General features: G+C 39.1%; 5 protein-coding genes and 4 pseudogenes across 18 annotated transcripts; 2 read left to right on the forward strand and 7 right to left on the reverse strand.

Annotated features, from left to right (window-relative positions):
• Positions 1 to 1,301: 1,301 nt before the first annotated feature.
• LOC148803523 (receptor like protein 22-like) lies at positions 1,302 to 9,434 on the reverse strand (annotated as a pseudogene). The gene is made up of 5 exons (XR_016081316.1): positions 9,373 to 9,434; positions 7,708 to 7,848; positions 7,548 to 7,625; positions 6,535 to 6,681; positions 1,302 to 2,468 (listed from the first exon to the last, which is right to left on the reverse strand). The product of XR_016081316.1 is annotated as a receptor like protein 22-like (transcript).
• Positions 9,435 to 10,149: 715 nt separating this feature from the next.
• LOC104599632 (cuscuta receptor 1-like) lies at positions 10,150 to 19,029 on the reverse strand. Its single transcript, XM_088896488.1, has 8 exons — positions 18,552 to 19,029; positions 18,162 to 18,317; positions 17,874 to 18,029; positions 17,641 to 17,784; positions 15,799 to 15,939; positions 15,639 to 15,716; positions 14,641 to 14,787; positions 10,150 to 12,071 (listed from the first exon to the last, which is right to left on the reverse strand). Exons 1-8 carry the CDS (start codon positions 18,973 to 18,975, stop codon positions 10,312 to 10,314), a joined length of 3,006 nt encoding a protein of 1,001 aa, XP_088752614.1. The 5' UTR covers positions 18,976 to 19,029; the 3' UTR covers positions 10,150 to 10,311.
• Positions 19,030 to 32,363: 13,334 nt separating this feature from the next.
• LOC104599586 (Transducin/WD40 repeat-like superfamily protein) lies at positions 32,364 to 52,364 on the reverse strand. 4 transcript variants are annotated; one of them, XM_088887850.1, is made up of 20 exons: positions 52,225 to 52,364; positions 52,083 to 52,132; positions 49,829 to 50,002; positions 45,994 to 46,062; positions 45,762 to 45,878; positions 45,527 to 45,681; positions 38,639 to 38,756; positions 38,401 to 38,502; positions 37,373 to 37,532; positions 37,182 to 37,290; positions 36,985 to 37,087; positions 35,846 to 35,996; positions 35,609 to 35,741; positions 35,410 to 35,516; positions 35,240 to 35,310; positions 35,040 to 35,102; positions 34,520 to 34,745; positions 34,315 to 34,399; positions 33,915 to 34,093; positions 32,364 to 32,938 (listed from the first exon to the last, which is right to left on the reverse strand). In XM_088887850.1, the coding sequence occupies exons 3-20, from the start codon at positions 49,994 to 49,996 to the stop codon at positions 32,853 to 32,855; spliced, it is 2,202 nt and encodes a 733-aa protein (XP_088743976.1). In that variant the 5' UTR covers positions 49,997 to 50,002; positions 52,083 to 52,132; positions 52,225 to 52,364; the 3' UTR covers positions 32,364 to 32,852. The 4 variants fall into 4 exon arrangements, with proteins under 4 accessions (XP_088743976.1, XP_088743980.1, XP_088743979.1 ...); XM_088887854.1 differs by having other exon boundaries at positions 45,987 to 46,062; XM_088887853.1 differs by having other exon boundaries at positions 52,083 to 52,155; positions 52,225 to 52,363.
• Positions 52,365 to 93,083: 40,719 nt separating this feature from the next.
• On the forward strand, positions 93,084 to 100,556 carry LOC104599587 (asparagine--tRNA ligase, cytoplasmic 1-like; annotated as a pseudogene). Its single transcript, XR_016076296.1, has 6 exons — positions 93,084 to 93,677; positions 94,703 to 95,293; positions 96,018 to 96,305; positions 96,361 to 96,462; positions 96,693 to 96,751; positions 100,232 to 100,556. The product of XR_016076296.1 is annotated as an asparagine--tRNA ligase, cytoplasmic 1-like (transcript).
• A 2,325-nt stretch (positions 100,557 to 102,881) lies between these two features.
• LOC104599588 (phosphatidylinositol 4-kinase beta 1-like) lies at positions 102,882 to 169,352 on the reverse strand. Of its 9 annotated transcripts, none has more exons than XM_010262197.3 (16): positions 167,543 to 169,348; positions 144,490 to 144,675; positions 144,335 to 144,383; positions 143,131 to 143,263; positions 142,473 to 142,965; positions 135,512 to 135,592; positions 135,292 to 135,414; positions 113,885 to 113,954; positions 112,320 to 112,417; positions 112,131 to 112,235; positions 108,829 to 108,882; positions 107,107 to 107,250; positions 106,905 to 106,958; positions 106,710 to 106,784; positions 103,849 to 103,932; positions 102,882 to 103,705 (listed from the first exon to the last, which is right to left on the reverse strand). In XM_010262197.3, the coding sequence occupies exons 1-16, from the start codon at positions 168,734 to 168,736 to the stop codon at positions 103,604 to 103,606; spliced, it is 3,045 nt and encodes a 1,014-aa protein (XP_010260499.1). In that variant the 5' UTR covers positions 168,737 to 169,348; the 3' UTR covers positions 102,882 to 103,603. The 9 variants fall into 9 exon arrangements, 7 of the variants coding, with proteins under 7 accessions (XP_010260499.1, XP_010260502.1, XP_010260503.1 ...); XR_016076297.1 differs by having other exon boundaries at positions 103,653 to 103,705; positions 106,928 to 106,958; XM_010262201.3 differs by lacking the exon at positions 102,882 to 103,705 and adding an exon at positions 106,375 to 106,438.
• A 3,417-nt stretch (positions 169,353 to 172,769) lies between these two features.
• LOC148803524 (O-fucosyltransferase 38-like) lies at positions 172,770 to 177,036 on the forward strand (annotated as a pseudogene).
• Positions 177,037 to 193,737: 16,701 nt separating this feature from the next.
• LOC104599634 (uncharacterized) lies at positions 193,738 to 194,872 on the reverse strand. Its single transcript, XM_088896491.1, has one exon. It carries the CDS (start codon positions 194,634 to 194,636, stop codon positions 193,989 to 193,991), a length of 648 nt encoding a protein of 215 aa, XP_088752617.1. The 5' UTR covers positions 194,637 to 194,872; the 3' UTR covers positions 193,738 to 193,988.
• Positions 194,873 to 197,657: 2,785 nt separating this feature from the next.
• On the reverse strand, positions 197,658 to 211,034 carry LOC104599635 (subtilisin-like protease SBT3 pseudogene; annotated as a pseudogene).
• A 33,543-nt stretch (positions 211,035 to 244,577) lies between these two features.
• LOC148803525 (uncharacterized) lies at positions 244,578 to 246,172 on the reverse strand. The gene is made up of 2 exons (XM_088902340.1): positions 245,617 to 246,172; positions 244,578 to 245,223 (listed from the first exon to the last, which is right to left on the reverse strand). The coding sequence occupies exons 1-2, from the start codon at positions 246,170 to 246,172 to the stop codon at positions 244,844 to 244,846; spliced, it is 936 nt and encodes a 311-aa protein (XP_088758466.1). The 3' UTR covers positions 244,578 to 244,843.
• Between the last annotated feature and the right edge of the window lie 42,186 nt (positions 246,173 to 288,358).

The raw sequence follows: 288,358 nt of genomic DNA on the forward strand, positions 1-288,358 counted from the left end.
AGTGGTAGGCAATGATGATGGCGAATAGCACACCACATCTACACTAGGTTCAAGTATAGAGATAAACATGGTTAGAGACCGAATTGCTTTTGAGCTATGGGAGAAGTACCAAAGGTCTACCCGATGGGTTACGTAGATTTGTGGCTTATGCCAAAACATGTGAAACATGATATTATGATTCGGACCAAGAAAATGTTGGAATTCAAACTATGGTGAGTTTTATGTTTGTTATGAAGTGAAATTCTTTACTGCTTCATATATTTAAGTTTATGTATTTTTATAATTACTTGTTGATCATCATTGGATGTTTACTATACAAGTTATTCATACAGAATTGACTGATGGGATGTTCTTACCAAACTGCTCTTGTGGTAAAGGGGAGATGACACTACATATGACAAGGACAGAAACTAATTTTGGGTGATGGTTTTTACATTGCCCAGAAAAGGGGTAACCATAGGGGTTCATTTGTATGGGTGGATGAATATGGTAGAATCCATCATAAAGTACCTAGGGATGAAGTTATCTAACATATTTCATCTACCAAACAACCATAACAAAACAAAGGATATTTTGCAATAATTGCTTGTTGTGGTTGTAACTTGGTTTGTCTTCTAATTTTGGTTTGGCTAATAATTATCTTATTAGGTTTGAAGCTCATTAAATAGGATGAATATGGCATTATCAAAGTTATGGGCAAATGAAAATAATAGGTGATTGGATTGTCACCTATTATTTGTACTAAATTTTCTTTTTGAAGCATTTAACTATTATTTGTAATAATAGGTGATTGGATCACTCACAACCATTGGATATGATGCCATTATTCATGCTGATGTTGTTGATCTAATCCAACAATATTTTCAATCATTGGATTTAAAATTTTAGGCCAGATATTATAAAACAATCATCCAATTAATCTGGACCATTCGATAAGCATTGTTATATAATTTGGTATGATATTAGCGTGCATCATCTTATAGAGTAATGTGTGCACATACATGAAAAACGGTGATCAAAATCACCTTACCAAACAGCATAGTATTGCTCACTGCCTACATGGCAGAAACACTCCCAAACAAAACCAAGGCGTTTTTCTGTATGTCTCATGTACTTGTACAACCAATAATACATCGGTGACAAGTGCAGATACAATGTCCATCTCGTCTCATATTGAGCAACAGACTCCTGTTTATTTTAAGTACAACTAGGCCGAATATAAATTTTAATATACTTTTGCTTCAGATTTGACTAGTTTGTTTGTGAAAATTAAGTTAAATAAAATGGAGCTAAGAGAATGATTAATTGTTTGGGAGTGAGGTAGGAAAGAAGATGATATGATCGAGAGAATTGAAATAGGAGTAAGGTAACTGAAATTTAGTGATAATTAAAGGTGTTTGAAATTCTCCATTGCCATTTTGATGAGGTTGTGATGATGGTTTGTCCGACAATGAACAATTTACATCTAATGGTGGTCCACAGAGTTCTTGATTACCAATATAACTGTTCTCCTTGAAAGTAGCAAAATTTTTCTCATAAGGAATTCTTCCAGAGAGATGATTGAAGGCCACATTGAAAGTTGAAAGGAAAGTGAGTTCAATTAATTGAGGAGGAATGTTTCCATCAAACTTGTTGTGCGAAAGATCCAAACTCTCCAGTTGTTCCAACTTTTGAAAAGATTTAGGAATGTGACCATTCAAATAGTTGTTGGACAAGTTTAAGGAATACAATACGGTCAAATCTCCCATTTCATTTGGAATACCACTTGATAATTGGTTCATTGATAAATCAATTGCTGTCATGTACCGAAGAGGTTCACCCTCATAGTTGTATACATTGCCTTTTATAACGAGAGGGATTTTGAAATCTGGTGAGGATTTGTATTGTACATAGATTGTCAAATCAGAAAGTGAAAGTGCAGATTCTATCTTTAATGAGGTAATATTGTTGAGGCAAGAAGGAATGCTCCCAGATAGGTTGTTATTTGAAAGGTCCAAGACATGCAGTTGTTGCATTTCGAGGATTCACCGGAAATTGACTGTCTAAATGGTTACCTCCCAATGACAAGACTAGGAGTGATGTTTTATTGTACAAAAGCCAAGGAGGAATTTTACCTTGAAGAGAGGCATAGGACAAACTTAGAATATTTAAGTTGTATTGAGTAGAAAGGAAGCTGGGAATGTGATTATTGAGCTTGCAATTGTCAAGAATTAGAAAATCAAGTTGGAAAGAAGGAATCCAAGTTGGGGATTCTGTTTCAATCCTTAATTGGTCATTGTTTGAAAGATCAATTTGTTTAAGCCTGGACAAATTGGCAAACAGGGAGAAGGGGAGTGTTCCTTGAAGCTTATTATCAGAAAGATCAAGTGACCTTAGTGATGTCAAGTTATTAAAAGTCGAAGTGGGGATAGCATCAATCATGTTTGCCCGGAGACTCAACTCTTGTAAATTTTTTAGCTCGCAAATCCCTGCAAAGCAAAGGTTGCCCACGGGGAGGCATTAGCCTTCAATCGAATAAGTGAATGTAAAATTTGAAAACATTATTTTTTATATGTGAAATAGCTGATGAAAGAATATTGATTGCAATTACACTTTTACCCTACACCCATGCTGCCGTGTCATGCACATGAAACTTTAAAACAGCCCAATCTGTTCTTCTCCTTATGGCTACCGTATCAAATGCTACCGTGTTCCCAGTTTCCACTACCGAACAAGTGGGGAGGTTCAGTTCAACAATGAGTGTCCTCTTTTTTCATCTTATAATTATTTGTTTCTTTATTCTTTTTCTTTAATTATTTCATATTAATTATCATTCTCTGTTTTGTTGCATTCATAGTCTACAAAATTAATCTAAATAGGGGCCATACCATTTCTATTTGGATGAATGAAAAAACAGTTTTATTAGTCACAAGTCTATATGGTGCAATCCTCTCCTTGCACCATTACCAAAACCAAATAATTCTACAAGGGATGCAAGATTCCCTCTAGAAGAATTAGGAGTTGCCACCTAACATGGTTTATCTCCTTTTTACCTCTCCTTTTTATTAGGAAACTAACTATCCCTTCACTTTCTCCTAAATTATATCTGTCTCTTCCTAATTCCTATTTATCTCCTAAATTGTCTCTAATTCCAATTTATTCTCTCCCCCACTTTTCATCAATATCTATTTCAAGAAAGTTTCAATTAAAACATTTAACACTTATTTAAATATTATAATGGCATTATATAATAACTTTAATTTATTTTTTAAAAACACAAAGATAATTATAATAGGTTTAATACTATTCATATTATTAATAATTTTTTTATGAAATTCATAAGGAAATTATGTAATAACAATATAAATTATAATTTTATGGATTATTCAATCTAATAACTAAATAATATTTTAAAAATCATAAATATAAATTATTTAAATATAAAAATATTAAAAATAGATAAATAATTATATAACAAAATATTTAAAATTACATAATAAATTTAAAGAAATAAAATTTAAATAATAAAAAAGATTAATTATTTTACATATTATTTCAATATTTAAATAATGATATTTAACATAACTAAAATTTAAGTAGTTAAAATAACGAAATTATGTCCTACATTTGAAAAACAAAAGTCTTAAGAGTACAATAATAATTATAATAGATTTCATAACTTTTGAATTAATAATAATTTTATATTTTATAAAATTAATAACGAAATTATGTAATAATAATATAAATTATAATTTCATGGATTACTAAATTTAATAAATAATTAATATTTTAAAATTTTAAATAATGTCATTATTTAAATAATTAAAAAATATTATAAACAATTAATTTTTAAATACTTTAACTATGAAAATATTAATAACTAAATCATATTTTATCTATTATTTCATAAACAAAAAATTAATTAAATAATAAAATTATGCTATAACTTTAAAAAAATTATCAAAAGCACAAAAGTAATTATACCTATTGGGAAGCATCAAATTTTCCCCATCTTGAGGCAACCACCTAAAAATAATCAAATTTGTGGATAATTTACAAATAATATTTTGGGAATTTAGGGTACTTTAAGAAATGGATTATGACAATTTGGCGGTATTTTATAAATGGACATGTGGGATCTTAAAATTATAAGAATATAAAGAAAAACTTAGAGATATTTTAAAAGTCAATATTAAATCTACTAATATTTTACTAATTTACCATCATGCTTGGAGAATTATATGAAAACCCCATCCCTTCCCCGTCCTTGATTTGGAGGAAAAATATTTTCCCCATCCCCACTTTATCACTTCCCCATCCCTATTTAAGAATTGAGAAAACTATCCCCGTTCAGGGTAGGGTAAGGAATTATTTATGTTTTCTATATTATTTTTTAATAATTATTTGGGTTTTATATACTATTTTTAAATAAATTTTAAATGTTTTCAATATAAAAAATTGAATACTAAATCATATTTTAAACATCATTTTGAAAAACAAAAAATAGATTAAATAACAAAAGTATATAGTAACTTTAAAAAGAATATAAAATATAAATAAATGAGAAAATAAATATTATTAAAATAGTGAAAGTAAACAAAATAACTTAGAGGAACTAAAGCTTTTTATTGGATATTTGTTATAAATATTTTCAACAATTATGTATTTTTGCTATAAATTTTCAATAATTATTGGTTATTAAGTTATTGTATTTGTTAGAGATTAGACTATTAATTTAGCCAAAATTAGAAGTGTTCACTAAGAAATTCAGTTCGATTGGAGATTGTTTGGCAAGCCAAATTGATTTGGTCGGGTTAGGTAGTTGGTCACTCGAAAATTACCAACCATTAGTGAAAACTAACAATTGGTTTATTAATAAATGTTCAAATTTTTAATGTTTAGCGTAATTTTGCATTAATCGTTGTAATAAAGTAAATTTTTTATTAAATTTTTGCAAAAATTATTTATTCATAAAAGACATTACTAATTAGCATAATTTAATAATTTCTATAAAATCAATAAGTATAGTTAACAATTATCAATGAATTTAGGGAAACTTTTTAACTAATAATCCATAAGTTTTTATATAAATAATTATTAAAAATTAGGAATTTAATCTATGAAAATAATATTCCCCAAAACTATTTAAATAATAGTCCATTATTATTATTCATCCAAATAATTATTAAAAATTTTAGGAATATTAAATTCGGAAATTAATCTATTAGAAATTGTTTCATATTTATTTAAATAACAATCCATTATTATTATTTTAATAAATTAGGAAAATTATTAAATTTATCCACACTGGTCTAAACCACTTGGTTGATTTCAAGCGTACTTGGTTTTACATTAATTAACAAAAGATGATTTACTTTTAATTAAAATTAATGTAATTTACCATAATTACATTAATTTACTATAATTACACAACTTCGATTAATAGTAAATAATTTACATTAATTCATATTAATTTATCATTATTGTAAATAGATCATTTACTTTTCAATAATTTTTAAAAATTATCATAAAATATTATTATTTATTGTTATTTAATTTACTGTTAATTAATTAGTTAGAGAAAACTATTTGAATTGTGGGATGGCAATTTTCCCTATAAAACTGGGGCCCTACCCTACCCCACCCCGAACGGGGCAAGTTTTCTCAAATTTTAAATGGGGATGGGGAAGAGATAAGGTGGGGTCGGGGAAAATATGTTTGCTCCAAATCAGGGATGGGGTTTGCATATAATTCCCCAAACCTGATGATAAATTAGTAAAATATCAGTAGATTTAATATTGATTTTTAAAATATCTCTAAATTTTCCTCATATTCTTGTACTCCTAGAATCCCACAATTCTATTTATAAAATACCCCCAGATTATCATAATCCAATTCCTAAAATAACCCCAAATATCCATAATCATATTTGTAAAATATCCACAAATTAGATTATTTTTAGGTTTTTGCCTTGGGGTGGGAAAAATTAGGGAATTTCCTATCCCAGACAGAAAATGGATGCCACATCTCAAACCCGCCCACTATTAGGGACAGAGCAGGAATGGGGTAGAGACGTAGAGTGTCTTGACTATGAGGCGAGGGACAGGAATGAGTGCCCCACCCAATGCGTCTCACAGGGCACCACTACTGTAATTCTAAATGTACACATCTATGAGGCCCTACTACAGCTTCACCAATTAGGCTGAATGTACACTTTTTTTTCTAGAAAAAAAAAAGAAATAGAGAACTGAAAAAAGAACTGAAAAGGGGCACAATTTAATTACCAATGGTTTTTTTTTTTTTTTACTAATTTCACTAAACTGACAATTAATCAATCGTCACATTTGAATATAATGAAAGGAAGAGTTGATAGGCATGCAATCACTAATATGCCACGTAGGCATATATATATATATACCCAAATTTAATTAATTGATATAAGAAGATGATACATGCCCTAATTATTGTATGTTTCAGATTATTGTATTTCCCTAAAGAAACGTAAAATAAATTTCATTAAAAGGATCAACAAAAAGAAGAGGTAGCATTAAGTACCTGTCGGGATATGTTTCAGATTATTGTTTGATATGCTTAGCCCTTCCAGCAAGGAGAGGTTCCGCAATAGGCCCAAAGATAAGGTTTCATCGGTGAGACCGTTATCCCATAGATATAATTCCTTGAGATTCGTCAATCCAACTAATTCTGCAAATGATCAAATTAACTAATTTATTAATTAAGTAATGGTTTGGAAAATAATTATTAATTAAAATTTATAGAAAAGTACGGACATGTCTAATGCAGATTTTTGATTCCCACTGCAAAGTTATAAACATTCAAAAGGTTCAGAAACCACATTCTACGCATTTATATCTATCCATGAATTGGCATTAATTCTGACCTGACACGTACCTCAAATGTATTTTGAGCCTACAAATTCTGACCCTGGGGTTATCGGTCATTCTCCCAAATTCTGACACCCATATGCACTCATATCATCCCAATTTATTGTTAAGAATAAGATAAGAAAATTTTAATTTTAGGGGCATAGGATTTACAAAACATTTTTAGCAAATCATCAGGCACAGGGCTTACTAGGTGCAAAGGCTTGAATTGAAATCAATCCCCCACAACTTCCCACGGCACATTCCTGTCGTGTATTGCAAATATCTCCTGATGATAATATTGGAAATGATGATATCATTATCGAAAGATATTCTCACTATACAGCGGAGATGTATTATAGGACGTTGTGGGGGGCTGATTTGATCTCCAAAGGGTCACTATCATAAGCAGATTTCATCATAAACTTAATATTAGAAGTAAGTCTCTAAATCATTTTGTCTTATATAGGCATAGAGCTGAAAATAAATCGAATCAGATTCGGTAAAAAGTATATCCCATCCAATAAGAAAACTTATTCTGACCAATCCAAATCCAATAAAAATCGGTTGAATTTTCAAAAGTTTAATTTAAACTCGAATTCAAATATCTTATTGGATATCCAATTAGAATCTGATTCGATTAGAATTGTAATAACAAATTCTATGATTCGATTATCAAGGAGGCACCTGTAAGTAGCTTTCCATCGCCTAGATTGACAGAGGACAGGTCCAATGTTTTGAGATTCCTTGCTTCTTTAAATAGGGCTGCAGAAATTTATAATGCCTATTAGATGGAGTTATAATTAATTTATATCAGATAGAAAGAGAGAAAGGTGTTCATATATACTCATTAGAACAACCCAAGATGAGCTTCCTGATATATAAAGTGTTTCCAAATAACGAAATGCGTCACACTTCGTAGGTAGATTTCCACCATTGTACAGATTACGTAGCTGTAATGTTTTGAGATTGGTTGCATTGCACAGAGCTGCATATATGCATAAATGATGGTTAATTGCTTCAAAATATACATACATATAAAGAATGTTGATTGGAATTTTTAAATTTTTAACCAAAATAACTTTATTAATTGACTTGTTCCAATTTTATTGTGAGGGCAAAATTACAAGGAGATATTTGGTAGGGGTGCAACCCGAGTATATTGGATGGGTTGATGGTTAATTGATTAATGCAAATAGCACATATACATCTTGCATGCATGGTTAATCGATTAAATTGATGCCATACATATAAAGATTAATTGTGGGTTTGAATTTTCGACTTTTTTCGTAATTTTTTATCGCCAAAATAACCTTGTTCATTGATTTGATCCTATTTTATTGCAAGGGAAAAGTTGTAAGGAGGTTCTTAGCTTGATCATGTATTTGTTATGTATCATAAGTAATAATTAATATGAAAAGTAACATTTATGTTTTTACTTGTCCCTCTAACTGACTTAGGGTTGCATTGAAGGAAGATGTATCGTCAGTCTTAGGTCATGTTTGGGAGTGCTTATGTTAAAAATAAGTGTTCAAAAACATGTGCTTATTCGAATTAGTACTTATTTGCATTTGACACCCACCTTTTTCAAGTGTTTATTTTAAAAATTATGCATTCATTTCATATTGGGTGTTTGATGGTCTTTTTCTCTAATAAGCACTTACATAAGCATCTGTGACTATTCCGTCCTTCATTTTCTTTCAAATTTTACAAAAACACTTTTATAAAAGCAATTTTATAAAATTATGTTTAAGAAAGTACTTTTATAAAAATACTGTCATGAAAGTACTTTTACGAAAGCACTTTAATAAATGCACTTTTATAAAATTATGTTTAAGAAAGTACTTTTATAAAAATACTTTCATGAAAGTACTTTTACGAAAGTACTTTAATAAAAGCACTTTTATGAAAGTACTTTTATTTATGAAAGTACTTTTGTAAAAGTGCTTATGGAAGTACTTCTATAAAAGTACTTTTGCGAAGGTACTTTTATAAAATTCAAATAGGGATAATTTTGGAAGAAAAAACTTGAAAATAAGCCCTTTTTTTAAAATAAACACTTATCTAGTTATCTTGGGCTTATTTCCAAAACACCAATAAGTGTTTAATGACCCAAATAAACACTTATTTTTAAGCACTCCCAAACATGGCCTAAAAATATCACCAATAATTGCTTCTTCATCTGGCTTAGAATCACTAATTTTTTATTCTTTAAAACATTTTTTAACAGGTTACTTATTGGATAGGTTGCATGACCTTTGGTCTCTAAATTGTTTCTCTTTGTACTATTTCATTACTACTCAGTGTACTGGTTTTTCTGAATCGTAAGTCACCATCTACTTTTGCTATACCTCCATTTACTTTGATTGTTTTCACCTCTGTAGAGTTATCTAGTTAATAGTCATGCATCTCTCATTGTGATTGTTTACCAATTGACCAATCACTTGGTATTCATCGTAATTTCTGATTTGTGTGTGAAAGAGAGAGAGGGGGAAAGATTAATTATAAATACCCGTTAGAACAAGTGATGATGAGCCATTGTGATCGTCGCCATATAGAACAAGTGTTTGCAGATTATGGTCTTTAGAGCACTATTCATAATGACAAAATTAAGCTTAGAAGGTTTGATAGTAGGATGGCAACCGAGTTAGATAGTGAAGAACTAAAACTAGGTCCCGAGTGTGCACAGTGGTCTGATGCAGAGGAGGAAACCTTCATTAATCTTATGGTGGACCAAGTTAGGGCAAACAATAGGCCTACATCTTCCTTTAATGTGGAAGGGTGGAAGTACATATTCAGTTCAAAAACAAGTATAATACACTTAGACAACACCGGATATGTTACTTAACCCTCCTTAACCACACAAACCACACAAGTGTGACTATAGATCCATTGACAAAAAATCCGACCGCAAATGAAAATGTCTGACAAAGCCTGATGAAGGTAATTTGCCTTAAACCCACTCATTTACTTTTGATTTAGATTGGTATAAAACCTAATCAATTCCTTATATTATGTAGACTCATCATTGGGCACAATCATTTAGGACACAAGTTTATGTCCATGCTCAGTTCAAAAACAAGTATAATGCACTTAGACAACACCGGAAATGGTACTTAACCCTCCTTAACCACACAAGTGTGACTATAGATCCATTGACAAAAAATCCTACCGCAAATGAAAATGTCTGACAAAGCCTGATGAAGGTAATTTGCCTTAATTCCACTCATTTACTTTTGATTTAGATTGGTATAAAACCTAATCAATTCCTTATATTATGTAGACTCATCATTGGGCACAATCATTTAGGACACAAGTTTATCGTCATTGGGATAACTTAGAATACATTTTCAAAGAAATACAAGCAACTGGGGACATGAGATACTCTCTTGAAATGGGTTTTGGTGATGTAAATCACCAATCAAAAGCTTCTTGTTACAGGCAATGTAAATCAAAAGATCTTCTTGTTACACCAATCAAAAAATTCATCCATTATATTGAAGTATCTCCTACGCCAATTCCTAGAGAAAAGAAGAGGACCAATGACACCCCAGAAACCCAGTGCATAACAAGTGGCTATCCATGAGTAGAAAAGCAAGTTGTTATCCATAAAACTCTTCTTACCCCCCAATTCTCCATTGCCATTTTGATGGGGTTGTGATGATGGTTTGTCCGACAATGAACAATTTACATCTAATGGTGGTCCACAGAGTTCTTGATTACCAATATAGCTGTTCTCCTTGAAAGTAGCAAAATTGTTCTCATAAGGAATTCTTCCAAAGAGATGATTGAAGGCCACATTGAAAGTTGAAAGGAAAGTGAGTTCAATTAATTGAGGAGGAATGTTTCCATCAAACTTGTTGTGCGAAAGATCCAAACTCTCCAGTTGTTCCAACTTTTGAAAAGATTTAGGAATGTGACCAGTCAAATGGTTGTTGGACAAGTTTAAGGAATGCAACACTATGAGATCTCCCATTTCATTGGGAATTTTACTTGATAATCGGTTCATTGATAAATCAATTGCTGTCATGTACCGAAGAGGCTCACCCTCATAGTTGTATACATTGCCCTTTATGACGAGAGGGATTTTGAAATCAGGTGAGGATATATAACTTATAAAGATTGTCAAATCAGAAAGTGAAAGTGCAGATTCTATCTTTAATGAGGTAATATTGTTGAGGCAAGAAGGAATGCTCCCAGATAGGTTGTTATTTGAAAGGTCCAAGACATGCAGTTGTTGCATTTGGCAGACTGATTTTGGGATGGGGCCCTCAAAACGATTACCTCTTAATAGTAGCAACTTTAAATTTGGGAGGATTGGCAACCAATTCTCCATATAGCCAGACAAATGGTTCCTACTCAAGTCAAGCACAACCAAAGATGAGATACTTGATGCATTGATTGTTATAGGTCTTGTGATGTCATTTCCATCAACACGCAAGCTGGTTAAACTCCACATATTGGAAAGCCTTGGCATGGCATCCAATTTGTTGTTTGATAGGATCAATTGCGATAACACAGCATGGTTTTCAGTTAATCCATTGGGCACTTCACCTACAAGGTCATTGTTGGACAGATCTAGAATTTCTAGAAACAACAAATTGTGGAATGAGCTTGGAATGTTTCCTTCAAGTTTATTGTTGGACATGTTTAAATACTTTAATTGTGGAAGGAGCTCATGAATGTTGGTAGGAAGTGAGCCTTGAACACAATTATCAGAGAAGTCAAGATAAAGGATTGATGGTGATGTCTCATTTCGAGGACTCACCGGAAATTGACTGTCTAAATGGTTACCTCCCAATGACAAGACTTGGAGTGATGTTTTATTGTACAAAAGCCAAGGAGGAATTTTAGCTTGAAGAGAGGCATAGGACAAACTTATAAAACTTAAGTTGTATTGAGTAGAAAGGAAGCTGGGAATGTGATTATTGAGCTTGCAATTGTCAAGACGTAGAGAATCAAGTTGGAAAGAAGGAATCCAAGTTGGTGATTCTGTTTCAATCCTTAATTGGTCATTGTTTGAAAGATCAATATGTTTAAGCTTGGACAAATTGGCAAACAGGGAGAAGGGGAGTGTTCCTTGAAGCTTATTATCAGAAAGATCAAGTGACCTTAGTGATGTCAAGTTATTAAAAGTCGAAGTGGGGATAGCATCAGTAATTTGATTGTAAGAAAGGTCCAACTCTTGTAAATTTTTTAGCTCGCAAATCCCTGCAAAGCAAAGGTTGCCCAGGGGGAGGCATTAGCCTTCAATCGAATAAGTGAATGTAAAATTTGAAAACATTATTTTTTATGTGAAATAGCTGATGAAAGAATATTGATTGCAATTACACTTTTACCCTACACCCATGCTACCGTGTCATGCACATGAAACTTTAAAACAGCCCAATCTGTTCTTCTCCTTATGGCTACCGTATCAAATGCTACCGTGTTCCCAGTTTCCACTACCGAACAAGTGGGGAGGTTCAGTTCAACAATGAGTGTCCTCTTTTTTCATCTTATAATTATTTGTTTCTTTATTCTTTTTCATTAATTATTTCATATTAATTATCATTCTCTGTTTTGTTGCATTCATAGTCTACAAAATTAGGTAATAACTAATATATTTATTAAAAACATAAAATATAATTATAATAGGTTTAATAATATTCATATTATTAATAATTTTATATTTTTATGAAATTCATAAGTAAATTATGTAATAGCAATATAAATTATAATTTTATAGAATATTCAATTTAATAACAGAATTGTATTTTAAAACATAAAAAAAAAATTATTTAAATAACAAAATACTAAAAATAGCTAAATAATTATGTAACAAAATATTTAAAATTACATAATAACTTTAAAGAAATAAAATTTAAATAGCAAACAGATTAAGAATTTTACATATTATTTAAATATTTAAATAATGAAATATTTAAGGTAACTAAATTTTAAATAGTTAAAATAACGAAATTATGTAATAAATTTTCACAAAAAAAATATCAAGTGTAAAATAATGATTATAATAGATTTCATAACTTTTGAATTAATAATAATTTTATATTTTACAAAATTAAAAACAAAATTATGTAATAATAATATAAATTATAGTTTCATGGATTATTAAATTTAATAAATAACTAATGTTTTAAATTTTTAAATAATGGCATTATTTAAATAATTAAATAATATTATAAATAACTAATATTTAAATACTTTAAATATCAAAATATTAATAACTATCATATCTTATATATTACTTCATAAACAAAAAATAAATTAAATAACAAAATTATGTTATAACTTTAAAAAAAAATACCAAAAGCATAAAAGTAATTATAACTAGTGGGCCCCATGCAATGCATAGGATATGGCACCCCTCCCTGTACCTCACCTTTGTGATCAAGATCCCCTCTCCATCCTTGGTGGTGGGGCAGGATGGAGGCGAGGCACCCATACCCCGTCGGGTGAAGACAAATGTTCAAATTTTTAATGCTTAGCATAATTTACATTAATCATTGTAACTTAGTAAATTTTTCATTAAATTTTTGCAAACATTATATATTCGTAAAAGATATTACTAATTAGCATAATTTACTAATTTCTATAAAATCAATAAGTATAGTCAACAATTATCAAATAATTTAGGGAAACTCTTTAACTAATAATCCATAAATTTTTATATAAATAATAATTAAAAATTAGGAAACTAATCTATGAAACAAATATTCTCCAAAACTACTTAAAAAATAGTCCATTATTATTATTATTCAACTAAATAATTGTTAAAATTTTAGAAAAATTAAATTAGGAAAATAATCTATTAGAAATTGTTTCATATTTATTTAAATAACAATCCATTATTATTATTTTAATAAAAAATTATGAAATAATCTTGGAAACTATAAAATCTATCCATACTAGTCTAGACCACTTGGTTTATTTCAACCATATTTGGTTTTACATTAATTAACAGCAAATAATTTGCTTTTAATGAAAATTAATGTAATTTACCATAATTACATTAATTTACTATAATTACACCAGTCTGATTAATAGTAAATAATTTAGGCATAAAAAGTAAATAATTTACATTAATGCACATTAATTTATCATTATTGTAAAAAACTCATTTACTTTTAAATAATTTTTGAAATTTATCATAAATATTGTTATTTAATTTACTATTAGTTAATTAGTTATAGAAAACTATTAGAATTGTAAGGATGCTAATTTTCCCTATAAAACTAGGGCCCTACCCTGCCCCACCCCAAATGGGACAAGTTTTCTCAAATTTTAAATGGGGATGGAGAAGAGACAGGGTGGGGATGGGGAAAATATTTTTGCTCCAAACTAGAGATGGGCTTTACATATAATTCCCCCGAGTGGGACAAATCAATTGGAAAACAAAGTGAGACTTGTTTCAGTTGGGGAAAAACCCTTCACAGACCCCACAGTCGTCTCTTTTGGGCTTGTTCCTAGCACATCTTAATCATTCAAACATTCCTACGTTTTTCTTGTTTTCTAGAAAAGAAAAAAAAAAGAAAAGAAATAGAGAACTTAATCGTCACATTTGAATATAATGAAAGGAAGATTTGATAGGCATGCAATCACTAATATGCCACGTCCGGGGCATATACATATACCCAAATTTAATTAATTGATATAAGAAGATGATACATGCCCTAATTATTTATAGTTCAGCGAAGTCGTTTTTTAGGTATTTCCCTAAAGAAACGTAAAATAAATTTCATTAAAAGGATCAACAAAAAGAAGAGGTAGCAGTGAGTACCTGTCGGGATATGTTTCAGATTATTGTTTGATATACTTAGCACTTCCAACAAGGAGAGGTTCCGCAATAGGCCCAAAGATAAGGTTTCATCGGTGAGACCGTTATCCCATAGATATAATTCCTTGAGATTCGTCAATCCAACTAATTCTGCAAATGATCAAATTAACTAATTTATTAATTAAGTAATGGTTTGGAAAATAATTATTAATTAAAATTTATGGAAAAGTACCGATATGCCTAATGCAGATTTTTAATTCCCACTGCAAAGTTATAAACATTCAAAAGGTTCAGAAACCACATTCTACGCATTTATATCTATCCATGAATTGGCATTAATTCTGACCTGACACGTACCTCAAATGTATTTTGAGCCTACAAATTCTGACCCTGGGGTTATCGGTCATTCTCCCAAATTCTGACACCCATATGCACTCATATCATCCCAATTTATTGTTAAGAATAAGATAAGAAATTTTTAATTTTAGGGGCATAGGATTTACAAAACATTTTTAGCAAATCATCAGGCACAGGGCTTACTAGGTGCAAAGGCTTGAATTGAAATCAATCCCCCACAACTTCCCACGGCACATGCCTGTCGTGTATTGCAAATATCTCCTGATGATAATATTGGAAATAATGATATCATCATCGGAAGATATTCTGCGGAGATGTGTTATAGGACATTGTGGGGGGCTGATTTGATCTCCAAAGGCTCACTATCATAAGCAGATTTCATCAAAAACTTAATATTAGAAGTAAGTCTCTAAATCATTTTGTCTTATATAGGCATAGAGCTGAAAATAAATCGAATCAGATTCGGTAAAAAGTATATCCCATCCAATAAGAAATCTGACCAATCCAAATCCAATAAAAATCGGTTGAATTTTCAAAAGTTTAATTTAAACTCGAATTCAAATATCTTATTGGATATCCAATTAGAATCTGATTCGATTAGAATTGTAATAACAAATTCTATGATTCGATTATCAAGGAGGCACCTGTAAGTAGCTTTCCATCACCCACATTGACAGAGTACAGTTTCAATGTTTTGAGATTCCTTGCTTCTTTAAATAGGGCTGCAGAAATTTATAATGCCTATTAGATGGAGTTATAATTAATTTATATCAGATAGAAAGAGAGAAAGGTGTTCATATATACTCATTAGAACAACCCAAGATGAGCTTCCTGATATATAAAGTGTTTCCAAATAACGAAATGCGTCACACTTCGTAGGTAGATTTCCACCATTGTACAGATTACGTAGCTGTAATGTTTTGAGATTGGTTGCATTGCACAGAGCTGCATATATGCATAAATGATGGTTAATTGCTTCAAAATATACATACATATAAAGAATGTTGATTGGAATTTTTAAATTTTTAACCAAAATAACTTTATTAATTGACTTGTTCCAATTTTATTGTGAGGGCAAAATTACAAGGAGATATTTGGTAGGGGTGCAACCCGAGTATATTGGATGGGTTGATGGTTAATTGATTAATGCAAATAGCACATATACATCTTGCATGCATGGTTAATCGATTAAATTGATGCCATACATATAAAGATTAATTGTGGGTTTGAATTTCTCGACTTTTTTCGTAATTTTTTATAGCCAAAATAAGCTTGTTCATTGATTTGATCCTATTTTATTGCAAGGGAAAAGTTGTAAGGAGGTTCTTAGCTTGATCATGTATTTGTTATGTATCATAAGTAATAATTAATATGAAAAGTAACATTTATGTTTCTACTTGTCCCTCTAACTGATGACGGCAATATCTTGACTGGCTTAGGGTTGCATTGAAGGAAGATGTACCCTCATTCTTAGGTCATGTTTGGGAGTGTTTATGTTAAAAATAAGTGTTTAAAAATATGTGTTTATTCGAATTATTACTTATTTGCATTTGACACTGATCTTTTTCAAGTGTTTATTTTAAAAATTATGCATTCATTTCATATTGGGTGTTTGATGGTCTTGTTCTCTAATAAGCACTTACATAAGCATCTGTGACTATTCTGTCCTTCATTTTCTTTCAAATTTTACAAAAACACTTATAAAAACAATTTTATAAAATTATGTTTAAGAAAGTACTTTTATAAAAATACTGTCATGAAAGTACTTTTACGAAAGCACTTTAATAAATGCACTTTTATGAAAGTACTTTTATGAGCCAACTTGGAGATCTATCCTATGAGCCATGCCTTCTACTACCTTGGCCCCTGAATTGACAACCTTGATCCACCCAGTCTGTTTGGTGGTGGTCAAGCCGAGCCGCTTTGCCTCCGCAAGCGAGATGAAGTTATGGGTGGCCCCAGTGTCCACCAAGGCTTGGGTCGGCCTCCCGCCGAGGGTGATGTCTACATATTTCAGCCCCTTGTGGGCTTTGGTGGGCTGCTTGGATGTGGCTTCTTTCTTAACTACCTTTGTGAAAGTGCTTATGGAAGTACTTCTATAAAAGTACTTTTGCGAAAGCACTTTTATGAAGGTACTTTTATAAAATTCAAATAGGGATAGTTTTGAAAAAAAAACTTGAATAAATTTTTATTGTATAAGCACATAAAAAAAGTTGGAAAATTGGGCTTAGAAAATAAGCACTTATCTAATTATCTTGGGCTTATTTCCAAAACACTAATAAAGGCTTAATGACCCAAATAAACACTTATTTTTAAGCACTTCCAAACATGGCCTAAATATATCACCAATAATTGTTTCTTCATCTGGTTTAGAATCACTAATTTTTTATTCTTTAAATTGTTTCTCTTTGTACTATTTCATTACTACTCAGTGTACTGGTTTTTCTGAATCGTAAGTCACCGCGTCTATCTACTTTTGCTATACCTCCATTTACTTTGATTGTTTTCACCTCTGTAGAGTTATCTAGTTAATAGTCATGCATCTCTCATTGTGATTGTTTACCAATTGACCAATCACTTGGTATTCATCGTAATTTCTGATTTGTGTGTGAAAGAGAGAGAGGGGGAAAGATTAATTATAAATACCCGTTAGAACAAGTGATGATGAGCCATTGTGATCGTCGCCATATAGAACAAGTGTTTGCAGATTATGGAATACACCGCACTCTGTAGGTAGATTTTCAGTAACGTCCAGGTACAGTCCTTTGACATTCGTAGAGTTGCAAAGTGCTGCATAATAAATAATACACATGCATAAATGATTAATTTGAGAATAATAAGAGATTTATTTTTTATCCAATAATATCATGAGTAGTTACCATGTAGGACACCTTCTGTGAGATTAGAGTTGCGTAAGCCAAGGATTTCAAGTGAAGAGCGATTAATGTCCAAAAGGCATGGAGGTAGGCTGTCATCGCTTATTAGATTGTTTTCATTCAGCCACAACGTGCGAAGACTGGTAGATCCACATAATGCTATAAACACATTAACACCACAAATTAATTAATTAATTAATAGTATACAAGAGCCAGCAGTCAAAGCTCAACAGAGCAATTAATAGTATATAATTAAAGGCAATCTCCTGACTGTAATTAAATTTGTTTTACCTCTTAACAGCAAAGAAGAGATATTACGATTATTTCCCCACAACGATACTTCTTCCAAGAAGGGGAGAGAACGCCCTAAACACCAGGGGAGTCCATCATCGCCAAGATTGTTCCCACCCACCCACAGCTCCTTGAGATTGTGCAGTTGACATAAAGCTGCAAGCTTGAAGATGTTTAATTAATTAAACATGCTTGCACAGATAAATATATTAATTTATGAGCTGACTGCTAACGTATATATAATTTTAAGAAAATTAGTGGGCTTTGAACCATATGCGTTGTTAATGGGCTTTGAGCCATATGAATATATATAATCTCCATCTCCTTCCAATAACTCAGAAAAAACATAATAATTAAGATATAAAAAGAGTGTTCAACATTAATAGTTACCTTGTACATTAATCCAACCGCTGATTTTGTTGCCAGATAAATCTAGGGTCTGTAGTTGTTTGAACTCTGTAAACAAGGTGGCATTTGGGTACCATGTCCCTTGTTCTGATTGCCTTTCATATGAGATATCTATAGAGATGACTCGAGATGTTGAAGAAAATAAGTCACATTCCACACCCTTCCATTTGCAACAATCATCTCCAACCCAATAAGAAAGAGCATGTCCATTTGGAAAGTTGAAAGAGTCCCTGAGCTGTAAGAGAGCTCTCCTCTCTTCCTCCACACACCGGTGTGTTGTTGTTGTTGGTGATGAAGACGAAGATGCTTGGCAACCATCAAACCTCAAAAGCAACAAAAACAAGGTTACCAAGAACTCCACAGCAACCTTGTATGAATGCAGCAGCCTGATACACCTCATCCCCATACTCACTTAATGAACTCAAACTCAAGTAGGATGGAATGGGAGCTGAGATTACTTCTCCTCAATCCTCTTATTTATTAAATATTATAGCCCACTCTCTACCACATGTTCAAAAATGATAAAAGAAGATTAAATATCTGTGCAGTTAGTAGGCTGTGATTGGTCCGACTGAACTCAAGTAGAAGTCCTAATTGGTAAGCACTAGTCTTGTAAACCACATATCTTATACAACTCCGCGTCAAACACGATACCCAGGCCTGGACTTCCGATTCTTCTTGAATCTTCATCCATTCATTCACGATAGATTAATAACTTTTCTACTCAATTCATCTTACCATCAGCAGAAAGATGAATATGAGTGACCTGGGCCTAAGCCTTAACACGATGTAGGTTAAGCGTAAGCCCAATCTTCCAGGTCGGTTTCTTAGCTAGGCCCATATTATGGTTTGGTTGATCAAATATTTTAAGTTCGATGGCTCAGGCAGCCCAATGGCGCCAGAGGGGATTAATTGGGTTATTACCACAAAACAATGGTGATAAACGCTAGGAGTGTAATTTGGGTTGAACGGATTGGACCAGGTTAAATTAGTTCAGGCTTTTCGGTGGGCTTTTTTAAATGTTGATAAAAAGTCAACCCGAATCTGCCCAAGTTACACCCTTAATAAAGAAATTTATAAATCTTCTAGACCATTTAAAAGGGAATTTGATTATTCCACCACACCATACGCCAAGGAAAAATTCCAAGATGGCCCACAATTACACCACGTCAAACACGATACCCTGGCTTGAACTTAAAGTCTTGGTGTATTTTCATTCATTCATTCACGTAGGTGATAGATAATGTTATTATCCTTATCAAATTAATTTGCTTTTGATTTTATATTTTATTAGGAAACAGTCACTACAACAAAATTGGCTTATAGCGGCGGATTAGCGATATAAGCTGTTGTTATAAGTCATTAATAGCAGCGGAAAAATTGTTATTGCGGCATATATATCTATTACTAAAAGGTTATTTAATTATCATTAATTTATACATCCGTCGCTATAAATGCATCGGTTCATCATATAGCGATGGATATATTTGTCGCAAACAGCCACCTTTAATATAACAATATATATATATATATATAGAAAAAAAAACATACATTTTAGCAGCAGATATATCTACCGGTAAAAATAAAAAAAAGCTAGATGTGTAGTAGGGGATATATTCACCACTAGAAAAAAATCATGCATTTTAGTGGCAGATATATATGTTGCTAAAAATGAAAAGCCAAATGTGCAGCAGCAGACATATCTTTTTTAGCGGTTGATATATCCACCGCTAAAAGAAGAACCAGAATAATTGAATACATTAGCAGTGGATACCGTATATCCGCCACCAAAACCTGATTAACACTATAACATCACACCAAATTTTCAAATAAAATTTAATAAAAACTAACATATTAATTAAAAACAAATGTACATCTTAATGTGAGTTCCATACATTAATGATATGGGAAAAGGTACAAAATTCTTGTTACATATAATAATAAATCACAAAAAAAAATTCTATCTTCAATTTATTCAACAAAGCCTTTTATCATTCTTGTATTGGTTCAATCTAAAAAACAAGGAAAACAAATATAAAAATTAGATTATGCATTATATACATCAAGGTTTATATGTTTAAATACTAGTTAAAGATATGAAAAGAATTTAAGAATTTTGTTTTAAAATAATCTAGAGTCAAAATGCATATAAATCAAGAAAATATGTAAATATACAAATGTATGGGCTCCACCAATACAAAATACTAAACAATACTGATATGTGGGCCCTATCAACACATAGAACTTATACAAATGGATATGTGGGTCCCCCCAACATTGGTCACCACTCACCACATCTATCAATGATTCAATTCATTTGTTTGATCCCATGGTGATGGTAAGGTGCTGAAAATTTTTTCTGAACCTGTAATGGTAAAGTTTAATGAAAAGATCACAATCTCCTTTCCCCCAATTTCCATGAGCCTTTTTTTAGCTATAGAGACAACACCCCCACCGTCAAATGGGTCTAATTCATCAGCGCCACGGTCTTTCTCTCAGAAGTCTCAGAATTCAAGCCATCATTTAACAAACAAGAACACTTATGATTCATGAAGAAATTCTTCTAGTCACAATGTGGAAATAGGGGGATTTACGGGTCTTGATTTATATAATTAGAACTTTCAATGGGGTCCATTTTCTGGAACAACTGGTGTTGGGAGCACTTCTGACACTGCTCAAGCTGCAAGCATGGTTCAGCAGGCGCACAAGAGAGCAAAGAGAGCGTGAGGAGGCACAGGCAGCTGTGGGGGTTTTAGGGTATGGAGGTATGAAGTCAAATGTGTCCCTTAATTCTCTCTCACATAGGGCCAGGTGGGCCAAAGGATTGCAAGGTTCTATTTAAATCTTTCCCAAGAATGGTGATGTTTGGGCCCTCTATAGAAATTGGTCCCCTAACTAGAATGAGCTTACCCCATATGAAGTGATACACAAGTATGACATGGTGGAAGTGCTTGATGATTATTACGAGGAACATGGCATGACTGTTACTCATCTAGTTAAGGTTGCTGGTCTTAAGATAGTTTTCCACGGGCATTTGGATCTTGGGCAAGACAAGACAATTCCAAGAGAAGGGATGTTCCGCTTCTCACTTTAGGTTCCCCTTCTTACTTGCTTATAGGCCAAGAAGCTCCAAATAGTAAGACTAGGAAACTAGTTTTAATGACATGCCTTTTTTCAAATGATAAAGAACATAGTTGTTTGATCCAGTGATAATGGCAAAGTGCTGGTGAAATTTCTTTTTCTGCTTTCATTAGGTCATGGGTTCACAATGTATATGCCCCAAATCAGCAATACATCGATAGAAACTTCCCAAAATCCCATTCCTAATTCAACCCCCCTACTTTCGTTGTAGGGTGTTTGTTTAAAAGAGTTCCATGTGCCACAATTTGCCCAGACATCATAATACTCTTCAAGTAGACACTTACCTACATGAAAACATAATTTTAATTTCCATTTGCATTTGACTCTCACATGCTTTTTGTGCGGTCTTTTGGCTGTTTACAAGCTGGGAAGACCAAAAATCGGTCTATACTCATATGGCATGCGGAATATCTAGCCGCCAAAAGATGCGCGAGACCCATTTTAGGCTGATTTTAGGAAGCTCCAGATGAAACTTCTCGCGTCTTTCATGTTTTAATCTCGTGCGAAAAGATTCAAAACGATGCACAAAAAGATGTTCATCTGCCAAACAGTATTCGAGCTGCCTAGATCTTATGTCAAAAGCTCAATGCATCTATTGACTGTCAAAGCTATGAGAAGATCTTCGCAAAAAGACTTGCCAAACAAACCCGTAGTCTTTTGCAGCTTCATCTTGTTGAGATGCTCGTTAATTGTTCATTAAGTAATGACTACAATTATTAAAAAAATAATAAGTTAGAACGAGGGGCTCGTGAAGTGGCATCTTTTCCACAACTCGAAAGAGGAGGAAGGTCGTAAAGCAAGGAACATCAAGAGATGTCATTGATGAGCCCAGATTGATAGAACGAGGGGCTTCGACCTAATGCAGGAGAGTAGTAGGTCTCTGAGGAAGTGCCCCTTTATACCCCAAGATGGTCGGTGAAGACAAATGACAAGGCTTGGGATGCCAAGGTCACACTTGAGCTAAGCAAGGGGGTCCTGCTCCCCGAGGATGTAAAGGAGATTGGCGGCCAAGCTCCCCTCATGCTCAGTGGTCAACTATTTTGGCACCTTATGATGGTGAGTACATAACTTCCTTTGGCCTCTTACTCTTTCTTTTCTTATGAGCCTAACTAACAATACTCTCTTTTCAAGCCAATGCCCTATCACAGGTGCTAATGGGAAAGGCTAAGACTTACGCCTAGTGGTATGAGGTTGTGAAGCAAGAGGTGGAGAGATCCAAAGGAAAGCTAGAGGTAGCCAAGGTGGAAGTCAACATCTTGAAGGCCAAGGTGGGAACTCTCTGGTCTAAGGCAGATTCTACCCTTTTAGCCATGGAGTAAGAGAAGACCAAACTGTCCCAGAAGTTGGTTAAGGCAAAGAAGAACAATGTTGTACTCCTCAATGATCTAGAGCAAAAGGAGGCCGAGCTTACTAAGCATAGGACCAAGTGTGTCAAGGAGATGAAAGCCGCCGGGGCAAGGGCTACCAAGGAGTACATTGCCTCCGTCGAGCTCTAAGCTGACAAGAACAAGTATACCTCAACATCCATGGTTATGGAGTTTAAGATATGTTGCCAACTCATGGTCACATTTTCCTTAAAGTTTAACCTAACAAAGCTAAAGATGTTAGCCATGAAGATGAGAATTCTGATGATGAGGAGGAGGAGATTGGGGACGGCAAGAAGACTACAAGTGACATTCTCCCATTGATGCTTGAACCTTACCTCTTTTCTTAAAACCTTGTTTATATGGACTACTTCTTCCTAGGCCTATAAGCTCAGCTTTTCTTTTCTTTCTTTTTCTTCTTTATTTTATGTTATGATGTAAAAAATCGATTAAGTCAATGAAGCGATCTTCTTTTGCCTACCGATTTGTGCAAAACAAGTTGTTTTTTTTTTAGTTCCTGACTAGGGTTGCACAAAGTGAGATTGCATAAGTAGATTTTGGGTAGTTCAATTCTTCTTCACCTAATTTGTCCCAACCAATCAGGTTTAAGTTACCCTTCCTAGTGTTAGCTGATAGCTATAAATACAACCCTAGCAAGTGCACTAGTTATCAAGTAGTATAAAAATATCGTTCCAACAAGGATTTAACAAAATAAGTATTAGAACTACAGCCTTCCCTAATTATTTGGACAATCGAATTTCAGATTTGAGAATAAGAACTAATTAAAAGCAGAAAAAATGAAAACAAGAGCAGAAGTAACAATGCTGAAGTATGTAACGATTGGTTGAATTCGCTAGGGCTTTCGGTCCACCTAACCATTCCAATGAATATTAATGGATGAAATTATCCAACATAATTTGTCATTCCCATAAGCTGAAGTCTTTCCAATTTTATTTAATATTCTCTCTCAAGATATACTAAAACTACTTCTATCGGGTAACCCCTCGATCTCTCGACTAAAGTTCTCAAGATAGAAGCACATTAAGTCCAAGGAAAAACTATTATATTCAGATGAATCATGTGTATATACCCCTATATACCATTCAATTCACACCATGAATTATGTGTTCAGTTATGTGAATTCCTCTCTCGATTCATTCACATACGCCTGATCAATTAAGAGATGGTCACTCCTAATAGCATTAAGCAAGATAATTCATAGACTATATGGAAATCACGATCTTGAATAAATCAGAATAAAAATATATTCATTGATATGATTAGGCTTTCCACAACCCTAACTACAGATAAATTAATTCATACTAGCAGAAATAAAACAAACAAGAGGAAAGAAAGAACTCATGGTTTCGCCCTTGGAGTTGAGATCTCCTCTTCTCCTTGCCGCCACCTCCTTCTTGCAGACTTTTTGCTTGATAGCTGGGTTGCTCCTCTACTTCTTAATGCCTCTCTAGTCCGCCCCTACCCCTTTATATAGCTTAAGGGGAGGGGGTGGTCTCCTACTCTTTCTTGAAGTTAATCTCTCAAAAATAGAAAGTCCTAGTCTAATCCTACTCTTATCTCTTTATCTAATGAACTCGATCTCTTTATCTTTATGGGATTACATCATAAATTTAGATCTGATAAGACTCTTCTCAGTTTCTTGTTCTTGGATTCATATTAGACTTCCTCTGCGAATTGGGCTGCTACCAGGCATTTCTGCAAATTGGGCTTAAGCTGCTGATTGGGCCTTCCTATGAATTTTTTCCGACTTCGGGCCCGGATTTGACTTTGATTCAGGCCGAATCTGTGAAAGCCCAAAACATGAAAGTTGTGGCTTTTTCTCTTATCTATCCAGTGGGTCTTGAATCAGACCAATCGGAGTTTGGATACGCGAGTTAGGCCCAGATTACTGAACGGTGCCGAAATTGTGAAAAATCATTCGATTTGCTTTGCTTTTCTCCTGATGCCTTATTTCATGCCCTGAACTGAAATACAATAAGTATGAGTCCAATTAAGTACTAATTAAGTATGCAAGACAGAATATTTGGGGATAAAAATGTGATAAATTCTACTCTCATCATTAGTCAGAACCGAGATGAGTTGTCCTAGCTCATGATGATGAACTAAGTTAAGTGAAATAAATCAAACCAAGTGCGAATTAAATCAAACTGCAAATGATTTAGGAATTTGAACAATTAAAATAATTCGAGCTTGAAACTTATACAACTCCAAATTCTCGGCATTCCATGTATGGAGTGTTGTTCTCCCTTCTAGGGTTTCTAGCTGGTAAGTCTTGGGTCCTAGTACCTTAACAACTTTGTAAGGCCCTTCCCAATTCAGACTGACCTTTCCAGAGCCTGCCTAAGGTACCATAACCTTTTGAATTACTAGGTCTTTAGCTCGGAAGCACCTTCTCTGAACTCAAAAGTTGTGGCATCAAGAAACCCATTGTTGGTAGGTTATAGTTTGGACTTGGGCTTGCTCTCACACTTCTTCTATCAGGTCCAAGTTAGTCCAAGCTCATCATCATTTTCTTCCTCATTGTAGGTCTCTCTATTTGCAAGGTCGTCACTGCAATTTAAGTTGGGATGATTTTCTTGGTGCTGGAAGTGAGGTTAAAGGGAGTCTCTCTGGTGCTTGTTCTGCTTGTTGTTTAATAAGCCCATGGCACACTGGAGAGTTCTTCCACCCATTGTCTCCTAGCTTGAGCGATCTGAGTCTTTAGATCACGGAGGATCGTCTTATTAGTCACCTTAGCTTGCCCATTGGCTTGAGGATAGGCAACCAAGGTGAAATTTTGTTGGATCCCTAACTTGGAGCACTAGTCTTAGAGTTTCAAATCCACAAATTGCTTGCAATTGTTTGAATTCAGCATAAATGGTAGCCCAATCTACAAATGATACTCTTCTAAAAGAAATTCTAAATGTTCCGAGATGTGATGGTGGACGCCCTCTGAGCTAATTACTGGCTCATCTGGTTTTGGCATCTCCAAGTTTAATGTGCACTCAATGATGAAATTGGCTAAAACTTGAGCCTTGATAGCAAGTCGCAACTCAAATTGAATGTCGAATTCATTGAGCTCCATTGCCCATTTGGTGGACCTTCATGACACTTCATGTTTCTACAAGATCTACTATAGCAGGTGGTCATAAGCATGGTGATGGTGTGGGCCTTAAAGTAAGGTCATAGCTTTTGAGCTAAAATGATCAGAGCAAAGGTGAGTGGTTCAATGTTCGGATATCAGTCCAAACTGCATGTAAGACCCTGCTTACGTGGTAAACAATTCACTGAACTTTCTCTTCTATTTAAACCAATTCTAAGCTAATAACTTCATTGCTAGCTAACAAGTACAGATAGAGCTCATCTTCAAGCTCGAGCCTTGTCAACAACAAGGGCAAGGTCAGGTATTCCTTCAAGTCCTCGAATGCTTATTGACATTCTTTGGTCCATTGGAAGACCTTCACCTTCTTAATGTCCTAGAAAAAGGGAAAGCATCTTCCTGCCAACCTATACATGAAGCAGTTGAGTGTTACAACTCAGTCGATGAGTCTTTGGACCTCCTTAATGGACCTTAGCAGTTGTATGTCCAAGATAGCTTAGATCTTCTCCCGATTGGCTTTGATGCCATGTCGAGTTACCATGTAGCGAAGCAACTTTTTTGACGTAACGTCAAAGACACACTTGTTCAGGTTGTGTTTCAATTGGTATTCTCTAAACACTCTAAATGCCTTACTTAGGTCGTCTATGTGTGAGTTAGTAGACCAACTTTTACCTACCATATCATCAACATAAAACTCAACATTTTTTTCCAATTACCTCGACATACTTAAGGCCAAAGGGCATGATTCACTAATAGTAGAGACCAATCTCAATAATAAAAGAGGTTTTCCCCGATCCTCAAGGTCCACCGATCAAGCTTTGTTCAGGATAGTGTAATCAATGAAAATTCACCACATCCCATTCACCATCTTGATGAGTACCACGTTGGCAATTCAAGAACTTCCCAACTAATTTGGGGTGAAGTTCCTCTTTTTCTGTTTATTCACATTAAGTTTGTGAGTTATAACTAATGGGTCAATCTTAGACATATCAGTGGTAGACCATGCAAAAAAATTAGAATTTAAATGAAGGAAACTTACCAATTCAGCTTGGAGGGGGTCTTGGAGAAATGACCCGATCTGTACGTTCTTCTCTAGATTGGTTTCGAGAAAAGGCACAAAGACAACTTACTCCATGGGCTGTCCGTGGTTGTCACAGATCTCATCAGGAGGGTCTAAGTTGATAGTTAGGGACTGGTTCCCCTTTCCTTTCAATGCTACCACATAGCATTTTCTAGAATTGAGTAGATCCCCCCAAACAACACCAATTGCTCACTCAATTGGGAACTTCATGGCAAGGTGGTAGGTCAACACAATATCTTGGAGAACGTGCAAAAGAGGGTGGCCCAGAATGGCGTTCTATGGAGATGGTGGCTTCACAACAAGAACTAGCATGATGACAGTAACCTTGCTCGGTGTGGTCCCCATTGTTACCGATAGACTAATCTTCCCAATCGGACAAATGACATCCCCATTGAAACCAACTAGTGGTACATCGGTTAAGATGAGCTGCTTTAAATCGAGTTTCATCTGTTAGAGGCAGATGGTCCTCTCTTTGACATCCCCATTGGCCCTCCTGCAATGACTATGATCACCTGATAGGCATTTCCTCTTCAATCTCCTTCTCTTGGTCTTTGGGTTGTTTGGGTCCCTGACGAACTTCTTGAAGTAGCCCTATTGGATGAGCTCCTAGATCTCATTCTTCAATTCTTAACAATATTCTGTGTCATGACTGATGGTCCAATGGAACTTATAGTACAGATCTTCATTTCTTTTCGTTGGGTTGCCTTTCATGCATGAGGACCACTTCAAGAAATCATAGTGTTTGACCAGCATGAGGATCCCACCCTGTTTGGATGAGCTTCTTTCTTTTTGGCTTCTCTTTCCATCGTGATCTCCACAGTCCTTGTCCTAGTCCTTCCTCTTCTTCCTTTCTCCTTGGTCCCTTTGGGCACGAACAGCCTCTTCGGCATTCATGTCCTTGTCTCAATTGAGTAGCACAATCATGTCTTGAGGTGGTCTCTTCACTAGGAAGAACGTGAAGCATAAGTCCTTAACCACATGGGAGGCCGTTGTTACAACCATTGTCGGATCGAGGTCACGGACCTCGAGGGCCTCTAATTTGAATCACTATATGTATTCCTGGAGGGTCTCCTCATGTCATTGTTGGATATGCATTAGACTCATCACAATCTTCTAGTACCTACGACTTTTCGTGAAGTAGGATTCAAACTGGTCCCAACTCTTTATGGAGAGATGCAAGCCCCGAGTACCATAGCCAAGTTGTTTCATGTAGTGTGGTTGGGAAAGTCGGGCACATGCTTGCCTCCGAGGCCCCATTGAATAGCATGAGCGCTTGAAAACTCTCAACATGGTCCAATGGGTCAGAGGTCCCGTCATAGGTCTCCAAGGTCGACATCTTGAAATCCTTAGGATGTGGCGCTCCAAGAGTATCTCGGGCAAGAGGACCTTGGTTACCTTGGGAACACCTAAGGTGTCAGACTAGCTGGCTTCCTCGTCCCTAGACAAGCTGGTGTGTTGGTCATCTCTAGTTCCAAGTCACAAGAGCTCGTCAAGAATGCCTTTTTCTACTTGTCCCGTCTTGAGGTCTCCGTGGAGCGCGAGTGATCCATCCTAGAGGAAGAGTTCGCCCTACTCCCTTCCTCAAGCACATAAGTGTTGTCCCATTGCTCTGACATATGGGTTCTGGCAAGACTGTCATTATCGTTCTAAGGCACTGGGGAAGCTAGAGGAATCACCAAAGGCATGGTAGTCTAATATTTAGGTTTTGTGCTAGAAGTTGCCATCGTGCTGGTGCGACGGGCTTCTCTTGTGGCAACTGCTGTCTAGTTGCTTCTCGCTCATCTTGGGCTCAAAGACGGACACCCATGCTTTATACCAGTTGCATGAGGTCCTTGAACTATTCTTTCATCGTACCTTGTGGTGGTGTAGAGGGTTTAGCATTTTGAGGATACCCCCTAAAAGAAGATCCTCTAGCAGGCTACTAAGTGTCTTTATTTTTTGGTGAAGACATGATGATGAATGCACAAGGTAATGACATTTGTGCTCACGAAGTTCTCGTAGACAGCGCCAATTGATGAAGATTATAAAATTATGATGATCTGAAGGTTGGGCACAAACTATGGTGGCAAATCTGCAATAAACGACATCAAAGGGCCCAGGTGACTCCAACGCTTTAGTTAATGGATGTCGAGCTCTTTTACGTAAAGTAGACAAGAATCGCGCAACAATGTGAGAACGGGTGTGAGTATACCTTGGCAAGGTGGAGGTTCACCCTTATATAGACCTTGAGGTTTGATGCAGACGTGTCCAACATGTTCAGGCTGTTGATGGTTACGAATTCGCCGATTTCAAGATACACCCGCAAAGCAGGGATAGGTGGACTTATCGTGGCCAAGTGGGCCTCGTGTCCATGAACGTCTCGAGGCAGCTGTTTCGTGCAAATGGGGAAGAGTTAGAGCTTGCCACATCATATAGGAATAGGATGGAAGTGAGCTGAGGTCAGAGAGGTTTCCTATTCTGCTAGTCGCTCAGGTCGAATGAGTACGTCAAAACTATAGGTTGATCTGACGAAGTGCCCTTAAGCAAGGTCAAAGTCCGCTCAGGCTTCATACATCAATATGTCGAGATGCCATTAAGCGAGGTCCTGCCACACATGTTGCCAAGGTGCCATAAAAATTTTTCATTGCCACGTGGCAGGATGTAATTGCAGCGGAAAAATCGTTTCTCAACAGGATTGTTGGTCAAAGTCCTTCGCGTAACATATCTTTCCGGCACCATGGCTTTTGACCCAACCCGAATCAGTTTATGTTTATTTAAGACGACGAGGGACAGAATGAATACACGTGAAAAGCCGATTGCCTTGAATTAAATTAAAGCATATTTTGCCTTGAACAAAATCAATTTGTTAGCCATTTCCTGGATTGGGAAAAAGTCCAAAAGCATTTTCTATACTCATAACATTTCCGATCCTATCCAGCTCAAAATTGTTAAAAAAATTTCAGAGTTCAAAAGTTACTATTTACCAATCAGACAAGGCTGGGTAGTTAAACCTCACAAAATTTGAATTTTGTAGCCAAATTTTGAGGGTGAAAGTGAAATCCTCCCCAAGCTTTTATGAACCTTGATTGTACCTTGTCTAGGCTCATGTATCATGTATGTCAGAGTTCTCTATAAATAGGGGGTCTTGGCAAGCCTTTGAGGCATCCATAATCCTATGAAAAGCTCACAAGGCAACTCATTTAAGAGAAGCTTAGAGACTTTTCATGGTGGAGGCTATCCTATTTGTGAGAAGAAGCCACAGTATTCTTTTTGTTCAAGGAGGAGCTCCATTTGCTCCTATCCAGACCTTGCAAAAGGCTAGAAGTTCCTAATTCATGAAATACTCGATTCATAAAGTTCCCAATTCGCAATTTGGCTCATGAGAATCCTGGTTTGTGAAGCTCCTGGTTCATGAGAAGTCCTCATTTGGCAGTTCAAGTGCAAGGGAATTGGATTATACATTTCAAATTGGTGTTCTTCCTTTTCTTTTTGAATGAGATTAGGAATGTTGAATTGCTTTTTTTCTCTTTTGAACCGTGGAATTACAGTTTCCTTTTCTAGTTTCATGCCCCCTGCGAAAGGCGTGTAAACCCAAAAAAGGGTTAACTCCATCAGTCTCTCGTGTTGCTTGTTATTATACTCATGCATCTTTGATGAATTGTTGATTCATGCTTCATGTAGGATAGAGATATTATATGCTTGCATATCATGTAGATTGCATTTATGCATGTATACTAAGACATTGTCTTTTGGGGTTTATGAAGAAGGTGATGCTCACCATGAAACCTCCTAGAAAAAGGATGAGTCCAATTGAAGCACCCCTTATTGCTTAAACTTTTAGTACAAAATGCAGAATTTTAAGACATGAAAGAGCAAAGCAGAAGCCCGAATTTCGATTTTGGGCAAATGTGGTGCCTAACCCTTTTGACACTCATACCCTGGTCCCAGACTTAGACTAGTTAGAGACGGTTAAGGATTCAGTCACTTTGAGATTTTGGACCAAAACCTCTCGTTTTTTATGGATCTAAATGGTTTTCCAAAATCCCCCCTCCTGTTTACTACCCCCCTTGTAACCATCATGTGCTGGTTAAACCAAGGTTCAAAGTATCAACACGTATCAGCCCGTATTAGCCGATACATATCATTTTGGAAGCTTCCTGATACGCCCCTACAAGGGCTGTATTGGAGTTATGACCGGTTCAGGGGGTGGAGGAGCCTTAAACCGGCCCCCCTGAACTAGTTTTGAAAAAAATAAAAAAATAAGTACCGATATGTCCTGATACACCTCTACCGGTGTATTGAGCGTATCGATATTTTGAACCTTAGGTTAAACACCTCCAAATGATCAATTTACCCTTTTCTTAATTTATAGAATCATTTTTCCCTTTCTCTTGTATAGTTGTATAAAATATAAACCATTATGACTCTTTCAATTTCTTCCTCATAGTGAGGGTTTTATTTGATTGGGCCTGAAAAGCAAATGCGCTTTGCCCTTCCCATTTTCATCATTTTGACATATCATATATGAAACTCGAAAGTGTATTTTAATAAATTAAATTCCTCTATCAACCCAATTAACAGAGGGAGGAAAATGTTGGAATCTTCAAAGGACAAGGGAGTCATTATCACAAATGAATGTTCAAGGGACTAAATATCGCTACCCCTACGGTACAAGATGGAAATTTGCAATTTAACCTAATTTAAACCTTTAAAATATCAGTTGAAGTTACTAATTGCAAAAATAAAAAATAAAAAATAAAAACAAACAAAACCCACTAAAAATCACTAATTGCGAAATAGGAGTGCTAAGTTGGTTTGATCACTAATAGCCTGGAATATTTATTTTATCCACCAAAAGAACAAGCAATAAATCATTAAGTTCAGCCAATTCAGATTTCAGCCTTCAATTATCTCCTATCGTAATAATCCGAATATCCGATCCACTGAAATCACACGTATCAGATGCGGAAGCATGCAACCAAGTAATACCCATTTATCTTTTCGTCCTTGCCTTCTTTATCATCTAACACGTTAAAAATCTTTTGATGTCGGAAAAGGGATTACGTTGCCATTTATTTCATGGAAGATTATCCCCCCATCTTGAGATGGCAGAATAGCCTATAAACATATTTGACGGCAAAAAAGTCATAGATCTCAATCTGAAAACTAGAAAAATAAGCATCCAAGGCCTATATTCCTCCCTGGAGAATGTAAATTCAACAAAATTTCTCAATTACCCCCTTGGGCAAAAATTCATCTCTCATCATTTTCTAACCCAGAAATATCCTGGTATTCTGTGTTTTGTCCTACAACAAATGTTCTTTAATGGACACTTAAAACTCAACATGACCAAGTAGCAGTAAGGCCGGGCAAAAACTTCATTATCTTTCCCCCACCTCAAGTACAAAGAAAATTAGAGCACGGGCCATCCTTACTAGATATCAATAATTACAATCAAAAAACCTTGAACCATGATGAAATAAGTAGGTTCAAGGAATCCCTCGTCCAAGATCTGATGTGACCACCGAAACCTCAATTCTTTTGCAAGCCCAAATGAACCTGGAGTGGTAGGTATAACTTCACCAAATATTCTCACAAACCACTTTTCTCAATAATTCCTAATGGCAGTAAAGCTTGATCACTGAATCAGCACCAGCAGTAAACAACCATGGTTGCTTTGGATGAAATTTACAGTCCATAACCCCTGCAACAAAAACACAGAAAATTGTCAGGTGTGAAATGACAATTAAAACATTTATGTGGCTTTAGATCAATGAACCCTTCAACCATGAGATAAATAGTTCGGTTATTTATGAGGCATAAGATGGAATTACCACACCCTGTTATTTACCGTCAGAACCAATAGTATGGTTATTTGTGATAAGCGCTTACTTCATGTTTTTTTTTAGTTTTCCATTCACCTGGTCGCTTTTATTGGTTTCAGAATGCAGCTTCTACTAGTTTTTTTTTTATTTTCTGCGCAAGATTCATCCTCCTCCCCTTCCTCCTAACCCCACTCACTCCTCTTAAGGAGGCTTACACCTTGTGTTTGGGAAGCTTACGCCTCTTGTGTTCTGAACTATGCCTCTAGGTAATGGAACGCCTCGCATCACGCCTCCGCGTTTTAAAACATTGGTTGGGACAAAGCTTAGATGATAATGATTTAACTTTACCATACCCTACAATCCCTTGGGCTATGTTTGGTTTTAAGGAAAAGGAAGGGAAAGAAACCTATACAAGTTTATAAAGGCTTCCCTACCTTTCCCTTCCTTTACCTACTTTTTCCTTCAAACCAAACACAGCCTTAGCTTTCAAATCAATATCATGTCTCGGACTCCTAGATGACTGATATAACACTCAGATAATGTATCCCCTTCATCAATGTCCGTGTGTCTATCTGTATCTGGGCATTGAAAGTGGACAGAACGTTCAGGAGTACCATGATCACTTCAGTTAGAACCAAAGACATAAAAGTTGCCAGACCTATTTTTCTTTTACAAGACATTTATATAGAGTCTTGCTCTTTTAATAAGATAAAGGCACGAGTCCTCCACAGGAAGACTTCACCCCATTCATTCTGGCTCAACAAAAAAAGTTCATAAATACAGGCACTCTTTTCCCTCCCAACCCATCACAAAAGAAGAATGAAAGAATAAAAGATGCAAGTAGAATACGCTGACCTCTTCCATTTGCGCTTCTATGCCCTCGGAGAATTTCCAGTGGAACAATAAGAGGATTCTGGTTAAGATCTGAATAAACCATGCCATGGAAGACATAAGCCGTGCAATCATCAGAGCATGTAGCAAAGAGAGGATATGAACGATGGAAGGCAACATTCGTAATGTCCTTAGGATGACACCTAACATTTCCCCAAATCAGATAAGAGCATAAATATCAGTACATCACATAAACCTCTATTACTAAAATAATAGGAATGTACGGTTTAACTTTAAGCACACTACCAGGAACAAATTGGTGGAATTTACCAAAGAAACGAGTCAAATCATAAATATTCTAAAACATAAAGACCTTAAACCTATAGTTTTCTTCAAAATGCAAAAGAACCTTCAAGTGACATACTTGAGAACTCTATACGGTTGAGATGAGAGGTCCATATCAAACCAACACAACTTTCCTTCTTTGCTTCCCACAATAACATTATCACCTGCATGGAAAGGATGCCTTACAAATATTTAGTATAAAATAAATAGAATTCCATCATCAATCATTAATTCTCCACCAGATAGATACAACTAAACAAATTGAAAAGATAAAAAGAACTTGCCTGCAGGATGAATTGCAATAGAGGAGACCTCACGAACCCCTGTCTCGAGCTTCTTAATGAGCTTTTGCTTCAACAAATCATAAACACGGACATTTTTCTTTGTAGAAATGAAGAAGATAGAACGAGATGGATGGAAAGCAGATGAAACTGGAAGGCCATGCAACTTAAAGGGGATTTTTTGGGTGAGTTTCTTCGAGAGTTGGTGGATAAGAATTGCTCTTGAGTCATGTATATAATAGGTTAAGGAATTCCAAATATACAGGTAAAAAACTGACAATAAGAAACTAATCTTTCAGGATTATTGTTTGGTATATAAATATGAAGAAAACCGACAAAGGTTGTCAGGTTCCTTGTTACCAAACATTTATGTGCCATTTCCATTAAGATATGAAGCAGACAATAACTTTAGACAAGAACCAGTTATTACAATCACACAATGAGATGACACATTGGAGCCCAGGCACCTGAAAACATAATGTCCTAATCATCAATATATAAACAAAATAAATTCTAAAAGGATATCACCCGGCACTACTGTAGAAAAGTAGTCTCCCTTGCGATGCCATTCAACAGAGGAAACCGTCTGCAAGAGCCCATAAAATTGATAGACTAAATGCTTTAGGAATCACACTTCAAGCTAACAATAACCTTGAAACAAATAATAGAGAAATTTAAGCAATGATTTCCCTTTACAGGATCAGGAAAGAAACAAAATAGCACCTTAAGATGCTTCAACATGATGCCCTCGTGCTTGTCATGTTGAATCCAGCTCACTATGGATGTACCATTGCCTACACATAAAGCACAAAAAGTAGAAGGGCTCAAACATATTGCTTCAAAAAGACAAAGGTTAAAACATATGTATTTGATCTAAAAGATTAAATATAGACCCGAGCTTTCTGGTGCAGTAGGTGTCTCAACATGCAACAGTTCTTTAATCTTTTCCTGTTCTTCTTCATTCCCAAGCCCAGTGTTGAAAAGCAGCACATCGTGCTCCCTTATAAATTTATGGTAATAAATTTAGATGAAAATAAATATATAGATAACATAAGTGACAGTATTTTAGGAATAAAAATAAAACTGGCTTACACAGCTACTGCCAGGATATGGAGCTCAGGTAAAGGATTCCATGCAACATGTTGCACAGCTATACCAACATCCCAGATTCTGAGGCATCGACCAGTTTCAACCTCCCAAATGCGCACAGTTCCATCAGTTGAACCTTCAGCCATGTTTCAAAGATAAGAAGACATGCAAGAATAGTTAGTAATCTTTCTTCCAAGAAATTAAATTCAAGATTCTAGAGATACAGAGATTGTATTCCACCTGAAGCCATCCATTGCCCTGAAACATCAATTGAAATTGATAGAACAGTATCCTTGTGGCCTATATACTCAAGATAACATGTCACAGGATAAGGCCTTAGATCTTTTCGACTAGGGAGTTTGGGCTTCAAGGATTCAGGATCAATATTTATCTGAGAAAAATGAATAAAACCTTTAAGTCGTTATCATCAAACCTTCAAGCCATCACAAGTATATGCCTAAGTATACTCCACAAAATGAAAAGGTGAAACAGAAGAGAAATAAAGAACAGAGAAAAGAAAGGAGAAGTGTGTTACAGAAGAATGCACCTCTAGAGTACATGATTTACAGGTTAACTTGGACCAAGATCAAGTCCATACCAAAACAATGTACTCGTAGTTCATTTGGGGTAGGGTTCTAAGATTTTTCTTTGATAAGTTTCTTATGAGAACAAAGATCTGAATTATGAAGCTTTGATGAAAGACTAATTCTTTTGGTAATGGTTACAACTATATCCTATTTTCTAATTTTAACCTTAAACTTTTCAGGTGATATATTGTATCAAATGCAAATACAACTGAATCTGATAGATCTGGGTAAATTTGCAAGTTCAAGGATATTCCAGAATAATTGATGAAGATGCTTTGATGCGGTTGATATACATGCCTTAAATGTGACTGTCAAAACACTAATTTTTCCCCTTCAACAGGATGTAGTTTTCATGTTCAAACTTGATAGAAAGTTGAACTTCAAGGGGAGTTGTGAATCTGAAAGCTTAGAAATCAAATATGTACCTTTGAAATGTAAAAGAGCCAAGAATTTGATCTATTTTCAAAGTTTTTTGGAATTTATACTTATTTTTCCATTTATATTTTTATGCATTTACTAACTTAATTACCAAAGAGAGCACCCTCTTCTTTTCCTTCATTCATATCAATGCATCATAATTTAAAAGTTTTTACTAGCCAAGAAGGCATCGTCATGTGTTTATGCCTAAAACAATTCAGCAAGAAAAACCTCACAGTTCTAACCTCAAATCTTTGAGCAAAACAAAAGGCCAAGTTTTACAAGAAATATATATTACTACCAAAAAGAGTCAAACAACCAAGAGAAAATATAGCAGAAATATTTCTTTCATCAGATGCAAATTCTCCAACTTACACGTTTCTTTCTTGCTCTAGGGCACAAGTACAGGTCCAAACAACGATCAAATGATTCCTTAAGAGCATTCTCATATGCTGGAACACTTCTCAGTGATTCAAACCTATGCAAAAGAACAGCAGTTAATATTGTATATGTTGAAATATCAAAAGATGCAAGATAATGGATATTGAATGGAAAATAAAAGGCTACAATACCTTTTTGGAATAAACTTAGGGCGATCTTCCTCATACATCAACTGGTAAGAATTGATCTCTTCTTGGGTAGGAATATATTCTATTGAAGGATTGTATGATTCCTCATGTCCTGAATGTAAGTGACAAAATGATGTAGCCAACCATAAGAACTACAAAAGAATGAATACAAAAAATAGAAAACAGTAAACTACCTGCGAATTTTGGTTTTGGTGCAGGAATATAACTTAATCCTTGTCCAGACTTCTCCTTTGAGCTGGAATCATCACCCCACAATAAGTAAAAGCGTGGTTCTTCTTTTGGTTTGTCGAATTTTATCAACCCCTTCCTGATCGCCCTGACATATTGAACAACCTATATATTTACAAGCAGAGTAGATGATATGTCAATTCAGCTTCCATCAAATAACTAAATGCATTTTGTCCATATTTTAACAACAACCAAGACCAGCATTATATCAGGATCCAGTAGTTGCTGAACGAATCAACTTCATACATATTCATACAACTTTTATAGAAGCAGCTATAGCAAGAAATATAACGGATAAGAATTTATCAAATAGAAGAAGAAATAAGAGGGCAAACTATAGCAGCCAACTAAATATATGTAAGTGAATTCAGACTGTAATATATACCATCCATCAAAGTTCCCCTCTAGTTAAAGGGTGCCATCTTGCCCAAGCACACCAAAGAATCCAGAAGCCCTGTAGTCCCTTTGCCATACCCCTAAAGCACCTTAAAAAGACTTCTATTGGTAACTGATAAAGTAATAAATTTAGAACAAAAAATTTTATGTAAAAGGTGCCATACAGCCCCATTGTAGGCCAGCAAAGAACCTAACATATCCATTTTTCCTTCTGCCACAATGTTGGGAAAGTTATGCTTTGTTGTATATGTGAGACCTCAAAGAAGACATAGGACTTCATCTCTAATAGAGTAAGCACCTCACCAGGCAAGAACATGACCATACTAAGTTTTGCTTTCCAATTGAAATTTTGAAATGTGATTTATGCCATCACAAAACCAATGTATCATTATTAGAAGATACACTTTAGAACAAAGCTAGTTAAACCTTGAAATGAACAGCAGCAAATAAGCTGACAAAAACAGTAATCACCCAACCTCCACAAAAAGGAAACAATGTCACTCATATTCAGCAACCAATTCATCTCATGATATCAGGAAGCAGGAAATTTAATTTCTAGATAAACATAGCTCTTTACCTTTTTACTTTCCCATTTTGAAGGAATGAAGCGCCTTTTTGGTTCTGGTGCATTTGATAGGGGATGCCTAGCATCTTCCCATACAAACCAATCTACATAAGGCTGCATGACAATCATATAGAACAAATTTAGAGTTTAGCGCATAACAAAATGAATATAATATTTCCAGGAAGATGGTATTTGAGAATGACAAGTTTATAGAATATGATCAGCATGGAAATCAATAGCAACCACAGACCGCATATGGATCAATTTCAGCATGTGGAGTCTTTCCTTTAAGCAATCTGCGAATGAGTCTAGTCTCCTCTTTTGTAAGCTCCACTTCCTCGTCATTGTACTCATCATAAACTTTGCGCCTAAGCATTAAAAAAAAAGTGTTACAATTAGATCAGAAACAGCATTAGCAAAAAGTGTTAAAAGTTTTGATCAGGAAAAGAACCAAGAGAATTTATTAAATCAGCAATAAAGAAAGTAAAAAATACGTAACAAAAGAGAAAACATAAATCTGTCTTCCAAACAGCTTCCCCATACACCTCATATATTTAAAAAAAAACATCCAATCAGTTCCCCTAAATACAGCATACTCCATAATCCACTTCTTAATAACAGGTCAATTAAATAATTGGCAGATCTCCTAATACAGCTTAGCAAGATGTTACCAGGAAAGGCCCTTGGGGAATGTTCCCTCATGATTTTTTGGGTGGTGTGCCCAGGAGAGAGAAATGCCTGTGATTTCCAGAATAGATTCTCATTAAATGAAGAAATGCTAAAAACGAGAGAGCCATCAATTCAGTTTACCCATGGCTATTTTTATTCAAGGATTTGGGAAGGTAAATCATATCGAACCTTTTACATATAACTTGTAGATGTAGTACAGACAATAAATAGCTTTATGCTTTTGTTTAGTTTCACCCCCATTGTCTAGTTGCAGGTTGGCAAAGGAGCAAACATTCAAACATGATACAACTTTTGGAATAATACATAATTACATTTATATGTTATCAGCAATACTAAACAAGAAACAAATATGCAAAATCTCAACATTCTGAAGAATTAAGAATGAAGGTATACAGAGCAAACAGACTGAAGGCTGATAATATAAATGATATATTTTTATTTTATCAAAATAATGGAATAATTGATGGAAAAGAAAACAAATGCAATGTAGAACTATAAAATAAAACTCTTTTGTAATTGGTTATGCTAAATTCTCAAGTATTACAAACTCACAATTCAAGAGTTCAAATTTCTTTAACCACATGCTAAAAATTAGACAAAAATAAGAGTTCTTCAAGGCATTGTCTCATTATCAGTGTTCAATATAAAACAAGCACCCCTTTATTTTTCAAGCACGCATCCTTTTTATCATTAACTGCAGATTTCATTAAGTTGTAAAAAATATAAGGTGTACACGAATTAATGAAACAGTGACTGAGAGATAAAGTCTTCTCTCTCCCCAAACAATTTTCTTCTTACAGTTGTGCCCAAAATACATTTTCTCTGCCCACCCCTTGTTTTGCCAAAGTACCTGCAAAGGAATTTGTGCATCTCTTAACCCATTGTATTCTCACTTCCAGCTCCTTTGGTAACCACTTGAACTTTTTCTTCTCATTGTTGTTGTTCCACAGCTTCATTCCTTCATTTGGTAACCAGCCCACTACCTGTTTTGAGCCTCCTTCAATGCTCAATATCTTAACGTTCAAAAGCCTTGCTCCTGACTGGGAAGAAATGTGGGGACCCTTGGTGGCAAGAGGGCCTAGAGTTACATCAGAACATTGCCCAATTTGCATTGAGAAAGAAATCCCAGGAGGAGGCCCCTCCTTTCAGATTTGAGAATATGTGGTTTGAAGACCCCATATTCAAGATCAGGTTGAAGGAATGGTGGGGGGAACTCAGACCTTTGGGGAGGCTGAAAATGATAGGTTTTGCAACTAAAGAGGCTAAAAGAAAAAATAAAAGAATGGAATAAAGCCCATTTTGGAAGGATAGAAGAAATAAAGATAATTTAGTGGGGAGGATTGAGGAATTAGATAGGAAAGAGGCTCTCAGAATTCTTTCAGAAGAAGAGAGGAAAGATGGAATCAAAAGCAAGAGCTGGAAGAGATTTTAAGAAAGGAGGAAATATACTGTAAACAAAAATCAAAGTGTCTGTGGCTGATAGAGGGGATGGCAAGTCTATGTTTTTTCACTCTCTTGCAAATGGAAGGAGAAAGAAAAACTTAATCCTCAATGTGGAGGAAGAGGGCCAAGTAGTAACAAAGAGTCAGGAGATTACAAGGAATTTTGTAAATCATCTTAAGGAAATATTCTCAAACCCATGGAGTGTCGTCAGATTTGCCAGTGTAGTGTTATAAAGCATTCTGTTATTGATCAAAAAAAAAAATGATTGTGGATCAAATCTTGGTGGCCAGTGTGGTGGTGGCACTCTACTCAGGACCAATAGGTTTCGGTGACTCAATACAGGCTGAATCTCTAGCCCTACATCAAGGTCTAAAGATGGTTGAGCAGATAGGAACAACATACTTAGAAATAGAAGGATACTCACTATTGGTCATTTCTTGGGCCAAAAACATCACAAAGTACCTTGGAAGCTCAAATTTATCTTCAGAGAAATTGACACACTTGCAAGGAAGTTCAACTCTCAGTTTGGTTGGGTCAAACGGGATGCAAATGGGATGGTGGATACCTTAGCAAAACAAGGGGCAAATAGATCTTCGTTGTCCTGGGCAGAATTGTAACTAATTGCTGGAGATTGCAGTTTGTCCCTCTACAATCTTTATCTATTGTAACTAAATTTCTCTGTTATTAATGAAAGTTTTTTGCTGATCACCAAGGCTGATCAGCTGATCTCCTTTTACCCCTGGTGGCAAAAGTGTTAAGCAGAATGGTGGCAAAAGCTGATCTCCAAGGCCTAATTAGAGGTTGGAGGGTAGGAAGAAACCGGGTGATTGTAACCCATCTCCAATTTGCAGATGACATATCCTTTTTCTATGAAGGAACTAGTGAGGAATTGGTGGCAAACCTAAAGGTGCTGTTGAATAATTTTGTGTGGGTGACTGGGTTGAGGATAAATTGGACAAAAAAGTGGTATTGTAGGGGTCAACCTAAGAAGGGGAACCCCTTGGAGGAAACCCTAGGTCAGATAGGTTTTGGAAACCAATCATACAAAGGTTTGATAGGAAACTAGCCCTTTGGAAGAGGAATTATATTTCATTGGGTGGAAGAATAACCTTGATTAGAGCCACTTTGGCAAACCCCCCCACTTGTTTCCTCTCAAGATTCAACCTTTAGAACCCCTTCTAGGGTAATAAGGTGTTTAGAGAAATACATGAGAGATTTCCTTTGGGATCCAGGAGAGGAAAGGAAGGACCATTTGATCAATTGGGAACAATTTAGAAAACCCAAGGAACAAGGGGGTTTAGGAATAGGGAACCTCTTGTAAAGGAACAGAGCTATACTAGGTAAGTGGCTTTGGAGATTTACTTTTGAGAGTGATAGACTATGGCACGAAGTTATAGACAGCATTCATGGGGTGGATGGTAATAGTTGGGAATGTTTTAAAACGCGGAGACGTGACGCGAGGCATTCCACTATCTAGAGGCATGAGAAGTAGTTCAAAACGCAAGAGGCGTAAGCCTCCTTAAGAGGAGGGGGTTAGGATGAAGAGGAAGGGGGATCTCATTTTTTCTTTATTTTTAATAAAAATCTTTTATATTAAGAAGAATAAAGATGCATAGCATTAGTTGAAAGGGGATCTTGTTGAAGTGAAGGCGAGCGAGCGAAAGAGCTCGCCAAAGCGAAGCAAGACCCCCCTAACTCAAAAAAAAACACAAATTGGGCTGATAGCAAAAGGGGCGGGGGGTCTGGGGGACAAAACCGAAGGGACAAGGGGCAAACCACTTTCTTTCCCCTTATCTTTTCTTCCCTTCCCTTTCCTTTTCTTTCCTTTTCTCTTTCTTTTTCTTTCCCTTCCCTTTCTTTTCCTTTCCTTTTTTTTGTTTTATTTTTTTGTCTTTTTATATAAGATGTGTATGAGGCGTATGAGGTCTGCCTCTTGCACCTGAGGCATACGCCTCAAAGATGTCAGCGCCTTTGGCATATGCCTCGGGGCGTTTTGGGAGCGCCTCGCCTGAAGGCGTGCCTCCAGGCATACACCTCCCACGCCTTTTAAAACAATGGTATGCAAAAGTTGCCCTCCATGCTAAAATTCTCCTTGGAAAGCAATTCATTAAGTCTACCCCACTTTCCTCAACTCCATCTGGTACGATGTGGGATAGGGTAATAAAGTACAATTTTGGGAAGACCTTTGTGTTGGGGAGAAACCCCACTCAAAGACCAATTTCCTAATCTCTATGCTCTTTCAAACCTCAAGGGAGAAGACCTTTTGGGAAGACCACTCAAATTCTTTTGCACATCAAATTTGGGAATTCTTTTATATTCTCTTTGGCTACAGGTGGGTTCCCCTGCAAGATGTGGAAGAACTTTTTTTTGATAAATAGATGTGGTAAGACTTTTCAATCGTGACTTCTTAAGACAACCAAAGAAAAGAGGGATGGTAATGTGGAATGTTACGAAGGCAGCAGTGTGTTGGACGGTGTGGGAAGAAAGGAATAACAAGATCTTAGAGAAAAGCAAAAATGTAGAGGAAGTGATAGACAGTATCAAGATGAAAGTAGCTCATTGGGTAAAATCCTTGGACAATTTTTAAGTCTTCTCAGCCACAGACATTCTAAGAACCTGGACTGAATTTTGATGGGAGCTCCCTTGGAAATCCGGGACTTTTAGGTACAGGAAGAGTAATCAGAAACTCTGAAAGGAGGATACTGTCTATGTTCTTAGGACCGATTGGCATGGGGAACTCACTAAAGTCTAAACAATTGGCATTACTACAAAGTTTGAAGCTAGCTAAACAGCTGGTATTCAGGCATATTGAGGTGGAAGGGAACTCAAAAGAGGTCATTTCTTGGGCTGCAAGCAACAGCCTTACCCCTTGAGCTTTCAAACATGTGATTAGGGAAGTGGAAAAGATTGCAAAGGAGGTTGAGGCTAATTTCAAATGGGTCACAAGGAGTTCAAACAGACTAGCTGACTCTCTAGCCAAACAAGGGGCAACGAGACCAATTATTTTGGGGATAGGCACCAAGTTGGTCTCATTCTTTGGACCAAGTCACAGGTTTTGATATTCTAATGGGCAACTTTCCAACAAAAAAGCTGTAATCCTTGGTGGGACAGGCTTACCCCATACCTCTTTAGCAGGAAAAGGGTTAAGAGAAATAGTTGAGGATTAGGATAGGGCTTTAAAAATTGAGGCACATGAAAATAAAGCCGAGGAAGAGTAGGTCCAAATTTGGTGATCAGAGTTAGAAGGATCAAGGAATACTTTTTCGAGAGTTTGAATTAGGGTGAGCACATTAGGAATCTCAAGATCCCTTAATCCCCTTCAAAAGCCAAAATCCCAGCTGATACCATTGCTCAAATTCAAAGGAACCAGGAATTTAGATATAGGTTCATTATGCATAGAATACAAAGCAAATACAGATCAAAATTGGTCCTTAAGATAGGAGATCCCCAACCATAAATGTTCCCACAATTTTAAATGGTCCCCAAAACAAAGGGCATACCTGACAAATGGGAGAAATAGTGATAGCACTGCATCAATGGCCTTCAAGGGAGATGCCCGGGTTGCCCTTGTCAATACTCCAGCATCCCACCCTTTGTCCAAGAGCCCATGAATACTAACAAAAACTTGTTGACTATAGTTTGTCCCTATCTTGAGGTAGTCTCATAGCCATTTTCCAACAGAGAAAAATTCTTCTTCTGAATATTCCCCAACCCTAGACCCCCTAAACTTTTACTTCTGTTAACCACTGGAAGGTTGCTAGCATCAATCTAATTAAGTTAATCATAGCGCCTAGAGAGATGGGTATCCTCATTCCAGCAAGCAAGCCTTTTAGAAAGCCTTTTCATGAAAGGGTTCCAGAAGTTTAGCTCATCCGGGTTGCCCCTAGGGGTAAACCTAAGTAATTCAGTTGGAGCTAAGCAATTAGCCTTACATTGCTTGAGATTGAAGTTTGAGTTGTTTTGGACCATGCATTTTTATCAATAACTGAACATTTTGTTAATGACAATTAGGAGTACATATTACAAGTCATCAGTGGGAGAGAGAAAAAAAACTTCTATCTCCCCATACAACTTTCCTTACAATTTTGCCCAAAAGATTTGTTCCCTTCCTACCCCTTGCTTGGCTAGTACATCAACCATGGTTCTGGACCATGTTGAGTTGAAAGAAGATTCTCAGGAATTATAAACAAAAAGAAAGCACAAGTAAAAGTAGATCTCTGGCATCTGGCATTGAACAACTCATTGAGCTGGGTTCCAAAATCAGCTGACTCCCCTGCACAGAATTTGGCTAAAGGTAGAGTTGAAAGGAAATAGTTGTGGGTACAATCAATTTGGAGCAGTGGTTGGGTTGGTGGTGTGTGTAGTGTTGCCAGTGTCTAAGGTTCATTTTGTGGGGTGCACCTCTCCTAGCTCGTTGCAAAGTTTTGACTAACCTTGAATTTGTTAAATACATGATTTAATGTTGTAATATGTATTTAGGATGCTTAGAGTTTAAAAATTTTAGCCTATATACAAAGCCACTAGCTTTGTAATAACTACACAAAATTCTTGAAACACTTTTTCACTTCATTCAGTTTCATGCCTTGCCTTCTCAGGTTATAATTGAACATATTTTTAGTCTAATGAATTATGGTTGTGGAAAGTTGCTATAGGTATTTCTTCTCTCTCATTCTGGGAATTTTTTATTTGTTATTTTGTTCAAATATCTTTTCTCTGTTCGTTTGTTTTTACAGCAACTGTTTCTTCTTCTTCTTTATCTTTTGTTTTCCTCTAATTTCTCATCATTGAGATGATTTCTATTCAACATTACTATCATACAGTCTAACAAGCTATATTCCATCCTTAATTAATTTTCCAATCTTAAATTCTCATATTCTGCAGCATATTAATTGGCTTCGATCAAATGCACACAAGATTAGATATTTTGACTCGAATATAGGAATCCATATAAGATATTTCCAAAGTAAACCCAAGAGGCAAATAAGTAATTGCAACTAAAACTCACCAATTCTTTGAGTCATCAGCACCAGCTAGAAATGAATCCAGTTTATCTTTCCTGGCCTGCTTTTTTATCTTTTTTCCAGTAATGTCATATCCAATGTGTTCCTCATCCTCATACCACTTCAGTGGAACATCTCCAATTGTATTTCGAGGAGCAACCTGTAAAACCACAAAAAGAATGTCAGTGAATCCATAACTATGCTGAACATCAACTTTCAAAAATAATAATCAAGACAGACCTCATCTTCAGAGGAATCACTCTCTTCAACTCCCAGATGTGCTTCAGCCCCTTCATCCTGATCTTCCTGACTGTAAACCCTGTGTTCATCATCATTCCCACTTGTCCCAGCAAAGTCCTGCAATTGTTGTTCCTCAAATACATAAATAAATCAAAGCATAAAATGAATATCATCTCAACTGTGAAGAAAGAAAAACATGAAATAACATGAAATACAAACAATTACCGTGTACCTCATCTTCTGAGGCTTCATTTCCCTTCACCCTAGGTTCCTTCTCAAGATTACCATTTTCAGAAAGTTCCTATTTACAAATATAAAACATCTTATATCAGCATAGAATTAAACATCATCTCACAGAGGTGCAGAAACAAAGTCGAGAGAAAGAAGATGAAATAAGTATACAAATATACCAATGTCAAAAGAGATGAGACATTACAACAGGCATATATGAGATGGCATCATGGAAATTCTTAATGATGACTAAGAGAACAGTTATTGGGTGAAGAATTTCGTCTAAAAACCCAATTTTGGAATTTTAATTACAAGTTAGCAACTAGTGCCACATTTGCAACAGAGCTATATAATCTATGTGAGCGTCAGAAAACAGCTCACTTGAGCTGGTCGCCACCCATCATTGAGATAAATCGGAAGTGATGGGCCTCCCAGAATTACTTATGAAGTCATTTTGGTCTAGTAGTGACTCCAAACCAAAGGCAATGGTTGAACTAGTCCAGGTAAGACTCGGATGGGACAAGGAAGGGGTTAAACACCCCTCTCCCATTTCTAGTAAGTGGGTCCACATAAGGGAGACTGAACAAGCATAATTTAGATACCAAGAGATGTCCAACATACGTGTTACAATTATGTGCATTGAATAAGGACAAATATTCAGCAACATACAAGAGGAAATGATTTAGTCAGTCCCTAGAGAGAGAGCATAACATAAATAAAGAATGTCTAAAAAAAACTAAGGTAAAAAAAGGGTAAAGTCTAAACTGAGGATCATTTAACAATTCAGAGCTACATGTACTAACAGTAAAGAATATTTATTATAATCAGAATTATTCGATAACACGAGAGAACAATGACTAACCCTCCAAGATGGATAATTTAATGGCATAGGAAAGTAAGGCCTTTGACCGATTCTAAGAGGAAGTTATGTGAACTTTTATTATAAGAGAAAACAAGTTGAAAGAGAACATTTATCAAAAAAGAAAAACAAGTTGAAAGAGAAAAACACAAGTGACCTTAATTGCAAGCTGCATGAAAGTATGATTTGAACCCATAAATATAGGCCATGAATCAAGTATGACGGAGTATTCTAAGCTGGAGAAAGCACTAAAGCCCATATAGCAGATGACAATGTAAGAGGTTAGGAATCAAAAGGAAAGAGAAACAAAATCAATATTTAACCTGTGATAACATGTATTTCATGCAACAAGCATGACTGAAGATTCTTGGAAATACCTAATTTATTTAATGCCTGATTACCAACATAAAAATAAGTAATATCAAGACATACTGAGGCAATCATAGAAAGATGAGAGTACTTATTGACTAGGAAACCGAGAGATTGCAAAGAAACTGGTAGCATGTTCATCAACCAGACTAGGGGAAACATCCTGTTACGGCACAAAATAGATATTCAAGATTGAAAACAGAAGCCCCCAATGAATACAAACAGAAAAACTGAGATGTCTGATTACTCACTTTAACTCCACTACTTCGAACCATGGGTTAATGACGTGAAGTCAGAACAATGCAGCTATGAATGCAAAAGGGTGTAGCAGGAGTTGGTCCACAGAGTGGAAGTGGCGATTGAAGTTTGGCCAGGGTTGTCAGTTCAACCAAAATTGGCATGATACTTGCTTGTTACAATCAACCAGCATTGTTTTAACAATGTTGTAATAAACCAAAAGAAAAAGGATGAGGAGAAAATATGGGGAGAGGGAAAAAAAGCAGGAAAAGGAAAGGAGGAGAGGGTGCAGTGATGTTGAATTTTAATCGTATGTATAGAGGAAAATAGGGAAGAGAGAACAAAAACAAGAAAATAAGAGGAAAAAGAGGAGAGAAGAAACACAATGGGAAGATAAGATAGGAAATGGTGAAAAGAAATAAAGAAGTGTGGGAATAGGCAAGAAACCACCATTGTTGCAAGTTACAGTGTTTGAACAGAGTTGATGGTGAATAGTGAAGAAAATTCTCTGCCCCTATTTTTTGGCTTCCTTTTTTTTGAATGAAAACTTTAGGAGGATTTTATATTATGATATAAGTGTAATTTTGTAATTTTGTATGGTTTTAGGGATATTTTGGTCATTTTGAGAATAAAGACAAATATGGATTCCATTTGGGTGGACCAAATTTTGGGACCAATTATGGATGGTGAAGAAAGGGCCTGAGGGTATAAGAAGGTATTTGGGTTATGGCCAACAGAATTACCTGAAATGGAATCTTTTTAGTTAAGGGGGTAAATGAGGGTGCTTTTGGGTGAAAATTGGTAAAGATTGGTGGGGTCTGATTGGCCTCGAATAGTTCAGATCAAGGGGATTTAGGGGAAGAAGGAATCAGCCAATGAGGGTGCTCAGAATAGAATTTTTGTCTAATAAAGGGGCAGATGAGGAAATTTGGGACTGAAAATTAACTAGGTAGGGATTCTAAAGACTCTAGATGAGTTGACTTGGTTTGATTGGTTAAAACATGCTTGGATCAGGGGAATCTGAGGTACAAGTATTCCAATCAACGAATAGATTCAGATGGAATCATGGAATCTAGGTTTTATGGAAAGTTGGATGGTGAAGATCAAAGGTGAAAATGCATAAATAGGTGTTTGAAGGTGTCTAGGATCTAACGGAAAAGACAGATTCTCAATCAAATGGATAGAATGAGAAATTTTTCGGTTGAGAGCATCTGAAATCACATTGGGGTGGCCAACCTAAGGTCTCAAAACAGAACCTGGAATTATTCTTGGATTAGACAGAGAAGTTTTGTCATGAAATTTGGTCAGTTGGCTGAGTATGGGCTTTTGGACTTAGAAGAAGGATTCGATGTGGCCAGTGGGATGAGGTTGAGCAATTTCAAGATTTAGAGGCCTGGGCTAACCGGAATCACTGAAAAATACTCCCTGTTTATTTCAAAACCATGCAGTGCAAAAGACCCTTTTACTTAAAAAAAAATACTCCCTGTTTATTTCAAAACCATGTTAGAACAATTTTCTTTTTTACCTATTCCAAGAAAAATGATTGGGATATACACCAAACAAGCAAACTGCCTTTATATGCAAGAAAGCCGATTGATATACATTTATAAGCAATCAAGCAAATTGCTTTAGCTGATTGATTTCTCCTCGAAGTACTGTGGATATCTTCCTTTCTTCTCTAGCATCTGTAAAAGCAACAGGCATCCCTCAGCCAAGATTAGAAGAGGAGGTGACCCTGAACTTTGATGGAAGTGCCCTTGGGAGCCCTAGTTTAGCAAGGATTGGGGGTGTGTTTAAGGGAAGGGATGGGAATTTACTGTGGGCTTACAGTGGTCCAACCGGGGTCGCAGACTCTACAAAGGCTGAAGTGTTAGCAGTGCTAATTGGACTCCGGATTGCAAGAGACCTTGGCATGTATTCCCTTGTCATCAAAAGAGATTCGAGCAACATCATTGGACGGCTTGGGGAGAAGAATGGCATGGAGGCTAGCTCGTTACTTGGACAAGGCTCGGGATCTTCGGGACTCTTTAAATGCTAATCTGTTCCGAATCCCAAGAGTTAAAACTCTTTAGCAGAATGGTTGGCTAAACCAAGAGCCCACAGGGAAGTTTTACATAGCAAGAGAGCTATGCCTTTGTAATCTGTGTGTGCTCCCTGTTGTACATATTTTCATGTATCCTTTTCTTGTTTAATGAAATCTTTTATCTTTCATCTCAAAAAAAAAAAACTAAATAATAATAACAATAATTACAAGATGTATAATATATATTTGCAAAAGAATAAGAAGAATATTTATTTAACCAAAACCTAATATTTTGCAATGAACACAAACAACCTGCAAGATGGCAAGTGATATGGAAGTTTCATGTACCTCAATTGGGTTAGATATTTTTTCGGGCTCTTGAGCTTCTTTTTCTTCTTTGCTTACAGTTTCTGTTGCTAATGGAGACTTTGAACTCTCGGTTTTCTTCTTCTTCTCCTCCATTACTGCGGCCGTAGCTATTTCTACTGCAACTTGAGACTTCCTGGGCACCTTCATTAAACACTAGAAATTGAACAGTAATAGATGTCAATAGATGTCAGATAGTGCAGAAAACCCAAGAGAGAAACGTCAGCTGGGCCTAGGGTCTAGGGAGGGAGGGAAATTGGAAGGGGAAGAGAGGTTCATAGATAGGGGTGGCAAACGGGTGGGTTGGGTTGGGTTGGGTGTGGTTCAAATACCAACCCACCCACTGTGACCCACTATAAATGATTGTTAGTGAGTCACAACCCACTCTGGCCCTCGTCCACCCTTACCCACCCATATTGACCCTCACCAAGTACAAATATTTGTTTATTTTAGTTTTCTTTTTTTTTTTACATTTTTCTATCAAATGCCACACCCATGTCAGATCAACTCATATATCAACAAATAATCTGAGACAACTATTCAGTATGTGCCCTTTTCATGATTGCCACATGGCAGTTACAGGCCGGGTCAACCCGTATATCCAAAACTTGCAGAAATTACATAAAAAGATAAAAAGCCAAAAAAAAATATATTTCAGCCAAAAAATAGAAATTGTAGAAAAATACATAAGATGATAAAAATAAATATTTATTTCAAATAAATAAACAAAAAATGTAGAAAACACATAAAAAGATAAAAAATCAAAAAATATATTTTAGCAAAAATAAAAAATTACAGAAAAATACATAAAATGGTAAAAAAATCAAAAAGCATATATTTCAGCTAAAAAACAATGATTGCAGAATATACAAAAAAGGATAAAATTTTCAACAAATTATATAGAAAATTTTGCAAAGGACAAAGAAAATAATAAAAATTTAATATATATAAACAAAACAATAGTCTGGTGATTTTCAAGTTTAAGACAGTCCCTCAAGACTATTTCAAGTTTCAACAAAAACAGAAATTTCAAAAAAAAAAAGAATGCAACAAACTCAAATTATATTCTTAGTGTTTGCATAATTTTCAAAAATGCAACTAATTATACTCTGAGTTGTTTGCAGAATTTTCTAGGAGGAAGATTCGTGAATATTGAATTTGTTGTTGAAACTTAGATCCTCTACCTTAGACTATTTCAAATTAACAAAATAAATATGGAACTTTGGAACCTAATCATACTCATCCGATTGCAAAATGATACATGACTTAGGAGAACTCACCCCTAAAAGCTAGCTGTTAGAGGGAGGGAACCCAAGCACATATATACCCCACAACAGCATCCCATTCTACCGATATGGGATACCTCACATTAGCATCCCATACTACCAACATAAGACAACTGGACCGTAACATCCCACCATGCTTCCGCAGTCCCGGCGCTCACGCAGGCTGGCTTGGCACTAGTCCACCTAGTCCCGGCCAAACACTGCAATACCGACGTCACCACCTGCGCCGCATGATTGCAACTGGGAGGCATAGTGTAGGCTCTGATACCATTTGATAGTGACTTAGGTGAATTCACACCTAAAAGCCAGCTGTTAGAGGGAGGGAACCCAAGCACATATATACCCCACAACAGCATCCCATTCTACCAATATGGGATACCTCACATTAGCATCCCATACTACCAACATAAGACAACTGGATTGTAACACAAAAGTTCTTAAATTCTAGAAAATTTAAGTACAAACTCAAATAAATTGTTTCCAGAGACTTGCAACTTAAAGTGAATATAATCTGCGACAAGAACATTTGAACCGAGAATATTAGAACAGATTGAAACCTTTGATTGAAGCCGAGAAAATTTGAATAGATTGAAACCAAGAAAACAGTCTTGTCCTGCACCTATCCAAATAATGAAAATAAGAGGAGACCGTGAAGACTTACTGATTTCAGATGTAATGAAACCTTCAAACGATGGCAGACAGGATAGAATAGAAAAAGACACGTGGAAACAGGAAAGAAGAGAAAAGACTTCAATATACAGAGAAATTCAACAAAAATCATCACCTATCCAAATTCGAAGGTTCTTATCTATAGATTAACAAGCTTTTTTGTATAGTAGCGACTTATATACATCTACAGATTAGCAACAATTTTTTACCTCCCCTCAACCCTAACCCTAATAGCTTCAATGGAGGAACAAAGAACTTTAAAAAAAAAAAAAAAATCAAACCTTAACAGAGCAGCAGCTTCAATGACGACTTCCACTGGCGGAACAGGCAACTGAGAAAAAAAAAATTCAAACCCTGATAGAATAGCAGCTTCAATGGTGACTTCCACTGGCGAAACAGAAGACTGAGAAAAAATTTTCAAACCTTGATACAATAGCAACTGCAAAGCGACTTCCAGTGGCGAAAGAGATGCTGAGAAAAATATTTTCAAACCCTAAGAGAGTAGCAGCTTCAAACCTTAAACCCTAAGTGAGATAAAAGAAATATACTTTCAACCCTCCCCACGACCCAATCCACCCCAACCCTTTTTCAAGCCTCAACCCAACCCACAGTGTAAATAGGGCCGTGCTGGGTCGTCAAGGCACGGCCCGCATGCAGCTGCGCAAAGTGCGGGCCATCCCGGGCCGTGCCTCCCTTCCTTGTATAATTTGGGGGTCAGCCCGGCATGGACCACGGCCCAAGCTTGCATGGGCCGAGCCTTGTGCCAGGTTAGGCTGTGGATCGGGCCAATCTATGAGAAGTAAATTGTTTAAATTTTTATTTTATATGATTTTTATTTATACAATAGTTTATATATACAATAATTAAATAAAATAATATAATAAATTGAAAATAAAATTATATATTATATATTATTATATAATTATCATATATATATATATAAATATAATTATAAAAATGCGTGTGTGCCAACCTGGCCCACTCAGCCGTGTCGTGCTGTGCCAGCCCATAGACCTAAAACCCTAGGTTCGACACAGCCCGATTTATAGCTCTACCAACCCCATCCTAACCCATATTTACCCACTACTATAATGGGTTGATATGGGTGGATTTTTAGTGGGCGGGTTGGGGTGAATCAAGTGGGTTGAAGCAAGGTTCAAAATACCGATATGTATCGTATCAGGGGCTTCCCGATATGCCCCTATAAGGGGTGTTTCAGGGTCTCAACCTGTTTCAAGGGGTGGATGGAGCTTAAACCAATTCCTCTAAACCAAATTAAAAAAAAAAAAACTGAAAAAGATAAATAAATAACTACCAATACACTCCAATATGCCTCTACCAATGTGTCAGATGTATCGATATTTTGAACCTTGGGTTGAGGTCAAAATTATCGGCCCTACTCGTAGATGAAACTTTTATAAAGGGTTTTGAAAAGTTGATTCAAATATTGAATCGGGAAAAAAGAATAAATGGTTCATTCTGCAACTGAAAATGGATTGGTTAAATCCAAATTAGATTCAATAAAAAAAATATCCACAGGCAAAATACTTAGGCTCCGTTTGATTTTTCGGAATAGTTGCTTGGAACATTCCCATTCCAACTATTTATTTGAGAGGAATGGGATTCTCCCTTATGGGGAATGGCCATTTTAATCTACTTAAGAAATATATTTCCCATTCATTTCTCAAAACCTATAGAACTCTTGACATAAGAACCCCCAAACCTTGATATTAATACTTATAAAAAACCCCAATAGTAATATTGATAAGAATAATAAATAATAGTATTATAACAAATTATTAATAATATTTAAAATGATAATAGAGTAATAATAATATATTAATAATTAAATAATAATAATAATATATTAATAATTAAATAATAATAATAATATTGAACAAATACGATATTCATAAACTAATAAGAAAATAATGGTAAAAGATAACAAAATAACTACATATTAATAAATTATTCACAACAGTAATAAAATACTAAGATAGTAATTACAAAATAATAACCTTAATGGTAATGCAATCAAATTCCCTTTTGATTTTTCTTGGCCTTGAAAATTTTTGTTGCTTCTCTTTTCCCAATTTGACCACAAATGGTTAATGCCAATCCCAAATATAAAACACCAAGGACATGAAATGAGTAAATGTGTTAATATCTCACTACAAACCAAGCAAAGGCTACAAATATGAGGTCAAAGGCACCATTGTTAGAAGAGAGTTGTCTTAAAAGTTCTTCCTAAGGGAATTCTCTTCTAACATTTTCCCATTGCATAAAAGATCCCCACTCCAAAAACCAAGAATTGAAAATAAGTTATTGAGAAAACAACTTATTGAGAAAACAACATAAAGAAATATGCATGAAGTCAGGAGTGGACCAACCACCTACAAAGAGGGTAGGTTGCTATGGACGGGCTATCTAATAGAAGATTCACAGGGTATTAATGAAAAAGGTGGATGTTAAGGAGTTGAGTGTGATGGATGTTGGTTTATTAGTCTCTAGTTGCATTAGAACGAGAATGAGAAAAAATAGGGATGGTATGGAGAATCAATTTAGGTTGATGGTTGGAAAAGCTGCTAATGCCTCTACAGCCGACTAGGCTAAAGGAAATGCAAAATGCAGTATGGTGCAAATGAAGTGGGCCTCTACCGTGAAAGGCATAAAAAATATTTGGGAAATATTTCCGAAACACGCCAAAAAACTAAGGAAAAACCTTATTTAGATTAAAACACTCGCATTAAGCAGTTTATTTGGATTACCACTAGTTGAGAAAAAAACTCACATTATTATTTTTTTATTTCAACAACAACTAGTAGACATACTTTATTTAAGAACCTATAACAACATATTTGCATTATTTTGTTAATATTTACTTCATCCATTCATACACCTTTCTTTGTCATTAATTTTTTTCTATTCTCACTCTTTTTGTTTTTGTCTTTCCTTTATTTTTTGTATTTTTCATTCTTCTTGTCTTTACCTTCTTTTTTTAATTTGATTTTTTTGCATTTTTTTCTATTTATAATGTTTACCTTCTTGTTTTTGATTTTTTTTTTAATTTCTTATGATTGCTTTATTTTCATTTTTATTTTGACTTTTCTTGTGTTCTAATTAATTATCGAAAATAAATATGGTTAATTTTTCTTATTTAGATAATTTGGATTCTGTTTCCTCATTTTTATTTGTTTTCTATTTTAATCTTTTTTTATTTTTATTTGTTTTGAATTTGTATTAGAGGTTTACTATTTCCTTTTTGAATTTTTGAATTTTTGAATTTTGATGATATATATTTTTTGTTATTTATTTATTTGTGCTATGATTGATTATTCTTAATTACTCAAAAGAAATATGTAGAAATTTAATTAAATGATTTTGTTTCTTTCATCTTTTTTTTCTTCTTTTTTCTTCTTTTGCTTTTTTTTGCCTTTTGTGCTTCTATTTTTGCTGATTTTTGAAATTGAATTTTTATTTTTTATTTTTCATATATTTATAATTTTTTGTTTTCTGTTATAATTTCTTTGGTATATATTTTATTATTTTTTGACACTTTTCTTCATTTTTGGATTTTTAAATTTTATAATATTTTTTATTTCTTTATATTTTTTATTTTTTCCTTTTTTCTATTTAAAAGCTTGCCCTTTAATTTTCTCTCTTTGATTTTTTTGGATTTATTATTGTTCTTTTTTTGACTTTTTATAAAATTCTTTTTTGATTTTTTTCTTTTTGTTTTTTCTAAGATTTTATATTGTTTTTTGACTTTTATTTGATTTTTAATTTTTTTTGGACTTTGATTGTTATACACAATTTATGTTTTATTTTCCTTTCTTTTTTTTTGCTTTTCTTTTCACCTCTTTTCCTATTTTTCTTTTTATTTTCTATATTTTTCCATGTTGTTTGTTGATTGATTTTTTTTTTGTTTTTTTAATTCTCAATTTTATTATTGTTTTTTATTTTGATTTTCACACATTTTCTTTTCACCACTTGAGATTTTATCTATTTTTTATGCATGCTCCACAAGGGGCATATAAGCAAACAAAGTTGGGTTACTAATATCCTAAGTGACTAGACTGACATCTGGAGTATGATGCATGAGGGGTGGGTTTGACACCTAGACTCAAGGCTCCAACAAGGTCACCAGCCTTCAAACCTCCACCCATTGAATAAATGGGTTTTTCAGGTTGGTGGCTAGTTTGAGAACTTTCAACATAGCGTACGGGTACTTCAGTCCCGAGGCATAGCTTACTAGTCTCTCCTAAATAGGACATGTGATTCTACAATCTAATGCAAATGGTGTGCAAAATGTGAGTGATATCTAAAAATGTAAAGCATGGAAAACAATAATTGAATAAAATCACCATATGCAAATGTAAATAACATGTTAACAACATCCTGAAACCTCAAATAATCAATTCATAGAATGTTCTTTCACAAAGTCTATATTATTTGCCTCTCATTGGAATATCAATCTTATAAAAATGAATCCTACATCCTGGATTGATGTATACTTTATATTGAACAAAAAAGTTCAAATAAAGGTATGTCTCGAATAATTCTATCATGGTACGCCATTGCTTTATATTATATTTGGTATGCGAGAAATAAAAAGATCTTTGAAGACCCATATATTTCTAATATTTGGATTATTCGGAAAACTAATTCTATGTTTCAAGCAATTTCAAGCTCTCCTTTACATTCATCTCTAGATATCACTTTGCCCACCCAACTGTGCTTAAAACTGAATATATGTATTGACTATCTCATTTTTACTGAAGCATGAAAGATTAATCATTCCTTATTTTCTTATGGAATTATTGTACTCAATATTGAATTACAATGCATCCAAATTTCAGGAGGAATAAAGTAATTGCACACTATAGAAGAAGCTGAACTTTTTGCGATTCACCAAGGAAGCATATTAATACAACAACTTGGAAAATCTCATCCAACATTTTGCTCAGATTCCCAAGTTATTATCCAAGCTCTCCAAAATCAATTTTCCCTTCCTTGGTCATCTTTAGGATTGTTGTTTGAAACTCAGAACTTATTATCTAAGTTTATTTCTTTTAAACTTTTACATATTAACAGGAGGTATAATGTTCCTGCGCATCAAATAGCAAAATTGTGTAAAAGTACTCCACAAGAACATCTTTTATTGTATAACTATCCTCCTGTTGTACAAAAGGTTCAAGACTTTGTATTTTGATCTTTTTGTTAATATATATTTTGTTTTGCCTATAAAAAAATGTAAATAGAATGATTCACAAAACTAAGCACCAAGAAAAATAATAACTCACTAAAAACAAATTACACAAGAAAGGTACTCACATGCATTAAACTTTCTGATGTAGCACGACTTGATTGCTACTTGCTGGAGGATGATCTGGCTTCCAGTCAGACGACGAGCTGAACAAATCTGCAAGAAAAAATCAAAGAACTCGGGGTGGCTAACCCAGTGAGGTCGCTCCGATGTTTAAGTTAGTAATATGGTGCGAGCTTAAAGAGCTTTGAGAGTTTCTGAGAGCTAGAGAGCAGAGAAATCACGCGTACCTTATGCCATTGGGGTTGGAGCCTTTATGTAGTTGAGTCCTTGTGGGTTTTTTGGATCAGTTTCGAAATCTTCATTATGATGGGATTCGTTTCCGCTTTAATTGGGGGATAACGCTGACAACTAATAAAGCTTATCAATTATGCCTAAATCGGGCAGGGAAGAGATAAGGTTACCATTGTGCGGTGTAATCCCATGAGGTTCGGAGTCTTGGAGGGATTTTCGGGATCATCACGTAGTAGTCTTGAGTCTATATCCCTGAGCTGATACTTTCCTAGTTCTGAGCTAGATTGAGCGCCGAAGTGCCTTGGGGTCAAGGTGACTGTCCCGAGGTGATCTTATGCCAAAGTGACTTTGTCCCAAGGTAACTCTATCCCGAGGTGACTTTGTCCCAAGGTGACTTTGTATCGAGGTGGTTGATTATCCGAGCTTAATTGCTGCGAACTAGGCATGCCGGGCTGAGCTGTCATCTCTTAGTCAGTTCGTGTTCGCGTATCTCATTTTTACTAGGTCGGGGCAAATTACCCTTCATCAATTGCCTCCCACTCCCCGAGCCAGGGGTTTCGACCCTGCGCGGGGAGTTCATGGCGAGTCCAAGTGGATTTGGCACGAGGTCCATGTGGCTTATCAGGCAAACCGTTGGTCAGACCTGTTCGGACTTCTGACTCAACCAGTAATAACTAGGTCGCGTCAGGTGTACGATCTCGTCCGATTTCAACCTCGGGGGTCATGCAACCGGTTTTCCCAAGAGCCATTGGATTGTGACGATCTCGACCGTTGATTCGTAGATACGCTGGTTATAAATAGGGGGACCGAGACTCATTTGCTTTGCCACAAATTCGCTAGCCTTCGGTCTAAGGTCGCGCTCAAGTTTCTTAGCTCGGTGTCCTTCCGAGATCGTCTTCCTCTCCTCGGTCTTTCCTTTGGTTAGTCTTCCTTAGCATTCTTTTCTGATTCCTTGTCTTTCCATGTCTAGTTTTAGCTTCGATAATCTTTTAGATGGGAGTGGCAGATCCACTAGGGCTGAGGTGGGTACCTCGGCTTAGGTTGTAGATCGCCATACCGAAGAAGTTACTTTGGGTCAAGGTGCGGTCTGTGATCCTCCTGAGGTGGAATCACCCCAGGGAGAGCGAGAGGCCTCAGGTGATCTGGCATCCACCTTGCATCGAGGTTGGCAGCCAGATAACTTTGGCTCGTCGACAATGACGGCGGACAGGCTCTAGTCCCCAATAGCTCGGTACAAGCTTCCAAACAACTTAATCTATAGTATTCGCATAGGCAACTTCCCTTGGGAGCATGGTCACGATGAGATCATGATCTTCGAGGAACAACTCATAGCTGGTCTTCGTCTTCCACTTCACCCCTTAATAGTTGAAGTCATAAAGCTTTTTAACATTACCATAGACCAACTGCACCCAAACTCCATTCGTAACATGGTATGGACTATCTCCCTTTTCCATGACTATAACTTCCTCTTGACCTCAACATCTTCTCCATTCTTTCTATAAAGAAGAACTCATCCAATGTTCTGCCCAAACATAAGTGGACTTACTACTTATCCCCATGCTCGGGCTACAAACTCTTACATGAGCTCCCGAGCAAGGTCCCAGCCTGGAAAATGTGTTACTTCATGGTTTGCAACACTGAGGGGTGGTCTTTCCCGACTCACTAGATGGCGGCCATCCAAGACCCCGGTGTCAGGCTGGACCTGAAGACGAGGGAAGCGCTCCGATCTTAGCAGAGCTTGGTCTGAAGTTTGTGGACTACGTGACCGAGGACAAGCTCATGTAGGCTGGTCTGAGTCCTGGTAGGTCACCACTTGTTGTATTTCCTTCACTTTATCTTGGTATTGTTTCTAATTGTGCTTTGGTTGCAGCTACCATGGACATCCCCACGACCGAGATTTTTGGAAGTATGAAGAGGGGGAGGAAGAAGCGAGCTTCGAAAAGAGCTCGTGTTGAGTCTCTGCAGGCTGCCGTTCTAGAACCTGAGTAGCCCTCATTCGTCGAGCAACCTTCTGTGATCGACCTAGTCGAGGAGGAAACCGGGAAGCTCTCCCCGCCCCACGCACCCGATGAGGTAATGTCTTCGGAGCCTGCCCCTATAGCTGCCGCTTCTTCAGGAAACAATGAAGCAGCTCAGAGCATTTTGACTCCAAAATACAGCCTTCTCAAGAGTCAAAGCGCAATATACACCGATGAGGTTGCTAGTTGGGCCAAACTGCCGGCTGCTCAACTCGAAGCACAAGCGGCTACCCACTGCATGGTGGTAGGTTTTTTGACTTAATTTCTTTGATTTTGAATTTAGCTTCTCTTGTGCTAACTCTTGTTCTCTTCCTCCAGCTCGATCTTAGTACCATTACTACCTCAAGGATTACAGAAGAAATGGCCGCTGAAGATGCTGAGGATCCAAACTCCGAAGTGGAAAGCGACAGCGATCTACTTGATGATGTTAAGGAGACTGGTGCTGATGAGAGTTGTATGGACCCTCCTGTTGAAGCCTCCTAATCTTCTATGTTGTATACCCCGAGCCTCCAAGCTCGGTTCATAGTGGAAGTTTCCCCTTTTTTTTGGCTTGTACTCAAAGCTTTACATTCAATGAAATATAAACATTTTGACTACAAAAATGTTCTAAGTGTATATAACTGGCAAACTAAATCGAGTAGGAGTAGAAATGTGTTGGTTACCCCGAACTGTCGAGCTACCGAACTGGACTACAAGTAGAGATAACTGAAAATTTTTCCAAGTGTAGGTTACCCCGAATTGTTGAGCTAACGAGCTAGACTAGAAGTAGGGGTAACTTCGCATATTGTACACCGAGGTGGGTGGACAATGTAGGGTATATACCCAACCTGTCTGTGCACAAGCTACTTGCTTAGGTCTCGATTGTCTCCTAGAGTGGGATCAACCTATTGTTATATGACGAGATGGGCTAGACGTCGTAGGGTTTATACCCGAACTATCTATGCCTTCGGCATGAGAGCGGATTTACCTATGCCGAAGAGGCGACTAGAACTTGTCTGCCTATGCCAAAGAGGCAATTAGGACTTGTCTGCCTATGCCAAAGAGGCGATTAGGACTTGTCTGCCCATGTGAAGAGGCGACTAGGACTTATTCATAGTGCCGAGGTTATATGTTAGCTCGGCATCATGGCCCTTGGGCTTCTAGGAGTGACTCGCAATCCTCTCTCCAGTTCGGCGATTACAGGTAGTATCTTCTCAGGTTGTTGATGTTCCACACTCGAAGTACTTGCTTCCCTTCCAAGGTCTTAAGCTCATACATACCTTCCCCGAATACCCGTCTTACTCGGTACGGACCTTCCTAGTTCAGTTTGAGCTTACCAACACCGGGGTGAAGTACCATAACCTTTTGAAGAACCAGGTCGCTGACACAGAAGTGTCACTTTTTGACCCGGGCATTATAGTACCGAGCTACTCTCTGTTGGTAGGCTGCAGTCCAGATTTATGCTAGGTCTCGCACTTCTTCCACCGGGTCTAGGTTAGTACGAAGCTCGTCATCATTCATCTCTTCGTCATAGGCCTCCTAGCTAGTGTAGGCACCTCAGTTTTTGCGAAGATCACCACTTCTGTGCCATAAGTGAGGTTGAAGGGGGTATGGTGACATGGTCAGTGGAGGGAGCGGGGCATTCAACTGCGTAGTACTTTGTGACATGATCAGTGTTGGGACCCCAGCCGTAGTGAGCGGTATGGTGAACTAACCAATGCACATTGATAGAAACTGAGGCTGCCCCCCAGAGACATTCATTTCACTGCTTTGGTCGGCGTGACTGGAAGAGGCCATTGATTTCAGATGAAAGTTGTTGTAGTTGTGAAGAAGGCTTTTGATCATCTTCCCACAGATGGCGCCAATTGATGTAGCGTGACATGACTGTTCCTTGCTGGAGGATGATCTGGCTTCTAGTCGGACGGCGAGTTGAACAAATTTGCAAGAAAAGATCAGAGAACCCAGGGTGGTTAACCCAACGAGGTTGCTCCGATGCTTAAGTTAGTAATCTGGTGCGAGCTTAAAGAGCTTTGAGAGTTTTTGAGAGGTAGAGAGCAGAGTAATCACATGTACCTTATGCCACTGGGGTTGGAGCCTTTATATAGTTGAGTCCTCGCAGGTTTTGTAGATCGGTTCCAAAATCTTTATCATGATGGGATCCGTTTCCGCTTTAATTGGGGGATAACACTAACAACTAATAAAGCTTATCAATTCCGCCTGAACCAGGTGGGGAGGAGATAAGGTTGTCATTGCGCGATGTAATCCCATGAGGTTCGGAGTCTTGGAGGGATTTTCGGGATCGTCACATAGCGGTTTTGAGTCGGTATCCCCGAGCTAATACTTTCCTAGTTCTGAGCTAGATTGAGCGTAGAAGTGCCTTGGGGTCGAGGTGACTGTCCCCAGGCGATTTTGTGCCGAGGTGGTTGATTATCCGAGCTCAATTGTTGTGAACTAGGCGTGCCAGGCTGAGTTGTCATCTCTTAGTCAGGTTGTGTCCACGTGTCCCCTTTTTACTAGGTCGGGCCAAATTACCCTTCATCACTTTCAATATAGGAGAGTATATTTATTTGGAATGTGAAATTATTAAAAGCAAACCCCCCTTTTATTTCCCTATCATAAATATTAACATTTATTTTTTATTTTGACTCAATTTTTCATTTTTTTGTTTCTTTTTATTTCTCATTTTTTTTGTCTTTTGTCTTGAATCTTGAACACATTTCAGCTTAAGACACTCTTTATTCAACTTCTAATAAGATCTAAATTGTTTATTCTAAGTGAGCTTTCAAGGTTTTTTCATGATTCACAAAATTACTTTTCTTGAAAGATTTTAAATCCTATGCCCATTTTAAGCATTTGATCATATTTATCCTTAAAGAATAATGCTGTAAATTATCTCAAACAACTCCACAATAAGTGTTAGACAGCTTTGTATGCCCTTAGGTTCAATCAAAATGATGTACTTTATGAGTTTATTGTAAATGAATAAAAGTGCATATTTGATTCATGTTCCCTTGGTATGTTTCTGTGTAATACCCTTAAACTGGACACTTAATGAGACTCGTGTTAGTTTAGAATGTTCACAGCCAGTGGGTCGGTCTGGGGAGACCTATCCTGATAAGGCTGACACTGTGGTGCCACCAAATCGGTTGGGGTGGCCTGTCTCAGCTGCCAAGGTGAGACCCTAGGCACATACAGTGTATGATTAATTGAATCTATGAACTGGACCAGATTTCCAGTATTGCCCTGGACCTTGGAGATTGATGGGCAAAACTGGAAAATTACACCCGACCCCTAGACTCGATTATGATACTGCACTAGGTGTCGAATTGGGCTGTTTTTGATGTACCAATCAGTGAGATCCTTAGCGGGGGTCAAAACCTGGGTATGTTGGGACAGTCTGATAATTCATTTGAGTGGGTAATCATAGTGACAAGATCAGCCCCTTTGTCGAACAAAGGTAATGATCGGGGATGCATTCTCACTGATGGAAACCAAGACTGCCGGCAGCTGATTTCAATCGTTGAGATTTGTTTTGCAAAGTATATTTTATATGAGATATAAAAGTATACATATATTATGGTTTCTAAAATGTTTGCAAAAGATTTTAATTCCTGGGATCCATATAAGTAGAGAGTGCAACATTGTTTCTTACAGCCGAGGGAGAGGTCCTCTCTTGTTGGGTAGTGTATGATCATTATGGGCCGAGAGGTTAAGTGTAAGACCATTGAGGATAATACCTGATGGGCTAATCTTGCATCTGCCCACAGTCCCTGGGTGTTACAAGGTGGCTTGGCCCAGGGACCACTTAGGGTAAGTGTTGGGCCCATTTGATGGGTTTCAGGGGGTGCACTGTACATAACAGTGTACTCGGCCAAGCTTTGTAACAAAGGCTGGGCCGAACCCATGTGGTTGATGTCTAGATCAATGCTTGGGTCCCACGCCATACAAGGAAGCCCAACTGGGCAGCAGTTAGGAAGGTTAAGTGAGCACATAAGCTTAATGGGCCTAAAGCTCATTCCGAATTGGGTTATTTAATTAGTTAAATATGGGGCGAATTCTGAGATGGATTAGCAGATAGGATAGGGTCTTAACCCTATCCACTCAGAGTGTCCAGATCTGAATGTGATTCAGATATAGAAACCTCCTAATGAGATAAGGGTTTATCCTTATCACCTAAAGGGATGTCTGATCCAAATCAGATTTGGATCAGCAAGTCCTAATTGGATTAGGAGCTGATCCTTTGGGGTTATAAGAAAAAAAAAGGGGCGACAGCCTTTGGTAGAGATGATTCAGATCCTCTTCAGAGCTGAAATCACATAAGAAAGATTTCTGCAATCCCTGCAAAGATCTTTCTTGCCGCCTCCTTCCTGCAGCCGCCAGACATCCGGTTCGATCTCCAGTTGTGGGAGAAGTCAAGATTCGATCTTGACATCAGTTCTTTAAGAAAGAATTGACAGGAAGCTGTGCTCACATACCATCCTGCTGTTTCTTGCGAAGGACAGAGTTCTTGGAGAAGAACACTGCTGATTCTGCTCCATCCTACACTATGCCATTTTCAGTGGGAGTAGTCTTTGGATCCTTCCTTGGGCATGAACACCTTCGTTGGGAGATATTATTTCTCCGTATCAAGTATAATCCTCTCCTACTCCTTTTGGTTCAGATCTGATTCCGTTTATGATTCAAGATTGATCATTGAAAATATGATTTTCTAAATAGGGAATGCGATTCTCAGTTGAAAGGGAGAGAAAAATTTTTGAAATTCGCCCCTTTATTCCGCAAGATTTGGGCGTCCATACGATAGATCTCTCATCCCTTCAATAAGAAGACCAATGATTTAATCAAGTTCAAAAGAGCTAAACCTACACAAGAAGCTAGAAACTCACTCAAATTTCAGCATTCTAAGTCAATAAACATCAAAAGAATAATGCTGAAACCTCTTCAATGTCTCCCAAAATAAACAAGTTCAAGAATCAAGTATTTCAAAGAAGATATTTACCAAAATTAAATTACCATAAGTTTCTCTTTTATTGTTTATTATTAAGAAAAACAAGAATTGAACTTCTACCTTAAAGCTGATTTATTCTACCTCACAACACACAAAACCCAATGAATTTAACTTGTTGGTATTATATTCATGATTAATCTAAGAACATTCTATTAAACCCCACCTACCAACCTAAAACTAAAAGACCCCACAACTCTCATCCTAACCCCCAACTTGCATGCAATTCAACACTATTGGATTTAACATGTGTAGCTTATTTCATCACAAATATCCTATCCCCGAAGTTTATTTCCTTCAAGCATTAATTCCAATAAAAGCATACGAGAATATTCATTTCAGCATAGGAAAATTTCCCAAGGCAAAATTTCCATCATTTATCATCATGAACAGTAATTTCTCATTACAAACCTCTCACCGAATACCATCATACTTATCATAACCTCAATCTTCCAAAGCTCTTCATGAAGCATAACGTTTCAGCGTTTAGAACAAGTCTAGACTATAAATGTCTATCACAAATAAATTCAAGGAAAACCACATAGAACTCTTCTATTCCTAGATATGTTTCAAAAAACATGTACCTTTTAAACATTAGAATCAAAGAGGACGTCAAACCCAGAAATTTCAGCATAGAGCATGCCTCTAAATCAAATACTGTTCACACATTTGAACCCAGAGACCCCAAAATTCAAAAGAATTCTGCAATATGTTGATTCCAAAAACATGCATTTTCCACATAATGAGATAAAAAAGAGCCAAAAAAACCCCAAAAATTTCAGCAATGGAAGTTCTTTCAAAATCATCACCCTTTACACTCTTGAAACAATAAGAAACTAACATCCAAAAATTCAGCAATGATCATACTTCCAAAACTTGCATTTTTCACATATTCAAAGTCAAAAAAACCTAAACCCAAAAATTTTTACAATAGGGATGCTTTTAAAATTCATATATTTCACACTCTTGAATCAACAAGAACCTAAAAACCCAAAAATTTGGACAATGAAAATGCTTTCAAAACTTCGTTTTCACACTCTTAAAACAACAAGAATCCAAAACTCCGAAATTTCAACAATGAGAAAGTTTTTAAAGCTTCATTATCACACTCTTGAATCAATAAGAACTTAAAACCCAAAGGTTTGAGTAATGGGAATGCTTTCAAAACTTCATTTTCTCACTCTTGAAGCAACAATAATCCAAAACTCAAATATTTCAACAATGAGAAAGTTTTCAAAACTTCATTCTCACTCTTGAAACAGAATAAATCCAGAACTCAGAAATTTAAGTAATGAGAATGATTCAAAACTTCATTTCCACACTCTTGAAACAAGTAGAATCCAAAACTCAAATATTTCAGCAATGAGAAAGTTTACAAAAATTCATTCTCACATTCTTGAAACAACAAGAATCCAAAACTCAGAAATTTAAGCAATGAGAATGATTTCAGAACTTTATTTCCACACTCTTGAAACAATAAGAATCCAAAACTTAGAAATTTGAGTAATGAGAATGCTTTCAAAACTTCATTTCCGCATTCTTGAAATAACAAGAATCCAAAACTCAGAAATTTCAACAATGAGAAAGTTTTCAAAACTTTATTCTCACACTCTTGAAACAATAAGAATCCAAAACTTAGAAATTTGAGCAATGAAAATGCCTTCAAAACTCCATTCTCACATGTTGGGGATCAAAGAAGCATCCAAAATCTAGAAATTTCAGCAATGTGAATGCTTTCAAAACCATTAATCCATATGCTAAGAATAAAAGCAATATAAGACCCAAAATTTCAGCAATGACATGCTTATGAAGATAATCATCAAACCCATCATGTAAAGATCGAAAACAACCCTAGACCCAAAACTTCAACAATGACATGCTTATAGAGAAACATCAAGATCCATCATGTGTTGAGTTGGCAAACCACATGAAAACAAATGACATTTCAGCATGAACATGTTACTACAACTATCCAAAACCATCCCATACTAAAGTCAAGAACAACAAGTAATCTAAAATTTAAACATGCAAACAAGTATCCCATCATTCCCCATCATTTCATGGCTTTCAAGAATGTAAATTCACCCAAAATCCCAAACCATTTCATGCCAAAACAAAACTTGGAGGATCCCACATGTTATCAATTTGTAGCATTCAAAGAAAATGAAGTGTGAGGAAGAATCTTACCTCTTCAATATCCTCTAACAAGCATTAAATAAAGAAATCCAAGAATACCAAACTGAAATGCATTTCAGCACTTCATAGATCATTCACATTGCAATTTTCCATGTTATCTTAAGAGCATAGGCATGAAAACACCCTTGGATGGGTGGTGAGTTTGATGCACAAGAAATAAATGTTTGAAGTACTAACATCCCAATCTATTGTTTTACTCCTCCAACTTATTCTACTAACTGATTTCCTCCAAGGAACCATTATTAAAAATGAAGAGGAAATATATCTTATTGGCAAAGTAGAACAGAAAAGAAGCAAACTAACAACTATTGTATGAAGGAAATACACATGCATTCACTCTAGCAATTTATCCTAAAAACCCACAATTTTCAACAATCCAATAAATGCAAATGAGGAGACAATTAGACAAACATGCTCAAACTAGGACCTGTAAACAATAATAAACCTAAATATCAATCCAAAAAGATCTAACCTAAAGCTAAGGATGTTAACAAAATAGAAAAAAAAACAAAGAAACAAGAAAACTAAGATGAAGCAATCAAAATGAAACATGTAAGTAAAAGACTAGCAAAACAAAGATAACTTTATTCAAAGAGAAATAAACAACTTGGGTACCCCACGTGGGCCCCACCTGTGGTCCAAGAAGGTTTCCTTAATCTATGAGCATCGAAAAATGGCTTACTTGCCACTTGGATTGGAAATAGAATCGCCACCCATCAGTTTAAGAAATAAAAGTGATGGGACCTTCGAAATTGATTTTCAAAATGCATTGTTTTAATAGTAACTCCAAAACCAAAAGCACGGAATAAACCAATCTGGGTAAGACTTGAATGGGAGAGGAAAGGGATTAGGCACCCTCTCCTTGTTCCAATAGGTGGGGCTCACATGAGGCATCAACAGGCACAAGCAAAGAATTTAATTATTTAAACCAACTAGTAATACATACAGGAAGCATACCACCTAACTCATTGATCTGAACCCAACATTACAGATTTTCAAATTTCCAATTTTCCTCTTCCTTTTATTGCTGTTTTATTATCACCTTTTACTATAACTACTTATATTTACTCATATTTTATTATTATTATTATTAATATTACTGCAATAAATTTTTTTTTTGTTTCCGTTTGCTTGCCCCCAATCACTAGAAGTCCACACTGATGATCTTCTGTGATCAGATGTTTGGAGGGACAAGCAACTGAAAGCAATTTTTTATTTAAAACTACCGGATTAAGTAATATTCAGTTTTGGACGAATGTTATTATATGACTGGAGTATGATTCTTAGAGCAGTAAGTGAAAAGAATAATGACAATATGAACCTAGACATCTGAAAATTGCAATCGCCGGTTCGAACTTGGTTTCTAACATAGAACGAGGAATGCAATGTTAATAAGGACGAAAACTGAAAATAACGACTAAGGTGTGTTCAGCAAAGAACAAAGCAACCATCTAAACAGAAAACAAAATAAAAATAATGCCCCACTCTTAACCAACCAACAGCTAGTTCGGTGGGTTTCGGGGATTCTACAGGAGCTAGTTCGGTGAGATTGAACCAACAGCTCCACTAGTTTCCCCCTTCTCCTCCTTCTTCTCAGTTACCTTACGACAACGTAAAAGATAAGAAATCAACCGGTTAAACAAGTAAAAAAAATCCGGTCAGACTAAATCAAATGGGCTATATCTTCTCTGTCGGGCCTGAATCGAATCGATGTGTACAAAGGAGATCCGAGGTTGATTCATTCCTTTCCAAGAGCTAACGAGAGTTGTGATAGGTTTGAAGGGATTCAGTAAAGAGAAGCAAGCTCCTAGACTCCGATTCCATTGAGAATGAGGGTCATACTTCGACTGTAAATGGATGATATAACTCAGCACTGTTGCTATCTTTCGATCTCGCCGACAGGAATGATGCTAAGAAATCCCAAAGATCAGAGGAGAAGAGGATGGAAGAGAGAAGAATATAACGGAGGGTGAGCGACGTTCAAAGGCAAGGAAAAATAGAGGAGTAGCACTTGCTGCCACCACTGCCTTGTTCTCATCGAGAGGTAGATGACGATGAACAGTGCATCCAATTCGGCCCCCTCTCCCCTTCTCGATTCTCTCTCCCCTGGGGCGAAAATGAAGCGCTTAGCCCATTTTGAAGACCGATAGGGGCATTTGTATAAATCTGATGAAATCTGGGGGTAATTTTTGTAAATTTGTGAATTTGGGTCTAACTTGTCCATGGGGTCAACCGGGGTTTTGGTTCAATGATGAGAGGGTTTTGGTCAACGATCAGATGGTTTAGAGAGGTTCCACTATGGAGGGGGGTCTTGCATGTATGGGCCAATGAGATTGGCCCAAATAAAATATTTCTTGATAGGTGGGTAAATTGGCAGTAGTTTTGATTGAGATTTGGCATGATGAAGTTTTTGGGCATTCTGGGTCGATTAGTGGGGTCAGATTGGCCCAATTGGGCCTGGATTAGGCAGATCTGGAAAGAGCTTGATTCGACTAATCTAGAGCCTCGAAACGGAATATGTATGCTATTGAGGGGCAAAAAAAAGGCAATTTTGGGTGAAATTTCACAGGGTTGGGTTTTTGGGTAGTCTGAGGTGATTGGTACGTTTAGATTGGGTCAACTGGACCGGGATCGGGTGGATTTGTAATCCAGTCAATCTAGAGCCTTGAAATGAAATCTTGGTGCGATGGAGGGGTAAATGAAGGTGTTTTGGGATGAAATTTCATAAGCGGGTATTTAGAGGTGTTTGGGATCTGAAGGTGATGTCTGATTAGTATTGGAGAGTTAAGATCATAGGAAATTAGGTCAACGAGATGTTTTAAAATAAAATCTTTTCTTAATGGAAGGGAAAATGGGGGAATCTGGGGTTGAAAATTTATAGGCAGGTATTTTGATGCATCCAGAGTTTAATGATGTGGTTTAATCAGTTCGGATGTGTCAAGATCAAGGGAATATGGGTTCTGAGTGTTTAGGCTAATGAGAAGCGTCATAATGAAATATTTGCTTGATGAAAGGGTAAACAAAGGAATCTCGAGTTTAAATTTCATGGATAGATGTCTTGGGAGCTTCTAGGTATAATTGTTTTGTCTGATCTAGTGGTTGATGTGTAGGTAGGGATCAATCGGGGCCATCATATAGGTATCGAGCGGGTTTAACGGTGGATCTGAGTGCTCTCAAGGTGAAATTTGGATTTTTTGGGGTTTGGGGTGTTTCAGATAGATCAAAAGGATCTGATTAGGGGATTTGGGGTGAATTGGAAGTTCAGGCGGCAGACTAAGCCAAAATCGGGTGCTGACATTTGGTAACATAACTACATCCCCATTGGTATTGCTTTGGCCTCTTGGAATATAGTGACGACTTTCATTCACTTGAGCTTCATACATAACGAAGGTTAGCGTAGTATCCTTGTGTAAACCGATTGGTTAGGAGTGGTTTGATACCCAACAACTAAGGTAACAAAATTATGGGGAGGGGATCATTGGATTGATTCTTTAGGGTATGGAGCTTGTCGTCTATCCACCCGAGTTTTCTCTATTGGAGTGCTACACAATGGTTGTAACAAAATGTGGAAGGGTTTTGGGAATCCATCCATCCGTTTGGAATAATGAAACAATCATCTATTTGAATAATTATTAAGTGTGCATGTGCTTTGTACGTGGCAATTTTTAATTATGATGATGGTGATAGTAAATAATATGTTTCCAAAATTTTTAGCATTCTTTTTGTATTTTTTATACTTTTGTGTGTTTTCATTTTTTTAATTATTATTGTTGTTGTTATTTTTAATTATGACATCAAGGATTTAAACATTTGACCCAGAAAGGTTGAATTTTTGACTCATTACCAAAGATGGAAACAACTATATTGTGTTGGGTATTTTATTTCTATCATCAATAGAAATAATTATTCTTTGTCACACTTATTTTCTTTAATATGGTTAATTCAATGTTTTAAAAATTGACCTAGAGGCCAGACCATTTTTACCTTTGGTCATGGGTCATTGGTTCCACTGTTCGAGTTAAACAGGTCAAACCATGCCATGTCATCATTCTATACAAGTATATATATATATATATATAGTTTTTTTGGAAGTATATATAGTCATAGATACATATATTTATATATGTATATAAACACATATTTTATCAATAAATAATGTATAATTATATTCTACAAGTAACATATGTATTATTTTATATTTAATTTAATTTTTAAATTTTTATTTATAAAAATATTAAATATTACAATTTGAGGCCATATACGGTTTTTAATGTAAAAATAGTGAGTGCGAGGTGGGTAGCACCCTTAGGTTTAGTTTGGAAGGAGCACAAATGCAAATATGTACCATGCAAATACCTACAAAATAACACAAAATATAAGGTTTTACACTCTACATATTTGTATTTGTACTCGTTCCAAACTGAGCCTTAATGTACATCATGATACAACAATCATGAATGGATACATGCAACTAATTTCACTAGAACTAGTTTCTAATAGGGAAAACAAACAATCTAGCCCCTTTATCCACTCAACAAGAAATACTATAGAAGGCCAAATAATTTAAGGTAATGTGGACTACAAATTTGCTCTCTAGTTCCTTCCAAAACCTAATCACACCCTCAACACTAAGCATAGAAAGAAAAACTATTATTTACCATACAATTTCCGACAAAAAAAATACTATTTCAATCATAAATAGAGCCTCACTCACAAAAACAAAGATATGTTTAAGTAATCAATTATTAAATCAAACTAAGGAAAAACAACAACAACTAGGTTAACAGGCATGCGAAACATGTAGAAAAGTGACAAACATTAGAACAACTTTTCTTTACTTGACCCTTGACCTTGAGATCTAGACATTTTTGCGACCTCAAAATTAAGGTTTCTACTTTTGCAATCAGAAGAGCACACAAGAAAACAATGAATAGAGAGCATAGTGGGTTAGGTGAGCCCATCACAACCCAAATCCGAACTGTATGTAATAGTACATACTTAGACGGGCTTGATTTTAAGTTTGATGACATAGACCTAGATCAAACTAAACCAGTCACAACTCACAACCTAGGCAATTGCACTTAGTAGCCATGGTTTTTGCAAATGATCTCAATGTGTTTATGTTCGATTCTAAGCTAAATTACTAAATGTAAAGTATTGTTGCAAAGGCTAGTACTTAATGGTTTTTTCACACTTTATCTATCAGAAATTATTTATAAATTTAATGTAAACTACTAGAATTTCATACTTTATGGTCTCTTCCTTTTATTTAATTAAGGAGAATTTATTAGTAAATATCAATCAGTTATTGCTTTTTCCGTCTTAGAAATTACTAGAAATTGACTATATATTATAAAAATACCAGAAATTGACTGTCTGTTGACTATATATATTAAAAGAATGTTATAAATTAACAACAATGATTAAAATTTTCCAATATTAATCAGAATTCACAAAAAACTAGTAGAACTAGCAATAATTTTACAGTAACTTTTACATCTTTACTTACCATAAATTATCTATAAAATTGACTATAAATTAATAGAACTTTATAATTTATGATTTTTTCCTTCTATTTATTTAAGGATAAATTATTAGTAAATATCAATTAGTTATTGTTTTTCCTTTTCAAAAATTACTAGAAATTGATTGTATATTATAAAAATATCAGAAAATTAGTAAAAACTATCAAAATTAACAATAATTTTCCAAAAATTAGTAAAATTAACAACAATTTGCAGTAATTTTTATATCTTTTATTTACTAGAAAGTAGCTACAAATTGGCTGTATATTACTAGAAATAACCAAAATATAGAATAAATTATTAGAAATTATCTTTAACTACTAGAAATTGACTATAAATTATAAAAAAAATACAATAAATTAATAGAAATTATAAAATTACCATAATTAAGCAAAAATCATAAAAAATATGTAGAATTGGCAATACAAAATTATCATAAAAGATCATTAGAAATTATCTATCCACTAATTGTAAATTTTGATATGTCAACATTTAATAAAGGTTATAAAAAATTATCAATAATTTATTGTTTTATCCCTTCATTATTTAGCAATTACTATACAATAATTTTTCCAAAAACTATCATTGAATTATCGTTAAGAAATTGCTTTAACTACCATTAAATAAGCTATTATTCAATTAAAATAGCTTATATAGTTAGGAATATAATATGAATTGAAGACAAGAGAAACATTAATTATAAATTAGCTAAAGAGATTTGAGATCTTAGAATGATTATACTACAAAAAAATATAGCAAACTTACATAGGATTTATGAACATTAATTTATGAAATCCATTCTTTTTTTATCCTAATAAAATTAACTCATAGCATTAAAAATATATCATGTTTATAGGAGAACGGAATAATTCCAAACAAGAAAAACAGTTGTTTCAAATTGCTATAAATGATTGAAAATCTAAGGATGATAATCCTGTCAAAGAAACTCAATGTATGTATAAAAAGAGGAATTACTTGAGCTATAAGGAAGGCAACCATGTTGTATGAGAGATTGTGTAATGATATATCAACCATTGGAATTCAATCTCCACTTTTGGTTAGATACAGTAACATTTTTTTGAAGAGATCTTCTATCCTCTTGAAGGACCATGCGGCTATTCTTACTAGTGAAATGGTAGGACGTGTGGGTGATAATAGAGGTATTACCAATTTTATCTCTAAATTATTGTATGGTTAACTTGCTTATTATCTGCATGAAAACAACATTTATCACAAATTAGTACAAATGATTAAAATAAATGAATCCCACAAAAGAAGTATGTTATATCTACAACAAGGAAACTTACTATAGCTATTAGGTTAGCAACTTTGCTGCAAGAAAAAAAAAATGTTCATTAAAGTATCAACTATTAAAAAGCAATCTCTAGTTTTGGTTATACATGCTAATATATTGTTTAGGAGAACTTCTCTTTTGTTGAGCCTAAGGGTGGAAACGAATCAAGTTTTTCATAAGCTATTTGAGCTCGACATGTGAAAGGATCAATTTGGCTTGGTCTAAACCGAGCTTTGAGCCGAGTTTGAGACCAATATATAGGCTCGTTTGCTAACCAAGTTGAGCTCAAGCCTAATGAAGCTAGGCTCATGGGGCTCGTAAGCCTAATCGAGCTTATATATACATATACATACATATATTAATAAATAATTTTTATTATATGCATAACAATAAATATATTAATAAAAAATTGTCTACTCTTATGTATTTCTGTTGTTTATTTTTTGCTTAACAAAGCCCATGAATCACACAGTTCCCTGCTAGTTTCCACATATAATCCTTACAAACTGGGCTATCTAGATATTTTTACCTTTTCATGAGAGAAGTAACCTATTAGAATAACAGAATTCTGTTATATGTCTTTCGCTTAGAATATTCTAGATTTGATAATTTGTATGGTTAGTATCCAGGTGAGTTGCATGTTTTGTAAAGTTGTAAATAACAAAAAGTAAAGCTGGCTTTTCTGAATATGCATCTCCTGCCCACAGTAACTCTGCCCACATTTACCTACATATTATTGCAACCGCACATGGAGAACATCTTATCCTCATACATAGTATTATGCACAGGGAGATGTTTCCAATGCACGGGGGGTAGTGTGTTGTGGGTAGACGTGGGCAGGAGATCTAGAGTCACCTTTTCTTGAGGTTTTTTTTCGCCAATCCCTGTACCGTTTAACATGACTAATTAGCAAGTATTCTCAAAAGTAAATACCCCCTTGTACCATGGGATCAATGACAAATACCCCTTTGAACTTTGCTTTACAACAAATACCCTTGATTGTTAAGCCAAATGATGGGATATGTTAAATTACCACGTCCGCTTGAACTTTCCTTACTTTCTTTTCCTTGCCATTTTCTTCTAAACCTTATTGGCAAAAAAAATGCCTCCATTTTCTCCAAACAAAATGGCTAAAATAATAAGAATAATTTCACTAGCATAGGATTTTTTTTTCAATTCTTGATTCATTTCATTGAAATTAATGTGTCTCTTCATCTTAAAAGATAAAAATTATCCACTCCTTTCTCCAATAAATCAAAAAACCCAACAAAATCATAAATTTATATCTATCAGAAAGAAACCGTTAGCATTTTTTTTTTGAATATTGAATCCAGCCAGAAATTTGCAAGGTCTATTGGAGCAACCAAGAGGACTTCAATGTTATAACTAATCGATCGCATGATACAAGGGGGGTCTTTCTAATTTACCCAAAGAAATGACAATTATGCTACGTGCATGACAACTTCATTACCTGTCCTAATAATGTATGAAACATTAGATTCAAGAAAATACATATGAATAGGGTTCATACTTGTTATCATCAAATGATGGATATTTTTACTTGTTCTTATTGCTTACAATTTTGACAAACCAACATATAATATTTAACTTGCTAGTCATTTGAAGAATTAATTATTTTATAGGAAATTTAAATCCTAAGAACTTCTTGTTACACCAATAAAAAATTTCACCCATCATCTCAAAATACTTCCTACGCCAATTCCTAAACAATAAAAGAGGTCCAATAACATCCCAAAAGCCCAATGTATAACAAATAGCCACCCATGAATAAAAAACCAAGTCTCTTTCCATCAAACCTTCTTCATTGTCATTTTGGTGGGGCTGTGGTGATGGATTGTCCAACATTGAACAATTCATTTTTAACGGTGGCCCACAAGGCCACATTAAAAGTTGAAAGAAAAGTGAGTTGAATTAATTGAGGAGGAATGATTCCATAGGTTGTTGTGAGAAAGATCCAAACTCTCCAACTGCTCCAACTTTTGAAAGGACTCAGGAATGTGACCAATTAGAAGGTTGTGGGACAAGTTCAATGAGCGTAACATCATCATCTGTTCCATTTCATTTGGAATTTTACTCGATAATCTATTCATTGATAAATCAATTTGGGTCATGTATCGAAGAGGGTCACCTTCATAGATGTATTGATTTCCCTTTGTGGTGAGAGGGATTTTGAAATCAGGGGAGGATACATAATTTATACTGATTCTCATAGTAGGGAGTCGAACTGGATATTCAACCACTAATGACGTAATATTGTTGGCACAGGAAGGTATGCTCCAGATAGGTTGTTATTTGAAAGATCTAAGGCATTTAATTGTTGCATTTGGCAAAACAATGTTGGGATGGGGCCTTGAAAAAGATTTTCTCTTAAGAGAAGCATGCGTAGATTTGGGATGATTGGCAACCAATTTTCTATATGGCCAGACAAGTGGTTCCTACTCAAATCAAGCACAGGTAGAGACGAGATACTTGATGCATTGATTGCAATGGGTTCTGCAATGTTGTTTCCATCAAGACGTAGATTGGTTAAACTCCACATACTGGAAAGTCTTGACATGGCATTCAACTCATTGTTTGATAGGATCAACTGTGATAAAACACTGTTATTTTGGGATTATCCACTGGGCACTTCACCTATAAAGGCATTTTTAGCTAGGAATGTTTCCTTCAAGTTTATTGCTAGAGATGTTTAAATATGATAATTGTGGAAGGAGCTTATGAATGTTGGTAGGAAGTTGGCTTTTTGAGTGAAGTTTTATTATACAACAGCCAAGAAGGAATGGTGCCTTGAAGTGAGGCATGAGACAAAAGTATAGCACTTAGGTTGTATTGAGTTGAAATGAAGCTAGGAATGATATTTCGGTGATGATTATTGAGCTTGCATTTGTCAAGATTTAGAACATCAAGTTGGAAAGAAGGAACCCAAGATGGTGATTCTGTTTCAATCCATAATCGGTCATTAATTGTTTGAAAGATCAATTTGTTTAAGCTGGGACAAGTTGGCAATCATAGAGAAGGAGAGTGTTCCATAAAGCCTACTATGAGAAAGATCAAGTGTTCTTAGTGATGTCAAGTTATTAAATGTTGAAGGGGGAATATCATTTGCAATTTGATTTTGAGAAAGATCCAACACTTCCCAGTTGATTTTTCTCAGACAAGACCAAACATTGCCTTCAATCATGTTTCCTTGGAGATTCAACTCTTGTATGTTTGTTAGTTGACATATCCCTGCAAAGCAAAGGTTGCCCCCAAGGAGGCATTAGCCGTCAATCATATAAGAGAATGTGAAATTAGAGAGCTTACTTTTTATGTAAATTGATCAATGTCATCTTGTTAATTTTTATGAAAGATGACCTGATTCTCTATTATAAGACTATTCGATGGGAAGAAATCCAATCAGGGTTACAATTGAATCGAGCTCTAATCAAATAGTTCAGGCTCAAGTTCAAATAGACTCAGCTTGAGTTCAATTCTAATCAAGTTCAAATCTCAAGGCAAGCTGAGCTTTTGAGCCAACTTAATCTTATTGAATATTTAATCGCACTAAGCTCGAATCAGGAAATAGAATTCAAATCAAACTCAAATACAAACTCAAGCTTAGTAGTGTTTTAGTCAAACCGAGCCAAGACATATAGAAGTTTGGCTCGATTGCAACCCCTAACTCATTTATGAGCGGCCTCTTTTGTTTTTTTAAATCTTATTATTCTTGTTCTTTTAATTTGTTTCTTTATTTCTTTGTTCTTTTCTTTCTTTTTCTGCTAGCCATTACATGTTAGGGTCCATTTGGAGCATGGGAATAGGGGTCAAGAATTAGAATTGGAATGGTCCATTCCAATTCCAACTGTTTGGTTGGATAAAATCAGAATTTGATTCCCATTCCTAGTGGAATGGCATTCTCCCATTTGAGGGAATGGCCATTCCCTCCCCCTCCCTTGAAAATAAAAATCACATTCTAATTGATTCCAGTTTTCGTCTGAACCAAACAAGTGGGGAAATAGACCATTCTGAATCCAACTAGTTGGTTCCATACGAACCAAATGGACCACTAGATATGATTCCTTATTTTGTTTCATTTGTAGTGTATATAGTTCGTCTAGATAAGCACCATTTCTATTGTGATGGATGAGAATGAATATTATCTAAATTTGCTAGTTTGTATAGGTTATTTTTTAATTTTTATTTTCATGAGTCATTATGAGTCACATGTCTATTAGAGATTACCGCTTGATAGCCCCTATATACTATGCTAAACTCTAGTTTCGTAGTAATATATGCTAAACTCTCTTATTAAAAACATTTTTCATTCCCTCCTAGGCTATATATAAGTATGAAATTTCAAATACAGAAGTAGGCACAGTCCTAGATATGTAGGTGTATCCTATATATGTATATGTGTATGGTTGTATAGTTATTCTCAAAAAAGTCTCACCATCAAGCAAAAAGAAAAAAAAAATAATAAATAAAATAAATGCAGGGGACAAATAAATAGAAAAGAAAACTAAGACTTGTTTCAGTTTGTGGGGCAACGGCCCTTTAAATGGTCCCATGGTCGTCCCTTTTGGGCTAGTTCCTAGCATCTTAATCATTCAAATGTGCCTAGGCTTTTCCTCGTTTACAAGAAAATAGGGAATGAGAACTAATGTTTGCTTATAATAATTATTAATAGATTTGTGAGTCATAAATGCAAGACTAGGAAAATTTAATTGGCATGAGAAGATGGCACATGTCCTTATTATATTTCAGCAAAGCAATTTTTTAGATATCGAGAAAACTTGAAAATGAATTTAATTGAAGGATAAACAAAAATAAGTAGAAATGGATACCTGTTGGGATATGTTTCAGGTTATTGCCTGATAAGCCAACAAGGAGAGGTTTTGGAATAGGCCTGAAGGTAGGGTTTGATCGGTGAGACCGATATCACCTACATACAATTCCTTGACATTCTTACATCTAGTTAATTCTGCAATTAATTAAAGCAATTAGCTAATAATACAATCGATTATTTAGTACAATTGTCTGGGAGTGGTAAAGCATCGAGATGATCGTATGATAAACCAAGCATTTCCAATAACGAGAGATTATGAGATAGACATCCTACAGGAAGCTTTCCATCACCCAGATCGACATTTTGCAAGTGCAATTGTCTGAGATTGCTTGCTTTTTTGCACAAGGCTGCAGAAATATATAATGTTTTATTAGATGAAGTGATAATTAATTTATATATTATAAATTTTAAATTTTATGGCTAACTAGCTAGCTAGATGGGAATAAAGATAGACAGATAGTATGTATAGTTTGGATTATTGAAGTAATGGTTGTTTATCTCGGGCTGTCTAACTAATAATATTTCTTGTCAGTAATAAGTTCATGGGTTCACTGTCAAAGGTGTGAGTCTTATGAATTTTATTACTAACATAAATCATTATCATTGGTTCTACAGCCACTAAACAGCTATGGCATTCAGAGCAAGGTTTTTAAGACATGACTATTCAGGGGTCTGGTTCTTGGGTCGAATGATTTGATTGTTTGAACCGAATGGATGGCCTATTCTGACAAAAATTAAAAAAAAAAAAAATCATTAACCGTATTAATGGTTTGAATGGTTTAACTGCCTGAATCAATGATTTATTAACCAAATCAACAATTTTTTACCAAAAAAAAAGATTATAAGGTGAAATAGTTGACCGGTTCCCAATTTTTTCAATCCGTTTTTAAAAACATTGATTCAGATAGAGAGAGAGAGATGTTCATATATATACCCATTAGTACAGCTGATGATGAGCCCATGTTTTTGTTGCCTATTAGAGAGTCTTTTCAGATTACGGAATGCATGGCACTCTGTAGGTATTGTCCAGAGTCAATTGTTTGAGATTGGTGGCGTTGCATAGAGCTGCATAACAAATAATGTTGAAATCAAGGTTATATGATTGGTTTATTTGAAAATTATGGGATCAAACGTTACACTTGATTACCATGTAGAACACCAGCTGGGAGTGTTTTCATGTTGAATAAGGCAAGGGTGTCAAGTGAAGAACGATTAATGTCCAAAAGGCAGGGGGCTAGACTGTCATCATTTAGATTGTTACCAATCAAAACCAGATTTTTAACAGTCCGGGATCCACATAATGCTACAAAGGCAATACCCGAAACTGCGCCCCACAACGTCTAGTAAACAGTCAATAGCAGTATATACATAAATGCAAGATCAAATCAGCCCCCACAAGACTGCGCCCCACAACGTTTCATAATACATTCCAGCCGTTTATTAGAAACATCTTCCAATGATAATACCCGAAATGATGATATATCATCTTAAGATGTTTCTAATACACAGTGGGGATGTATTGTGGGGCGCAGTCTTATGGGGGGCTGATTTGAACTCCATAAATTCTAATCTCATGAAGAATGAGAATTAAAGAATTATCTGCCTGTAGTGTAGTCGTTCTTGTTCATTCTTTATCTCTTAATAGTGAAGATGAGATATTATGCTTATTGGATGTTAAAGATACTGCTTCCAAGAAGGGGAGAGCATGCCCAAGACACCCGGGGAGTCTATCGCCAAGATTGCTCCCAGGTAGGCCCAGTCTCTTGAAATTGTGCAGTTGACAAAAAGCTGCATTTAAATATTTAAGGGTAAAATACAAAAAACCTTCCTCGAAGTTTTTGACAATCATAAAAACCTCTTTTATAGTTTTTTAACAAATATCTCCCCTGAACTTTTGAGAAGCTCGACAAAAATTTCTCTTCCGTTACCTTCTTACACGGAAAACATTAGACCGATGCGCCAGTTTTTTCCAAATACCCATTCTACCTGTTTATAAATTATTTTACATACAAAATTATTGAAACAACCCCTGTTTTAACTTGACAAAAACATTAGAAGATGGCCGTTAAAAAAGAGGTTTTTGTTAAGTTAACACAGGGTTATTTTAGTAATTTTGTATGTAAAATAATTTATAAAAGGGTAGAATGGATATTTGAAAATAAATTGATGCATTAGTCTAACGGTTTCTGTGTGGGAAAGTGACTAAAGGGAGGTTTTTGTTAAGTTCAGGAAAGGTATTTGCTAAAATGAAACTATAGGGGAAGGTTTTTATGATTGTCAAAAACTCCAGGGGAGGTTTCTGTATTTTACCCAATATTTAGTTAAACATGCACAAATTAAAACAGAACCTTCATACTAGAGAATATCTCCCTCACGTGAGTGGTATCTTATTTTTTCAAACAAGTGGATCTCAAAAGTAATTATTCATTCTTCAGATATACATCTACCCACTCAATGATAATTACCTTCACTAAAAAGAAAAATAAAAACAAAAGCTCATTTCAAATGATGCAAGATCCATAAACTGGAGTATGTATTATTGAAAAAAAATTTCATTTAATCTCTTAAATTAAATAAATCTAATACATAAAAGAAATCAAATAAAATAATAATCCAAATTTACAATATAGAAAATGGGTGTCGTGAAAAACAAAAATTAGTAAAATATATAAATAAAAAAAAAATCAGAATACTGGCCTCATACTTAGTATAGGGGATCATTCGCTAGTTATATATAAAACTAATCAATCCCTGAGAAGAGCTTTATTAATATCCCTTCAATTTTACACAAAATTTGTTTTCTATTTTAGGAATCATCTTCATTTACCCCTACCTTACAAATTTTTACATCATTGTACAGTAGAGAACAGTGACACCTGGGGAAATTGATGCCAATACAAGAGAGGTATGGTCTCATAAATGGGGGGTATTGGAAGTTTTAATTAAAATTGTTACAAGTAGTGTACACTGAAGTAAAAACATATGGGTGGATTTGAGTGAGATTTCCCTTTTATATATTTTATCATCGTTTCTTAATTATATATTTCGCCACTTCTAAATATATAGATTAATTCCATAATATAAAACACATGCATGCAATGTAAAGAGAATGCAACAATTAACTTAAAGAGATTTAACCTTAATTAGTTAATTACCTTCAGGCACAATCCAAACGCCAATATTGCTGTAAAATAAATCTAGGGATTGCAGCTGTTTGAACGCTGTAAATAAGGTGGCATTTGGGTACCAAATTCCTTGTTCCGGTAGCCTTTTATTGAAGATATAGATATATAGATATCACTCGAGATGTTGAAGAGAATAACTGGCATTTGATGCCATGCCATTTGCAACAATCGTCTCCAGCCCAGAAAGATAGAGCATGTCCATTTGGATAGTTGAGAGAGTCCCTGAGCTGTAACAGAACTCTCCTCTCCTCCTCAACACACCCTGATGATGACGATGAGGAAGCTTCTTAGCACCCATCAAACAAAACAACACCAACATTGTTGGTAGCTCCACAACAAACTTGTATGAGCTCCCGATACACCTCATCGCCATAATTTGTTTATGAAACAAAAGCACATTTGGATGGGAGCGTATATATAGCTCATCAATTCTCTATTTATTAGCCCACGTTCAAAAGATGAAGGAAAGAAGAAATGTCTTTTATTGGTTTGTCTAAATTGGAGCTCTAATTCATAAGCACTAGTCAATGGTGATTGATAAAAGAGTAGAGAAATAAGCAAGTGTTGTAGAGGGTTTAGACCAGTGAAAGTGGAATTTGATTCTACAAAACTACGCATATAGATGACCCGCAACTCCAGCGTGTCAAACACGATATATACTCAGGCCAAGACTTTCAATTCTTGTTGAATATTGAATATTCATCAACTAGTCAAGTAGGTGATAGTGTTGTTATCTCACCAAATTCATTGCAGATCTCTTGAATTGAATGAAAATTTAAAAGGGATGGGGTCAATTTAGTGACTTAAGTATTAAAGAGCAGATTATCCTATCAAGTCAAGAGACATGCTCCTTAAATTCACAATTAGTATGCTTCCTCATTTTCTAATGAGAGCTTTTCAATTTTTCAAGGCCTCCCTCCAAAATATAGACAAAACCCAAAGGAAAATTTTATGGGAAAATAATGAGAGAAAGAGTTTCCACTTAGTTGCAATCACCTATCCTGAACTTTTTAACACAATTGCAGGGTATACCTTGGCATGAAAATGTTCAAAATAGCCATGCAATTTTTATTGACGCTGGTTTCTATAGAGAAAAACAATACAGACTTTATAAACAACAGAAAGAAAAAATAGAGAATTTAAAGTTGAAGCTTTACCTATAAGTGATTGATATGGAGAGCAAATTTGAAAAAAAAAAATCAATTTTAAAAAAGAGAAAGGAAGGGTTTGGGCTAGCATTATTATGAAGAGAAAATTTGGAAAATAAACATTTTGGACAAAATAAGTAACTGCAAAGGTATTTTGGACATTTTCATGCATCTTTTTAGAGGATTTTAACAAAGGGGGCCTACTTGTAACTATGTTTAGGGGTGAGCAAACAAAAAATACTGAAAACTGAACCGACCGAAACCAAACTGAAAAATTGATTTAACCGAACCAATCAGTTCGGTGTTTTTAAAAAAACCGAATGTACCAGTTCAGTTTCGATTACCCAATATAGAAAACTAGCGATTAACCAAACCGACTGGTATACATATATTTCTATATATTTTATATATATTTATGTTTATTATATATTGTATATATTATAAATTAATAAATATGCATTATATATAAATATATATATTCAAAATATATGATATATTATTTATTATTTAAAATATAATATTATATATATATTTACAATTTTTTATTATATTTATATATTTTTATAATATATATTGCAAAAATTAAAAAACTGAAAAACCAACAAACCAAATAGATGGTTAATCGACTAGTTTCGATTTGGTTTTAGTTACCAGTTTTCCAAAAACCAGTAGTACCGATTCGGTTAAAAAAAGCTCCACGGTTCGGTTCCATGAGCACCCCTAACTATGCTAGAAAGTTCAAGAGAGGTGATTGCAATTACCAAACTTTAGGGGAGGTTTCAGCAATTTACCCAAAAAATAATATCTCAGGCATGGAATTCTAGACCTAATAAGGAAATGTTTGACTTGGAAGGTGGGAAATGGAGAAAATATTGATGTATGAAAGGACAATTGGATAGAGGAAAGCCCACTTTGTGATGAGTTTCCTGCACAACAACAAAGGTTAAGGTGGCATTCGGTAATGTGAAAGTATCGTGGATGAGACTGTTTTGGTCCTATCCACGGTAGAATGTGGTATTCCGTTGCGTGTGGACAGTCCCCATCTACAAAAAAGCGTGGATAGGAATGGGCCACACCCCAATTTATCGTCCATACTATTTTCTCGTGGATGGGCCATACTATGGTGTGGATAGTTTGTGGGAAAGTTCAATGTAACACACCTATGTTACATTGGTCCAACTACTCTTATTTTCTTTAATCTTTTAATATATTATAATTTATATAGAAATTATTTTTTAAATTATTTATTGCTGAAGATAATATTATAATGACAAACATATTTATTAGTAATTACGTATTGGTGTTTTATTTTATCCATTATTATTTTATATTATTATTTCAAATTATTTTTGGCTTAACTTGTGGTTCTTTTTCATTCATGATCTTATAGGTGCAAATGGATTGGATCATGATCTGATCTAACCCAATCTTATTTTTGTCATATTCGGATAACCATCCATCATATTTTTGGAACTGGATCTGATTCGCATCACACCTATCCAATTTGACATGATCAATTGTACAAAATTATCTCACAAGTTGTACATAAGATGTATGAGATTAATAGGTGTAGTGCAGACTGGTTCACATTACACTTGTAGAACGCCCTTGTGGGTATAGATAGTTTCTGTCTATATAATTTGGTTCGTAGTTTAAAATTGCTATAAACAGTAGTGTGGTGTGGATTTGTCCCTATCACAGAGTGTGGTGTGGACCGGTCTATACCCACTAATTTCTTATCCATGTTATTGAACACTCCCTATGTGTCTTATTAAAAGAATTTATTGATCATGAAAAATGAGAATTGATGTTAGGAAAAACTAGGGTTGTCAATGGGTCAGTTTGGTCACAATGAACCTAATTGAATATATTGGGTCGGTTTTGGTTCTTAATATATTGTTATTGGTTTGGAATGTGGTTCCACCTAGTATCGAACCGACTTAGACTCGACCCAAGCTATATATAATATAATATAATATTAAATTACACATAATTTAATATATATATATATATATTAAATGTATAATATGTTAATAAATTAATATTATAAATAATATTTTCAATAGGTTTATTATAATCGGGTCCATCGGGTCAGACCCGATTGTCTTGAGAACCGATTGATTCAATTTGGGGTCTAAAATTACAGACCCTTTCGGGTCCTATTCGATTCTTGAGTCCTTAATATTTCTTGTCAAGTCAGTTCTAGTTCCACTTGGACCCAGTCTAGACCCGACCCATTGACCCATTGATGGCTTTAAGAGAAACTTCTTAACCCCATCCTATTAACTTTGTTTGGGATAAAATTAGGACTATTCCTATAACCCCCTCCCCAACCAATAGAAGAAGAATTTATTTGAGGTTCCCGCACCCAAAAGGAAGATATATATATATATATACATTCAGGAAATGGAATCTACTCGTGCGAGTAGATCCCACATGAGAACAATTATTACATTAATTTATATTACAATATTTAATAATTTAATTATTATAGTAATTTAATAATTACTGATTATTACAGTAATTTAATAAATATATAATTAGTGATTATAATTAATAATTACTGTTTCTATAAATATTGTTAATAAATAGATATTTACTTTAATTTTACTTTAAATTAAAATTAAAAATACTGTTATTAACAAATACTGTTAATAAATTTAGTAATTATTGTTATATTATAAATAATTAAAAATGTTATTAAAAGTATTGTTATTGATTCTTTAATAAAATATTATAATTACTGACTATTACTGATAAATATTGTTAATTTAATTTAATTTTGGTAATTATTAATTTAATAAATATTGTTAATAAATCCTATTCATAAATTTAATAATTACTGTTATATTAAAAATAACTAAATAATATTATTAAAACTATCATTAATGATTATTTAATTAAATAGTATAATTACTTACTATTATTGATAAATGTTGTTAATAACGTTTTGACAACCGACGATTTGATTGTCTGATTCGAACATATGGCCCATTTTGACAACAAAAATTACAAGCAAAAAATTACGGAACCGTTTTGACCACTGGTTTTCGGGTTGACGGTTTGATCATCCGGTTTGAACGGATAGTCCGTTATCACAACAAAAATTATAGGCGAAAAATTGAGTTTGTGAGGTCCATTATATAGTATCATACATGTTATATTTGAGCGTGCGACTCATACGACCCAAAAATGGAACCGTTCTAGCCACTGGTTTTTGGGTTGACGGTTCGATCGTTCGGTTCAAACAGATGACCCATTCTGACAACAAAAAATTACAAGCAAAAAAATTATGGAACCATTCTGGCCACCAGTTTTTGGGTCGAAGGTTAGACCGTCTAGTTCGAATGGACGACTCATTTTGACAACAAAAATTACAGGCAAAAAATTGAGTGTGCAAGGTCCATTGAGTAGTATCATACATGTTATGCCATTCGAGCGTGTGACTCATACGACTCGAAAATGGAACCGTTATGGTCACTGGTTTTCGAGTCGATGGTTCGACCATCCGATTCAAATGATGGCCCGTTCTGACAACAAAAATTAAAAACAATAAAAAAAGGCCAAAACCATTGAACAAGTCAATGAGTTGACGGTTCGAGCACTCGGGTCAATGGATCGTTGACCGATTCAACGATTTTTGGCCAGGGACCAGTATTGGGGTAAAACAGAACTAGTTGCTTGGACGGTTCGCAATTAAAAAATAAAAAAATGGACGACCCATTCTAACAACAAAAGCAATTTTTATTCATATAAACAAAATTTAATTTCTATTTTATTAAATCTTAATTCTAGAGTTGCAATTACTTCTGAAATTTGGATATCTAAATTTAATATAAGTTATATTTTTTTTTACGAATCATTTTATTGATGAAAATTTGCTTTTACAAAAAAGAGTTTTAAATTTTACTAGGTTAAATGACCACATACTGGCCCAGCTATTGCTGCAAGTATTTTAAATACTTTACATGCTTATGGAATTGAAATTTTCTATTAGTTTTGATGGTTAGTGATAATGATTCAACAATAAATATTTTAAAATCTCAATTAAAATAATGTTTAAATGATAAATTATTTCTTATTCGATGTGCATGCCACATCTTGAATTTATGTATTTAGGATGCTTAAGTATTATTTCTGATCATGTTTCTAAAATTAAAAACTATATTATATATATTAAAAGTTTTAGAGCAAGAAAACAAAAATTTAAATATTTATGTCAAAATTATAATTTAAAATATAAATATTTTCTATTAGATATTCAACATAGATGGAATTCTACCTATTTTATGTTAGAAAGTTGTATTTCTTATAAACAAATTCTTACTGATTCTTATAATGCGAAAATGCCATATGATGTTATACTTGAGGAAGACTAGGAAATGAGAATTTGTATAAAAGATTTTTTACAAATTTTTTATGCTGCAACTAATGAATTTTTTGGTATTTATTACCCAATTAGTTGTATTTTAGTTAAGGGAAAATTTCTTAAAGTACCCATATGATTTAGGAAATTGACTAACTCTACCCCTACTGTTTACATATTGTCTTAAAGTACCCTCAAGTTTTCTAATAATTGATATCGTTGTTAAGCAATAATGGGAAAAATGAAATATCAAATTTGCCCTCCCTCAGATTTTCAAAATAAAACCCAACTGATTAAAGTTTTAAAAAATTATAAGATAATTTTGATCAACTAGAAGGGTGAAGAGGATGGCCGTAAGGCAAAGAGAGTTCTCCACTTGGGTCTGTGAACTCTCTCTGCATCCATTGTTGAGGATGGCTGGTGGATGAAATCGAATGAGTCTACAATAGGCATTGGAGCACAAAGTGGATTTATATAGAGATGAGACCACATTGAGTGCATTGTTTGCTGGGCGTATTTCGGTTGCAACTACTATTTCAAAATCCTAGTGAGCTCAAAGTGGATTTATAGGGAAAGGACTTTGACGAAGATGAAACTTGCATTCAGGTTAGACCTAGAGCATTGTTGTATTACTGTTGCAACTACTCTTTCAAAATCCTGGTGTACGTAAAGCGGATTTCCAAACTCCAAAATTGATTTATTGTCGACTGGTCCGTTGCAACTACTGTTTCAAAATCCAGCAACCACAGTGAGCGCAAAGTGGATTTACAGTTTAAAATTGATTTACCGTTGATTGATCCAAAATTGATTTACAGAGTTCGTTTTCCTTTTCTTCTTTGCCCTTTTTGTTCATGTCAAGAGTTCTTGGATCTCTTAAGTTTCAATTTTTGAATTTCAAATGGATCACATGGTTAGTTTGATTCTCAGAGGGGTGCCCTACTACTATTAGTCGATTAGAGTAAGAGCTTATACTATATGGGAACTGATGTAGGTGCACATGGCAGGCCTTGGGTTGCGCCATGTGGCATCGGCTAGATGGAATCCTAGCCGCACATCTCTAACTGCCTCCAACCACTCCATGGCAAGGTTAGCTATAAAAGGGGGTGCCCATTTTAAGGTAAAGCCATCTTGCTCACACTTGCTCTCTTGCATTCAGAATCTCGAGAGACCTCCTATGAGCTCTTAAGGACTAAGCTTTGAGCCCTCGTCTCAAGCTTGGTCTGACCCCTCTTGAGCACCTGACTAACTTGACTATCGGAGTCTCTGCCCCTAGTCTAACACCCGGGGCCTCTGATGTGTTCTCTCTCCTACTTATAGGTCGGACTCATCGCCCTAAGATATCAACAAAATTCCTTTGTTACCCTCAACTCCATCTTTGGCAGCAATAATTAGCGCCATCTATGGGAACGCCTTTCAAGACTTCCCTTTAAGAGAGAACTTAATTTAATTAACTAAGCATCCGAAATGGCCGATAAACAAGACCACACTCAGAACGCTCAGAACTTAGTCATTATGGACCAATTTAAGTTGGTCCTCGACAGGCTAGACAACCTAGCCCAAAAATTGGACGAGGTGGGGCATCTGACAAGAGGCCACCTGCATGGTGGCTACCCCGTTGGGAGCCAAGGGCAATACAATAGACGCTCCACTCATGCATTGCTGGTCCGACGCCTGATCGACCATGAAAAGGCTGACCCCTCAATGTTCAAAAGCAGCAACCGATGGGCCAGCAAGCCCCTGTTGAAGACCTCATGGCTTCCTAGCCAAAGGGGTGATCCTATAGAGTCCCACGACAATCGCTGGAACCGCGACTGCCACCACCACCATGCAGAGAGAAACCGGGATGATGGTGGGTGCTCTAGCCATTACAGTCCTCCCCCGAGGGCTGGAGGCCAACACTACGCCTCTCCCCCACTAATGTCAAATCTTCGCAATCTCCTCAACGGCCATCGAGCTCGTAAAGCTCTGGATGTGCTGACATCCGAGCACTCAAGAAACAGGGATGACCCGTTCCGTGTAAGAGAGAACCTGGATGAGGCCTAGGCCCTCATCGACCAATGCCTTGGCAATCTTTAGGCACAAATAGGCGCCATCCAAGATCAAATAAACACTTATTTGCAATTTGGCACCCAACTTTATATTGGGCGTTTGGTAATCTTTTTCTCTAATAAGCACTTAAATAAGCATTTGTGACTATTTTGTCCTTGATCATTTTCTTACAAATTTTCAAAATGTATCATTTGAAAGCACTTTTAAGAAAATACTTTTATGAAAGTATTTTTACCAAAACAATTTTATAAAAGTACTTTTAAGAAACTGCTTTTGTGAAAGCATTTTTACAAAAGCACTTCTATAAAAGTACTTTTACAAAACATTTTTACGAAAGTTATGAAGTACTTTCATAAAAGTGTTCATAAAAGTAATTTTGTAAAAGTGCTATCATAAAAGTGCTTTTATAAAAGTGCTTTCGTAAAAGTACTTTTATAAAAGTGATTTCGTAAAAGTACTTTCATAAAAGTACTTTTGTAAAAATGCTTTCATAAAAGTACTTTCTTAAAAGTGCTTTCATAAAAGTACTTTTATAAAAAAACTTTTACAAAGTGCTTTCATAAAGTACTTTTATAAAAGCGCTTTCATAAAAGTACTTTTATAAAATTCAACTAGGGATAATTTTATAAGTGGTATTTTAAAATTCAACAAGGGATAATTTTGGAAGAAAAAATTGAATAAGTGCTTATACAATAAGCACTTAAAAAAAGCTAGAAATTTGGGCTTAAAAAATAAGCACTTATTTCGGTCTTATTTCCCAAATGCTAATAAGTGCTTAATGACCCAAATAAGCACTTATTTTAAGCACTCCCAAACATGGCCTTAATAAGTTGGTAGGTCTTATTGATGACAAGCAAGTTGATACTTCCTTGGAATTGAATGTCAAGATATCCAAAACAAAGGGTCCATTACTTCTTGATGCCACACTCTATTGACAATTTGTGGGTTCTCTAATTTATCTTACTATGACTCGTCCTGACATCTCCCATAAGGTTCAAGTTGTGTCAGTTTGTTTTTGCCCCTCTTCAGCCCCATTTAACTTATGTTTGTGGCACATTATCTCAAGGCCTATTCTTTTCCTCCTCCTCCTCCTCTCTATTCAGTTGTAGGCCTATGCTGATGCTGATTGGGTAAGTTGTCTCGACACTAGACGCTCTACTATAGGGTGGCATGCCTTCGTGGGTGATTCCCTTATTTCCTAGAAATGCAAGAAACAATAGATAGTCTCTAATTCATCTACAAAAGTAGAGTATAGAGCTATGCCATCTGTCTTTAATGAAATTGTTTGGATATAATCCCTCTTTGATGATCTCGATGTTCATCTTCCTACTCTGATTTTTCTTTATATTGACAACACCAATGCTATCAAGATTGCCTTGAATCTTGTTTTTCATGAGAGGAACAAACATATTGAGGTGGATTGTCACTTTTTATTTGAGACATTTCTTGTTAGATACTTGGATCTATTTCTCTTCCTCATGTGGCCTCAAATATGCAAATTACTGGCATTTTTACCAAGGCCATGATGAGGGCAATACATTTATTTCTCGTAGGCAAATTGATGCTTATGACTTCACAACAATTTGAAGGGGAGTGTGGAGAGTATTAATGTATTCTAATATTATAGTCCATGTTGTATTGTATCTTTTATTATTTTATTTTTTCTCTATCAACCCTATAAGGGTTTTCTTGTAATCCTTTTGACCCATAAGGGCTTTCTTGTCAATTCTTTAAGCTCATAGGAGCTTATTTGTAAATATTAATAATATAACAAAAGTTCTTTGGGGACGGGGTCGAATTCATTCTTTAAGACATGGGAATGAGATACTAGTAAACATTAAACTTTATGTTTTTTATTTTTTTTCAACTTTCAACTTTAGGGGTGTCAACAGATCGGTTTGGATTGAACCCCACCCAAACCAAAATCAATTTGGATGGATTGGATGGACAAACAAGACATACTGAATTGGACCAGTCCAGACTTAATGGTCCAAAGTATTTTTTGGATTGGATTGGACCTGGTCCATTCATAATGAATTTATATTGGATTGGGTTGGGTTGAGCCAATATCTAATCCATTGATAGAAGATAAGAATATAGGTGTCAATGGACCAGGTTTGGGTTAGAATTAATCCAAGTTAAAACAATTTTGAACAGATTGGACGGTCCAAACATTGATTTGGACCAATAAAAAATGATCCAAAATATTCATTGAATTAGATTGGACTTGGTCCATTTGTAATGAACTCACATTGGACTAGATCGAATTGGACCAAATCCAGTCCAATTGGCACCCCTACCAACATACTGATGCCAATTCTTAGCATAGATGCATCCAATGATTTCTTCTCAATGGAAAAACAAAGGTTAAGAGATGTTAAAAGGTTCCTTGTTGAATGGTGGGAGTTAATGAAGAGCAACATTCTTTCTAATATCTACATTCTAGCCCGTGGTTGATATCACTCCTAATCCATGCTCAAGAGTAGAACTTTCTAACATCATTGTCCAAAACAGTACTAAGAAATTCTGAAATTAATTCCTTATGGATTCAATCACGAGTGAATCGGGGATGCACATGAGGCCCTTTGACATATCAAAGAGAGCCAACATAGCTCACAGATCCATGGGTTTGATCCTGTTCCTCCCATTTGGTGCTGCCAATTTCCTTCTAATCATCTAATGCGCATTAAGGCCTTAAGGAAAGCAAGGGCCTCCAATGGCCCATGAAGTGAACATCCCAAAAAATTTATTACTAGCCCATGAATTTATTATTAATGTGGAGGTGGGGCCCATGAATTTATTACTAACGTGGAACCTCATTATTGGTTCTATAACATGCTAATAGCCATCACGTTCAGCCAAGCCTTGCTCATAACTTAAAGGCTTTATTGGGCCGATGAATTTAATACTGGCATGTAGGGCTGCAAGTCGGGCTGGTTTAGGTTGGATTGGGGCCAACCCTAGCCCAACCTTAAGTTCTAAACCCCCAACCCTAACCCTAACCCTAATGCAACCTAACCTTCAACTGACCTACCCAACCCTAACCCTAACCCTAACTAAATTCCTTCAACCCTAACCCAACCCAAAGTCAACTTCGGGTTGGGCCCAACCCAACATTCTTCCCATCCCTTAAAATCTTGTAGAACTTCTTAATGTTAGATATTAACTCAACTTTCATTACATATATTAATCATATGTTTTATTAGTATTTGTTTGTTGATGTTTTTATTCGTTCTTTAAATACAAAATTCAGAAAGAAGTATTTGAAATGACTATAGTTTATTATGATGAGTTATATTAGGTCTTTTATGGGCAACAAGTTATGGGTGTCAAACAATAAAGAGGAGATAAAGAATAAAATATTCAAAAAACATAAAATATGTTATCAAGGTTTTAGTATTTCCGATTAGGATTAAGTGAAGTGATTATCTTAAATGGAATAAATGATAGTATGTGGTAATGGCTATACAACTATCATGCATATAAACAAATCAATGTGTGATCATATATATAACATATATTTATATATGATATGTATTATAGAGTCGGGTTCGGATTGGACCGGGTTGCCCAAGGGGTCAATCCTAACTGAACTTGAAGTAAAGTCGGGTTCATAAATTTCAACCCTAATCCGAGCATCAACCCGACCCAACCCAATCCCACTTTTTCGGGTTGAGTTTAGGCTAACCCAGCCCAAGTTGCAGTCTTACTAGCATGAAACCTCATCATTGATTCCACAGCCCGCTGAACAGCAAAAGCGTTCAGCTAATCCGAATTCAACTTAAAGGCTTTCCCTATAAAGCAGAAATTCAGCAAAACCTTGCTGAGAGTACACGGTGGCCTGTAACCTCATCATTGGTTCCACACAGCCTGCTGAAATAATCCGAATTCAAGTTAAAGGCTTTTCCTGTATAGCAGAAAGCCATAAGTCAGAATCCATTGTGATTCAGCCCTCCCAAACCGGCCATAAACACCATCAACATTGATTTGTGAGGCCATTTTAGTAATTACGACTATTTATATTTGCCAAAACACCCATACTAAAGTGTTTCTTTTCAATCATGCCCTTCTAAGCTCTAAGGCTGAGTGTTTCTAGGGATTTTTCCATTTTTTGATTTTTTCCCTTGCCAACCAGACCACGACGCCGTGGCGTGAGTCGTGAATCGTGAATTCGTGATTGACTGCTTTCACCCACTGGATTAGTGAAGAGTTAATGGCTGACGAGGCCGGACCGCTCGCTCAACAAATGGCCGCCACAACCCTAGTCGATGAAGCTGATTCTTCTTCCCTCCGGGCCAAATTCTCCCGCCGCGTTCTGATCCGCACCATCGTCTGCCGCCCCGATGGTGGCGTCGGCCTTGCCGGTCAGAAGGTCGCCGTTGGTGGCTGGGTCAAGACTGGGCGTGAGCAGGGCAAGGGTTCCTTTGCCTTCCTCGATCTCAATGATGGCTCCTGCCCCGCCAACCTACAAGTCATCGTTGACGCCTCAATTGCCCCTCTGGGTCAGCTTGTTCCCACCGGCACCTGCGTATATGTCGAAGGGGAGCTCAAGAAACCTCCTGAAGGGACCAAGCAGAATGTGGAGCTTAAGGTCGAGAAGGTCATAGATGTTGGCCCCGTCGATCCCGCCAAATACCCTTTGCCCAAGACCAGGCTCACTCTCGAGTTCCTCAGGGACTATGTGCATTTACGACCCAGAACCAATACGGTATTCCTCCTCTGCTCCTCCTCATTCTCTCTTTCCCGCTCTTCGTCTCTGGCCACTGTAGCGAGGTAGATAAACAAATAGCTGCATTGCCTGTTTCAGAGAGAGAGAGAGAGATGAACCCATCTATGAGAGAAGAAAATCCCGAGAACCCAACAAAATGCCAGACAAGAAATGCAGGGTTTCTGTCTCTGCAGTTAAGGAATTTAGAATATTAGGCAAACTCGAAACTTTAGTTTGTTTTCCATGATAAAATGAGAATGAGAATACTGGAATAGAATTAGAGCAATTGAACTTTTCAGGTGGAGTTTTTATAGACGAAAAGAAGATGAAATTGACTTATTGATACCGTTTTAGAGACGAAAAGAATGATAATGCGCTATCGGACGCCGGACTAAGTAGGTTTGCAAGAGAAGAGTTATCAGAGTGTTCGGGTTGCGATCCCCGGGGTGTGAACTCCTATGCGTAAGTGAGCGAATTGGATGTATAGCTTAAAAAGCGAGAGAGTTAGAAGGTTTTGAGAGTTAAATAGCGCGTATTTTTTCTGAGGAAGGAGATGACTTTTATATAGGCTAACACCGTGAGTTTCGAGAAGTGTGTCCGAGATCTCTTGCCTGTATGATTCGGAGGTGGTTTTACGTGTAGAGACGGACTCCGTATAAGCGGATAATGCTTATCTGAGTACGTTTAAAATGGATGTCATGAGAAATCTGAGATGATAACTCGCTCTAGGAAGAAATCGCCCATAGCATCATGCAGGCCGCCAACTGAATTTCTACTAGGTCAGCGGAGGCAGATCGCCTCTTACGCCAACATGACATCTTCCGGTCTGTCTGCAGGTGGTGCCTAAGAGGTCATGACGGTGCGAAGTATCTGAAATGCTCCTAAAATTTGTTTAATGGCGTTGAATTGTTGTCTGACGGTTTTATCGAACTAGGACCAAATCACCCCTTCATCACTTACCCTTGGATGAAATTTTGATGACCTAATTAAATTGTTATTAACATTGGGTTTCGTGCATATTTCAGATATCTGCAGTTGCTCGAATCAGAAATGCATTGTCTTATGCAACTCACACCTTCTTTCATAAGCATGGCTTCCTCTACGTGCATACTCCTATCATCACAACCAGCGATTGTGAGGGTGCAGGTGAAATGTTTCAGGTTACAACATTGCTTAGTGATACAGAGAAGCTGGAGAAAGAACTGAAGCAGAATCCTCCACCTTCGGAAGCTGAAATAGAAGCTGCAAAGCTTCTTGTCAAGGAGAAGGGAGAGAATGTTTCACAACTAAAATCTGCTAAAGCAAGCAAGGAGGAGATATCCGCCGCTGTTGCCGAACTTACAAAAGCCAAGGAAAGTGTTGCAAAGCTGGAAGAGAGATCTAAGCTTAAACCAGGTCTTCCCAAAAAGGATGGGAAGATTGACTATTCTCATGATTTTTTTGCTCGCCAAGCATTTTTGACTATGTCAGGGCAACTGCAAGTTGAGGGTTTTGCATGTGCTCTCAGTAATGTTTACACATTTGGACCAACCTTTCGTGCTGAACATTCTCACACTTCACGTCATCTGGCAGAATTCTGGATGGTTGAGCCTGAGATAGCATTTGCAGAATTGCAGGTACTTGAAATATGAGTTGCATTTTTTGTCAAAAATCAAATGTTCAAGAAGCTTGGCTTGATTTTTGTCAAATTCAAGTTTTCTTGAAAATTGGAGTCAGTTGATATTCTTTTTCTTAACTCTAAAATAAATTAATATTCACAATATAAAAGGAAAAATTGCAACTTACCCTGACAAAATGAAAAAAAATAAAGGATATTAAAAGGTTTGAATTGTTGAAGAGAGATTCCTTGGTTGTGGTCAAAATGGTTATATTTTTTATAATTGAAATGTTGATATTAGTTTTATGATTACAATCAAAATGTTAAGCTAAGAAATGTTCTTGCACTCAAACAATCAGTATGAAATTTGACCAATATTTAACTAATTAACCAATGACATAATATAATTGAACTAATTTAGATCATGAGTAACACGTTGACTTAGCACCAATTCTTGTTTGCGTTTCTAATGGCAACATATCCTAAATAAAAGGGTTTATCATTGTGTGGAGTCGGCTTGATTTATTTTGAAATAACTAACAACTTTAGAACAATGGGTATATATTTAAGATATTTGTCTGTGAAGAATAATATAACATTCAGTTGCTTGGTTGGGTTAAGTTTCTTGACTGTCTCCATGACTCTTCTTTCTTCACACTTTTGTTTTTAATCAGGTTGAATTTTACGTTCACGTGAAATTTGGTAACATTTGAGAGTAAGTCTAATTTTGTGGGCATTTGTAGGATGATATGAATTGTGCAGAGGCATATGTGAAATATCTTTGTCAGTGGTTACTTGACAACCGCTTGGATGACATGGAATTAATGGTAAAGAATTTTGACAAAGGTGCCATAGATCGTCTGCAAATGGTTTCATCAACCCCCTTTGAGCGTATTTCTTACACGGAAGCAGTGGAAATCTTAGCAAATGTTACAGAGAAGAAGTTTGAGAACAAGGTTGAATGGGGAATAGATCTAGCATCTGAGCATGAAAGGTACTCAATTACCCTATGTTATAAATGTAATCCAGCTGTTCATTTTATTTGAATTTTATCACCTGAAGTGATTCTCTGATGGAATCATGCAGATAGTTATCGTGTATAACTATCCAAAAGGAATCAAAGCATTTTACATGAGGCTCAATGATGATATGAAGACAGTGGCTGCTATGGATGTGCTTGTACCCAAGGTATGTTGGCTCCCTTTTTACAAGGTAACCTATTGTCCATTATAGAAAATTAGAAATAACTTAATTACTTTGTTATTTGCTCATGTAATGTGGATTGTGGAGTTGGTTCTTTATAAATATATAACACCTGGAATTCTTTTAGCCTGGGTATAACTCTTTGGTCAGCCTATTATTACAGTACATTTCTGCAAGTAGGTAAAATTTTAAATGGTTTTGTATTTCCTTCCCAGGTTGGAGAGTTGATTGGCGGAAGCCAAAGAGAAGAGCGTTATGAAGTTATTGAGAAAAGGTATGGAAGATTTTCCCTTAATATCTAATGGTATTATCTATTTCTGGATTCCTTCTGCAAGAATTTGAATCAAACTATCAATCCAGTTTTTAACTCTCTCCCATACTTGACGTTGTTCACTATCAGGACCGTAGATGTGTCATAGTACCAACTCCCCCTCCCCCTTTCTTTGAAAAATACTAGTAGCTGTTTAGGCTACATCAATATTAAACCTCTTAGATTGGATCTTTATAACTGTTTTAATTTCCAGCTCTTAAACTTTTTTACATAACGTTCCCTAAGATCCATAGATCCATAGGTTTTAACCCGGGCATGCAATGGAAAGATGTATTCCATGGTCAGGTCATGATGCCATGTTTTTTGAGGTGGGACAAGAATGAAATTCCCTAAAAAAGTGCCATTATCAATGATGATCCAAGCTGCTACCCAGGGTCTTAGGTGGGGTAGACTGGACACCTACCTAATCTTTGGCCTTTTATTTATTTATTTTCTTTACTTTTTGTTGGCACAAAATGCCACTCTCAGGTCTGAAACCCATATTGTCATTCTTGTCAGCCTGAGGTCTTACCATTTTACCAAGAATGGAATATCTTCTGGCATCTGGACTCCCAAAATTTAGGGCTGCAAGATAGGCAAGGCATCCTGGGACCTGTGCTGAGCCTGTGATTCCTCTAGCCATCTTTTGGGAAATTTGGTCTGAAAGGAATTCTAGAATATGCTGCAAAATTAATGAAGAGGTGAGCAGGAAAGAATGAGGGGCAACGGAGAGTTCAAAGCAGCAGGAAAGTGATGATCTGAACTGGGGATTGAGGCAAAGAGGTTTAGGTTCAAACAGAAAGATCCAATGGTATGGATGTACTGAAGATAAGAGAAGAAGCAGGGCGACCATATTCTTACCTGAGGATGCTACTCTGTGGGTGAAGGGATCTCTGGATGGAGCACTTAATTCCATCAAGGTAGAAGGTTGAAAAATTCCATGACAGTGCCAGGGAAGAAATATGAAGTAGAATTGAGAAGGAACAAGAAGGGTAATGGAATTCTTTGGCACAAAAGGAAAACAGCTGATTTGGGTTGGGTAGTTTTTAGGGAGAAGTTGCAGTCCTTTCTCATAGCTGCAAAGCTAAAGGAAACAGAGGAAGGGGAGCAACTTGGCAAAGGCATTGAATAGAAAGATCAAGAGGATCAAGGGGAGGGGAATGGAACAGCTGATTTGAGTTGGGTAGTTTGAGTGCAGTCGAGGTTCAAGTGGCAGGAATTAAGCAAGAAAACCTGCCCCGATCGTTCAAAGTTTGCTCTGGGGGAGCCTGGTATTGGGTGTGGGTGGCGTCAAAGACCGAGGTGTTGTGGTGGGGAAGGACTCCGGAGGTTGAAGACGATGACAAGCTGGCAGGTTGGAGGACACGTGGGTGGAGGGGACTGTGGGAGGAAAAGGAAATGACTAGGAAGGTTAAAATGGAAAAGAGCTAATCAAACCGGGTAGACCAACCGACAAGTCAGCCATTTAAAGCAATTAATTCATTTTTTTTGAATTAGGCCCTAAATTGAACAATATTTCGTCCTTGATCCAAATTTTGGAAGGAGTGGTGTTGGATCCTTTAAGGGTGGATAACCGAATTTGGACTTTATCTTCCTCTGGTGTCTGGTGCCTTTCTTGTGCAACACTTGTGATTTGCTTCAAACAAAAAACCCAATTGGTGTTTATCTTCAAATTGGTGCATCCTTTGTAAGGCCAATGGTGAGACCTGCTATCATGTATTAATCTCTTGCCCTTTTGTTTCAGCTATTTGGAATTGGTGCCTCTTTGTTTGGTCCCACCACCAAACGTACAAAGCTTGTAGGCCGCCTCCTCTGTTAGATGGTCAACAAAGAGGGGTAAAATCTTATGGAGATGTGCAAGAGCTGTAATATGCTGGACAATTTGAGAAGCAAGGAACCAAAGAATTTTCTCTTAAAAGGAAAGAAGTAGAGAAGCCATCCTTGAAACCATTACCATTAGAGTGATTCACTGGTATACTGCTGATGTTTTGATTAGAAACTGGAAGGAAGTGGCCAATTCTGCCCCTCTCAAAACCTTGACTTGTCGTCCACTTTGGTCCCCACCAGAAGCTGAGTTCATCAAGTTGAATTTTGATGGGAGAAATGAATGTAACCTGGGCCCATCTGGTGTTGAAGGAATTTTTACAGACAAGGAAGGGAAAGCTATTGCCTTATTTTTGGGATCTATTGGTGTAGCCTTGTAGGTGACTCACTTAGAGCTAAGATTATGGCAGTAACGGAAGGGGTAAGAAGAGCAGAGGAATTGAATATCAGAAAACTGATTGTTGAAAGCGACTTAAAGCTGATTATAGGTTGGCTATAAAAACAGGAGAATGGGGATGTGGAAATTTGCCAATGAAAAGAAGTTTAAGTGGCTGACCCAGGACATGGAGATAAAGCTGCAATTGGTGAAGAGAAGTGCTAATTCCTTTGCTGATGCACTTGCAAAATAAGGGGTGGCAAGGGGACAGTTTATTTTGGGTTTTTGTTGTAATCTGAATATTGTTTTTGGGGAGGGTTAAGGGAGCTTACCCCTCCCCTCTTCCTCTTTTCATTAATAAATTTTGTGTTATTGATAAAAAATTGAACTAATACAATACTGTTATGGGCGAATATCCTTCTCTTTTTATACATTTATAAAAACACAAAACAGTGTTTTACTTTTTTTTGACAGTAGACACAGAGTCAGTGTTGTGCAGTGATATTGAATTTGGAAATCTTGATTCAACAGTAATGGTGAACAGAAAATGAGATGAAGATGGTTGAGGTAGGGATAAGAGGAAGAGATTAATAGGTGTTCTTGTTTGATGTTATTTAGACAGATATGAACTGTATTTTGAACCATCTTTTGTCATAATGAAGGTGCTCCTGAAGGGACAAATTAGGCAGCCTAAGGAACATACTAGGAATATAGGCAGAGAGACAGGGTTCATAGCAGTTATGTTGCGAACTTACTAGGAATATAGTTAGTAGCTCGGATGATTAGCTGCCCGTCTGGAGTCTTGTAATTAGTCTATTCTGTAAGTTGATGCTATCTTCTAGTTCTAGTTCTTACTTGGATGTTCACTGACTCGGTGCATGTTCACTCTTTTGGGAAGAAAAGGGTATTAGGTCTTCATCCAACAAGGAGAGCAGGGGAGGAAGCACTTTTCACTCTTGCATCTCAAACACCCCAAGGATAATATTTTGTGAGGCCATGAAAAAGAACTCGTAACTTGGTGTCAAATGGTATATATTATTAGGAGTCAATTCTTGTAAGGTATTTTCTTTTAGTAATGTTATTTAGAGCTTCCATTATATACTGGGCACTTTTGGTTTAACATTTGGCTTTTAATTACCAAGAAACGAACCCTTTATCTTTAATTTCTGGATTTTCACCAAAAAAAAAAAATTTCTGGAGAACAACTTGACATTTGATATGGGGGCATGATTTGATTGTTGCAGGATACTGGAGATGGGGTTGCCAGTTGAGCCATACGAGTGGTATCTTGATTCTAAGGCGCTATGGAACTGTCAAACACAGTGGATTTGGCTTGGGTTTCGAGCGCATGGTTTTATTTGCCACTGGCATTGACAACATTAGAGATGTCATTCCTTTCCCCAGATATCCAGGGAGAGCGGATCTTTGAACATTTTTCCCATATAGATATATGAATACAACTTACTTCAGTAAGTTTGTTTTATTATTCAACATGACACATTTCGTGCTATATTTTCTTTTCTTCCTTTTGACAAGTCACATTTAAAGTTGTATTATTGGATTCTTTATCCATGTTATTGATTTCCAAGACCATATTATACACAGCATTAGGTTTCTGACTTCTAAATTTGCTGTACATTCCATCATCTTAAAGGCCATAGCAGCAGTGTAATTGCCAAAATACCAATGTTGGAAGACGCAAACATAATTTTCTTGGAATAAAATCTCTTTCTTGTCAAACTTTACCAAAGAGTTGGAAATGTGTTTGGCTTGAAATGCATTTATGAATGGAAAGAAGTTTGTTTGCGAAATTGTAGAAAGAGGCTACAAACTTGGTAGAAATGGCATTATCTTTTTTTTTTTTTTTGTATCAAAAATGTAAATTTCATCGGAGGATATGATATAGTAACTTTGCCCGGGTACATTCACCAGAAATTAACACAACCTAGCACAATCCTAATTCCTTCATTGACAAAACCAATCCTCGGAGGAATCGCCTTTCCTCCGTCTGCTTGAATGTGACCTCTAATTGGTTATTTGCAAGAAGAACCGCATATGCTATTAATCTTTCCCTTCAATCTTTCTATAACCAATTTAATATATAATTTTTTATCTGGTTGGGTTGATTCACCTCGAATCAGTTGTACTTTCTTTCAAGTGGGTTATGTGAAGACGATTTTTAATGGAAACATATTTTTGATATTTCTCTAAACGAGTATTTTCACTTGGGGTTTTTATTGTTAATGTCCACCCTCCACCCTATAAATTTTAGTTCAGTTTGTACGATTGGAACAGTGATAGGTGGTAGTTTAGATTTGCTCCTCAGAGTGCCTCACACTGACTCACAGCACGCTTTAGCCGTATATCTGCTACATCTCCATGATTGTAAGTTTTTATTCATGGGAGGTGTTCTCGATGCACGGCTGAAACATGCTGTGACTGGCAGATCCAAACTCTATAGGTGGTGAAATGAGTCAAAATTCACAAGGGGGTGGACAGGTAGTGAATCATAGGTGGTGTGTGGGTAAATAAAATTATAAAACTAATAAAAGTTTCTGAGGTAGGCTGAAATCTAAATCTCTTCTCACTCTGATCTCATCATGTGGCGTCTATGTGCATATTGGGATCTGCTCCTCAGTGCTCTCCTCACAGCCACATTCCACGTGTACTGGAAACATCTCCACGTGAATAATAACATAGAAATACTGGAGATGTAATTAACTAATTAAAGCCTAAAGATTACTATGTAACTCAATAATACTTCAAATTTACTTGCATGCAGATACGGATCCCTCGGCAATAGCATATAATCAATCATGAACTAGATATACTCGGCCCAAATTCTTTTTTGGGCCTGCCCTTCGCTCTTCTAAGATTTTTCAATTATCAACCAATCACTAGTGATGTGGTAATCGGTGCCAAGAGATTGAAACATCAACTAAATTATTTCTCACCATTTTTTTAATTTGGAATATATTTACAAATTTAGTTTTATCCCACTGTCTCAGGCTCACCATATTTTTAAAACATGTACGTTTTCCATTAAATTATACATCTTTGGAGCCAGTAAAACAGTTTCCTCTTGCTTATTGAACATCCTTTAGGCTACCGCCTATACTATCAAGTAGCCACATTGAAGCATAATCCAGTATTACTATCTTTAAGGCTCCACTCATTTTCTGATAAGTTGGGGAGGAGGGGGCGCTGGTCAACTGAAGTGTTGTTCCCATTCACCAATAATCCCATATTTTTCACCAATAATCCCATGTTTTGTTCCCATTCACCAATAATCCCATATTTTTTACCAATAATCCCATATTTTGTTTAACACAGGACAGGAGTTGCCAAAACATTATAAAACAAAATTACCCCTTCTAAGTTCTAATAATGAAACTTTATAGGTAAAAATGAGCAATTATTTTACTTTAACAAGAACCACTTTTGATCAAAAAGAACATAGGATACCTTGATAACTGCATTCACCCAGGTAAAGGACTAACCAAAAAACAAATGTGGCCTAAAGTGTTTGATAAACGTAAATCAAAGACATACTAAACAGATACAAAAGCCTCGTATTATTTTATTGTGCCAGATGAGGGTTGCTTGACTTGAATCGCCCATGTCTGATTCCGAAGTCGTGGATTGCCTCTCCACCATGTGTTAGTTCTTCCCTCTTCTTTTGCGTCTGTAACTAGAAATAGAGACTTAAACTCATTAACGGATGTTTAGAATGTTGGTCCATTCCAGGGTTGAAAAGCACACATGTTATTAGCCAACCATCAATACACCCTTCACGGTAGAAGAGATTCAAGTAGGTACCCACAACGCAACCCTGCAAAGTACCAACCTTTGTAGGGTCACTCGTATATAATCAAAGCAAATGAATCGATTACCTTGTACAAGAAACAGTGTAGCAAAAATATATATTATACATTCAAGCGTTTTGATACAACATAAACAATTTTCCTTGTGGGCATTTGAACATTTTGAGTTTCATGCCAAGGTAGGCATAAAACCATTAATAAGCGTTGATTGGAAGAAACAGCACTGGACCTTTGCAATCTTGGAGAATCTCCACGTTCAACCAAAGAATCAATCCACTCAAAAACGGTTAAGATGTACAAACATTGCAAGGACCACTCTTTCAGATCCTTCCACCAGCCTGAACTCTTAGCAAGACCACCTCTTTTGACTGGAACATTCTTTTGAGTATCATGATGAGTATCAAACTGGAACATTCAGTTTGAAGTCAATTGTAGTTTGGCTCAGAAAAATCCACCCGAATCATCTTCTGTACAATTTGACAAAGGTGAGCAGCTGGTCTGCATCTCTTCCAAGTCTCAGAAAACAACAGTCATCTTGAAATTACACCCAACAAATAGGAAAGAAACCCTGCCACATATTTTGGCTGGGTAGCTTCCTAGCATCTGCAAAACTTTTCTCAAATCTGAGAAGGAATGAGACCACAAACCAATATATTCAACTTCAACCAAAAACTTCATAGCCAGCTCAGAGAGTACCAACTCCTCAAGTTTGTCAGCACTCTAATAGAGGCAAGTATCTTTGGTTGCAATTCTTCACATGACCAGCCCATCTTAACCAGAAACATCATAGCTTCACAATATCCCATTTAAGACCCGCTGATAATAATCATACTGCCGTGTCCGCCATGCATCTAGGCTGCTACTTATGAGGGAGAGTACCAAAGACACACATTGCTGTTTCAGATAATTAAACATGACTGAGAACCTAACTAGATGCTAAAAAAGGTAGTATGATGATGTATATGTGTAAATGAAGGAAAGGAGACCCTGACATTGTTCCAAGGAACAAAAACAAAAACAGGAAAAAGAAAACAAACCTCTTCAGTTAAGCTCAAATGAAATCTTTTCCTAAGGTTCTGTATTGTCCGTGGACCACCTTTAAAGCATGGGAAACCAGAATCCTGAGTCCAACACATTTGAAAGTAATGTTATAAGCCATACCTATGAAACAGGTATTCCAATCTTACATGCACAAAATGTCAAGACAGAAAGCATCTATCATTGCTTAATCTGATGGAAAATGGATCATTTCATCAATAGCACAATCAACTGAAAAGCTTTACAGACATTAAACTTTTACTCTTATTTTGAGACTCAACTCAACAAAGCCTGTCTAAACTACATGGGGTCGGCTACACAATTCAACTCTGTCCAGGGTCATATATTTGATTAATTGTGAGCCCTCAAATCAATTTTTCACCACCTCAACTAACATTCTTTTTGGCCATGTTTCCTATCGCTTCTAAACCCTTGCATTCAATCACTAGTAGTGTGGTAGTCAATGCGAAAAAAAATTTGAAAACAACCAAAGGCTCTGCAAGCAGAGGAGACAAACTAAAACCCCATGAACTAAATTGAAAGTGGCAGAAAACAAGACAAAAAAACATTAAGAAACAAGCCATCTTAGATAGAAAGGGAAGAAAGACTCAGCATCCAGAGCCCCAGCACAACTCAATCCTCCCACTTTCATTCCTGGACAAGCCATTGGACATCAAATTAGCCATTCTGAAGATCTTAACCAACTCTTCACTCTATTCTCCAACCATCTATCCAACCAAGCATGCCAAACAGGCCTAGATTTTCATACAGTTAGATAAACCTACAATAGTCATAGGCCTCATGAAGCTTAACGTATAATGGCCCTATAAAATTAGTTCCAAGGCATATGTTCACAATGTTCACCAGTGCACATAATATTTGCCACATATGATGTGTACACAAAATAGGGCAGCCCAGTGCACGAGGCTCCCGCCAATGTGGTGTCTGGGGAGAGACAGATGTATGCAGCCTTTCCCCTGAATACAGAGAGAGGCTGTTTCGAAGATTTGAACCATGGTCACAAGAACCCTATATGATGTGTAACATCCAAGGTAATATTACCAATCATCTCATGGCCTCATTTAGAACATTTCCATGGTCAAATATCAACATTACCAAATAACCTATCCAACCTATCGCATTCATTCGAGTGTCAAGTCCTAGGAATCAACTACTAGTAACCAGTTGATTGAAGAATGCAATCATTAAACCAGATTTACCATTGGCATAGTTTCCTAAATAGAAAATTTCAGTAGTGTCCCCCATCTTCCTAGTTCCTACTGCACAGGACATGCAGGTTTGACCATAGTTGACAAAATAATGCCACCTGATGGAAGATATGTAAATTAAAAAGCCTTGCAACGATGAAACAGTGAACAGTATATCATAGATATCAAATATATGGTATATCATATTTGCTTCTCGAAGAACCTTGCTACTTGAAAAAGAACTAGATTCCCTTGGGAGGGAGAATAATCCTAATAAAATCAACCTTTGCAAAAGGAACTACTACTCAAGAAACTTGTTGCTTTAAAAAGGAACAACTACTTTCCAATCTTTAGAGTTTCAGTGCTTATTGCAAAAAGGTTGGAGAGAATCATGAAAGATTTCTTTTCAAAGCTTGAGGAACAAAGAAAAACCAACTGATTATTGGGAGACTGCTTATAAAGCATGTGGCTTGTGTACAGGAAGATTGGTGATTAGTAATTCCTCACTCTTGGAAAAAATGGCAATGGAAGTTCCCTATGGATTTAATTAAGCTATGGAATGGCACATGTCATTAGCACCCATGGGTTGATGACCAATAGTTGGGATGTTGGGGTTTGCTACAAGAGCTACTCTTGTCTCTCCCTTGAAAGCAATCCATCACCTATTATCTCTCCTTTTATAAAAGCAAAACCATTTCTTTTTTATGTTTTCCCTCTTTGATTCAGAGCCTGCATGGGACCTAGGTCTTAGAAGAGGTTTGAAATTACTGTTCAGAGTTGCTGAATTCTTTGGAGGGAGACTTCCTTAATACATTGTCACCTGATAGTAGATTGTGGTCTCTTAATCCTGTTGGGTCTTTTTCTTGTGCATATTTTTTTAATGTTTTATCCTCTTTTACCCACTCCCTCTTGGTGTTTCAGGTGAAGGCAGTTTGGAAGAGTAAGTTCTATATCAGATGTGGGCTTTTTATTGGCATATATTTCATTTGAAGATTAACAATTGTGATGTATTTCAAGGAGAAGGCTGAACTTAGTGTCTTCCATATAATTGTTTTCTCTACAAGGCAAATGGTGAAACTACTTCATATTTTTTCTCTCCATTTGAATGTAAGTGTAATCTCTTAGGGAACATGCAAGGCCTTCACATGAACACATTTTTCTCTCCAAGAAAAAGAGAGAAAAGATTTGGTGCAGGGGAGCAATGCCAGGGACAGTTTAAGAAGAGAGAAATGTGGTGACATTTAAGGAGAAAATATGCACTAAAGAAGCATTGATTGATTTTGCTAAAAGTAGTGATATTGGGTTAAAACATCATGCCTCTTTAGCCTGTTCTCCTTGGATAAGAACACAAGGGGATAGCAAAGCATAGCATCATTGTCCTCTACAAGAAGCGAAGTTACCATCAATTAGAATTTGCGTCAACCATCACTGAACCTTATATGATATTTTGACGAATGCAGTATGGGAAATTCAAGCAACCTACGAATTGGTGGTTTGTTTAGAGACAATCATGGTGGTATTCTGGCAATGTTATTATGATCAAATAATAACAACAATGAAAGATAACCCAACAACTAGTAATCATAATAAACAGACTCATATTTCAAGTGCGATAGAAACCTAGTTTCCTAGAAAATGCCAAGTTATGTTACCTGTAACATTTCAACCAGAAGTATGATGCGCTCTGCATGCTTACGGCATGTTAGGAAACCTTGTATGCATAATACCTGCCGGCATAGGTGGAAGGCAAAATATAGACTTAGCAACGTGCATAACTAAGGGAACATGAAAATTTGATATTTGCAGATAAATCACTCAAGAAAAGGTCGGGAAATGTGCTCAGATACTTTGAAATAGTCGAAGAACTCACTCGGAACCCCCTCAGCATCAGAATCCATGACCTAGCACCAGAAGAATATTTTAATCAGTTAATGATCACAAGCTAAGATGATCAGATTGCAACATATCAACACCAACAAATATGCACCAATTAAATATTGTATCAAAAAGGGAAGGACCATAAGGCTCTATATGAATGTGAATTATAACCTCAAGAAGTTCACGAGTTAACTTAAATGGTGCACTCTCAAAATTCACACCCCCTGGTGAATTGGAAAGCATAAAGCCAAAATCAATATGTATAATATGGCCTTCTTCATCCAGCAAGAGGTTTCCATTGTGACGATCCTTCACCTGGACAAACCAAAAATAGGTGGATGAGAAAACAAAACCAATAAATCAAGCCATAAGACTAGAAGAAGCATCAGGAGACTCGCTTTGAAATCATAAATCTTCATTCAAAAATCTCTAAGATGCAGTATATGATATTTTTAGTTCAAAAAATGAAAAGGAAAAACTACAAACCATTACATACCTACTAAATCTAGTCCTAAGGGCTAAGGTGAAAATAAAATCCATCAGATATGTATATGGACAAATTTCCTTATTATCCAAATTGTTTCCTCATCAATAAAGAAATGAAACTAAAATATCAGAAATTGCGTTAGCAGAAAAAACTAGGCCTTTAATCTAGGTAGCGTTCACTAATTAAGTTGTTTATATGGTAAGCCAAATGTTCATTGACCAGCTTCAAGATGTTTGGTGAAAATAGGATACAAAGGAACAATGTTTATTTTGCCAGAAAAAAATGAAGTGACAAATATACTTATCATAAAAAAAAAGTAACAGAAAAAAAAAAAAAAAACTTCAGGGATTTAGGCTCTGCCTGGACCTGAAACATGCTTGATCCCGGCTTTTGATTTGAGGCCTTGGGTAGCCCATGATCAAGGTTGTTTGTTGGTAACTGATAATTTTGTTGGTAGTCCATGTGCAAGTTAAGAAATGATTGCCATTAACTAGATGAGAAAATGTTCTTTGATATCAAAAAAATGTTCTTTGGGGCATTTCATCTGGAAGGCAAAAGCCTTTCCAGAGTAAACATCCCATTTAGATGAACTTCAAGATTTCAGCAAGCCTATAGGTTACAGTTTGGCTGGGGTGGAAACGTGGAAGTAAATCAGGACTGCTCTCACAGGGTAGTATTTTGTTCTTAGGATCTTCCAAGGTATCCTTGGTTCTGATTTCTCTTACTATTGCAAATGCCAGTACCTTATTTTTTATTTTTCTTCTCAATGCCTTTTTTTATCACCAACAATCAACTTTTTTGATTTATAGAAAAAGAAAAGAAGTAAAATCTTAAGTTCCAAGCACCCCTGTGATTCAGCTCTTGTTTACATGCCCCTATTTACATATGCACAAATCTTGGTTTCAAATTACAGACTTCCCCTTGGGAAGACAACCCCCTAAATAGTTTGTTCCTATTCACTCTGTCTTGTTTCTTTTATTTTCCTCCTTTTTTAATGTCTCTTCCTCATTGATAAAGAAAATCATTATGACCAAGTATCCAACTTCTCATGATAGCATTGTAGTAAGATGGCGCCCTCCTTCCAATGCCTTCCTCACCACACACACATACACAAATATAAAGAAATAAGTCAATAAATAGGTGTCGTGTTGAAAATTATTTGAGTGATGGATCTGAATGCACAATTGCTTTCCTAAAACATGATAGAAACAGAACACAATATAATTAACCTGTTGAACTAACTGAAACAATGGCAAAAATGACAATATGACATGGTAACATTGCACAGATCTTAGGAAAAGCCACCACGCCCACAGAATATGCCTTGTGTACATTTTTTTTGTATTCATGCATGCATGCATGTGTGCGTGCGTGCGTGAGAGAGAGAGAGAGAGAGAGAGAGAGACCTGTAGAAGATAGCATAATATAGAATACCCAGACATGCTTTCAACAAAATTTCTCTGCACAAAAATTAAACTACTCAAAATTGAAAATAGGCAACAATGTTCTGCTACAATAAAATTCAAACTACTTGACACTGGAAAAACAAAATGCATCTTTTTGAGACAACCAGATCAGACTATTTTTTAATGCATGTACAGTTAAACCATTCCATCTGTTATCATAATTGACACCATAATCTCACCCATCCAATGAGAACAGAAAAGAAGGGAGAAGAAAAAAAGAGGGAGGAAATAGACTTGTTAAGTTAAAACATACAAAAGATGGCCATGGAGAGCTAATGGTTCTAGTAGTTGGCCATTTGATGAGAAGGGTCTGTCAGGAAACTCCAGAAAACTCCATTGGAGGAAAAAGAATGCATTTTTTTTCCTTTTTCTTAAACTACTAGACAGATTATAGATCCAGTACAATGAAAAACAGATGGTAAGCAAATGGAGTTCCCTGCATAAAGATTATCAACATAAAAAGATTTTTCCCCTTGAAGATTCCACAACATCGTTAACCTTCTTAAAGTTTGATAAAAGGCAAAGAGACCCTTGTGTATAAAGCATACTCAACATCATTTGCCTCTATGTTTGATAATAAGTCTAGAATCAAAGAGAAAGAAAAGAGGGGAGAAAGACAGTAGAAAAGAAGAATATTTTAGCAGAAAATTACCAGTGGCAGCACCCAGACTGACTTATATATTAGGGTGTTTAAATAAATATGAAAATTACAAAGGTACCCCTGGTTAGAACTTATTAGAAAAAACAGTCCTAACAACACTCTCCCTCAAGTTGGGTTATATATATCCATCATTCCCAACTTGGTACAAATGTGAACATGCCAGATACTTGTAAAACCCTTGGTGAAGATATCACCTAACTGCTCAACATAGCTTACATAACGAATGCAGACTTTACCAACTTCAATCTTCTCACAAATGAAATGTTTGTCTACTTAAATATGTTCTGTCCTCACATGCATCACAAGATTGCAGGCTATATTAATTGCAACCTTATTGTCACAATACAATGATATTGGACTCTGAACTTCAACTCCCAACTCCAACATATTCTTCAGCCACAACACTTCTACCACACCATGTGCCATGGCTCTATACTCAGCCTTCACACTCAACCTAGCAACCACCACTTGTTCCTTACTTCTCCAAGTCACCAAATTACCCCCAACAAAGGTACAATAACATGGGGTAGATCTTCTACCACTGCCATCAACTGAACCTGCCCAATCAGCATCAGTAAATGTCTCTACCGTCAAGTAACCATGCTTGGAGAAAAGAATACCTCTACCAGGATAATTCTTCAAATACCTAAGAGCTGTCTCTGTAGCAGCAAAACAAAAGGTCCTAGGAGCATGCATATACTGGCTTAACACCCCAACTGCATAAACTGTATCAGGCCTGGATATAGATAAGTACAATAAGTTTATGATTACCATCAATTGGAGCACTGTTTTAAAAGCATAAGGGGCATTTTGCACCTGTGGCACGAGGTGTGAGGTGCAAGGTGAAGCACACGCCTTTTCGAAGCAAGGTGCAAAAATGCTTAAAATGCTAAAAATTTCAAAAAGCAAAAAAATTAAAAAATATTAAACATAATATTAGCTAAAATATGAAGTTAAGTTTTAAAAAACCTATTATCTCAAATTAAAATACATAAATAGAACATGTTAAATGTATTTAAAATAAAAATTTAAAAACAAAATCAAGCATAAGTTGCATAACAAATAAAAACATTGAAGCATGTAAAACTCTCAATCTCTTTATCTTTTCCCAATTGCATTGCTTCAAATAGCTAATGTCATGTTAAACATTATGCATTCCTAATTCTATGAACCGCCTTTGTACCAAGCCCCTCAATCACCAAACACACCATTACACAGATCACAGAGTCAAAAACTTTGTAGGAGATCCATAAAACAAGGCACAAGACAAACCCGAATGGATCTCAAACCACACAACCAGAAAAAACTGAGAACTACTACTCCAAGAGCCCAAAACTCCATCATAGGTAAAGAGAAAACATCCAAGCAATCATCCTTTTGGTTCTATGACCAAATCCCTTTCAGATTGGTAGTCATTTCCAGACAGAACAGAAGAGAAGAGGAAGGAAGGACCACACAAGCTTCAACCTTCTGTCAAACCTGCTCTGATACCATCTAGATTCAAAGAGAAAGAAAAGAGGAGAGAAAGACAGAAGAAAAGGAGAATATTCTGACAGAAAGTAACCAGTGGAGCACCAACAGAACCAGATCACTCCAACAGTCCAACTTGTATAGTGCAAGAGAACTAGAATATGCAAGGACCATACAACAATGGTCATGCATTGAAGTTCTATCTTGATTGTTGGTGGAATAGGCTCTTTATTGAAAGAACCAAACGTTCAAGGCAATGGACGTCCATTCATAGAAATAGTAAGACTGGAAAGAAAATTACTCTTTGTTGCAAACACCAAATGTGAGCTGAAAAAGTAAAATCATGATAGAAATACTAAAACAGTCATTAAGGTTAATGAACATAAGAACATATTAAAGAGTGATTAAATGTTATACTATATGCATTAGAGGGCGGCAATGATAATTCAGATTTGAAACAGTGAAACTACATTTCACCTACCAATCTCCTGTCCATGTGCATCTATTATTTGAGAACTCTTTTCTTCTTTCTTTGGATATAGAAAGCTGGGACTTTATTTAGAATTTTGTGCTTCTCCTGTCCATGTGCATCTATTTTTGTCTTTCACCATAAAAAAAATATCTATTATGATGTCCAAATATGTCAATTTAACAAATAAGTTGGTTTTTTGTCAAATTACATGTTAAAAGTATAGTTGTGAATTATAAATGGGTCTTATCGGGTCAGACCTGATGGTCCCAATTACAGATCCTACGGGATCTGGTTTGGAACTGGTTTTGCATACTTACTTATCAGGTCAGGTCCGGATCTACCCTGACTGAAACCAGACCCAACCCATTGACAGCAGCATCTGCAAGGAAATGGCACCAGTAAACCATGCACACTTCTTTCTAAAACCAATAAGCAAACAAAAATATAGGAAAAATGATGTGATACAAACAAAACAAAACCCAGAGCTTCATTGACCAATGTCAAGAGGGAACTAGATATCCATTATAACAATCCGACTATCAATTCATCATTGTTGTCCTTTTATGCATAAAATAATAAGAAACTTGACAAGAAGAGCATGAACCAAATCACATTTACTACTTATGAAAAAATGATCACCTGGGCTAGCTTAAAACTTGGAGAGTTTTCTTGATACTTGGCCACAAAAAAGTCACGTAAGCTTGTGATGTTAGGGAACCTACTTTTGATAGAATGAATTGAGGCCTACAAAAAGTAAGAAATAATGTTATTATAGTTAAAACATTTTATTGGAACATGAATAGAAGTTTTCAAAAGTAAAAATGTTACCGTATCTGGAATTGTTTCAATAAGCGCTGTGTATGAAGATGTAACCAGGACTTCATAAGGACGCAACCAGAGGGGGAGACCAGCTTCTTGAAATATATCTATCAGCAACCATGTATGGCATCATTAAATACAAGTTCAGTTAAACACATACGACTGGATGTTTTTCGGCTCTACAAAATCATCTAGCTTTAACTTATATTTTTATCAGTAACAAAATATATTATATAAAAAATAAAAGCAAAGAATACAAGGAGTCCACCAGGAAGAAGCCAATGACAAAAAAGAAAAAACAGCATGTCCAAAGGAATGAATTTAGAGAGACATGAGTATAAATGGATGAGTGGAAAACCAAAAGAGATAAGATCAGAAATAAGCAATTGGTAAGAATATAGGGGTAGCCCCAATAGGTGATAAAATGACGGAAGTAGACTAAGATGGTTTTGTAATGTGCATGAAAGACCACTTAAAGCACCAATAGAAATAAGTAACCTGTTGCAAGTTAAAGGTCTAGAAGAGCTAGAGGTAGCCAAAAGGACATGGGTTGAAGTAGTGAGAAATGACTTGAAGACCCATAGTTCAACTATGGATATGGCACAAAAAAGAATGGAATGGTGGAGAAGGATTCATGTAGCTAACCCCATAAAGTTGGGACAAGGCTGTTTTGAGTTGAGTTGAGCGACAACAAAAGTTAAACATGGATCATGTAGGTAAACTAAAATTTAGTTATACTTCATCAAAAGTAAAGCTATAAAGGGCTATAATTTACTAAATTTTTAAATGTAACAGTAATCCAATGCAACATTGTGTCTGAAAATAATGGCACTGCTCTTATATGCATTCTGTAGTCACCTTATAACCATTACTTCATCCTTTCATTATTTTGGTCCAATAATCAATAACAAGGGAGAAACTGAGAAGGATGCCACACATAGAATTAGGGCAAGATGGGTAAAATAGAGCAGTGCATCTGGAATCTTAAGATTTAGGAGAATACCACTTAGGCTAAAAGGAAAAAATTATCAAATGGTTATAAAGTCAGCAATGTTGTATGAAGTGTGTTGGGCAGTCAAGAAATATGTCCAAAAGATTAATGTAGCATAAATACAAATGTTGAGATGGATAAGTGGGAAAACTAGATAGGATAGGATCAAACATGAACTTATTCAAGGGAACCTAGGAGTAGCTCCAATAGGATAAAATGAAGGAGTAGATTAATATAGTTTGGGGCCTTGGAAGGGGTAGACTGGGAACAGTCCAAACTTTGCATTTTTTTCCACACAAACTGATTGCCCTCAGACTCGAACCCGCATTCCCACAATTGCCAGCCCAAGATTTTACCATTTCAACCAAGTTATGGCCCCTAACTCATAACTTAAGGGCCCAAAATTTAACAATGGATATGGCACTGACATAACAGAATGACAGAACAGGAGTCATATAGCCAACCCCATATAGTTGGGACAAGGCTTAGTTGAGTTGAGTATGTTCCTTGAAGCATTGTAGACTCATAGTGACAAAAGACAGTGAAAACTGATATAATCATTTGAAAAAGACAAAACACCTACCATAGAAGTGAGAAACTAGTTGCACAGCAAGATGTTCCTGCCTACAATCATCACCACTTTTTACAATAACCTACAGGAGAAACAAAAAAAACCAACAGATACATTGATGAGAGATACATATATACATAGCATTATTGAATGAACAGACATTATGAAGATCATTCATTTTTTCTTTTGATGAGTAATGGTAAAATATTTATTAATTATAAAAGAGGTAATGATACACATCAAGAGAGGAGAACCCAAAATAGGAGGCTAGCCTTGGTTAACCACCCAAAGAAACAAGAAACTCAAACAAATTGGCCCCAATACAACTGATCCCTTGTTTTTCTAATACATCAGCTACTCCATTGGCTGCTCTTGGAGTTCACATTACTTGTGCCTGCAGGTCCTCTAATAGTTTTCTCACCTCTCTGTACACATATCTGAAGCTCCAAGCCACCTTTTGATCATCTTTCAGCCAAGCTATGACTGTTCTTGAAGTCTCCTTCCACTTACACCTCTATCAAGTTCAAAGATTTCAACCGCCTCAGGCCTGTGAGTGCTACCCAAGTCTCTGCCCAAATTGCATTTCATACCCCCAACAGACGTGGAAATAGTTCTAGAATGTTGCCATGTTCATCCCTGATTACTCCACCTATGCCTAAGGGGCCAGAGTTACCCAGATTGCACCCACAAAAGTTAAGTTTTAGAGGTCCCGAAGGCGGAGATACCCAACTAACTACTGGTTTCACTGTCCAAGGAGCGGAATTAGCCACTTGATTCCAGTTTCTAAGGATATCGTCCATTCTAAAATCAGAAAGAAATGTCTAGAGTCTTAGCCCAGTGCACTACTTTAAAAGAGATAATGTCAGTCAGTTCTTCAATAGATCTTTCCTTCTTTTTTTTTTTTTTTGATCAATAACACTTTCATTAACTCATCAAAAGAAGATATACAATAGGAAGACAAACACGCTTATCTTCCAAGAGCAACAAAGAACCTCAAGAAAAGAAAAAAATAAAGAAAACACACTATAGTTACAGTTTAGCCCAAAAAAGTGAATCCCTTTCTGCCCCTTGTTTAGCTAAACCGTCCGCTAGGGAATTAGCCGATCTTTTAACCCAAAGTATCTTAACTTCCATCTCCCGCACCGGCCACTTGAATTTCCTCCTCTCATTATTGTACTTCCATAAGCCATTGTGATCTTTAATCAGCCACCCTATCATCACCTTTGAATCCCCTTCAATTAAGAGTTTCTTGATGTTCAACTCCTTAGCTTTGGGCCGATACAGAGCACATAGTATCATATCTTTGGGCCCCAATACACCTGTTCACAGGTTTTTTTACAAATTCATTTTTATATTAAATAATATAATTATACTTAAGAAAAAACTAAAAAGAAAGTGTTGAAATAATTTAGTTGTTGGTGTTAGGGTCTGTTTGGCTAGTTAAAGCGTTTTTTTTTCTATTTTTTTACTTCTGTTATGTCAGTTATTGTACTCACTTATAGCAGGGGCACAAGGGTCTTTTCCCTTGTTATTTCTGCCGCCCTATATATATTATAATAAATGCTGGCGCCGCCAGCACTGTTACATTGCCAATCCCTTCTCTTCTCTTCTCCCTTCTCTTTTCTTCTCTTCTCTTCTCTTCCTCTTTCAAACCCAAGTGTGTGGGTGTGGACTGAGTGGAGCATTTTTTTTTGTGGAGTAAGGAGGGGTCCTAAGTTCGGTGTTTGGGACTGATTGTCTGTTTTGACCATGTCGTCTGAGAATTCTGCTACTTCAGAGATTTCAAGGAGCCATAATGGAGTGAGTGGGGGAATGGATATGAGTTTCCCCATGGCTGTTATTCCCTTTGATGGTCTGAACTACCTTGAGTGGTCTAGGGGAATAAAACTCTATATCACTGCTAGGGGGAAGATAGGATACATCAATGGGAGAGTGAAGGAACTGAAGTACAGAAGTGCTGAATATGATAGGTGGAACCAAGAGAATAGTATGGTGATGTCTTGGCTCTTGGTTTCCATGCTGCCACAGGTAAGGAAGACTTTTATGTGGGCTGAAACTGCTTGTGAGATATGGGAACAAGTGAAGTCTACCTATTCAGAGCAGAGACACTATGCCAAAATATATCAACTGCAAGCTGAATCTTCTACTTGCAAGCAGAGGGAGAGGAGTCTCTCGATGTACTATTCTGATTTGACATCGATATGGAAAGAACTTGATCACTATCAGAATGTGAATTGGAAGTGTGATGAAGATGCAAAGGCGTATAAGTCACTTGTATCTCAGCAACGGGTCTTTGCCTTCCTCCTAGGGCTGAATCCTTCATATGAGTCCATTAGGGTGCAGATCTTGGGTAGTAAAGACTTGCCATCAGTTCAGGAGGTGTATGCCTTAGTGTAGTCAGAAGAGAGTAGAAGAAGTGTGATGAATTGTGTAGAAGGGGAGTTAGTTGCCCTAGCTATCCAGGGAAATTCAGATACAAATGTCGGAGGTGTTTTTAAAAAGGGTGACTCTCAGAAAAAAAAAAAAAAAAAAAAAAAAAAACAGATGATAAGAGTAAACTTTGGTGCACTCACTGCCAGAAGACACGACACACGAGAGATACATGTTGGGATCTCCATGGAAAACCTAAATGGGCACAGGATTTGGGTAAGAAGTCAACACCTGATCAGGGCAAGAAACCAAGCCAGCAGAATCAGAAGAAGTATAACTCAACTAATATGGCATCGACAGAGACTAGTCCTTTGGTAACTCAAGAGAGGCATCCCAATTCTGACCCTAAGGAATAAATTATCAACTCCTTTCATGAACATTTGGAATTGTATGGTAGGACTCTCCGCCAGATAGATTCTGGTCCCACTCCCTCTACCTCTTTTGCGTCTACATCAGGTAATGCTGCCACTGCCTTCCATGTGTCATCTCATACCACTGATTCTCCGTGGGTTATTATTGACTCCGAAGCCTCAAACCACATGACCGGTAAGTCAAATTTATTTCAGACATATAACCTTCTCTTTGGGAGAGATAAGGTGAGACTAGCTAATGGTTCTTTTTCTACCATAGCTAGTCGAGGTATCATACCTCTCCCACTTGGCCTTACCCTTCCTAATGTACTGCATGTTCCGAAATTACCTATTAATTTGCTGTCCAATAGTAGTATAACTCACTCCTTGAACTGTTCAGTCACTTTTTTTTTTTGTCTTCATGTGTGTTTCAGGATTTGGCCTCGGGGAAGACGATTGGTAGAGGAAGCATGGTGGATGGTCTCTATGTGTTAGAGAATAAAGCTGGTCTTATGGCTACAGAGTCCATGAGTTTGTCAAGTGAGAATCAAGCCTATTTATGGCATAGTCGTCTAGGTCATCTTTCTTTTGAGTCATTAAAAGTTATGTTTCCAAAGTTGTTTGAGTCCTTGTTAGTGAGTCAATTACAGTGTTAGACATGTCAATTGAGTAAACATTGTAGAAGTTCTTTACCTTTGTGAAATAAAAGATCTGAATTTCCATCTCATATTGTTTATTCTGATGTTTGGGGCCCTGTTACTCTACCCACTGAAGCTGGATATAAGTACTTCATTACCTTGATTGATGATTATTCTAAATACACCTGGGTTTACCCTATGCAATCTCGAGATGAAGTGCCAAAAATTGTGAAAGACTTTCAACGCATGGTGTTCACTCAGTTCCAAACTGAAATCCATATCTTCCAGTCGGACAATGCGAATGAATACTTCCATAGTGATCTCACGGAGTTTTTTGCTTCGAGTGGGTCACTTCAGCGAAGCTCTTGTGCTAGGACACCCCAACAAAATGGTGTTGTTGAACGAAAGAACCGTCACCTTCTCGAAGTAGCTCGTGGCTTATTAATTGATATGAATATGCCAAAGCGTTTTTGGATGGATGCAGTCTTATGTGCTACATACATCATCAACCGCATGCCCTCTTGGTTACTTGAGTATAAGGCCCCACATCAGCTTTTGTTTCCTACAGCTCCGTTGTCCACCATTCCGATGCGTGTTTTTGGGTGTCGTTGCTTTGTCCATAACTTGTCCCCTACTTGAGGTAAGCTTGATCCTCGGGCTATACCCTGTGTTTTTCTCAGTTACCCTTTATCTCAAAAGGGATATCGCTGCTATGATCCTACCCCTCGTAAGTACTGTCTCCATTGATGTATCCTTCTTTGAGACTCAACCTTTTTTCTCGGTTTCTCCTCAGGGGGAGAGTAGGGTTGAGGAGAAACAGGCGACTCAAACTCAACTACCTCCTTTACCCGATCCTCCTCCATTCTGGGTTTTTCATCGTCGCCATAAAAGCCAGCAGAGTTCAAGAGCCGTGGAACCTGACATTATGCAACCAACACCATCGGATTCACTAGAGGCAGATCCGTCTCATCAACCAGATACACTTGCTCCTATTGATATGTCTATTCCTTTAAATGTTGATTCACTTCTCATCAATGATCTTGATATTCCTACTGCTAAGAGAAAGGGTGTTAGGTCTTGTACCACTAATCATCCTATCTCTAATTTTGTGTCCTATGATCATGTTTCACCTTCATTCCGTGCATTCCTCTCTTCTGTGGACAGTGTCCCCGTTCCTAAGAATGTGGCAGAAGCTTTGTCTAAACCTGAATGGACAGATGCAATGCAGGAAGAAATTGATGCTTTACACAAAAATGGCACTTGGGAGTTGGTGGACCTTCCTAAAGGGAAGGAACCAGTGGGTGTTCACAGTGAAACACAAGGCTGATGGAACTGTTGAAAGGTACAAGGCTAGACTGGTAGCAAGAGGCTTTACATAGGTATATGGAATGGACTATGCAGAGACTTTTGCTCCAGTAGCCAAGATGAACTCTATCAGGATCCTTCTTTCATTGGCAGCAAATCTTGACTGGGAACTTCACCAATTGGACATCAAAAATGCTTTCTTGAATGGCGACTTGGAAGAGGAAGTGTACATGACCCAACCTCTAGGATTCTGTGCCAAAGGCAATTTACAAAAGGTGTGCAGGTTAAAAAAATCTTTATATGGGTTGAAACAATCACCTCAGGCTTGGTTTAGTAAGTTCCTTTAGTAATTCAACAAATGGGGTTCAAACAATGCCAGTCAGATCACACTCTATTTTTGAAAAGAGGTGAAGGGAAAATTGCAGTTCTTATTGTGTATGTGGATGACATAGTGATCACAGGAGATTGAGAGGCTGAAATACAGAGACTAAAAAAATTCTTAGCCACTCCATTTGAGGTGAAAGATCTAGGCCCCTTACGTTATTTCCTTGGAATTGAAGTTGCCCGCTCTCACAAGAGCATCTTTATTTCCCAATGGAAATATGTACTAGATCTACTAGAAGATACAGGCAAGTTGGGGGTAAAACCAATTGACTCACCAATTGAATCTAATCATCATCTGGGAGACGGTCAGGGAGAGTTTTTGAAAGATGTGAAGAAGTTCCAAAGACTCGTAGGCAAACTTTTGTATTTGTCTATATGACCAAGCCTGATATTGCTTATGCAATGGGTGTCCTTAGTCAGTTCATGCACAATCCTAGGACAACTCACTTTGAAGCTGCAAAGAGGATCCTGAGATACCTCAAGAAGTTTCCTGGAGCTGGTTTGTTGTTCCAGAAACATAGTCACTTAAAGGTGGAAGTATATACTGATGCAGATTGGGCAGGAGCAGTCAATGACCAAAAGCCTACTAGTGGGTATTGTGCCTTTGTAGGAGGAAACCTGGTCACATGGAGAAGTAAAAAACAAAGTGTGGTGGCTAGATCTATTGCTGAAGCAAAATATAGAGTGATGTCTCATGGGGTTGTTGAAATCATGTGGATAAGAAATTTGTTAGGTGAACTGGGTTTTGCAGTGAGCAATCCTATGTCACTCTACTGTGACAATAAAGTTGCCATCAATATTGCTGCTAATCCAGTCCTGCATGATAGGACGAAACACATTGAAGTGGACAAGCATTTTATTAGAGAGAAACTTGTAAATGGAGAAGTGTGTACTCCATATGTCAGCTCAGATTATCTTCACCAAAGGTCTTCATCATGTGCGGCACAAAGATTTGTGTGACAAGTTGGGCATGATTGACATCTATGCTCCAACTTGAGGGAGAGTGTCAAAATAATTTAGTTGTTGGTGCTAGGGTCTGTTTGGCTAATTAAAGCGTTTTTTATTTCTATTTTTTTTACTTCTGTTATGCTTGTTATTGTACTCACTTGTAGTAGGGGCACAAGGGTCTTTTCTCTTGTTATTTCTGCCGCCCTATATATATTATAATAAAAGCTGGCGCCGCCAGCACTGTTACATTGTCAATCCCTTCTCTTCTCTTCTCCCTTCTCTCTTCTTCTTCTCTTCTCTTCTCTTCCTCTTATTTCTGGTCGGCCACACTATCAAGAGAAAGTACCAATACACCTCTGCTAATACGCAGGTGTGTCAATACTTTGAACTATGCTTCTCTTTGAAGATGTGATTGTTCCTTTCTTCCCACATACACCACAAAATTATGCCCTTGTACATCTCCACAATACCTTTCCCCTTTTCTTTGGCAAGGAGAAAAACAAGGTCAGGAATAAACTTTTCAGATCCAAAGGTGGGTCCCATCTGTTTCCAAATAAGGAGAGACAAATTCTAGATAGCAAACACAAAACTACAGGAGATTAATAGGTGATAAGAGCTTTCACCATGTGCTTTACACAGAGGACAAACATGAGGTGAGAATCCACCAAAGCATTTTTTTCTGTTGTAAAATCTCCATTGTGTTGATTTTGTCATGGTAAACCTCCCAACAAAAGGCTCTGATTTTGGGTGGAGTTGGACTATTGGACCTTTCCAAATGGCATTTATAGGACAAGTCAGAGAGGAGAGGGGGTCCCTCAAAACTAATGGAAGAAAAAGTTACAATAAAAGGACCTAGAGGTTGTTAAAGTCCAAATCCTCTTACCAGGTTAGTTGGGGTCAATGTGGATTTCTTCTAGAATGGTAAGCATGGAAGTGACATCTGACATTTCAGAATCCCTTAAATCCCTTCTCAATCCCAAATCCCAATTCATCCAATTGTTAGAGATTGAGACACAATGGGAAAACAAGCAATCGTTATTGGAGGCCGGGTTATAAAGTGAAGGAAAAGGGCCAAGAAAGGATGATCCCCTCACCAAAGGTCCTTCCAAAAATAGTTTTACACCCTTAATGTACTCAAACCTGATAAACAACAAGAAACAGGAAGAGATGTTGAAATAGCTTTCCAAGGTGAAAACAAGGAAGCCCTAGCATGAAGCTCAGTGTCCATCCATTGAGTGTAGTCCATGAATACTTTTGATAACATGGTGCCAAGGCTTGTCTAAATCAATGGGGAACCCCCACAACCATTTTCCCAAAAGTGTAGTGTTTCTTGGAGTAACTTGTCCAATCCCTAACCTTCCTCCTTACACTTGCACATTGTTTCCCAATTAATCAAATGGTTCTTTTTTTCGTTCTCCCAGTTCCCAAAGAAAATCTCTCATTATCTTCTCAATTCAATTTTTTTTCGCTATTGAGACCAGGATAGTAAATTGGGAGATTGTTGAAACTTTTTTTTTATCAGTGAGATTGTTGAAACTTGAAAGTGGACTTTATGAGTGTTAAACAGCCACCAAGAGATATGTAATTCTTCTTACAAGCTATTAACCTCTTAGTTAAATCTGTCAATGACCAAATTCCAAAAACTAGATGTAGGCCTATCAGATGAGAATGGTCTGTGAGCCTTGAAAACAGATAGAAGAATGCCACTAGGGTTTGGGAAAGTATGTTGGTGAAAGGGCTGGAAATTGCAAAGTCTGGGGGTGAAGAGGATCAGAAAGCCAAAATGTTGAGTAACCAAGGAAAGATTGGGAAAGGATGAAAAGTCCTTAGTCAAAGGTTGGTTCCCCTATTTATAGAAATGGGGAGGCGGGTTGCATACATGAGAGTGAACATTCAAGAATATTCCTAACCTTAACCGACATGCGGGGGCAGATCCCGCCTTTCCCTAGAGGGCATGTGTCCAAAGGGGTCCATGAGGCCATTATGGCACATCCTTAGGGGCTGCTCAGAGGGCAACATTTGTCAATACGGTTATCAAGTACAGCAAATCATGGTTTCCCTGAGACGACAATCACACATCTAACGGCCTAAGGTGGGCTCCTGTGTGTCTGAGTCGCGATTTAGTCTTGCAAGATCAAAAGCCAGTAATGATTTGGACTTGTCGAGTCTCACTCTGTAGTGATGTCGTATCATGTTTCTAAAACTCTCAACCCACAAGGTCGGACCTCACAAGTCACTGAGTCAAGTTTCGCTCAATCTAGTGAGGTCATTCTCGTGTCGTGTCCATGAGATCTTCTGCCTCATGAAGTCAATTCATAGTCTTGCAAGACTCATTTGTCGAAACTCGCTTAGCTTTGCGAGGCCACACTAATCCGTTCACTAGTTGCATTTTGCAGGGCAGCCTTGCTCTATTGATGATATACCCTTTTCATGGAAGTCCCTAAACACCCCTAATAAGTTTCCCTTGAAAATCTCCCAACAATTTTGAAAAAAAAAACCATTGTAAATCCATTTGGCCTTGAAGCTTTAGAAGCATTTTTCAAGAGTAATAATAAAAAGGCGTTTATTAAAAAGAAAAAAGGTCACAAAGAAAGGGGTGATAAGATGGCACCACATCAATACAAAGAAACTAAAGACCAACAAAAGTAAAAATGGTCATTACAAATCTGAAATCCAAGCACATTCCAAAAGATCTCCCCCCAATATCATCTGCTAATTTGTTCAAACTCAGGGAGCACCAGAAACCAGTCCAAGACATAATGCCTAACTAAAGCCACCAGCACCTCGATAGCTATGGACAACACCCCCTGAAAGACCCATAGCAACCAATTCCAACCACTTCCCGCTGCCCTCACCCAAAATTTCTTCCTCCAAGTCCATGTTGAATGACTCCATTTTTTTTTATCAGTAAAATTCTTTCATTAATAGCAGAGAGATTAAGATACAATAGCTAAAGATTGCATAGGAATTTGCAATCTCCAGCAACCAGTTACAATTCTGCCCAATACAATGAAGATCTATTTTCCCCTTGCTTTGCTAGGGTATTCGCCATCCCATTTGCATCCCTTTTAACCCAACCAAACTGAGAGTTGAACTTCCTTGCAAGTGTGTCAATTCTCTTAAAATAAACTTGAGCTTCCAAGGTGCTGATGTGATGTTTTTGGCCCAAGAGATGACCAATAGAGAGTCTCCTTCAATTTCTATGTCTGTTGTTCCTATCTGCTCAGCCATCTTTAGACCTAGAAGTAGGGCTAGAGATTCAGCCTGTAATGAGTCACCATAACCTATTGGTCTAGAGTAGAGTGCCACCACCACACCCAGATAATTTCTAAACACACCCCCAATGCCTGCCCTTCCAGGGTTGCCAAGAGAACTCCCATCAAAATTCAGTTTTAGTTTGTTCCGTGCTGGTGGCTTCCATTCCATGCTTACAAGAACTTTGGGTATATCTGTTTGTGCTATTTCAGCCAAATTCCTTAATATCTCATTCGTGGAGTAGTTTCTAAATATCTCCATGGTCTTCACTCAATGTGCAGTTCTGATTTTTATGGCTTCAATAACTTCCTCCATTGTTTTGCTTTTTCCTAAAAAGATTCTTAGGTTTCTTTCCTCCCAAATAGTCCATACTGTAGCTGCTCTCATTGCCTTCCATATACATTTTCCCCTTTTCTTCCGTTGACACAGGAAAGAGGGGCTGAATAGACTTACCACATCCTGTGGGGGAGCCCATCTGCATCCAAAGAGAGAACAAACAACATTCCAAATACCAGAAGCAAAAGAGCAGGATAATAGTAAGTGGGTTAGAGTTTCACCACATCCCAAACAAAGAACACGCACACGAGGAGAGAGGCAATTGTTTGGCCTCCTTTTCTGTAGCACATCACAAGTGTTTACCTTCCCTAGGAACACTTCCCAACAGAAACTCTAACCCACTGGGAAGTTCACCCCCATAGGGTTAATATGAGTGAGCAAACCGAAGAAGGATGCATAGGAAAATAAACCATCAGAAGTTGGGAACCACACTCTACAATCAGCTATAGATTGGTCCAAGTAGGCCCTCTCGAGTGTTGAAATCAACAGCACTAGAGAGACACACTCATTTTCCCTCAACCCTCTTCTAAAGCCAAAATACCAAGAGATCCCTGATTCTGAAAGCACACCAAACCTAGCAACAAGTTTGTTTTTATAGTTTGATAAAGAATAGAGGTCTAGGAAATTGAATATAAGAGGATGGAGCTGCATTGGGGGCTAATTTTGCATCCCAACCGTTATCTACATCACCATGTAAGCTTTTAATGACCCTGTGCCACAACCTTTCTTCCTCACAAGGGAATCTCCATAACCATTTCCCTAGGAGGGCCTTGTTTCTCTTTATTAGGTTCCCTATACCTAATCCACCCTGGTCCTTAGGGTAACAAACTTGCTCCCATTTCACTAAACGATCATTCTTTTCTTCACCTGGCTCCCATAAAAAGTCCCTCAATTTTCTCCAATTTCCTAGCTATTTTCACCGGGATCTTAAAGGTGGAAAGGAAGTAAGTGGGAAGGTTTGTAAGGGTTGATTTTATCAAGGTGATTCTTCCCCCCAAGGAAATATAATTTCTCTTCCACATTGCCAACTTCTTCATGAACCTCTCTACCACCGGTTTCCAAAACCTTTCAGCTTTCGGATTCCCACCCAAGGGCATTCCTAAGTATTCCAGAGGCCAATTTTTCACTTCACAACCTAGCAGATTTGCCATGGCTTGGATATCCCCCCCATTCAATGTTGATTCCGGCTACACAGCTTTTTCCCCAATTGACTTTCAATTTGGAGGCCTGCTAAAATTCATCCACCAATCTTTTCAGATTCCTTAAACTGGCTTCATCACAGCTTTCACAGAAAATAATTATGTCATCAGCAAATTGCAAATGAGACACCACCACTCCTAATCTACCCATCCTCCAACCTTTAAACTGGTTTTCTTGATCAGCTTTGGTGATTTGTCTACTCAAAACCTCAGCCACAAAGGTGAATAAGAATGGAGTTAATGGGTCACCCTGTCTTAGTCCTCTTTTAGCCTGGAAGAAATCCTTTGCTACCCCATTCATCAGAATAGAAAAATGTGCTGAGCTAATACATTCTATAATCCACATCCTCTGTCTTTCACCTAGCCCCATCTTTTCCATTAAATTCAACAGGAAGGACCAATCCACCATATCATAAGCTTTTTCAAGGTCCAATTTACAAATCAAACCTTTCTCACCTTGTTTTCTCTTATCCGCCACACACTCATTTGCCACCAAAATTTGATCCACAATTTGTCTCCCCTCTACAAAAGCTCCTTGGTTCTGAGAGATAATACAGGGCAGTACAGTTTTCAACCTACTAGCCAAAACTTTAGCAATGATTTTATACAAGCTACCCACAAGACTTATCAGTCTGTAATCCTTAGGGGTTTTGGCCTCCTTTTTTGGCACTAAAGCAACAAAAGTTGCATTTGCTCCAGGCGATAATTTTCCTTCTTGATAGAACTCCACAAATACATCCATTAATTCATCTTTCAAAACTTCCCAACAATCCTGATAGAAAGCCATTGAAAATCCATCCAGCCCCAATGCTTTAGATCTAGACATCGATAATATTGCTTCATGTATCTCCTCAATAGTCAAGGCTCTTTCTAGGAGGTTAACTTCGGATTCTGGCACTCTGTCCCACTATAAATCTCCCAGTTCTACCATGTTTTCATCAGAGGATGCTAGGATTGACTTAAAGTGATCCACAAAGCATCTTTCAATTTCCTCTTTTGCAGTTATCACTCTTCCATCCACCTCTACACTGGAAATTTGGTTTTTCCGTCTTCTACCATTTGCTAGAGAGTGAAAAAAACTAGTATTTCCATCCCCTTCCAGAAGCCATTTACATCTAGATTTTTGCCTCCAAGAAATCTCTTCTTTTCTTAGAATCTCTTCCAATTACACTTTTAAGTTCCATCTTTCTATTCTATCCTCCACCCCACTCTTTCATGGCCTCCTTTTGGTCCACTTCCTCTATTTTCCTGGCTAAATCCTCCTTTATGACCTCAAGTTTTCCAAATTCCTCTTTGTTCCACTCCTTGACCTTTTCCTTCAATCTTTTTAGTTTCTTTGAGAATCTCACCACTTTATTTCTAGCCCTAATCCCATCTTCTGACCACCATTCTTTTACCCTTTGCAAAAAGTTTGGAATTTCTAGCCACATGTTTTCAAATCTAAAAGGTGTGGGGCCACCAATAAGATTTTTCTTGGTAAAGGCTTAAAGGGCAATGATCAGAAGTCACTCTAGGTTAGGATTGTTCATAAGAAGACCCAACCCAACCCGACCAAACCAACCAACCCGGACCGACCCAACCCGAATCGGCCGGGTTTTCTTCAGCACTGGTCGGTTTCAGGTTGTAAAAAATCATAAACCGACCCAAACCGAACCAACTTAGTAGTTAGTAGTTAGTTCCTAGTTAGTATTTACAACCTACTTAGTTCCTACTTAACTAAGTTGTCTCTATCCTCTATCCTAGTTACAACCTAACTTAATTTCTAGTCTTCTAGTTAGGAATGACATTAATGGCAAGTATTGTAAGACAACAAGACAAGGAATTTTTTTGGAAAAGTTTAAAGAAAAGAATCAAAGGATCCTAGTTCTATTAGTCTTTTACACCAAATAGGCAACCAATTACAATTAGAATTAGGTGTCCTTTTTTACCTAGATTAGTAGGTTTCTGGAAATATACAAATTTCAGCCTTCTTTCTCTAATATAGTTTGACTTTCTATTTTCTTGATAACTTCCATTCTAACTTGGTCCGCCCCCTACCAATTTCAGTCTTCTTTCTCTAATAGAATTAGGTGTCCTTTTTTACATCAAATTTCAGTCTTCTTTCTCCAATCTACCAATTTATTACCATGGTTGAACTTAGAGCCGAAACCGACCCAACCTGACTCAAACCAACCAGGTCGATTTTGCTTAACACAGGGTCGGTTTCGGTTTCAATTTCAGGTAACCCGACCAGGTCGGGTCGGTTGAAAAAATCTCAGTAAACTGACCCAACCTGACCCGTGAACAGCCCTACTCTAGGTAGGGCTTTTAGTGTCAAAGTGCCCCACAGCTCTTACAATCAATGGAAAACAGGAATCTATCCAGTTTTGAGCACACTTGATTTTCTTGGAGATTTGACCAGGTGAAAGAGGCTTGTAACAAGGTAGGCCCTTTTAGTTCTAGGGACTCAATCAGGGAATTGAAGTGTTTCATGCTAGATGTTAAGGGTTGGTTGGGGTTGTTTGTCTCATTTGTATATCTTATTACATTGAAATCCACACCCAAACACCATGAACCCTCCCATATGCCTCTGGCTGCAGCTAGCTCTCCCTAGAATGAGTTCCTCTCTCTATATGAATTCGGCCCATACACATTAGGCAATACCCACTCCCTTCAATCACTTATCCTCTTGGCTTTTATTGATACTAAGTACTGACCTATTAGTTCCTCCTGACAGTCAACTTCCTCATTCTTTCACATTGTAAGGATTCCACCCGAGGCACCCCACGACGGGGCAAAAGACAAACTTAGACCCCTACAACTCCAGATACTTCTTATCCATCTTTTGTCCAAGTCCGAAAGCTTTGTCTCCTGTAACATGACTATAACCGGTTTCTCCTTTCTTATCACATTCCTGATGATTCTCCTTTTCTTTGCACTTCCCAAACCTCTTACATTCCAGCAAAGCACTTTCATTTCACTCTTTTTTCCCCGACCCTAATTCAATCCCAAACCCTATTTTCCTCTTTTCTTCTCTCTTTTCCTATTTACAGTCTTCTCATAGGACACACCACAAGCTAGCCTTTCCACCTTCATTCTTCTCTTTCTTTTTTTATCATCTTCTACCCCCTTTCTAAGATAGACCTTTCCTTTAACGAACTTCCTTTTGGCTTCTTTTTGTTCCTCTCCTTTTACTTTGGGTATCTCTCTACAGCCTTCTTCTCCCTCATCCAAACGGCAGTCATTCTTTTCCTTCTCTTGGGTACTTGCAATAACTTCATTTCCCCCTCATCCTTTTCCAAAACCATCACATTAAACAATTTCTCCTCATTGTCTTTGCCACCACCCCCTCCTTTTTCTATTGCACATGGGTCATTATCCGCCACCAGTGACGTTTCAACAGCTAAAACTGCAAAATCCAAAGGGTGAAGGTTACTACATGGATAAAAATCAAATGAGTTTTGACAGAGAAGTGGGGGCGAAGAAAGAACTGGATTGAGAGGAAGGGGGGAAGAGACTCCCTGATCTTGAATTTGGTTTTCATCGATTCCTCCAAAGACAAACCCAAATGATTCAGGTTCGGGTACAGTGTCCACCTGTGCAATTGGGGGGAGTTGTTCCTCAAGTGGTTCCAAAGTCGGTTTGCTTTGGAAACCCATCTCCACAAAACTGCCACCCTGTCTTTGTTCTTGATTTGTATCTATTTTCTTCTTTCTCTGAGAATCTCCTGTAGGCCTTCCACTTTCCGCAGTAAGGTTACCAGCCCCTAAATCCTGTATCTCCAGAATCTCCGTACCAACTTCTTCAGAGAAGAGCAGTTCAGTTTCGAAAGCTTCAGAGTCTAAAAATTTGCAGGTCTTTGTCGAGTTGATGCTACCAATACTTGACAACAGATCACCCTCGTCTTCTTCCACATCTCTTAACGTCTCCCAATCTAAGTCATCTTCAAAGTCTCCTTGCGAGACCCTATTGTAGCGAGGGTTTGGCTTCTCAAGCGTCGTGGAGTTTTCTTCAGTCGTCGGCCTCCAATGCAGCTTCAACCTAGTCGCCGACGTCTTTCCCACAACCGGAGGAAGAGGGGAGGGTTTTCTGATTGTCATTCCTGTTTGGGGACGATTCGAGAAGATAGGCACACTTTGGGACGACAATAGACCACAATCATCGTCCCTCATCGGCACAAGGGAGCTTTGCGCATGCCTTTTAAAAGGGTCACATGATCCAACTTGAAAGACCTGGCCCAAATTAGACTTTTGGATCGGGTTATGTAGACCCAGGCCCGACTTTTCATTTGTTTTTGTAAATTGAGCGCGAGGTGGCCCTTTTTTCAATTGCAACACCTCATCATAGGAGTTGGAACATCCGTTTTAATTCTGCAGTCAAAACGTTTGACTTTGAGCAGAATCCGGATGAGCCCTATGTTTACAGGAAGTCCAGTGGGGATAAGATCACCTTTTTGGTGTTGTACGTGGACGATATCCTACTCATTGGGAATGATGTAGGAATGTTGACTTCGGTCAAGGTATGGCTATAACAGCAGTTCTCCATGAAAGATCTTGGAGAAGCTTCATATATATTGGGTCTTCGACTCTATAGAGAGAGATCGAAGCGGATAATTGGATTATCCCAGGCTGCTTACATTGACAAAATTGTCAAAAGATACAACATGGAGAACTCCAAGAAATGAAACGTTCCTTTCAGGCATGGAGTCACTCTCTCCAAGAAGATGTCTCCTAAGACTTCTGAGGAGATTGAGGGCATGAGAGACATTCCCTATGCCTCAGTCGTAGGGAGCATCATGTATGCCATGCTGTGCACTCGCCCGGACATAGCTCAGGCGGTGAGTGTGGTAAGCAAATTCCAGGCCAACCCAGGGCAGGAGCATTGGACTACTGTGAAGAACATACTTAAATACCTTCGAAGGACAAAAGAGTTTTGTCTGGTATTCGATGGTAGTTCACTACAAGTTCTAGGGTATACCGATGCCGATTTCCAGTCGGATCCAGATGATAGAAAGTCTACATCTGGGTATGTTTTCATGATAAGATCGTGTGCTGTTTGCTGGAAAAGCAGCAAACAGGGGTCCACTGCAGACTCCACAACCGAGGCCGAGTACATTGCCGCAAGTGAAGCTGCCAAGGAAGCCGTGTGGATGAAGAAATTCATACACGAATTGGGAGTGATTCCGTCCAACACATCACCCATCCCGTTGTTGTGTGACAACAATGGAGTGATCGCCCAGGCTAAAGAGCCTCGGGCTCACTCGAAGTCAAAGCACATCGAGAGGAAGTACCATGTACTGGGGGAGATCATTGGTAGAGGGGACGTCCTAATTCAGAAGGTAGCATCAGCGGATAATGTGGCAGACCCATTGACTAAGCCACTGACACAGAAGGTGTTTGAGAAACACGTGGAAAGTATGGGACTCCGGCTTGTACCAGATTGGACCTAAGTGCAAGTGGGAGCTGTTAGACAGTTTTGTATGCCCTTGGCTTCAATCCGATTTGATGTACTTTTGTTATTTAGTGAAAATAATTAAAGTGCATGTTTGATTCATGTTGTTTGGTATAATTCTGTGTAAGACCCTAAAACTGGACACTTATAGAGACTCGTGTTAGTTTTAAATGTTCACAACCATTGGATAAGTCTAGGGAGATTTATCCTGCCAAGGCTGATACTGGTGTGCCACCAAGTGTTGGGATGGCTTGTCTCGGCCACCAGGGTAAGACCCGAGGCACATGCAGCATGGGATTACTCGAATCCTTGAACCGGACCAGATTTTCAGTATTGCCCTGGACCTTGGAGACAAATGGGCAAAACTGGAAAGTTACACCTGACCCCTAGACTCAATTATGATACTTCACTAGGTGTCGAATCATGCTGTTTTTGATATGCCAATCAGTGAGATCCTTAGCGGGGATCAAAACCTGGGTATGTTGGGACAGTCCGATAATTCATCTGAGTGGGTGATCATAGTGACAGGATCAGCCCCTTTGTCAGACAAGGGTAATGATCGGGAAAGGCAATCTCTCTGATGGAAACCAAACTGCCGGCAGTTGATTTCAATCGTTGGAATTTTGTTTTGCAAAATTAATATATATATATATATATATGTATATGTACGGTTTCGAAAGGTTTGCAAATGGTTTTAATTCCCCGGATCCATGTGAGTGGAGAGTGCGGCACTGTTCCTTGCAACCGAGGGAGAGGTCCTCTCTTGTCGGGCAGTGCTTGATCATTAAGGACTGAGAGGTTAAGTGTAAGACCATTTAGGATAGTACCTGATGGGCTAATCTTGCACCTGCCCACAGTCCCTGGGTTTTTATAAGATGGCTTGGCCCAAGGACCACTTAATGTAAGTGTTGGGCCCATAGGGTCCATGTGATGGGCTCAGGGGTTCACTGAGTTTTTCAGTGAATTCGGTTGGGCCTTGTAATAAAGGCTGGGCCGAACCCATGTGGCTGGTGTGTAGATCAATGCTTGGGTACCACGCCATACAAAGAAGCCCAACTGGGCAGCAAATTGGAAACTAGTTAAACACTGAACACTTAATGGGCCAAAAGCCCATTTCAAGCTGGGCTGATATGATCACCCATTTATGGGGCGAATCTGAGATTAATGTTAGTAAAAGGATTGGGCCTTTAACCTTATCCACTCTAGGAGACCAAATTCAAATTAGATTTGAATCTGGTAACCTCCTGATAAAATCAGGAGTAAGCTAACTTAATCTGCAGATAGGATTAAGATAATCCCCTATCCAAATACTGATTTGGATTGGGATAACTCCTAATTAGGAGGTTTCTTAATCAAGAAGAAAAGAGGAGAAACCCTAAGAGAGAAAACATATCTTTTTCGAACCAAGGGTTTTTTGCAAGAATACATCCTGCAAATAGAGATTAGATCTCATACAGACTCCAGAGAGAAGAGAAGCAATTCAGCCATCTTCGTCCCAGGAGTTCTCCAGCCGCCGCCACTCCCTCTTGCAAGATTTGATCTTTGCAGCAATAGGAAGTCAAGAAATCAGTTCTTGACATCAGTCTTGCAAGAAAGACTGAAAAAGATTCAGTGTTCAAAGTTTCCAGAGGGTTCTTGCGAAGGATCCAATGTGTAGGACGCACCCTGCTGGTTCCGTTCCACCCACAGCTGTGCCATCTTCAGCAGGAGCGGATCTTGGTGTATTCTTTGGGCGTGAACACCAACTTTGGGAGATACTGTTTCTCCGGATCAGGTATAATCCTCCCTTTTTCTTTTTGGTTCAGATATGGTTCGATTATGGTTCAAGTAGGATCCTTGAATATTGTATTCTAAATTTAGGGAATGTGATTCCCAGTTGGGAGAAAGTAGGAAAATTTTTGAAATTCGCCCACCCATTCCGCAACGTTTATGGCGTCCATTAGATGGATCCTACCATTCTTTCAAAGTGCACCTACGACCATCTTCCACCCCTGTTTAGCTTGTCCCTCCCAAGGCATACTAGTTGTTTTCTCCCTTTGCCAAAGAACTCTGTTAGTAAAATAAATCCTCCATTTCTATTCCTTCTATTTTCTACTGTGAATCTCATCCCATTGTTTGTCGTTTCATTTCCCCACCCTTGTATTCTTTTTGCAAATAGAAGACCATCTATGAAACCTTTAAGCCAGTCCACTACTTCTGATTCCATTATGATAGTTGCTCGTCAGTCTTCGCTAATTTTCAATAGCTTCTTCCCTCTGCTTGTTATTTCCTCCATAAAGACCTTCTTCTTCTCCAACTGAAGTATTCTTCTCCATTTTGTTGCCTGAACAAAACTCTCCATTTCTCCTTGTTCTTCAAATTCTTTTCTTTTTTTTTATCAATAACACTTTCATTAAATCATCAATAGAAGATTTACAAAAGGAAGACAAACACGCTTATCTTCCAAGAGCAACAAAGAACCTCAAGAAAAGGAAAAAAAGAAAAGAAAGAAAGAAAGAAAGAAAGAAAGAAAGAAAACACACTACAGTTACAGCTTGGCCCAAAAAAGTGAGTCCCTTTCTGCCCCTTGTTTAGCTAAACCGTCAGCTAGGGAATTAGCCGATCTTTTAACCCAACGTATCTTAACTTCCATCTCCCACACCAGCCACTTGAATTTCCTCCTCTCATTATTGTACTTCCATAAACCATTGTGATCTTTAAGCAGCCACCCTAGCACCACCTTTGAATCCCCTTCAATTAAGAGTTTCCTGATGTCCAACTCCTTAGCTTTTTGGACTCCTTCCATAACTGCAAAGATTTCAGCTCTAAGGGAGTCACCCACTCCAATTGGGCCTGAGAACATGGCAGAAATGACCCCATTTTCATCCCTAAAAACACCCCCAATCCCTGATTGTCCCGGATTTCCCCTACTACACCCATCAAAGTTTAGTTTCACGAAACCACTAGGTGGAGGGGTCCAAGCCACACACATTACTGACTTAGTTTGTGTGCAACTTGCAATTTCACCCCACTTCCTCAACAAGTCATCCACAGTGTAATCTGTGAAAAGCTCCAAAGATTTCAGCCACTATACCGCCCTAATTTGAATGATAGCCCTCAGATCTGCTGCTCTTCTCTGAGCTTCTGAGAATATCCTGGAGTTTCTTTCTTCCCAAATTATCCAACACACTGCAGCCCTTAGTCCTCTCCACATTGTCCTTCCCCTTTTTATCCGCCACCTGAAAAAAGAAGGGGAAAAAAGGCCTTGCAAGTCTGATGGGGGGTTCCAACTGCAACCAAAAAGGGACAAAGCCCATTCCCAAATTAAACTCGCAAAATGGCAAGACACCAAAAAGGGACAAAGCCCGCTCGCAAAATGACAAAGCCCATTTTGTTGCCTGAACGAAACTCTCCATTTCTCCTAGTTCTTCAAATTCTTTTCTTATTTTTACAGTTTAAAATAGTATTAGGTAATAGGTATCTTCGCATTTGGGTCAAATTCTTCGTCTGCAGTGCAGGTGATGGAGACTGACTGATTGGTTGGATTTCAGACATATGAACATGGGATTAGAGAGAGAGAGAGGAAAACAGGTACAAAGGAAGAGAGTAGAAGGGAGGAAACACGAAACTGTATGTGGGTTGGGAGGATTGTTTGAATGACTCCAATTTTGTTCCCTGTAAAAGAACTACCAGGTCTGTAACGCCTGATTAAGCGTCTGAATACTAATCTCCTTTTTTTCCTTCACATCTCTAACACCCCAACTCCCTATCTGAGGCTTTAGAAGCATCCATATCAAACACTGTCTCTTTCACTTCAGAATCCTCAAAAGGTTTTTTCAGTTCAGCAGGTAACTCACTGTCTAGTCTCAGCCAATCCAAACCACTTAAAGTCTCGAAGGGGTGAGGAGCCAAACAAATTCTTAAAATGGTCAACTAAACATTTAGCTATCAGATCCTGATCAAGAATCTCTTTACCATTCCTGATGCTAAAAACTGACAGCAGGGAATTACAAAAGTTACAATAGTACAAACAACATATAACTGACTAAAGAGAAAGTGCAAATACAATCGAACACTATTGGTTTGGTTTTTGCAGCTTTGGGCCTCTGCACCCCACAGCAAATCAAGCCTGCAAAACCCTTCTCTTGCAAGTGAATCAGCCAAGGGATTAGCTATTGCGTGAACTCACCGAGAATGAGCCATTCAAGTGAGCAGCCAAGGTTCAAAATATCAATGATACAGGGCGATACGCCGGTAGGGCATATCAGCCTGTATCGGTACTGTTTTTTCTACCCCCTGAAACACCCCCTGTAGGGGCGTATCAGGAAGGCTCCAATACAACATCAGCCATAATGTGACGAAATTTTGATCCTTGTGAGCAGCTAAGCTTTTAGCCTCCCTTAAGAGGAGTCTAAGAATCAATGGTCCATCTACTGGCAAGGACACCCAATCAATCACTATACACCAGTCATCTTCAATTACAAGACCAGCCTAGCTATAAGAACACTACTTTTAGGTTTTAAAATTGGCAAAGTCCCAGAATCTCAGCCCTTAAGGAGTTGCTATCCCCTCCTGGACCCCAAAAGCTTAAAGAGAATGGATCCAAACTAATATCTAAACACCCTACCAATCCTTGATAGGCCAGGGTTACCTGAAGCATCCATCAAAGTTGAACTTGATAACCGCACTGTTAGGGGCCATACAAACATATTCAATTTGTCTTCTTAGTCAATGCAAAACCAGCAACCACTTGCTAGCCCCTTAGTATAGAATCCATAAAGACACCCTTGAATTCTTTCCCAGTAGAGAACCAATGGGCATTTATGAAGGTGCCATTTATGTTAGTGTACATTTGCACACCCATCACTAATGTATATGCATGTCTGTATCTATCTATCTATCTATATAAAATAAAAGTGGGAGTTTGCATCCTTTTTGATCAATTCCCTCCCTCCAATTTGTTGAACTGAATTTTTGAAGATTCATGGTATGTTTCTGTGCATTTGCACATTGCATGAACTTCCAACTGATGTGCTAACAGCTGCATAAATTAACTCGTAATTCATTAATCTTCAAAACATGCTATAAAACCACTTATTAAGGGGAAAAAGCAATAGAATATATTTACAATCACAAGAGGGTGGGTGAGGTGGTAAAGGCCTTACAGAACGCAAGTCCCAGCCTGGGGATTTTCCATATACTGAAGCTTTGCGTATCCTCTCTTTCTTTACCACCCAAAGTTCACCAGCTAAGGCATCAGTTGCCTTAGGTACACCACCATTTCTTACCTGTTTGGATCAAGCAATAAATATTCCTTCGGATATGAAATTCCACAGGCATTTATTTGGTATATCACAAAATATAAATTCCCCAGCCTATGCTTACCTTGGGTTGTGCATCAGATGATGCTTGGTGCACCCCTTTTAAAGGAAGTCCAGGAGGTGTCTCACCCTTTGCTGCAGCAGCCTACATGAAAGAAAATCTGGAAATTTTATACCAGATTCATGTTTGGAATCATCAGAATCAAAGGTTAAACAACACAGACTGAAGAGATACAATGTAGGCAGAGTGGCTAGAAAAAGTATTAGTAAACCATAATTTGTAATATATACTTTTTGAGAAAAGATAACTGATTTCATTAATCAAGGGAGGGATGTACATGAGGGGATGTACAAGGCCTTTCAGCAAAAACAAAAACAAAAAGACAAAGCCCACTAATAATTTGGCAATGGGAGCACTCTGGGAGACAGAGTGCTGTAATTTCTCAAAAAAGAAAGTGACTACCACTCCTTCGCCTTTGTCCTCTCCTCACTTCTCTGCCTCGGGTAAATCCCTCAACTCTGTCAATACAGTTTTGGATACTAATGAACGCTTTGTCTCTTGTTCCAGATTCTCTTCCCAACCAAGAGTCGGAAGCCCTTGGTCTGAAAGCCACAATGTGTCTACAAGGGGGGGGGGGGGGGGGAAGTGGGTGAGGAAACTTGCAGAGAAACAATAATATGGGAAATCTTAGAAAGCCTTTTGGGTGAAGTGGAAAGGAAGGAATTGCAGAGAGGGAGCCTGAAGGGGACAGAAAGGGCTGTAGTTGGAGGTAATGTGAGAAGGAACAAGAAGTTTCCTAGGAGTGAGGAGAGTGCATCTTTAGAAAATGAGGAAACTAATGGGGAAGAGTCAGTTGCAGAGTTTGTGAAAAAGTTGGGGTGCAAGCTGAAGAACCCGAATGATCTAAAAGCCTACATGCAAAAAAAAAAAAAAGAGAACAGCAAGTTGAAGTTTAGAAGGCTGAGTGAAGTGGAGAGGTTAAAAAAAGATATTGAGGGGGATAAGAAGTTTGAAGTGAAAGGGATTAGAAGAAAAGGGTCTAAATAGATCTTGGAGGAGTTAGGATTAAGGCTAAGAGTTTTCAATGAGAATCCTAAATTGGAATGTGAGGGGGTTGGGCAGCATTAGGAAGAGAGCAACAATTAAAGAGGTAATTAAGAAGTTTAATCTGGATGTGGTAATGATTCAGGAGTCCAAAAGAATGGATTTTGATTGCAGATGGGCAAGGAGTGTGTGGAGTTCTAGGGGTATAAAGTGGGTGGCTGCTCCTTCGTGGGGTTCCTCAGGAGGGATTGTGACCCTGTGGAAAGAAGAGATACTCATAGGTGTGGAGGAGCTAATTGGAGATCATTCTGTCTCCCTAAAGTTCAGACAGGTGGACGATGGATATGAATGGGTACTAACAAATGTGTATGGCCCCAATGACTATAGGTAGAGGGAGAAATTATGGGAAGAATTGAGTGACATTAGAAGCTTCTGGGATGGACCTTGGTGTGTGGGAGGGGATTTTAATGTAGTGAGATTTACAGAGGAAACCAACAACCCCAGACAGAGAGTGACAACAAGTATGAGAAAGTTCAACCAATCTGTGGACTCTTTTGAACTCAAAGAACATCCTTTCCTAAATAATAACTTCACTTGGTCCAACCTTCAATCAAGGCCAATTTGCTCTAAGTTGGACAGATTTTTGTTCTCATCAGATTGGGAGGAACATTGGGGCAATATTACTTCTAGGGCTCTCCCTAGACTTACTTCAGACCACTAGCCTATAGTGTTGGTCAAGGAGGAAATAAGAGGAGTAGGGCCTACCCCTTTCAAGTTTGAAAATATGTGGATGACTCATCCGGGTTTCATTGAGAAGATCAGAGAGTGGTGGGAGCAAGCTAATCCGGTAATTGATTGGGAGGGAATGGGTTTCCACAAGAAACTCCAATACTTAAAATCACAATTAAAGGAGTGGAATAGGCTGGATTTTGGAAGATTAGAAGAGAGGAAACAAGTTCTGGTGGAGCAAATCGAGGATTAGGACCTGAAGGAAGAGAGAGGCCCCTTTGGAGAGGAAGAAAGGAAGTTGAGATGGGTTTTGAGGAAGCAGATGGAGGACATCCTGGTTAAGGAGGAAATCAGTTGGAGGCAAAAATCCAAGTGTAAGTGGCTAAAGGAGGGAGACAGAAACACAAGGTTTTTCCATTCAGTGGCAAATGGAAGGAGAAAGAAGAATTTCATCTCTAATTTGGAAGTTGATGGACCAATTTTGTCCCACCCGGCTGAAATTGCAGAGGCTCTAGTAAACCACTTCAAATCTATTTTTAGAAGGCTTATGAATGAGAGAGTGTGGTTGGAGGGTTTGGATAGGCCGACTCTAAGTGCAGAGAAGAGAGAGTAGTTAGAAAAATGTTTGATATGGAGGAGGTAAAGGAAGCAGTATTCTCTATGGATAGGACAAAATCTCTGGGTCCAGATGGGTTCACAATGGCCTTTTACCAGGATTGTTGGGATATTTTCGAAAATGATCTTAGATCGGTTTTTGAGGAGTTCCACAGGAGGGGTGTAATAAACCCGGGCTTGAACTCAACTTTCATTGCCTTAGTCCCAAAGAAGAAAGATGCTTCTCAACCTAAGGATTTTAGACCTATTAGTCTGGTGACTAGCTTGTACAAAATCATTGCAAAGGTGCTATCTCTCAAGATAAAGAAGGTGCACCCCTCTATTATTGCACCCAACCAAGGTGCTTTTGTGGCGGGAAGACAGATCACCGATCAGATTCTCATTGCAAATGAGAGCTTGGAGAGCTTTAGGAAGTCAACGAAGAAGGGAGTGGTTTGCAAATTGGATTTGGAAAAGGCTTTTGACTTGGTTGATTGGTCTTTCTTGATGGAGGTGTTAAGGAGTTTTGGTTTTGGTGACAGGTGGTGTAAGTGGATGTGGGGCTGTGTTAGGACTTGCCATTATTCTATCCTGGTGAACGGGACTATGGTTGACTTCTTTCCTGCATTGAGAGGTCTAAGACAAGGAGATCATCTTTCCCCTTTTCTTTTCACCCTGATTGTTGATGTGCTTGGACGATAGATCCATAGAGCAGACTCGAGGAATCTGATAAGAGGGTGGAGAGTAGGAAGGGAGGAGGTTCCCTTAACTCTTCTACAGTTTGCAGATGATACTATCCTTTTCTGTGAAGGAGGGAACTTCAATTGGATCCGGAATCTAAAGTTGACAATACAACTTTTTGAGCAGATATCTAACCTCAAGGTAAACTTCGATAAGAGTTGTGTGGCGGGAGTGAATGTGACCGAAAGAGACCTAAGGGAATTTGCAGGTAAGCTAGGTTGTGCAATTACGGACTGGACCCTGACATATTTGGGCCTCCCTTTAGAAGATAATCCTAAGAGTGTTAGCTTTTGGGCTCCGGTAGTGGAGAGGTTTGAAAAGAGGCTAGCGGCTTGGAAGAGAAATTATCTTTCTTTAGGTGGAAGAGTCTCTCTCATTAGGTCTACCCTAGCTAACCTACATGTTTACTATCTGTCAGTGTTTAAGATCCCCTCAAAGGTTTCAATTCTTTTGGAAAAATTAATAAGGAACTTTCTCTAGGAGCCTGGAGAGGAGAAGAGAGATCATAGGGTGAGTTGGGAGGTGGTATCTAGGTGTAAAAAACTAAGAGGTCTTGGGATTGGTAATTTCAAGAAAAGGAATATGGCTCTACTGGGGAAGTGGTTGTGGAGGTTCTCTTTGGAAATGGATAATTTGTGGACTAAGATTGTGGCTAGCATTCATGGGCTGGAAGACAATGGCTGGGATCCTGGAATCTTAGCAAGGGCTTCAGCTGCTTCTCCTTGGAAATCCATCCACAATCTACTTCCAGTTTTCTCCCCTTGGATCAGGTATGGTCTAAATTCTGGTAACCGAATAAATTTCTAGGAACAACTTTGGGTCGAGGATTCTCCTCTGAAAGACCAGTTTCCTTCCTTGTATACTCTTTCAGACTTGAAAAATGAACCCATATCTTTCGTTCTTGGTCCCTTTAGCCTCCACTTCTGGCTTTGGATGAAACCTTGGCCTATGTAGGGCAATTAGGGATACAGACTTGGATAGCTTGGTAGCTCTGCTAACCTCCCTTGAGGGTGTCTTCCTAAACCCTGCTAAGGATGACACCAGATTTTGGACCCTTTCTAGCTCTGGTACCTTTTCTTGTGCTTCATTCTTTGAAACCTTAACTCAGCCTCCTATTCCCTTGGGGTTGTCCTTTCCAGTTAAGGAAATTTGGAGCAGACCTATTCCTCCTCGGGTTGGTTTTTTTTGTTGGGAAATTTTCCTGGAAAGAATCAACACTTTAGACTTACTTCAAAGAAAGAGACCCAACTATTGTCTACTTCCTAATAGATGTGCTCTTTGTAAAGCTGATGGGGAATCTAGCTACCACCTCATGGTCTCTTGTAAAGTTGTTAAAACTGTTTGGGAGTGGGTTTTCTCCCGTTTTGGGTGCTCTTGGTATCCTCCGGAGACTGTCCAAGGTTTGTTTTCTCCTTTTTTCAGTTGGCCTAAGAAGCGAGGGAAGACTATGTGGAGGTGTATTAGGGCAGCGGTTTGCTGGTCTTTGTGGGAAGAAAGAAACTCACGCATATTTTCTGACAAGGAAAGAACATTGGAAGATTTGTTAGGTCGAATCCTTTTAAGAGCTGTCCACTGGCTAAAATCTTTGGAGTTGTTTTCAGATTTTCCTATGGATGACTTGCTAAGAAACTGGAAAGAGATTGCTTCCACTGCTAGATGCAAGAGGACTCTTTGTCCGTTCTGGTCCCCTCCCCCCTCGGGCTTTATAAAGCTGAATTTTGATGGCAGCAGAGTAAGGAATCCAGGACCCTCTGGGATTGGAGGAGTCTTCAGGAGTGAGGAAGGGATTGTTACTGCTTTATTCTCTGGCCCTATTGGAGAAGGTGACTCTCTTAGGGCTGAGATCCTTGCAGCGCTCGAAGGTATTCGAAGAGCAAAGGAATTAAATATTAGCCGCTTGATTCTGGAAGGTGATTCGAAGGTGGTGGTTAGTTGGTTGAAGACAGAGGACAGTGGTTTGTGGAACTTTAACAATGAAAAAAAAACAGTTCTTATGGCTGGGTAGGGACATTGAGATTCAGTACAGCTAGGTGAAGAGGAGTGCCAACTCATTTGTGGATGGGTTGGCCAAGCAAGGAGTGAATAGGGAAGCTGTTTTTTGGGCCAGTTTTTAATATTTTTCTTTGCATTCCCTGTGTTTTCTGTTTTTGGGGAGCTAAGTTATTTTATCTCCCCCTTTGTATACTTATTCCCTCTCTTCTCTTAATTTAATGAAGATGATGTTATTGATCAAAAAAAATAATAATTTGGCAATGTATGTGCACAATACAAAAAGTCCATTCCCAACCCAGATTTAGCAAGGCAATCAGCCACTTAATTTAACTCTATAGGAATCCATCTAAAAGTGCACTGCAAGCAAGAGACGAGCTCCCTGATTTCTAACAGGTGGGGGAGCTTCCACAGATCAAGTGTCTGTCCAGAAGCCCAGTTTATGACATTCCTTGAGTCCCCTTCCACTGCAATGAAACTAAGCTGCTGCAAGTCTGCGACTTGGCAATTCTAAGGCCTTCAAAGAGAACCCTAGTCTCTGCTTCCGTTACATCAGCAGCCTTGGAAGGATCATACTTTTTTTATATAGTTATTTCTCCAAGGGCTACACAACGGAGGGTAGCCCATCCCCCAAACCCATAGACCCCCCGAACCCAGGTGCAGGCAGGATTCAATCCCAAGTTGCCGCTACAACCAACAGGTGACCTTACCAACCAGCCGGCTGGTACCTTGCCTTGGAAGGACCAAACTTGCCGAAAAGTTGTAATTTGATACTTAATCTAGACCCTCTAAGAGCAGCATTAGCTTTCCTTTTTAGTAGCAATATTAGTATTTTTTTATTTTGTAATGAGTTCTGGTGCAGTCAGAACATGAAGTTCTGATCAATGTATTTTTTGGAACTGTTTTGTTTCTAGGGTGGACATGTTTTGGTTTGGGTGGCTGTTTTGAGTTGTTTCTTTTTGTATGTGGTTGGGTGCACTTTTTTTTATCTTTCTCCTTTCCAAGGAGATATCAACTGTTCAGCTGTTCCCACAATCTTTTTTGTTTTAATAATCTTATCTGTATAATCAAACATATATATGGGGTTACTCCTCTCTACTCTTAGGGCAAGAGAGAAATTTTATGGAAGATAGCATGGATTGCAATCTGTTGATCTATTTGCAGAGGGTAAAAATAGAAGAAAATTTGTTTGAGGCATTAATCCTGTACTTTGCCATTTATAATTTTGTATTCCAGGAGTAGCTTATCCTATTTATATTGCCACATATACATTACTAAACTCTCTTGTTATCTATCAAAGAGAAGTATTAAATGTTTCTTTCATTCATTTTTTCCATTTGGTTCTCTTTCCTATCAGTCCTAGTTTTTAACAAGTATTTTAACAAGATTAATGCATATTACGAGTCCTGCTTGAATGGGAATATCGACTGGGAATGATTTGTCTACATAGGTATCAAGAAACCAAAAGAGGTAAAACATCTTTCACAAGATCAACAGATGTTATGAAGTTTCATTTGCAATCAGTACATAGGAGACAAATAAATAAATAACACAACAACAAAGACATGTTCAGACCTCATGATCAATTGAGCCTTGTTTTGGTCAAAGCATGAGGACAGTCTTGTCAGACGCATATCAACCAGATAGACAGACTGTAACCTAGTTGGGAAACAGTTACTGAAAGGGCTAATTTCCCTTTACAGTTTCTTCACTGAGTTAGGGAGTCAGTTCTAACAGTTTGACCATTCAACTTGAGACCCATCAGCTTCAGTGAGTCAACGTCCAGTTGTTATGAAACATGATTTAGACCAATCATCTCCTAAGGAGATATACTTGTGCAACTATGTAAACTGTGGCAATCTGTAGAAAATTTATTCAATTCAATATATCTGATATAATTATCACAACAACCCACTTACAGGCCCACCTTTACTTCCTCTATAGCAATTGTGCTCGGAACACGGCGGTGATCCTTTCGACGTGGTGACTCTTGTTCCTCTATGTCTTCCATGCTTACCCCAGGATCTACTGTCAAAACAACTTTTACCCATTGTAAATTGTTATTATGCCGTGCTTCTAATTCTTGAGAAGAATATTTTGCACATTCACTATTATTTGTTGCCATTACTACTGAAGTAGGGTTTGAACTTCTGATGCCAGATCCTGAATCAGACAATTGCTTCTCTACAGAAAGGGTCACATTAACAAATTTAATCTTGGCTTCCCATAATTGTGCCATTGCCTGGTCAATAGCTTGAGAAGTTGATCTTGACATCCTGTCAGCACCACTAGGATACACATCTGGTGCAGTCCACAAAGGATATGCCCATGGAGGAGGCTTTGGCAATTGTGCATCTCCATTCGCTAATGGAATCCCTCCTCTAGAAAGCTTTTGAGCACTGGATGTTTCCTTTCTACGGCTGGAAAAGGGAAAATTTTGTGTAAGACAACATATGACAAATAAGACCTTTTCTTCCTATGGATAACAATAGATTCTATTGATTAATGAACTCATGGTTAATTAGAGTATATGGCAGAATAAGCATGATAAGCAGTCAACTCAAATCATGCTGATGCATAATTACCTTGGTGTTTCACCTTTCAAAACCTCAACACATATCAAGTAAGGTGCCTTTTCTCTAGAATTCAAGAGAACAGCTTCATCTTCAGGTATATGGACCACACGATACATCCCTTTCCCCATTGGAAAGCAGACTCCTATGATAATAATGGAAAAGGCAGCCAAAATTTTATCAAGGTCTGTAAGAATTTTTTTTTTTTTTTTTTGGTCAATTGGCAACAGTAAACAATAATTTAATTGAAAATAATTGAAGACAAAATCCCTGCACAAAAGAATAGAAAGCAAGAAACCAGATAACAGAAAAGACCTCAACCCAAGTCCAACATAAGGCCAGATCAGGCTTAAGCCCAAGCCCAATCCTAGGCCATAGGAAACAAACCCAGTCTAAGATTAAACCAGGCAATGCCAGGTTCAGCAAGGCCCAACCCAAGTTGCAGGAACTACTTTAGTCCCATGAACCTAGCTACAGACTTTCCATTGTTGCACTCAAATATGTGCATACTAACTGCTAATGACATCCGAAAAGCAAAATTTTCAGAGATACACCACAAGCCTTTAAATTATTGGTAAACATAATACAGTTTAAGGGGTCATTTGATAACAGCTAAAATGATTGAACTAATGACTTATTGCTCTATCTGATAGTGAACTAGTCACTATGTAGGTTGTGAGCTCCTTAGTTGCTGAATGGCATGCTGAGTTGAGTATCATATCCTCGAGTATTAAATTATATAGATATTTCATAACTAGAAAATAAAGAAATAAGTTATTCTTTTCAGCCACTTCAGCCATCAAATGACCCCTACATACAAATACACTGCATACAACAAATAGCCTTCCTTTGAAATGAAATCACCATTTACAAAAAAAAAAAAAAAAGCACTACAAAAACAGAAGAGTTTTCAATCATATATTTTTTCAAGAACCAACTCATTATCAATATCTAATAAATAATACCATAGACTTCCTTTCACATAATTTTTTATTTCACACCATATTTTATGTCTAAATTCTTGAATATTACTACAGATTTCAAAAACCTATCTACTGATATAGGATATAAATACTTGAAAAGAAAATTATAGATAAACTTTACCAATCAAAACAAAATTATAAATAAACTATACAAAAAAAAAATCAGATGCAGAGCGAATGCCTACAGATAAATACCAATCTTTGCTAACTCAACCAAGATCAAAGGAAAGTACCTCCACTACTTTGAGCAGCCTCTATAAGTGAATTGATCTCTGCAAGTGACTAGCATCACAAGAACCATAACATCAGTACCATAAGATGTTAATGCAACACAGGGAAATTTAACCATTTAGTAAGCCAGATAAGACAACAAAAAATCATATATAACCTCAAGAAGAGCTTTTTTGCGATCTTCAATTGGAAATACATCCACCAGTGCATATGAAGTCTCACACAGTGATTGGACAATGTCCAACGAAACATGATAGGTCCCTTTGCGAATCTGAGATGCCAAAGGTGATGGAGGTTTCGCATGTGATTTTTCATTTCTTTGCCTTGGTGAACCTGGACGCTTCTGTCAAATTAAAAGCACAAAAAATAATAGAACAGGAATGTTATACATTAGCCTCAAATAGTTGAGGCACATGGTTATGCAAATGGTGAAAAGGAGAGCCACATGTACAAAGGCCAAAACTTACAATGCCATCATCAATTAACATTAGCCCATGAAATGGAGTTAATTACAAAAGATGCTATCAGAATAAGGCTTGATACACACTACATAAGAAAAGACCAATAAAATAGGGCATTTAAAATTTTGGATATCACATGTTACATAAAGAGTAATGAATTTTATAAAGGAAAGACAAGTCATTTATTGGAAAAAGGAAAAAAAAAAAGAAATAAACAGGTCATGATGAGAGCTTTGAAAGCAAACTGCAAATAACAAGAATATGAAATGGTAAAAACAAGTACATGCAATAAGAAGGAAGCTATGATGCAAAAAATTCCCATACTATCTCTGATACAGCGCTGAGTCCAATTCCCATTACTACAACTTATAAGAGGATTCTTTATTTTATTAATAGTAAAGCAAAAGAAATTTTATTATAAAAAAGAGAAAAACCACATCAAACCTCAAACGGGGAGGGTAATAAGATGTCATCAAAACACCAGATAATGGAATGACATCAATGTGAAGAAAAAAAAAAAAAACAGAATACATAATTCTTCATACCCAGAAGAAGGTAATAGAACCAAAACATTATAACCAGAAAAAAAGATGCTGACTAACAGTTTTTCACACTAAACAGTAAATAGTTTCATAAGGAGAAGAAGAAAAATCTATAAGAAAGAGTACAAGATATTTAGAAAAGACCACTTATATCTACAGAAGACTTTGTGCACTTCAGACAGGTTGTTTACAGTTGAGGATAGTTCCCAATTCCCAATCATGACCTGATTGAATTAATATAAATAACTCCCTTGCTATCTCCATGCAGGGCTCAGTTTAGTTTCCATGGTTATGACCCATAAGAGGATACTAAACAATAAATATTTTCACTAAAGTAAACGGAGAAGAAAAAACCTACAATATTAGCAGGCGTGATTACCAATATTGCATCTGTCAAAGTTTAGATTTAGTCTACTGATCAAAAAAAAAGTTTAGATTTAGTCTACATGACATCTTGTCCCTTATTGTTTAATATCCTCTCATCCATTTCATTCCAGATACTCCACATTGTTGTTTTCCTGTAGGCTTGTACAATGCCATAACCTTTCCCCTCTTTGTAGATAAGAGAGTCAACTGAGAGGAAAATAGATAAATTAATTCAATGGTAGGCTCATGCAACATCAAAAATAAAGAAAAACAAGCAAATTGTGTATACATTTCTCCATCAATTTCCTCATCTCCCTACTTACTAAAGCCTTGAACATCAATTTCTCATTCCTTCTCAAAACCTGAAAACTAAGAAAGCTCTCTACCACTCTCCACATGATAAACCAATGTGAGTTGTCTAGTATCCTGGAAATCCTAAATTATTTTGATGGAACTTTTCTTGATACCACCTCAACTGACAGAAGATTTTTTTCTATGACCAATAACAGAATTAAGTTCATTAATTAAGAAAGGGAAGAATGGTTACAAGAACAACAAGGGGAGAGATAAACTCTCTTAGCCCTCCCCAAAAAAACTATTACAAAACAGCCCAAAAAAAAACTATCCTTCCCACCCCTTGTTTAGCAAGAGTGTCAACAAGAACATTGGCATCCCTTCTCACCCATTTAAAGTTCACCTCCATCCCCTGAAGAAGTTTCAATAATTTCCTTTTTTTCAAAGATATAGGACCACCATCAATGATAAGCTTCCTAACATTCAGCTCTCTAGCCCTTTGGACACCTTCCACCACAGCCATAATCTCTGCTCTCAAAGAATCGCCAATTCCATCCGGTCCAGAACAAATTGCAATAAACTGTCCTTCCTCATCTATGAAGGTTCCTCCAATTCCAAATGGACCCGAGTTACCTACACTGCTACAATCGAAGTTAAGCTTGACAAAACCTCGAGATGAGGGAGACCAAATAGACCAAGTAACCTCCCTAAGAGGAAAAGAACCAGCCACCTCCCTCCATTTTCTCAATAATTCATCAGCAGCAATATTCTTGAAGAGATCCAATGTCTTCACCCAATGGACAACTCTGATAACAAATTGACAATGGCTTCAACAATAACGTCTTTACTTCTCTCCTTGTCAAGAAAGATTTTGTGATTCCTTTCTTCCCAAATTGTCCAACAAACTACTGCTCTCATGCATTTCCATAATATTCTGCCCCTCTTCTTTGGCCAACTGAAGAAAGTAGAGGCGAACAGACTTTGTATGTTTGACGGAGGGCTCCACCTGCACCCAAACAAAGAAAAAAACCATTCCCAAATTGAAGAAGAAAGAGGGCAAGAGATTAGTAAGTGAAAGCAATTCTCACCATTAACCTTACAAAAAGAACACCAATGAGGGGAAAGACACCAATTAGGTATTTTCCTTTGCATTAATTCACAAGTATTAATTCTCTCTAAATAAACTTCCCAGCAAAAACCACCCACCCTAAGCAGAATAGGTCTGCTCCAAACCTCCTTCACTGGAAAAGACAACCCTTGACTATCTCTTGGTTGAATAAGGGAAGAGAAAAAAGAGGCAGAAGATACCCCTATCCCTTCTTGAATCATCCAAACATACCCCTTCGAGGTTTTACCCTTGTACTCTTGCTCTTCCTTTCTCCATTTGTTGCCCTAATCTCCACATTCCACTTTGGTGTTTTCAATGAAAACAATATGGTGGCATCAAACTCCACCCAAAGATGGGGCTTTTTGTTGGGAGATTTTTTTATTTGAAAATTAATACTTGTGAAGCTCTTCAAAAAAAAGGCTCAATTGGTGTATCTCATGTCTCGCCTGAAATTTATTTCTTATAAAATACAAATAGTGAGACTAAGGATCAAAGTATCGATATTGGGTACTGTATCGAAGAATTCGAATACGGATATGCTTTGGAAACGCATGGATATGGACGAAAAATATGAAAACAAATGGATATGTTAGGGAAATACATACAAATTCCACGAATACATTAATAACACTAAACTTAAGACCAAAATAGTCACAAATAGTATATAAATACATAAAAATGTATATTTTAATGGTGTATATGAAAAAATATATTACAATTAATATATCAGGATACTTATATATCATATAATTTTATTTATAATGCACTAAACACATGTCCATATTATACTTTAATTATTATATTAGTTTTTTTATTTTACTATTTTAATTTTTAACATTAACAAAAAATCAACTAAATATTAAATTCTCAAATGCAAATTAAAATACCAATTAAAAATTCACAAAAATATAATATTAAATTAAAGTATATCAAATTTGTTAAAATTTCTAAGATGCGTATCCTATACAAATTCATAATTTTTAATTACTAAAATAATTATTACATTGTTAATATTTTTACTTCTATAAATAATTAATAAAAAATCATTTATTGAAATAAATATAGATTAGTGGATTTGATAGATTAAATTTAATATTATATTCTTTAATATTTTGTAAACAATATTTTTATTTTTATAAATAATAAATATGTTGTTATTACTTATTAATATAAATTAAAATATTAATTAATTATTTGTAAAAATATATAAAAATTTAAGATGCATATCATGTGCAATTTAAATATTAAAATGGTTATTTTATTATTAATATTTTATTGTATAGTTTTATTGATATTAAAAATCATCTTTTTATATAAATATGGACTTGATAGATTATTTGTTCTATTAATTTATAAAATACTATTTTTGAATATTATTGTTTGGAATAGTTAGAATTGTTAAATATAAGCACATGTTTTTTGTTTAAATTGTATGTCAACACAAAACAATTAATAAAATTATTTTATTCTATTTAATATCACAAGATGAAGCCTAGCTTGATGGTTCAAAGTGTGGCAAAAGATAGGCGCATCCTAATGACCTGGGTTCGAATCATCACAATTGCATTTTTTATAAAGTATAGAGAGACGCGGTGTTTCGCGTGTATCACCCCATACCGATACGTATTGGCCAATACATACAATACAAGCTGATACGCATCCGTATTGGTGCGGTATGAGCAACTTACGAGATACGTTTCTATTTGTAGCGCATCTTGTACCACTGTCAACCGATACCAATATGATACACCCCGTATCGGGAGTATCATGTTGATATTTAAATCCTTGAGTGAGACTACTTTACATTTACTAGCCTCCTATTAGCTCTTTTGTATTTGGGGGGTTTTCTTCTTTCTATTTGGATGCAGGTTAGCTTCTCCAAACAAATTACAGACTCTTTTTTGGTGACAAATTAACATTTTTTTGAGACAAATTTCCTTCCTGTATATGAATCAAAGCACTTGCATCCCTTTTATGTGGTTGAACAACCCCCCAAATCGCCCTTGGATCCAACTTAGTTCTTTTTGGATCCTTAACATTAATGAAACAAACACAACCAAAGACTTTTGGTGGTAAATAGAATAGAGGATTATTAGGACAAAGACCAGAGAAAGGAGTCTTCGTCCTAAGTATCCTAGATGGCATCCTATTTATCAATTATGATGCAATAAGCACTGCATGAGACCAATACGTCTTGGGAACCATGTGCTGGAATCAAGGATCAAAGATTCATCACATATCGGCTTGTATTAGCCAATACGTATCATATCGGAGCCTTCTCGATATGTCCCTATAGGGGGTATTTTGGCCTTTCGGGTCGGTGAGTGGATCAAGGGGTAGACCGGCCTTAAATCGGCCCCTCTGAACCAATTCCGAAAAAATAAAAAGATAAAAAATAACATAAAAAACAGTACTGATACAAGCCGATACGCCCTACCGACGTATCACCCTGCATCGATATTTTGAACCTTGGCTAGAACAATAAAGCACAAGCTGTCTCCATAAGATGGCTATTTTTCCTCTCAGCAACCCCATTTTGTTGTGGGGTATAACTACAAATGAGGATTGATGAATTCAAGGTATTCTTAAAATATTCAACTGCAATATCCGACCTGAATTGTTTAACTTTCTTTTCAAATTGGGTTTCAGCCATCTTGCAAAATATCATAGTGATCCTAGGAACTTCCTCGCATTCTTTTTTTTATTAGTAACAATGAAATTTTATTAATGATAAAAACAAGATTACAAAGGGATGGAGCTAAAAAGTCTCAACTCCAATTACCCAAGAACTTTCTGATCTTGTAGTGATTACAAAACAGCCCAGAATAATGCGTCTCTATTTACCCCTTGAATAGCTAGACCGTTAGCCAATGCATTTGCACTTCTCTTAATCCAATTACATTGAATTTCCATGTCTCTGGTTAACCATTTATATTTCCTCTTTTCGTTGTTGTATTTCCACATCATAGCACTGTCCTCTGTTAACCATTTCACCACCATTGCAGAATCACCTTCTATAACCACCTTTTTGATCTTAATTTCCTTGACCCTTTGAATCCCTTCAATAGCTCCAAGAATCTCAGCCCTCAATGAGTCTCCCACCCCAATCGGCCCAGAGTACATGGCTAACAAGTTTCCTGTTCCATCCCTTATCACACCTCCAATTCCAGAAGGCCCTGGGTTGCCTATGCTGCAAAATTCAGTTTGGTGAATCCAATAGGTGGAGGACTCCAGCAAGCTTTTGATAACTTTCTACATAAGCCCAAGTCTGCAATCTCCTTCCAATTCCTTAACAGCTCATTAACTGAGAACACTTTGAACAGCTCCAGTGTTCTCAACCATTGTGTCATTCTAATGTGAATGTTCTCTATAATTTCTTCCACACCTCTCTCTTTACTTGAGAAGATCCTTGAGTTCCTCTCCTCCCACACTGTCCAACAGACTACAGCTCTACCACACCTCCACATGATTTTAGCCCTTTTAGTTGGCCAATTAGGCATGGAAGAAAACAAGCTTGGAACATTCAAAAAGGGGGTCCACCTGCATCCAAACAAAGAAGTAAACCATACCCAAATAGCTTTAACAAACCAACAAGAAATTAGCAAATGATATCCGGACTCACCAGTCAGACTTACAAAGAACACACCAATGAGGAGACAAGCAATTGTTGAGTCTTTTCCTTTGGAGTAAATCCCCTGTATTAACTCTTGTAGCCCTTGCTAGAATTCCTGAATCCCAACCATTATCTGCTAGTCCATGTATACTTCCCACCACCTTAACCCACAACCTATCTTTCTCTAGTGAGAATCTCCAATAACCATTTTCCTAGTAGTTCCAAGTTCCTAGTCCTAATATTACCAATACCCAACCCTCCCTCCTCTTTAGCTCTACAAACCACCTCCAATTTGACCCTATGGTCCCTCTTCTCCTCCCCCAACTCCCACAGAAAATCCCTCATTAGCTTTTCCAACCTATTGGCCACCTTCACCGGTATCCTAAAAACTGACAAAAAATATACAGGAAGATTAGCCAACGTAGACCTAATTAGGGTGATTCTCCCTCCAAGGGACAAATAATTTCTTTTCCAGTTGGCCAGCCTCTTTTCAAATCTCTCCACAACAGGGGCCCAGAAATCATCTCTCTTAGGATTATCTCCCAAAGTTAAGTCCAAGTAGTTTAACGGCCAATTAGACACTACACATCCCAAAATATCTGCAAACTCCCCCATCTCCCCTTCCCCCATATTGACTCCAACTATACAACTTTTTTCAAAGTTCACCCTAAGATTTGACATCTTTTCAAAGAGCTTATAAAGAATTTCAAATTTTTTTTTATGAATAATAATAAATTTATTGATTCATAAGCAAATTTAGAGTGAGTTCATACATCATCCCAGCGAGAGGCGCGAGCTACAGCCCCTCCTTGAATCTTACAAGTAAACTAGGAAAGAAAAACAAGAATCACAACTAAGCCCAAAATAATTCTTCCCCATTTACCCCTTGCTTAGCGAACATATCTGACAAAGTATTTGTTGATCTCCCCACCCACTGTACAGTGACCAACATATTCCTTGTCAACCAACTAAATTTCTTCATTTCATTCTTGTATCGCCACATAGCCTCTTCAGAATTTTTCAACCAACCCACCACCACTTTGGAATCCCCCTCGATTATTAGGTGTTGTACCCCCAGCTAGTTTGCAAATTGCACCCCTTGTACAGCAGCTAAAAGTTAAGCCCTGATGGAGTTCCCAAATCCCAAGGGACCTGAGTAAAGCAACAAAATCTCTCCCTTCGCATTTCTCAAAGCACCCCTCATTCCGGATAAACCTGGATTACCCATGCTACTTCCATCAAAGTTCAACTTTAGTGAGCCTTCACATGGAGGAAACCAGCTTGTAATTGATTTGTCCTTTAGAGATGAACACCTCGCTACTGCTGACCAATTTTTCCGCCATTAAAGGAGAATTGATGAAAGATTTCCAAGGTCTCCAGCCAATGTATTGCCCTATTTAACGTAGTCTTTCAAATCCCGGCTGCTCCTTTTCCTTTTCTTGAAAGATTCTAAGAGTTCTTTCTTCCCAAAGAGTCCAAATCAAGGCAGCACGAGCACATCTCCACATAATTCTCCCTATTTTTGTAGGCCAATAAAAGGTAGAATGGTTGAAGAGCAATGTGAACTTCTACCAGTAGACTCCAAATACCCCCAAACAACGAAAGTAGCCAAGCCCAAAGGTCTGCAGAAAAGGGACAAGATATTAATAGATGGTAACAATCCTCACCGTGAGCTCTACAGAGGATACACCAATTAGAAGAAATACAGAGGAAAGGTCTTCTCTTTTGTAGGTTATCTAAAGTGTTTACTTTCCCATGGAATACTTCCCAACAAAATGCCATAATTTTTGGGGGAACTGGCCTACACCAAATTTCTTTTGACGGAAAGAGTTGGTGAGTAGAAAGTTGAGAGATGGACTTGAAGAAAGAAGCACAAGTGAAGGTTCCATTAGGTCTAGGAGTCCAAACCCTCTTATCTGGCTTGGAGGGATCCAAACAAACCTGATTAAGACAACCAAGCAAAGCAGAAAGAGAATCAATTTCATCATCCTTAAGTCCTCTACGAAACCCAAAATTCCAAGTAGGATCTAAGGGTGTTCCCAAAGGTGAGACAAATTTTGAGACCACCTCTTTTTTGTACAAAGAAATAGAAAATAGCGAAGGGAACAAATCCTTTAACGGTGTGTCTCCTACCCAAATATCCTCCCAAAAATAGACAGAGTTGCCAGAACAAACTTCATACCTGATAAAATTGAGGAATTGAGGAGGGTGTTGTGAATAGCCTTCCAAGGTGCTACTAGGTTAGCTTGCCTCGATACACTAGCATCCCATCCATTCTCTGACCTCCCATGAATGCTTCCCACCACCTCATGCCACAATCTCTCTCTTTCCAAAGACCATCGCCACAACCATTTCCCTAACAGAGTTTGATTTTTTCTAGTTACCCTCCCAAGTCCCAAACCCCCCTCTTCTTTACTTCTGCACACAATCTCATCCATTCTCTGACCTCCCATGAATGCTTCCCACCACCTCATGCTACAATCTCTCTCTTTCCAAAGGCCATTGCCACAACCATTTCCCTAACAGAGTTTGATTTTTTCTAGTTACCCTCCCAAGTCCCAAACCCCCCTCTTCTTTACTTCTGCACACAATTTCCCAATTAACCAAGTGATCCTTTTTTTCTTGTCCCGGCTCCCATAAGAAATCTCTCATCAACTTCTCCAGTTTCCTAGCTTCCCTAACTGGTATCCTAAAAACAGACAAATAATAGGTAGGTAAGTTAGCCAAGGTAGCTCCCTGGAGTCCTAAAGAGGTAGGTAACTAGTATCCTAAAGAGTTTCAAATTTTTAATCCAATTGACATCCCCAGCTTCGCAAAACAGAATCGTATCATCTGCAAATTGTAGATGTGTAAGTGGTACATTATCCCTTCCAACTCTCCACCCTCTTATAAGCTCCCTAGAGTCTGCTTTAGATATCAAACCCCCCAGCACTTCAGCTACCAATGTGAACAAAAAGGGGGATAGAGAGTCTCCTTGTTTGATCCCCCTCAAAGCTGGGAAATAGTCCACCACTGTCCCGTTCACCAAGATAGAATAATGACAATCCTTAATGCATCCCATCACCCAATTGCACCAGATATCTCCAAACCCAAAATTCATCATCACCTCTAATAGAAAGGACCAATCAACCATATCATAAGCCTTTTCCAGATCTAGTTTGCAAACCACTCCTCTTCTCCTGGATCTCTTGTAATCCTCTAAACTCTCATTTGCAACCAGTATCTAATATGTTATTTGTCTCCCCCTCACAAAAGCTCCTTGATTGTTCGAGATGATAGATGGTAGCACCTTTCTGATTCTAATTGACAACAGCTTCGTGATGATCTTATAAAGGCTATTAACTAGACTGATCGGCATGTAGTCCTTTGGGTGGCTTGCCTCACTTTTCTTGGGAACTAAAGCAATGAATGTGGAGTTTAGCCCCGGGTTTATCACTCCTCTGGTATGGAATTCATCAAATACCAACAGTATATCCTCCTTTAAAATCTCCCAACAATCCTAATAGAAAGCCATCGTAAAACCATCTAGGCCTAGTGCCTTTGATCTATCAATCAAAAATACCACTTCTTTTATTTCTTCCAACTCAAATTTCTTCTCCAACCAATCCCTCTCTTCTCTCTTCAGTGTTGGCCAATCCAAGCCCTCCAACCATACCCTATTATCCAATGGCCTTCTATATATGCTCCTAAAATGATATGCAAATGCTCCCGCTATTTCTCTCTGGCTTGTGATGTTGTTCCCTTCAATTTCCAATCTAGTAATAGAATTCTTCCTCCTTTTGCCACAAGCCAAGGCATGAAAGAATTTAGTGTTCCTGTCCCCCTCTGTTAACCTCCAGCTTATTTCCTCCAGAAGCATGTAATCCTCTAACTGTTTCCTCAAACTCCACCCATGTTCCTTGTCCTCTTCAGTTAGGCCTTCCCTCCCTTCTTTATTGTCCAGGTCCTCAATTTGTGTGATCGCATTCTGTTTCCTTTCCTCCAATCTCCCAAATTCCAGTAGATTCCATTCCTTAATTCTCCCTTATGAAACCTTATTCCATACCAAACCTGTTGGATTGCTCTCTACCCACCACTCTTCAACCTTCCTAATGAACCCCGGGTGCTCTAACCACCTGTTTTTAAATCTAAATGAAGTTGGGCCCGCACTACGCACCTCCTCACAAAGTACATAAGCCAATGGTCAGAAGTCACCCTCGGGAGTGCTCTAGAGTTCAGATTCCCCAAATGTTCTTCCAAGTCATTTGTAAATAGGAACCTGTTCAACTTAGAGCAAATTGGATTGGTTTGGAGATTGAACCAAGTATAGCACCTCTGTGACAGTGGAATTTCTTTTAATTCAAAGGCCTCAATGAATTGGTTAAACCTCCTCATACTTGTGGTGCTCCACTGCCTAGAACTAGTTGTTTCTGCCAGGAATCTTATTACATTAAAGTCACCTCCTAGGCACCATGGACCTTCCCACAAACCCCTTATGTCTGTCAGCTCCTCCCATAATAATCTTCTTTCTCTATAGTCATTTGGCCCGTACACATTGGTTAATACCCATTCAAAACCATCTTCCACTTGCCTAAATTTCAATGAGACTGTGAATTGTCCTACCAATTCCTCTAAGCCTTACACTACCTCATTTTTCCATAATGTCACCACCCTTGCTGATCCCCAGGACAGTAGAACCGCTCAACTAATCCCCTACTCCTCCACACACTCCTTGTCCATTTGGTATCAAATTCTGCTCTTTTTGTTTCCTGTAATAGTACCACATCGGGGTCCATTTTCCTGATGATTCCTTTTATTACTGCTCTTTTCCTTGCACTACCCAGTCCTCTCACATAAAAACTTATAATTTTCATTATTCTTTTTATGTCCACTCCTCGCTCCTTTTTCCTCACCTACTTCCTCCCCTCCTAGCCCCTACAGTTCTAATGCCTTTGTCACCTGCCCCTTCCTTCACCTTGCTTCCAGCCTCACTCATTCTCCTCCTCTCGACCTTGACTTCTTTCTTTTTCTCCAGGAATGCTTTCAGCTTATTTGGATCCTTCAGTTTACACCCAGTTTCTATACAAATAATGCCACAGAATCCTCACTTGCCAACTCTTTTTTCTCTGATTCTTTCATTTTATCTTCCTGACCTATGTCCCCACCTGTGCCTTCTTCCTCCTTGTTGTACCCTAACCTAGCCTCAGTATCCCTTTCTTTCAACCATTCATTCTCCTCCACCTCAGGTAACATATTCTCACGGTCTCCTAAGGACCTGAGGCTACTATTTACTTCCTTCTCTCTTTCGACCTCCCTCTCTAACTCCTCTCTACCTCAAAAACTAATACCCGGCCCTCCTCCTCCTACACAAACTGTAGCCTCTGAAATGGGAACGGAATCTGGCACACAAGACATAGAGCAACCATTAGTACCAATAACTGAAAGGACATTGTTACCTTGGTTTAGCTAGAGCGGACTAGAGGCACTGGAGTTAGAAGCTATCGGATCCTGGAAGAAGGTTTGGTTGTCGGCTAGCTCCTTGGCTCGGATCTGTGGAGTTAACCTTCCTATCTCTTTCGGTATACAGTGGTCCCTCTCTGCACCCAGTTGTTCGTCCATCCTTGCTATGTTCCTGCTTTGCTTCAGAGGAGTCATGGATAGTTCCTTACTAAACTCTCGCCCATTGTCAAGCTTTGGTACAAGAACTTCTAAAGCCAGATCGCCGTTGACTTCCCCGCCCTTGTTCTCATGGTGTATAAGCCAATCCAGCCTATATCCTTCCCCTGTATCTTCTGAAAACAATGTACCAAGGTGCAGGGTTGCAGCCAAATCCGCCTCTAAAAGTTGGTCTACCTCCATACTGCCTATACTGGACTGGTCGTCCGAGTCCTCTTCCAGATCTGGATCTTCCATTTGGTAGTTTACCCAGCCCTCGTCAACCCCTTCCTTTTCCGCACCACCCTCTCTTACATATCTGGGATTCAGTTGGTCTTTCACTGAGCTGCTTCCTTTTGAATGCTCAGACACCGACCTAGGGACCCATTGTAGAGGTTTCGTTTTCCGCCAAGCCAGAATAGGGTCTCCTGCGCAAGTCTTCTTTGAGAAGGAAGAAAATAGACGCTTTTTTTCGTTTATAGTCCCCTTCAGTTTGTCTTGGGCTACGTGCTCACTTAGACAGTCATGTGGCCCCAAGACCGAACCTAAACCCAACCCGGCCCCTCCTCCAACCGGTTCAGACCCTCCAGCCCGCGACAAGCCATTACGTGGTCCAACCCTCTTCTTGACCACATCAGCAAAGGATGCTCGAGCCCCCCCCACTTCGAGACACTTCAAAAAATTTTGAATTTTTTTCTTTAAATGGCTTTCTTGTCTCTTGGTTTTCTAGCTGCCGCTTTTCAGTTACCTCCTTAGGCCTCTGTCGTTCCACCTTCAGGTCCACCAACACTTGCCTACCACGTGGGATCGACCCCGTCACATCCCCTTCATCTTCTACCTTGGTTCTTCTTCCCCAAAGCTCCAGCTCCAGCTCCGAGACCATCCATCTCTGTACCAGACATTGTCAACAAGAATTTCGAACGTGGTCCAACCCTCTTCTTGACCACATCAGCAAAGGATGCTCGAGCCCCCCCACACTTCGAGACACTTCAAAAAATTTTGAATTTTTTTTCTTTAAATGGCTTTCTTGTCTCTTGGTTTTCTAGCTACCACTTTTCAATTACCTCCTTAGGCCTCTGTCGTTCCACCTTCAGGTCCATCTCTGTACCAGACATTGTCAACAAGAATTTTGAACGTCTTTGGAATCGATTTTGGTGCCACCCCTTTAACTTTCACCTCCACTGCTCAAAGATCCTATAGATTGCAATCTTCCAACACTCCCCCCAACATTTTTACCAGGTTTTCTATGATTAATCTATTCCATAGATGAAACGGGAGTCCGAACATTTTCAGCGTGAAGCTCCCTCTGAACGGCTCCACCTCATTACACAAGGGTTTCCATTTTTGGACATAGATCAATCCCTCTTCCCACTCGAAAGATGCAAAATCCCCTGTCAACTCCATTTCTGACGCTTAGTATTGCTTTCTTATTTGCAAATGGCTCCAAGGTTAGCTCCGAATCTATCTACAAGTTATACACTACCGCTCTCAGCAGCTTCCTCCAGTCTTGAACATCCTTACTAGCGGAAACCACCATTTTCATCTCCCAATCCTCCAGTTCAGCCTCAACCCACACTTTCGGTCCCCTGTTTGGAAGCATTACTACCTTGCCACAACTGGTTGATTTTTGTTTCAATGCCTGGAACGATGACTCAGCGGTACCCATCTTGTTGCTCTGTTCTTGTTCTTGTTCTTGTTCCACTTGCAGGTGATTAGCTGAAGCCAGGAACTTTTGCAACTCCATTGCAAATGACTGCCAGCCTTGACTTTGTTTCCCTTCCGGTATACATACCATTTGCTTTCGGTCACCGAAATGTTCTATGATGGTAATGAACCACCTTTTTTTATTCCATCTGAGTTCCACTTCATATTTTTTTCTTTTCCAACTCCAGTACATTCCTCCACCCTACGGTTTTCATGGACTGAAGTGCTCCATCAATGAAGCCTTTCAACCAGTGACCAGCTTCCTCAAGAAGGATTAATGTCACCCTTCTACCTTCACTTACCTTTAGCAGATTCTTACTTTTTGATTTTCCGCCTTCCAGAAGGAACCTCTTCGCTTCGATATCCAACCCAATCCTCCATCTATTCACCACCTGAAACTTCTTTTCATTTTCTCATCCCATCTTCTACCTTCTCTTTTGCATCCTAACTTCCTCACATTTTTTCATAAGATAAACCCATGTACACCTTGATAAATGATTAATGAAACTAATAAAATAGTGATAGTCATGCATAGAAACAATGGGTGAAGGACCCCACACATCAAAGTGATCAAATCAAAAAAGGTAATGACATTACTACTTACTAGTAGAACTTGGATAGTTTGCCTTATAATGTTTTGCCAACTAGTACACATCACAAAATAGACTTTCAACAGACACATTTTTAAATAACTCTGGTATCAAAACTTTCAACAATGGAAAAGACACATGACCTAATCTAGTATGCCAAGTGAAAAGGGTTATGCTTGGCTCCTTGTTATTGCTACCAATGGTAGAGGCCTTTAGAGCTGAGCATGTATCATCATCATGGTAGTAAAGGCCACCAACTTCACGAGCACTCCTAATTGTTTGCCTCGTCAACAAGTCCTAGAAAACACAATGAGTGGGAAAGAAGGTTACAATATAATCTAGGTTTTTTGTAATTTTTTAGACAAAAAACAAATTAGTGGTGAAATCTAGAAGATTAAGGCATATTTGAGGAGGATTCCCTTTCCTAGCTGAATGTCTCCCTTTCCAGAAACAGTGGAAAGAGAGCCCAAGGTTCAAAATATCGATACAGGGTGATACGCCAGTAGGGCGTATCAGCCTGTATCAATACTGCATTTTATGTTTTTTTATTCTTTTACGAAATCGGTTCAGAGGGGCCAATTTAAGGCCGGCCTACCCCCTGAACCACTTGCCAACCCGAAACACCCCCTGTAGGGGCATATCAGGAAGACTGATACGATACGTATTGGCCGATATGGGACGAAATTTTGATCCTTGAGAGAGCCATCAGCAACTTTTACCTTATCATGCCCAGATGAAAGGTTGTAAAAAGTGAATAATGAGGATGAATTTCTCATGTGCTCAAAAGCTCCTGAATGGTGATCAAGGACTAAATGGTGATCAAGTTCTTCCCACAAAACCTTCTAGTGTAGCAAAATAAGTTGCAATAGTCATGTCCCCTTGAGTCAAACTAAAAATGTCTTGATTCAACGTGTAGATCCTTGCTATATTCTTCTTTTGACCATAAGTGTTGTACAGTTTTTCCCAAATCTTATGGGTTATTGTGTGGTGCTGAACAGTTGCATTTTCCCTACACCAATTTCTATAACTAGGTTCATCTTCCTTGGGCTCCTTAATCTTCCTGCCAATGTAAACTTGCAGCCCATGGCTCACTATGGACCATCTTGCTGAAATGGCTCATCCCCTATAGTTGTATTCATCTAACTTCACATTAGTAATCTGTACCATGGAATTTCCAAGATGAATAACATTGTCTACAGTCCTGGAACTTCCAGATGAGACTTCACTTGTGCTGGAAGACACACACAACGGATATTTAAATAGTAGAAGAGGCCAAACAGCACCTCCCTTTGCTCAAACTCCAAAAGTGAGCTGGGTTAGAGAGTACACGAATCTCCTGGACTGATGTTACTTATGGTCCAACGGCTAGACCTGTTAACTAGGTCTCTCTAGTACTACCCTACAGTTTTTTGCCCTACCTGGGCATACCAGCAACTATTCTGCACCTCCTTGGAGATTTTTCCCTCCCTAGAAACAGCTTCAGTTAACCACAACCAGCATCTCTCTCTCTCTCTCTCTCTCTCTCTTGTTGCTCCAACAATAAAAAAAGAAGTTTAGGAAGAAAGAGGAGGTGAAGAAGGGGTAGACGAGCAGAATAAGAGCATATTACAGCTTTGATACCATGTTTGTATTCAGATTCTTGATGAAGAAGAAGTGCAGAGATAGAGAACAGGGTGGCTCTTTCCAGCCCACCAAACTGTTATTTATAATAGGGCAACAATAATACATAAGTTGACAACTTTACCCCCCATTAGTAAGAGGTAATGTACCTTAAAATAAACAAAGGCCCAGGCCCATTAACACTTAATAACAGTACATCCCAACAAGAAATAGACAAAACATAACATAAATGGGTCGAGGCCCATCCTGTTAAGTCCCACAACAAGGACAATAAGGTGTCAGATAGAGGTTTGAATGGGGGAGGTTCAGCGGTGTTGGAGTTGGGAGGTGTGGAGGAGAGTGAAGCTAGGGGGAATTGGAAGTAGTGGAAAAGGTGGCGAACAGAGATTAAGAACAGGGAAGAGGAAGAAGACATGAAAGAGGAAGGCAAAATAGAAGGAGATAGAAGGAGGAGAAGGTAAGAAGGCAAACCTGTTAATTATCAAAAAAAAAAGAAGGCAAACCAGTTCGAGGACCTGCCTCATGGTGTTGAGATAGGAAAGATGTTGTTTCTTCAACTTTTGAAGTGGTTATTGGACGACTGGGAGTTGATTGGGGTCACAGGAGAAGGAGAATGCTTGGATTGATAAGGGTGAAGTTTTGGTGACACCAAAAAAAACAAGAGTTTCAAGTAAGTCTAACACCGTTCATGTTACAAAGGTGTTTTCAAGACTGAAAGATGGTCTGGTAGGTATTGAGCCGACCAATAAATACAAAAGAATCTATAAAAGAAGAGAAGTAAAATCTAGAATTTCTTGTTTTGAGAATCCCCAAGTGGAGAAGCGACCTTTGCAGGTTGCAAATGGGAACAAGATACAATCGACAATCTCCCAAGATGATGATCTAAGAAAGGCTGGCTTGGGAGAGAGTTTGGTTTGTTCGAATGAAAATAAGAACCTTGAGTCCTCTTCCAATGTGGAACCGGAGAAGAAGAAAAATAAAGGGTGTATGGACTTGAAGAGTTTAGTTGATAGAGAAGTGGAAATTGGAAAGTCCCTAGCCTTATTCATTTGGGGAGGGGAAAGTCTCGTTAGGAAAGCCTTTGAAAGGAAGAGGAAGGACGAAAGTTTGAGGAAAGCTGCTGATGTTCTTGGAGGAGAAAGTTCGGATGAGGAGAGAGGCTGTGAAGAGTTTGGAGAGATTGAAGATTAATTGAGCTTCATTGGTGCAGATTGCTTATAAAGTATCAGTGCAAATTTGTTTTCCTTTGCGCTTTTCTTTTGAAGTTTTGTCTCAGTATGGTTGGAAGTCTTCCCGGGGTTCTTGTGGGGTGTAATCTTAACACCTGTTCTGATGTATCCAGTTTTGTTTCTTTAATAAAATTTTCCTTTTACTTATCAAAGAAAAAAAGACCAAGGGATTGAGTTGATTCAAATGTAAATATTTAAGTCTTTTTGGGGGCAGCAATTGCTGACCTATTTCTGTGGGGTGCTAGGCACAAATCCTTCTTTTTATAAATGGGAAAAGGAATTTATATTTCTATTCAATAAGGAGGAGAGCTTCACTCTAAGATGTACAACGAGCTATATACAATATACTGTATAGACAATTACAAAATTGAACAGTTACCGATCTTAAAATAAAAAGATATTTATTCCAGTCTTTGGTTTTTGAATCTCTGTGGTAAGAGACAGGCTTTTAAGGAGAAAATTGAATGTTCCAATTCGAGTGTTATTAATTTTGTTGCTCTTGCTTCGGTTTTTTGTTATAGGGGTTGATGCTAAGGAGCTCAACCAGAGTCAATGGACAGAGAATTTCAGGTGGATTTCTCTGATTTTGCTTCATTGTTCATCTTGTTTTGGAACTTTAGTCAAATTTTCAATCTTTTGGTTTCTTGGGACTATGTAATGTTACTTGAGTTCTGATATCAGTCAAAGTTTGAGAGCTTGATCTGTCCAACTCAGTTATATCCTGTGTTAACAAGATAGTACAATGAAGTTGGGGAACTTGAACAGAGTTATGCCTCTTGTTAGTTGCTTCTTAATTATGTTACTAGAATTGTGAGGTGAATCCTGAATTTTACATAATTATGTTAAGCAACTGTTTTGAAGAAAGCTTTATTTGGTGGCCTGGAAGCAAGTCTGCCTCTCCAAAGAGGCAAAGAGAAGGGTGGATTGGGTATCAGGTCTCCAAGCACAATGAATGAAGCTCTTTCGGGAAAATGGTTGTGGCAATATGGCAGTGAGACAGGCTCACTATATGTCATAAGCCCCTATGGTACTGGAGTATGGAAAGGCATCACGAAGAATAAAGAAATTTTCTCCCAGTTCATTTCTTTCAAACCAAGACAGAGGGATCAGGTGAGATTCTGGCTCAATGTATGGTACGGTCTGAGACCATTATGTCAGGTCTACCCTCAGATTTCAATGCTGCAATGGACAAGAATGCTTTGATTAAAGATTGCATTGAGCTGCTAAGGGAGCAAGCTATCTGGGACCTGGGCACCAAAATTCAGAAGGAGTATTCATGATTACCAATGGGCGACCCACTTCAGTTCCTGATTCAAATGCACACAAGGACAGAAGATGGTGGAATGCTGGACATTCAAGAAATTTCACGGTTAGATCATTTTACAAAGTGCTGTCAGACCACACAACCAAAACATCTCATGGAAATGGATTTGGAAAGTGGGCCTCACATCCAAGATAGATTTCTTTCGGTGGATAGTTATTTTGACAAAATTACAACTACAGCTCATCTGGTTACGCAGGGAAGGACTGTTGATAACCGGTGCAGATTTTGTGGACAAGTGGGAGAAGTGCTACATCACGGACTGGTTCAGAGCAGAGAGGCTTACAGTATCTGGATCAATGTTTTAAAACACAGAGGTGTGACAAGAGGCATTCCACTACCTAGAGGCGCGAGGCGTAGTTCAGAACGTAAGAGGCGTAAGCCTCCCGAACACAAGGAGGCGTAAGCCTGCACCTCCTTAAGAGGAGGGGGTCAGGAGGAAAAAGAGGAAGGGGGGATCTCATTTTTTCTTTATTTTTAATATTTTTTTATATTAAGAAGAATAAAGATGCATAGAACTAGTTTCTTTCCTCTTATCTTTTCTTCCCTTCCCTTTCCTTTTCTCTTTTCTTTTTCTTCTCTTTCTTTCTTTTTCTTTCCCTTCCCTTTCTTTTCTTTTCCTTTCCTTTTTTCTTTTTTCTTTTTTTTCAGTCTTTTTACATGAGGTGTGCATGAAGCACATGAGGCGTACACCTCTAGCATGCCTCGTGAAAAAAGCGCATGAAGCGTACACCTCTTGCACCTGAGGCGTACGCCTCAGAGGTGTCAGTGCCTCTAGCCTACGCCTCAGGGCGTTTTGGAAGTGCCTCGCCTGGAGGCGCCCACGCCATTTAAAACACTGATCTGGATACAATCTTTAAGGCTGGCTATTTAGCTGCAATTGGATATGCCGAAATGATTTAGTGACCTTGTTCTCCACTTGATGCTTGAAAGGGCTGTGTAGGAAAGGAAGGATTTTATGACACTTCATGAGTTCACTCCAGCAGTAACCTGTTGGCCTTTGTGGAGAGAGTACAATAGCAGAGTCTTCAAAGGGAAGGAAGTGGAGATCAATGAGTTAATTGCCAAGACTGCAAGCCTTATTACCTTTTGGGCATACAAATAACAATGAGCTGTTCGGAGTTTCCTATAAACATTTTAATACTAATTGGAATAGTTTCATATGGGACAATGATTTTATTTTTGTATAACACAGAAAGATAGATGTGCAATACATTGTAATTATTTTGGTTGAGAGGAGCTCACCCTCCTTTAATACAATATCATTTACCTTTCAAAAAAACGCAAGTGTTTTCAAAAAATAAAGAAATATGGGATTTGATGGCATAGAGAAGTACCATCTTGATTACATTAGTTTTAAGCATGTTAAAACTTAAAAGTTTAAGCACCTAATTTCAATGTTTGATCTAGGTTTGGGTTTCACTTCCCTTCTTAAATTGGATGAGGAAATAATCCTTATCTCTAATTCACCAGATTTAGCTGGCTTAGAAACTACAATTGACTCTTCTGTTTGGATTATACATTCTTAGCTTTAGCAAAGGTTATGTCTATTTCTATAATGGACTTTCCCCACTCAAAGGCCTCCATCAGCTTTTTTCCTGGGAAAACTATCCTAGTTTAGAAGATGATCCTTTTCCAAATCACCCAGTTCCCACCCAAAAAATTCCAAATCAGCCTTTTTCCTGCAAACATTATCCTGGTTTAGATTATTTTCTCTAGCCCCTTCACAACTTGTTTAATATTAAATTGAAAAGAAAATTATATTAAAGAAAAAAGTCAACATACATCCAAGAAAGGTGATGAGAAAACACCTTGCCAGCAGGAAACAAAAAGACATAAATCATAAGACCCAAATGTATTTAAAAACCAGAATGTATTTCAGCTTCTTGAATCTCACTCTATTTGGGTTCTGCAAGATGTTTGTCTTCCCACTGTATTCCACTGGGTTACTGTTGTACCTCTTTCCTCTATCATCAATAAAATTTTTACCTTACCTTTAAAAAAATATCATAAAACAAGAAAAAACCCTCCCAAAAGCTCTCAAATAGAACAGAAATCTCACCCAAAAGACTCTGTAACATTAGCAAAATCAGGAAGGATCAAAATCAGCCTCTTCACAACTTTCATCAGTGACTTGAGTATCGAAAGGTTAGTACACTGGCAAATTGGAAAATGTTGATTTTATTGGAATGCCCCCCCCCCCCCAAAGTGAGAGTAGTTTTTTCCATGCCATTAACTTCGTAGAAAATCTTTCCACAAGACCACAATGGGTCCCAAAAAGCCATTTACCTAGGATTTCCTCCCAAAGTCAATCCTACGGATCTTGTTAGCAATCCACTATCTCACAAACCAAAAAGCCAAGCACATATGATCAACTCTTTTTGATCCATGTTATTACATTTTGGCAGGTTTACCTTTAAACAAGACATTCTTTTTATGGTTTCCGGGTTAATCTTTAAATTCCTGACACTCACTCCAACATCCACCAAAAATCCTTTTTTTTTATGAATCATCCACCAAAAATCATTGTGCCATCTATAAATTGAAGATGGGATATAATCTCCTATCTCTTACTATTCTGAAACTTCTAACCACTTCTCTTTCCTAAGCTCTCTGAAACAACCTTTCCAAGGATTTTCACCACCAGAATTAAAGAATGGAGCAGTGTTTTAAAAGCGCAAGGCGCAAAAAAGGCGTAAGGGTCAATTTGCGCCTGAGGCACAAGGCACAAGGCGAGGCATGCGCCTTTTTAAGCAAGGTGCAAAAAATAAAAAATAAAAAACGGAGCTAAAATAATAAAAAATAGGAGCTCAAAATTCAAAAAAATGAAAAAAATATTAAACATAATACTAATAAAAATATAAACTTAAATTTTAAAATAAATGTTTAAAAAAACAATTATCTAATATTAAAATACATAAATATAACATGTAAAGCATATTCAAATGAGAATTTAAAAATAAAATCAAATATATAAAACATTTTCAAGCATATAAAACCCACAATTCTTTTTTTCTCAATTGCATTATTTCAAGTAGCTAATGTGATGTAAAACATATTACATTCCTGATTCTACGAGCCGCCTTTGTGCCACACCCCTTGAGGCAAGCCCAAACAAGTCCACGTTAGGTCTTAAATTCTAAGTTCTCACACAAAAAATAATGATTTATAGTCTTTATTGCTTTTCAATTTATTAGGATGAATGAACGAACAATATTACCAAATAGGGGGTTCTCAAAGCTTCAATGAGCGAGTGAAGTTTCAAAAGTTTCAAAAGGTGCACGCCTGGGCTGAGGTGCAAGGGGCACCATAGGCGTGTGCCTTTTGAAAGGGCTGCGCCTAAGACCTGAGCGAGGCGCCTACCCCAAAATTTGCCTCGACTGTGTGTCTGGGCGTGCTTTTAAATCACTGGAATGGAGGGAAAAAAATCTCCTTGCTTCCTTTGTTTCATGAAAAGAATCATTGGGTTTTCCATTAATATAGATGGAGAAATGCATGGATGTAATAGAATCCATCATCCACTTTATGCATTTTCTCCTGAAATCCTAACATTCATTTCAAACAATTCTAATCCACATGATAATGCCTTCTTGGGATCAAGTTTACACACATCTTATGGCCCTAGAAAACTTAATTTGCTTCTTTTTATATCAGCAATAGATCAATGAGATTTTGTTAAAAGAGAAAAGGAGGAAAATATGGGAAACCATGCCAAAGGGCTACTTCAATCCAAGAAGCATGCATCACACAAGAAAAAAAATAAACACTTATGAGTTACAACTGTCTACCCCCAAGATCTGACCCCAAAAAAAGTTTTTCCCTCTTTGTTCCTTCTCTAGTCAAAGAATCATCTAAAGAATTGGTAGATCTTTGGATTCATCCAACCATGGTGGTTAAGTTGGAACCTAAAGATCTTGCCTCTCTTATAGCATGAATTGAGATACTCTTACAACTAGAGAGCCATACAGAACCAACTTATGGAGAGATAATCCACAAGTGCAAGAGGAACTCAGGAAGCAGATTGAGCTCAAGCCTGGAGATGATAATCAAACCTATTTTTGACAGATAGAAGGCATGGGGAGAGATCACTACAGGAGGCTTTCCCAGCTTTCTTCAACTTAGCAGTCAACAGAGAGGCCTGTGTCCAGGAGTGTTACGAGATATTGGGAGGAATGTGGTTTGAAATCCCAGACTACATGGAAAACACCTACAACTGGGAAAACAGATTCTTTGGCAGAGATGCCAGAGGCCCTAAATAGTGTTCAGTTGGCAAGGGGGTCCAGGGATTGAAGGATATGGACTGTCTATTTGTCAGGGTGTTTCACCTCAAAGTCATTCTTTTTGGCTTTGGAAGGTTGTAGTCATGATAGCTTCCCAAGGATATGGGAAGCCAAGGTGCCCTCTAAAGTGACTGTCTTCATGTGAACAGCAACATTGGACAGGATCCTCACCATAGATCATTTAATCCATAGAGGTATGCAGTTGGAAAACATATGCAGCCGATGCAATGACAATAGACATAAAATTGCTATCTCATAATTTAGACTTAGAATTGATGATAGCTATCAAACTCAAAACTCACTCTTCAAATAAAGAATAACCAAAAGCTATTAGGCAACAATAAAATAGAAGGGTCCGCACGAACTGCAACAATGATGGGAATATTTGCTTCATGTATCCACCAACATAACAAGAGAAATGCAAGCTTTAAATTAATTCCTTACTGACCTCTTTGTGCTTTTTCAAACCAAACACCTCTGAATCCTCCACAGAGTGATCCCTATCTCGAAATAGCTTACGGAAAAAACTCTCTGTTCCAGGACTACTTTCAGATGAACCACCAGAATTAGAATTTTCATTTGTTACTGCAGCTTTGTCTTCTTCAGGATGCACACGAAACGATCTACGGAACAAAGAAAAATCTGAAGTCTCTTCTTCGTCAGCATTTGAGTTTCCCTTATCTTCATCATCATTTCTGTCAATAACATCTTTTTTGTCATCAAATTTATCTTTAAATAATTTACGGAAGAACCCTTCTTTTTCATCATCTTCTCCGGACTTTGAACTTGCTTTCTCCTCCGAGTCACTTTTGCTATCACGAAATAACCGTTTGAAGAACCCATCAGAGCTTGACATCAGCTCCTCGTCCTCATCTTTACTCTCTCTGATAAGTCTCCGGAAGAAACTATCTTTCTCTGTGTCTTCGTCATCCTTATCCACAGATTTCCTGAAAAGCAAAGCATCCCTGACTTTTGGACCTGGAATCAACTTCTTGAAGAGCTTATTCTCATCAGGGGAAAGCTTATTACCCTCTTCCTGTAAAGAGTTGTTTACAGATGAAGGTGAGAAGGAAAATGAGCGCTGCGTTGGGGGAGATGAGGTCAGTGACAGTAATCGCTGCTTCGATGAGAGTAGCTTGTTGAGAATCTGGTTCTTGCTCCCAGGGCTTGCAGGGGGATTAGGAGGGCGGACCAGTGGGGGCCAGTCACCCATCAGTGTCGCTGCTATCTGGCATTTCTCCTGAATTCTACTGATTCCCTCATTATCGTCCGAGTCCTCAAGCTCTGCCATCAAGAACCAGTGAACCTTTAGTGCAATCTGTAAAGACTTCGAGCACATGTCAATAACAAACTTATCCAATGAAGGGCTGGGCTTGTGTACCAGCATGTAGCAAATCTGGAAGATGTAGCTCTCAATGCCGGAGAGTGGAAGACTGTACATTCTGTTGCAGAGGTAATCTCGGACACCCGAATGATCATGCTTGTACAGGTAACTAACTGCAATCCACTCGCAAAAAAACGCCGAATCAAAGAAACGGATAAGCCACCCACTCTCCCCAGTCTCACTCGTTGGATTTGTTCTGGTAATCTCGCGAGGCGAATCATCCAATTCTCCACGACTCAATCCTAGAAGCCGCACCATTATCAATCTACCATCATAAACCCCAGCTCGCACCCAGTCAAATATGTAACCCTAGTTTCTCGTTGAATTCAATCAAACCGCCTCCTGAGTTCTGAAGTCCTATATAAACTAAAAGAAATCCAATTTACAAACACAATATGAATCTTCCTTCAAAACAAATTCCCCAAGAACTTACAGCTCCATTCAATACTGAAGTTCCCCAACCTCAAAGACCTACCAATTCCGCTGCAATTCAATTTGACCTGCATATCCGCAAAACCCTAGCAACTCCAGTTCTTCTGCTGTTCTGCAGAAACCTTAACTTCAGATTAATTTCGTGCAGAAAAACCTCACTCTAATTCGTATAAATTAGTAGAAATCCAACTACGAAATACAGAAACGATCGAAACTTTAAGACGACGAGACGAAGATCAGTTGTGGGAAATTTTGTGAGAAATGAAAGATGGACTTTCGCTTACGCGGGTAAAGTCTTTCTGCTAATTAATGAGAGGAACGAAGCGAAAAGAACAGCAAATCCTTTTTCCAATTCTCTTCTCTCTCTCTCCGTCATCACTCGTCGTGGACGTCTTCTTCCCAGTTGTTGTGACTCGCGAGAAAGAGATGGACAGACTCGGGAACATTTTAAAGACGAACAAATGCAAGACGAAATTGCTAACCTACGCCCTTAGTGCGTTACCAACGCACAGGAATTCTCCCTAGTACAGAATAAGTTTTTTACTTTTTTAGCTGTTTGATTTGATAATGGCTGAAAGTTGCTGAACCGAAATACTTATTGCTTTATCTTTTATCTTGTAACTATTAAAATAATTAAATAGTAAAATTTTCAATGATATATAATCGTCTACCCAATTTCAATTTGAGCAATCTAATCTAATAGACAAAGAGCTCACAACCTCCAAAGGTATAAGCTTTTTACAGTTTAGCATCTTCAGGTGTTATTAGACCTATTTACGGGTTGGGTTTTGCCTTTACATTAATAGAATATGTTTAGGCCCGAGCCTAAATCTTACCTAACTATCGAGCCTAAGTCTTGAGTCCGAACTTGACCCTCATATAAAGCCTAGGCTCAAGTCCGAGTTCGACCAAAAATTTGATTGGGTTGGGCTTTGCCTTTACATTAACATAATATGTTTAGGCCCGAGCCTAAATCCAACCTGACCATCGAGCCTAAGTCTTGAGTCCGAGCCTGACCCTCATATAAAGCCCGAACCCGACCAAAATTTTGGACAAAAAAATATTTTTTTCCTTTTATTCAATTAAAAACTATTTTATTTATAATAAAGGCTTCAAAACCTAAAAAAAATAATGAAAGATCTCACTATTACTTGAAAAAAGATAAGAATAATAAAGAAAAATATTATATATGTGTGTGTATATATATATAATACATTATCAAGTCGCGCTCGAACTTAGGCTGGGCTTTTTTTAGAAAGCCTGAGCCTGAGCCCGACCCAAAAAAAGGTCGGGCCCAATGTTTTAGGCCTAAGCCCGACTTAGATCGAGACAGGTCGGCCCGGCCCACTGGGCTACCCAACCCATGAACAGGTCTAATTGTTATCAAACTGTGAATTTAACAAATTAATAGCAATACTAATGTGTTTACTTTGAATGGTTGCATAGCCTGTTGTACATGTTCATGCTTGCGGCATATCTAGATTTTTACATTTGTATTGATATGCATCCAAAGTTTAGGTTTGCATTTTGGTGTTTTATTCTAAAGCATTTAAAATAAAAAACTAAAGTGTTCTAATACATAACACAATACATAATTGGGAAAATCTATGATGCCCAAAAGATGAACTTTGAATATGATACCCAATAACTTTGACCAATCAAAATCCAAATGAATACCACGTGACAATTGATCGGTCACAAGTTTTTCAAATATCATGTCTTTTGATAGTATTGTCAAAACTTATTTATTAAAATTTGAATACCTTGGAGATGAAGGCATTAAATTAAACAATCAATTTGGAAACATCTTTCATAGGAGAAATAGCAAATAGATGTTTCCCTAATGCTTCATAGATTAATTATTTGCTTCTATGGGCTATATTCCCTCTTTTCCAAAAGGACATTTGCCAAATTTTCTTTCTTCTTATTTCTCTTTTTCTTTTTCTTTTTTTTTTTGCTATTACGTCATTTCAATTGATGGGTACCTCAGTTTTCAACATCCACCCGCTTGAAGATTCTTGGTAAAAGAAAGGGTAACGTGGAAGGATTAAAAAAAAGAGGGGCTAGTGGAAATACTTTACAAGTTCTGGGCAGGGGTTTTTAGGCAGGGCAAATGGCCAAGGATGGCCTCCCTTCATTTCAATAAAGATTGCATAACACATAAATGGAATGCACGCTGAGCACAATACATGTTTACTTGATGATAGGCAGGCCTTAAGAGCTTTTCTTTCTCTCTCTACTTTTTTTTTTGAATTTTTAAATTATCTTTCAACCTTTGGAAAGTGCACCTTGAAGAATGCATGTTGGCTTAACAAAGGAAAGGCTTGATTGATTAATTCAATGGATTGACTAATGATAAGAGAGATGATGGGGACAATTGGGGAATTAAATGGTCGAGGATGGCCTCCATTCCTTTCTTTGATCGATTGGCGTGGTACCAAGGTTTTACAATGCCTCACACTGTGCTAGCTTGAAATGGATTTTCTGTCTTTTTTTTTCAAGACACTTGGATTTGTGATTACCCTAGTTTGAGTAAATGTGGGTGATCTTGATGAAGGTTCAACGTTCTCAATAACAGTTTCAACACAACAAGGTTACCCCCCTTCACAATGAATCCAAGATTATCGACAAACATTTTGCAAAGGCATACCCATAGGACTTATCAACAAGTCCGCAGTCTAGCTAGGCTTTGATTGTATAACCATCCTAAAAGTAGGTAGACACTCTCTCTCTTCTAGGTTCAATGTAACCTAACTAATTCATTACTCCACCATGAGTAAGTACCAAAGCAAAAAAGAGAAGGCATGCCAGCATAATGAAAAAGCAAAGAAGCAATACTTTTTTTTTTCAATTCAAAAAAGTGGTACAATGGTTCACATGAGCAAAAGGGCATGACACAATAGGATGTAGTGACTAACAATCTTATTGAAGGAGCTTGTTCAGCAAAAGAGGAGGTCGGACTTAAGCAAGAAGGGATGACTTTGAAGACCACTTGAGAAGTGATTAATTTCCCTAAGTAACGGAGCAAAATGATTCCACTACTACTTTGATTTTTTCCTCTTTTTTATTTTTTATTACTTTTTGTTTTTTTTTAATGTTCATTATTCTTTACCTCCTATTTTTTTCATATCTGAGTCAGACCCAAGCGCCACTGCTTAGGATGCCTACATACATACCCCTCTAAAAGGGGATCAGACCAATCGTAGTTCTAATAGCCTTTTTTTCTATCTTTTATGATTGTAATCGGTTGATGATTGATTATTTTAAAGACTTTTTGCTTCCCCTAAAGATGTCATGAATTCAAAATGTGAATAAAGTCTATTCTCTTTTATTTCTCTCTTTATTTATTGCTAAGGATAAATTGGACCAAAAGTGGTATTGTATGGGTCAACTTGGAGGAAGATGAACTATTAGATTTGCTGAGATCTTTGGGTGTGAGATAAGAAGCTAGCCAATTAATTACTTAGGACTACCTTTAGGAGGAAACCCTAGGCCAGTTGGGTTTTAGAAGCCAGTCTTAGAAAGGTTTGAAAGGAAATTAGCCCTTTGGAAGAGGAATTATATCTCGTTGGGTGGAAGAATAACTTTGATTAGAGCCACACTAGAAAATATCCCCACCTATTTCTTCTCAACCTTCAAAATCCCTTCTAAGGTAGCAAAGAGTTTAAAGAAATGCATGAGAGACTTTCTTTGGGATCCAGGAGAGGAAAGGAAAGACCATTTGGTCAAGTGGAATCAGGTTAGAAAACCTAAGGATTTAGGGGGTTTAGCAATCGGGAACCTAATGTTAAGGAACACAACCTTACTAGGTAAGTGGCTTTGGAGATATTCCTTTGAGGATGATAGACTGTGGCACATAATGATTGAGAGCATTCATGGGGTTGATGGAAATGGTTGGGATGTAAAACTTGCCCTTCATAGTACTTCATCTTCTCCTTATAAAGCTATCTACAAAATCTACCCTACATTCCTCAATTCCATTCGCTTTGATGTGGGACAAGGTAATAAAGTTCATTTTTGGGAAGGTCTTTGGGTAGGGGAAACCCCACTTAAAGACCTCTTTCCTGATCTCTTTGCGCTTTCAAACCTCAAGGGGAAACCCCATTTTGGGAATACTATGTCCAAATGGCGTGAATTAGTACTTGGGCTTCAAAAGGGGATTAAGGGAAAAATGAGTGTGAATCTCTAATTTGATTATTGAACCTCTTAGGGAAAATTCACTTAGACTCGTAGCTGAAAGACTCTAGAATTTGGGTAGGTTTTTCAGATGGCCTCTTCTCTTGCTCTTCTTTCTTTTGAGTACTTGCTTCCCCCACCCTTTAGTTGGGGATTTCCTCGTGAAAGAAATTTGGTGCAAGACCATCCCCCTAAAGATTCAAGCCTTCTATTGGGAATTATTCCTTGGCAAGGTAAACACTTGTGATATGCTACAGAGAAGAAGGTCATACATGTGCCTTTCTCCTCACGTGTGCTCTTTGTGTAAGGAAAGTGGTGAGACTCTACCTCACTTAATGATATCATGTTCTTTTGTGCTTCAAATTTGGGATTTCTTTTGTACTCTCTTTGGTTGCAGGTGGGTTCCCCCTTAAGACATGGTGGGACTCTTTAATCGTGACTTCTTAAGACAACGAAAGAAAAGAGGGATGGTAATGTGGAAAGCAACAAAGGCATCAATATGTTGGGTGGTGTGGGAAGAAAAGAATAACAGGATCTTCTTGGAAAATATCATAATAGTAGGAAGTGATTGATAACATCAAGGTGAAAGTAGCTCATTGGGTGAAATCCTTAGAAAGCTTTCAAGTCTTTTAAGTCACAAACATTCTAAGAAACTGATATGAAGTAGCACAGTCATCATGAGTGAGAGACAAGATAAGAATGGAGTGGAAACCACCATAAGGCAATAAAGTGAAACTGAACTTTGATGGGAGTTCCTTTTGGAAACCCAGGACTATCAAGCATAGGAAGAGTATTCAGAAATTCTGAAAGGAGGATATTGGCCATGTTCTTATGACCAATTGAAACAAGGAATTCGTTGAAGGTTGTGAACTCTTGGCACTACTACAAGGTTTGAAGGTAGCTAAACAGATGGGATACAAACATATTAAAGTGGAAATGGACTCCAAAGTAGTCATTTCCTAGGCTACAAATAGCAGCCATACCCCATGGGCGTTTAAACATGTGATTAGGGAAGTGGAAAAGATTTCAAAGGAGGTTGAGGATGAATTCAAATGGGCTCGAAGGAGTGCAAACGTGTTAGCTGATTATCTAGCAAAACAAGGGGCATTGAGACAACAACTATTTTGAGATGCACTGTAACGAGGGACAAAAAACAGGGTTCAAATGGGATCATCACTCCCATCACTGAGTTGTATAAACTTTTTCTAATCTTAAAGTTAAAAAAATTCATGCTTACTAATTAAAAAAAAAAAGAAACTGTATAGATATTTATATTGCCTCATTTTTTAGTTAGTCATAATTTGATTGGGTTTACACAACAATAGGATGGTTCCTAATAGAGAGACCTTATACGTAGAGAGCATTGACTTGATTAATTGAAACTTAAAAGCTTTTAGAAAGGAAAAGAGGGAAAAAGGATCTAGTATATTCTCTTTGGAGTTTCATTTTCATCTGATTATCCAAAACGTTCTCGCCCTTCTCAAATGTAGTTTTCTAGGCTTGATGGTGTATTAAATTGTAATTCTCATTTGATTCTTAACAGGGATAACACAAATTACTGGAGGATGAAGAAGATAAACTCTACAGAGTAGAGGATTGAAGGTTTTTGCCCATTAACTCCCAAGGAGGCTAGAATATTTCTTCAGGCTCTTGGTTATCCACCATCAACTTTAATTTACATTGCAACTGGTGAAATATATGGTGGCAGTTCTCATCTTTCAGAATTCAGATCCCGTTTTCCAAATTTAGTTTTCAAGGTCTAACAATGATAATTTAGTCTACATTATCTTCATGGCCAAATAATTACATACTACCACCCATCATCCTGTTTCAATTGTAACAACCTTATTGATTGATGACAGGATATGGTGGCAACTGCAAAAGAATTGAAAGTGTTTGGCAATCGTGCATCTCAAACAACAGCATTGGATTACATCATCTCTATAGAGAGTGATGTGTTCATTCCATCATATTCAGGTAATATGGCAAGAGCAGTCAAGGGGCACTGGAGATTCTTAGACCACTGGAAGACAATCACCCTCGATAGATACATCCAGGCAATCAACCTGTAACAGGTTTGAGTTAGGTTTGGGCTATGGTGCATGCTATTCCTACTATCATGCTATAAAAGTTTTAGATGTTTTTATATTGATTTCAAGTGATTTTATCTTTGTACCCTATATTATTGTTTTTTATTAATGTTTTTTCTAACTTTTATTTTTGCCCCGTCTGGCCCTACTGTGCACCAACTATAGTAAAATATGCATATGTCAAAGCACAATATAGAAAAGTTCATGTGCAGTTTGTTTCAATAATGGAAATATGATAAAGTTCAGACAAGCATATGTAGTACAGTGAAAAGATTGACCTATAAATACATGTTTAAGTTGTACTTGGTCTGCACATGATGGGTGGGATATAGTTAAGGCATGGTCAAGTTGGGTTTGGTTAAGGCCTTCCTGTACCAAACCTGATCCATTGATTTCCTACTAAAAAAGTAAAAATAAATCACTAGAATATAAGTCCTGTATAAGCTATGGATGGTTGTATCGCTGCTAAAACCGCTTCATTCATGTAGTTTCAGTTTGATGAAAGTTATTTTTGTGCATTGGTTGTTTCTGTGTTTGGAGACACACCTAAAGGTGTTCCATTTGTTTGCTGAAATCAAAATGCAACACTCCCTAGGTTTAATATTTTTCAATTGCTATGTTTTAACTTTGTCTTCAAGGGTAGACTTGTGAAAGTGTTTGATAAGATTAAAAGAGGGGAGCTAAAAGAATGATCAACGTTATCAAATCTTGTAATACAAATGCACAAAAACAGGTAAGTTCTTTTGTCTGTGTAAGCCCTTCTCTAGGCCTTCAGAATAAGAGGAAACCAAATGGACTTAAAGTAACTACTCATGAGCTTGAAATCAAACAGGCAAGGAACTCCAAGGAAAAGGCAAGGTGCCCTGCCAGGAATTAAAGGCCGAGGTCGGTTCAGAACTAAAGAATCTTTTTATGAAAATCCATACCCAGAGTGCATTTGCCATTCCAAAAGACATGTTCAAATGAAGGGTATGTAGGCTCAGTTTGGAAGTAGTACAAATGCAAATATGCATAGCGTAAATACATACAAAATAATACAAAATATAAGGTTTTTCACTCTACATGGTTGCATTTGTACTCCTTCCAAACTCAGCCATAGCTGAATCAAGACTATTGTTAAAATCTATGAATACATTGGATGAATCTATAAATACTCAACTTTGGTAAATACGTATGCATCAAGTGAATCTTGATGATGACACAACTTGCTTGCTCAATTGGAACATTAGCCAAGTGGAAACCAAGGTTCAAAGTATCAACATGTATTGGCTCGTATCGGCCGATGTGTATCATTCTGGGACCCCTCCATACGCCCCTACAGTGGGTGTATTGGAGGTCTGATCGGTTAAGGGGGTAGAGGAGACCTAAACCGGCCCCCCTGAATTGGTTGCGAAAAAAAATAAAAAAAAGCAATAAAAATGTGTATCGATTTGCTCAATACGCCCCTACTAGCGTATCAGGCGTATCAATATTTTGAACCTTGGTGGGAACTTCAGGCTGAAAAGAACTTTTATCAGGGATCAGGGAACTTTGACTTGTTTTTATCCATTCCTTGTTTTTTTCCATATTAGTGTAGTTATTTATTAACATAATTAACAACATAAGGTATGTAGTTGTGCTTTTTTCCCCTTGTTTTTCTCCACTATGACAAAGAAGTATCGTTTTAATTGTATAGCCCAATTGTATCCATTGTTGTTAGCAAACACCCTTGGTGGTTAAAATGTGCTTAGTAGGATGGATTTCATTTGTCATCTCTTGGTAAATTTTGTCAAAGATGATTGTGGTTAGCAAGCTTTTGTCTATCATATACTTTCAGGGTCTACAAATCTGATGAGCAAAAGAGATATAGTTGATGATTGAGTAAAAATATTGTAGATTCAATTCTTTAAGCTTTCTATCATTTGACATCATTGGGTAAGTGTTCTATTTTGAGGATATGTGTTCATTTGATTGGCAAGGCTTTAGCTTCAGGGGGTCTAGAGTCTGTAACAACTAATTATATAGACTATAGAGTAAGGCAGAATATACAGTTTGCAAGTAATAATATAACCAAGTATAACCTCGTTATTGACTACAACATAGTAGCGGTGTGACCTGGGCTAGGTTGGCTCAAGTTTACGTCAACTTTAATCTAACATGATGTGCTAAAATAGTAAAACCTAAACCCTAACCTTAAGCTGACACACAGTTTTGGAAGTTGGAACCTTACCTACCAAATTCACAAACATATGCATAAACACAAATACAAATTGCAAAGTTTATAAACACAAACGTTATACATGCAAAGAAAAAACCAACCTTGTTCATCCGGCTTAGATAATCTGGGGTTCCTCCCTACAAGAAGGCCCTGTTCCACTACTGCTAAGTGCTAACCCTTCTCTTGAAAACCTAAAACTGCAAATGAAACCAATGGAAACCCATAAACTATGGCTGGCCTTCTCATTGAAAATCTGTATAATTTCTCAATGCCTTCATCAGCTGAGATGTTTGTACTTGAATCTGCACTAGTTTTTGTTGTTTAAGTAACCTTGAGAGTTGAGAGTTGAGAGTGAAGTTTGAACAACATGGTGATTCAATTATTTGTCAAGATTGTAGAAATTGGGAAGAGAGTCGTTCCCGTTTGTTTCTTAGCTTGAAGTGGTACGCAAAAGAGAGAAGTTAGATTTTGCGTTGAGTAACTTGAGCATATGCAATATATTCAATCATTCAATAGCAAAAATTCAGGCAGGAGAAGCATAGATTCAAGAATTAGATCTTCTTTTCAAGTTGGGGGAATATCATAGAAGTTTTCTATCGACAGTTCTGTATTGCAGATGGTATGAAAATCCCACAATTGAAAATTGAAACCATACAGAGTTAGAGGCCATAAATTCTGTGCATACTGTACAAAACTTGCATCTTGCCAAGTGTTTTATCTGGTTCGCACTAAATAGACCAGAAAAGTGGCATGTGTAATGGGAACATTTCCCATAATGATATTCACATCGCATTGTGTGATGGGCACGGCGGTTCCAGTGAACAAATGGCAAAGAAGAGGAAGATGAACAATATTTTTGCCCTTTATTGAAATTATTTTTAAAAAGCTAACATATTTTTGAAAATTTTTTAAATATATTACTTTTATTGATATTAAACCCCAAAAATTGCCCTTATATGCTATTACCCATAAATATTAACAACGAGAAAAGTTCCCAATGTGTGAGGATGTGCCTGTGAGGTCGGTGTGAGGCCTCATGTGTGAAGAGCAGACCTGGTCTCGTGTAATGGTCACCACTCACTAGTCCAAGTCTGTATTCCACAAAATTTTAGAGAAATGGTGATCTCAGGTTGCATTAGGGGCGTGCCTGAAGTGATTTGGACCCCACATTAACAAATGTTTGTGTAATGAAAAGAAATAAAAAAGGGTAAAATACAAAAACCTCCCCTGAGTTTTTTGACAATCTTATAAATCTCCCCTGTGTTTTGATATGAACAGAATCCTCCCTTATAGTTTTGAAAAATGGTGCATATACCTCCCTCTTATTAGTTTTTCTGGCCGAAAACCCTAACGTAATACATAAATTTTCTTAAAATACCACATTTACCCTTAAAGTGGTAACCGGAGCAAACCAATCTCCTACTCCTATTTTTTCCACTTCTATGTCTCAATTGAGCTAAGCAATCATAACTCATTTTTTTTATCCTTTTGCTCTATTTTATTTATTTTTCATATTTTCTTAATTTTCCGTCTCTTTTATTCTTCTTCTCTCTTTCTTCTTCATTCTATTTCTTTACTATTTTTTTTCTTTTCATTTTTTTTTCAGGTGATAGGAAAATAGGAACCACAGTCTAGAGACTTCGTGGAGATGCCTGTTAAATGGTTCTAAGCGATTCCTTTTACTATTTAAGTAATTTAACATCCATTTTTTTAGAACTATTTAATCTACCCAAAAGGCTTCAACCGTACTGAATTCATCTTTATAATGCATTCATATGATGTGCGTGATAGTACTCCAAGTGTTCAAAGAAATTCCTAACACGATCTCAAATCATAAAACAGAAAAAAAATTCAAAGTTCTATTAAGTATTAAGCGCCAACCTATTTCTCTCAATCTTACTTGGATTGTTTTATTAAATTTAACATGAACAAAGTCAAAGACATTGTCTTCCACACGGATTGATCCCCAAGAGCAAAAATCTTGACAAACTAGAGAAATCAAACATGGAATCTAAATTAAGATTATCAATTGCCTGTTGAAATCTTGCTGAAACCTACAGGAATGTTGCTAGTGAATTTGTGGAGATGTTTTTGTTTCAAAGAGAACTTGCTCTGTTCTTGTTGAACTTGATGTAGAAGTATACATCTCATAAAGAGGAGGATGATACTTGGTAGTATTTAAGGGTATTTTAGTAAATTATTCTTCTAAGTTAATGGAACTTTAATGGAATGGAGGTATTTATAGCTTTTTTCAAAACTATAGGAGAGGATTCTATTAAAATCAAAACATAGGGGAGGTTTATAAGATTGTCAAAAAAACTCAGGGGAGGTTTTTATATTTTACCACTACAACGTTCTTATGAGTGCCACGTGTCTTATATGAAGTATGGAACATGTAAACCCTGGTTACTTCAGAGTTTTGATTTGCTTTATTTAGGTTTCAGACTTTCCCTTTTGAAGTCCACCATGTACATAAGCTAAACTGTGAAAAATGGTGGTCTTATTCCATGACAAGCAGAAACAGAGAGACAGTTAGACACCAATGAATTGCAGACACACAGATAACAGGCTACGAGTTGAGAATGAGAGAAGCTTAAATAGGCTGTTGCTTGTTAGTTGGTCTGGGAGTTGATTGTTCTCTCAAAGGGTTTTGACCACCTCCCACACCATATCCAGAACCATAGCCTGATCCATATCCCGATCCATAGCCAGAGCCGCCACCATAACCACCACCGCCACCACCCCCACCCCCACCCCCACCCCCACCCCCGCCACCTCCACCTCCGCCTCCTCCACCATTGGCACCAGCACCATACCCAGAACCACCACCACTACCAAAACCATAGCCTGAACCGCTCCCATTGCCTGATCCACCTCCTCCTCCACCTCCACCACCTCCACCAACTCCATAAGCAGATCCACCTATGGCTCCTCCGGCACCATACCCACTTCCACCTCCATACCCTCCGCCACCTCCGCCTCCGCCTCCACCTCCACCACCTCCACCCCCACCCCCACCACTTCCATACCAGCCACCTAAAGCTTCCCCAAAACCACTCCCGCCCCCATAACCATACCCAGAACCACTACCAGCTCCTGATCCACCGCCACCTCCGCCACCGCCACCTCCGCCTCCACCACCTCCACCTCCACCTCCACCCCCACCCCCACCCCCACCACTTCCATATCCTCTTCCTAGTGCTCCACCATACCCAACGCCACTTCCAGAACCATATCCCGAACCATATCCAGAGCCACCACCTCCACCTCCTCCTTCTCCATTCCCGGAGGCCAGAAACCTGGCAGCAGAGGAAAGCCCAACACTAAGCAATACCAAGAATACAACAACACCCAATCTTGAGTTCACCATATTCACTCAAGCAGTCTAGCGCCCAACAAACCAATGAATCAATATTAGTTCATTTACGAATGTAGTGCGACTGTGTTGCGAGAAAGCCCGTGCAAACACCCAGTATTTGTAGGGACTGTTTGGCAGGGTTTCCTACGAAGAATCCGGATGTCCCATCGTTTGTGACATGAAATTAGTTACCATATAAAATCTGAATGCATCTTTAACTAACTCATTCCATCACATCTTTTTGACCTACGGGGGGGCCAAACAAGGACTTTAATACCTGCAGACTCAAAAGTAAGAACAGTTTGACGAAGATGGCAAAATATAGGGGAACGGTAGTCTCAAGTGAGGTTAGGCATTATTTTTGGGTTTGGCCCAATTTGGACGCTTATGAGCTTATCCAGTCTACAACTTTTTGACTTTCAGGTCCAAACAAAGACCTAAATTGCTTCTAACTTGTGAGCTGGACTACAGTTGTGTACCAGCCAACCAGAATTCTTGATTTACTGAGTACGGGTATGCAAATTGAGGGGCATCAATTTAACGAAGTCTTCTTCTTATTTATGACAAATAAGTGTAAATTAATTAATTTTACTTTTAATCTTCATCATCCAACCCTTATCCCAGTAACATGGAGTCTACTGCATGAATCGATCCTGTTTCGTCATTTCATTCAGTTTGGTACGAGTTATATCTATTTTTAAATTATTGGCGCTTAAATTATTTTTTACTATTTTTATCTATATCTTTGAATGCCATTAATAAAATGAAGAGGCTTCAACATGATTTCTAGATTTTATAGAATGAATGATTTCAATGTGTACCACTTTGTGGGTGGAATTTAGGTTTTCAAAAGAGATTCAAAACTGTAGGCTTACTGGCTTCTTTTTCTCATATAGGGAAAGGATTAAAATATAGAAGGTGATCATGTGCTGATACAATGGGGAAAATATTTTATGTGGGGAATGGAAAGGATGGATAGATGCGTTTGATTTTTTTTTTTTCTGTTGTTTTAATTGGAGAGTCTTGAAGTGTGTGATGTGTGGACTTTGTGTTACGTACAGAAAGTTGAGAGAATGTTTCCTTTCTGTTTTTCTCTTATTTTAGTATCAAAATAAAAACATAGCCTAATTCCTAATGGTCTAATGCTGAACTGACTAGTGAGATATGGTACTTGAATTCACTAGCCAATCTCATCTATTATAAATCTAATAGAAATGAAATGATCTTATAATCCAACAACTATGGGCGGTGGCGGAGCGAAGAATTTTCTTTTGGGAGGCCAGGTTAAACAAGAAAATGAAATAAGGAATAGAAGAGGTAGAGTTTCAAGAGAAATGAGGTGGGAAGGTTTGGGTCTAATATGGATTTTTTTTAAAGAAAAAAAAGTTTATTTTATTTTATTTTGAGAACTAGATTACTAGAGTGTGATCCTTAACATTTCAGTTCAAGTTCTTGGATCCCACCAATATACTTGGCTCCGCCCTGATCATGGGTAATTAACACAAGCATGAAATTAACAAATGGTGTTAGAATAAGTTTTTCAAGTGGGGGACATTCAATCCTGTTTTAAAACTCAATGAGTCAAGAAGAAACATGTCTGAATCAACTCGAGTCGCCAGTTTTTGTAGTAGAGCCATCCAACACTCAAACTCGTTTTGTTACAAGTGGTCGAGTTAGGTAGGGCATGTACCTAAATTTCTGCAAATTAAAACCCCATACCATTAGAATTTAAAAAAAGTTTGTTCGAGCAACTGATGACTAATATTATCGAGAAACTCAAAGTCTCAATAATTTACTCATTTTGCAGAAACTTTCAATTTAACAATTTTGTAACCTTCGAAATTTACTCAATTTGCAGAAACTTTCAACTTAACAATTTTGCATCTGAGAAACAAGAGTGTATCAAACTTCATTGACTTTCTAGAACAAAACTAGGAATCGGCTTTAGTAGATTATCTACCTCAATCCGGTTAGTTTCTCAGTTCTTAATACATACCCTGTTTTCGCAGTCTTTACATGCTCTGTTTTTTAGTCTTTAATGTAAATGACAACCGGCCACCGACGATTACTTTTGGTTTTGGATGGTTGTTGGTGGTTGGGATGATTCATTAAAATAGGCGAACTCGCTAAACAACTATTGGTAGCCGGCCATTAGTGTAAAAACATGCTCTGTTTTACAGTCTTTCCATTCGCCGACGATCGAATCTTTATTAATGACTGTTCATTGGCGATCACTTATGGGAGGTCTTCGGTAGCCGGGAGGGTCATATAAAGGTAGAATAGGCCAGCCTTGTTTACTGTTATTACAAAATGATGATTGAGAAGACAGGTTCGCCTAAGAAGAAAACGGTCATCTTACTATTTGCTACAGGTGACTGCTCTTTGGCATTTAATGTTAGATGAGATCTCCGACCATTGGCGATCACTTATGGGTGGCTGCCGGTAGTCAGGATGGTTATATGAACTATGGAAAAGTATGGATAGGCTCATGCAGATTTCTGATTTCCATATTAAGATCTATAAACATTCAAAAGGTCAAAAACCCACATTCTATGCATCCATACACGCCCGTGAATTAGCATCAATTCCGAACTGGTACCTACCCCAAATGTACTTTGAGCCTATAAATTCTGACCCTGGGCTGAACCATCATTCTCCCTATGAACTATGTATAGGCTGCCATTGATTTAGTTTAGAGCGAAACATTGTCTTCTCAGAAATGACTCAACTGAGAATACGACTATTCAGAGTCACATTGATTGAGAATACAAATTTTGTGGCCACATGTCTGGGTTAGGAAGAAGTTATGCATGGGTCAATTCATGGATAATTCGACCTGCATTGTTTAGCAATCCGATTCAAAACATTCCATCTACGTTAGGAAGAACATATGCAATTAATAAAGTTATAGAACATAGCTACAAAACATAGCCAAGAGATGGGACCCCATAGAGAGAGAGATCCTTAGCTGGGCCCCTTCTATCTACCCTTACCAATGTCCGGATTAGATCAAATTAATAGTTCGGGAAAGGTGGAAGAACCGTGTGGTGCACTACTACAAATTTATGTAATATAGAGGTTGGCAAAAAGACAAAGAAAATGAGGTACTGCGGCAGTGAGACCCGGGTTTCCCTCATTTATTTCCCCATTTCCTCCATAAATCAGTGAATTTTCATATTTATTCCACAACTCTGTAGGGGGAGGGAAAAAAAGAAGAAAGATAAAAAAAAGTGAGGTTGGGAGGAGGAATGTAGTTCGAGGGTCCATTTCAAGAAGGTCGAGAAAGTGAGACGAGAATCAACAATGTTGCTCGCTTGTGGTTTTTAAAAAGTTTAGGTTTTTATGGTGATGACGATGGGTTATCTAGGCTTTCCTTTGTTTTTCGATTTTTGTTGTTAATTATTACTTGAGTTCATTAATTCAGTTAGATTTGAAGTTTGAACTCAAAAAACAAACCGTTGAAGGATAGAGATTTGGGTTTGCAACACCTCAGCATCGATGAAGCTTTTGGAGGAGACGAAAGGTTCTCCTCTCATTGACATGTTATGCCATTGCGTTCCGATGACTATTTCTGTGTCATGGATCCCTTTGGGCGGTCTCATGGAGGAGGTATTTATAAATAAGAGTCTTTTTTAGTGTCTGTCTTTTTCTTCTATCTTCCACTTTTTCTTTGTTTTTGTTTTCTGTAATTCTCAATCTCTATAGACGTCGTCCTTGCCATTTTTCTTTATTCGTTGAGACATTTTTATACTTTCAGAAAATGTATATATATAGATATATATACACACAAAAAATAACTTCCTCGTACTAAGTATGGGGTCATTCTCTAGTTTATAATAAGAAAAATCCACTAGGGAGGTAAACTGGAGAAGCTCATTAGATGACCCACATTTTTTCTGTTATGTAAAGGAATCTTTTGCCAATCCATCCATGGGCCACGTCAGATTTGCATCTACATTGTAGTGGATTGTGCATAACCAATAATGGAGGAAATTTACTTTATGAATAATTGTTGCAAACATGATAGTGGTGTGAAGTCATTTTTAAAGTTTATTGTGAACTGCAAAAACAACAAGCTGAACTTTGCATAGAATATGGAATGGGCTTAGTCATGCCACTTGGTAACTTTTCTTAAAACAACATTTGTCTCTTATGGTGCAACTTGGATTTTACAAATCAGTTTCTAAGATGAAACAACCCACAAGTTTTTGATAGATGATGTGCACTTGGTTATCAGTCCTCTTTAAATCACTAATGTGAGAAGCTCATTCTTTATGAATTGATAATTAAATACTATTATATAGTTTATGCCATTAGGTTGACCAACACTCTATTTATAGAGAATTTTCAACCACCTGAAAAAACACAAAAGTGTCCTTATAATGAGATATGTCTCTCTTAAACAGTGTGCACGTTAGCAACCCGCTTGAAGAGACACAAAGAAGAAGCTGACATAATGTATAGACCAAAAGACATTTAAATAGAACAAAAAATGGTTAATCAGATTTTATAGAAATGGTTAAAACATAATCACTTAAAAAGGATATGGTGTGTGCATACACACCCACACCTATGTCTCAACTCGGCTTGATGCATGCACATGTGTGAAAAGCACACCAACTGCCTACAAGCATGTGAGTAAAATGTATTGTGGATTTTCCTCATATGGGTAGCACCCATAGGGATAAGTTAACTTATAAGCTGAACTCTACATATTTTTTCCAAGCAATGTAGGATAAGGTGTTTTCACAATCTTTAAGAGGTTAGAATAAGAAATGAAAACAAAATATAGTAAAGATAAAGCAATAAAGATAAAACTTTAACATAAAAGAGAGAGTTCAAATTTCATGTATTTTTAATATTCCCTCCAAAATACATATATCCAACAACAATAAGGATAACAAATTAAGGTAGTGTTCAATGCTGTGTTTATATTGGTTTCGTCCACAATAATAATTGGTGTTCGGTTCGTTAAGGACGGTTCCCAATAACTCGTGGACAATGATTGTCTTAGATCAATTTCTCATCCATGCTTATTTTTCATAGGTGGTCTCCATCCATCGATGGACAAAAAGAGGCATGTAATATATATTATACATCACATGCCTTAATATTTTGTTGTTTTTACCATTACACCCTCGAAGGCATAAGTTCTACTATTTTTATTGAAGTTTTAAATAATTTAATAATTGTTTATTGAATTATTGAATTATTTAATAAAAAATATTTTTATTATTTTCTCACTTATTTTTTTGTTAAAATAATTTTTTATTGCTTAATATGATTTTATTAATGATATTTCCAAATTAATTTGGGTTATTGTCTATAATTACTTGTTTACAATCGATTGTATAGCTATTTCACAAATTGTATGTGAGATGTGTGGAATTAAAAAGTGGCATGAATTGATCCGCACTACATCTATAGAACATAATTGTGGGTGTAGATTGATTCAACCCACACAGTTTATCCACAATTTAAGGTGGTGTTCGAAACTGTTGTCATTTCGTAAATGGTTCATTTCGGACCTTTCGGTCCATGCCATTGGATGACCACAACATTTTGTATGTTATGGATATGATTGATGCATAATATATTGTGAACTAGCCATGTCCATAGCTTAATAACTCTTTCACACATATTTCTTGTGGTTGAATTTGGTCTTTAGTGTTTTAAGAATATAATATTGATAAAATACATGCTCTTTACCCTACAATACTAGTTAGGACCCTACGATATTATCGTTGAAGCTCTTCTCCATCGTTGTGTTCCATTACAAGGGGAAGAAGACGATTCATCTTCGTCATGCAATAATTTGTTATTTTGTTTCCTTAAATATTAATTTTTAAATATTTTTATCAATAAAATAATAATTTTTATTTTAAAACTATTTTCTTACCATTTTTGTTAAAATTAATGTTTATTGGTAATATTCAATTTTCAATGCCTTAATTCCAATTTATTTATCATATAAATTGTAAAAATTAGACATTTATGATTGACTTTGTAGATTATTTCATAAACTGTGTATAAGATACATGGAATCAAAGTGTGGTGTAGATCCATACCACACCTACAAAACGCCATTGTTGATGTTGCTTGGACCAGTATACATAGTTTGTCCATAGTTTAGAACAACTGTGGATTGTAGTGTGGTGTAGATTAATCATCACCACAATAGTGGTCCACATCCACCAATTTCTCATCTACACTATAAAACACCCCTTAGAATAGCTGTGGATTATGGTACAGTGTGGATTGGTCATTTCTACAATGGTGTAGTGTGGACCAATCCACACCCACTAATTTTTCATCTATGTTACAGAATACTCATAGGAAGGTATTCGGTATTATGAATATATCATAGACGTGATTGTTTTGGTCTTATCCATGATAAAATAGAGCATTTGGTTTTGTGTGGATGCTCCCCATCCATAAAATAGTGTGAACAGGGATGAACCATACTTCAATTTATCATTAAAGGTATTTTATCATAGATGGGCCACACTATAGTGTTGAAAGTTTGTGGGATGGATTCCTGTGTTGCATTGGTCCAACTACCCTCATTTTATTTAATTTTTAACATATTTTTATTTATGTTGGAATTCATTTTTAATTTGTTCATTGTTGAAGATAATATTATAATGATTTTTCTAAACATTGAACCATTTTTAATTATTTTTATTACCATTTTTGTTAATCAAAACGGTTTTGTACTATTATATAAATTCATATTATATACATTTATCCTTTAATAATTGGCATAAATGGAAAATATATTTATTAGTAATTATGTATTAGTGTTTATTTTATATTATTATTTCAAATTATTTTTGGCTTAAATTATGTTTTCTTTATTAATGATCGATTGTGTAAATTATCTTATAATTTGTACGTGAGATGTATGGGATCAATAGGTATGGTGTGGATTAGTCTCAACTATACTTGTAGAATGACTTTATTTGTGTAGGTATGGTGTGGATTAGTTCCTACCATAAGGTGTGACCAACCTACATCCACGTTACAGAACACCTCTAATCTATAAAGCAAACTTTATCACTTTTTCCTAGCAATGTCAGATAATGTGCTTTAACAAGTTTTAAGAGGGTGGAATAAGAAATGAAGACAAAATATAAAAAATGCAAAATAATAAAGATAAAACTTTAATATAAGAGAGGGAGTTCAAAATTCATGCATTTTGAAATTTTCCTCCAAAATACATAAATCCAACAATAATTGGGACGTCGAATTAATTTATAAGATGAATTATACATCTTTTCCTAAACAATGTAGGATAATATGCTTTTATAAGCTTCAAGATGGTATAACAAGAAATAAAGACAAAGTACAAAAAAGACAAAACAATAAAAACAAAACTTTAACACAAGATTTTTTTGAACAATATAGGACAATGTATTTTCACAATCTTTAAGAAGGTATAACAAAAAATGAAAACAAAATATAGAAAAGACAAAGCAATAAAGACAAAACTTTAACACAAGAGAGTATTCAAAATTTGTATTTTGAATTTTCCCTCCAAATACATAAACCAACAATAATAGGATGCCAAATTAACTTACAAGCTGAATTCTACATCTTTTCTTAAACAATGTAGGATATGATGCTTTTACAAGTTTTAAGAGGGTATAATAAGAAATGAAGACAAAGTACATGAAATATAAAAACAATAAAAGTAAAACTTTAACATAAGAAAGGGAGAAAATGGGTGGCATGACATTTTTAAGAAGCTTCAAATGAAGTTTTACAATCTTTTAACACCTTGTGTCTTCTTAGAACATGTGGCATGACACACATGCTTGGGAGAAAATGGGTTATCTTTTGACAAAAAACTATTTGAATGTGTAAGTGAGACTTATTAATGATATATGAGGCCCACATTATGTATTATGTAGGGCCCACCTTGAGCAATATATGTGGGGCCACATTACATGTTCACACTTGGACCCTACATACATGTCCACCAATGTTATGTGGGGCCTACCTTGGAAATATACGTGGATCCCACATACATGTCTATCAATGGTATGTGGTGTCCACTTTGGATAATGTATGTAGGGCCCGCAACACATATTATTTAAATATTGAAATGTATGTGGGGCCCACCTCAAAAAATATTTGTACTCCATAATGAAGGATATGCATAGGTGGATTTGAATGTTGAACTCATTTATGGTGATTGCATGTGGGACTCACAACTATAAAATGCACATTTAAACATGTATGTGGGTCCCACATGTATTAAATGAATGGGTTGCTGACTCGCACATAAGACATTCATATATACATAACACATATTTTCATCGCATTACCAAATAGTGTTGTAGTTTTTATGGTCATTCCGGATATCTATGAAAAATATTTCAACCAAACAGTCTTGGTCTTCTAAGATCTATTTGCAAAAGTTCACAATGTCTTTTAACTGATAGATCTTACAATATATCTTTTGGAAAAGACTTGTCAAATGAGTACTTAGACTTTTCATCTATGTTTTTTAGTGATTAAGTAGGAAGTGTATTTGACACAAATGGGTCCCACGTGCTGCTTGTGGGTCAGTACCGCACAACTTGACACAATAGGAACTATAGCAATTAGGTCGTGCTAAAGCTTGACCCATACCACTAGGCCATGCCGGGCTTGGGTTTTGAAGCCCACGGGTTTGGCACGACACAACACGATAATGTGTGTCATGTTAGCACGATTTGCGACCTAGCTTAACATGACATGAATCTGGTTTGACCTATCGAATTACATAGTTATTGGCTATTTTTCACTTTTTTTGGGTTTCTTTTCTAGAAATTCCCCCAACAATTACAAACAACTAGTTTGGGGAGAGGAGGTATTTGTATATTTTCGCTTTAGGGGAAGGGGCTCAAAAATTGACTTGAATGCCCCCAACATCTATATAATAGCTAGTTGGGCGGCATCTTAGTAAAGTGATAATTAACTTTATAAAAGATCGAAATTCCACTTTCAATAACTAAACAACTAGTTTTTAAGAGTATTTTAGTTAGTTAAATTATTTCCAATTACTATAAATACCTTTACCTTCTCCATTCTCATTATAGCAACTCTCATACTATCTGATACTTTCATACACTGACTTACTCTCACATATTCCCTCACATACTTTCATCTACACTTTGATAATCTCTCATATAATCTATCTTTCTTCCTAATCCTAATTCTCAACTTTATTCAAGTTTCAACAAGGAGAAGACTTGTTCAAGTGTCTCAAGTTTGCAACTTCGGAGGCTTAGAAACTTCGCTAATTAAAATCAAGTTGGGATACTGAACTAGAAAATTGTGTAAGTTATAATTAATTTTCATTTTAGGGTTTTAATATCTAAAGTTTGTTAAAATATTTGGCTCCTCTTGCAATCCCTTTCCTTACAACTTCGATGATGTCTAATGAAATATGATAACATAAATATGGGTGTTAGTGGTATTATTGCTGAGGAATCCACCCCTATTGCTAGTGCTTTAAGGGGTGCCAAGAGAAAGAATGGTGATGTTTAGAAAATATTTTTTCTAGTAGCAAGACCACAACATATTCATAGCCATGGGCCACAATAACTAAGGCTACATTGTAATGCTTTTGGTGAGATCATTGGTGGTTGTGGTTCAATTTGCTTTATACCAAGACAATGTCATCAAGATCAATAGCATGACAACCAACAATCTAGGTGACTTCAGTTGTTGCTCAAGTCTCAATTTTGCCACTTCTCTAGTATGTGACACTAAAAAGATTTCTAATTTCATAGTGGAAAGAGAGTGGTTTTGATTACTTTTTAGATGGGGAGAATCCAAAGAACAACATTCCAATGGTGCTAGGTTGGGCGAAAGGAATTTGGATTAGCTGAACATGATGGTTGTTCAGCGGGCTGTGGAACCAATGATGAGGTTCCACACCAGTAATAAATTCATGGGCCCCATTGTAAACGGTGCATGCCCCATGTATTTAAATACTGGTGTGGAACCTTATCATTGGTTCCATAGCCAGCTGAACAACCATTGCATTCAGCTAAACCTTGCTTGGGTGAAAGGCATTAGGACATGCAATTTGCTAACATTTCTTCCAATTATAGTGCCAATGTGGAATGCAAGAACATGACCTCTAGAGATAAGTGAAATTTGCTGCCACTATTGGTTTGGCGTTCAAACAAAGAAGAAAGTGAATAGTGATTTTTGAGGATTACTCTCAAGGCTGCCTTGGCTTGTCCTGATGTATGTAAAGGGTGCATGCTTAGGTTAGGCATGTGAGTCATTGGTGGATTCAACAAGTACAGTGGAAGGTTTATCCGAGTTTGTTGCAGTGGTGGAGGGAAGAAGAAGAAGAAGAAGAAAGATGATGATAATAAGATAGAGAACTGGGGTGAGCTTACTTTATCGTGATGGTTTTTATCTAAAGTCAAAAGGTAGAAGAAAATGAACTGTACAAAAGGAGAATCTAAAAATGGGTATTTTTACAATTTTACCCTCATCCTGATGTTAGTTTAACGGAGTTAGACTTTAGTGTATATTTCTGGAAGTTCAAGGTCTTAAAATGCCACACTTTGAAAGTTTAAGCCCTTAAGTCTGTAATTTACCCTACATATTTATATGAAATATATAGACACAAATTTGATGCTAAATTGGGTTTGGGTTGGATCGAATTAGTTAAGGCTTCAACTCTAACCCAATTCACAGTTATATCGGGTTCATACTTTTCAACCCTAATTCTAACCTGAACTTCAAGCCAACCCAACCCTAATTTTTTGAACTAGGTTTGGGCTAACCTGACCCAAGTTGCAGCCCTACGGCACTATCTCAATATTTATTTACCAAAAAATAATTATCTGATTTTATCCTAAAAGACAAAACAATGTTATTTGTTTCAGCCACTTCTCTCATTAATCTCACTCAACATTTGGGGTCAGCTTTTGAGCTTCATGGACCTTGTTTCATTTTACACTCTATTTAGAGCGAACCATAATAAAATAAGATGGGCATCTCCACCATGATGAGCCAATTTGCCATTTGGTTGCAAAGAAAATGAAGAAAAAGGAAGAAAATCTCAAAATAAAGTAACTTTCCTAGAGAAATTAAAGAGAAAAAAAAGTAAAATTTTTCTTTGACCTCTTTCATTTTCTTACCTAAGGCTATGTTTGGCTTGGTAAAAACATAAGAGTGAAAACATCTTAAAATTTAGAGTAAGAAGAGAAAAACAATGGATAGTGAGATGTAAATGAGTAAAATGGTGGGTTTGAAGCGAATGTCATGTTCGAATTTGAACTCCACATACCAAGGTTTTTAAAATCGGATAGGACAGAAAACCATTTTGGGTCTGGTTCCCGGGTCGAATGGTCTGACCATCCAGTCTGAATGGATGGCCCATTCTGACAAAAAAATAAAAAAATAAAAGAAAACAAAAAATGGCCAAAAATCATTGTTCGGGTTGATGGTTCGACCACCTGGGTCAGTATGGTTCATTGACCAAATCAACAGCTGACCAAATCAACAGTTTTTGGTTGAATCAGAACCAATCAAATGACAGGTTCCCAGTTTTTCCGGTCTAACCATCTAGTCTGGTCTGGTTTTGAAAACACTGATTTACTTCATAAATTTTAAAATAAAATGTTGTCCTTTCACAATTAAAGGGTTTCTGGAGTGCTTATAAAACCCTCTATTGTTTTTTGAGACTTTAAACACCATGTTTGTTGAACTGATAAATAGACATCAGTTTGAATCGTTTAAACTTTAAAGTTTTACTCGTAATATTGGTCTAATCGTGATAACTTATGAGCCACATTTTTTTATGCTGTAAAAAATTGAATTTCTTGATTCATGAACTTGAGGTTTCTTCAACTAGTAAAATTATTTTTTCTAAATTCTAATACTTTATTGGATAATTAATTTCAAAATGAATAAAAGTTATCATCATGAATATGGTTATTTTTTGGGTAATAAAATAAAAATTGTATTAAAATAGAGAGGAGAGGAGAAAGTAGATACAACGGGGTCAAGATATATAGGACACCACAAAATAATGTGGTTAATTATTTGGTTAATGGCATACTTATGCAGGTTGTTTATTTGGTAGCGTTATAGTTTTTTATAATTAATATTAATAAGTAATATGATTAAAAATAAATGAACTCTCATTTATTTATTCAGTTCCATTCGCAATTCTCCGGCGAATGCCGTTATGGAAGGCAATTACAGTATTTGGTATCGGTTGTAATGTGGGCTTTGTCATTTTTTGTGGATTTACCCGAACCATGCTATTATCAGCTCTTTGCAATCTCTTTTGGGAACCTCACCTATCTTTTCTCTTGCCCTTTATGGTGGATTGGAGTTATTCTTTTCTATTTCGTTGGTAATTTTTCGACTCTGGATCTTTTGCCCACGCCTACCCACAATATACTACCCCCTTTGAATTGGGAACATCTCCCCCAGCATAATACTATGCACAGGATGAGATGTTCTCCATGTATGACTGAGATAAACGTGGACAAGAGATCCAGACTCTAATTTTTCATCTTTATTTGATTGCAAAAATTCTTTTGTTCTCCTACATCCATTTCTATATTTTGTTTTTTCATGAGAAATTGTATTTGGGTTATGATTGGTCTTTTTGGCAAGTCTATGTACTCGAATCAATTTCTTGAATGAATGAAATACATGTTTTAAGCCTTAAAAATATAAATGAACTCTCGTTAAATTGGAACATAATTATTTCTAAGCTAAGGTACAGCTTTTGAAGTTATAGATTAATTTAGTGCAACGTGCAAATAATCACCTGAATTAATCAATTTATGAAAAACTTAAACACTGCATTATAAGTAGCTTACTTTGCGTAAAATAATAGAACTGATGCATTACATATTTCTCCATTTAGATCTTATTTTTTTTTCTTAAAAAAATAAAGCTTTATTTTATTAAGGGGTGTTTGTTAATGTGTGAATACAAATTGAGATGCATGATTACCGAAAAAAAGGAATACAAATTGCGATAATCACTTGTAAAGTTCTTTATTTTATTACGGGTTACAACAATCCAATTCACACATCAAATCAAGCCAATCCCAGTTTTCCCAGGAGTGGTGATTGGCGATTTTATTTCATTCTGTAGAGTTTCAAAGTGAAAATGAAACAGAAGGTAGGTTCTAGTGAGACAGGAGAAGAGAGAAAGATGAAGACCGATCGGAGAAGATGATTGACGCCGTCTGTCTACGTGAAGCTACAGTGGTTTAAGCCTTTAAGGTACTTGACCACGACCACCCCCATACCCAGAGCCAGAGCCGGACCCGTAGCCAGAGCCCGAGCCATTGCCAGAACCACCTCCACCTCCACCTCCGCCCCCCCCACCACCACCATCACCTCTGCCATAACTACCGCCATGTCCACGTACTGGTACTCCAACTCCATAGCCCGACCCACTACCACTTCCCGAGCCATAGCCCGATCCGCTCCCACTTCCATTGCCACCTCCGCCTCCGCCTCCACCTCCACCGCCACCGCCACCCCCTCTCCCATATGAACCTCCACCTGAGGCACCTCCTGCACCATAACCTGAGCCACTACCACTCCCAGATCCATACCCACTACCATTCCCTGACCCCCCACCTCCACCTCCACCTCCACCTTCGCCACCCCCACCCCCACCAACACTTGCATAACCTCCACCTAAGGCAACTCCGCCTCCATAACCAGAGCCGCTTCCACTGCCAGAGCCGTATCCAGACCCAGTGCCTTCACCACCTCCACCTCCACCACCCCCACCCTCACCACCACCTCCACCTCCTCTCCCTCCCTCACCGTAGAACACGGTTCTAGCTGCAGAGGAACATCCAATGCAGATTAAAACTACAAACGCAAAAACTGTAACCCCCTTTGAAGTGACCATTCTCTCTCTGTTAGGTGATTTGTTTTATCAAATGATTCAAGGCGAGAGAACAATGCATGGAGCTGATATCACTGACATGGGGTACTTATAGTGTGGTAGCAACCACAGAGTTCGACGGTGAAGTGCATATCCCCGCTTCTTTCTTTGACTCTGAATTGCAAAAGGTGGGTCGGTATGAAGAAATGGAAATTTAACATCTCAATACAAGATTAACAGAAAGAACAAAGCCGCAAGACAATCACCAAATTGGTATCAGAAGACAAAGTTATAAATTAATTAGGTAAGTGCACTTGATTGTTCTTACATATAAGTCAACAACCCATTCTCCACCTATTATTTCTTATCAAATTCTTATTCCAACTCAGATCCTTTATCCACACAAGGCGTCTTTCTCAGGGAAGAATGCAATTTGCAGCACTTGGTTTCTTGTTTCTGTAATCTGCCTACCTTTTTTGTTAAGAACTTGATGCCCTCAAGAAAGAACTTTGTCCATTTGGAATGGCTTTTATGCTTTAAACCTAACTTTTCTTTTTTTGGATGAATATCAAATTCAAAAACACTTTGGCTCTTCTGTCCGATACATGACTCCAAACGACTCCAATAGTTTCATACTCATGCGAGTCAACTCGTTCTTCCACTACCTACCTCCCAGTCCACCATGAGGAAGTCTTCTTTCCCCGCAACCACGTGGTTGATTGTGCTTGGGCTAAACGGTTGGCTCTTTAGGATCCAAGCATCCAAATCTCAACGCGGGGAACTTGGATTCCCTACTAACTTTAATGCTATCCTCCCTACTAACCCAATTAAAATACACCACCTGCCACCATGCTGTAAGAGATTTAACTTTCCAATCAGTCAAAATAAATTCCTATTTTTAGTTATACAAAACATTCCTTTCTCCTTTCTCTCTTGCACGCTAAGGATAAGTTTCCAGAAATGCAAATTTCAAATCAAATTATATAGATTCACACCAAATACTGAACATTCTGGAGCTTCCAACTTTATATCGTACTATCAAATAATTGTTGGTTTTATTTATTTGGTGATTTTGTGACACTTCTTCTTTCCTAGCATTGTGGCTTGAGAAAATAAAATAGTCATTTGCAAATTAAGGAAAGATTGCATGGTTAAATAGGAATTTATTATTGGTTTTTCTAAAATACTATCAACGTATTAAAAAATACCCGAAAACGGAATTGTTTTGGACATCAGTTTTCGGGTTGACAGTTCGACCATCCGGTTTGAATGAATGACCTATTCTAACAAACAAATTAAAAATAAAAAAATAGTCAAAACTGTTGAATGGGTTAGTGGGTCAATGGTTCGACCGCCCGGGGTAATGGGTTGTTGAATTTTTCAACGGTTTTTGATCAAAACTGGGTTTGGGGTAAAACGGAACTGATTGGCTGGATGGTTCCCGGGCTGAACGGTCCGACTGTTCGGGTCAACGATGGTTCAAAAACCTTGCTTTCAATTGAACTGAAAGGCGTATATTAGCACAAGAAGCAACCTGTTCATCTTTCTTTGAATTAAGAACATTGAACATCGTCACTGTTATAGGTTTGAGGATCCTCAAACTCGAACCTCATAGGGCTTATTTTGAACATTGCACTTAGTATCGTCCACAAAACGAGTCATTCTGATTGTTTATCATGTTATGTTATCAAATTATTATCATGTTATGTTATCAAATTTATCAATTTTTGGGTTGAGAAATGGAAGTGGGGAGTAAATTCCTCAATTGGGCCAAATAGATTTATATATTGCAGAGAATTCAATTAGGGATTTTGTTTGGGTCATGATCGAGTTGGCTTTGTGTGCCACATGGCCACCCAATCACCTCAACCACATCAGCGCCGCGCCACCACTTCCGCGGTCTACCTCGACTCCGCGGCCACGAGAGCGCCATGCTACCTCCGTGGTCCCCAACTTATCTCCCCAGCTACGCCGACTCCGCATCATGCGGATAAGCATGACCAAGACAGGAGAGCAGATGGGGACCACGCCATTGGGGATCAGGTCTCATCCCGTAGACTTCGACGGTTAACCTCATCCCAACAACCCTAGAAGCCTATTTCGATCAGGGCACAAACTTTCACCTATAAAAAGGTGCTTCCCGCTCGAGGTAATGGATCCAACTTCTAGTTTCCATACCGTTATACTGCTTGGACCATCACTGTTCTCCAATTGCTCAGCCCGATCCTCTACTGTCCTTTACTAACTTGAGCGTCGGAGTATCTACCCAGGGATAGCTCCTTGGGCCTCTGACATTTTCTTGTTCGTAGATCTCATTTTGCGGCTTTGTCCTTCCACCTCGGCACTACCCAATTGGAAAGGATTATCTGACTATAATCTCGGTTTTTGCACTACCTAGGATCGAGCAACATCAAATTTGTAGTAGTTTCTTGTAAAACATTACCAGAAACTTGAGAAGAATATCGTATGCAATCAATTGGAGTTCGTATCTTCAATAGATAGTTTTTACCTTGAGAATCCAAAACTATAGAAAAACGTAAAAATTGATAACAGATCATGTTATGTTTAACGGCTAAAAGTTTCAAGATGCAGATGCTAGTTAGCTTGTTCTGAAATTTGTCATTTCTGGAAATTCCTACTTAGCGCACGAGAGAGAGAGGAAATGAGAGTACATATTTATGCATAAAAAATAGATATTTAATTTGTTTTTAAAAAATAGTATGTAAAGAGGTTAAGGTTTAGTCGGTTGTTGGAAGGCTAAATCTCTTGTAACTTGGGTAGGGGTAGGGACAGGTGGTGTATTTTAATTGGGTTAGCAGAGAGGAGAGTAGATTAAAGTTGGTAGGAAATTCGAACACCAACGTGGGGGTCCCTAGATGCAATTCGGATTTCCTGCTTACCTTTTCCTTCTCTCCTCTCTATTAACCCACTCAAATCAGGCCACCTGTTCCTATCCGTCCAACCTCCCAACAATTCTCCAACCAAGATTAACCCTCCGTTAACTTTCTTTATGGATTAATCTTTTGGGAAAATAGATGCCTACTTTTAGTTATTCACGCCACAAGAGAGGAGAGACAAGTTGATAAGCGAATGATTTCGATGGTATAAAGATACACCCGACACTGAAACACCACTGCCCATAGTGACGATTCCGCTGAATTCACGATCGACTGTACCTGAATCAACAGTTAGTAGCCATGGCGCATCATTGTGAACGGTAAATCTGAAAGGTCCATCATTTCTTGCCAATGCGGCAATGAAAATGCCCTTCTCCATGGCTAAAAAGGAAGCTATGGCAATGGGGTCTTCATACAGAGACAGCGAGTATCTAACCAAGGACAATGAGATGATATCGACACCGTCTACAATTGCTTGGTCTATGGCTGCAATAACATTAGATGCGAAGGTGCCTATAATACAAATTGTAATTGAAGAATTAGTTACATCTGCTGAGCTGAAGAGTTGATTGCAATAACTAACATCTCCCTATATGTATGGTTGTATGTCTAAAGATAAAACACACAAATATTTTCCGTTCTTATCTCTGTTATGGTATCAGAGCTCTGGATCCTTCAACCTTCGCACAACCTTCTCAGTCTGCAATCTTCGATCATTCCTGATCCCTATTCGTGGAGCATATCTCTGAGCATTTCACAGAGATTTCTTTACTTCCGTTTGTCAAAGCTCGTCCCCTGTTCTTCGTTGAAAGTTTATCAGTCTGCGATCTTCTTCGATCGTTTTTTTCTTCTTCGATCAAGAACGGGGCAAGCTCCAAGATTCTCATCCGCCGCATCAAGATCACCTCCAAGATTCTCCAAAGTTCTTCTGGCGACGGTGCAACCGACAAAGATGATGAATTCTTTGATTAACGATCTCTGTTAGCCAAGTCTTGATAGCTCTCTTGGTCTTCGTTCTGTTGTTCATTGTGTTTTCTCTCATTATTTGGGGTGCCAGTCGGCCTTACAGAGCAAAGATTGTTGTGAAGAGCAATGACTGCAAACAATTTCTATTCTGGTGAGGGATCAGACTCCACAGGTGTCCTAACTGGATCTAATTTTTCAGAGACAGAGCTTTGTAGGTAACCGAACTGGCTGACATCAGAGAAGTTGGCGAGGGATCTGATTCTTCGGAGCTGCATTTCAGGACCAGATTCCACTCTTCATCTCTGGTAATTTGAACAGAGCTTTGTAAGCACCCAAACTGGCTGACATCAGAACCGGTTATCAACTACCACTCTTCTTGTTGTTTGTGTTGTTTGCTCGAGCTTTTCTTGTTGTTAATATTATCTGTGGCAGGGGAACCCGGAATTTCCAGATTTGTTAGGTGGACTAGTTTTCTGCTAATCATGTCAAGTTTTACATCAGCAGTGGAACTCTCACCCTTGTTGGATCCTGCTTCACCATATTACATTCATCATTCTGATCATCATGGATTGGTCACTGTTTCGCTGGAACTCACAAGTTCTAATTACGCTTCATGGAGCAGATCTTTCCTTCTAGCCTTGTCAATCAGAAACAAAACCGGTTTCGTGGATGGAACCATTAAAGAACCTGCTCTGGATGGTGCTCTTCATAGTGCTTGGAAGAGATGCAACAACTTAATTGTTGCATGGCTTTTGCGGTCAATTTCCCCTCCAATAGCATCCATTGTGTTCTATATCAATTCGGCATCACGGATATGGGAGGTCTTGAAGAAGAGATTCCCACAACCAGATGATTCAAAAATTTGTAATTTGCAGTTGTCTCTCAGTACAATTACTTAGGGAACAAGAACTGTTGATGCCTACTTCACTGAATTGACAGGAATATGGGAAGAATTAAGGAGTTATCGACCTCTGCCTCACTGCCAGTGTGGAAAATGTAACAAGGACTGTTTCGAGATTTTTTCTGAAGCGCAACAAAAGGAGTATGTGTTCAAATTCATCAATGGTTTAAATGAATCATTTTCTGCCTTGAGATCACAAGTTATGATCATGAAGCCCTTCCCCAATCTTGATGAGGTATATAATCTTGTCTTAAGGGAAGAATCTTAGAGAAATAGCAGGATTAATGTTTCTCCCTTACCTGAAGTTAGTACAATGGCAATAAGTTCTGGAAATCAGAAAAAGAAGTCTAGTGTTATCTGCAGTCATTGCGGTAAAAAGGGTCATTCAAAGGATAAATGCTACAGGATAACAGGTTTTCCTCCCAATTTCAAATTTACTAAAGGAAAATCTGCAACTGGTGGTACACATTCTGCTAATAATGTGACTCAAGGCACTGGCATTCTGTCAAATGTTTCTGAGACATCACCAGCATTGTCACTCACTCCTGAACATACAAGAAAGTTGTTGACTCTTCTTAATGGCTGTGACTCTCATAGCAGCCCCATTTCCCAACCAGAACCTCCAACCAACACTGCCTTTGCAGGTATATTGGATCATACACACTCTATTAACTCTCATTGCTCTTCATCTCAATTATCTCCCACTGATATATGGATTGTAGACACAGGAGCCACATACCATATTGCTAATTCTCTCAAATACTTTGATTCTTACACCACTATTCCTGGTTTGTTTGTCAATTTTCCAAATAGAACTAAGGTTCAAGCCACACACATTGGAACAATTCCTCTGGCTTCTGCTATTATTCTGAATGATGTGCTATTTGTCCCTTCCTTTTCATTCAACCTTATTTCGGTCCAAAAATTTGCCAAGGATTCTAATTCTTCTATTATTTTCACTGCCGATTCTTGCGTTTTATAGGATCAATCTTCAAGGATGATGATTGGTCTTGCTAAAGCAAAATCTGGCCTCTGTCTTCTTCAACCATCATTCAAGTCTGGACATCATTTTTTCTCCTGCTTCAACACTTCTTCTACTACACAATCTACTATTCCTTTTCATCTTTGGCATTTCAGGCTAGGGCATAGTTCTAAAGATGTAATAAATAAGATACATCAATGTAATAATGATGTTTGCCCTGCTGAATTCACAAACTGCCATATTTGTCCTCTTGCTAAGCAAATGAGGCTTCCCTTTCCCCTTCAATTCAAGAACACTGTCTCTTCTTTTGAACTCATTCATATGGATATATGGGGCTCATATTCTACTGCAGCTATTGGTGGTTATCATTATTTCTTTACTATTGTTGATGACTTCACTAGATTTACTTGGGTTTTCTTAATGAGAGCAAAGTCTGATGCTATTTCCATTATTCCAATGTTTTACAATATGGTTAGTACTCAGTTTAATTGCTCTATCAAACAAATTCATACAGATAATGAACCCGAGTTCAATCTCTATGAATTCTATTCTTCTAAGGGTATTGTGCATAAATTGTCCTGTGTTGGTACCCCACAACAAAATGCCGTTGTTGAACGTAAACATCAACATTTATTGGTTGTTGCCAGGTCTTTAATGTTTCAAGCTTCCATGCCAATGAAATTCTGGGGAACAGCAGTTTTAACTGCTACATATATCATTAACAGACTTCCAACTATTGTTCTGAACAATGCTACATCATTTGAGTGTTTGTTTCATAAGGCTCCCCAGTATGGGCATTTCAGAGTTTATGGCTCATTATGTTTTGCTAGCACCTTACAACATAATAGAAAGAAGTTCCATCCAAGAGCCATAAAATGTGTTTTTGTGGGATATGTCCCAATGGAGTGAAGGGATACAAACTCTATAATCTTGATAATCATTCTATTTTCATCTCTAGGGATTTAGTATTTTTTGAATCTGAATTTCCCTTTTCTTTGTCCTCTGCTACATCCTCTATACATACTCGTGATGCACAATCCTCCTTATTTGACTTCTATACCATTCATCATTTACCACAACCTCAAATTCCTGCTGACAATGCTTCTTCCCCAACAACTTCTATTCCTTCCAATCCTAACTCATCCACTCCTGTGTTTAATAATCCTCCTACTTCTCCTGCTAATGCACATCCCCCTGCTGCTTCTCATCTACAGCCAGAGGTTTGTTCTGATCCTGTACCTCTAAGAAGGAGTACAAGAGTGACTAAACCACCACAGTACCTAGCCGTGTATCATCATGACTTACCTGTTAAATCATCCCATCTGCCTACAACACATCATATTCAAAATTTCCTCTCAGCATCCCAACTTTCAGATTCTCATTATGCTTTTACTGCTGCTTTGTCTTTTCTTGATGAGCCAAAATCCTATTTTCAAGCTAAGGATCACAACCATTGGCAAGAAGCCATGCAAATTGAATTGCTTGCCTTGGAAGAGAACAACACTTGGTCAATTGTTCCCTTACCTCTAGACCAACATATAGTGGGTTGTAAATGGGTATACAAGGTGAAGTTAAAATCTGATGGAAGCATAAAAAGACATAAAGCTAGACTAGTGGCTAAAGGTTATAGCCAACAAGAAGGATTTGATTATCAGGAGACTTTTAGCCCTATTGCAAAACAAACTACTGTGAGGGTGTTTCTTGCTCTGGCAACTCCTTTTGATTGGTATCTAGCTCAACTTGATATTAACAATGCTTTCTTATATGGTGATTTGAAGGAAGACGTTTATATGGATCTTCCTTTGGGCTATGCAGTTGATAAACCTCCTCACTGTCCAACAGGATCCAGATTAGTGTGCAAACTAAATAAATCATTGTATGGTCTTAAACATGCATCAAGACAATGGAACACTAAATTTTCTGCAGCATTGTTTGAGTATGGTTTTGTTCAATCAAAAGCCGATTACTCATTGTTTACAAGATCCACTACTGAAGGATTTATTGCATTGTTAGTTTATGTTGATGACATTGCTATATCTAGTAACTCCACTACACTCATTGCTGATCTCAAAATGTTTCTTAGCTCCAAGTTTAAGCTTAAGGATTTGGGTTCATTGAAGTACTTCTTAGGTCTTGAAATTGCAAGATCTGACAAGGGAACTGTAGTCTGCCAAAGAAAATATGTGTTGGACCTGTTGAATGACCATGGGAAATTAGGCTGCAAACCTGTCTCTACTCCCATTGATCATAATCATAAGTTGGCCAAGGATAGTGGAACTCTTCTTGTTGATGCTTCATATTACAGGCAGTTGGTTGGGAAGTTGATATATGTCACTTTCACTCGTCCCGACATCTCTTATGTTGTACAGATTTTATCTCAATACATGGATAAACCTATTGATCTTCATTTACAAGCTGCACATCGTGTATTGAGATACTTGAAATCTTCCCCTGGAGCTGGCCTGTTTTTCTCTGCAGGTTCTTCTACACAATTGAGGGCTTTCTCTGACAGTGAGTGAGCTGCTTTTCCAGATACAAGGAGATCCGTTTCTGGCTTTTGTATTTTCTTCTGTGATTCTTTGATCACATGGAAGTCTAAGAAGCAGAATTTGGTGGCACAAATTTCAACTAAGGTGGAGTATCGCGCTGCTATTGCAACCACTACTTGTGAATTGATGTGGCTTTCTTCTTTCCTCATTGACTTTCGCATTACAATTTCATTGCCTATCTCATTACATTGTGATAATCATTCTGCAATCTATCTTTTTCGTAATCCTGTGTTTCACGAGCGGAGTAAACACATTGAGGTGGATTGCCATTTTGCCCGGGATCAAGTTCAGAATCGTTTCCTACATTTACTGCATTTGCCCTCTTCTGATCAAGTGGCAGATGCATTCACCAAGGCTTTGCAACCTTCACATTTTCAGTGCTTAATAAGCAAGATGAACATGCTCAATATCCATATTCATCTTGAGGGGGGATAATACAAATTGTAATTGAAGAATTAGTTACATCTGCTGAGTTGGAGAGTTGGTTGCAATAACTAACATCTCCCTATATATATATATGGCTGTATGTCTAAAGATAAAACACACAAATATTTTCCTGTTCTTATCTCTGTTACCCTGTTTCCCAGAGAGCTTTGTACATGGCTATGCGTGCTTTTGGGGCCATGCCTTTGGCAGTCCCCTTGGCGTAGCCAAAGTAGGAAGCGCCTTCCACGTAGTTGCCGGCGGCTGTGGAAGAAGTATGTGTTCCGTGTCCGTCGGTATCACGAAGGGAATTCATCGATGTACTGAAACTGGGTGTATTGGCAGCCAGACCTTTGTTGAAGAACCGAGCTCCAATGAGCTTCCTGTTGCACAAAGAAGAATTGAAATCAGTTCCGTTCATACATTCTCCTTTCCACCGTTTTGGTACTTGAGCCATTCCGTTATCTCTAAAGGTGGCACTCTCTAGCCAAATTCCGGTGTCGACTAGCCCAATTATGACATCGGCGCCATAATTTGATGTCAGCCATGCACCATAGTTGGAGTTCAGACCAAGGAATTCAGATGTATGGGTTGTATCAACTACAAGAGGCACGTCTTGATTGGAGGAAACATAGTCCGGTGAGCTTTTAAGCAAGTCGAGCTCGGAAGGGGAGAGAATGGCAGCCAATTCATGGATGGCATTGCTGTAAGTGTGTGTAGATAAGTTTAGAGGCCTTGGACGTCGTAGAAGCAACAGCATAAGTTGCTTCAGGTGCAGAAGAAAGCATAGCCATGTCCCAACTATCGTGGCTACTGAAAGTTTCAGGCATGGCGGATAAGTCCATGTGGACGATGTACACATTTGATTGTGCGAGTATGGAGGAGAGGCATGAGAAGGTGATCAAAAGGAACAAGTGATGCACAGTGGTTTCCATGAATGAACGAACAATGAGAAGGGAGTACTGGTTAGAAAAACTGTATAGTATGAATTATATCTAATCTATCTAAGAACCCAAATGGATTTATTTGCAGAGAAATGAGCGAGGGGATTAGATTTGTTGAAGGGTTTGTCTTTTTGAATATCAGACATGCAAATGCCAATTCGGATTTCATGCCAACCTTTTCCTCCTCTCCTCTCTTGTGGCGTGAATAACTAAAAAGTAGGGATTTATTATCCCAAAAGATTAATCCATAAAGAAAGTTAACGGAGAGTTAACCTTTGTTGGAGAATTGTTGGGAGGTTGAAGGGATAGGGACAGGTGGCTTGATTTGAGTGGATTAGTAGAGAAGAAAAGAGGAAAAGGTTAGCAGGAAATCCGAATTGCCCTAGATGCAACTGTTTGCAACTTGGCTAGGCTGGGTAGGCCTGGTATTTGGGTAATTATTGGTCCTATACCCCTATACTCCTACCTTAGGAGTTGGTCCCTGAACAGCCGAACCCAGGCTGGTTGGCCCAATCCTAGCCTGAACAAAACACCAACATGGTCTGTACCTGTCTGGTCTGGGCTTTGTTGGTCGGGCTCATGAATTCTTGCACATCTTTTTTTTTGCTAGAACCTCCCCTCAAGTTTAATAAATGCAATCACCTTCTCTAAACTCTTTTAGATACAGTTTCAAGTAGGCCCTCTCTAGTAGAATATTTTAGAAAAAGACAAAAATATCCAAAATACCCATATAATTACCTTTAAGTGATTGATATGAAGGGGCAGATTTGAAAAATAAATCAATATTAGAAAAGAGATTGGAAGGGTTTGGGGTAATGATTCATATGAAGAGAAAATTTAGAAAATAAACATTTTTGTTAAAAATAACTGCATGAGTATTTTGGACATTTTTATGCATTTTTTCAAAAGATTCTAGTGGAAGGAATATATTTACAACTATGTAAAAAAGTTCAAGGGAGATAATTACAATTACTAAACTTCAGGGGAGATTTCAACGATAACCAGAAACTTGGAGGGAGGTTTCAGAAATTTACCCTTTTTGGTAAAGATTCTTGCACATCTTTTGTGGCATTATATTTCCCTTCGACCATATATATAGTCTCTGGAAGAATAAATGAAAAATCAAATAATTAGATGTGTATTTATACATCATTTATATACAATACAGTGCATGCATGTTGGGGCAAAATATCCATTACTACGTACTGTTAATATATATATCTTATAAGTACATGGGGTAGGTGCATTATGTATAGATTAACTTTGCAGCTACTGTTTAGGTAAATACGAAGAAGCCCTACCTGGTTGCAGGAATTGTATCCGATTAAATGTATTTTTGAGTTAAACTTTAAGGTTTAGGGTTTAATATTTAGGGGTTTTATATAAAAATCAAGGGTTGGTCGGGTGAAAGTGTCCAATTATGGTAGGACGTAGGAGCAAATACGTGCTTGATAAATAACTAAATAGAAGGTCAAGGAAGGTTGAATTGGGCTGGTGCTGGTGCGGAATTTAGCTTCACATGGCCTAACCAAATCCAGGGTCATCACCCATTTTTCAGGCCAGGCCCATTTGGGTGTCAGTGGAGGGCATTCAACTTGTATGACATGTAGGGTCTGTTTGATAATGGTTGAAGTTGAACCGAAGGACATTATTTTATTTTTACTTGTTAAAATAATTAAACAATAAACTTTGTAAGGGTATAGTGATTTACCCAACTTCCAAAGGCCACAGCCTCCGTAGAAACTTATTCACTAAGGCCCTGTTTGTTTTTTGGTAAGTTATTTATCCAGATAAATGTAATTACCTGAGCAGTATTTTCTAAAACTTATTCAAGTAATTGCATTTACCCATGTTCTTTTATTTCCTAAGTAAATAAGGTAATGATCATTTTAATCATAAAAATCTATTAATAAAAGGGGCATTTTTGTCCCATTCAAGTGTTGATAACTTTCCCCCTAGGTGGGAAAGTTATTTACCCACCTAAGAGATAAGGCAATAGGCTTTTAAGTTCAATGGGAACTTTCCCCCCTCCCAAATCCAAAAAACAAACACTCCCTAAAAGATAAGGCAATAGGCTTTTAAGTTCAGCATTTTCAGCTATTATCAAATGGCCCCTTTGAAGAGTACACTTAGCAAGTTAGATTAAAAAATAAAAAATAAATAATATTGTAGCAAAAAAAAATCAATGAGAATGAATTAACGAAGGGGGTTTGTTTGATCATTTGCCATTCTAATATGTTTCTTTCTATAGACAAGGAAGAACACTACACAGGAGGGGAATCTCTTCTCCAATTGCCTATATTTCAAATGTGAAATAGGATTAGCTGAACGCCGTTCAGCAGTCTGTGGAACCAATTATAACATTCCCCATCAGTCATGAAATACGTGGGGTTCACAATCATTCAATCTCTCAATATAAGTCCCATGTATTTTATCACTTGTTTGGGACATTATCATTGGTCTCACAGCTTGCTACAGAGCTAAAGCATCGGAACGAAAATTACAAATAAAAGTTATTTTATAGTGGATCTCAAGATTACTTGCTTTAGTAATTTGCTTGCATTTTTTAGCAAGGGGCCACGGAACTTCTTCTTTGGTAGAAGAGCTTCTTCTTTAATTTCCCCATCAGACATCTCCATTTTGAAAACACACAAAATGATCTCTCTCTAGCTAAGCCATAATAATTAATGGTAAAATATTTTAATAATGCCATATAACATCAATGCTTGTCAAACGTAATTATTTGAATATTTTAAAATTTAAATTCATTCATTAACTTAAGGCATTTAGGCTGCATTTGGCATTCCTTATTTTAAGGATTTATTTTTCTTATGAACACATAAATTTTAACTACAAAAAGGAAATAAATCCTTAAAATAAGAAATGCCAAATGCATCCTAAACAATTATTGTCTTTTCATCTTTTTAACCTTTTAATTTTACTTGCACACGTGTGTGGTAAATATGTGCCCTTGCACTAGTATTTCTGAAAATTAATATACAGGGGCACTTTATGTGATAAATATGTTGGAATTCACAAGTTCTCTTGCATCACTACCACCATTGTAGTAACAAATTAAATCTTGTTGGCAATCCAAATGGAAAGAAGCAGATCAACCATTGTTTTGCTAATTAAAACAAATGAATCATGTTGGTATTTTATTGGATGATCGCAAAAATGTTCTGCTCCAATAATCACTCAGTTTAAGCAAACTTGTTGCAATGGCCATGGCCATCTCATATGAATATGATTATCTATGCCGATGCCGATATTTGACTTGCTTACATAACTGTGAACCTAATTGTAGTTCTAAGGATCTGTTTGATTTTCAGGAAATATGAGTGCCGGGGGAGGGGGGTGGAAGTTGGTCAACAGGAATCACTTTCCCATTGAGCCCCATGGTAATGTTAGTTTTTTTATGCATCATTTACCTATCCATCTCCTATCTCCTAGGTAGATAAGTAACTTTTTCACTTGAATAAAAAATTTATCAAACATAATGGGATAAGTTTGCCCATTCTAACATTCCCATGAAACATTCCTAAATAAGTGGCTTCTTTAAAAACAAACAGATCCTAAGAGTAATTCACAAATGAAATTATGATTATTGCTGTAAACAAATTTCTTAGTGTCGCTCAGATTGAGAGAATAAATTAAGCTTCATCTTGTTATAACGATCCAGTCACACATCACATGTATGTAAATGCATGGATGAGTAATCACCTCAAGCCAAAGGCAAGGACCTTGTATAGATTTCTTTACCTTTCCCTACCTTTTCCTTCAAACCAAATATAGCTTAAAAGTAGAAGAAGAGAAAATATCATATATTTTTTTTTTATGTGGCAACAGAAAACATCATCAAAACATAATATAATAGAGGGAGACAATTTGTCATTTTTGTGTCTATTGAAAGTTAAAATTAGACTAGGTAATTTTGATCCCAACCCATTTGACTCACCCAACCCACCCACTTCAAAACTCACCCATTCTAATTCTAATGTTGGGCGAACATGGGTCGTGGGTTACCTAGACCCTCGACTTTAAACTTATTCAGAAGTTATTTTGCTTCGACAATTTCTTCCTCCTCTCTTTATCTCATCTGGTTAGGGCACTCTCACTACCTCCATTCTCATCGCTCAAGTCGCTGGTGCCCTTCTCGTTGCCGCCACCAACAACGATATCAATCTATTGAACCATATCACCATGATCTTGCATTAGTGGCAGATGTATGTTTCGGAATGTTGTTTCAAAGCTTCCCGTCGACGACCCTTCTCCCCAAGTTTTGAAGAAACGATACTGGTGTGAAATGTTTTAACAGATTGATGCCGACGATTGAACGAAGAGGATGCCGACGATTTAACAAATGGAGGAGAAACAGGGCAAGCAATCAAGAGTAGATGATGCCGGCGAGTGAGATGGGACCATCTGATCCGGGAGGCACCACCACAACCAATTTTTTTTTTTTTTTTATCATTTTTGTATTTTTCATGTGATTATTATTTTTTAGTTTCTTTTTGATAAATCATTTTTAGTTTAAATATATAATGAGGGGCAAATGATTATTATTTTATCATTTTATGTGATTATTTTTTGTAAATTTTCTTTTATTCTTTTCGGTAATTTTTGTATTTTTACCTGAAATATATAATTTTTGAAAATTTTTATAATCATTTTCTGTGCTTTTATGTGATTATTATTTTTAGTTGAAACAAATATATAAATTTTTGAATTTTTATTATTTTATTAATTATTCTGTAGTTTATGATATTTTGGCTGAAAAATTTATATTTTTTTTTGTAAATTTTTATCATCTATATTTCTCTCAATTTGTGCATATTCTGCAATTGTTTTTGGATTTTTTTTTACATTTTCTTGTATTTTCTTCACTTTCTATGTTTTATTTTTACAATTTCTCTGTTATACTTTTATTTTAATTTTTTACTATTGTCTAATTTTTTTCTGCAATGTCTAATGTTTTACACTATATATATATATATATTGCCATTTATTGTGTTTTTATGTTTATTTTTATTTTTTAGTTCAAATATATAATTATATGTTTTTATGCAATCAGAATAGTGAAATGACAAAAAAAGGGCTGATTTGAATAATTGAGTATTTTAAAAACCTTAAATGGGTTGGTCAGGGTCAAAATGGGTTATTACCCACTAACATGGGTGACCAATGGACTAGTGGGTGAATTGATACTCAATCACACGAACCCAACTCAACCCAATCCACGACCACCCCCATACTCAAAGGCAGAGCCTGAACCAGAACCACTTCTCCATTTCCACTCCCAAATCCATCATACTCACTACCATTTCCTGATCCCCCCACCTCCTCCGCCACTTTCACCTTACCACCCCCGTCACTATTTGAATCCGGATTCAGTAGTCAGGACAAATTTGACGAGTGTACGGTGTACCCGGTCTCCCACCACTTGCATAACCTCCCTTTCAACAACTCCACCTCTATAACCAGAGCCATACCCAGTGCCTTCACCCCCACCGCCTTCATATCCCTCTAAAATGAATCCTAACTTCTCTTGGTTGAGGCCCGGCAGAAAGTACCTGGGCTGGGCCTAGACAAAAAACCTAGGCTTAACCTCAAAATTCCTGGGTACACATCATTACCCCAAGATAGGCTATACAAAATGAGTCATTTTGGTCTCAAGACTTTGTGCAGATAGCCACATCAGCTAGCCCTACCAAACAATGCCTATAAATTAAGTACTTGGCTATTTTTTTCTCTTGTATCGAACCGAAAACAGCTTTTAATTTTGCACCGAACTTCTCACAGTACAGCAATTTTCAAATTCACAATCTTATTTTATTTACTTGTTTATGGGAACCGCCCACAAGACAGAGTACCGTATGGCCAAAATTCATTCAATTAAACTGCACGAAAGACGGTGTAAGTGTAACCGACCGACCAAGTATGAGTGTGTTTGAGAGTCTTGGAGATAAAGCAAATTTGGCCCCAAGTTGCACCCTTAGAATATTAGGGACGTTCAGGCATAAAAACTTTTGGGACCTAAATTGCTTTAGCCAGATCCACCCTTCTCCTCATCCAGGTTGATCAATGATCATGGACCCTTTGAAGACGAACTCCTCATTCCAGGCAGGGTTCAGGACTTTCCTTTGAGTCCTTCACCGCCAAATCCGATCCCTACTACCTCATTTCCATCACTTATTCCTTCTTTTCCTTATTGGTAAAATCCCAAAATGATGACTGAAGCATAAAGGAGCCTGGAAGGCAGTAGTGTCTGGAAAACGGATGTGATATGAGGGCAAGGGCTTCAGATTAAGAGAGAGAGAGAGAGAGAGAGTAAACATAACTCTGGTTTAATAATCCATATAGTTTACATAAACATAACTCTGTAAGCTCTGTAATTAGTACAGCCTAAAAAAGAAAAACGAAGGGAAAGAAGAAAGGATATCAGATCAGTGTGGGGGGAAAATGACTTGGCTCTGTTGAAAGTTGAAACTCGGACGCCACAAATATACGATCAGGGGACTTGAGTTACCTGCCCACCTCCACTGCCGTATCCATAGTGAGAGCCTAACCCTTGGCCGGAGCCACTTCCTGAAGCCGAAGCACCTCCACCCCCTCCGCTGCTCACATAACCTGATCCACTTCCACCGCCAAAGCCACCACCTCCCTTACCGTAGAACACAGCTCTAGCACCAGAGGAAAGGCCTACACAGAAGCAGAGTAAAACCAAGAAGGCAACAGCAACTGTTCTCGGAAAAGCCATGTCGTTTCTCAAGCGATAACGCGAGTAGCTCATACAGCAAGCTTGGGTATTTATAGAGAGTCAATGACAATTAAAGCCTGTCATGCTGAAGAGTACACAGTTTTGAATGAAATATTCCTCATTTTGCATCTACGCGTATCCATGCTTTGTCGGTGTGTATATTACAAAGAGATTAGATCAAATAGGTTCTACGTCAACATAACTTCCATCGATCCTCATCACTTCTTTGTATTTCTTCTGGATTTCACAGCTCACAATCTCACATAAACCACTCGGCAAAAGGTCTGGGTTGTGACTTGTGAACTCAAATCGGATCCGGCCGGCCAGTTAGGTTACTCACAAACTCACAGAGTACTTTTCTTTTCTGGGTTTGGATTGGGTGGCCAAACCCGATCCCAGTTAGAGTCAACATTAATTAATAAGAAACCGCCTTTTTTCTCTTTTCTTCAACTTCTTCCCATAACTGACCATTAATGCCAATGTCCAGGCACTGAAGAAGGTCAATCTCGGCTGTCCAAGAAGTGATGTATCAAAATCAGATTCATGTCAAGACAAGCAACAACTTGTTATTTTAAGACAATATCAATTCCCGAACTCTCAATAAGTCCAGTATAAATTCTTACTTTGACTGAAACACATATAAGTCATCGCTCACCTAATCTATTAAGTTTCCCGGTCAGAATCTAACATCTTTATCCACAATATATGCTGGCACTTTAAATGCATCTGCTGCTGTTAGTATAGGCTATAGGCAATGTTTGCAACCTCAGTAGCTTTACTATTAAACTCAAATGTGTAAGTAGGAAGGTATGAGGAAGAGAGAAATGGAATCTAACAATACTTTTTGTCTTTTTTTTTTCTTATAAGAATGTCACTCTCTACCAATTATTTTTTTTTGTTTTTTTTTTCTTTTAAATTACAAAAATGCCACTCTCTCTTATGAATTTTCTCTCTTTCTCTCTTGTTTTTTTTTCTTTTAAATTACAAGAATGCCATTCTTTATCTTTTTCTTACAAATTACAAGAATGCCATGCATCTCTCTCTCCTTATAAATTATAAGAATGCCACTCTCTCTCCAACTGAGGGAAACCTTAACTTAACATCTTGGCTGCTAGGGGATCTGCAATTAAAGGTAGTCGAGTTCGATCTGAGCCGAGCTTGAACTTCTAAGCTCAAGCTCAAGTGTCTAATTCGAATCGAGCTCGAGCTAGACGACACCTAACTACTGAGGGAGACCTCGGCTCGACACCTCGATGATTAAGGGAGATCTCGACTCAATACCTCAACAACTGAGGGAGACCTCAGCTCGACACCTTGTCGACCAAGGGAGACCTTGGCTTGACACCTCACCTGCTAGGGAAACCTCAACTTGACACTACAACAGCTGAGGGAGACCTCGGCAATTGAGGGGGAACTCGGCTCGGCACATTGGCTGTTTGAGATACCTGCAACCAAAGGTAGCTGGGTTCGAACCTCCGAGCTTTTGGCTTGAGTCTCGAGCTCGAGTTTGAGCTCAAGTCTCTAATTCAAATCGAGCTTGAGCGTGATAGTTTATGAGTGAGCCCCTGCAACACAGGGCCCCCTCCGCTAGTTAATAGAAGAAAATAATATGATTATATTTTGGTTGCATTAATGGACGATCCTTATCCTCAATACTTCTAATTCAATTACAAGGACCTGCAACAATAAGCTAGTTGGGATCAACTGGGAAGCTTTGCCTTAGGCTTGATTTTTTTCTATTGGAATTGTTAACATTGAATTCTTTGATAGATGAAAGCTGATACATACATACATACATACATATATATATATATATATATATCAAACCGTTTTTCCTCTCTTTGCTCCATTACCCCACCCAGTATTCTCCTTGATTCTCTCTCCTCTCCCCTTCCCATCACTCCCATTAAGCCATGTCACCATTCTGAACCCAACTACCTAAAAATATTCTTAGATTCTCTCTCATAATGTATCTACTCTAAGCCATTAGGAATGTGTCATGTTACTCCACTACCCAATCAATTCCTAAAATCTCTTCCCCCAATCTATATCCACTCTCTCTCATTCAAAATATTCATAAATAGTTAAATATAGTTAATATTTATTCCAGTCCATATTCAATGAGTATTAAATAATGTTATTACCAAAAGTTAATACGGTTAGTAAATTACCAAAAATTAATAAATATTGTTATTAATTAACTTGTCACGACTTTTTAAAGTATTTTGGGTAAATACTATTATATTCATGTTAATTAACAACATTTTATAGAAATTGAAAACTCTTTAACTAATTTTTATAAAATCGAGAATTATATTTAACATTTATCACAAGTATAAAATTTTTGTTATTGCCATTATTATAGTTAATAACCGACTACAAATGAGGGAATAAAATATTATAATGTCGGAAAATGAAATTATTAATTAATTTATATTGGAAAATAAAAGATAAATTAGTGTAATTTTGTTAGCAAGCTACCTAATAAAAATAAATATTTAATAACAATTTAAAATAATTTTCAATAAATCTACATAATTACACAAATGTAATAATTTTTTCAAAAATTTTCATAAAACTACATTTTTGTAAAGTAATATTTTTGAAATTAAAAGATATAAAATTTTTGAAAGTTTATTTAAAATGTATTAAATAATTATTGAAAATTATTGGAATATTTTGGAAAATTTATTACATTTGATAGATTTTGGAAAACTATTGAAAGTTTATGTAATTTTCATTGTAAGTTATTTAAATTATTAAAGATAAATGAGTATGGGAAAGGGAAATTATTGATTAGTTTGTATTAGAAAATATAAGATAAATTAGTGTAGTTCTGTAAGTAAACCATATAAAAAGAAAATAAATTAATAAAAATTTAAACATAAATTTGAATAAATTTTCAAAATTACACAAATGTAATAAATTTTCCAAAATTTTCATAAAATTACATTTTTGATAATTAAAGACAATTTAGTGTACTTTTAGAAATTTACCATGTGGTTGATACTTAGTATATCCTTTTGATCATTTTTTGTCATCAAATTGAATATTGGGTTGACGGGGAGTGGGTGCCTTGCCTTGAACCCGCCTGACACTAGGGACAGGGTGAGGAAAATTCAAGGATTCCCCATCCTTGATGAGGAGTGGGTGCTTTGCCAGTGGGTGCCTTGCCTTGAACCCGCCTGGCACTAGGGACAGGGTGAGGAAAATTCAAGGATTCCCCATCCTTGATGAGGAGTGGGTGCTTTGCCATGAACTCTCCTGACACTAAGGACAAGGCGGGAAAATTTGAGGATTCCCATTCGTAACGGGGAGTGGATGCCTTGCCTTGAACCCGACTGACACTAGGGATGGGGCGGAGATGGGGTAGAGTGTCTTGACTATGGGGCGGGGACAAGTATGGGGTGCCCCGTCCTGAATCCACCTCATTGCCATTCCTATATAATTGTTAATGATTAGTGAAATAAAAAAAAGGGTAGATCTCTTAAACTACCCCTACTATTCATGAAATTGACAAACTGTACCCTTATTGTTTAGATATTTTCTTGCGGTACACTTAAGTTTTCTAACAGTTGACACGCCGTTAAACACTAACAGGAAAAAAAATGAAATATGGAATTTGCCCTTTACTATTCATCAAAATTTCAAAATAAAACCCGACTGACTGTGTAGACCGGTTCATTGCTCTTCATGGGAGAGGATGCCAGTTTTTAGCATTGCTCTCCATAACTTGGACTACACCTCCATCTCCGATTGATTGGACTACACCGCCGCAGCAGATTTGAATGCTAGTCTGAAATTTCCAATGTCTCTGGATAACTGGAATCTTCAAACTTCAGACTCTTGTCCATCGTGTTTGAAGGTTGGTCATAGCTAGCAAGGAGCAAGGGCAGGAACTAGAGCAAGAATGCCTTTACAAGATGAAGGTCGTATAGAGCAAGAATGCCTTTACAAGATTTGTCTTCTATTTTTTACGAGAGACTTTTCTTCACTTAGCACTAAAATCATGGTTGTTGGATACTGATGGAGGACGATTTGGCCTGACCCCATGGCCCAAGGACACGTGCGCGTAACCTAGCTTGGTGAACAACTCAGCCTGACAGCATAACCACGACTCGACGGGAGGGACACGCCGAGTCGAGCACTGGCAACTCGGCGAGTCAAGCAACTCGCCAAGGACTAATACCTCGGTAACTTAGACTCCTGCCTAGATCAAAGAGCCCGGGCTCCCCCCAAGGAGCCCCGAGCTTTCCCCCGCCAAGGAGGGAGTACCTCGGCACTTCGGCTAAGTATCTAGGGGAAGGGGGACCTCGGAGCAGCACCGCCCCCAGCATGGGCACCTCGGTACTTTGAGGTGGGGACGGACTTACCCCAGGCAGCCCGGTATACGGCAGCTCGGTAAGCTACAAGAAGGAGGGCCCACCTGACACCTGTGTCCTTTGGACATGATAGCAGGGCTTTGACCCCTCGCCAGGTGGCGTTCTCTTTGTCGTCTCTGGAAGGCAGGGCATGCCTATCAGCTCCGTACCCGGCAATGGCAGCTTACAACAACTGCCTGCGCCTGCCAACCCTGCCCTGGCGATGATGCCTAGAGCAGTGGCGGTTATGCCAGGTACGGTGGGATCCCAGCATAAAAGGATCCTAGCTCTTGCGAGGAAGGGATCGAAGCTTAAGCACTTTCAGCACTCCTATTCTCTTTGCTTTTCTTTGAGATCTTCTCCAGTTCTAACTTAGCCATCGGAGTGTTCCCATCGGGATATCTCCCCGGGAACCCTTCATCTTCTCTTTCTTCTCAGGTGCCTCTCGTCCTAGTCGGAAGCCAGGTCATAGCCAGCTAAGGAGTGCCCAAATCATGCAGCATCATTTGGCGCCGTCTGTGGGAAACGCTTCAAAAAAGCCTCTCCCGATAACCTTTGTAACCTTTTTTTCAAAACCCAATACTCATGGCTTTCTCCGGCAGCGACGGACACGGCGCCAACCCGAATGTTTCCAGAGAACAACCCCACCTCCCCACTGTCTGTATCGGACAGTTCACCATCCTCCTCTCGGTGGAAAGAGTACCTAGTTTGAACGTGCCTATCACAATGGCACCAATGAACGCCTCGCTACCTTCCACGGTTGGAACAACCTTCACCGAGCCCTCTGTCGTTCCTCCAGGGATGAACCAAAACCAGGTGGAGGACTTAGTACAATGCATGCGAGCCATGCAAGCTCAGATGCAGCAGTTCAAGCAACTGCAACTCTACCAACAACATGTACTGCACCAAGTTTCACAATACCAGTATCAACAACAGTTCCTCTCTTTGCATCAGACCTCCCAGCAGCTCCCGCCTCGGCACCCAGCCGCAAAGATAGCCAAGCCTTCCCCCCGGAGCGAGCGCCCTCGCTAAGGGGAGGTCTCCTGAGTTCAAAACCCCTCCAAAAGCCAAGCCTCCTCCCATGGCAGGAGGGAGAGGAAAGTCACCCCCGCGCCACCACCTACAGGCAGGTCGGGGGCCACCCAGCCAGCCAGGCCCGCCGTACCTCAACGCTCTCAATCCGTGCTCCCTCTCACAGAGAATCGGTTCGAAGCACTAGCCGCCGATCTTGGACAAGGCCCCTTAGTCCAATGCTACTATCAACAACCCGAGCCCATTGAGCTCGGGGACTCCGAGGCTAGCAGCACTAACACGGAGCCAACGTGCCAATAGTGGCGGCGCAGACGAGCTCGTCGAACCGCGGCCCGCAACCTGCCCGAGCTCGAAGGTAAGGAGGAGGCAAGCTCAGGAGAAACAAAGGCTATCCTCCTTTCTGTTCCTTCCCCCTTATCTTTCGAGCTCCTTGCTGTTCCGATGTCGAAGGACTTCTAGCTCCCCCCCGACAAGTATGACGGGTTGTTCGACCCAAATGATCATGTGGATGCTTTTCAGTCCCAGATGCACTTGGCAAGAGCTAGTGAATCTTGTATGTGCATGGCCTTCTCCACTACCTTCAAGGGGGTGGCCCGCACGTGGTACCGAAACCTTGCCCCTGGCTCGATAACGAGCAAGAGGTGCCCACAAACGGAGGAAAGCCTCCTCGGTATAACCCTGAAGGAAGGAGAGTCAATTCGGGGCTACATCAAGCGGTTCAACGATGCATGCATGCAGATACCGCGCCTAGACCCCACGGTGTGACTCGCGGCAACCAAAAGAGGCATGACACACAAGGAATTCAAGTGGCATATGGTCGCCGACTAGCCCGCCACCATTGTCGAGTTCCTTAAGCTAGCAGACAAGTTCATAGCAACTGAGGAGGGGATCAACCAAAAGGGCGAAGGTGCGCCCGAAAAGAGGAAGAGGGAAGGCGAGTCCTCAAGTTAGGGGGACAGCCGAAGAAGGAAAGACCTAGCTCTAGGGACAAGGCCAGGCCAGTCGTCCTGAGCCCCCGCGGCGCAACCATTCCAAGCTCCCGCGCCAATTCGGGCTGACTACACCCCATTGAAGGCGAGACGGGCCGAAATCCTAATGGCAATTAAGGACGCCCCGTATATGAAGTGGCCTCTTGTATGAAGGGGAACCCTAGTGAAAGAAATAAAAACCTGTACTGTAGCTTCCATAAAGATCACGGTCATAGTCCTGAGAATTGCCAAAATCTCTGCGATGAGATTGAAGAACTCATCCGTCGCGAGTATCTAAGAAATTTTGTACATAGTAATAATAATAATAAAACAGGTCGGCAAGGGGAGCATAGTAAGGATGCCCCTGAGTCCAGCAGCAAACCGGCAGAATAGTCACCGAGGCAGCCCCCAGAAGAAAGGCCAGTTCGGGGGACTATCCATGTGATAGTGGGAGTTCGATCGTTGCGGGCTGAACATCGGCCGTAGCTCGGACCTCGGCTCGCGAAGCCGCTAGGGAAGGGCAGAACCCACCGAAGTGGCTGAAGACAGAGGACCCGATCCTCTTCACGGAAGACGATGCACGAGGGGTCCACTACCCCCATGACGATGCGCTCGTCATCAAGGTCAAGATCAACGACTTCGAGGTCAAGCGCGTCCTGGTAGATTTGGGCAGCTCGGCGGATATCCTCTTCAAAGTGGCCTTCGATCAACTCTAGATCCCGAAAGGTGACCTGAGGCCCGCAAGCTTCCCACTGGTGGGGTTCAACGGTGAGGATGTCAGGCCTTTGGGGAAAGTCACTGTGCCGGTGGAGGTCGAAACCTGGCCCAGTGTGGTAAGGCTCAATCACGAGTTCCCGGTGGTCGCAACCCCTTCTCCTTACAACACAGTAGTAGGTCGGCCCATTACTCACGTCCTGCGAGCAGTAGTCTCCACCTACCACCTGGCGATGAAATTCCCTACAGACTTTGGGGTCGGAGTGGCACGAGGCAACCAGCTCGAGTCCCGCAAATGCTACGTAGCCGCCCTCAAAGGAAAGGCCAAGGCAACAGACGGCCTTGAACTGGGATGACCCACAGAGTAGTTAGCAGAGCGGGCCACGCCGCTGAGAAGACCATTCCCATCCCGACCTCGACAGACGATCTAGCACGGGTACTTCAAATCGGCGCTTCTATAGAGGAGCCCCTACGGTCTCAACTGGTAAGCTTCGGGGTCGGAGTGGCGCGAGGCGACCAGCTCGAGTCCCGCAAATGCTACGTAGCCGCCCTCAAAGGAAAGGCCAAGGCAACAGACGGCCTCGAACTGGGACGTCCTGCAGAGCAGTTAGCAGAGCGAGCCACGCCGCTGAGGAGACCATTCCCGTCCCGACCTTGACAGACGATCCAACACGGGTACTTCAAATCGACGCTTCTATAAAGGAGCCCCTGCGGTCCCAACTGGTAAGCTTCTTACTTGGAAATTTAGACATTTTGCATGGTCGGCAGCAGAAATGCCCGGTATAGATCCCAACATTATTACTCACAGACTTAACACCGATCCTTCAGTTAGGCCCGTTAGGCAAAAGAAACGCAACCTAGCTCTGGAGCGATGGAAGGCAGTCGACAAGGAGGTCGGGAAGCTCCTTGCAGCCAATTTTATCAGGGAAGTCCATTACCCGAGCTGGGTTGCCAACCCCGTTCTGGTTAAAAAGGCTAACGGCAAGTGGTGCATGTGCGTCGACTACACCGACCTGAACCGAGCTTGCCCAAAAGACTGCTTCCCACTTCCCAGGATTTACCGCCTAATGGACGCGACCTCGGGGCACAAGTTGCTGAGCTTCTTGGACGCCTACTCGGGCTATAACCAAATAAAAATGGACCCAGCTGACGAGGAGAAGACCGCCTTCATAACCGAGTTCGGCCTGTATTGCTACAAGGTCATGCCCTTTGGGCTGAAGAACGCTGGGGCTACTTTCCAGAGGCTTGTAAACAAGTTGTTCGAGCCACTTATTGGCATAAAAGTAGAGTGTTATGTAGACGACATGGTCATCAAAACCCAATTCTCACACAAATTAGTACAAGATTTACACTCATTTTTTGAAATCTTATGTAGATTTAATATGAAGTTGAATCCGAATAAATGTGTCTTCGGTGTCACCTCGGGTAAGTTCCTAGGGTACATCGTCAATTGGCGAGGCATTAAGGCCAACCCTGACAAAATCAAGGCCATCGTAGAAATGAGACCACCCCGAAAGTTAAAAGAGGTCCAGAAACTGAACGACCGGTTGGCCGCCTTAAGTCGCTTCTTGTCCAAATCTGCAGACCGCTGCCTGCCCTTCTTTAAGGCCAAAAAAAGCAAGGGTTTTGAATGGACCGAAGAATGCCAACTCGCGTTCGATGAGCTCAAAAGGCACCTCGCCAGCATCCTAGTCTTGACCCGACCTGAGGTGGGTGACGTTTTAGAGTTGTACCTCTCGGCGAGCGACGATGTAGTCAGCTCAGTACTAATAAGAAAAGTAGATTGGGTCCAACAACCCGTCTATTATGTTAGTAAACTATTGTAGGGAGCAGAGACGAGGTACTCGGAGATAGAGAGATTAGCCTACGCACTACTTATAGCAGCCCGGAAACTCCGCCCCTACTTCTAGGCCCACACCATCGTTGTCCTTACCAATGAACCACTGAGGAAAGTTTTACTCAAGCCCAAGGTCTCGGGGAGGTTGACAAAGTGGGCAATCGAGCTCAGGGAGTACGAACTCCAGTATAAACCACGAACCGCTATCAAAGCCCAGGCCTTGGCGGACTTCGTTATAGAGTGAACGTTCAGCTCCGAAGCCCCCAGGTCGGGCAAAACCAGAGCCCCCGGACCGGCCGAATCCATGGACTGTGAAGTAGCAACCAGTGAGGCATCTCTCCTGGTCAGGAAGAGCCCGAACTGGGATGATGAGCCATGGATCCTTCACGTAGACGGCTCGTCGAATTGGCAAGGTAGCGGGGCCGAAATCATTCTGTGCGGACCAAGCGGTGTGAAACTGGAGTATGCGCTACGCTTCGGGTTCGTAGCATCCAACAACGAAGCAGAATACGAGGCGTTGTTGGCCGTGCTGGACCTCGCAAAGGAAATGAAAGCCAAACACGTCGTCGTCTGCAGTGACTCCCAGCTAGTGGTAAACCAAGTCCGAGGTGAATATGAAGCTCGTGAACCAACCATGGTAGCATACCTTGCCAAAGTGAGAGAGATTCTGCTCAACTTCTGGTCACACCTCATCCAACAAATCCCGAGATCGGAGAATGTTGAGGCCGACGCCTTGTCACGATTGTCCAACATAGGAGACAACACCAGGAGAACTGTGTATATAGATAACTTACCTCGACCCAGCATTCTCAGGGGGGCAGAGGAGGCTGCTCCCATCAGCCAAGCAGAGCCAAGCTGGATCGATCCTCTCACTAGCTTCCTACTACATGGGGTCCGACCCGTAGATCGAAATGCAGCCAGGAGGATAGAGTGCTAGGTTGCTAAATACGTCATAATAGACGGGTGGCTGTACCGAAGGTCCTACACGCTCCCCTACCTACGCTGCCTACGATCCTCAAAAGCCAAACTCGTCCTCCGTGACACCCACGAAGGACTGTGCGGCGGACACTTGGGGGACAGGGCCCTCGCTTAGAAAACACTTCGGTAGAGGTATTACTGGCCAACCATGAAAGCAGATGCGACCGAAGTCGTCAAAAAATGCGATAAGTGCCAGAAGCACACTAATATCTACCATCGGCCTGCTGCCGACCTGAAATGCCTCACCAGCCCATGGCCATTTGCGCAATGGGGGATTGACCTTCTCGGACCAATCCCACCAGCAATAGGCCAAAGAAGATTCCTTGTGGTGGCAATAGACTTTCACGAAATGGGTCAAAGCCGAGCCCCTCACAACAATCACAGCTTGGAATGTGCAGAACTTCTTCTGGAAGAACATAGTGTGTCATTTTGGATTACCTCGGGTACTAATCTCCGACAATGGTAAACAATTTGAAGACATCAAATTCCAAAACTGGTGCCAAGACATGGGAATCCAGCAGAACTTCACCTCGATAGCACATCCTCAGGCGAATGGCCAAACAGAAGTCACAAATAGGGCTATCTTTCGAGGACTAAAAGCACGCTTGGACCGAGCTAAGGGGTTGTGGACGGATGAGCTACCCAGTGTGCTTTGGGCCTACCGAACCACAGAAAGGGCTGCCACAGGAGAGACTCCCTTCAACCTAAATTATGGAATCGAGGTAGTCATCCCATCCGAGATCGAGGTTCCCACGCTACGTCCAGAAGCATATGAAGACAAGACAAATTAAGACGAGCTACGCACCAACCTCGACCTACTCGACGAAGTACGGGACTTTGCATACATTAGGACCGTGACTTACCAGCAGAGAGTAGCTCGGTACTATAACGCCAGGGTCAAGAAGCGGAACTTCCACGTCGGAGACTTGGTCCTTCATAAAGTTATGGTGTCTGAGCCCGGTGTTGGTAAGCTCGGGCCAAATTGGGAAGGACCCTACCGAGTAAGGCGGGTGCTCGGGGAGGGAATGTATGAGCTTGAAACCCTGGAAGGGAAACAAGTACCTCGAGCATGGAATATTGTCAATTTAAGGCAGTATTACCTATAATCACCGAGATGAGTGGACTACAAGTCGCTTTCCCAGCCTAACTGCCAAGTTTCCAAGCTAAAGAAAGACCTCGGCATCATAAGACCCAATCGCCTCTTCGGCATGGGCGAACCCCGGGAGTGGACTATTAGTCGCTCCCCCAGGCTAAGTGCCAAGCTGCCGAGCTAAAGAAAGACTTCGGCGTCATAAGACCCAGTCACCTCTTTGGTAGGGGCGAACTCTAGAAGAGCGGACTACAAGCCGCTCCCCTAGCCTAAGGGCCAAAGCACCGAGCTAACAAGAAGACCTCGGCACTACATAAGACCTAGCCTCCTTAACGACATAGGCTAAGTACCCTAAATACCCAAGGCGTAGGCAGCTCGGGTGTACCCTGGTGTATCACAGGTTGAACTCGGTAGGGACAATCGATGTCCGCCTAACCCAACTCGGAGCCCGTTCGCCTCGGCCTTCAGCCTGTCTCGTTCACGGGCCAGCTCCTCCCTCTCTAATGCCAAGGCGTCATTCAGTCTCCTCTGAGCGGCGACAACACTCTCCAACTAATGGACCTAGTCTTGTGTCACCTTCAGCTCGGCATGAGCCACGCGGGACAACTCCTCAGCAGCCAAAGCGCGCCTCAGGTGTTTGTCAGATTGGAAAGTCAAGGCGTGCACGGCAGTGTTCGCCTAGCAGAAGGAAACTGGTTAGTACTAAAGGTAGAAGAAAGAAAAAAAAGGGATAGAGTGTTGGCTCACGGAATACGAACTTACCACCATGATGTGGGTTGCAGCGTGGCCCCCGAGCTGACCTGGGGAGAGTTCGGCCCAACTCACGACCTCTGCATTGATGGCGCCCCTCTTACATCGGTCGAGGCTGACCTCGGGATCCAAGATGGACTCCTCCTCCTCTCCAGTCCCTGAACTGGACGCCGCAACATCTGCAACGCAGTGAGCCGACTCTTTGGTGGCCTCGGCAGCTGCCCCAGCAGAACTGGAGCCTCAGCGGCAGCCTCGGCTGGCTCGTCAACCAACCCCTCCGCAGCCTCAGGCTTTTGGAGTGGAAAATCATCGTCCAGATCTATCACTGGAGGGGCATTGTTGAGCTCGGGCTCAGAGGTGGTTGCCCGGGGATGATCGGGCTCGGGGGAGGGAGCCCTCTGCGACTCCACACGAGCCTTCTTGGCAGCCCGCTTCTTCCTCTTTTTCATTTGGTTTAGGAGCCTAGGAGCCGTAATCCTCTCTTCTTCGTCCATGGGACCTGCAACAAAGTTGGCGTCAGTAAACTCGAAGACACCAAGCAGATAAAAAAGCACTAAAGGATAGAAATAGACCTACCCGGGCTCAAACCGGCCTGAACGAGCTTCTCTTCGGTGATGTACTCCTGATGATCGAGCTCAGCCTGAGCCCACGAATGGAAGGTCTCCCACGTCTGCTGGTTGAGGGCGATGCTGGTAGCCTGGGTAGCCACCCTCCAGTTAGTAAGGAAGGGCCACCCCGTGCTGGCCCGGACCAAAAAATAGTCCTGCTTCCATGCCGGGACCTTGCTTGGGAACTTATGCAGCAGCTTGAAGCCTGGGCAAGGAGATAAGTAGTAGACCTTTGCATGCTTGGGGGGAGCGATAGAGGCGCTCTTTTTTATTAGCAGTATGGAGCAGAGTATGTCCGCATCCAAAGAGAACTGCCGTTCGCGACAGAGGGAAATGGTTCCCACCAAATTCCGAATGAAATTGGGGTGAAGCTGATCCAGCGTGATGCTGAAACGCCCCAACACCTCGGGGATAAGGGGGTGAAGAGGGAGATGAAGCCCACCGACGAGTTCCTTGAAAATCACGGCCTCATCTGGGCCGTGCTCCCAGGGGAAATTGCCGGTGGGAAGGCTGTAGGAGTACTCTGAAGGAAGGTTAAACTACTGAGTGAGGTCTTGGAGCCTCTCCAGCATCAGAGTAGAAGGACCGAACTGGTCTGGCATCTGACCTTGATGAGAGGTGGATGTCAGTTTACCCGAGGTTGCCCATGCCTCGTGGGAAGGCCGGGCAACAGCAGGGTCACCATGACCCGAGGTGCCCGCCTCGGGTTCGTCTGAGAAACTGCCCCCACTAGACATAAGGAAGAACGAACTGAGAAAAAAGAAAAGAGGAAAGACTCAGGGACTCACCAGAAAGAGATGAAACCGAGCTGGAGACCTCAGACGCGAGCTCAAGACGAAAAACACTTAGCGATGAAGGAAAATGGCCAGAACCCCGTTATTTATAGCCGTGGGGCCCGGTAGCCAACGATCAAGATTGGATCAATCCAACGGACCTCAAAGAAACTGGCTGTGGGACTCTCAAGGCGAGTTTGATTTAGCACATTTTTTGGCATCCGTGCAGCAAAAAGCGCGTGACGTTCGTGCGTGAACTGCACGCAACACGGGTTTTTCCCTCCGTGCAAACCGAATACCCAACCGGTCCAGCCACTAAACCGCCCAACATCGCGGCATGAGTACCGAGCCAAATCCACCCGGCAAACCATGAACTCCTCGCACTGGGTCCCCGCCCCTAGCACGGGGAGTGGGGGGCAATTGATGGAGGTCGATTTGGCCTGACCCCATGGCCCAAGGATACATGTGCGTAACCTGGCTTGGTGAACAACTTAGCCTGACAGCGTAACCACGACTCGACGAGAGGGACACGCCAGGTCGAACACTAGCAACTCAACGAGTCAAGCAACTCGCCGAGGACTAATACTTCGGTAACTTAGACTCCCGCCTAGCTCGGAGAGCCCGGGCTCCCCCCAAGGAGCCCCAAGCTTTCCCCCGAGTACCTCGGCACTTTGGCTAAGTATCTAGGGGAAGGGGGACCTCAGAGCAGCACCGCCCCCAGCATGGGCACCTCGGTACTTCGAGGTGGGGACGGACCTGCCCCAGGCAGCCCGATATACGGCAGCTCGGTAAGCTGCAAGAAGGAGGGCCCACCTAACACCTGTGTCCTTCAGACCTGATAGCAGGGCCCTGACCCCTCGCCAGGCGGCGTTCCCCCTACTTGGCAGCGTTCTCTTTGCCGTCTCTGGAAGGCAGGGCGCGCCTGTCAGCTTCGTACCCGGCAATGGCAGCTCACAACAGCTGCCTGCGCTTGCCATCCCTGCCCTGGCGGTGACGCCTAGAGCAGTGGCGGTTATGCCAGGTACGGTGGGATCCCAGCATAAAAGGATCGTAGCTCTTGCGAGGAAGGGATCGAAGCTTAAGCACTTTCAGCACTCCTATTCTCTCTGCTTTTCTTTGAGATCTTCTCTAGTTCTAACTTAGCCATCGGAGTGTTCCCACCGGGATATCTCCCCAGGAACCCTTCATCTTCTCTTTCTTCTCAGGTGCCTCTCGTCCCAGTCGGAAGCCAGGTCATAGCCAGCTAAGGAGTGCCCAGATCGTGCAGCATCAGATACCATGACCTGGCCTACTTTTCTGTGGACTTCATCTCCAGTTCCTATCTCAGTAGATAGGAACTTGAAACCGAAATGGCACGGTTTGCATCTCTGAATCCTTCACCAATTCACAGTGATACAAAAGAATAACAACACTCCTTGCATCTCTAAATTATGTTGCTCTATTTTGTTTTGCAACGAAATCTATTCGAGGTTTGATCTCAAGGTGGAGATGATGGCTTCGTTGTTCCTAGTGAGATTGAACCAAATTCAAATGTTGGTATGTTTGGCAGATAGACAGAGAGACAAACATATAGATAGATAGATAGATAGATAGATAGATAGATAGATAGATAGATAGATAGATAGATAGATAGAGATAGAGTGAGAGAGAGAGAGCTCTAATGCCAACTAGTTCAGAAAGTACATGTTTTGGCTTTATCCTGGCAAGAATGAACAAGATATGATTCTCGATCATCACTTGTCTCACTTTCACTTCTAGCTCTGTGTTCTTGCGGTTGTGCAGTCGCCCCAACGTCAGTTTCATCCTCCAATCGAGTGTCTGTCTGAGACAATTTACCGTCGTCTTCTGAGACAGGAACTGGAGATGAAGTCCATAGCAGAGTAGGCTAGGTCATGGTATCCGAAAACCATGAGTTCAGTGCTAGAGAGGGCAGCTTACTCCTGAACCTAGGTGGCATCAAAGCATGCATACAACCCCACAAGGCCAACACCACACAAAATGACACGGTGTAGAACCCAATGGCAGAAATCAAACAAAGCACCATGAACCAGAAAGTGGCTCATGGATCTCTGCAAATGTTTGTATTCTCCCAAGCATCCATAGCTACATTGTTGTCGACCGTACATCGCTGCTATACATCGTTGATTATTCAAGATGTGGTATCCTTGTCTTGAAGTGAGACTTGGAGATTGAATTCGTGAACCAAACCTTGAAACCACCTTGGATTCAGATATTCTACTTCTGCGAACCAAACCGTTCTCCATATTCGATCCTCTGTCCAAACTTAATGGCTAGGCTTGTTACTCTTGAATATACATGGGAGATGACGAAGGTACCTCTGTATTCGATCCTCTATCTAGATTGGCATTCTGATCTGTTGCAGTGAATGGGTGGGTATTGATCAATGTTGTGTGATCACCAAACTTTTGTCGTTCGAAAGTTGCAGTGGCTGCTGTCGCTTGCAACAACAATACCAAAATTACTACCACCGTTGCAACTTCCGACAGCAGCGGTGAACAATTGAACTAGAGGAGAATTAGACATCAAGGTGGTCGTGGTGTTCCGTCATCCGGGAAGTGGCCATGGTGTTTTGTGGTCACTACAATTGCCACCGGTAACGGTGTTGCAACAGCGACAGTGAACAATATGGGTATTTTAGTAAATTTAAAATAATTAACACTCACGTGATGTCACATGTGAACGGAGTGTGATGGAAAATTAATGGCAAGGGAGGTGTTAGACAATTGTCGGAAAACTTAAGGGTACCGCAAGACAATATCTAAATAGTAAGGGTACAGTTTGTTAATTTCGTGAACAATAGGGTTAGTTTAAGAGATTTACCCTAAGAAAAGTTAGCTTTTGTAATTATTTTTTATTTATTTAAAGTTAATCAAAATTCAATTTAAAAATAATGAAAATAATATTAGTTACTAAAATTACTACAAATGATTAATAAAATTAAATTTATTAAAAAATATTTATTCATATTAAGTTAACAATAATTAATTTTCTATAAATCAACATTAAATTAAAAAATACAATTATTAAAATTTTAAATATCAACAATAACTTTGAATACTTTTAGTTAATTAACAACAAATTTTGATTATTAATTTATCAATTAATTAATAGTAAATAAATGCATGGGTACCCGCTAGTGTGTGTAGGGTAAAATACAAAAGCCTCCCTTGATTTTTAACAATCATAAAAACCTCCCCTCAAGATTTTGATTGATGCATTATTTTTTCTAAATACCCATTTTATCCTTTTGCATATGATTTTACATACTACTAAAATAACTTTAAAAGAAACTTTAATTTGAATAACCCATTTATCATCCTCGTTTTCTATCAATCTACCACCACCACTGCAACTCTCATCAAGAAAAGAGGAAGCATTCAACCACCATAATTGGAAAGCAAATGAAACTTGGACGTTCATTGCGGCCTGCAAGGCATTTACAACAGCTGCTTAACAAAAGATCTTTTCACAACTATGTTTATGTTATGCCGTTAATAAGAATCTAACTAACAAAAAGTAGATTGTACCATAGCACCGAAGAGGTTCAACTTTTTTGACCCCCAAAGAATTGAACTTCTGATCAAATTTAATAACTGATTTATACAAAATTTCTGAAAATTTCATTATCAAAATTCGGAAGTGAAGTGATTAGATTACCCCCACCCCAAGGAAAAAATGTGGAGAAGAAAAACATCCAAAGAGAAAGAGAATGAAAACTAGTTAAAAGAGCTTGTTCTAAGGAATGCCATATACCAGAGGCAAATAGCAAATACTACATTTCACTGAAAGTCACTTCAAAATGACCAAGGGAAAAATAAGGCTACTTCAACTGAAGCCAGAAGGGAAGAAGACTAACCTGCTACAACAAAACCTCTGTTCGGTTCCATTCATGATAACTTTGGTAGTTTTAGAGTAAGCCTTGCAAACTTTGTGCCTCTTGTGGTAGTCCTTTGAGGAATTGAGATCCATTTCACCATGAACTTGGGAAAAGGGAATGTGAGAATTCAAATTCGTAATGCGACCTGTTTTTGTAGGTATAGATGACCTAATTTTGCATAGAACCAGATTTTCTTTTGAAGATTCACCATTTTGTGCATCTCTATGGTCAGGCGGCTCCTCTTGTTAGAATAATGCTTTCAGAGTAACCATACAAGAAGGAGAAGCCACTATTTCAGCTTTAGTTCTACTTCCCAAAAAACCCACCAATTTGGTTGTCAGGAAGTGGCTTCTTGGTGGCTACATGGAAACCCAATTCCATGAATCCCTGGTTCTCGATGGCTGCTTGACTCTAAGCTAGCATGGTGCTTTCGTAAGTATATGGGGGGTTTCAAGTCCCAACCTGTGAACACTTTTCTCTTCTTGCAAGAGTGTCAAGGTCACTACAATTTCCCTTATTCTTGACGGCTGCACTACTTTACAGTGGCTGAATGCTTCCTTTTTTTGATACGATGGAGTTTTTGGGGTAGGATGGAAAGAGGAGAAGAGGAGACAAATGGGTTATTCAAGTTAAATTTTCTTTTAGGGTTATTTTAGTAAAGTTCTTTCTAAAATGTGAAATCATATAAAACTTAAAAGGGGTAAAATAGATATTTTGAAAAAATAATGCATTACTCAAATGTTTTCCGTTTAAGTCAGTTACTGAATGGAGGTTTTCATTGAGTTTTCTAAAAGTTTAAGGGAGGTTTTTGTTAAAATCAAACTTGAGGGGAGGTTTTTATGATTGTCACAAACCTCAGGGGAGGTTTTTTGTATTTTATCCCAAAAATAATGTATGCATGGTTGTACTCAATTTGGTTCAATCTAATTATGAATGCCACATTGCTCTTAGCAGTGCAACTTAGGTGATGGGTTTGGTCAAGTTGAGGATCAACCCAAGCCCAACCCAGTTTATGAACATCACGTTGTTCAATCTAATTATGAACGTCACATTGCTTTATGTAGCCCAGTTTTCACACCTTTGTCAATACTTTGTACCATATCTCAGCCCATGTAATGTACAGGATTTGTCGAGGGAAAGTGAAATAATCGAAACTGATAATTAAGACTCCGGATTGATCCTCAACTTGAGGATCCCCCACTTTCTCCTAAATTGTCTCTAATTCCTATTTATCTCCTAAATTATCTCAAACTATTATTTATCTCTTAAGTTATCTTTAATTTAGTAGAGGGATTTTCTCCTAAACTATCTCTGATTCCTATTTATCCTCTCCCCCACTTTTCATCTACATCTATCTAAAGAAAGTGTCTAAGAGATCCCGAATCTCCTACCCACAAGAACCCTGCTACAAATGAGAAACATTTTATCCTCTTACATGTTATTATGCATGGGGGTAGTGTTTTATGGGTAAGTGTGAGTAGAGTTCTTGTGGGTAGAAGATCCGAAGTCAGAGGAAGAGACACTTTATGCTTAGTTTGGAAAGAGTACAAATGCAGATATATACAACATAAATACATACAAAATAATACAAAATATAAGGTTTTACATTCTACATATTTGCATTTGTACTACTTCCAAACCCAACCTTAAGAACTCATAACCAAACCTGGATCTACCCCAACTTGTTGACATCCCTATCCATCTCTTTCACTTTGTTTGACGGATCCATCTTATGAAAAAAAAAAATTAAAAAAAAAATAAAAAATGAACATAACATGCATGCCAATGAGGTAAAAATGTTAATTTCCTATTACCCCAGCTTCTCTACTCGTCTTTTTTGAGAAGCCTTTAGGCTGATCTCATTCAAGAAAATAGCTCCTCTACTTGTCACATTACGTTTCCTAGTCCCAGAGTATGGCATCTAAGTTTCACTTTACATTAATTTACCAATAGAGCTGTAAAGTGGGCGATGTTGTCTATGGGCCGGCATGAACCATGGGCCATTATGTCAACCTAGCCATTCTGGGCTTGGGTTTTGAGGCCCGTGGGCCATTGTTATTATTATTTTTTTTTCATTTTTAACAAAATTATACTGTCCATGGTCCACAACAGGCCCACTTCGGCTTGTGCTGTGACCGCACCAGGCTTCTCTGTTGAGGGGTTTTGGTAAGCCCATGTGCCGGCCCGGCCAGGCACATTTATATCTCTACTTACCAACCCATTTATTCAGTGCTTTTCTATTTGGCTATGTTTGGTTTGAAACAAAAGATAGGGAAAGGAAAAAAAAAGGTAAAGAAACCTATGTAAAGATAGGTTTTCTTACCTTTCCCTACTTTTTCTTTCAAATCAAATATAACCTTAGTTCTTTCATTTTTTGTGAATTACTGTAGAGAGAATGGTGGGAAGTCTACAGTTCAAACCTCAAACGGGTTTGTGAGATTGGCTTCAGGTTAATTTGCCATATGTTCGCTGGAATGGTGGGAGGTCTCCAGTTCGGCCTGTATGCTTGCGCGCCTCACATGGAATGGTTGACCTGGCGATTGATCATTGACTTGAACACCACCAAGCACTGAATGTCCTACCAAATTCCCTTATGTGAATTTCTTTGGTTTGATCATCACCATGTGACGTCCCGCCTTCCAAAGCCTCCCAAAGTTTACTTAATTATTTAAGTTGGTGCTCACATTTACATTTTCAGGGGATTAAGCCACAGATATTTGTCCAAATGTTGCAAAATTGCACCCTAAGTTTGCAGATATTCATAGAATATAAGTTGCAATCTCGATAAAAGATATATCGACCTATTATCGGTTTATCTTTTAATTCGTCAACTTTGACTTGGATAAAAATAATTGACTCAATTAATTGGCACTTCGCAGTTAGAATTTGGGCTTGAACTAAGTTGGGTAGATTTGCATACTATAATCTTTTAACTAAAGGGTCATCTATCAAAACACAACTTATGTATTTATTAAAACTTATTTCTATGATTTATATTTTATTAAATCACCCACTATAGTTTGCAATTGATTTATTTAATCGATGTTTTGTTAAAAGGAAGTTGAAAATGACGGTTTTAATCCTTGTCCGTTAGAACAGATTTGATCAAAAGAAAATGATATTGGAAATGTTGTTCTTGTCCATAGTAAAAAGTAGGCAATAATTCCATTTGGTTAACTTTGTTCTCTGTTTGAAGGAAGATACACATTAATTTGCAGATGAACCTGGATGCTATTGTTCTCAATTCTTCTTCATTCTATTGAAACTTGAAACCAAGCATTCCTTAGTAGATATGAAAATCAAACATCGTTTATTTCTAAAAGTTTGATGTGAAGTGTTAGAGATGTTTTTGGAATAAAAACTATAAATACATGCCTTTTAATATATTTCTTTTTCAAAAAAATGCCATTTAATATTTTCCATTGGGTTGAGATGGTCACATAACTATTCTTAGACAGCAATACAAATGGTTTTTAAGAGAAGGTCAATTAAGTAAATCAATTGCAAACTATAGGAGGTGAAACTATTAGGAGTCCGCGTTCTGTGCACCCGTGGGTTCACTAGATGCGTGAACCCACCAATCACCCATGGGTTCACAGTATGGGCCGGGCCGGGCTTGAGCCGAGCTTTTACTCTTCATAAACATGATTTTGTTAGGCCCGAGCCTAAGCCCAGCCCGACCAACGGGCCTATAACATGGGCCCGAGCCCGACCCTAATAAAAAGCCCGAAGCCCGGCCCGACCTAACAGAAGAAAGAACTCACCGCCGGTGACTGTGTTTGTCGGTGCTGTGTTATGAGCACCCGCACCACACGGCAGCAGTTGAGGTAGCAGCGCGCACACGATAGGCACCGCACGGCAGCGGCACCACGCACAGCACCGCGCACGCAGCGCGGCGACGGCACCATGAGCCGCGTGCACGCACATTGGCAGCAACAGCAGAGCGAGGCCCACACGATAGCTCATAGGGTGGGCCCACCCTTATTCGGACACATCAAGAGAACGCGCCTTATCCCTTATCCCTTATCCCATTCTCCCTTATCTTATCCCCTATTCTTAGAAGGAATTGTAGTACCATTAAAAGTAAGTAGTCTAATTAGAAGTAGGAGTTTTGAGTCCGTTTAGGACTAGCCTAGCAGAATCCAACAAGGAACCCTCCTCTTGTAATCTCCTATTTAAAGAGATGCTATTATTGAATGAAGATATCGAATATTCATTCAAGAAAGAGAGTAAAGGAGAGTTCGGTGATCTCTTGGAGAAATCACCCCTGAGATAGTCAAAATAGGGCCTGTACGCAAGGCCAAGGGCAAGGAAAGATCTGAGGTTCCTGCGGTGGAGCGACCCGTAACGCGATCCTACGCTCGGGCCCATAACATCTTGGTATCAGAGCCAACCGTCATGGGGGAACAGGAGCCGCTGTCTTTCAGAGTTCATGAACTGGAGCATAGGCTCGCAGAAACCAGTATGGAGGTCCGAGAGGTCAAAGATGACGTTCGGGAGCTGCGTCGCCTGTTAGAAGCGTTCCTCTCCAACAAAGAAAAGAACTCGGAGAGACTAGCCTCTACCAGCAGTCGCCGAACGGACGGGACAAAATCAGCCAACGAACATCAAGCCACAGCACCGATGACTGCAATTGTCCCCAAGTACAGCCGACTTGAATTTCCATTTTACGACGGCACTGAAGACCCATTAGGTTGGTTGTACGGCTGCGAGCAGTTCTTCCGCAACCAGCGCACGGATGACAGAGACAAGGTTAGCCTGGCAGCCTTCCACCTTACGGAAGAGGCACAACTTTGGTTCTACCGCGTGGAGCAAGAAGAACCCGGGCTCAGCTGGGAGCAGTTCAGGTCCTATTGCCTCCTCAGGTTTGGACCCCCAATGACGAGCAACCCGTTGGGTGAGCTAATCAATCTCAAGCAAATGGGAACCGTGGCTGAATATCAACGCCAGTTCCAAACCTTCATTGCCAGAGCGGCTACGGTTAGACCAGATCAGCAAGTGGACATGTTCACAGCAGGGCTGATAGAATCCTTAAGGGTAGACGTAGAGATGCAGCACCCCCCAAATTTGGTCACGGCAATGAACCTCGCCCGCGCCTTTGAACGAAAGATGCAGCTTACTCAGGGACCCTTCAGCATTAGACGGCCAACCACGACTTGGGCACCGTCAAGGCCAGCGGGAGTGTCTACCCCTACGCCCAACAGGGAGCAGAGGACCCACACCGGTAACCCCTCCAGACCAGTATCACAGACAGGGAGCAGCAGGGTGTCACCTCCCATCCGGCGTCTGTCCCGAGCTGAGATGGTAGAACGGCGCGTGAAGGGGCAGTGCTTCAATTGCGATGATCTATACTTCGCAGGGCATAGATGCAAGAAACTATTTTGCCTTCTAGTAGACGAGACTGAAGAGGATGAGGAAGAGTCGTCACCAACTGAACCCGAGATCTCACTTCACGCAATCACAGGGATTAGAACCTCGCAGACGATGCAACTAAGGGCACTAGTGACGGGGAAACCCGTGCGCATTCTGGTAGACCCCGGAAGCACCCACAATTTCATTAGCAATCAGGTGGCCCGCAAGTTAGAGTTGCCCATGGAAGTCAGGCCACAACTACAGGTAGCCGTGGCGAACGGGGAAAGAGTCCACAGCTTCGGTATCTGCAAGAACACCAGAATTCAGGTTGAAAAAGAATCCTTCCAAGCAGATTTATTTGTACTATCCTTGGACGAATTTGAAATCATCCTACGCGTCAAATGGCTGATCACTTTAGGCCCAATCCTGTGGGACTTCGCTGCCCTGACCATGACCTTCCACTTAGATGGCAAACCGGTTACTTGGTAGGGAACCCGAACAAGGACCAAGACACAACTGCATGCACTCCAGGGGGAGAATTCGCGCACAACGGATGTGGAGAGACTTCTCACCGATTACTTGGCCGTTTTCCAAGAACCCAAGGGCCTCCCACCTCCTAGAGCCTGCGACCAGCGGATCCCTCTAATTGTAGGGTCAGACCTGGTCGTGGTTCGGCCCTATCGCAACCCCCATCGATAGAAAGATGAGTTAGAGAAGCAATGCGCAGATTTGCTACAGTAGGGGATCATTTGGCCTAGCCACTCCCCTTTTTCCTCCCCAGTTCTGTTGGTACCCAAACAGGATGGGACTTGGAGATTTTGTGTAGACTATAGGGAACTCAACAGCCGAACCGTCAAAGATAAGTTCCCGATCCCCTTCGTAGACGAATTTTTGGACGAACTCCACGACGCACAATTCTTCTCGAAATTGGACCTCAGGTCAGGCTATTTCCAGGTCAGGGTGTCTTCTACAGATGTAGAAAAGACAGCCTTCAGGACGCATCATGGGCATTTTGAATTCCTAGTTATGCCATTCGGCCTCTACAACGCCCCTTCCACATTCTAGGCCCTGATGAATGAAGTCTTCCACTCTCACCTCTGTAAATATGTACTGGTCTTCTTCGACGACATCTTGGTTTATAGCAAGACGTGGGTGGAACACATTCAACACCTGCGGGTCGCACTCGAGCTCCTAAAGCAGCACCGACTCTTCCTTAAACGATCCAAGTGTTCCTTTGGGGAACACCAAGTCCTTTACCTTGGACATGTAATCAGCGGGCAAGGTGTAACTGTGGATAGCTCCAAGATTCAGGCCATTAAGGACTGGCCCCGGCCACAGTCCGCCAAGGCCCTCCGTGGGTTCCTAGGGCTAATAGGGTACTACCGAAAGTTCGTATAGAATTACGGCCTGTTAGCAGCCCCGCTTACCAACCTACTCAAGAAAAATGCCTTCCACTGGGATAGCACAGCCGATGCAGCCTTTGTAGGCCTAAGGGAAGCCCTCTCTTCCACACTAGTCCTCTAGCTACCAAACTTTGATCTTGAGTTCACAGTCGAGTGTGATGCTTCCGGCACAGGCATAGGAGCCATCCTTCAACAGCAAGGGCATCCGATAGCCTTCTTCAGCCGCAAGCTAGCTGACCACCATCTCAAATTACCTGCCTATGAACGCGATCTCATTGGCCTAGCCAAGGCAGTACAACACTGGAGGCCGTACTTGTGGGGCAGACCCTTCGTCGTCAAAACAGACCACTATAGCCTCAAATACTTGTTGGAACAACGATTGACCACCTCCCCACAGCAACATTGGGTTAGCAAGCTTCTGGGGTTCGACTTCCGAGTGGACTATAAGGTAGGATCCCTGAACCGTGCAGCAGATGCCCTATCCCGACGAGAAGAAGATAGTATGCTCCTATGCGATCTCCCAACCACGAGCCACCCTGCTAGAAGACATTCGGAACACACTGCCACAATCATCAGAATGGAACAACCTAGTCCAACAAATACAGTCGGGGTCTACTTACCCAAACTGGTCTCTCCACGATGGGCTGGTATTTTACAAAAAGAAGATCTACCTACCCGCCGATTGCCCCCTCATCCCCTCCATCATCGCCAGCATACACCACTCGACACACGAGGGCATTCAAAAAATGCTGCATCGCATTCATGCTGACTTCCACTGGCAAGCTATGAGGGCCTCGGTACGAGACTTTATCCAGAACTGTGCAGTGTGCCAACAACAAAAAATGGGAAAATCTGCACCCTGCAGGCCTGCTCCAACCCCTCTCCCTCCCAACGCAGATCTGGGCCGATATTGCCATGGATTTCATCGAAGGGCTGCCCAAGGTTGGGGAGAAGTCAGTCCTGTTCGTGGTAGTGGACCAGTTCTCCAAATATGCTCACTTCCTCCCTTTATCCCATCCTTATACCGCAGTCTCGGTCGCCCATACCTTCTTCACCCACATTTTCCGCCTACATGGACTCCCCGAGTCCATCGTCAGTGACTGGGACCCGATCTTCACAAGCACATTCTGGAAGGAGCTCTTTAGATTACAAGGCACGGCCCTCGCCTTCTCAGCCCACCATCCACAGTCAGACGACCAAACAGAGGTGGTGAACTGGACAATTGAGATGTACCTTCGCTGCTTTGTGGGTGACCAGCCGCGGCGCTGGGTGGAGTACCTCCCATGGGCTGAATACTGCTACAATACATCCTATCACTCCTCCCTTGGAATGACTCCCTTTAGAGTTGTGTACGGTTGAGATCCTCCACGCCTTCTGTCCTACGAGCCGGGCTCAATGCGATTGGAAGAAGTGGACCGCAGCCTCTAAGCTCACGATGCCCTCCTGGCCGAAGTCTCCTTGCGCTTACAGCAGGCGCAGGCACGTATGAAACACGCCTACGATCAGCACCACTACGATCAGCACCACTGCCTTGGTTCGAAGTCACCTTCGAACCAGGGCAGTACGTTTGGCTGAAACTCCGATCATACAGGCAGTTGTCCCTCAGGCGTCGGGGGCCCCCTAAGCTGGCCCCCAAATTCTATGGGCCTTTCAAGATTCTAAGGAAGATAGGAAATGTAGCTTATCAACTCGAGCTCCCAGAGCACAGCAGGATCCACGACATCTTCCATGTATCCCTCTTAAAGCTTTATGTTGGCACTCCCCCCGACCATGTGCCTCCCTTACCCCCTTTGCAGGACGACAGACCTATCCTCCAGCCCCGTGCCCTCATCCGGTCCCGCATCCATCAAGGCACCTTCGAGGTTTTAGTCGAATGGGAGGGACTACCCCCAGTAGAGGCGACTTGGATTCCTTGGACCGACCTCCACAACGCTTATCCAGACCTCGAGCTTGAGGACAAGCTCGTAGTCCAGGAGGGGAGTGATGTTATGAGCACCCGCACCACACGGCAGCAGTTGAGGCAGCAGTGCACACACGATAGGCACCGCACGGCAACGGCACCACGCGCCGCGCGCAGCACCGCACGCACGCACCGCGCGCACGCACACTGGCTGCAGCAGTAGAGCGGGGCCCACATGACAGCTCATAGGGTGGGCCCACCCTTATCCGGACACGTCAAGAGAATGCGCCTTATCCCTTATCCCTTATCCCATTCTCCCTTATCTTATCCCCTATTCTTAGAAGGAATTGTAGTACCATTAAAAGTAAGTAGTCTAATTAGAAGTAGGAGTTTTGAGTCCGTTTAGGACTAGCCTAGCCGAATCCAACAAGGAACCCTCCTCTTGTAATCTCCTATTTAAGAAGACGCTATTATTGAATGAAGATATCGAATATTCAGTGAAGAAAGAGAGTAAAGGAGAGTTCGGTGATCTCTTGGACAAATCACCCCTGAGATAGTCAAAATAGGGCCTGTACGCAAGGCCAAGGGCAAGGAAAGATCTGAGGTTCCTGCGGTGGAGCGACCCGTAACGCGATCCTACGCTCGGGCCCATAACATCTTGGTATCAGAGCCAACCGTCATGGGGGAACAGGAGCCGCTGTCTTTCAGAGTTCATGAACTGGAGCATAGGCTCGCAGAAACCAGTATGGAGGTCCGAGAGGTCAAAGATGACGTTCGGGAGCTGCGTCGCCTGTTAGAAGCGTTCCTCTCCAACAAAGAAAAGAACTCGGAGAGACTAGCCTCTACCAGCAGTCGCCGAACGGACGGGACAAAATCAGCCAACGAACATCAAGCCACAGCACCGATGACTGCAATTGTCCCCATGTACAGCCGACTTGAATTTCCATTTTACGACGGCACTGAAGACCCATTAGGTTGGTTGTACGGCTGCGAGCAGTTCTTCCGCAACCAGCGCACGGATGACAGAGACAAGGTTAGCCTGGCAGCCTTCCACCTTACGGAAGAGGCACAACTTTGGTTCTACCGCGTGGAGCAAGAAGAACCCGGGCTCAGCTGGGAGCAGTTCAGGTCCTATTGCCTCCTCAGGTTTGGACCCCCAATGACGAGCAACCCGTTGGGTGAGCTAATCAATCTCAAGCAAATGGGAACCGTGGCTGAATATCAACGCCAGTTCCAAACCTTCATTGCCAGAGCGGCTACGGTTAGACCAGATCAGCAAGTGGACATGTTCACAGCAGGGCTGATAGAATCCTTAAGGGTAGACGTAGAGATGCAGCACCCCCCAAATTTGGTCACGGCAATGAACCTCGCCCGCGCCTTTGAACGAAAGATGCAGCTTACTCAGGGACCCTTCAGCATTAGACGGCCAACCACGACTTGGGCACCGTCAAGGCCAGCGGGAGTGTCTACCCCTACGCCCAACAGGGAGCAGAGGACCCACACCGGTAACCCCTCCAGACCAGTATCACAGACAGGGAGCAGCAGGGTGTCACCTCCCATCCGGCGTCTGTCCCGAGCTGAGATGGTAGAACGGCGCGTGAAGGGGCAGTGCTTCAATTGCGATGATCTATACTTCGCAGGGCATAGATGCAAGAAACTATTTTGCCTTCTAGTAGACGAGACTGAAGAGGATGAGGAAGAGTCGTCACCAACTGAACCCGAGATCTCACTTCACGCAATCACAGGGATTAGAACCTCGCAGACGATGCAACTAAGGGCACTAGTGACGGGGAAACCCGTGCGCATTCTGGTAGACCCCGGAAGCACCCACAATTTCATTAGCAATCAGGTGGCCCGCAAGTTAGAGTTGCCCATGGAAGTCAGGCCACAACTACAGGTAGCCGTGGCGAACGGGGAAAGAGTCCACAGCTTCGGTATCTGCAAGAACACCAGAATTCAGGTTGAAAAAGAATCCTTCCAAGCAGATTTATTTGTACTATCCTTGGACGAATTTGAAATCATCCTACGCGTCAAATGGCTGATCACTTTAGGCCCAATCCTGTGGGACTTCGCTGCCCTGACCATGACCTTCCACTTAGATGGCAAACCGGTTACTTGGTAGGGAACCCGAACAAGGACCAAGACACAACTGCATGCACTCCAGGGGGAGAATTCGCGCACAACGGATGTGGAGAGACTTCTCACCGATTACTTGGCCGTTTTCCAAGAACCCAAGGGCCTCCCACCTCCTAGAGCCTGCGACCAGCGGATCCCTCTAATTGTAGGGTCAGACCTGGTCGTGGTTCGGCCCTATCGCAACCCCCATCGATAGAAAGATGAGTTAGAGAAGCAATGCGCAGATTTGCTACAGTAGGGGATCATTCGGCCTAGCCACTCCCCTTTTTCCTCCCCAGTTCTGTTGGTACCCAAACAGGATGGGACTTGGAGATTTTGTGTAGACTATAGGGAACTCAACAGCCGAACCGTCAAAGATAAGTTCCCGATCCCCTTCGTAGACGAATTTTTGGACGAACTCCACGACGCACAATTCTTCTCGAAATTGGACCTCAGGTCAGGCTATTTCCAGGTCAGGGTGTCTTCTACAGATGTAGAAAAGACAGCCTTCAGGACGCATCATGGGCATTTTGAATTCCTAGTTATGCCATTCGGCCTCTACAACGCCCCTTCCACATTCTAGGCCCTGATGAATGAAGTCTTCCACTCTCACCTCTGTAAATATGTACTGGTCTTCTTCGACGACATCTTGGTTTATAGCAAGACGTGGGTGGAACACATTCAACACCTGCGGGTCGCACTCGAGCTCCTAAAGCAGCACCGACTCTTCCTTAAACGATCCAAGTGTTCCTTTGGGGAACACCAAGTCCTTTACCTTGGACATGTAATCAGCGGGCAAGGTGTAACTGTGGATAGCTCCAAGATTCAGGCCATTAAGGACTGGCCCCGGCCACAGTCCGCCAAGGCCCTCCGTGGGTTCCTAGGGCTAATAGGGTACTACCGAAAGTTCGTATAGAATTACGGCCTGTTAGCAGCCCCGCTTACCAACCTACTCAAGAAAAATGCCTTCCACTGGGATAGCACAGCCGATGCAGCCTTTGTAGGCCTAAGGGAAGCCCTCTCTTCCACACTAGTCCTCTAGCTACCAAACTTTGATCTTGAGTTCACAGTCGAGTGTGATGCTTCCGGCACAGGCATAGGAGCCATCCTTCAACAGCAAGGGCATCCGATAGCCTTCTTCAGCCGCAAGCTAGCTGACCACCATCTCAAATTACCTGCCTATGAACGCGATCTCATTGGCCTAGCCAAGGCAGTACAACACTGGAGGCCGTACTTGTGGGGCAGACCCTTCGTCGTCAAAACAGACCACTATAGCCTCAAATACTTGTTGGAACAACGATTGACCACCTCCCCACAGCAACATTGGGTTAGCAAGCTTCTGGGGTTCGACTTCCGAGTGGACTATAAGGTAGGATCCCTGAACCGTGCAGCAGATGCCCTATCCCGACGAGAAGAAGATAGTATGCTCCTATGCGATCTCCCAACCACGAGCCACCCTGCTAGAAGACATTCGGAACACACTGCCACAATCATCAGAATGGAACAACCTAGTCCAACAAATACAGTCGGGGTCTACTTACCCAAACTGGTCTCTCCACGATGGGCTGGTATTTTACAAAAAGAAGATCTACCTACCCGCCGATTGCCCCCTCATCCCCTCCATCATCGCCAGCATACACCACTCGACACACGAGGGCATTCAAAAAATGCTGCATCGCATTCATGCTGACTTCCACTGGCAAGCTATGAGGGCCTCGGTACGAGACTTTATCCAGAACTGTGCAGTGTGCCAACAACAAAAAATGGGAAAATCTGCACCCTGCAGGCCTGCTCCAACCCCTCTCCCTCCCAACGCAGATCTGGGCCGATATTGCCATGGATTTCATCGAAGGGCTGCCCAAGGTTGGGGAGAAGTCAGTCCTGTTCGTGGTAGTGGACCAGTTCTCCAAATATGCTCACTTCCTCCCTTTATCCCATCCTTATACCGCAGTCTCGGTCGCCCATACCTTCTTCACCCACATTTTCCGCCTACATGGACTCCCCGAGTCCATCGTCAGTGACTGGGACCCGATCTTCACAAGCACATTCTGGAAGGAGCTCTTTAGATTACAAGGCACGGCCCTCGCCTTCTCAGCCCACCATCCACAGTCAGACGACCAAACAGAGGTGGTGAACTGGACAATTGAGATGTACCTTCGCTGCTTTGTGGGTGACCAGCCGCGGCGCTGGGTGGAGTACCTCCCATGGGCTGAATACTGCTACAATACATCCTATCACTCCTCCCTTGGAATGACTCCCTTTAGAGTTGTGTACGGTTGAGATCCTCCACGCCTTCTGTCCTACGAGCCGGGCTCAATGCGATTGGAAGAAGTGGACCGCAGCCTCTAAGCTCACGATGCCCTCCTGGCCGAAGTCTCCTTGCGCTTACAGCAGGCGCAGGCACGTATGAAACACGCCTACGATCAGCACCACTACGATCAGCACCACTGCCTTGGTTCGAAGTCACCTTCGAACCAGGGCAGTACGTTTGGCTGAAACTCCGATCATACAGGCAGTTGTCCCTCAGGCGTCGGGGGCCCCCTAAGCTGGCCCCCAAATTCTATGGGCCTTTCAAGATTCTAAGGAAGATAGGAAATGTAGCTTATCAACTCGAGCTCCCAGAGCACAGCAGAATCCACGACATCTTCCATGTATCCCTCTTAAAGCTTTATGTTGGCACTCCCCCCGACCATGTGCCTCCCTTACCCCCTTTGCAGGACGACAGACCTATCCTCCAGCCCCGTGCCCTCATCCGGTCCCGCATCCATCAAGGCACCTTCGAGGTTTTAGTCGAATGGGAGGGACTACCCCCAGTAGAGGCGACTTGGATTCCTTGGACCGACCTCCACAACGCTTATCCAGACCTCGAGCTTGAGGACAAGCTCGTAGTCCAGGAGGGGAGTGATGTTATGAGCACCCGCACCACACGGCAGCAGTTGAGGCAGCAGTGCACACACGATAGGCACCGCACGGCAACGGCACCACGCGCCGCGCGCAGCACCGCACGCACGCACCGCGCGCACGCACACTGGCTGCAGCAGTAGAGCGGGGCCCACATGACAGCTCATAGGGTGGGCCCACCCTTATCCGGACACGTCAAGAGAATGCGCCTTATCCCTTATCCCTTATCCCATTCTCCCTTATCTTATCCCCTATTCTTAGAAGGAATTGTAGTACCATTAAAAGTAAGTAGTCTAATTAGAAGTAGGAGTTTTGAGTCCGTTTAGGACTAGCCTAGCCGAATCCAACAAGGAACCCTCCTCTTGTAATCTCCTATTTAAGAAGACGCTATTATTGAATGAAGATATCGAATATTCAGTGAAGAAAGAGAGTAAAGGAGAGTTCGGTGATCTCTTGGACAAATCACCCCTGAGATAGTCAAAATAGGGCCTGTACGCAAGGCCAAGGGCAAGGAAAGATCTGAGGTTCCTGTGGTGGAGCGACTCGTGATGCGATCCTACACTCGGGCCCATAACATGCTGAGTTCGCGTTTGTGTGTGTGTGTGTGAGAGAGAGAGAGAGAGAATTCACCAACTGGTGCTTAGTTCGCGGTGAGATGCGATTTTGACAGTGAAAAGAGGAGTCAGTTCATGTCTGAGAGAGAGAGAGAGAGAGAGAGGACTCACTACCGCCGCCACCGGTGCCTGTGTTCATCGCGTCGTCGATGTCTAAAATTTGAAAGAGAAGAAGTGAGAAGAGGAACAAGAGAGAGAAAGAGAGAGAGAGAGAGAGAGAGAGAGAGAGAGAGAGAGAAGACTCACTGCTGGTCTACCGGAGTTGATGCGTCGGTGAATGTTCGCCGGTTCTATAGCTGCTTGAGAGTGTGAGGAGGATGTGACGAGAAGAGAGGTTTGACATTGGGCAAGTGGGCAGTTCGACTAATAGGAAATGTGGAAAGAGATGAATGAGAAGGGTTAGGATATTAGGGTTTTTGGGTTTAGTCTATAGGTCGGGCTAGGCTATTTTGGCAAATTCCGATACCGGCTCGAATTTATTGCGAGCCGGGCTTTTTAATCCAAGATCAAGCCCATGGGCTCATTTGTGTGTTCAAAGCCCATCTAGGGGCCAGGCCAGCCCGCTGAGCCACCCGGCCCATGAACAGGTCTACTTATAAGTGTTCTCAAGTAGAGGCTTAGCTTAATTTTATTAACAAATCCTGCTTGTGGTTTTTACAAAGCCCAACTAGGTTATATATGGGTTCAAATATGATATTGGAAAAACGTAATCAATGAACCGTTGTGATAAAAATAAGAGCCAATCAAGTGGTATTTATCAAAATTCATTGGGGGTGTTAATTGGAGCACTATTTATGGAGACTCCTATAAATACGTTGTGCCACTTGGAGTTCTATTTATAGAGACTCTTGGTAGGACATTGGGTTGTTTTACCCTTATTTTCCTTGTAAAGAATTAGGATATCTCCAACCTGAGGTGATATATTAATCCTTATTGTTGAGACTTTTTCTAAACTGGACCACATTAAATAATTATTTTAAAAGATGATGATAGTAATTGAAAAATGGTGCTTATATATTAGTCTATGAGTTAGTTTTCCATTGAGAGTGAGGTTATTCTTCATGAGATGTTATTTCTATATCAGTGGGGGCAATTGCCATGGGCTTGGTCGGGTTGGGTTGGTTTATTGGGGTTTTTCCAACCGATCCGACCTGGTCGGGTTACTTGAGGTGGAAACTGAAACCGACTCACTGATAGGCCAAACCGATTTGGTCGATTTGAGTCAGGTTGGGTCGGTTTTGGTTTTGCTCCTGTACAAAAGGACACCTAATTGAATTCTAATTGTAATTGCCTAATAGGTTGCCTATTTGGTGTAAAAGACTATAGAAAGTTAAAAACTATGATAGGTTGCCTATTCTAATTGTAATTGCCTAATGGGCCTTCTAGTTCTAGTAGAAGACTAGTTATAATTAAGTAGGAAACTACTCAAACTAGGAACTACCGAACTAGTAGAAGACTAGTTCGGTTCATGTCGGGTTGGTTTCGGTTTTTACACAAAAAAACCGAAATTGACCCGATATATCGATTTATATATTTGCCCAATCTAAAACTGACCGGTACTGATGAAAATCCGGCCGACTCGAGTTAAGTCAGTTCAAGTTAGTCGATTTGGTCAGACTGGGCATTCTTATGAACAGCCCTAATGTGGAGATCACTACAAGGATTTAAGTGGTAGGCATTACATGTTATACACATAAGGGATTTAAGAGGGTGGAGAAAAGGCAGGGTGCATGTGACATCCACTTTGCCTTGGTGGATATATGCTGTATGAAGTAGTGGTTCTAGTTATTTGTAAACTTGGCACTTCATTATTAGTAAGAGAAGTGATTGTAGTTACAAAAAAAAAGAAAGTTCATTTGAATCAAGCAAATATGCTTTATTTGCTTTAATAATAGTTATTGGGTCATTGGTGGATGTATGCTTTAAGAAATAGTTATTGGGTCATATGAGATAAGTATTTGTACTGAAGAATAGCCAATCCATGCTACGATTCAATAATTTTAATAATTAGGACCCCTAAATTTACCCTAGATGGAGACCAAGGTGACCACTTAAATTTTATTAATTAACCATTATCATAACGTAGAAAGATAGAAATAAATATGAGAGCACATAGCCCGCCTTGCCTCAACCATCTCATCTCAGCCCCAAAAATCATAAAAAGAAAAACAATACATCATAAACAAACTAAAACAAATGAGAACAAGAGGAAGTTATACACGTACTTTAGACAGGACCATGGACAGAGCTTGAGGATACCTTTTGCCCATTTTCCACATATATCAAGCAAATATGCTTGTCAATTTTATTTTATAAAATATTTCGTCAACACAATACAAAAGCCTAAAAATAGGCAAAGACATCAGAAATCAACGCGGATGTTGTGGCATCCATAGTTATTACATGTAAGAAGAGAAAAACTAGCCAAAAGTCTAAAGATGAAGAGAGATAGAGATTACAGACTAATATGAGATATGGTAGCTAGTTAATTAGCAAGGAAGCTCAACAAGAGAGATTAGATCTTTATTTCACGTCCAACACTATAGCCTGACCCATAGCCAGAGCCCGAGCCTGAACCGCTACCATAACCACTTCCACTTCCAGATCCACGTCCATATCCTCCACCTCCACCACCTCCATTTCCATAACCACCACCTACAGCAACTCCAGATCCATACCCAAAGCCATTTCCTCTTCCACTTCCGGAGCCGTAACCAGAACCACTACCTGACCCGGATCCATATCCAGAGCCACCTCCACCTCCTCCACCCCTACCACTTCCACTGGCAGCTCTCCCGGCACCATACCCACTCCCACTCCCACTCCCAGAACCATAACCCGAACCGTACCCGGAGCCACTACCTAACCCAGATCCATATCCAGACCCACCTCCACCTCCTCCACCCCTACCACTTCCATACCCACTTCCACTTGCAACTCTCCCAGTAGCATATCCATTCCCACTCCCAGAACCATAACCAGAGCCATAGCCAGAGCCACTACCTGACCCGGATGCATATCCAGAACCACCTCCACCTCCTCCACCCCTACCACTTCCATAGCCACTTCCACTTGCAAATCTCCCGACACCGTATCCATTCCCGCTCCCAGAGCCATAGCCAGAGCCGCTACCTGACCCAGATCCATATCCAGAGCCACCTCCACCTCCTCCACCCCCACCACTTCCATAGCCACTTCCACTTGCAAATCTCCCGACACCATATCCATTCCCGCTTCCAGAACCATAACCAGATCCATAACCGGAACCGCTACCTAACCCAGATCCACCTCCACCTCCACCACCCCCACCGCTTCCATAGCCACTTCCACTTGCAACTCTTCCGACACCATATCCACTCCCACTCCCAGAACCATAACCACTACCACTTCCAGATCCATGCCCAGAGCCTCCACCTCCACCACCTCCGCCACCTCCGCCTCCACTTCCATAACCACTACCTGTAGCTACTCCTGTTCCATACCCAGAACCACTTCCACTCCCATAACCAGAACCACTACCCGATCCAGATCCATATCCAGACCCACCACCACTTCCACTTCCACTTCCACTTCCACCTCCACCTCCACCTCCTCCACCACCACCACCACCACCACCACCATTTCCATATCCTACCCCTTGTGCCCCAGCCCCACCATAGCCCGAGCCAGCTCCAGAACCATAACCAGAACCATAGCCAGAGCCATTCCCCGAGCCACTGCCCCCACCTCCACCACCTCCACCACCCCCTCCTCCCCCGCCACTACCATAGAACCTGGTAGCGGAGGAGAGGCCAACGCTGAGTAAAACGATGAATGCAAGAGCCACCGCTTTGGAACTGGCCATCTTGTACGTATTTACATACAAGTGACTCAACAATCCAAATCAAAGACAAGTTGACACCTAATGATCCGAGGATATTGTGATTGGGATGCCAGAAACGTTGTAACGAGAGCTATTTATAAGCAGCCTTTGGCAAGGATATCACAAGATTGTCCGATTGTTTATTACTTTTTTGTTGCAGTGCCAGCTCCTATGCGTGCATTATGGATAATTTCTATCCCTTGGCTTTGTTTTTCTCTCGACTACAAATTAAACTACGAAGTCAATCAAACTTCCTCACTAAAAAAACAGAGAAAGAATTCAAGTCAAATTTCTGTGTCACCACGAGATTCGCCGCTTCCCTCGTACACATTGCACGCATACCGATCGATTCACCAACTTATATACCATATTAAAATGGAATAGTCCGAAAGATTTCTTCCATGTAATTAATCAGTTTTCCGTTCTTACTGCTTACTACAAATCGATTGTATATATTCAGCTATTCGAATTTAATACAGAGGCGAGAGGCGAGAGGAGGACCTTTATTTGTAGTGGTGGAGTGGACTGCCCACGGTTTTGCTCCTTTCTTTACATACATGCCTGCCCCACTGCCCACATCTCCAACCCGTGGACTGTGATTTCTGGCGCAGTGTTGCCCGTTGCCATGCACGCAACATAGCTTAAATTCTGCTGTGTTCTCTTGCTTGTGTGGAACCCCTGAAACCGTTTGGCTCTACTCCCAGCTCGGTCGGTCTTCTTGCTTCCTTGTTTCTTGAAATGGCTTGCACATCTGATCATTGACCCACTCCATTCCCTCACCGACATCTTTTACTCAAGTTAAGTTAGTATAAAATCATAAAATATATGTTCACAGACATCCATTAGAGATGAAGATTGGTTACAACTCGGCTTGTTCTCTCTATAGATTTGGCTTGCACCACTGAGTCTTAAATCTCAATTACTTGACATGTAATCAACTCCGTACAGTTGTAAGCCAGAAGTTTCTGATTCAACCTTCTAAATAAATCATTTTATATTTGCATTTCCTTAAAACCGAACTCGACTTGCCTCGAAATTTTCTACAAGGTATTTAATGTGGAGAACAAGTAGTCAGTCGATCGACGAGCAGGTAATGTCAAAGTTTATTGTAAGAACTAAGAAGCATATAGAGAAATGTATGAATTTTAGCACTTTTTATTGTAGTTGGGTTGATATAAAACAAGAGGGAAACATAAATTTGAGGAATTTTTTCTTTTTTTTTTTATTGAATTTCAGAAAAGGAAGTTTATTCCATCAACTTTATATATATTTGGTTGTGTTTGATACGATTGCCACTTTGGTTGTAACGTTTTAGGTTGGTCCATATTATTAAATTTTATGAGAATATATTTTTTCTACCACAAATGCTTTGTGTTATTATTTTAACATTGGGTATCATTGCTGTTTTTTCATGAAATAATATTGAATTTGGTGTTTCTACCAATGTTTTAAAAACTAATTCAGAACTGGAATCGCTTTGGCCACCGACTTCCCGGTCAGCGGTTCGACTATCTGGTCTGAACGGATGATGGCCCATCACAATTAAAAAAAGTTATTGAAACAAAAAAGTGGTCAAAAACCATTCATTGGGTTGATGGTACGCTCAACTCTCAAGTCAATGGGTCACTGACCAAATCAATATTTTTTGACATAAGACCGGGTTTGGGGTAAAACAGAAACAATTGCTTGGACGATTTCCAAGCCGAATGGCCTAACCATTCAGGTCAACGGCAGGTCAAAAACCGTGGTTTCTATTATAAATGCCAACACCTAATCCAATGACTATGTATATTTTTAGTGAAAATTGTTATCTAATGTGATGTAATAAGACAATTTCTCAAAAACTTATATATATTGACTAACACAAAATGTTGTAAGTACAACTGCCAATGGTATCAAACACAACCTTAGTTTCTATCAAACAAAAATAGCCTAAATGTCAATCATTAAAGTCTGAAAAAGTAAATAAAAAAAGATTAAGTCGTATATTTCTTTTGATTGCAAACGCCATAACAAGTCATATTCTGTAAAAGGCGAGTGAGGAATCATTTAATGAAATAACTCATCTTTCTCATTGACAATTTTTTTATATTTAATTTTGACCATATTTTTCCTTTATTTCACCCATTAATAGTTTCTGAATTAAAAGACAAATCATTTAATGAAATAATTCATCTTTCTCATGGACAAATTTTTTATATTTAATTTTAACCCTATTTTCCCTTTATTTCACCCATTAATAGTTTCTGAATCAAAAGAAATTTTTGAATGGCTAATATTATGATAATAGGGCAGATTGAATTGAGTTGAATGGGATTATGTATGCCCCATTCACTTGTGTAAATATATATACAGTTGATGAGTATTACAACTGTCCGTGTTTGTTACAAATAAATAGGGAACAAGAACAAAGGCCTTGTTCACTTTTCGGTAAACACTTACCGGGTAAGTGCACTTACCCATGTTCTTTTATTTCACAGGTAAATAAAATAATGACCATTTGTCATAAAATATCCATTATCAAAAGGGACATTTTTATCCCATTCAAGTAATAACAATTTTCTCTCAAATGAGAAAGTTAATTTGCCCACCTAGGAGATTGGTATTAGGAAAATATATTTTCCCTGATCCCTACATAAATCTAAAAAAAGAACATGGGTTTCTTGGTCAATGGAATTTTGAGATTCATTAACCAACTTTCCCTCCTCTCAAAATCCCAAAAACAAATGCCCCATAGTATGGATTAAGTATAACTCTCTCCATTTAGATTTGTTATGTGAGTGTTAGAGTTGGAGTAGGGATCTTCAACTTGGTGTCACTCTTTGATGTAACATCATGTGCCTCAACTGTCTGAATAGGTCCCTCAAATTAAATGTTCTTGGGAAAATGTTTAATTTACCATAGATAGAAAGGAACCGAGGGCAACGAAAGGGCTTGGTGTGCAAGTCATCAGTTAGTTGATTGGTAGAAGAGATGTAGGAGACTTGGAGAGCCTTCTAAGTATACCTATATTGAAAAAAATGAAAATCTATTTCCATGTATTTGGAGTGTTGATGAAAGACCAGGTTCATTGAGAGATAGGTTGTTCCAACGTTATCACACCAAATAGTACAAGCATGTGTGAGAGGAAAACATTGAGCTCTATGAAAACAAGAACTGTAGAGAAATAAAAGCTATTATTCTTCTCACTCATATCATTGATAGAGGAAGAAAACAAGTATATATAGGTACTTCGAGTAGAGTTCAAATACAATTATGAGCAGTGATGGATCTATGTCGAAGTCACTGTGCGAAATTGCCCCCACTGATATTTGAGAAAAGTTTTATATAATTATTGATGAGGGCGGATTTGGCCCTCCAATGATATTGTGACACATGGCACCTCAGAACAACTAGGTGACACACGCAACCACTTTGGCAACAACTTGCCTTAGCCAAGTTGGTGGTGTCCCACCTGGCGGCCTGGCACAGGCGCGGCCTTGTCACGGGGCTAATCGACGAGGCCCCGTGCAGCGCTCGATGGAGTCGAGAAAGCCAAGAAATGCAAGCAACAACACATGAAAGGAAACAAGAAGGCACACAAATTAGACAAAAGGCAACTTGTATTGCATTAATAAGTGGTAAGCACAAGTACACAGTACAATGTCGAGGGGATCTCGTGCTTAACCTTTACATGCTTATGAGCTCACTCGACTACCTACCTCCACTCAAAGAGTATGTTAAGCTTTTGGGGAAGTGACAGAATGATACATCAAAATACTGAATATTCATACTACTATTTACATAATTGCCATGGCATACCCCCCTTTACAAAAAGAGTACAAGGACTTAACCCAAGACACTTAAATGGCATGTTGATGGTGATGATGGTGGCTGATCTGTCACAGTCTCCCCCACTCAATTCAATCTTTGTCCTCAAAGATTCTTCCCCAGGTACTCGTCGAGCTTCATTGCGAATGGAAGGAGGTCTTCTGCAAGCTCCCAGGTGACTTCTTCTACAGGTCCCTTCCACTTCACCAGGTACTCCCATTCTGATGTTTGGGAGGATTGGGACAACCTATGGTTGAGGATGGAGTCGAGGGATCGGTTCTTGGGTGGTTGGTAGGATGGATGTGGGCATTGGCTTTGGTTTCGGAAGGTATCTTCGCTGTCGGCATGGTAGGGTTTAAGTTGGCTTACATGAAAGACAGGGTGTACTTTTAGCCAAGGAGGTAGTTTGAGTCTGTAGGCTGATGCTCCTACTTTGGCTAGGATTTCACAGGGTCCCTCATATTTTCTCACAAGCTCGGGGTGTACTCTTCGAAAGAACCTAAGGCAATGGGTATGGAGTTTTACTAAGGCCAGGTCACCTACTTGGAAGTTCTCGGATCGTCTACCCAAATCGGCCCATTTCTTCATTCTTTTGGAGTCTTTCTATAGTGAGGCTCGTGTGATGTCAAGACATTCTTTCCATTCCTTGATGAAAGTGAAGGCTTGAGGGCCTCTCCCTTGATGGTCTTGACGATGCTGTGCGGACATCTTGGTAGTTGGCCGGTGATGACTTCAAAAGGACTTTGATTGGTGGAGGAGCTCTTCTGTGTGTTGACAGAGAACTATGCAATGTCTAGCAATCGAACCCAATTCTTCTGTGTAGCTGATACAAAATGGCGGAGGTACTCTTCAAGGGGGGAGTTCATTCTCTCTGTCTGCCCATCAAACTTTGGATGGTTGCTATTGGAGAAGTTCAAGTTTGAACCAAGAAGCTTGAATAGCTTTGTCTAGAAAGCACTAATAAATTGGGGATCCCGATCACTAACAATGTTCTATGGGACTCCCCAATATTTCACAACGTGCTTGAAGAAAAGGTATGTCGTGTCTTCAGCTGAAAGGTGCTTTGGTGCTGGGATGAAAGTGGAATACTTGGAAAATCTATCAACAACAACAATAATGGATGCATAGTCTCCCACCTTAGGATGACCGCTGATGAAGTCCATGTAAATACTCTCCCAAGGTTGTGAGAGTGTTGGAAGAGGTTGTAGGAGTCCAAGTGGCTTGGCACGCTCAGGCTTGTCTTGCTGGCAAATCAGGCATGCTCTTGTGTATTCTCGAACATCTTCCTCCATATGAGGCCAATAGTAGGCATGTTGTAGAAGTGCCAAGGTACTTTGCATACTATAATCTTTTAACTAAAGGGTCATCTATCAAAACACAACTTATGTATTTATTAAAACTTATTTCTATGATTTACATTTTATTAAATCACCCACTATAGTTTGCAATTGATTTATTTAATCGATGTTTTGTTAAATGGAAGTTGAAAATGACGGTTTTAATCCTAATGTCCGTTAGAACAGATTTGATCAAAAGAAAATGATATTGGAAATGTTGTTCTTGTCCATAGTAAAAAGTAGGCAATAATTCCATTTGGTTAACTTTGTTCTCTGTTTGAAGGAAGATACACATTAATTTGCAGATGAACCTGGATGCTATTGTTCTCAATTCTTCTTCATTCTATTGAAACTTGAAACCAAACATTCCTTAGTAGATATGAAAATCAAACATCGTTTATTTCTAAAAGTTTGATGTGAAGTGTTAGAGATGTTTTTGGAATAAAAACTATAAATTCACGCCTTTTAATATTTTTCTTTTTCAAAAAAATGCCATTTAATATTTTCCATTGGGTTGAGATGGTCACATAACTATTCTTAGACAGCAATACAAATGGTTTTTAAGAGAAGGTCAATTAAGTAAATCAATTGCAAACTATAGGAGGTGAAACTATTAGGAGTCCGCGTTCTGTGCACCCGTGGGTTCATTGGATGCATGAACCCACCAATCACAATCGATCACATCGTCCAAGGCAAATATTCATAAGTTAACAGACCTTTGACCATTAACATGGAATAACCAGTTTGACCGGATACAAAAAGACAAAATATAAATTAAAAACACCCACTTCACCGGCGACTATACCACAGCAGACGGTGACTCAAACCAGCAGCCATCGACGACGAGAGCTTTGGCAGTATGTTTTCTGGCCTCCTCTTCCTCTTATTCTTCTTCTCTTTTTCTTCTTATCCTCCTCCTCCTCATCATCATCATCATCATCATCATTATCATCATTATCATCATCATCATCATCATCATCATCATCATCATCTTCTTCTTCTTCTTCTTCTGTGGTATGGTCAACACAGGCGAACAGGTTCTTTGATTGCATGGGGGAACACCAACAACAGCTTCATCGTTATCGACCCGATTGATATCTTGCAGAGGATCCTACCAGCATACTTCAAGCACAGCTTCTCGCAAAGGATCCTACCAGTTCCATTACCATCTATGGGCCTTATCCAAAATACATATAACCCATCGTCTTCATCGTCGAATACATGATCATGGATAAATAGAACAGTACCATTTTTAGGTCAGACGTCTCTAACTACACCAGAGCCTTTCACTCCCTTCACTACTACTTCTGCTTTTGGCTTCCAACATTTGGGCATATCTCTATATTAATGAACCATAATAAGGCTTCATTTGGCATTCCTTATTTCAAGGACTTATCTCATTTTTTATTTTAAAAACTAAGTGTTCATAGGGGCATTTTAACTACAGAAGGAGATAAGTCTTTAAAATAAGGAATGCTAAATGAAGCCTAAATGTGACATAGAAGAATAATTTTAATAAACATAGAAATAAAAAATTATAAAAAATTTTGAGAACAATTTATATGCTATCTTCACCACAAAACTGCCACGTGCAAAACACATATACAAATATTAGTAATGTAAAATTGTAAATAACCTTAACCCAATTGACATAATTAAATTGAGTAAACTTTAAATTACCTAATTTACCTTATTTAACATAATTAACTAAACGGAGTATTATTGAAAGGGGAAGAGGGGGTAGGGATAGAAAAGTCTTGATCTAAGGAGCTCCATATCCCCATGTACTTAGGAAGGGCAGAGATGGTAGAGAGAGAGGACTTGGTGGTGCTGTTTAATGGGGTTTATTGGTGCAGGCCTATGCCTGTTTAAGGGGGTTTATGGTTTCTTTCGTTTTCATTCTTCAGTGGCTCTTGTTGTAGCCTTTGCGAAAACATCCCATGACATTTGGGGTAAATTATGTGATTTACTTAATTACTTACTTGAATCAAGTTATTTCAATTAAAATTTTTCTTTAATTAAATTAACTTCATTAATTACTTTAATTTACTTCTATGTTTGGTTTAAAGGAAAAAGTAGGGAAAGGAAGGGAAAGATAGGAAAACCTTTACAAACCTTATATGGGTTTCTCTACCTTTCTTTTTCTTTCCCTACTTTTTCCTTCAAACCAAATAAAACCTTAATTGATTTAATTTCCTTAGTTTATGTGATTTACATGTGTCAAACATTAACTCTAGTTCTACACTTATTTCATGCAATTTATGTTTCTTCTATGTAAGTGTTTTTTCTTTGTTAGGTCTTATATGTTAGTGTTTATTTTCATTGTTATTGTACACCATGTGTTTTATATAGTTTTAAACCACTTTCGTATTTTATATTTCATTTTTTATTTGCAAATATCGTGTTTGCTTTAATACTTTATGTTATATTTACTTGCCAATCTAGATAATACAAACTTATGTACTAATAACATGTAATTAATAATATTTAAATCATGTTAATTAAATTCAATTAATTAACTTAATTACTATAACTAAATGTTTGAACACAATTTTAGTTGTTTAAACTGAAGCAATTAATATAATTTTATTCTTGCTTAGTTTATTGGAATTAACTTATTAATTAGCAAGGATGAATTAATTAAAACACACCTAATTAAGTTTTGATTCATGCAAGAACCTCTCCTTCAGCTTTCAAATAAATGTGCAAATACACCTCTTTTGTTTAATTTCTTGAAATATAGATGTTAAAATTACGATAATTTAGCTTCATTAACTTATTTAACCTAATTTATTTAATTATGATAATTTATTTAGTCATCTGAATTCACTTAATTAGCTTAGGCTTCATTTGGTTCGCAAGAATAGGGGTTTGGAATTGGTATCGGAATGGGTTATTCCAATTCCAACTGTTTGGTTGGGTGAAATCAGAATCCCATTCCCATTTTTGCTGGAATGACATTCCCCGTTTGAAGGAATAGCCATCCCTATCCCTCCCTTGAGAATAAAATCTCATTCATGCTGATTTTAATTTCCATTCCCATTCCTGTCTGAACCAAACAGATTATGGGAATGGACAATTCCAATTCTGATTCCAATTGGGAAACAGACGAACCCTTAGTTTTAATATATTTAATTAGTTAATATGCTTAGGCCCTATTTGATGATTAAGTACTTGTTAAACAAGTATTTCTTAGAAAATACATATTTTAACAATCACTTAAAGTTGTCTGGTAACCCACTTTCCAAATCATTTATTATGTTTTTAATTACTTATTGGAGTGTAGATATTTGGTAAGCTACTTTCCCCATAAGTGCTTATATTGATTTAAATGACAATTTTAACCCTCACTTCACTCATACATATATACAATGCTTTTCACATGATATATTATACATTTTAACCGTGAGAGTCCATGTGGACCCATAGGTGAATTGCTATGTGGACCCAATAATAATAAAAAAAATAATAATAATAATAATAAATAATACTAAATATTAAATAATAATTATAAATTATCCTAATAAATAATAATAATAATAATGATAATAATAAAAATAATAAATAATAATTATAAATAAATCCTAATAAAAAATAGGGAAAAATACGGAAACACACGATGCAGAATTCTGAATTCCAGCCCCCCCTACAACTAGCCCTCTCCCCCCTATATACCACATCCTGTCCGTGAATTTAGCATCAATTCATGGTCAGGATGCATTCCCCCTCTCCATCTCATAATTCTCCAGTTCTCATCGTACCTATTCACCTGAAATTTTGTAAATCAGATCGTAATCCAAAAAGAGATGAATTGAAGGAATAGATTATGAATTCGCATCATCTCCAATACGGAGAGATCAAAACTTATTTATTATACCTTTGTTCTTGGTGCCATGGCAACGTTTTTTAGGGTTTTTCTGGATGAATACAGACGAGAAATTCTAGGTCTCAAAGCTAGCAGACTATTCTCGAATTTCTGCAAATATGCAGCTGGAGTAGCTGCTGTTAATCCCGCCATCGAAGGAGAAAAAACGCAGCACAACAGCGACAGAGATTTTATATTTTTTTCCGCTCAATCTACTCGGTTATTTGTCTCAAGGTAAGAGACGACTAACAGTAGCTTCAATCTGAAACCCAGATCTCCCAACCTGCAACGATGGGCTTAAAAAATAGGGAAAATGACACTTAAACAATGCAGCTGGAGCAGCTGCTGTTATTCCCTCCATCGAAGGAGAAAAAACGCAGGATAACAGCGACAGAGATTTTCTATTTTTCTCCGCTCAATCTACTCTGTTATTTGTCTCAAGGTAAGAGACGATCAACATTTGCTTCAATCTGAAACCCAGATCTCCTAACCTGCAACGATGGGCTTAAAAAATAGGGAAAATGGCGCTTAAACAATGCAGCTGGAGCAGCTGCTGTTAATCCCGCCATTGAAGGAGAAAAAATGCAGCACAACAGCGACAGAGATTTTCTAATTTTCTCCGCTCAATCTACTCTGTTATTTGTCTCAATAAGTGACGATCAACAGTAGCATCAATATGAAACCCAGATCTCCCAACCTACAACGATGGGCTTAAAAAATATGGAAAATGGCGCTTAAACAACGTAAAAAAAATACCCATTAGAAGTATACTAAATATTTAAAAAAGCCAATTTGAAGTCACTTTTTTAAAGAAGTACTTATTTAAAGAAAATACTTTTTTCCCACTTTTTTACCAAACACACAAAATCACTTAATAACCACTTAATGTGTGGTCCCAGCTCTTAAAAGAAATACTTGTTAAAAAAAGTATTTATAAGTAGATCTGTTCATGGGCCGGGCCGGGCTTTTACTCTTCATAAACATGATTTTGTTAGGCCCGAGCCCGAGCCCAGCCCGACCAACGGGCCTATAACATGGGCCTGAGCCCAACCCTAATAAAAAGCCCGACCTAACAGAAGAAAGAACTCACCGCCGATGACTGTGTTCGCCGGTGCTGTGTTATGAGCACCCGCACCACACGGCAGCAGTTGAGGTAGCAGCGCGCACACAATAGGCACCGCACGGCAGCGGCACCACACACAGCACCGCGCGGCGACAGCACCATGAGCCGCGCGCACGCGCATTGGCAGCAACAGTAGAGCGAGGCCCACACGACAGCTCATAGGGTGGGCCCACCCTTATCCAGACACGTCAAGAGAACGCGCCTTATCCCTTATCCCTTATCCCTTATCCCATTCTCCCTTATCTTATCCCTTATTCTTAGAAGGAATTGTAGTACCATTAAAAGTAAATAGTCTAATTAGAAGTAGGAGTTTTGAGTCCGTTTAGGACTAGCCTAGCAGAATCCAATAAGGAACCCTCCTCTTGTAATCTCCTATTTAAGGAGACGCTATTATTGAATGAAGATATCGAATATTCAGTGAAGAAAGAGAGTAAAGGAGAGTTCGGTGATCTCTTGGAGAAATCACCCCTGAGATAGTCAAAATAGGGCCTGTACGCAAGGCCAAGGGCAAGGAAAGATCTGAGGTTCCTGTGGTGGAGCGACCCGTGACGCGATCCTACACTCGGGCCCATAACATCTTGGTATCAGAGCCAACCGTCATGGGGGAACAGGAGCCGCTGTCTTTCAGAGTCCATGAACTGGAGCATAGGCTCGCAGAAACCAGTATGGAGGTCCGAGAGGTCAAAGATGACGTTCGGGAGCTGCGTCGCCAGTTAGAAGCGTTCCTCTCCAACAAAGAAAAGAACTCGGAGGGACTAGCCTCTACCAGCAGTCACCGCACGGACGGGACAGAATCAACCAACGAACATCAAGCCACAGCACCGATGACTGCAGTTGTCCCCAAGTACAGCCGGCTTGAGTTTCCATCTTACGACAGCACCAGAGACCCATTAGGTTGGCTGTACCGCTGCGAGCAGTTCTTCCGCAACCAGTGCACGGATGACAGAGACAAGGTCAGCCTGGCAGCCTTCCACCTTACAGAAGAGGCACAACTCTGGTTCTACCGCATGGAGCAAGAAGAACCCGGGCTCAGCTGGGAGCAGTTCAGGTCCTATTGCCTCCTCAGGTTTGGACCCCCAATGACGAGCAACCCGTTGGGTGAGCTAATCAATCTCAAGCAAATGGGAACCGTGGCTGAATATCAACGCCAGTTCCAAACCTTGCTTGCCAGAGCGGCCACGGTTAGACCAGATCAGCATGGACATGTTCACAGCAGGGCTGATAGAACCCTTAAGGGTAGACGTAGAGATGCAGCACCCCCCAAATTTGGTCACGGCAATGAACCTCGCCCGCGCCTTTGAACGAAAGATGCAGCTTACTCAAGGACCCTTCAGCATTAGACGGCCAGCCACGACTTGGGCACCATCAAGGCCAGTGGGAGTGTCTACCCCTGCGCCCAACAGGGAGCAGAGGACCCACACCGGTAACCCCTCCAGACCAGTATCACAGACAGGGAGCAGCAGGGTGTCACCCCCCATCCGGCGTCTGTCCCGAGCCGAGATGGTAGAACGGTGCGTGAAGGGGCAATGCTTCAATTGCGATGATCAATACTTCACAGGGCATAGATGCAAGAAACTATTCTGCCTTCTAGTAGACGAGACTGAAGAGGATGAGGAAGAGCCGTCACCAACTGAACCTGAGATCTCACTTCACGCAATCACAGGGATCAGAACCTCCCAGACGATGCAACTAAGGGCACTAGTGACGGGGAAACCCGTGCGCATTCTGGTAGACTTCGGAAGCACCCACAATTTCATCAGCAATCAGGCGGCCCGCAAGTTAGAGTTGCCCATGGAAGTCAGGCCACAACTACTGGTAGCCATGGCGAATGGGGAAAGAGTCCACAACCCCGGTATCTGCAAGAACACCAGAATTCAGGTTGAAAAAGAATCCTTCCGAACAGATTTATTTGTACTGTCCTTGGACGAATTTGACATCGTCCTACGCGTCAAATGGCTGATCACTTTAGGCCCAATCCTTTGGGACTTCGCTGCCCTAACCATGACCTTCCACTTAGATGGCAAACCGGTTACTTGGTAGGGAACCCAGACAAGGACCAAGACACAACTGCATGCACTCCAGGGGGAGAATTCGCGCACAATGGATGTGGAGAGACTTCTCACCGATTAGATGGCGTGGTGATGGTGTGCTGATGGTGATGATGGTGGCTGATCCATCACAGCCTGGCACAGGCGCGACCTGGCGGCCTGGCCCTAGCGCGAGCTGGCAGCCTGGCACAGGCGCGACCTGGCCCTGGCACAAGCTGACAGCCTAGCACAGGCACGAGCTGGTAGCCTGGCACAGGCGCGAGCTAGCAGCTTGGCACAGGCGCTACCTGGCCCTAGCGCGAGCTGGCAACCTGGCATAGGTGCCTACCTGGCGACTTGCGAGACGTGCTCACCGACAAATTCGGCATGCATATCCTAACTCTCCCACGATCCTTCGAAGTTGGTCCACGTGCCGAATGATTCAGAGGGTGGTCAACATGCATGGCGGTTACCTCTAGGAATCTTGAACCACTTAGACGACCTCGCAGAAATCTCGGATGTGATGCGTGAAGCCCATGCCAAACAATGCCTATATAAAGGCACCAACCCCAATGGCAAAAGGCAAGCGAGCAAGTAAGCAAGTAGGCATATCCTAGCTCTCATACTTTATGATTCTTTAGCTCGCGGTCTACTATGAGTACCGAGTTAAGCATCAGAGCGACCTTGTCGGGTTAGCCACCCCGGGTCCTCTGACATTTGGTTCCTTGTGGGTCTCTAAAGAGCAAGGAAGCTCGTCAATCTAGCTCGTCACCAGGCAGCTCGACACCATGCAGCTCGCCACTAGGTAGCTCGCCACTAGGTAGCTTGACACTAGGCAGCTCGCCACCAGGCAGCTCGGCACTAGGCAACTCACCACCAGATAGCTCACCAGCAAGCAGCTCATCCAGGTAGTTCGCCACCAGGCAGTTCACCAGGGAGCTCACCACCAGGCAGTTCGCCACTAGGTAGCTCACCACCAGACAACTCGCCACTAGGGAGCTCCACTTCAGCCTCTGAGTCATAGGCCACTTGGGAGCATACGTCACTGATGAGGTACTTAGCCAAAAAGTTTGATACATCACTGAAAAATCGATACTCCACCAAAAATCGATTCATCAATTATTAAAATGATGAAGAAATTTAATTTGTTTTTTCAATTGCTCCTACTCAAATAAAATAATAGGGGGTCAAATAAAATTTGGCTTCTTAAATATATAGTCATTTTTTAGAGGTGAATAGGTGGTAAGAATAAAGAAAAAATATACAAAAATGATACCTATATCTCTATTCCATATTGACCAAGTTATGAGGTTTGGGATTTAGGGTTTTAACTTTTAAGTTTCTTCTGTAATTTTTTTTTTCATTTCACATCCCTGGACAAGTCAATCTCACCTCTCTACTTCATCTCCTTAAACCTATAGATGATAATTTTCCTCATCCCCATTGGATATCCATCCTTTCCACTTGAATACCCTGCCCCACGGATCAAAGGTTCTAGATCTGCCACTGGTGTTTACAAGACCCAATAGTCTTGTACTTAGTTATTTTAGTAGTGATAGAACCGTATTAGACTCAGGCAATTTAGACTCAGACTCCATGTTGAAGTTGAGCTTGATCCCTGCTTTCATGGCCATATGGGAACTCGCATTTACATGCCCCCTCAAGCTCATTGTGGTGGAGTAAACGTTGAGCTTGGAATGAAGAGTATAGTGCAATGAGGGATGTAAGAGAATAGTGCCACTGTTACATTCTATTGTAAAATAATCTAGAAAAAAAATTCAAACATGGCGTTATTGTCTTTAATAAATTAACTTAGAGACAATAAATTCTTCTAAATAGTAGGCACATGAAGAATGTAATTCATGGTAAAAAGACGATTATATTGTAATTTGTAGTGGTATTATGATGGTGATGGTGTGGTGAAGCATTGACCATCATGGTCATTCATTTTGGGGGCCGGGGAGGCAATCTCCATCCCCCATCAGTTGTTAAGATCCCCATCCCCGTCCCTGCCCCATCAAGACAATCTCCATTCCCAACCTCATGGATCGATCAGGGGCCATTAGCCTCTCCATTGGTCCAAGAAGAACTATCTTCTTATATGTGGCGTTTCATTCATGGTATGATATCTATAATTTCCAACTCACATTTGCTACAACAGTGCTTCATAGCACTGCATTAAAACAACAAAATCAGAGCCTTTGATATATTGATATGCTCCACCTTGAATTAAATGAAATGGCATCCACATCTCTACTCTCCAATTCGGCCTTCACGTATGCTTCGGCCTCACATGAAATAGTTGACTTGCCGATTCATCATTGACTTGAACACTGCTTACTCGCTAGCTAGCATTTATTGAGCCACCAAATCCCTTATCTGATATATATATATATATATTTTTTTTTTTGTCTGATATTTTGATCATTCATGTGGCGTCCCGACTCACTATGTTTATCTATTTATCTGATTGCTGGCCACATGAAATTTCATGAAACCTAAAGCAGAGATATTTACTCAAATGTTGCAAAATTTTATCCTAAGTTTTTCAAAGATGTTGATAAAATATAAGTTATACACAATCGTCAGTTTAGAATTCATTTTGTCAACTTCTGACTTGTTTAAAATTATTCGATTCAATGACGGTCAGACTTAGGTATGTAGATTTATATGGTTAAATAAATCAATCGATCAGTAGTACCGGCATTACTTTAAAACTGAAAGCTCGACTCTACTCGGAAAGTCCATCAGGTTGAATCGCCGTAACGAATTAACTAGTTAGAACTTAGAACTAATTAATGAGTCAATAGATTGATAATAAAAATTGAAACGTAAATTAAGAAAATAAGAGAAATAGTTTGACATTTTGTGCCTATATTAAGGCTATCTTGGGATTATAGTAATTGCTTTAAGAATGGGATTTTCTGCAAGTAAAACTCTGAATATACTATGAAAGCATGAAAATCCCATCATACATTAGAAATATCTTCGCATGAATTAAACATAAAAATGTACGAAAGGTACTATTAATGTGCCACTGGATGCTATTTAGGAAGAATTTTTTCTTGGAGGAAATCTGGGCTCTTGTTAATGCTCAATGGGTCGCCAGTAGGCCCAATATCCCCTCAGACTGTGAAAACCATCATTTAATCAGGACATAGAAATGACAATGAATCATCGATTCGACTGTCTTAAAAATCAGAAAGAACAAATGTTGGTGGGAAAATTCTCAAGGCATTGTATGAAATTCCTTAAATCTTTTTCATTTTCCACTTCTTTTATAAGTCCAAACACAGCTTAAGGGCCTATAATACATTCTTAGAATACAAGACATGCATTCATAGAACAATATGAAGAAAATGCAACATAGAGCCATTGGTTCTTGGCCGGCCCTTTTCCTGATTAGTTTTAACCATTAAAAGTTGGCACTGAACAACTAACTTCATGATAGGGATAGAGATGAAAAACAAAAAAGAAGGGACAGATTCCTGACACAACGCTTGTTATTGTCTCAACCATATAAATCTAAATCTGATGATCAATGTTTTTCCTTTTCCTTAGTTTTTGTTTAATTATTTGGTATTACATGTTGCACATACAGGGAATTAGGGCTTGGGACAGGATAGGGTGCACATGGGGTCTACTGATCTTACCACAAATACAGCTTGTAGCATGCGGGTTTGATCCCACACCTCCACATTAGGTGGGATGCCAAGTAACCAAAAAACACTTATGTTGCGCGCGCACTACGTGTTGATTGGTGTCTAAGGAAAACTCAACTTAACATTCCATTAATTGAGACTCAAAAAAAGTTGATTAAAACTTAGAAATAAATTATTACTTAGAAGTCGCGATTAGTAGAGGTAATTATCACTAACCTTTTTTGAAAGTGAAGGCAACTATTATTTGAAATTCATTTTCTTTTGAGAGTGGATAGGCATAGGTTTGAAATGAATACTTCTATTTTTTTTTTCTTTTTTCAAAAGAAAAAAATCTATTAAATGAAAGAAAAGCCATGTACAAGGAGATCATGAAGAAGATAAAATATTTCATTGAACTCGATACTTGATACAATACGGATAGTACTTAAACGAACAATAAGAGTGAATATTTCATTGAAGTCGATACTTGAACAAACTCCCAAGTTTTGTTTCTATTCAGATTTTTCATTTCCTCTTCTATGGCCATTTGTCAATAACGAGCATTTAGACTTTCACAAGCTTTCTGATATGAACAAGGCCCATGTTCTTTTGTAATGTAAGCATAAATTGTTATACAATCTTGGAGCCAGAGGAGAGGTTTTGTAGCTTTCCTTGATCGACCTTGATTCTCATGAGTCTTACTCTCAAAAGTTTCATGCTCTTCATCAATTTTATCAACACTTGTATCCGGCATTAATCTTAATGAATCTTACTCTCAACCTCCCCTACTGTATCTAACCTTAATCTTCATGAGTCTTACTCTCAACCTTCTCTATTGTATCTGACCTTGATGGAGCCATAGTGGATATAGGAATAGCCAAGACATCTCTAGAAATCAATTGCAAAGTAAGATACCTAATCCTTGTTATCTTCCACTACTCTGACATGTCAAAATCAACCATTTTAGGTATAATAGGTTCTTCCAAATAATCATCTAACTTGGACTTGACATATGCAACATTACTCTTCGAAGCCACATACAAGTCATAATCATACATGTGATCCAACTCATCAAGATTAGCAATACTTGACTAAGAAGTTGCAGCCATTGATGATTGAACTCATAGGTACCACCACTAGACCTTGATTGGAACTAACTAAGTCAACACAAATTTCTTGGACCTTTCTAATCTCATCCTAATATGTACCTTGTCCATAGATAAGTTTATAGTAATACTCCAACAATGTCAACTTGTATCTAGGATCTAAGAGAGTATCTACAACCATAATACCATGAATCTCACACCAATACTTGTGAAACTTGGTTATCATTTTTGATGCCATTGATTCTATGACATCATGGCCGCAACTAAGCCATCGCCTTCAATGCTAACCTAATCTTACAAATCTTTAGAAAATAAAGATTAGCTATAGGCTACTTGGTCCTAGAGAACAACTCAGTCACATTATAAAGCAATTTCAACCTCCCACGAATTTCTTTTATCATTTCCAAATCCCTCTCATGTGGCACACATTTTTATAATGGCTCCTATTGATGCTCGGCTTGGCCAAGGACAACAAATTAATTTCACTCCCAAGCCTCAAGTGAAGGCCAAAGACTTTGAGGGTCCTGGGGAGTTAAGTCGAGGTTGAGGCGTATCACTCCTTGGGATATTGTAGAAGCCGAGGGCTTGTACCGAGAAGAGTATCCAAGGGAGGACGAGGTGTGGTTCCCACAGTTATGAACCTACAAGCGAGAAGGTGTCAAAGGCCTCGGGTGGTTACCCGAGGCGAGGACTCTAACGATCAAGTTCGTATGTGCACTTGGTAAGTGATGAGTTTGGAGCCGAGGTGTTTAGATGAGGTCTCAGATAGCGCTAAGTCCTTAGTGGAGAGAGCACTAGAGATCACAAAGATTTTGAGTTGAATCACTTACCTTGTGGGGGGTGCCTTGCATTTATAGCCGGAGTTTCCAGGGGGTAGTTGGGCTCGGATGGTCTAGATGCGAGCCGTACGAGGGCCTGGTGAGATGTTCTGCCAATGCCATGCGGCGCCTGCGATTGGGTCTGCCTGGTCTGTGTCAGGTAACCTAGAGCATCATCATGGTAAGCCTATGCAGGCGTCCTCCATTCGATACGCATCAGCCTTGTATAGGCCAGCCAAATGTGTCTACATCACTTGTCCCCAATTCTAGAGGCCGAGGTGGGGGTTTCAGAAGTGGCCTCAGCTTGCCGAAGGGAGTGTCGATATTGGTAGGTGCCATCGGGCTTGTCTAGCGGAGTGTACCCTACAGTGGCATCTCCTTTGTCTCGCTTCTGCTTTAGTCTGATTACCGTTCGTGGAAGAGAAGTAAGGCTATGGATGCCTTGGCTTCGGCTAAGGGGACCGAGGTGGAGGGGGCCCGGTTGAGCTGAGCCTATGCCTTATACTCACATGGTGACGGTCTGGGGCCGTACACGGTACGAGATTCAATGGCTAGCGCGCCAAGATTGTGCCTGATAACGGTCTAGCATGAGGAGAAACTTTCATAGGGGAGACGGGCACTCTGGGTGAGCCAGTCCACGCGTTCATCGGGTTTGTGCATTCAAATCGGTGGGTTACGGTGAGCGGGCCTGTTGGTTCGCTCGATGTCATTTCACCTTCTCGAGGCTGAGTGCCAGTTCACTAGGCGTCGTTCCGCTTCCCCGAGGCTAGGTACGCGCGGGTTTACTAGGCATCATTTCGTTTCCCTAAGGCTAGGCACACACGGGTTTAATAGGCATCGTTTCATTTCCCCATGGCTAGGTGCCGAGTGTCACACCACGGGTGGTCAATGAAAGCGAGGACCTCACAACCGTTGGATCTAGCGGGATTTGAGCCATTCATTTTTCTATAAACAGGGGCCTTAGTGGTGATTTTCTTTGTCATTTGTCTCTAGGCGCCCTTGCTATCAAGTGAACTTTGCTCTCAGACCTTCAATCCTTCGATACACCTTGTCTCCACTTTCTTCACCTTTGTCTCTTAGGTAACTATTAAACCATGTCTTTCTCGGACTCTGGCCTTGAGTGCTATGAACTTCCGAATGGTTCAGAAGGAAGCTCTCTTTGGACACCTTCCCTCCTTTCCCCTCTAGGTTCTTTAGCCATTGTCCCCCTTCAGCAAGAGGTGAGGGTGCCAAGGAAGAGGGTAGCCTCTGAAGGTGCCGAAGGCAGCCACCGAGGCGGTGACCTTCCCTGTGAGAGCGTGGCATTTGTGATGCCGAGGAAGGCAGAGGGGTCCCCCCAAGTCGAAAGGGAATAAATTCTATTGCCCGTCCTGGGAGTAATGGCTGAAAGCGCTGCCCGAATGGTGGCGAACGCTGATGTTCCATGTTCGGAGTTCGAGAGCACTCTGGAAGTGGATCAAGTGAAGGCCCTAGCTAGGATGTTTTATATACCTTGGTCATACCAGCTTAGGGTTCTTGACCTCGGTGATTGGCCGTGGACCCCTGAGGGGGGGGGGGGGATTTGTGTATACTAACAGTTTTTAGAATTTGGCCTTAAGTTCCTTCTCCACCCTTTGATTTTCGAGTTGCTGGAGTGGTACGACATCACTATTAGCTAGCTCGTCCCCAACTCCATTAGGACTCTTGTAGCCATGCTAGTGTGGGCTCGACTTCGGGATGTGGAGTTGACCCCGAAGATGATCCGCACCATGTTTATGCCTAGGAAGCACTATTCTGAGGCCAACATGTACTACTTACAACCGCAGAGGGGGAGGCCAGTCGATAACCCCTCATTTGTCTACAACTGAAAGAGCAAATTTTTCTTCATCTCTAGCCCCAATGGTTGGTCATTCAGGTCAAAGTGGGGAATGGCCTGTACGATGGTGAAGTGTCCCCCTCCGCTCTGGGATGAGGAGGTTACTGCTGTGGCGCACCTGATCATGTTAGGGACGGCCAAGGCCAACCCTTGGTGGAGGAGGAGTTCCCCTTAGTATTTGCGGGGCTCAACCTTGCCCCCTTCGGTAGGAGAGTTTCCTTAGCCTTTTTACACATTCCCCTCATCCTCGTTTGGTGTACTAATTCATGCTCTTTTCCTTTATAGAGGTACCAATGGATGCGAAGAAGCTCTTGCTCGAAAGCGCCCGTGCCAAGCAGAGGGCCCAGGCTGAGAAGAAAGCGGGAGGGTAGACGTCGAGGAGGCCTACCGAGAATAAGCCTGTGAAGGGAAAGCGGGCAATATTCCCCACAAGGGGGTTACTCAACAGCAAGTCCCTGCCAAGGGGGCAACTCAGCAAATCCTACCAAAGGGAAAGGGCCGACTGAAGCGCCGAAGAGGCCCACCGAGGGGGCCAAGGCAGGCAGGAAGAGGCCTGTCGAAAGAGTTTTAAGAGAGCAGCCACCGAAGAAGGTGGCCCATGCCAAGTGTCCGACTGGGGATGCTGCGAAGAAGCCTCCCCCTAAGGGGCATCCCACGGGGCCCTCATCCACCCCCTCGTCTGAACCGGAGCTCACCGAAGGAGCCGAGGGGTCTGCCAAGATCTTCTGCCCCCAGTGGTCGGTTCATGAGGGGGATTCAATAACCGAGGAAGGGGTCCGCTAGGCCCTGGTGAGCGGGGCGATCCTCTCAAGGGATCATTTCCACATGATGCAGAGTGAGTTGAGAGCCGTCTACAACAAGGGGTTGTACCACTTGGCCGATGTAAATTTCGCTCTCATGCTTTGTCTCGCAGTTATTTCTTTATTGTAGTCTTTAATGAAATTTTTTGTTGCAGGTCTCTCTTCACTTCGTCGGTCTGGGAGACCGAATGAGTCTGACCCTGTCATGCCAAGAGAAGCTCGATAAGGATAAGGAAAGGCTCTAGGCCACTGTCACTGTTGCCGAGGACAAGCGGGAGACCTTTAGGAAGGCTCACAAGGATGAGCAGATGTTCCGAACAAAGATGGAGGCCGAACTGAAGGAAATGTGGGCCCTCCTCGTCCAAGAGCTAGAGGAGAGTGTTCACTTCGAGAGCATCGTCATGGAGGCGAAGCAACGGGCAACCCAGGATGAGGGGTGGGCTACCGAGGCCAAGAAGAAGGCAACCGAGGCGAAGAAGCAGGCGACTGAGGCAGTAGAGGCTTTCAAGAAGTCCGCCGAGTACTAGCGGGCCCTTGCGGAGTATGCGTCCACATCCTACTTTGATGCAATTTTGGACACCAAGAAGGCCCTTTTGCAAGTGATGCTTGACTTCAACGCCGAGGGGCTGTAGGTGATTCCCAACTCCCCTAATGAGACTCAGGCTGCTGACTCAGGCGGCTGACCGCTCTACCCTTCCTTCGATTGGCAGCGAGGCTTGACGTAGTTCCTCCAGTCTTTTGTTTCTTCACTTTTTCTTTTGTGATGTAAATGTGCTTGGCCTCCGAGGCCATAGAAAAAAAAAATTGTAATCGCTTATACTGTAATGAAATGAAGTACACAATCATTTTGTGTACAATGTGTTCTCTCTTTTTGTTAATTACTATTTGTTATTTTGTTGTTTTTTTTTACCGAGAGGCCTCTACCCCTCCCAACAAGGAGATCATGGTTCAATAAATGCCTCGTAATGGCTTGCTTTAGGTACACGGTCGCTTTAGATTGTCAAGGGGATGAAGCCGAGGTAGAGGTATGCAAGCAAGGTGCAACTTACCTGTCTCATTTTTTACCCAAGTGTTTACTTAGGCTAGGCTAAGGCGGTCTGCCGAAGTATGGGAGGGAAGCTGAGGCCGAGATGTAGCTCGCTTGGATAGTCTCTTTCCCAAATGGTTACTTTGGCGAGGCCAAGGTGGCATTCCAAGGAGGTCGTGGCGAACCATCGAGTTGGTTGGGATTGCCATTTACTTAATCGCGCAAGTGTATAAGATCAGGAGGCCATCCACCGCCGAGGTGGGTGGCGAGGCGTGTGATGCCTTGACCATCCTGATGTGTTTTAGTTTTGGTGAGGCATTAAGTTAGGGTGTTCGTCGCTAGTCATGTGCTCCGGCAACGGTCTGACTCGAACGCATGGTCCTCGGAAGAGGCTACGTGCTTCAGTCAGTCGCGAAGCTGAGGGGTCTTGGGAACTTAGTGAGAACATGTGCTAAACATTGAGCCGAAGAGGAGCTTTTCATTTCATTCATCAAAATTTGCGTTTACTGGTAATACATCCGGAGGTTCTCTGAGTTCCACGTCCAAGGGATGGGTGTTCCATCTAAATGTTCCAAACGAAAGGTGTCGGGGCCGATGACTTGTTTGATCCTATAGGGGCCTTCCCAGTTGGGGCCCAACTTTTCTACACCGGGTTCAAGGACCATGACCTTCCTGAGGATGAGGTCTCCTTCTCGGTAGCATTTTTCTTTTACTTTTGAGTTGTTGTAGTGGGTCACTTGTTGCTGGTAGGCAGCCACCCTGATCTGTGCCTACTCCCGAGCTTCTTCCAAAAGGTCTAAGTTTTCTCTAAGTGCTTCACTATTCTCGGCTTCAATGTACCCTTCAGTTCGGAGCGTTGGCTGGTCGATCTCTGTTGGGAAAACTGCTTCAGTACCGTAGGTCAGGCCAAATGGGGTCTCTCCCGTGGCCGTCTAAGGTGTGGTTCAGAATGCCTAGAGGACATTGTTTAGCTCATCAGCCCATAAGCCTTTGGCTTGGTCTAGGCTAGTTTTTAGTCCATCCAAGATTGTTCTGTTGGTGACCTCAGGTAGGCCATTTGTCTAGGGGTAGCTCACCGAGGTGTACTATTGCTTGATGTCGAGGGAGGCACACCACTTCTAGAACTTGGCATTGTCAAATTGCTTCCCGTTGTTGGTGACTAGCATGTAGGGGAGTCCAAAATGGCAAATAACATTCTTCTAGAAGAAGCTTTGAACTACTCGAGCTGCGATGGTAGCTAGAGGTTTGGCTTCTACCCACTTGGTGAAATAGTCCACAGCGACAATGAGGTATTTCTTGCCTCATTGCTTGAGAAAAGGGGTCGAGGAGGTCCATCCCCCATTTGACAAAGGGCTAAGGGATGTTGAGAGCTAAGAGGGTGGTGGCTGGCTGATGGCATAAGTTGGCATGTCTTTGGCATTGGTCACACTTTCGTACCAGCTCAGCTGCATCTTTGTGAAGGGTCGACCAAAACTACCCCTGCCTTAGTGTTTTTTTGGGCTAGGGTTTGGCCGGCGAGGTGGTTACCGTAGATGCCTTTGTGAATTTCTCGAAGCACATGCTCGCCCTCCTCCTGATAGAGGCATCAGAGGTAAGGCAAGGTGAAGGATCTTCTATACAATTTTCCCTCCAATAGGGTGTAGTGGGCTGCCTGACGTCGAAGTCACCTAGATTCATTCCTATCGTCGGGCAATCATTCTGTCAGTTGGAAGTCGATGATGGGGTCCATCCGTGATGGTTCGGCCTCCACTGGAAGTACTTGGGCTTCTTCTATGGAGGGCTGAGGTAGCATCTCCACGCAGACAATGCGACCGAGGGCTACATCTGAGGTGCTTGCTAGTTTGTAAAGGGTGTTGGCTCTTGCATTCTCGGCTTGCGGGACTTTTTGTAGGGAGAAGCGCTGGAAGTGGCGGGCTAGTTCTTAGACTTTGGTGAGGTACTTGGACATGCTTTTCTCTCTGGCCTCATACTTGTCGTTGACTTGATTCACCACCAGTTGCGAATAACTGAAGGCTTCGACATATAAGGAGACGAGGTCCCTGACAAGCTTCAAACCAGCGAGGAAGGCCTTGTACTCGGCTTCGTTATCGGATGTAGGGAAGTTGAACCTTAGCCATACTCTATGAATGCGTTGTTTGGGGTGAGAAGGATGAGGCTTGATTCTCTTCCTTTGGCATTGAATGAACCGTCCACAAAGAGTGTCCTCTTGAGGTGAGTCCCCTCGACCGGGCGATTCCCTTCAGCATCTTCAGGGGCTCGGCTGAAAGTTCATTGTGCTACGAAGTCTGCTAGGGCTTGTGCTTTGATAGCGGGCCTCGACTGGTACTATATGTCAAATTCAGACAGCTCAATGGCCCATTTTCTCATTGCCCCAAGGTCTTGGGTTTGGTGAAGACAGCCCTAAGGGGTTGGCTTGTTAGGACCGTTACAATATGAGCTTGAAAATACAGACTAAGCTTTCTAGCCAAGGCCACAAGGGTGAAGGACAATTTCTCAACTTCGGGATACCTGGTTTCGGCATCACAGAGGACCTTGCTGATGTAGTATATTGACTTCTACATTCTGTCTTCTTTTATCACCACTCATAGAGGCTGGCCGAGCGAAGAGGGGAGGTGAGGTGAGGTAGACCTTTAGCTCGTCAAAAGCACGCTGACATTCTTCCATTCACTGAAATTCCTTCAACTTTTTGATGGTGTGGAAGAAAGGAAAGCAGCAGTCAGCTGACTTCGACAAGAAGTGGTTGAGAGCAGTTATTCGGCCGGTGAGTCTTTGAGCCTCCTTCACCGACCGAGGGGGTGCCATGTCCAATATGGCTTGTATCTTGTCAAGGTGGGCCTCGATGCCTCTTTGAGTAACGAAGAAGCCTAAGAATTTTCCTGAAATGACGCCGAAGACACACTTGCTGGGGTTGAGTTTCATGTTGAACTTCCACAAGGTGTCAAAGGTCTCGGCCAAGTCCGAGGTGTGCATGTCGGATTTCAGGCTCTTTACCACCATATCATCCACTTAGGCTTTGTCATTCCTCCCCATTTGATTTTTAAGCACCTTGTTGACAAGACGTTGGTAGGTCGCCCCTGCATTCTTGAGGTTGAAGGGCATCACTTTATAGTAGTAAGTGCCATGCTCGATGATGAACGAGGTCTTCTCCTCATCCTTTGGGTGCATCTTTATTTGGTTATATCTGGAAAAGGCATCCATGAAGCTGAATAGCTCGTACCCTGTAGTGGCGTCAACGATGTGATCTATCATCGGCAAAGGAAAACTGTCCTTAGGGCAGGTTCGATTAAGGTCTATGAAGTCAATTTAGATCCGCCATTTCCCATTATCTTTCTTTACCAAAACCATGTTTGACAACCAGTTAGGGTAGTATACCTCTCGGATGAAGCCGACATCGTGTAGCTTACCAACTTCCTCTCCTATGGCTTTCCAACGCTCCAGTGCAAAATTCCTCTTCTTTTGCCAAACTAGCATAGAGGTCGAGTCCATGCTTAGCATGTGAGTGATGACCAAAGGATTAGTTTCATGCATGTCAGCGGCGGACCAAGCAAAGACGTCGACATTAGTTTTGAGGAAACTTATCAGTTCAAATAGGCTCTATGGGGGAAGATTGGACCTGACGCGAATTGTCTTCTTGGGCTCGGCCTCGCCTAGAGGAACTAAGACGAGGTCCTTGGCTCGCTGGTTCCTCCCTGAGGTTGAAGCTCTCTAGTGGCAGTGCTTCCTTGTTCTTGCCCTTTAATGCTGCCACATAGCACTGGCGGGCTGCTTGCTGGTCCCCTCGAACAACTCCGGCGTCGTGCTCGGTGGGGAACTTGAGGGCGAGGTGATACGAGGAGGTGGCCGCCCTTAGCACGTGAAGGGTCGATCTCCCCATGATTGCATTATAGGGTGATCCGATCCTCATGACCAGGAACTCGTTCATCCTCGTCACCTGTTGGGGCTCGGTCCCTACCATAATTAGTAGGGTAATTTTTCCCTCCGGTCTGACCACGTTACCAAAGAAGTCAGCCAGTGGGACATTGGCTGGATGGAGGCGCTCAGGCGCAATCTTCATCTTTTGAAAGGCTTCATAGGAGGGGATGTCAGCTGAGGAGCCTGTGTCGACGAGGATCCTCTTAACTACGAAGTTTGCGATGACGGTCGAGATCACCAAGGCGTCATCATGGGGGACTACGACCCTCTTAACTATAGGTTTCCTGATGCTTGGTCTTTTTGTTGGTTGGCCCATGGATGCTTAACTACCTGGCATAGCCTTGCGGGCCGAGGCCGAGGCTCCACCTGAGGTTGTGCACCCGATGATGACATCGGCTATCTGTTGGTGTTCCTACTGCTACTGCTGTTGTTGTTGCTGTTGGGAGGATGTAGCACCGGGCCCACTTCCCACGAATTGTTTAAGGTGCCCTCATTGGATGAGGGACTCTATCTTGGGGTTCCTCTTTTTGGGATTTCCCCTCTTGGGATTCCTCTTCATCTTCTTGAGCCACTTCATGAACTTCTCTTCCCCGATCTGCATCAGTATCTGTGTCCGAGTGGAATTGAGTGGCGCATATTGGTTGTAAGCCAAGACCAAGGCCAGTGGCTTCTTGTGGTCCTTGTTCCTTTTGGACCTTCTTAAGGAACTCTAGCTTTGTCTTTGGTGAGGTCTTGGCAACCAAACACTTCAGGGCCGAGCTGACGCGGAGTCCATTAATGAATGCGTGCATAGAACCATGGGGTCGAGGTCATGGACCTCGACCTCTTCCTTTTTGAAGCAGTCGATGTAGAACCACAAACTCTCTCCCTGCTTTTTCTTGATAGACATCAACAGTACGATGCTCTTCTGGCATTGTCTGTTGCTAATGAAGCAAGCGAGGAATAAATTGGTGAACTTCTCCCACGAACTGATTGACCGAGGTGGGAGGCCAGAGAACCAACGAAGGGCAGCTCCTTTGAAGGTGGCCTGAAAATTCCGGCACGTCAAGGCGTCGGAATACCCATAAAGTATCATGAGTGCTCTAAAACTTTCTAAGTGGTCGTTAGGGTCCGAGGTCCCGTTTGTACATTTCTAGTGTAGGGGCCTTAAAGTGCTAGGGAAGAGGCTCGGAGATGATATCTGGGGTGAAGGCATCCATTCTCCCCGTCAGATTACTTTGGTTGGCCGAGGTGTTAGCTCAGATTTCTCGGACATGGAGGAGCTCATCCTTGATCGTCCCGAGCTCGGCTCGAAGTTCAGCAATTCGAGGGTCGGCTGAGCTTGCCACCCGTCTTTTTCTTCGCGGGCATGGTAGGGATCTACATGAACTCCAGAATGCCCCGCAATAGGACCATGCGCCTCCCGTTTGGCATGGCGGTCGTTCAGAACATTGCGGAGGTCTAAGACTGGCACGAGAGAGGTGCGACGTCAAAACTCGACGCTTGAGTGGGCGCTACGATGGCCAAGGTGTCCACCCTCGTCCTGGGGGTTCTCCCTTCGACGGCGATGATGTTTCTCATAAGGTTTACAGCTATCTTCAGACCACGCTAACTCTTCCTCCCTTCGGTTGGGAGGTCCTTCATTCCTTTGTGGTGGGCTAGTGGGTTGGCTGTTGCCAGACTCGGTAGGCTCGGCCTGCTGGGGGTCGGCTAGGCCGAGTGTTGGGGACTCGACATGCTCACGTCGGCTCTAGTGATCTAACACCCTGGCAGGGCGGTCGCTTCGGGAGGGACCTCCTGCCTGGGGGTAGGCTTGTTCCACGCATTGAATGAGGTATTCCAAGCGGTCGAGGATGGCTTGGAACTATTCACTCATGACCAAGTTCTAGGGGTTCCTGGCTTTTCATACCATGGTGTTTGAAGTTTTAGGAGATCTCGAGTTTGTAGTGTTTTGAGGGATTGTCTTTAAAATGTTTCCCATAGACGACACCAATTGTTGATGCTCGGTTTGGCGAGGGCAACAAAGTAATTTCACTCCCAAGCCTCAAGGGAAGGCCAAAGGCTTTGAGGCTCCCAAGGAGTTAAGCCGAGGCTGAGGACTGGAAGCCGAGGCATATCGCTCCTTGGGATACTGTAGAAGCCGAGGGCTTATACCAAGAAGGGTGTACGAGGGAGGACTAGGCGTGGTTCCCCCAGTTATGAACTTGTAAGGGAGAAGGTGTCAGAGGCCTTATGTGGTTACCAAAGGTGAGGACTCTGACGATCAAGTTAATATGTGCACGAGGTAAGTGATGAGTTTGGAGCCAAGGGGTCCAGATGAAGTCTCAGATAGCGCTAAGTCCTTAGTGGAGAGAGCACTAGAGATGACAAAGATTTCGAGTCGAATCCCTTACCTTGTGGGGGGTGCCTTGCATTTATAGCTTGAGATGCCAGGGGGTAGTTAGGCTCAAATGGTCCAGATGCGAGCCGTATGAGGGGCTGGTGAGATGTTCTGCCAGTGCCATGTGGTGCCCTACGACTAGGTCCACCTGGTCCGTGTCAGGTAACCCTGAGCGTTCTCATGGTAAGCCTATGCGGGCGTCCTCCATTCGACACGTATCAGCCTTGTACAGGCCAGCTGAATGTGCCTACATCAGCTCCCATTGCTTTAAACGAGAAAAAAACATCCTTATAGCTTATAGCAGCATGAAACATCAAATAGGTGGAACTTCACATAGTCTTACAATCAAGAATCAACTTCTTCATAAGTATGATTTTTAATTAACGAGCTGTCTCATCAACCTTTTCTTGTCTTTTTGGTGTTGTTGACCAAAAAGTAACACTATCATATATCCTTTCAATAACCTCACTAATCACCTCCAAACCATCTTTCACAATCATATTTAAAATGTGAGCACAAGACCACATATACAATAATTTTCCATCTAACCACAATGAATCACTAGAAAGCTTTTCCAGAAAGATATTCACCATTGCATCATTAAGAAAACAATTATTTAGTGTTATAGGGGAAAGGTTTCTATCAATGTTCCAGTCCATTAATGTATCAAAAAGATTCTTACAGAGTATCTCAAAAGTATGTGGACAAGGCACATAGAGAAACCTAAATAAAACATTTTAAATAATCACAAATTTTCACTATCATTTTTCACAAAGAAACTAGCTTCAATCAAAATAAATCATTAGTGATAATTTTCTAGAAATAGAAATACACTAACAATGTAAATAATAATTTAATAAAAAATATTTAATTCATAATAGAAGTCCACATGTTGGTTGTGATGGAAATTCTACCCATATTCTTTTCCAACAATTTCATGGTTTAAGATTTTTGATAATCATAAATGCTAAAAGATATCCTTCTTGATTGAATTCCAAGAAACCACCTTAAACAATGATTGTAGAAAACTTGTGAATCTTTGAAACCCATGATGTTCTACCATTGACAATGGGTACTCATGCAAAATGATCATGTTGGTGTGATCTCTTGAAGTGTTTTGATCAAAAGTATATGTTTCTAATGCATTTTGTCCGTCATTATTATTCTTAGATCTTAAAAATGATTACTTTATACCCACTTAATTCTTTTATGGGCAACTTTTTAAGTGATCATGCAAGTGTGCGTTCCCATTTTTGGTTTCTCCTCTAAGTTTTTTATTACAATTGATTCACATTACTTTCTATTTATCTTAAACCTTTTGTCTCAATGCCTTTGTAAGCCTTGATTCCTCTTTAGTTGGACTTGAACAATTTGGTCCAGTTGTATTTGAATCAACTAGTGTTAGTGACTCGTTTAATGGAGGATGATTCAAATATTGACTTTGGCTTTCTAGCGGAGAACTCATTTTTACCTAAAAAGATTAAAAAGAATAGATAATACAATAGGCTCAAGCAACAACCAAATTTAAAAATTTAGATAAATTTAAAAAAATTAAATAAATAAAAAATAAATAAATAAAGGTAAAACTATATTCTAATTATTTGGAATCTTTGCTTTGCCATTTACTATTGGAAATGTTATTAGTAAGAAGGGAAAACGATTATCAAAAAAGACAAATCCATACATTAGGAGTTACCTTTTATTTTTCCTACATTGAAAAGTTTTAATGGAAAAATTAAATATGATGTTCTCTGATACCAAAAAAATTGAAGAAAAGTAAAATCACATGTCTTTTAGATTGTTACACCAAAATAAGTTTTCTCTCATAATTGTAGCAGAATACAATAATTAGCCATATCAATAATTAGGTATGCAAATGGTTCCCAATTTCACATTTAATTTGATTGAACTAGATTTGAATACCCGTTTTGATTATATAAGCATATAAAAAATATGGTAACAATAACATACATGCAAGTTAATTGAAGCCTAACATAGTAACATGACTGATGGGACTACTAGGATGTTTACTTTTCAGAAGTTAAAAGAGAGATTGTGAGAGTTGTTTGATTTTTGTGAGATGGTGGGTTTGAACAGACAGAGTTGTAGTCACCCAGATTTTGTGAGATGGTGGGTTTGAATGGATAGAGTTGTTTGATTTTGTGAGAGTTGTTTGAATTGTAACATAGTAATGAGTAGTGAGGGTTTTACTTTTTTGATAAAGACAAAAGATTACAGAGTTGCAAAACCCAGATTTCAAAACAATAGAATGACCTTAACAAATAAAACCAAAACTAAAAGTTGTTTTTGCAGAAGTATATGGACAATGACAATAGATAGATTCAGGTCCACTGATGTTGAACAAAAAACTATTTTAATGGAAAAAAGAATAGAATAATATTAAAAAAGAAAAAATTGAAAGAGAAAGAATAAAATCAAAAGCCCATACCTGTTCCTCCTTCCTTTGATTTTGTCTAATAGTGATATTCGTATTTCTTCAATCTCCTCATTGACATGGCTATAATTTTGTGAATAACAATATATTAATATCTTACAATCTAGTCCAATGTGGTGTACTGGTGTAGAAGAAAAAGAGTTAACCTATACTTGTTTGGGGTTGGGGTCAGTGAGAGAAACTGAAACATACTATAGCAGGTAGGGTAAAACTAAAAGTATTAATATAAGGGTAATTTTGTAATTTTATTAATGGGATACCCATGGGGTGGGGATTGAGGACCCTGTGGGGTAAGGAGTTCTATCCGCATCCCCGCCCCATCCCTGCCAGATGAAAATTTCCTCATCCCTATTCCTATGAGGAAAAAATCATCCCCATCCTTGCCCCATTTGGGGTGGATACCCACAAGAATCAGGAAAATGAGAAAATTTCCATCCCTAATAGTCATATGATACAGTTGAGTAGTAACATTCTTAGACACTTTGAATAGTGAAATACAAGTCCCCTTACAAGCTATGGTGGCATAAGAAATGGGATTAACAGTGTTCTTCAAAATCTAATATAGAGCCAAGAGATCGCAAGGGATAAGAAAAAGGTCCCCAAGAAGATGAGGTCATATTTGAAGAAATTTATAAGATTATTGTGGTTCCAACAGATTTTCATGATGATGATCCCATAAAAATCAAGAAATAGAAACACAAGGTGTCAATGAAGGTGGATTACCAAATTAAAGGCTAAAATTTGTTCAGCGCCCATTGTGAAGGAAAGTAGCTTTGATGATATGGTGATTGGAATTAGTTGAAAGATGTAAGACGTTTTCAATTGATCTTGTTAATTTTGATTATAAATTGTTTCCGAAGTGAGACAATTCACGAATATTGGATATACAACCACCCCTGCGAAGAAAGTCAGTCACAATGGTGCGGATTCAGTTAAAACTTTACATTTAAGGAAAACAATGATTCAAATAAAAAATGGGTGATAGTGGAGAAAAAGAATATGATGTACAAGGAGGTCAAAGAGATGGTTCGTGTAGAAATATTGTTTGAAGATCCTCAAGAATAAATTAAGGTTGTTACACTGCTATTGTTCTTCAAGTTTGTTTTGTTTTGGATATATGCATTGTGTCAAGATCATTTTGCTCCTTGTATAGTTTTTGAGGGTCAAAGTTTCATGTCCCCCTTTATTTTATGATCATTAATAAGGATTTTCGTTTTTCTAAATGAAAGGATATTTACAGAATAAGTGGGGTGAAAATGAGGATACACATGGTGTGGATTCATGACGTATCATTGTTAATCAAGTCTACCACCTTAAAATCCATGTTATGGATCATTCAGGCTGACGGTATGAATCAAGTTGTGTGTGAAAAGCTTAGTTTATGCTCTTTAAATAATTTCTGAAGAGTTATGAAGAAGAGGAATGTGCTGGTTTAGAGAAAGTCGTATTGAATAGTCATAATTTCAAACATTGTGACTGTTTAAAAAAGTAGTTAAAAATTAATGACTGTTAACTTTGAATTGCGACTCTTGACTACACTTGATCAAATTGTGGTCATTGATCACATCAATGGTTAACATTGCACCAAAAAGCGCCTCATTGCATCGCACACACATATGCGTACGTGTTGCGCGGTAGCAAGCCTCCATACTCTCATCTTCAATATCTAAGGAGTGTAAATCAACTCCTATTAAAAAACTCAAATTAAATTTTGTAATTTTCTAATGTAGGCGAAGTCAAAAAGGTTTTAGTAAGAGAACAACTATTTTTCAAAATGTGTGCAGGTGTGTTTTGTCATGCAATTGACCAATCAAATTCCATTAGAAATCCAACAACTTCCACTTGCAACTTGCAACTCTCCCAGCACCATCCCCATTCCCATTCCCAAAACCATAGCCAGAACCACTACCAGACCTAGATCCATACCAGAACCACCTCCGATGACTCCACCACCACCACTCCAACTTGCAACTCTCCTAGCACCATATCCGCTTCCACTCCTAGATCCATAACCAGAACCATAGCCAAAATCACTACCTATCCCAGATCCATATCCAAATCCACCTCCGCCACCTCCACCCCACCACTTCCGCTTGCAACTCTCCCTACACCACATCCACCCTCACTTCCAGAGCCATAGCTGGAACCATAACCACTACCATTTATGGATCCACACCCAAAGCCTTTTCCTCCACCACTTCCACTTCCACTTCCATAACCACTAGGTGTATATAACCCTGAACCATTTCCACTCCCAGAACCATAACCAAAACCACTACTTGATCCGGATCCATGTCTGGACCCACCTCCACCTTCACCACCACTTCCATATCCTACCCCTTGTGCCCTAGCCCATCTTCATTCCTATAACCATAACCCAATCCACTACCTGATCCGGATCCATATCCAGAGCCGATGCCTCCACTTTCACCTCTACCTCTACCTCTACCTCCATCTCCACCACCCCCACCTTCCATATCCTACCCCTTGTGCCCCAGCCCCTCCATACCCGGAACTAGATCTAGAGCCAGAGCCAATGCCAGTGCCACCCCCACCCCCACCACTAGCATAGAATCTGGAAGCAAAGGAGAGACCAACGCCGAGTAAAACGATGAATGCAAGGGCTACCACTTTGGTTTTAGCCATCTTGTACGTAATTACATACAAGCGACTCAACAAATCAAATCAAAGACAAGCTAAATAACTATTGATACGAAGATATTGTGATTGTGTCATTGTGATGCCAGAAATGTTCGTAAGGCTGTGTTTAGTTACGGTGCAATTTTATTTGTATTAATACAAATGCATGGGAGTGCAAATGTAAAATTGCAAATTCTTACTTAATTTTATTTTTTTAATTTATTTCATTTCTACTGCAACCCAACAAAATAAGTTAAAAATTGACATAAAAATAGATCAGAATTTACACAAAAAGCATTTTATTTGCATTGCAAAGTGTCGCTATTTAAAAGCAGCCTTGCGAAAGATGTTACGAGATTGCCGGATTGTTTATTACTTTCCTGCTTGTTGCAGTATTGCCAGCTCCTATGCGTGCATTGGGGACAGTTTCTATGCCTTGGCTTTGTTATTCTCGACTACAAAGTCAATCAAACTTCATTAAACGAATTGAAGTCAAATTTCAATACTGTCACCATGAGATTCGCCGCTTCCCTCGTACACATTGCATGCACGGACACCGATTCACCAACTTACCGTATTAAAATGGACTTCTGAAAATTTCTTCCTTGTAATTTATCAATTTCCTATTCTTCCTGGTTACTACAAATCGATTGGCCATGACTTTAGCTTCTGGTGGCTGGTGCTGTGTTTTACGTCGCCATGATCGTGTAACATAGCTTAAGTTCTGCTGTGTTCCTTTTCTTGTGTAGAACTCCAGAAAGCGTGTGGCTGTGTACTCCCAGTCCCAGCTCGGTCATTTTATTGCTTTTCCTTGTTTCTTGAAATTAATGGCTGGCTTGCATATTGATCATTGACCTATTCCATTCCCTAATCGAAATCTTTGACTGAAGTTTACTATAAAATCATGAAATCTATAAGTCTATAAACATTCATAGGAGAAGAAAGATTGTTTACAACTCGGCTTATTCTCAAACTTTAGATTTGGCTGACTCCATTAAGCTGAACTCAAAAAGAGTTTTAAACCTCAATTACTTGACATGTAATATACTCCGTATAGAGGCGTGTATGAATTTTAGCACTTCCGTTTGTATTTGATTTGATTGAGAATAAGAGAAATTAATGGAGAAAGTTGTTAAAGAATTTCCCAATTTATTTTAAACTTTCCAATAATTTTCTATTTGTCTCTTATTTTATATCAATTCAAAATAACCTTCATCCCATCTAAAAAGACATATTGGATTGGATCAATTCGGTCCAAAATATTTATTAGATTAGATTGGATCTGATCCGTGTATAATAAATTTATATTGAATTGAGTTGGATTAAACCAATATCTAATCCATTGATATACGATAAGAATGTATCTAATCCATTGGACCGCATCAGATTGGATCAAATCCAGTCCAACTGACACCCTGTGTCCAACTAGTGAAGTCTGAAAAAAGGGTCATGTTTCGGGGAAGGATTGTGGATCGGATCGGGTTAATGGTCGAATCGGGTTCAGGAAGTACTGCATATTATATACTTTTTTGACAAGACTGCATATTATATACTTGGGTCATGTTTCGAGCAAGAGAATTGGAGAGCCGGGTTTGGGTGAAGATAAACCTGAACCTTAATCCCTATCTACTTTAAGACTCCAGGAAACCCACTTACACTACTCTCACCAGTTCGGCCTTTACTAATCCTTTCTCACATGAAATAGTTGATTTGGAGAATGATCATTGACTTGAACACTAGCTTACTAGCACTAATTGACCTACCAAACCTCCAACACTTGCAACCCTATTTACACTAATCTCCTATGTTTGCAGATCCCGAAGTTTATTTATTTATATATTGTTGGTTGTCACATGAAACTACATGAAATCTAAGCCAGAGATATTTATCCAAATGTTGAAAAATTGTACCCTAAGGTTTCAGATATTCATAAGATATAAGTTAATATAAAATCTCGATTGGATAAAAGATCATGGGTTTAGAATTCAATTCGTCAACTTCTGACTTTTCTAGCCAATGTTGTCCGATTCGAGGTAGCACGAATAGAGGATGCAGTCAAATGATTATGCCAGATGGATGAGATCAAGGTGAAGGATGAAGGTGTGCATCGAAGTAATCTACAAGCACAAGGAGAGTTATGAAGGAAGGTGAGATCTATTATATGGATGGCCGAATCATGCTGAATGGTTGGGTAAAATTTCAAAAAATTCTTTTAGCTTCCGAGAATCACATTCTCTAGTTTCAGAAAAACTGCATTTTTCTAGGATCGTTCTTGCATCAAAACTATATCAGATTTGAAACCAAAAGGAGGGAGATGTATACCTAATACGGATTCTAAAGATGTAGCTCCCAAAGTGGTAGTTCACACCCAAATTGAATTCCAAAACCAACTTCTACTGAAAATGGTGCAGCTTGGAGTGAAGTTGGTTCAGCAATGCAATTTTCAGCAAAACTGCAATCCAATAGCTTGGATCGAACAAGGGAGATGAGAACAGTTTTTCTCTGCAATTTTCTTGCAAAATTCAGAGAGAGAATTGATCAAGATCTGTCCAAAAGGTGGAGGTCGAACTAGGGTTTCTGGGGCGACAAGAGCAGAAGAGAGAAAGTGAAAGTAGAATGATCTGAAGAAGTTTGATCTCTCTTTTCTTAATCCTTAAGAAGCACCACTCCTAATCAAATTAGGAGGTTTGTAATCCAAATTTTTATTTGGATTTAGAATCTATCAGTGGATAGGTCTTACCTTCTTAAGAGAATGGGTGCTCTAAACCCATATTCACCCAAGTCACATGATAGCTTAAGCAGTCATGTGACCACTTGATTAATCATATTAATCATGGGCTTTAGGCCCATTAACTAAGTGGCTCACATCCCAAAAGAGTTTCTGAACCATTTAGGTTCAATTTATATGGCATGAGACCCCAATAATGACCTCACATAAGCCCATATGGGTTCGACCCAGCCTTTGTGAAAAGGCCTGGCCGAATTCACTGATACGTGTAGTGAACCCCTGAGTCCATCACTATGGGCTCAAAATGAGCCCAACATTTACAATTTAATGATCCCTGAGTCCAGCCATCCTATGAAGGCCCAAGAATAATGGACTTAAGTAAGATATAGCCCATTAGGTAAACAACCCTTAATGGTCTCTTACACTTAACCTCTCAGCTCATAATGATCAAACACTACCCAAGAGGGAAGGACCTCTCCCCTAACTTCAAGGTGCAGTGTTGCACTCTCTACTCGGATAGGTCCCGGGAATTAAAACCTTTTGCAAACAATTTTCTTTAAACAATATATATATATATATATATCATATAAATATATTTTGCAAAAAAAAAATATCAAACACGGTTGAAATCGACTACCAACAGTTTTGGTTTCCATCAGAAAGAGTGTAGTCCCAATCATTCACTTTATCCGACAAAGGAACTGATCCTATCACTATATATGATCATCTACTAAAGTGAATTCTCAAATTGCCCCAACATACCCGGGTTTTGATCCCCAAAGTATCTCACTAATTGGCATATCAATGATAACCTGATCTGACACCTAGTATAGTACCATGATCAAGTCTAGGGGTTATGTGTAATTTTCCAGTTTTTCCCATTAATCTCCAAGGTCTAGGGCATAACTAGAAAATGGTCCAAGTTCAATGCTTCAAACAAACACACACTACATGTGCTTTGGGTCTAACCCTAGTAACTGAAACAAGTTGCCCCAACTTCTTTGGCTGCACATTAGTGTCAGCCTTCGTAAGATAAATTCCCCAAGTCTATCCAACGACCGAGAACATTCTAAACTAACATGAGTCTCTTAAGTGTCCAATTTAAGGGGTAATTACACATAAACAAACCAATGATAACATGAAATAATTATGTACTTTTATTCATTTACAATAAATGTATATGTACATCAATTTGATTTGAGCTAAGGGCATACGCTGTCTAACAAGTTAGAGGCCTGAGGAGTTATTCCCCGAGTCGGCACTCCGATGCTCAATTTAGTAATAGAGAGGGAGGTCGGTCGGGATGAATTGAAGAGAGCAAGTTCGTCAGGACCAAGGTGAATGCAATGAGTACGGAAGTGAGTTGAGAGTCCCCAATACCTTACCTTAAGGGGGAGGTTCCTATATATAGTCGAATATCTATGTTGTAGTTGGATTAGGACTACGGGGTTATTGGGATGAGGTTATCTGCTAAGGTCATCAGAGGAGTCTGTTTCCATGTCCATGTAAAACTCTTCTCCTAAGTGCACTCTTTTGTCACGTGGTCATGGATGGCAGTGCTAACATAGTTCGAGGAGGGTGGCAACGAAACCTGACATGTGGCATCCTAAACTGGCTTGGGCACCACCCGAACACCACTCCCTTAATTCTGAAGTTGATGAGTGTAGTGCTCAACTGCGGCTGGATGGAAGAGTTCTTAGGTCCTTAATCGAGGAACTCTGGTTTCTTTGAGCTAGCCCAATCATGGATGGATTGGTTCATTGGCATACTAGGCGATTCAACGTTTGTATTGTCTCCATTATGGGTTGGCAGTTGTGTCATTTTATCTTCCCGAGGTCATAAGTGTGCGAAGTATGACACTTCATCTACGTTGTTGGCTTTGTTTGATCTGGGACACTGGTTGCTCCCATAAAAGGAGGGAATGGGCGAGCCATTTTACTTTGTCATTTTGAGAGTGTTTGTGCCTTGGAGTTTAGTTGATGTCTTGGATTGTTTTACTTTCTTGGTTTTTCAAGTGATCCAAATTTTTTTTTCCTCCGTTAGATTTCTTTGACCTCGTTTTTTCTTTCTTCTCTATTTTCACCTTACACCTTATGGGGTGCGAGCGAGGGCAGTCCTCAGTATGAGGCAACCGAGGTTAGAGAACTAGAGACCAATGCCAATGTGACCGAGGTCGATGAAGGAGGTGAGGCTGAGGTTGAGAGATCTAGGGTTCGGGAGGAGGCTGGTGCCAGGGAGGCTATCGAGGCCGAGGTGGAGTAAGAAGGGCAGGTCCTTGATAGGAGGTTCGGGGAGCGGTTTGCCTTGATTCCATATAGTCTTCCCTTGCTGATATGGCCACTTCAGCTTGTCCTTGATAAGAGGTTCTTGAAGAGTTTGAGTTGAGGTGCCTGAGGATAGGTGAGAGAGCCACTTCAGCTTGTCCTGGGAAATCTGCGTGTACGTGCATAGAATGGTTGCTGGCCTTAGATTCCCTTTAGATCCCAAGGTCGTAGTCATGCTAAGGTGGTATCAAGTCCTGCCTGTTTAGTTGATGCTGAACTCGTTTAGGTACTTGGTTGGGTTACTCTGGTACTGTACCCTTAAGGAAATCGAGATTACCTTACCGATATTTAGGTATTTCCTTCACCTAAAGAAGCACAAGAGGGCTACTTCTACTTTTCTTCTTGGATGAACACCAAGGTGCTTATCAAGGCCCCCTCTTCAATCAGACACTAGAAAGCGGGCTTCTTCTTTGTTTAGCACTGAGAAGGTTGGTCGTTCCCTCTTACCCTGACCATCCCTCAAACTAAGGACAAGGGTCCTACCTGGTCCAAGCTGTTGAAGGAAGAGACAACCTCTATAATTAAGGAAGATAGTACGGGTGCACATAAGGGATACACGTCGGTCTGGACTAACTTGCTCTCTTTAGTTCATCCCAACCAACCTCCCTCTCTATTACTGACTTAAGCGTCGGAGTGCCTACCCAGGGAATAACTCATTGAGCCTTTGAGTCTCCTTGTGCTTGTAGATCACCTCAATGCACTCTTTCATCCTTCCAACTCAACCTCGTCCAGTTGGTAAGACCATCTGATTGTGTCCTCATTTCGGGCCACCTCGTATCAAACAACATCACTAGCATTATCGATTCAGTTGAGGTACAAACTTGAAGGTATGAACCTGATCAGCTCTACTACTGTAGATTTGTATAGTTAAATAGACGTCTTATATATACTACTTAAAAAAGCATGAATGTTTGTAGAATATTTTTGGAATTTTCTGAGGACAAATTTTACCCCTACATGTATACATTTATTGATATATAATTGAGGACAAAAATGTAATATGTGATTTTTTTAATTAAATTGAAAAAAATGAGTATTTAATTTTCCGTTTATATTGTTTTTAGTGCATATTGTAATTGAAAATGATTTGCAGGCCTGCAACACTCATTCCAGCTGAACGAAGGCATTGAAGCATTCATTCGAGCTCAATCAACAAGCAAGATCATGTTTTGCAACTAAAGTTTAGCAATTTATTATGGGTCGATTTGGCATTTGAGCTCAATCAAGCCAAGCAAGATCGTGCTCTTATCAGAATTTGATGATTGTTTTGTAACAAAAGTTTGGAAATTTATTGGTCGATTGGTAACCATTAATAACACTATCATTGAGGGGAAGGGAAGGGTATATGTATTGAAATGAAAATTGAATCCTATGCGATTCTTAGTGATTTGGTGTGCTTTGTCCATTCGTGTTCGTAATCCAACGACGATGGTCCTCTGTTTGTTCATGTTCATAACCGAACCAGTGCACATACCTTTTCTGTCTTTTACGTGTAGTTATCTCTCAGTACATGGTGCCACTGATAAATGTATACAATTAAAAGGTTCACAGATGGATTCTATAAATATAGTTTCTTGGAAAGTGATTCTGATAGAACATAAAAAGTACCAGAGGAAGGAGATGTGAGTTTCTTTACTCTTTCTGAATTTTCTGAATTTTAATTTTCAATTTTCGATTCCAATATAGTGTTCCAATGGACAAAATCCTCTTGAATTGTGGTCCTACCTCGGAAACAACAGATAGTAATGGCCAGAAATGGATTGGCAATGTTGGGTCCAAGTTTACACCTTATATGATCAACACATTAACCTCAACAGCTGCCACTCAAGGCCTTTGACAGTAAGGATATTCCATTCCAAATTTACATACACTTCCCCTGTTGCATTCATCCCCGAGTCCATGTAGTTTATTTTTGTTTCAATTTTCTATAATTTGACATCCTTAATTTTTTTTGTTCCAATTTCATATAACTTTGTGTACTACATATTTTTTCCTTATTATATCTAAAATATCAAAAACTATTTAAAAGTTATATGTATGAGTCAGTTTTATTATATGCACGGTTTTTTTTTTGTTTGATTTAATTTGATTGTAGAAATAATGGTTGCATCATACGAAGTCAGTATTTCCTTAAAGAACTTGTTGAATGAGTTGAGTAACCAATTACGAATTCCACCTCCAAGAATGATTGTCGAGGATGTTGGTAAAGACTGTAGAGCTACAATTATTCTTAGACTTGAAGAAGACAGTTGGAGATTTTATGGAAAATTAACACCCGCCAAGAAGTAATCAAAACAAGATGCTTGCTTTAAAATGGTGAAGAAAATAATTGATTTCTTTAACATTAAAATTTTTTATGTCAACTATGAAAAATTAGAAAGCTACCGTTGGAAGTGTATACAATATCAAAATCATGTTAAAGGACTAAGGGCTGAGATTTCAAAGCTAAGAAGCAGGGTTGCTGAACTTGAAATGAAAGTGATTGATTTGGAAGACAATCTTGAGGAAGAAGAATGTTCAGTTGGTGGCAATTAGACCTAGAATTTTAAGAGTGTTGATACGAGTTATTTTCTTGGTGTCATGGTGTCTTATGGTCTTAGTTTCAGTCTTCGAAGGAGTTGTGTCTTTCTTTGTTTTCAATGGAAGTTGTGTTTCTAAGAGTGGTCTATCTTGTTTTGTAAGTAGTTGTTTTAGTGATTGGTGTGCTAACTTTATTTGTCTTAATGAAAATTTGAAATTTGCAGTGTTCTCATGGGCTAGGTAATTTGTAAGCCTCTATTTTCCTAAATAATCTTTTTTTTTTCCTACAAGAAAAAACCTTCTTGAGATCCTTTTAACATAAGTGTTCTTGGTATCCTAACAAATGGAAATGGGAATTTGAAATGGTAAGACCCCATACAAGCTCATATGTTATAGTCATGGTACTCAATCGATTTTTGTTTTGAAGCATCTCTTAGGACGATAGAAGCTTGAGGCCTTATCTTTGAATTGCCCAACAATACAATAGGTAAAGATTCACCTATTTGAAGTTCTCTAGATAAGCTATTAAAAGAGGCTAAAGTGGACAACCCTTAAAGTGATTGACTGATAGCTGATTTAGACTATAAGTATCTTTTGTTTTCATTTGGATTTCAGCTTCTAGAGTTGTTCTTTACGCATGAGACATTTGTTTAGACTGATAGCTAATTTAGTGCTCCTTGTAACAACTTTATAGACTGGAACTCTTATGACTTCTTTCTCCATGTATAAACATAAATGGCTCTGGAGCATTCTTCATTGATGGGCCTGAAGGAATAGAAAAGACATTTATATCGTGCATTACTTGCAATTATCAGATCAAGAAATTGGATTATTTTAGCTATAACAACTTCAGGAGTCGTAGCAATAGTAATGCTTGGTAGACGTATTGCACATTCTAGAATTAAAATTCCAATTAATGCAAATGAATCAAGCATGTGTAACATATCAAAGCAAAGTACAATAATTAAGTTCTTGCGAAAAACACAATTAATCATATGGGATGAAACATCGAAGACAAAACGAACAACAACTAGAACATTGGATAGAATTCTCAAAGACATCATGAACAACCAATTACTTTTTGGAGGAAGTCATCGTTTTTGGAGGAGACTTTTGATAGGTTCTTCTGGTGGTAAGACAAGCAACTAGAGAATAAACAGTTAATGCAAGCCTATTATAATCTTATCTTTGGCCAAAATTAGAGCGCTTTAACTTGACCATCAATATAAGAGACACCTTTGATCCTTTATTTAGTGTCTTCCTTATGAGAGTTGGAAATCAGTGAAAACGGACTTTTCAAGGAGATATGATAACAATACCAGAAGACATGCTCATCAAATATGAAAATGATGAAAAGTTATAAAACATGCTCATTGATTAAGTATTTGATTCATTGGATAACAATGCAACATTGACAAATTATATCACAAAGTGTGCAATCTTAGCTACAAAAAATGATGTTGTCGACCATGGACATATTACAATTATGATCTTTCCATTGATATTACACATAACTACTATCCAACAAAGTTTTTAAATTCTTTAACACCAAATGGCCTTTCACCACATAAGCTTATTTTGAAAGTAAATTGTCCTATCATCTTACTTCAAAACCTAGATTCACCAAATGTCTTATGCAATTGAACAAGAATGGTTTGCAAGGGTTTGCACAACATCATCCATGTAGAAATAGGACATAATGCTAGAAAGCAAGTACTACTTACAAGAATACCATTATCACTATCAAAATATGAAGGATTTTCATTTCAGTTCAAGCAAAAACAATTCCCTATTCGTATAAGTTTTGCAATGAAAATAAAT

This window comes from Nelumbo nucifera, chromosome 1, assembly GCF_055504915.1.
Source record: "Nelumbo nucifera cultivar China Antique chromosome 1, China Antique-T2T, whole genome shotgun sequence".
Lineage (NCBI taxonomy): Eukaryota > Viridiplantae > Streptophyta > Magnoliopsida > Proteales > Nelumbonaceae > Nelumbo > Nelumbo nucifera.

What these genes read in the sequence shown, in the direction of transcription:
- LOC148803525 (XM_088902340.1), bottom strand. Translation starts at nt 246,172, where the DNA reads ATGGCCAGTTCCAAAGCGGTGGCTCTTGCATTCATCGTTTTACTCAGC. An exon ending in TGGGGGTGGTGGAGGTGGAG is followed by an intron (nt 245,224 to 245,616) that starts GTGGATCTGGGT and finishes GGGGTGGAGGAG; the next exon opens with GTGGAGGTGGGTCTGGATAT.
- LOC104599634 (XM_088896491.1), bottom strand. Translation starts at nt 194,636, where the DNA reads ATGGTCACTTCAAAGGGGGTTACAGTTTTTGCGTTTGTAGTTTTAATC.
- LOC104599588 (XM_088887880.1), bottom strand. Translation starts at nt 168,736, where the DNA reads ATGGTGCGGCTTCTAGGATTGAGTCGTGGAGAATTGGATGATTCGCCT. An exon ending in GCAAAAAAGCTCTTCTTGAG is followed by an intron (nt 144,384 to 144,489) that starts GTTATATATGAT and finishes TTGTGATGCTAG; the next exon opens with TCACTTGCAGAGATCAATTC. An exon ending in TTGAAACAATTCCAGATACG is followed by an intron (nt 112,236 to 112,319) that starts GTAACATTTTTA and finishes TACTTTTTGTAG; the next exon opens with GCCTCAATTCATTCTATCAA.
- LOC104599586 (XM_088887850.1), bottom strand. Translation starts at nt 49,996, where the DNA reads ATGAAGGTGCCCAGGAAGTCTCAAGTTGCAGTAGAAATAGCTACGGCC. An exon ending in CAAAATGGGAAAGTAAAAAG is followed by an intron (nt 37,533 to 38,400) that starts GTAAAGAGCTAT and finishes GTAAATATATAG; the next exon opens with GTTGTTCAATATGTCAGGGC. An exon ending in TAGAAGCGCAAATGGAAGAG is followed by an intron (nt 32,939 to 33,914) that starts GTCAGCGTATTC and finishes TTTTTGTTGCAG; the next exon opens with GGGTTATGGACTGTAAATTT.
- LOC104599632 (XM_088896488.1), bottom strand. Translation starts at nt 18,975, where the DNA reads ATGGGGATGAGGTGTATCAGGCTGCTGCATTCATACAAGGTTGCTGTG. An exon ending in CGGTTGGATTAATGTACAAG is followed by an intron (nt 18,318 to 18,551) that starts GTAACTATTAAT and finishes TCAAGCTTGCAG; the next exon opens with CTTTATGTCAACTGCACAAT. An exon ending in TCTGAAACATATCCCGACAG is followed by an intron (nt 12,072 to 14,640) that starts GTACTCACTGCT and finishes TTTGCTTTGCAG; the next exon opens with GGATTTGCGAGCTAAAAAAT.